Consider the following 235,289-nt stretch of genomic DNA (forward strand, 5'->3'; position numbering starts at 1 on the left):
CTCATGTGGAGCTCGAACTCATGACCTCAAGATCAAGAGTTGAATGCTCCACCGGCTGAGCCAGGCAGGCGCCCCTCGAATGGCCATTATTAATTAACATAAATAGGCACACATACGTATCTTACAATTTGCTTTTTTCCTTTAACAGTTGATCTGAGAACACTCCCTGCCAAGCATAAAGATATGTCGGATTATCACCATAGAGCAGTTTGTGGGCATATATAGCATTTCCTTTGAAGACTGTTCCCCTGTGGGTAGTTTTTGTTTCGATGTAGGATAGATCCTTAAAAGTTTAGCTGGCTTGCTAATGGATATGTACATCCAGAATGAAAGATATTGCCAGATTGCTTTCCAAAAAGTCAAACTAGTTTACCTACCTGTCAACAGGATATAAAGGCCCATTTCCTGATACCTTTGTTAATACTGGATATTATCAAACATTTTGGTTTGGGCAAATCTAGGGAGCAAGAAGTAACTACTATCCTCTTGTTTTAATTCAAGTTCGTATGATGATCTTTTTGTATTTATTATGCTCATCTTTTCTTGTTTATAGCCAGTTGATTTCTTCTGTTAATTCTGTTTTTATTGTGTCTTTCCTTTTTAGTCTATAGAGTTGTCTTGTTAGTTGGTAGGTACTCCTAACCCATCTGCATAGTGATCTTTAGTGTGTTTTATAGCCTGATGTTTGTGTTTGAATTCTTTTTATGTTGTCTTTGTGGCACAGAATTTAAATTTTTTTCATATAATCCAGTCATTAGTATTTTATGGTTTCTGGGTTTCATCTTTTGCTTAGGAAGACCTTTTCCATCTGAAGTTATAAAAATATTGCCTACGTTTTCTTCCAATATTCTTATGATGTTCTCTTTTTAAAAAGCTTTTAGATCTTTAAACAGTTTGGAACTTACATTTGTTTATATATCCATTTTTTTTTCCAAATAGAGCACCATCCATCCCAACAAAATAAGCTCTTCAAAGTTTACTTAAGAATTCTTAAAAACCTTAGAATTGCGTTCAATTTGTCCTTTTGGAGCTGCCCCAGGATTCTTTCATATACATAGATGTCACCAGCGATTTACCCACCAGATTGGTTTTGTAGTGGAAGTGAGCTCTGTAGCCACATGGGCTGTGATGATCTCTTTCTGAGATGTGACACATTGTGAAATAAATATGGAATGGAATTTTTGTTCTAGAACTATGTTCATGCTATAACTCTCCAGTTCTACAAACATTTATTGAATACTGTTCTTAACTAGATCATATATATATATATAGAGAGAGAGAGAGGGATAAGGTATATATTCAATGCCTCTGGAGCTTATAGTCTAATGGGAAAGACAGATATGTCAACATAATTTGTAAACTCAGATGATAAGTATTTGTACAGGAAAATCCTGGAATACTAAAGAATGGCACCCTAATGGAAGTATGAATCAGAAGGTCAGTTAAGGTTTCTTGGAGGCAGGGACGTGTGAGGTAAATCTTAAAGGAATGACAGGAGCTCGCTGAGTGAAGGGTGGCATTGTAGAGAGGGGTAGGGGTAGCAGAAAGTATGAACAGTATGAGCAGTTATGAAAGGATGAATATATACTTGTCTATAAGTATATATTCTAGAGTCTAAACCATGTGTAGGGTTGGCTAGGAAGCCAATAGCCCAACTATATATAGAGGCCCTTGCTTGTACCCCACACCAAGAATTTGGTATTTGTACTCTGGGCAATCAGGAATTACTGAGGATTCTAAGGAGTGGAGGGAGGGTGATGAGCAGATTTGCGTCAGCCACCTTGGGCATATTGAAAGGTGGATTTGAAAGGCTGAGATGGGGGCAGGGAGACCAGTTAGGAGGCTCTTGGCAATGATACTGGCAGGTGTGAGATAATGGGGATCAGAAGGAGAAACACGAGAAAAATTTCGGAGTTAAGATCAGCAGGACTTGGTGACTGTATCTGCAAGGAGAAAGAAGGGAAAAGTTGGCACCTAGAGAAGAGCTTAGGTGACTTGCTGGGTGACTGGGGACATATGCGGGGTGGGACTTGGAGGGAGGGGGGCAGTGGGATGACAAGTCAGAATTTAGATGAATTTCACTCCTCTGTAGGACATGCAAGGGGAGATTGTCCAAATGGCAGCTGATTGTGAAAAGCTGGAGGAAGTCTACACCAGGTCCTGATCTGGTAGCCGTGAGCGCCTCGGCAGTAATTTAAACAATGAGAAGGGGGAAGCATGTAGATTAGTAAGGAAAGCAAGCCAAGGCCTATACCTTGGAGGCCATGGCATTTAGTGGACAAGTAATAATAGTAATAACTAACATATAGAGACCGCTTCGTGTATTTTACTTGGATTAGGGTTTTTTGGGTCTTTTTAAAAAAAATCTTATATTTATTATTTTTTAAAAGATTTTATTTGAGATAGAGCGCACAAGCGGGGCGTGGGGGCGTGCAGAGGGAGAGGGAGAAGCAGACTCCCTGCTGAGCGGGGAGCAGGATGTGGGGCTCCATCCCGGGATCATGACCTGAGCCACAGGCAGATGCTTAACAGACTGAGCCACCCAGGCGCCCCTAAAGACTTTTTTTTTTTTTTAAATAATTTCTACACCCAAGGTTTGGCTCGAACTCACAACCTTGAGATCAAGAATCGCATACCCTACTGACTGAGCTAGTCAGGCGCCCCCACGAGGGTTAGTTTGAATTTGCACAGCAAACCGACAGTCTCTCCTTTGCTGTCCGGCCCGCGGCTCCCTTTCACTGTACTCAATAATTAACTTCTGTCTCCTTTGGGGGGGAAATCTGCACAGCAATGCTAGCGTTAAGGTACCATTATTATCCCCGTTTGTATAGACGAAGAAACAGGCCCAGAAAGACTGGTACCCATCATCAGGCAGTGAGCAGGAGTCAGTCTGGCTGCAGAGCCCAAACCCTTAGCTGCTGTGCCCCACTGGTTGGGATGGGAGCGGAGGGAGACGAGGAGAACACGGGGAACAGCAAGAGCAGCACAGAAGACAAGGAAGTAGTGTTTCCGGCGAGGCGTGGTCAGTGTCGGAGCGGCGCCGTCTACCGAGATTTTGGAGGCGTCGGGCTGGGCTGGAGGAGACCCCTACCCCGGGGGTGGGTGCACTGCCCAGGTTCAAGGAGCGCATGCGGAGATGAGCAAATGGAGACAGCAGGAGAGCCAAGTCTGATGAGAAAGGAAGGGGAGCCTGCAGTTACGTGACACAGGCTCATTTTTAATTGGGGGATCCAAGGACGCACGTGGTATGGGGAAAACTCAAGGTGAAGCTTAGAGCGTGGGAGAATGGAGGGAGCGGAGTTCCAGGTAAGAGCGTTTAATTGACCACTATGTGCCCCCACCCCTTCGTTTGCAGCCGTATCCCCACTTTCTTACATGAACCAAGAAGGCAAATCCTAAATTTTCTTCGGGAACTCTTGTTTCTCCTTCCACTGTGGCAAGGATTTACCCTCAGCTCTTTTCACGCTATAACTCTATCGGCAATCTTACTCATCTGTGTTGAAAAAGCCCAAATACTCCAGCCTAAAATCTCGACCACTCAGGTCCCTCCGTCCAACTGAGGTCTTGACACTTTTTATCTTACAGTCGCTTCATGCGCTGCACATTTAGAACGACTCATCTGGGGTTGCTTCAGTTACAACCCTTTCCCTACACCTCCACCCCAACACCCCCCCATCCCCTGCCAAAATCTTCTGTAGCCCCTCAAGACTTCTCTAGCTCAGTTCCTCCCTGTTCTAGTACTTGCTACAGTATAGGGTAGCCACCATAGACACCTGTCGTCCTTACTTAAATGTAAACCAGAGGGCAAGAGTTTATGCCTCAATCACAATTAGGTCCTCTGTCTAGTGAAAAAATGAGGCTGTAGATTATGGCATCAAAAGCACATGTAAGGAGTTGATGTCTTGAAAAGGAGGAAAGAGCACCTTATTCCCAGGGACTGGACTGAGGGAGGTGAGAACAGCTGCCCATCTGGACAGATTTGCAGGTTACACGGGAAGATGAAGCGGGTGGGGACCCATTTCACCATGAAGTAGGAGGTAGGATGTTTTACTGAGAACAGGGACAAGGGGCTTAGTCTGGGGCTTGAAGAGAGTAATGAAGAAATCGTCAGGCCAGGTGAGGATAACCAGGAGGAAAGAATCCCTCTCCCCCAAGGGCGAAGGCTGCCGTGGGCCCCTGGCACATTTCTAACCCACTACTCAAACTGTTCCAGATTTTGCATGTCTTTCCCATTCACCGCAGTGATGGGTTTCTTCAGGACGACTTAGGGATACAAACCACTAGTTTTACTTAGAAGCTGTTTAAGTTATCCATTCGCCTACAATTAAAAACAGTGGGATCTAAACTCAGAATGCTAGTCTGGGAGCTAAATGATACCTTGCATGTCTCCCTACTTACTTCATCTTATAGTCCCCAGTATTTAACATGTAGAAAAAAAAAGGAGATAAAACTCTTGTGCTTTATTTTTTGAGTGAAAATGCCCATATTTCTTTGAATAATAAAAATGAAAATATGCTTATTTGAAAGTTCCAGTATGAACGCGACTAAGTAGCAAATTAAAAATTCAGTCTTTAGGTTGGCAGATTCTGATAATAAAATCATGGTAACTTTTCAACGAAAGAACTTTTCTAAACACTACTTCTCTTACCAAACAGGTGCGACCGATCCACTTAAGAGCACAGTACTTTCCTTAACCGTTATAGACACACGTGCACATACATACACGGATTCTAAGATAAAAGCGGGATGCCATTTTTATAAGTTGGTGACACTTTATAAAATGGGAATTTGGGTCCTGTGATGGCACTGAGAAGCAAACTATCCAAAACAGCTGGACGGAAGGAAGGAGTAGCTAAGAAACACTTGAATCCCTTTTCCTTGGGAGGAGAGTCATCAGGTAGAAACTGTACTCATGCAAAACAAAGGCAGTCCTGTTGGCGCCAGTGGACACGCATGCCCCAGGCAGGAGAGAGTCTTCTAGAATGTTCTTTGCCATTGACAACATGCTGTGGTGACCGTAAATGTAAATATACTATCTTTTTTTTAAGACAGCCATACCCCCCTTTTTTTCAAAAGTATCACTACAAGTGGCCGCAGTTTACAATGTGAATATATAGCCTTCTGTAAAAGGAAGCGTCTGCTGATTAAAACAGCCCAAGTATTACTCTAGCAGAAGATACTACTACCTCTAAGTTCCCTGTACTAGATGTAGTCCATCAGTTCTTTTATTATTTTATTAATAATAAATATATTTGATAACATCCTATGCTTCAACTGATTTCTCAGCTAAGGACTGAAGCAGATCTTTATAGAGGGCAGAGTTCATGAACCGGGGATATGAGTCTCTGTGCATTAACGTGTAGATCTGGAGTTGTGCATCATCAAAGATGTGTTGGGATGGCTCCACCATGTTCCTATTGATGACTTCTCTTACTCGGGAGTCCAAGCTGACCTGTCAGCAGAAACACGGAAGAGTGGTATTAGATATATTTCTCTTTGGAAATCCTTGTTCTGTTTTTTAAAAACCCCAAACCAAACAAAGTCATCCAAAAATCTAAATTGCTGAAAAAGAAACTGAACACATAAACAACAGAGGGTTCTCAAATTTCCCTGGTGTCAGAAGGCCCTAGAATGCCTGTTAAACAGATTGCTGGCTGCCAGCTGCAGAGTTTCTGACTTGGGAGGTCTGGGGAGGGGCCTGAAAATGTGTATTTCTCACAAGTTCTAGGTAATGCTGGTGGGGATCACACTGCTTTAGAAAACCACAACATTGTTTTCCTTCTTTAAAGTGATTGTACCGTGTCCTTGACGCCTTGCTAATTTCCTAATAGCATTAGGGCTAAACCCTGGAGGTCCCAGGCTAGAGCCAACCGCAGATTTCTGGGAATGCTTGTCAGGCTGGCTGGTAAATGGACGCTAACTCAGAGCACCGTGGAAGGGTTAAGAGCACAGGGCGTGTTTTATTTATTTATTTATTTATTTATTTATTTATTTATTTATTTATTTATGTTAAAGATTCCATCTATTTATTTGACAGAGATAGAGACAGCCAGCGAGAGAGGGAACACAAGCAGGGGGAGTGGGAGAGGGAGAAGCAGGCTCCCAGCGGTGGAGCCTGATGTGGGGCTTGATCCCAGGACCCTGGGATCACGCCCTGAGCCAAAGGCAGACGCCCAACGACTGAGCCACCCAGGCGCCCCAGGGCCCGTGTTTAAATTAACCCAGCTACATCACTGATTAGTTGTGGGGCCTGGGGCAAAGGAAGCTGCACCCTCACGAACTTCTCCATAAAGGAGATGACAGTGATGGTAGCTGGTGGGGATTTAATGAGAATTTATTTAAAGTGCTTGGAATTCATTAAGTCCTTAGGAGATGCTGGCTCTTCTTTCTCTGATGTTTTGCTCATCCTAGAAAAGGCTGTCTCAGACCAGAGCAACCTACCAAATGCCGAATAAACAGGAGTACAGGCTGCAGAGACGAGCTCACGTATTTTCTGTTCTGTGCAAAGAGCCTTAGCCAGACCAGCTCTGCCCTGGGAGGCCATGATAGTTCCAATGCTATACAATGCACATGCTACTCTTTATGATAAAACTGAAAATATGACTAGCTAAATCAGTAAATACTGACTTCAGTGATCTATCTTTCCAGATGCATATACCCACTTTCCTCCTGGAAAGCCCCTTGTGCCCCCTCACAGGTAACTCAATATATCTGACCTTGAACAACATGGGTTTGAATTGCATGGGTCCACTTATAGTGGATTTTTTTTTTTAAATAAACATCAAGTACCGTAAGTGCATTTTTCTCTTATGATTTCCGAGTAACAATTTCTTTTCTGTAACTTTATTATAAGAATACAGTATAAAATACATATACAAAGCACGTGTTAACAGACTGTTTATGTTGTCAGGCTTCTAGTCCACCGTAGGCTCTTAGTAGTTAAGTTTTCGGGGAGTCAAAGTTACATGTAGATTATTGAGTGTGTGAGGTCAGTGCCCCCAACCCCCTGTTGTTCAAGGGCCAACTCTACATTCAACACAGATTGCCAGCATCTCCAGATCTCTTTCTTGGATAGCTTGTGAAGGAAGAGAACTATTTATTTCCATCCAGTTCCAAGTCCTTCTCATCCTTCTTTTTCCGTCTGGCTCTGTATTTAGTCACAAAGTCTTGGGGACCCTGCCTCTCTAACCCTTTTCAGATCTGTCCACCTCGTCCCTCTTTTCTGCCAAGACCCCTGGGGAGGTCACTCACCATTTCCTGCTGGACTGGTTCACTGGCCTCCTAACTGGTCTCCTGTCTCCTGAGTGCCCCTCCAAACCACCCCACTGTTTGGTCAGAGGGCTCTTTCCGAAGTACAAACCCCACTCTGACACTCCAACTTCAGACTGGCACTGACTTGGCCATGTGCTCACGATAAGTCCAAAGTTTAAAATTAGTAAGACTTTATGATCTGCTTCCACGAAAACCCTAGTCTATCTTACTGTTCCACTCAAGAATGTAAAGAATTTGGAATTCCACTTGGAATTTAAAGAAAGAAGGAGCTAGGGGCGCCCCGGTGGCGTAGTTGGTGAGCCTCCGACTCTTGGTTTCAGCTCAGCAGGTCATGATCTCAAGGTCGTGAGACTGAGCCCTGTGTTGGGCTCCATGCTTAGTGGGGAATCTGCTGGAGATTCTCTCTCTCTCTCTCTCTCTCCCTCTGCCCCTCCCCCCACTCACTCGCCTGATCGCTCTCAAATAAATAAATCTTTAAAAAATTAAGAAAGAAGGAGCTCGGTTTTGAGATCATCCTGACCCCACAGATTTTAGATTTGAAGGAACAAAAACTGGGGGATGGAAGCTTGACTGATGTCTCTCTGCTCTAAGGGAAGGACACCACAGGGAAAACCTCTGTGACATATTACCAAGGTTATTTCTATTCAAATAAAAATAGCTCTAAAAATAACTGGTGCTCAGAATAAAAGGATAATTTTATTTAAAGAAACGCTTACAGGGCATGATGTTTTTAAAGTGTTTACAATAAAATGCATAGACTCCCCCTTCTGGAGAATCTGGTGAAAGTCAGAAATACTTTCTCCAGAAAGAGGCCCAAAAGCTTTCACAGATTTCCGGGCCCACTGAGAGCCCGCATATGGTACCACAGTGAAAGGCATCCGGGTACTACGAGTGCGGGTGGGATCGCCATCTCTGTTTTGGGGTAGCCATACTGTGCCCTGTGATCCAACACTGAAGAAGTTCGTTTTACCAACGGCCTCCCGGGAGGAAGCCCTTTGAGGGGTACCCACCTCTTTAGGAGAAAGAATAGAAATGTAGTCTTCATAGATTATCCTTGCTTTCTCTTCAATGATGGTTTTATTAGCTTCCTTTTTCAGTTCCTCGCACGCCATCCAGAAAAGCATATTTTCTTCACTGAATTCTGTTCGGAGGAATTCCCGAAAAGCATTCCTTCCCGCTGGAGTGAGCATTACCTTGTCGAAGGACTGAGCCCAGGCGTTGACTTCCTCCAGAGTGGGACTTGGGCTTGGTGGAGATGGAAAGAAATGGGCAAGAGGGAGCTGTGTTATCAGTAGTTACTTTGAATTTCCTCACTAGCAAGGGTATATACCCTTTTCCCCTCTGAGAATGAAAATGTGCACCTCGGCCCTCCTAGGAAGGGAGAGAGCTGTGCTCATTTCTTTACACTTTTGGCAAAAACACGCAAGTATGATTCTTTCAAATTGTTCAGCTGGAGATGCTCGCAGACTGATTGCTAGAAGAACTGCTAAGAACATACTTGTTTACGTCTCGATGAGTCCTGGCAAAGTTTTAAAATTGTAACAGTAAAGAAAAGTGCTAGAAGCATGTGACCAAGACTTCTCAGTCACCTGCGACAAAAGTACGTCAGACTTCAGCACACTACCTTCCAGAACAGCCATGGGGCTGTGCCTCTTTTGTGGTTTTTAAAACTTGAAAGAGAATTTTAAAGAGCAAGGGAGATGAATATGTTATATAACTGCAAGCTAGAAAGGATGATAAACACACTCACCGTGAGAACCAGCTCGTCACCACCAGCTGCGCCTACCGTGGTCCCATGGCCGCACCCCACTCTCCTGAGGGAACTACTGGGCTTGACTTTGGACTCACCCTGGTTTACTTTATTTTTACTTATATGTTAATTATATTGAGGTCAGAAAACATCGTCTGTCCAACAATGATCCCTATTAAATAATTTCTTTCCCCCTAAATTTCTTCTCATTGTTTTTATGTAGGTAGGTATCCCTGAAGAATATATCCTTCAGTGGTTTTTTTTTTCTTCACTTTATAAAAATGGCTGGCTCTATGTTGTCTTCTGCCACTTGCTTTGGTCACCCAACACTAAGTGTCTAAGATTCGCCCACGTTGGTGTATGTGGCCAGAGTTCCCAAGTACTCAGGATTTATCTCCAACCTTCCATTGTTGTACTGTCCTCTTTTGGTTTTGGTATCCCTGTTGAATTGATTTCTTAGACATTTGGGTAGTTATACAAGACCTGTATAACCTTGGAAAGATTAATTCCAGAACTGCTTTGTGGAACCAATCTGTAAAACCCATTGGATCCAGTGTTTCTTTTGTAGGAGGGTGTTGTGAGTTAAACAACGTTCCCTAAAAAAGATATGTTGACGTCCTAACTCTAGTACCTCAGGTTGTCATTGGATTTGGAAATCATGTCTGTGTAGATTTAACTAAGTTAAAATTAGGTGATTAAAATGAGCCCTGATCCAGTAGGACTGGTATCTAGATACAAGGGGAATCTGGGGGCGCCTGGGTGGTTCAGTCAGTTAAGCATCTGCCTTGGGCTCAGGTCATGATCCCGAGGTTCTGGGATCCAGCCCCGCATCAGGCTCTCTGCTCAGCCGGGAGCCTGCTTCTCCCTCTCCTTCTGCCTGCTACTCGCCCTGCTCATGCTCTCTCTCTCTCTCTCTGTCAAATAAATAAATAAATAAATAAATAAATAAATAAATAAATAAAATCTTAAGAAAAAACAAAGGGGAGTCCGGATGCTGAGACAGGCACACACCGGGGAAAGATGGTCGTGTGATTAGGACGGTACATCTACAAGCCAAGGAATGCCATCACAGGAGCTCTAAGAGGGGAGGAAGGGGTCTCCCATAGAGCCATCAGACAGCATGGCCCTGCTGACACCCGATTTTGGACTTCTGGCTTCAGAAAAGTAATATTAACAAAATAAAGAAAAAAATAATACAGAGGGATCCCATGTGCCATTTGTCCAGTTTCCCCAAGGTGGCATCTTGCAAAACCATAGTACAACTTCACAGTCCTCCAGGACACTTCTGATAGTTGAATTCTGCTCACTTATTTTTGTGAATCCATCTTGATTGGTTTACACATTTCAGAGACCATTACTTTATATTTTATTGCAGATGATTCTAATATCTGACGTCCTTCGGGCTCCAAATCCAAGCATTGTTTCTGTGGACTGTCATTTGTGGGTTGTGTCCTTTCAGTTTTAGCTTACATTCTGGTGGGTCTTAATCCTTAGAAAACTAAGAGTCAAAATTGTGGATATTTTCTTCTTTTTGCGGAGGTCATGTGTTGGCTTCTTCTGAGATCTAGGAGTTGTTACTGACCCATGACCACTTGGGCTCCTTTCATAAATCAGGGCTTAATCTGGGATCTCAGTTTCAACACCATGTCCCCACCCTGCTCTGCCCCTGTTCTCAGAGAAAACCCTTCTTTCCCGTGCTTAGTAGTCACTACTCAGGGTTTTGCTTATCTTTTTATTTGGTTTGGTTTTTCAGGTACTTTGTCATTTTCCTTTCTAGGAGTCCAGCGATGCAAACATTTTAGAGTAATGCAAAATCCGTTGGTTTGCATTGGGAAGGCCCTCCGATTATCTACTCTGCCACACAGCCAAAAGTTATTTAAAAGGTTAGTTAATTTATTTAATAAATAATTAATTATTATTTAATTAATTAAATAATTAATTAAATTTGTGGAGTAAAGTATGCTAAATTACGCTCCTTAAATATGAAGATTCAAAAGATACCTTTTTACTCCTGTCAGTTTAAGAAATATATATTAAAGGATGAGTCTGAAAAACTTAAAGGCAATTGGTAGTACATCTTTTTAAAATTAAGAGAGAGCAGAGGTGCCTGGCTGGGTCAGTTGGTAGAGCATGTAACTCTTGATCTCGGGGTTTTGAGTTCGAGCCCCACATTGAGTGTGGAGCCTACTTAAACACACCAACCAACAAACAAATAAATAAAAATATTTAAAATAAGAGCGAGCATATACTTTCCACAGTACTGAAGGACCTAAAAACAAAGAAGGCACAGTTCAAATAGCAAAAACCCAAACCAAAGCCAAACAAACATAAATTAAGGAAGTAATTAGGAGGTATTACAAGGAATCAAAGAATATGCTAGAAGACTAAATTTACCAGTCATCATCAAGATAACTGACCCAATGTCATTGGATTCTAATGCCCCATTTAGAGACAAACTGCTATGGGTCCAAAATCTAACATAATGCTATTTTCAGGAAACATAGAAAATATTACAAAATTTAAGAACAAGTAGACAGGTAAAGATATATGAGGCAAATGCAAATAAGAATAATATTAATATCTAAATAGAATTGGAAACAAAAGGCATTATGTTGGATAAAGTCATTTCATATTCTGGAATTTGATTGAGAACAAATAATGGCCAACATATATTGAATGCTTGCCGGGCTCACAACAATAGCCACAGTAAACTATTATCCCCATTTTACACACAAGGAAACCAAGGCAGAGTGTGGCGTCTCAGTAAAGTGCCCAAGGTCCCACTGGCAGGATAGTTACAGTCAGGCCTCGATGAAGCATTCTGGTTCCAGATATAAGAGACTCAAGGCTTTGGTACAGAATACAACATACCAAAATATATACGGTAAAAGCCATTTTTAAAAAGGTTTTTTTTTTTTGGTAATCTCTACACCCAGCATGGGGCTTGAACTCACAACCCTGAAATCGCAAGTCGCATGCTCTTCCAATTCAGCCAGCCAAGTGCCTCAAGATAAAAGCTATCTTTAAAAAAAATTTTTTTTTAATTTTTAAGATTTTATTTATTGAGAGAGAGAGAAAAAGAGAGAACACGAGCTGGAGGAGGAGCAGAGGGAGAATCAGACTCCCAGCTGAGCAGGGAGTGGGATGCAGGGCTCAATCTCACGACTCCGAGACTGTGACTTGAGCTGAAGGCAGACACTTCATGAACTGAACCACCAAGGTGCCCCTTGATAAAAGCTATTTTTAAACAAACTCATAAATTGTGGAAGACTTTTTAAAAGTTTTCATTTATTTAATTTTTTTAGTAATCTCTACACCAAACATGGGGCTTGAACTCATGACCCTGAGGTGAAGTCTCATGCTCTTCCAACTGAGCATGCCAGGTGCCCCAAATTGTGGAAGATTTTAATATACTCCCCAGACTTTGAAAAATCTGGGTAAGGATAAATAAGATAAAGAATGAAAAAGAAACACTTAAGTAACCTTTTAGGCTACTTGTTTTTTCCCCTCAAAAATAAGCAATTTAATATAAGACCTATTTGAACAATGCTTTTAGGATATTTGTCCAGTATCTGTAATTACGTAGGTATAATACCAAGAAAAGGTATTAGAATAGGTAAGTGAAAGTAAGCCAGCTGATAATACAGGAACAAAAAGATAATTTTAAAATCTGATATTATGGAAAGTAATTTATGTGTTTTCTTCCCAACTTTTTTTTGAAATACTTAAATTAAGATAACACTACATTAGCTAGAGTATGAATTTATAGTTAAGAAAAAAATGGGCGTTTAAAACTTTCCTGGAAACCAAACATGTATGTTTCATTATGGTCTTTTATTTTAAAAAGTCTATCCATATGAAAATAACATAATGTCATAATTTGTCAGGAAGCATTAATTTCTATTTGTGATTAGCAGGGATGAAATTAATAACTAATTTTTCTTCCTGTCACATTGTGAACTCTGCAGAGTGGAAATGGGATGCCACATTATGATTTGATATTATTAAGCTGCAATTAGAGAAACTGTGTTATAATGCTGGAAAATACAAAACAATGAGGCTGGCATTTCTGTCAATTTAGTGAGCTAAACAATAATGAGATTTACCTTTCTTTTTTTTTAATGTTTCTTTATTATATTATGTTAGTCACCATACAGTACATCCCTGGTTTTTGATGTGAAGTTCGATGATTCATTAGTTGCGTGTAACACCCAGTGCACCATGCAATACGTGCCCTCCTTACTACCCATCTTACCTTTCTTCACAGGTTGGAAGGTCTTCTCGTTGGAGTTCATGGGAGGGCCTCCTGGGTCTCTGTTCTTCTTGGTTTCTAACCGTAAGACTGCACGAAACAAGACATTTACATGTCAGTTGAGATCATTCTGCTTCAAGGACTATTTTAAAGGGAACTCCAGATTACCAAGTAGAATTTCCTTCTTTTCTTGAAAAAAATTGACCCTGACTGGTTTTCTTAAGAAAACCAAAAGTAGGGCACCTGGGTGGCTCAGTCGCTTAAGCATCTGCCTTCAGTTCAGGTCATGATCTCGGGGTCCTGGGATGGAGCCCCGTTGGGCTGCCTACTCAGCAGGGAGCCTGCTTCTCCCTCTCTCTCTGCCTCTGCTCCCCACTCATGCATACTCTCTCTCAAATAAATAAAAAATCTTAAAAAAAAAAACCAAAAGTATGCTAAAATACTAGCAAAATAAATTATAATATTGTGGTTTACACTAGTTGAGGGAGAGTTTACATTTAGATTAATAGTTCTTTTTTTTTTTAAAGATTTTATTTATTTGAGGGAGAGAGAGAGAGAGCACAAACAGAGGGAGCAGCAGGCAGAGGGAGAAACAGGTTCCCCACTGAACAAGGAGCCTGATGCGGGACTCGATCCCAGGACCCCGGGATCATGACCTGAGCCGAAGGCAGACGTTTAGGCAACTGAGCCACCCAGGCTACCCCGATTAATAGTTATTTTCATAAAAACATGTCCGTTAGAAAGTAATAATAAGGTCAGGTTATCGGGGATGTTTTGGATTTTCATCTCATTTCTGCACCTTGAAAAAAAAGTATACATTCTCTACTCAAAATGTGTTTGTGTTTCCAGTCAAAATGGAGGTTTTAGATATTTATAGGCAGCCATGCAAAAGTGTGAGAGAAAACCAGGAGAGCACACAATCAAAATTCATCGTATCTTTCAGGAGACTTTAAATTTCCTTGTATACATCTTCTACATCTCTTTGTACACTTTGTACACTTATTCCAAGTGTTTGTGTTGTTATAGCAAACACAATTTTCTTCTCGTCTCCTAACTGGTTCCTGTTTGCACACGTCAAGGCTATTACTTTCTTAGTAGCTTTACTGAGCATCATTTATATAACACGAAGTCACCTGTTTAAAGTGTACGATTCAGTAGTTTGTAGCATAATCACAAGGTTATACAACCATCACTCTAATCTAACTTCAGAACGTTTTCATCACTCTGAAAGGAAGCCCCAAGGAGCAGCCCCTCCTCACTACACCCTAGATCCCACGTTCTCCAGCCCTAGTCAACTTCCTGTCTCTGTTGACACGCCTCTTCTGAGTGACACAGCACGCGGTCTTTGGTGGCTGCCTTCTTTCACCTGGCGTCATGTTTTTAAGGTTCATTGTGGGGGGTGTCAGTACCTCACTCCTTTTTGCAGCTTAATAACATTCCACTGTATGGCTTTGTGACAGCTTGTTCCCATCCATCAGCTGGTGGGCATTCAGGTTAGTTGCGCTCTTTGGCTATTACAAATAATTCTGCTGTCACGGTCATGTACTAGTTTTTTGTGTGGATGTTTGTTTTTCTTTTGGGTAGATGCTTAGGAGCAGAAATGCTTTCCCGTGGTAACTCTATTTTTAACATTTTGAAGAAACTGTTTTCAAAAGCAGCTGCATTCCTACCAGGAATGCCGGAGGGACTCAGTTTCTCCACATCCTTTTCAACACTTGTTAGTGTCTGTCTTCTTTATTCTCACCATCTCAGGGGGTAGGAGGTGGTATCTCATTGTGGTTTTGACTTACATTTTGCTAATGGCTAACGAGATGGAGTATTTTTTCTTTAGCTATTTGTATGTCCTCTTTGGAGACCTGTCTACTCAGATCTTTTGCCTACTTTTATTTTCTAATTTTACTTTATTTGATTTAATTAATTAATTAATTTTTTTTTAATGATTTTTTATTATATTATGTTAGTCACCATACAGTACATCCCCGGTTTCCGATGTAAGGCTCGATGATTCATTAGTTGTGTATAACACCCAGTGCACCATGCAATACGTGCCCTCCTTACTACCCATCACCGTGATTTAATTTATTTTTATTTAAATGTCTTTTTTTAAAAAAAGATTTATCTATGTATTTTAGAGAGAGTGGGGCGGGGGGGGGAACAGAGAGAGAGGAAGAGAGAATCTCAAGCAGACTTCCTGCTGAGCACAGAGCCCAACTCCTGGCTCTGTCTCACCAGCCTGAGATCATGACCGCAGCCGAAATCAAAGAGTCAGATGCTCAACTGACTGAGCCACCCAGAAGCTCCTCTTTTGCCTACTTTTAAGTTGGTTTGTCTTTTTACTTTTGAATTGTAAGAGTTCTTCACGTTCTGAAGGCTATTCTTTTTTTTTTACACTAATTCTATAGCTTCTTTGTATTGAATTCTTCTGTGTTTGCATTAGTTTAGCCACAATTCTCTTGAGATTTCCAGGTATACTCTCCTACCTTCTGCAGACAGGGAGAGTCTTCCCACATCTCTTCTGATTCATGGGCCTCAGGTTGTATTCTCTTGTCCCACTGCATCAACTCATAGCTAAAGTGCAACGTTACACAGCAGGGGAGAGCATAGACACCCTTGCCTTGGTCTTGCTTTCAGGAGGAATGCTTTTAGTTCCCCATTAATTTCAAGATGGATTTTTATTCTTGGTTATTTGAGCTTGCTTTATTCGACTATATGGCTCCTGTACCCTTTTCTATTCCTTTTATTATATCTTTCCTTTCCACTCTTTCCACCATCTTATAAGAGTAATTCAGCCTATTTTTAGCACATTTGCTTTATGGATTTTCAGTAATTGTGTGTGTGTGTATGTGTGTGTGTGTGCAGCTAGCTGTCTTTCATTAATGCAAAGTCATTAGAAATGCAGGAACTCTTCTAACTTGTTGCTTCCATGATGCCAGTTTCAGTAAATAATGGTTTTTCGAAACAAAAACAAACTTAAGAGGCATCTGGAGGGTGTTCTCACTGCAGGAGCATTAATACTGCTCGACTTCTTAAGCTTCTTTCGTAAGCAGAAAACATCAGTACACAATGGGTATGAAAAATCAAAGAGAAAAAGAAAGGATGAATTTGACCCAAGATTTCTAAGAGAACTGGAAGTTACATTGTGAATTAAATAACACAATCTTTATTTAAGCTTTGACATTTTTTCCATGTCTTATTTTTTAAAAGTAGAAATATTTCTCAAGGAGATAATGTGTTCTTAAAAAAGTGAAAAATTTATTTTGTGTCAAGTTTGTAACCTGAGTGTATTGTTATTGTTACAGTAGAACAAGAAAACGTTGCTGAAAGCTAAAATAGTTGCTCACCATGTTTAAGTGCTATTCAGTAAAAGAAGCCCCATGGTTAGATATATTTTGGTAAATTTTTGAGCTACAAAGAGGACAAAATTCTTCAATCTTCTAGAAAGGAAAAAATTTATTTTTAAGAAATCCAGCATCTGCATGACTTCTTTGATAAAACAAAATGCCAGAAGGCCATGAAGCAGAATTTTGAGAAAAATAATACAAGGTCTTTGAAAACATATTGCCTTTTTCTTTTCTTAAAAATTGCCTCTACTGTGTATTGTCAACATGGATAAGTCTCAAAAGCATGCTGAGAAAAAAAAAATCAAGGAGATTAAACATTGAAACAGTTAAAGTTTGCTATGTACTTTAAAGAAAAAAGATTTTATTTATTTATTTATTTATTTATTTATTTATTTATTTATTTATTTGAGAGAGAGGGGCAGGGAGGGGCAGAGAGAGAGGGTATAGAGAATTCCAAGCAGACTCCACGCTGAGCATGGAGCCCGACTTGGGGCTTGATCCCACAATCCTGAGATCATGACCTGAGCCGAAATCAACAGTTGGACGCTTAACCAACTGAGCCACCCAGGTGCCCCACCAAATTTTTTTTCCCCCTCCAGCACATGCATTTAAATGCAGATGGTATTGCATTGTATAACTACACTGCAATATATTTATCCATTCTCTGTTCATGAACTTTAGAGACCTTTTCAATTTTTCTCAATCAGATTAATGCTTCAGTGAATCCTCTCATTCAGGTCTCCTTTTGCCTAGGTGCAAAATGTGCAAAAAAAAACCTAGAGGTTTTTTTAGGGTAGAGTATTATATTTAGAAGGCTATATATTTAGCTTTCACATATCCAATCCTTGTTGGTAGGAGCACAAACAGATTATGTTTTCTCCTTCATTTCATTTGCTTTTTTTTCTTCTGGCTATTATATTCTTATCCACCTCCTGAAGTTCTTTCTTTATATGTTCTAGGTTAATGTTCTTTGTTTGTTAAATGCCTTGTAATTATCTTCTCCCAGTATGTTCTATCTGTTCATTATACTTCTGATCTTTTGTTAAACACATTTTAAAAGTAGTTTTATTCAGATATAATTTGCACACTGTAAACTCACAATTTAAATGGTAGAAGTCAACGGTTTTAGTATATTCATACCATTGTGCAGCCATCACCATGATTTTTTTTTTAAGATTTTATTTATTTATTTGACAGAGATAGAGACAGCCAGCGAGAGAGGGAACACAAGCAGGGGGAGTGGGAGAGGAAGAAACAGGCTCATAGCGGAGGAGCCCGATGTGGGGCTCGATCCCATAACGCCGGGATCACGCCCTGAGCCGAAGGCAGATGCTTTAACCACTGTGCCACCCAGGCGCCCCCATCACCATGATTTTAGAACAGTTTATCACTGCAAAATGAAACTGTACACATCAGCACCCATTTCCCCTAGGCCTAGGGAACTGCTAATCTACTTCCTGTCTCTGTGAATTTATCTATTCTGGACATTTCACATAAATGGAATCATACGGCATGTGGCCTTTGGTGTCTATCTTCTTTCACTTAGCATCATCTTTTCAAAGTTCATCCAGGTTTTAGGGTTTCAATACTTCACTCCTTTTATGGTCAAATCATATTCAACTGTATGGGTATATGCCACATTTTGTTCATCCATTCACCAGTTGATGGACATTTGGGTTCCTTCCACTTTTTGGCTGGTATTAATCATACTGCTGTAAATATTCATGTACACGTCTTTGTGTAGAATATGTTTCTATTTTTCTTGTTAGACACATTTTTATATTTTATTGTAGTCAGATTTATGACTTTTTAAAAAGTCGTTCTTCCCAATACCAAGATCAGAAAGATAATATCCTGTATTTTATTATTGGCTACTCACATTTAGGCCTTTAAACTAACATCTGGAATTGATATTGGGTTTGTTTGTTTTTGGTAGGGAGAGATTGGGTTTTGTATGTGCTGCAATATAGGAATAGAAATATTTTTGTGGGGGCACCTGGGTGGCACAGCAGTTAAGCGTCTGCCTTCAGCTCAGGGCGTGATCCCAGCGTTATGGGATCGAGCCCCACATCAGGCTCCTCCGCTATGAGCCTGCTTCTTCCTCTCCCACTCCCCCTGCTTGTGTTCCCTCTCTCGCTGGCTGTCTCTATCTCTGTCAAATAAATAAATAAAATCTTAAAAAAAAAAAAAAGAAATATTTTTGTGGATTTGGATACCAGGTAGGGTGACCAACTTTCCTGGTTTGCCTGGGACTCACAGGTTTTCTGGAGCACAGGACTTTTCAGTGCTAAAACCAAGACAGTCCCAGGCAACTGGGATGAGCTGGTCACCCTAATACCAAGTATCTTGGTATTTATAGAATTATTGATTCTCTCTTTTGTTAATACCACTTTTGTCATATGTTGATCATTCTCTATATTTCTTTTATTGTCTTCCATCAATGGGAAACTATCTGTGATACTTCTGACTAATCAAGAAAACCATTAATTTGGAAAGACAATGTAATTTTTCTTCTAAGGAAGTCTGAAGTTATCTGATTTGTCTACCATGAACATGAGATTACTTGTTTATAACCTTGGATTTACACTTTTTAACACAAAATTAAATATGATGTTTTATAGCTATATGTGTCCATGACTGTTACTTGTTTCTCATGACTACCCTCTGGGTTCACTTTTTCTTCCTGAAGCACACTCTTTCTTAGTTCTTTTAGGGAGGGTCTGAAGACAGTTAGCTCTGTTGACCTTTGGATGTCTGAAAATGTCTTGTTTTACCCCCACTCTTTTTTTTTTTTAAAAGATTTTATTTATTTATTTGAGAGAGAGAGAGAGACAGCCAGCGAGAGAGGGAACACAAGCAGGGGGAGTGGGAGAGGAAGAAGCAGGCTCCCAGTAGAGGAGCCTGATGTGGGGCTCGATCCCATAACGCCGGGATCATGCCCTGAGCCGAAGGCAGACCCTTAATGACTGAGCCACCCAGGTGCCCCTACCCCCACTCTTGAATTATAGTTTGACTAAGTTTTCCATTGCTTTTCTCCAGTTCGTTGAAGACATTGCTCTATTGTATTCTTTTAATTGAATCATAATGAACATACAATGTTACATGAGATTCAGGTGTACAATATAACAATTCGACATTGTTTCTCATTGTTCTACTGTCTATAAAGTACACACACAATATGTGAGGCAGAAGTATTGGCTGTGATGATGGTGTCTAAGCACAGCTCTATAATTTATTCACCATAGTTGGTGTCAGTAGAAGGAGCCTGCTCTGGAAATGGCACGCCACCACCTGCTATGTTCACACCACCAGTCCTGTACATGTTCAGAGCACAATCTCAGACTCCTGTGTCCCTCTGAGGCAGCAGAAAAGGGAGGGTGATGGGGTCAACAGGAGTCTCCTCTGCACCAGGGTATCTCTGCCCATCTCTCAACATCATCTCTAATTATCTCACTGAAACTGATTAGTGGAGTGAAAGACTGGAAGAAGGGCTAAAATGAAATCCCGTCACCACTGGTGGGTGTCCTCCTGATCTAGGGTGGGTCCTGAACACCCACGCATGTAGGGTGTGCCAAGATGGGCCTCTCCTCTGGTTTCCTGCCGTGTCCTTTAGATTCCTGAAGGCTGAAGCCTTTCCTGGAGTGCCAGACTGCTTGGCTCCTGCCAGCCCCACATCTCTCATATTCCCACTTGCCATCTGGGGTTTTGCTCTGAACAGGCCAACCACCCACCATCCTGACTCCATCAGTCCTCAGAGTGTTGTATTGCTGGGTCCCATCCACCAGATCGGAACTTCCTGGAAGTTAACACTAGCTCAAATCAATCAAGAGACCAAATTTTCCTGGACATTTAATGTCAGCCTCCACCTGCTTCACCCCAATTATAACAGTCCTGTCACCGTTGTTGATAGCTGTGCTATCACCTGGTCATCTTCTTTACTGGGGAGTGAGGGCTTGGTCCGACTTGTGGTCAAGCCTACATTAATATACAATAATTTAATTGCCTAAAGTTAGGAACACACTTGGTAAGCATAAGCACTTCTTGTAGTCAAGATTTCAGAAATGCCACCTAACGGTCCCATGATTCCTAGGTGTAAACTCTATACATTTCTCCAGATCTTTGACAGTGACTCAAATGGTCAAGGATATTTTCCATTCAAGTTGTGTATCTCTCTTTCAAAGCAAAGATTTTGCATCTTCTTGTACCAGTAAGTTAGCTTATATTTTTATATTCTTCTGTTAAGCATATGTTTTGACATTTCTCTTTATGAAAACATGAAATTAATAAAAGAAAAGCAGAAGATAAGCTCCCTCTACTTAACCTTAATCTTTAAGACCCACCTTAAATTCGAACTCTTCTACAAATTAATTAAATAATTAATTATTTATTTATGTTATTATTAACATATAATGTATTATTTGTTTCAGGAGTACAGGTCTGTGATTCATCAGTCTTACACAACACCTAGTGCTCACCACAATACATACCCCCCCAGTGTCCGTCACCCAGTCACCCCATATCCCCACCTTCTTCCCCTCCAGCAACCCTCAGTTTGTTTCCTGAGATTAAGAGTCTCTTACGGTTTGCCTCCCTCTCTGGTTTCATCTTGTTTCTTTTTTTCCCTTCTTTCCCTATGATCCTCTGCCTTGTTTCTTAAATTCCACACATCAGTGAGATCATATCATTGTCTTTCTCTGATTGACTTATTTCACTTAGCATAATACCCTCTAGTTCCATCCACTGGAATGTCGTTGCAAATGGCCAGATTTCATTTTTTTGATGGCTGCATAATATACAAAGCCTTAATACCAAGTAGACTGCCTTGAGTTCACTGCTTCCTAACCATCTAGTTATTGTTTCTGCCCAAATATTAATATTCGATCACCAATGGCCTTAGACTGTTCTTTAGTTGTTTAACACACTAACTTGATTTCAGGGATTGGAACAGAAGTACCTTGGGCACTGGGTGTTATACGTAACTAATGAATCATTGGACACTACATCAAAAACTAATGATGTACTATACAGTGGCTAACTGAACGTAATAAAAATTTTAAAAAATAAAAATTTTCAATGGGAAAAAAAATTGATACTCTTTTTTAAAACAGCAGTTTCTCAAGTCCCTTGAGAGCTGGAATACAGAGCCCCTTCGTGTGTGTGTCTGTGTGTGTGTGTGTGTGTGTTATGTTGTTGTCCTTCACAGATCCCAAATCAGTGTCAGGCATATAGTAGTTGTTTAAAGGGGCGTCTGAGTGGCACAGTCAGTTAAGCATCCAACTCTTGGTTTCGGCTCAGGTTGTGATCTCAGGGTTGTGAGTTTGAGCCCCATGTTGGGCTCCACATTTAGCATGAAGTCTGCTTGAGATTCTCTCCCCCGCCCCACCCCTCCTGCTCATGCTCTCTCTGTCAAATAAATAAGTAAATATTAAAAAAACCCACAAAAAACAAGTAGAGAGTTAATCATAAGCTGACACTACTCAGGGGTACCCTCTGCCAGTCAGGAGCACATGACTGAGAAAAACCCCAGCCTTACCAGGAACAGCTGCAGCAGCAGCACCAGCAGAAGCAGCAGGCGTTGGACCCGCGGTCCCCCGCTCCGGGCTGGCCTGGCGTGGAGCCACTGGTCTCCTGGGCTGCAGGCATCTGCCGTTTCCGCATCTCCGACTGCTCAGATCTCATGAGCTGCAACAGTGCAAGCAAAAGGGGGGCCAGTTACCACCACACATGGCCAGAGAGTCAGTTGTCTGGATCACTGAGAAGACACAATTATGACTCTCTCCAGGTCATTTCTGCAAATTCTGGCAAAATTTATATAGCCAACATTTCATGGCAGTTATCTGCCAAGCACTGAGAATAAAAGGATGAATGGAGGGGGTCCCTGCCCTAAGGCGCTTCCAGTTCAGGAGAGCACTCAAACACTGACATCACCTACACGAGGCCATCACGGTGACAGCTACGATGAGAGCATTCCGCAGCCTTGATGTCCCCTTTGGGGTGAACTGCCAGGGAGCAGTCCCAGGTGACAGCTGAGTTAGGGATACCAACAAGGCATGACTGTGAGCACCGTGGGCTAGAGCGTGCATACGGGAGGAAGCCAGGCCAAGATGGCAGGCATGCAAACAAGGCAGGAAGACGGAAGTCCTGGGAGGTTGTCGCTTTCTGAGACCCCCTGAGGTTCAAGTCTTAACTCGCTGTGAAACCGTGAAGAAGTTTTGCCACTCCAATATGTGCAAAGGACCTAGACCCCTGCCTGCTACTTAGTGTTGCTCAATTATTCCCAGGAAGCAAGGGAGGGCTGGGGACCGTGGCCTGCTCTGACCTGTCCTGCCATCTGCGAGGACAGTCACCCTGGCCTGCCTCAGTGTACAGCAAGCCATTGCAAACAAGGTCTATGCCCTTCAACCCATCCTTTTTCTGAGGACCACAAGAATGGCCGAAGGAGAGAAGCATTAAAGCAGCGTTAAGAACGAGAAATTGCCACGTGCACTTTTCCATTTGATACTATCGTTCGATTGTTGGTGAAGTAAAAGCAAAAAATACCAAAGCTACATTAAAGAATCTTAAATAAGACTTGGGATTAAATTCTCGATGTGTTCTTCTATCCCAACACTAGATTTATCTCTTCCTACTATTACTGATTCTTATACTCTATTGGACTTTATTTTTTTTTTAAGATTTTATTTATTTGACACGGAGAGAGAGAGCACACAAGCAGGGGGAGCGGCAGGCAGAGGGAGAGAAGCAGGCTCTCTGCTGAGCAAGGAGCCCCATGCGGGACTTGATCACGACTGGAGCCAAAGGCAGAGGCTTAATCGACTGAGCCACCCAGGTGCCCCTGGACTTTGTTTTAATGATTATAGTTTTAGTATATGTTTTTATATTGGGTAGGTGAAGTTCTCTTCAGAAACTTAAAAAAAAACTTGTTTTTGGCTGTTCGTGTCTGTTTTCTCATCCAGTTGAATTTTGGAATCAGCTTTTCAAAGTCCAGAAATAACCACGTTAGGATTTTGAGTAGGACCACATTGAATTTATAGGTCTATTTATGAGACAGGACATCTGTTTGAGTACCTGCCAAATCAGGATGACTCCTCGGGAGTAGCCCTTTTAATTATCCCAGGATGTAGTTCCAGGAGCGCAAGAGAGACGCGGTCAAGTGTTTACCGTCCTTTCATCCACAGCCAGAACAACGCTCACAACTCCCGGCCATGATGCCCAGCCCGAGCAGTCCAGGACGCCTGCACAGGGGCGGCTCGCTTGTTCAAAGGGTGGAGACAGAGACATTTGTCCAATTCACAGCCACGTTTTATGGGCACCACTGGGAGACAATCCTCTTTTAATGCCCCTGGGGTAGAAACCTGGTGCTCCTCCAGGCATCTGCCGCATTGCAGAGACACAGACTGACAACAGTTTCCCTTCATTCAAGACACTGAGGGGCAAGAACGAGCCCACACAGGCTTCAAACAAAGATGCTGGGTGCAGGAGATGCCCCAGGTGATTATTTTCTAAGAGATACTGATGCAACTTGTCTCATTAAAAAGAAAAAAAATCCCAACAGCTTCCCAGAAGGAAGGATTGTGACAAGGTAACGTCAACGGGTTTCAAGGGACTACATTTCCAACATCTTTGCAACACCGGGTCTTCCCAATCAGTACGTGACATATGTGTTCACTGAGAGCCTCTCTTCTGTAGATTTTAAAGACTTTCCTCAAACAGGTCTTACATATTTTCGATAGGTTTATTTCTGAGCATTTTATGGATCCAGTTTTACTGCTGTTGTAAATACTTCGCTGCTTCAAGTTTCTAAGTAGTTATTTTGGCGTATAGGAAGGCTAAGGGTACCATATCTGGCCTCCCCGCTGAATTCTCTTATTAATTCTGGTAGTCTTTGTACTGATCCTCTTGGGTTTTCTAGGTGGATAATCATACCGTCTATAAATAGTCACACTTGTCTGTTTACTTTCTGTATCTTTCCAAGTACAAGATCCTTCCTCTCCTTGGTCTTACTTCACTGGCCAAGAAGTTCCATAAATATTGAAAAGTAGCAGTACTTGTAGGTGCCTTTGACTTCTTCATGACTTTAACAAGAAGACTGATGGCACTTTACCCATATGTGTGATGTGTGCTGGAGGTTTCCGGGAGAAGATAGTTTTACAGAGTTAAGCATATCTTCTTCTATTAGTTACATAGTACAGAATAATTTGTGCCTGCTTAACTTACTATTTATTTTACCGAGAGATGGAGAGTGCGAGTGGGAGTAGGGGCAGAAGGAGCAGGAGAGGGAACCTCAAGCTGACACAAGCTCTGCGTGGAGTCTGAGGCTGGGCTCGATTCCAGGACACCAACATCATGACCTGAGTGAAACCAAGAGTCAGCTGCCCAACTGACTGAGCCACCCAGGAGGCACCCCCCCATCTTACTACTTAACATATTTTACTTGCTTGTACACACCTCATGTTTGTAAATCCCGGGAAGACTTAATGATTTAGGGAGCAAACTCTGAGAGAACATCATAGGGTTGCTCATGACTAAAGATAGCCTTCAGAAATCAAAGGCAAATGACATCAAAGTCTGTTCTCACACATTTTGGAAAAAAGCTCTATTGAGGTGAACAAACATACAGTCTGCGCAAACTGTTTAAAGGGTATAATTTGGTGAGGTCTGGCGGGTACATACCTGTGACACTGCCGCGACAATCAAGACCACATCATCCACGCAAGCTTCCTCACACCCCTCAGGAGTCCCTCCCTCAGGCCCCTCTCTCCTGTTCCTGCCCTCACTCAACAGTCACTGACCTGCTTTCTGCCACCAGATGTTAATTTACATTTTTAAGAATTTTATACAAATGGGATCTTTTTTGTCTGGCTTCTTTCAGTCAGCATGATTATTTCTCGAAGGTTATGTGTATCAGTCATTCATTCCTTTTTTTAAATTTCTGAGCTGTATTCCATTGTCTAGATGCATATCATTTGCTTATCCATGTGCCTGTTGCTGGCCTTGCACCTTATTGATGGCTCCTGAAAGGATTATATATATAAAAGTCACTGTCTTCTTTTGAACCCAGAAGTCTTTTATCAGACAAGATGAGTGGTGCACGTGGCTGACACTGTATTAAAATTTACAGCACTGTAACAGTTGCAATGTTCCTAGTTTGTTCTTCTACATTGAATAATGCTTGATGATTATGGTATTTCTTGGATTAGTCATGGTTGTTAACCATTTTCCTCACTTACAATTCCTCCTTTATTTTCTTAGTGTTCCATGTTTCAATTCATCTTCATAGAGTTTCAACTTAGCTTCATAATCTATTTAATTTTTCCTCTGTTTAACATTAGAATTTCTTGTATGGTTTCTTGGAAACCTTACACGTGGTTCAGTAACATTGACATCTTGAATCATTTAAAACTTTGGATAAACAAGAAATATATGCTATTCCTATAAAATCTACGAGCAACCTATTTCCTCTCAGTTCCAAAATTTCTAAATGAATAGCAATGGTTTTCACTCAATTACTAGGTGTTGGAGTGTTCAGTGGAGGAAGTAGTTAGTCTTGACGATTTATGCCCTGCTGAGCCGTGGTGGGATACGAGAGTGTGGGAAAAGGCAAAACGTGTTGATAAAATCTGAATATTAAATAGTACCAAAATGTTGATAATTGTTGAAGTTGTGTCTTTAACATATGGACTTCGTTATACTTTCCTCTCTACATTTTTTTTTTTTTTGACAGCAAGGATGCAAGCTGTGGGGAGGGAGAGGGAGAGAGAATCTTAAGTAGGCTCCACACCCAGCATGGGGCCTGACCCGGGGCTCCTTCTCACGACCCTAAGATCATGACCCGAGCTGAAATCAAGAGTTGGATGTTTAACCAGCTGAGCCACCCAGGCGCTCCCTTCCTCTGTACAATTAAGTACGTTTGAAAATTTTCTTTTAAGTTTTTAAAATGTTGAATTCTATCAGTTAAAAAAAAATCTATTGAGAATATGAATCTATTAAGAATATGAATTTTCTCCTTTGAATAGTAAATGAAGTAAATTAATGAATTTCTTAATTTTGAATCACCTTTACCTTACTAAGTAAACTCTTCTTGGGTCTAAAAGATGGTTATTCTTTTATTATACTGCTGAAATTGATTTGGTGATATTTATAAGGAGTTTTAAAAAAATCAATCTATTTTTTAAGAATAAAGATTTATTAATTTATCTGAGAGAGAGAGGGAGAAGGAGGAGGAAGGAGAGAATCTGAAGCAGACTCCACAGAGCTGATGCGGGGCTTGATCTCACACCCTGGAGATCACAACTTGAGCAGAAACCAAGAGTCGGAGGCCCAGCTAACAAAGCCACCCAGGCACCCCTATCTATCTTTATTAAGAAATTACTTTTGTCCATCCCGAAGATTTGCAGAATTTGCCTGTAAAATTACTGAAATCTCTCAAGACTGGCTTGTTGACTATGTTTTCAATTTCTTTTTTGATTTGTTCTTTTTCATCTTCTTCCTTTCTTTGAGTCGATATAGTTTTCATCTCCTGTAAAAAAAATCCATCCATGTCATCTAGTTTGCAAATGTACTGAAACTCATTATTAATAGTCATCTTATCACTGTCAGAATGCGATGCTTTAAACTGCTGCCTGCTTGTTTAAAAGACAAATGTGTAATTGCTTATGGGATAGGTGCATATTTAGTGTCATGAAATATTTGTAGAGACTTAATTTTTCAATGTGATAGCTAATTAATATGAAGCCTAAAAACATGTATTATAAAGATTTTATTTATTTATTTGACAGAGAGAGAGAGAGCACAAGCAGGGGGAGCGGCAGGCAGATGGAGAAGCAGGCTTCCTGCTGAGCAAGGAACGAGATGCAGGACTTGATCCCAGGACCCTGGAATCATGACCTGAGCCGGAGGCAGAGGCTTAACCGACCGAGCCACCCAGGCATCCCTAAAAGCATATACTGAATGAATGCTACCTATTTACAAGATTTTTAAAATATCTCATTGGTATGTATTAGCTCAGCTAGTCCTTGCAGACATTGGCATATGATCTGATGAGCCAAACTAGCTTCGCGTATCTTTTTTCCTTTGCCTTCACCATATCTGTGGGAGAAGCCTGTACACATTTCATTTCCATTTATTCTCTCTAAATAACATGGAATCAGTGCTTCTTTATCATTGCTACTGTTTTGCTCTTCAGGCGAGTGTCTGGCATAGACTGCTGGGCATCACCTCAGTGTCCCCTGGGATGTCACATGCATAATGCCCCAGTAACTGGCTGCCTTTGCTTGAGAAGTTATATGAATGCAAAACCAATGTCAGTGACCTCAGATGCTTTATTCTATAATTTATGGCATTTAAAGAGCAGCCTGAGGAAATGGGAATAATACAGGTTGGCAATTTATTAAATATTCAGATCTTAACCGAAAGATAATCCTACTCAAACATGGCTTTTCCCCAATTCCTAGGAACCTGGCATTTAAGAGAATTCTTTCAAAGTTCACGTAAAAGCCAAGGCAAACTCATAATCTTGATCACACTCTTTTAGTAATTTGGAATCAAAAGCAGTATCTTGTTAGAAAAAAATGTAACCTAACCATAATTAGCTCAGAAAAGTTATTTATTTTATGGTAAACTTAAACTTTCATTATAGTTTCTTACCTCTGAGAACAGCCATTTTTGAATTACACATTGGGAATATGATGACATATAAGTACTATATGAAAAAATTCTCTCTTAAGGCCTAGGACCTGAGCTCCTGTTAGACTCATAGACAAGATCCCAGTGAAGGAGAACCAAGAACCTTAGAGGGCATAAATTCAAAACCTTCCTCAGCAATTCTTAGAAAATGATCTTACCATCAGGGGACAATTCAGGGCCCTGAAAGTTAAACCAATATATTAAGGAAAGTAGAGTAAGGCCAACTTCCCATGAAGGCAACCCAAATCCCAAATCCATTTATACAGCCTCTGAGTTCATTTTTCTTTAACACACCTTGGCTCTTGAAGTATTTTCCCTTTGGGCAGTACTCCATTGTGGATCATGAGTATGAAAATTAATAAAGGGAAACCTCACTAAAATGGAGTCGGGAAACCAGAAGGGGGAGCTCTCACCCCTTACCAGTTGATGTCAATTACAGGAAGAACTGCCAATTACACACCCCAACAGAAGAATCTCCAACAGGAAAGAATCATCAATTACAGGCCACAACAGGAAAAGATACACATTACATCTCCTCCAAGAAATCAACTACCCCAGCAACTCAGCCAATGAGAAACCCTCATCACCCTGAACTCTTGCTTTTCTCAAATGGACATTTTTTTCGAAACAACCTCTCCCCCAGCTTCCTCCTTCTCCATAAAATGTTACTTTCCTTTGTTGGACTAGCCTATGGTTTTCTGCCGTGGCTTGCCTGTCCTAAGTTGCAATTCTCTGCTATTCTTGAATAAACCTGTTTTTTGCTGGTAATATAAGTTTTATTTTTATCACAGTAAATTTTATGAATTTCTGTTTTCATTTCCATTATTCTTTATTTATCTACTTTCTCGAAAACTACTTTGTTAGTTTTCTCCTCACCTCTGGCACTAAATTCTTAGTTCATTTATTTTCCATCATTGCTGTTTTCCAATTAATGCATTTTGGGCTACACATTTTTATCCAATTACTGCTTTGATCGTAACTATAAGTTTTGATATATGGAACTACTGTTTAATTCCAAAGAGCTCAGATTAAATTTAAGCTCAGATTTCTTTTTATCCAAGATTTTTCAGAAGTTTATTTTTAATTTCTTGGCTAGCCTGTCGTTAGCTTATATATATTTTTTGCACTGATTAGAAAATGTGACCTCTATGACTTTCCCACTTTTGAATATATTGAGATCTGAGGGTAACTTTCTTCAAGGTTTAAACGGATGTAGCTTTGCTTACCTGTAGTTTTATGTTTTCCAGGATGCTGTATAAATGAAATCATACAGTATGCAGTCACCTCTAGAATTTTCCATTCATTTTCTGGGATCATAATGTCATTGGGATGCAAGAAATTATTAGCCTGGCCACTTGCCTCACAGCGGAATCATTACTTCCCAAACCAATGGGGTCTCTCTGATTCTTTAAATATTTTGGAAAGATTCTTTAAATTGTAATACAGATAAGAAGGATGTCAACACGTTGAAAACATCAAATGTTTCACAAGAAAGGTGATTCATGGGCTCGAGGAGTTGTTTTGCAGCCCCCTCACCTGAGATAGAGAAGAGTGGGAATGGGGTGGGCACAGAGCACAGGACGCCTTGCGCCCTCGCTACCCATGAACTCGTCATTCCCACCACACTCTCCTCACGGTATGTTGCAGAAGTGACGGGTTTGAGTTTTGCCCTTCCTCTGTTTTCACACTGAAGGAGTTACAAATGAAGTCCAAACGGGGTGGGAGGAGAAGGCTGAGAACTATTTCTGGTATTTTATAGCTTCAGTAATTCCAAATATATTAACTCTACTAGGTCGACTACAAATGAGCGTGAGACCCTGCGTGTGACGCTTCCTCTCGCACTACAATGGCACACGCGAACTGTACGTCCTTTCCCGTCATGCCCTGTCTCTCCCCCCCCCCCGAAAATCTTTTCAAATGGCTGAATCTACACCAGCAACAATCTCCCCTCCTCGGGAGCAGCTTCTGTTCATTTATCTCGCGCTGCTTGCTGAGCTCCCACGGCCAGTGGTGCCGGGCCCATTAGAACGGTGGTGACACTCCAGGAATATTCTCTGTGCTGCCGCCTCAAGAGACTCTCATTTCCTTGTTCTGCAGTAACATTTCTCAGTATTTAGCAGAATTTGCTCCTAATTTTACCCTGCTGTTGGTCTTCCTACCATTTAAGTTTCCCCAGCCTGAAACAGCTTTTTCTAACATGATTTTGCCCTGGATGCACGATGAGTTTTCACAGATACCACCTTTAAGTCTATATCCTACACCCTGCCCCTGCCCCTTGGCAAGCACAGCCAGGGTGTGCTCAACAGCCACGTGGCAGATGGCTGAGTGAGCTCCTGCGGGTGCTGGCCACGCTTGTTCTTCGTGCTGGGTGCTCAACTGCGGGGGGCAGGGGAGGAAGCCAGGCTCCAGGTCCCTCTCAGAGGGCGCCTCACTTCTGAAGAACTGGAGAAATTCAGGTGAACCGGCTGGGGAAAGGGACTGTTCAAAGTCCTTACACAGGTTGGAGGGAGGTGCAAATCGGGTGTGATCAGCACCGGGCTTCCAGGCCCGGAAGGGGGTCGCTTCTGAGGGTGTTTGGCTTTCAGGCTGGTTAACCTACAGGAAGTCTCTCTCATTCAAGAATCTACACCATGAAGTTTGAAAAACAGACAAGGTGAAATCAGCAGGACCCATTTCACTCCTGAACGCTCCTGGGTTTAGCTACTTAATCTGAAAACACCAACATGTGAACGCAGCTTTCTCTGAGTCCCAGAGTCCCAGCGTTAACACCAGATCACCTGATGCTAATTAAGTCACAACCAAGCCCACTGCCTGCCCAAGGCTTCCACCTGTTACTCTTAGCTGCTGAGAAATGAGCTGAACCTAGGTCAACAGTGATGTTTCTATTTTGTTTAGCTGAACCCTGAAACAATTTCAAGTTTGAGGGAAAGTCGGCACATTACCCTGTGGTACAGTCATCACCAGAAAGAAGTACAACTCACTCCAGCTCATGAAATATTAATGAAGAGCTGGCAGTTACTTGCACTGTCTTCAACATAGTCAACTGGACCAAAGCTCCAATCAGAGCTGTATCTTTCACTTTATATGACACAGAAAGCTAGCAGTTTTTAGTACCTCATGGGTTGGTTGGGAGATCTTAGCTCTTCCTCTGTGCAAAACTATGAGTTTTCAAAAATTTCTGTCCTTTGATTTTATTGTCTGAATAATTTGGTTGCTATTTTAAGAAAAAGCCGGTTCATTGTTCTAGGAGGGGAAGTCAACTGAAAGCTTACTAATAACAATAGGCATTTTAGAATTATAATTACTTCCAGATGGATGCTTACACATGTCCTCACCTCTTAAAAAACACATAAGTATGTTACCATCTGTTTTGCAGTGACTCTGAATGGAAATCTTTACTCTCCTGTTTAAATAGCTGCCACCAAGGTTAAGACTATAATAGTAATGTCTTTCTCTTCTTTTCTGCTGTTATTAAATGGATGTATTATATAACTCAACTTTTATGATTGCCTTTGGGAAATATCAGAAATAATAAGAGTATGATCTAAAGGGAATTAATCAATGGTGCATGTTTTAACTTGTTCTTTCTTAATATCAACCAACAATTAACATTTTTTTGAGTAGTGATTGAAATCTTTATCCCGGCCTTGCCTTATCCCAAGAGACCATGGGGAATTTCTCAAGGACATTGGAGATGGGTGCATTCCCAATGGTAATGTAGCTCAGGGGCACCTCAGAATGTACTAAAGGCGTATTAAAATCTTTGTGGGGCTGCTTTAGGAAATCTTCAGATCATGAAGGAATGTGTCAAGGCAGTCATTAGCAGTTTGCATGAGAATTTGTACCAGCTTTTTTTAGTGTTTCTCAGCAAGGAATAGGCCCTCTAACAAGAATTTATGTCAATCACTGCAAATTACTGGAAAAAAAAAACAGGACAACTTATTTGCAACATGGAAAAATTACTGTCCAAATTTGAACTTATTTCCATGGACAAACCTACCCATTTTCTCCCCTCTTCCTGTCTTGGTAAGCAGTGTTGCTGTCTATCCAGTTGTCTAAAAAAGTTTGAAGCCACCCTCCGCTCCTCCCACTTCCAGCTCTTGGCAAAGCCAAACGAAGACTCCCGCCAAGATGTTTTTCATGTCCATCCCTCTTTTTTCCCCCCACATGCCTAGGCCCTAGTTAGCCTCTCTGGCCTTGGATTATGAGGAAAGTCTCCACATCAATCACTCTGCCTCTATTCTGGCTTCGGATCCCTGGAAAAAGGGTAAATTCTGGAAGGAGCTGTGAGAGAGTTATCACTGCCCTTCCTCTCTCTGTGGTCTTTCTTTTTCACTCTTTCTTTTGAGGCAGCATTTTAGGTGGTACTTGGTAGGGAAGGAGTTGACTTTGGGATGAGTGTGCTTTTGCTTGGGGGATACATTTTCATTTTGGAGGAAGGTAAGGCTGGGGAACTGCAGAAGCACAGTTTATTGGGGCACCTGGCTGGCTCAGTTGGAAGAGCATGCAACTCTTGATCTTGGGGTTGTGAGTTCAAGCCCCATGTTGGGTGTAGAGATTACTTAAAAAGAAAACAGAGGGGCGCCTGGGTGGCTCCATTGGTTAAGCATCTGACTTTTTTTTTTTTTTTTAAAGATTTTATTTATTTGTCAGAGAGAACACAAGCAGAGAGAGCTGTAGGCAGAGGGAGAAGCAGACTCCCTGCTGAGCAAGGAGCCCCATGTGGGACTCGATCCAGGACCCTGGGATCATGACTTGAGTTGAAGGCAGACATTTAACCGACTGAGCCACCCAGGCATCCCAAGCATCTGACTCTTGATTTTGGCTCAGGTCATGATCTCAGGGCTGTGAGACTGAGCCCTTCATCGGACTCTGCACTGGGTTTAGAGCCTGCTTAAAATTCTCTCTCTCTCCCTCTGCCCCTTCACCCCCTCTGTCCCTCTCTAAAAAAGAAGAAGAGTGGGTTTTCTGATGCTGCTCTGGCTTAGGCCCTGAAGAACCTAGAGAGAAGCAAGAACAGTGCTAGGTCATCAGCTAGGTCATCAGGGTTAGAGGCCTGGCAATGACCATCAGCAGGAATGTGGTCTGCTTCTCATTGTTTCTTGTGCCCTATCTCTCAGGGACCTAACTGCTGTGGAAGGTGGCTAGTTGGAGAACAGATGTAGTCAAGATAAGGTTAATGTTAATTCTGGGACTATGTAACTAGCATTCTAGGTTAGTCAAATTTGACACATTTTTCTAAACTGATATTTCTTTTTCTATAACAATTGTTGGACATCTCATTTATTTATCCAAAATATTTTAAAAAGAAACCTACATCAAAACATTAATACAGTGATTTTTTTCATGATGGTAGAATAGCATACAGGAGGCACTAGAAATAATATAAGTACATGTCAAACAAAACACATATATTTATTCATAAACATACATATATGTATATATACACGCACAATAATGATAGCAAAATGGTTTAATAAATTAACCTGTCCATTTTCATCTAGAGGAAATAAATTGCCAGTGTATGAATGGATTCCACCTGATTCCTCTGTCAAAAATATAAAAATCAGTCATTTTTGTTTTTACGTTTAAAAGTTCAGCTTTTGGGGGGCACCTTGGTTTAGGCTTGGGTTGTGATCTTGCAGTTGTGGGATCAAGCCCCACACTGGGCTCACCCTCAGCGCAGAGTCTGCTTAAGTTTCTCTCTCTCACTCTGCTCCTCCCCCCTCCCCAGTCTCTCTCTCTCAAATAAATGAACCTTTTTAAAAAATTAAAAGTTTAGCCTTTTCTTCATTTTCATAGCAGTCCGTAACCTAAAATCAGCTTAACGATACCATGCAGATTCAGCCAACTACTAAAACATAGGGAATGGCACACATACACACACGGCACACCCCAGAAGAGCTGAAATAATGAAGAAAATGCCAAGTATGGTGATGACCTGGAGCAGCCTACATTGCTGATGGGAGTGCACACTGGAACCACCCTTTGGAACACTCACAGAATCCATGAAAGCTGACCATATGCACACCCTCTGACCCAGCCACTGCAACCCCTAGTACCCACTCCTAAGAAAGGCTGCACCAAAAGCAGGTATTAGGATATTCTTGCATGTACTACACATAATCGCCTAAAACTACTCAAATGTTCATCAATAGTAGAATGGATAAATGGTGATATATTCATACAACGGACTACTGTTCAGCAATGGTTGATTTACAATTACCTCAGCATGCGGATGAATCTCACCAGCAACGCTGCGTAAGAGAGCCAGGGGATACAGACTTTATACTGCCTCACTCCATTAAAAGAAAAATACAAGCCCTGGCAAAACTGTCGTCCGCTGTCAGGAGTCAGTCAGTGCTTCCGCTCGGTGAGGAGGTTTCTGGGAACCTGTAACGTGCTGCTGCCACAATGCGGGGGCGGTTACAGGGGTGTGCTGAGTGATGGAAACGGACGAACCCGTATGCGCACTTTTCTATTACTACGGCAGGGTCTCAAAGAAAGCTACGATGAAGACAAGGCAGGCTAGAAGCCATGATCATGGAAGACGGGTAGAAGAGAGGTTTATAATTGTCTGGATGTCTGTCACCTGCCAGGGCGTCTGACTTCATGCGCCTCCCCGGGAACACGAGGCAGGGGAACACCGCGCCTGGGAAGACTTGCCAGCACCAACAGCCGGCTCGCCAGACTCCAGATGCTGGCTTGCCTCCTCTCTCCTCTCTGAGTGTTCCTTTTTGGTCTACTCTTACTGCAAGGTGTTTGCCTTGTGCTTTTAATGTTTTCCAACCTTATGTCAAAGGACCGGAAAGCGTTATGGAGGAGGAACTTTTTAAGATGTGTAATAGCACTGGGTGCCATACACAACTCATGAATCATGGAACACTACATCAAAAACCAGTGATGTACTGTATGGTGGTTAACTGAACATAATAAAAATAAATAAATAAAATATGTAATAGTGATTGAGATACCGTCCGTTTCACACAGAAATCCTACGAAGTTCTTGGCATGAATCTGGAGCCCAATAAGCACAATCATGGCCTTGCAAAAGATTTTTATATGCTCCAATGTTGTTGGATACTGTCAACGAGACACTGTGAGAAACGGTGGTGGGGACGTGCTCTTCACAAGCTTCCTGGGCACTTTGTTCACAGTTTCTCAAATGTGGAAAATACGCTGAGTCTTTGACGATGTAGCAGGAGGATCAGGCAAAGACTGACCTGATCAGGGCGCCTGGGGGGCTCAGTCCGTGAAGCATCTGCCTTTGGCTCAGGTCATGATCCCAGGGTCCTGGATCAAGCCCCTGCACAGCGGGCTGTCTGCTTCTCCCTCTCTTCCTCCCACCCTGCTCATGCTCTCTCTCTCAAATAAATAAATAAAATCTTTAAAAAAAAAGAATGATCCGATTATAAGTCTAGGATAAAAAGTTTAAAAATAGGACCATGTTGTTTGTTTTCAAAGCGTTTTCCTGCTGACCTGGTCACACATTTATTGAGCTCCACCTGACGCAGTCCATGCTGCAGGTGGGGGGATCTGGGGTGAGCTTCACTATCTCTGCCAAGGGCTTATGTTCTAGGCAGAGAAACACAAAATCATGACAACAAATAGGTAAGATGCTAAAATGGTTGATACCCCATAGCATGATGAGGGGTTGTGGCCAGGAAAGATCTCTGAGGAGGGGGCACCTGAAGGGAGACCAATGATGAAGTGAGGTGGGTGCACACAAATGTTGGCAGGTGCTTCTAAGAAGGAACTGCAAATACAAATGATACCGCCCCGTCCTGGAACATGCAGAAAGGGTAGTGACTGATAAAGGGAAGGAGGGCACTGAGGACATGTGAGTGAGGGAGATGAGAATGGGCTGGAGGCCTCAGACACCAAAGAATTTATGGAGGGGAGCACCAGAGTGAGCAAATGGGTGGGTCACAGGCATGGGTTTTAGGATAAGGTTTCTGAGGAGGTGCAGTGGGTTATGGTGGATCCTGGGGATGGTCCCATATGTGAGGGGTGAGGTGTGGGAGGGGAAAAGCCTCCTGGAACTGAGAAATCAAGAAAGCTGAGAGACCAGAGGGTAGCACAGTTCATTTACAGGGATGTGAAGACAGGGCCAGTGCTGGAGAGGCAACGACACCCACGTGCTAGAGTCTTCTACCTGAGGGCAGGGACCAGAGGGTGAGTAGATGACAGAAAGGAGCAGAAGCGGAGGTTCACTCTAAGGACACACATTCAAAAGAAGTTTGGGTGTTTTTTTTTTTTTTAGTTGTGGTAAATTTACATAAAATTTATCATTTTAACCATTTTTAAGTGTACAGTTCAGTGGCGCTAAGCACACTCACACTGCTCTCCTACCATCACCACCATCTGTCTCTAGAACGTTTTCATCTCCAAATGAAACTCTGAATTCATGAAGTACTAACTTCCCATCCCCACCTTCCCCAGCCCCTGACAACCACTGTTCTACTTTCTGTCTCTAAAAATATGTGTCGTCTAGGTACCTCGAATAAGTGGAATCATACAGTATTTGTCGTTTCACGTCTGACTTAGTATAACCACCATGTCTTCAAGGTTCACCCATGTTGTAGCTTGTGTCGGAATTTAAGAGCAGGGTCTTTGAGGGAAGAATGTTTTGGAAGTGGCCACAGAAACACCCACCTCACTTCTAAGTATGGAAGTAAGTGGTAGAATTTCAGTGGGAAAACGCCTGCAATTACCAGGGCCATGGGGAAAAGCACTGCCTTCCGAGAGCAGCCAGATTTCAGTGAGGGAAGGAAGGGAAGGGATGTTGAGACACTTGTGAAAAACTGGGGCATTCTGATGGCAGACTGAGCTCCAGAGAGCACGGTGGGCAGGAGGCAGAGGGGCGTGCGATGAAGCCAGATGGCAGAGCTGCGCATCCCTGTAGTGACCGGGATCAGAAGCCGAGTGGGAATAACAGTTTATGTGGAGAAGTCCTGCAAGTCTTGGGCTGGCACTTCAAGAATAATCACTGAAAAATAATGAGCAATTGAGGGGCGTCTGGCTGACTCAGTCGGCTAAGCGTCTGCCTTCGGCTCGGGTCATGATCCCAGGGTCCTGGGATGGAGCCCTGGACTGGGGTCCCTGCTCAGGAGGGGAGTCCGCTTCTCCCTCTGTGCTCCCCCCACCCTCTCAAATAAATAAATAAAATCTTAAAAAAATATATTAACAAAAAAATAATGAGCAACTGATCCAGAATTTCTACAATTTCCCTATGTCACCTAGGAAAGAGATCATGGGACTTCAAGTCAGGGTCTACTTCTACTCTGACCTTTGCCACTCGTGTGGCCTGAACCAAGCTACTCCATCCTCCTAAGCCTCCACCTCCTCAACTGGGTATCAGCCCTAAGTGAGAGAACGTACGTGGGAGGTCTCGGAACTAGGAAGTGCTACTCTCATGCCATTATTATTATTAGTTTAACTCAGTACTCACTGATGGTATGTCACGTAAAAGAATGAGTAGTGTGGGAAGTCTTTAAATTGTGTGTGTGTGTGTGTGTTTTGTTATAAGGAGGCTCCATGCCCAGCGTGGAACCCAACCCCAGTGGAGCCTGAAATCACAACCTGAGATCAAGGACCTGAGCTGAGATTAAGAGTCGGATGCCCAACCGACCGTGCCACCCCAGTGTACCTAAATTGTGTGTGTGTGTTTTAAGATTTTATTTATTTATTTGACAGAGAGAGAGAGAGAGATCACAAGTAGGCAGAAGAGCAGGCAGAAGGAGATGGAGAAGCGGGCTCCCCACTGAGCAGAAAGCCTGACACAGGGCTGGATCCCAGGACTCTGGGACAATGACCCGAGCCAAAGGCAGATGCTCAACCAACTGAGCCGCCCAGGTGCCCCCTAAATTGTGTGTTTTTTAAAAAAGATTTTATTTATTTATTTTGAGAGAGAGAGCGTAAGCGTGAGCATGAGCAAGGGGAGGGGAATGAAGAGGGAGGGAGAGGAGGGGGGAGGGGGAGGGGCAGAAGGAGAAGAAGCAGCAGGTTCCCCACCGAGCAGGGAGCCTGACGTGGGGCTCAATCCCAGGACCCTGAGACCATGACCTGGGCTGAAGGCCAACACTTAACCAACTGAGCCACCCAGGCGCCCCCTAAATTGTGTTTTAAGAGCATAAACAAATCCGTCCTATACCTTTGTATCTACATTCAGCAGAGAGTGAAACAGCCGGGTCCCCGCTTACCCACCCTCAGACCTCTGGCACCTCAACCACTCACAAACCTAGAAGAGACCTATAATGCCTCGTCCTGCTTGCAAGTGGTAACAAAATAGCTGAGGAGACGGAGAATGGGGAGACCAGAGGAGTGTCCATGTGTTAGCTTGCCAACCAGAGCGAAGGAACTTTTGCACATTCACGGGGGAAGCCTGGGGAGAACCTGCCTGAGGCCTGGGCAGGAAGAGGTCCGGGTGCAGCCCTGACTTTCCCACTGTCAGGCTTTGTGACTTCAGCAATGGGCCACCTTCCCAGGCCTCAGTTTTCCTATCTGCAAATTGAAGGATGATGACTAGCTTTTCTTCTTATTCTAAGATGCTATTACACGGGTGAAGCATGCAAACATTGCTGAGTGAAAAAAAGCCAGATATAAAAGGCCACATATTGTAGGACTCCTTTTACATGAAATATCTAAAAGAAGCGAAGCTGTAGAAACAGAAGGTAGATCAGTGGTTGCTAGGGGCTGCGGGACACAGGGGCTTGGTGGGTGACAGCTGGGGGTGTTAGGTTTCTTCTCAATGATGAAATCATCTAATGTTCTAAAATGGATTATGGAGATTGCTACACACTCTGAATATATTAAAAGCCATTGAACTGTACACTTTAAATGGGTGAATTGTATGGTATTGTAAATTATCTCCCAATAAATTTTATTAAAATGCCATTACTTTATATAGACTTGTCACCTGAAACTAATGTAACATTGTGTCAGCTACAATTAAAACAATTTTTTTAGATGCCATTTTTCAATTTACTTTAAAGGCAGCATGTTGGGCTGCATGAGTCCAAAAGAGCAGGGACACTGGCTGTGAGTTCAGTTCTGGCCCTGACGTGGTGACCCTACATAAGTCATTTGACCGTGCTGGGCTTCTGGTGGCTGAGTCATTCCCACTTGCTGTTTTGTAAAGTTAACGTTCACTGGGCATGGTATTTAATTGGGCATTGTTAATTTTGTTAGGTATGACAAAGGAATTCCATGACTTAGACCCAAGACACATCAAGACAAGGAAAGAAAAATATGCAGGGAAGAAGAATAAGGAGAGAGAACACGTGGCAGGGAGAAGCAGCTGCGCTGTCTGGTGCGTTGGGAACAGCGACACACCAGTAACACAGGCTGGCAAGTGGTGAGGGGGAGAGGGCTGTGGGCGCATCACAGGGCCCTGGGGTGTAGTTGGAGGGTGGACAAGCAGCCCAACTCCCGAAGGAAATGCTACATTATGGCCCAGAACTGTGTATAGCGCCTAATATTTAGAGTTCTTCAAGTGTGTATTTGAAAAAGGAAGTGCCATGAAAATACTTCCCCAGGGGCACCTGGGTAGCTCAGTTGGTTAAGCATCTGCCTTCGGTTCAGGTCATGATGCCAGGGTCCTGGAATCGAGCCTTGCATCGGGGCTCTTTGCTCAGTGGGGAGCCTGCTTCTCCCTCTCCCTCTGCCCCTCCCTCTGCTTGTGCTCTCTCTCTGACAAATAAATAAAATCTTAAAAAAAAAAAAAAAGGAAAGAAAATACTTCCCCAGACATCACGTTATAGTGGGAAATTCAGATGAACATAGCATTCACCTTACATAGCATGTCAGTACTCCCTGTGTATGGAAGCCGGTTGGTACAAAGATCCAGAATGCAAACTCTTTCCTTGGTTGAAAGCACAAGAAGTGCGCTTTGGCCCAGAGAATTTTCATGTTTATAGTCTTTCCTACATTCGACAGTGGAGAGGTGGTTCTCAAAGTGCGTGTAGAGAAACTGAAATGCGTAAAGCCTAATTACATTTTAAATTTTATTTGATAGAGAAGATAGTGAGTAAGTGTGATTAATGCCGCATTGGCCCTCACTGTGTTCAATCTGCATATTGCATCTCTCTCTGGTGTTGAAATCTAAATAAACCTAGAGCCCAGAGGGTATCATGTATTATGCATGCTTCAATATAACCCTAAGAATGTGAACTGAAATTTGATATGAATTTAAATCCTCTACAAACTCACACTTACGAAAGTGTCTAAAGTAAGGATGAAACATTAAGAGTGAAGCCAGTTTCTTCTTTGGTTCTGAGGTGATACAAGGAATATACCTTCCCCACAGGAAAAGGGATAAAGCCCCTCCATGCTCTCCTAATTGGCCCCCCTATTCCTAGGTACACGCTGAATACCCTTTCATACGAGGACAACAGTCTGGAAACATCTGATACCCTTAGATGCATTTCTGGAGGTGATACAGTTTCCTCAACCCAGAGAGTTCTCCAAATTAACAATGCGGAGGGGAAATGCAACATTACCACCATCATCCTTGCCCGGAGGGGTAGGAGGGGTGGAAGACATGGGGGTATGGGGGTGTGGAGGGCTGCAGATCAAGGAGGCATTCCAGCCCCGCTGAGGGCCAGGACATCTAAGGGCTGGCCTGGAGCACACACTGTCAAGATCTTTTGGCAAACAGAGGCTCTTGTTACCCTTGCTGCATATGCCCAGACACACTTTGTGCCTGTTAGCCACTCTGTCACTGATGAACTGACCTACCAAGCTTTTGAAAGGCCCTTAGGAAATGTTTTTAGCATAACTCAAAGGGGCTGGTCATACAGACGCAGTGCTCTTCTGAAACGATACAGTAGGAAGTTCAAGCACCACTCATGAAGTGGGCTGGTCAAATCACTGAACCTAAGTCTATTCCAGCCTTTGCATCTAACATCTAGTTTGCAGAAATGTAGGGAGTAGGGGATCAAGTTCAGCATCATGAGGAAGAAGCAAATAAATTCACGGTGTAGGACAATCCACTGGGCAGTGCACCCAGTTTCTTCCCCAAGTTAGTGTGTGAAAAAGAAGATGGAGGGTGGACGAAGCAGTCAGACAGAGACTGAGGAGAAATGATGTGATATGGTTAGTGTTAGGGACTGAAATGTGTCCCCTGCATTTTTATGTCGATGTCCTAATCCCCAGTACTGCAGAATGTGACTTTATTTGGACACAGGGTCTTTAAAAGAGGTGATTAAGTTAAAATAAGACCAGTAGGGTGGGGTCAAGATCATACCTGACTGGTGTCCTTATAAGGAGCAGAAATTGGGACAAGAAAGACACTGAGGATGCGTGCACACACACACAGGAGGAAGAAAATGTGAGGACAGAGAGAGCTGTGTGCCAAGCCAAGGAAAGAGAAGTCAGGAGAAAGCAAACCTGCCCACACCTTGATCTTGAAGATCCAGCCTTCAAACCGTGAGAAAATAAATTTCTGTTGTTTAAGCCCCCCAGTTGGTGGTATTTGATATGGCAGCCCTAGCAAAGGAATACAGATGTTAAATGATGCTAAAATCGTGTTAATTTTGTTAGGTATGATAAAGGCACTGCTATTATTATATGGACATTGTATTTTTAATGTGCTTAGTATAAGGCTATTAAGTTTCTTAAAAGTAACATTCATTTTTATTTTAACTGTCTTTAATGAGTAACATTTGTAACGAAGCTTACTATCATTGTCCCAAAGCAATTAACTAGAACTATGGAAACTCTTATGACAAGGCCTCCTTCTTTGATCACAAGTGGGAGGAAGGCCTTACCCAGGGCTGCAGAAGCCCCCCACCACTCTGGTGCAGTCTGCTGGGGCTCTCCTAACCCATTCTGTTTATGCTGGTCACAAATCTTACAGACATTAGGCCTGGATGACTATTTGCGAGTTGAACTAATTTTCCACCAATTACAGCAGATGGGTTGTGAAATGTGTTACTGTATATGCAAATTAAGGATAATAAAAGTGTACAAAAATCTGTGTTCCTAAGTAACTAACTAGCCTTCTGTACTCCTTACAGGTCTGTCTGGGCAAATTTTTCCTCTATATCTCTTTTACCACAAATTCTACTTTCCCACATATATAAAATTCTCCATGATCCCTTACGGATAAAAGCGTCAGATCCTCAAACTTTGCCTTATGTCCATTATTAGATGTTTTCATCCTGTGATGATAGCAAGTTCCTATCCTATTTAAAGCTTTTAGATTGTAAGTAATTTGAATCTCTGAAAGCCTCTAGCATCTGAGTGATACACACAGCCTTTGTGCATATTATTTCCCTCTGGCCCTCCTTCATTAGTCTTTTGGGGTTTGTTAAATGTCCTCAAGTTTTCCTGTTCACATAAAAATGCTGAATGTTGAAGTGGTGGATACCCAAAGCAACCTTAAGTTAGATCCTCTGACTTCATTTCCTGTAGGAGATTGTCTTTAATTGAATTTTTGGTCTTGTCCTTAGGAATTTTTTTCTTAAAGAGTGCACATTTTTTTTAAGGTAAATTTCTTTTTTTTTTTTAAGATTTTATTTATTTATTTGACAGAGAGAGAGAGACAGCGAGAGAGGGAACACAAGCAGGGGCAGAGGAAGAGGGAGAAGCAGGCTTCTTGCCGAGCAGGGAGCCCGTTGTGGGGCTTGATCCCAGGACCCTGGGATCATAACCCTAGCCGAAGGCAGGTGCTTAACGACTAAGCCACCCAGGCGCCCCAAGAGTGCACAATTTTTCTAAGAAATAACATTGCCAGTGGTTGAATGTCATATTTACTTTCACAGAGACTGTTTCCTATGAAAATGTAGTAATACTTCACACTTACATTTAGGTTATAGATGAGAGGGCGGCAAACCTTTTCTGTACAGGACCAGAGAGTGAATACTGGAGCCTTTGCGGGCCTTATGGTCTCTACTGCAACATCTTAGCTCTGCCTCTATTGGTGCAAAAGCAGTCACAGACATCATGTCGCTGAATGAATGTGGCCCCGTTCCAATAAAACTTTATGGACATTGAAATTCAAATTTCATAACATTTTCATGTGTCATGAAATATTCTTCTTCTTTTGATTTTTCCCCCCAACAATTAAAAAATGTAAACATTGAGCTTCCCGGTTGGTGAACACATCTAGATGCTGGGAGGGTGGTGTCCCCCCAGAGGGCAAGGAAGCTCCACGCCCCTCCTCCCGTGCCTTGCTCTTGGCATCTCTTCCGCTGGGCTGTTGCTGAGTTACTGACCCCCCCTTCCCCCCAAGAAGAAATGCTGCTAGCAGACTGCGTTTGGATTTGAACTGTGATTCTTCCCAGAGTCCCCAGCCTGCCGGGGCTCTAGCCCATCAAGATTTCGGATGTGCCAAGTTTCCACAATCGTGTGAGCCAATTCCTCAAAATAAATCTCTCTCTCTATATATATATATGATAAATAATTTTTAAAAATGTGAAAACCATTTTTAGTGTACAGGTCATACAAAAACAGGCAGTAGCCTGGATTTGGCCTATGCACCCGAGTTTGCTGACCTCTGTAGTAAATATATAGACTCTCAGTAGATTGTTTACAGTTTTAGAAAAGAAAGTGCAGATTCTAGGCAGCAATATCCCATTGATTATACCAAAGAATTTCCCACCATAACCTCATGAGAATTTAGTGTACCACAGCACAGTAAGCTACATATCATAAAAAGTCTAACAAATTCTCATTTCTGCCTCCAGCCCAGGCCAATCTCTTCATTTAGAAACACGTCAAACCGACTGCCTACTCGCTGCCACAGCTGCAGCTTTTGCGGGCATCTGAGACTTTAGGGTTTAAAGTAGACTCTCGAGTCTCCTCTTCTGCCCCTTCTGTTTCCTCTCCAAGCTTCTCCAAGTCCATACATGGTGCCCCCATCCACCCACATCTGAAAGAAGGAAGAGAAAATTCAGGAAAAATATCTTCAAGGAAAAAGACAATAGGTCAAGGCAGGCCACAATTCGTCTGCACCAACTAAAAAAGTCAGATAAATAACTAGAATCACATTTCTAAAGACATCAGAGAGCTATGGAAGCAAAAAGATTAAATTAACTAAAATTTCTGAGAGGGAGAGCTCTTCAAAAGTGAGCAGTCTGTCATCAGGTGTTTTTCCCCTTGAGTGCATTTGCTGACTCTAGGTTTGGGTTGAGAATATAAAGGAACTCCATAGTTTCATGTGAGAGAGCCAGGACCCATGTGTAACAAGGCCATCCTCAAACACATGCCTGGCCTCCTCCAGATATTTACCAGATGCGGAAGCGACGTGGGGAAGGTGCGTGCAGAAAGCAAGCTCCAAACCTCTGAAGGGGACACTGAGTGTCTCAGTCTTTCAAGACTGAGGAGATAGAAACCCACTAGGCTTTAACTCTGAAGCCCAGGAGAAAACACTTGAGGAATGTGAAAAACCAGAGGTTACCTATGTCTTATTAAAATTGCAACTGGCCCAAACTCATTTCAATACCTGTTAGTACTGAAGTGGACAGCCTCTCATCCTCACAGAGGAAACCCCTCCAAGGGAGAGTCGTTGCTGTGGACAATGTTATCTGAACCAACACAGTTTCTTTATATATGGTGTGTACATACAATAAAAATTAGGAGGTATGTGAAGAGACAGAAAGATGTGACATAAGAAACAAGTAATAGATGCAGACTCACAAACAATATCAATATTGGATTTAGTAGATACGAATTTGATGGACAAAACTGATGAAAAGATGGAGAATTTCATCAGAGAATTTAAATGTATTTAAAAGAATCAAATAGACATAGTATATTGTGAACAAAACACCTTCTGAAATTAACAATTCCCTAGATGGTTTGACGGAAGCCTGGGCACAGCAGAAGGCAGGTTAAATAAAATAATACACAGGTCGAAAGAAAGTATTCAAATGGAAGGAGAGAGAGACAAAAAAAAAAAAAGGAAAAAAAGAAAAGAGGGAAAAAAGTATAGAACAGAGCATAGAATAAGAGACACAGGGAAGAAAGGGAAAGTCTAATGTAGGTAGAATTTGAGTCCCAGCAGCAGGAGAGAAAGAGAGAAAACAGGCAAGAAGATGTTGAGTGAACATTTCCCAAAATTGGTGAATGATATCATTCTACAGATACAAAAAGCTCAGCACATTGACAGCAGGACAAATACAAAACCACACCACATTTATTCTAACTGTGGCAAGTCAAAAACAAAGAGAAGAATTTTAAATCAGTCGGAGGAAAAGCCATGTTACTTTCAGAGAAGCAGGACTTTTCGACAAGAACTACAGAGGTCAAAAGGCAATGGTTTGAGAACATAAGGCAAGGCACAGCGTGGGATATGCAATAAACACAGCCACACGTTTTTGACAATAACTTATATCCAGAATATATAAAGAATTCTTATGAATGAAAAAGAAGACAGACAACACAATGGAAAAATGGGCCAAAGACTCGTAGAGGCAGTCTATAATAGAAGATAAATCAACCAAATGGCCAATAAAAAGAGGCTCAACATCATTAGCAATCAGAGAAATACAAACAATTTTTAAAAATATTTTATTTATTTGACAGAGAGAGAGAGAGATTGAGCACGCACAAGCAGGGGGAGCAGCAGAGGGAGAGGCTCCCCACTGAGCTGGGAGCCAGCTGCGGGACTCGATCCCAGAACCCTGGGATCATGACCTGAACCGAAGACAGATGCTTAACCGACTGAGCCACCGAGGTGCCCCAAGAAATACATACTAAAACCATAATGAATTACCACTACAGTGCCACCAGAATGACTAAAATTAAATGGGTGGACAATGCTAAATGTTGGTGAGGACATGAAACAACATATTGCTGGTGGGATTGTAAGTTAGGTTGGAGCGTAAAAACAGTTTGGAAAACTGACAGTATCTAGTAAAGCTAAACTTATACTGGATCTATTACCCAGCAATTTCACTCCTGGACATCCAATGGAAATAGGGCTATGTTTGTCAAATACATGAATGAGAATACTAATATTAGCGTTATTCATAATAGGCCCATACTAGAAACAATTCAAATGTCCTTCAACAGTGAAATAGATAAATGAACTATATTGTGTTAACACAAAGGAACACTAGACAGCATTGAAAATCACAATACATGCAAGAACGAGAGAATCTCAAAAAAATAATGCTGAGCTAAAGAACCAGATGCAAAGAATATGTACTATATAATTCCATCTGAAGTTCAGAAAAGGCCCAGCTAATATAGTTGACCCTTGAACACCACGGTGGTTGGAGCGCTGACTTCCCCATGCAGCTGAAAATTTGCCTATAACTTCCGACTACCCCCAAACTTAACTATATAGCCTACTGTTGCCGGGGTGCCTTACTGATAACATAAATAGTTGATTAACACATGCTTTATGCTATATGTATTATACACTGTATTCTTACACCAAAGTAAGTTAGAGAAAATAAAATGTTATTAAAAATCATAAGGGAAATACTTCTACAGTACTGTACTGTATTAAAAAAAAAATCCATGTGTAAGTTGACCCAAGCAGTTCAAACCTGTGTTTTTCAGGGTCAATTGTATGTGGCTTGAAAACTTACGAGAGTGGTTATCTGTGGGAGTAATGACTGGGCAAAAGCAAGAGGGGGTCTTCTGGATATGAGCTGAACTTATCCTATATCTTAGTCTAGAGCAGTGGTGAGTGATCTTGCCCCCCCAGGAAATATTTGGCAATGTCTGGAGACATTTTTCATTGTCACATCTGGGGAAGGGGGGAAGGGTGCAACTGGCTTCTAGGGGTAGAGGACAGGGATGTTGCTAAGCATCTGACAATGCACAGGACAGTCCCCCAAAGAGGGAGGTATGCAATCCAAAATGCTGATAATGCTGAGGTTGAGAAATGCTCATCTAAATGACCGGTAGTTACATGGGGGTATAGTCATGTAAGGTTTAAGTTGTACACTGAAGATATGTACACTTTACTATAAGTTATAATTCAAATAAAGACAAAAGCAATAATGAATGTCACAAAAGTGTTATAGCTCCTCACTGAAATTTAGCAAACTTACATAGAAACTTTGTTGCAGTTTTACATATAGCCTAATTCATTAGAGTCCTAATGACCTGAATTTGCCAGGAATTACATTTAAGTCAGGAAGAATGAACTCTTTATGTTCTGTCCCCATTAAATGCCAAGAAGTATCTACACTTTCTTGTGTAGCAGAAGATGTATGAATTAGGGTCTGGGTTATTGCTAGGAATGGATACTTGTAGAAATAAAAAAATGGTGTATGTAAAGTCCACACGTCTGGGATTTTCTTGGAGCCATTCTGTTGAACTGGCTTGGGAGACTGCTACAGAGTCACTCCCTGTATTAATGCCCTGTATTTCTTTTTTTTTTTTTTAAGATTTTATTTATTTATTCGACAGAGAGAGAGACAGCCAGTGAGAGAGGGAACACAAGCAGGGGGAGTGGGAGAGGAAGAAGCAGGCTCCCAGTAGAGGAGCCTGATGTGGGGCTTGATCCCACAACACCGGGATCACGCCCTGAGCTGAAGGCAGACGCTCAACCGCTGTGCCACCCAGGCGCCCCTAATGCCCTGTATTTCTGTCCAGAAGATACAGAAAAATAAATATGTACTTTTAAGCAGTAGTCTAACCTTTGTTCTCAAGATAATAACTTTTTGTCACTAATTATCAACAAATTAAAAAATCTACTGGTCCCTTATATCTCATTCTCACTCCACCCTGAGATGTAAAATTCGTTTGCAAAGGTGGGGTAAGGCATATGTTACATCATTCTTTCCAGTGTCTTGCATAAACGCAACAGCTTATATAAGCTTATGTTGATCTAGCCATACAGCCCTAAAAGGGTTACAGCAAGTGCAAGGAGTTGCTAGCCTCGGAACAGCATCACACACCTGTGTCCCAGCTCCTGAATAAATACTCCAGTTCGTGTCAGAGGTGATAGGCACAAGTGGAGCTAAACCAGAGAACAAGGCGTACCCCTCTACTCATTGTTGGGCTGACCTGCTTTTGTACAACACAGGACCCCAGGAAGTCAAACTGCTAAGTAACTGCATGAGATGCTCTTGTCTAAAATCCAAATACTAATATGTACTTTAAAAGGATTTTACAGTTCAGAGTAAAATTAAGTAATAAGTAGAAATCGAGCACATCCAAACCAGAACAGTTAACTGGCTTTAAAAATCGCTGAAGCACCTGAAGTAAAATATCACTGCTAGGCAATAGAGCATATAACTCCTATTTCACAAGTGATTCCCTGTGCAAATAGCTAGAATCTAATCATTGGGATTAGAATCAGGGCAATTTATTCTATGAATCCATCATCATGTCATATTCCCTTGTGCTCTCGGTCACATCAAATTTTATTGTGAATGGCTGCCACAAAAGCCCATTCGATTATACTATGAACTGACTCACCCCATGCAGCGTCGTCTAGATTCTCGAGCTGCTCAAGGTAAAATTCACGGACCATCTCAGATAGGGGCCGGGTAGTCAGTGACTCACGCTTATTATACTAAATGCTAAGCTCTGACTCAGAGTGAACCCTGTGAGTTGCTGACTGATACTATATGTATTTGACTAGAAGCAGCTCACACTGTGACTCACCTGGTGGTACACTGAAAACCAATCTGAAATATTCCCAACTGGACAGTGATTCACATTCTATTCATACTGGGACTTGACTTAACACATGTGGTTTCAAAACTCGGTTCTGCTGAACTGGCTTGGGATATTGCTACAAAGTCACTCCCTACTTAATGCCCGGTATTTCTGTCTAAAAACACGCGGTAGGTATATAGAGGTGGAAAGTCAAGGGTAAGATATCCAGTTCATGCACTGGAGAGAACCATGGTTTCCTTCTTCAAGGAGGCAAGAACGGTTCCTAGAAGTGCTCTCTTTGGAGGACACATCATTCCTATAATCCTAAATAACTCACTTGAAAGGCTCTGCCATACAATTCCTAAACTGCTCGTGTGAGGGCTGGACCTTGAAGCTACCTGCTGGAAGGTGAATGTCATTACACTGCCCTATGCAGAAATGAAAGAACGGTAGGATTTTAGGAATTTATGTTCAAGTGCCTGGAATAGAAACCATTACTTACCAAGCCACTGCATTAAAATAAGAAAGCCCCCCCCCTTCACTCTTGCTTGTCCACAAAATCTGGAATATCAAAATCTCCTTTTATGTAATTTTGAAGGCCTTTCCTAAAAAGCTCTCTTTAAGTCAGCAGAAAGAAGACTTTAAGAATTTAAGAAAAGCTCAAAAGTTATTTCTAAGGAAGAACTGCTACAAGGGATTAATAGAATATGCAACCAAATGTGTACTCCATTGGGACCCTGAATTCCAGCGCTGGCTCTGCCTCTAGCTTGATCTGTGACCTTAGCCTACTTTAGGTAAGTCCTACCTCCTGCGATGCCAGGCCAATGAAGCTGTGGGACAGCTGCCAAATGACTGTCTGGTCTTTCTTGCGTTGTATATAACACATGCTTGTATATTTTCCCTTATGTAATGACTTCTAGTTTCCTATTTGTTAAAGGTTCATAAACCTGTAGTAAACAGAAACATATCAATGTGATGTATAAGAGCCTTGGGTGGCTAGTCAGAAGACCTAACTCTAATCCTATTTGGGGCCCTATTTAGCTGGAGATCTCCAGTAGGGACCTCTACCCTCTCTGAATATTTCCTCAGCTGTAAAGTGAAGGAATCTGACTTTTATCATTCTATGTACTTCTTTCTTTATTTTTAAAGTGATCTCTGTGCCCATCTTGGGGCTCTAACTCACAACCCAGAGATCAAATGTCTGAACCAGACAGGTGCCCCATCTTTCTCTATTCTTGATATTATAAGAGTATTTTGGCTGAAATGTTTACAATCATCTTATAGAAGATAGCATTTCTAGCTTCCAAGGTAAACTTGCAGCTTCTCTTAAATACAACTGACCTAGTGCAGTATTTTAATACAGACTTTGAATTTTCTGTATATACCATGACCTAGTGTGTATTTTTTATCATACCTGTTTGAAATAAAAAGGGTCCACATGCTGTAGAAACGCACTGTATTTAAAATTTACATATCAACCTAGAAAATATTTACTGTTTTTCTAATTTTAGTGATGAACATATTTTATTTTATTATATATACTCTTTATAGCATACCAAAAAATGCACTTTGTTCCTGATCTTATTATACAGTATTTTGAAAGCTTCTTAGCCAATTTTGCATAAATATAGTAATAGTACTACCAGCTTTTGTTTGATATGTGACAGCTCTATTGTATTAATTTACTGAATGCTGGCAGCTACCCAATCAAGTAGGTATTTTTTTTCTTATCCTCATTTTACAGATGATAAAACAAAGGCGCCAAAACGTTAAGTTACTTGCCTGAGGTCACACAGCCAGGCTGGGATTTGAATCCAGGCAGTTACAGAACGCAGGACTCTGACCTATCAGGCAATACTGCCTCTCATATGCGTTACTGATACGCGAAATAGAAGCCATTTAATGAGCAGAAAGTAGATAGGATGAGGCCCAGTAGAGGTTATTAGCAAAAATTAGGTATTGAACAAAAACAAGAATTTACAGGTGGAATCATTTCATTACAAATGTCCTCCCCAAGTCTAGGGAGGAAGTCAGTTCGTTTCTTGAACTCGGACTTTTGTTTAGTCAATTCCATAAACTGCAATCACTAGAAGTAAAACGAAGCCAAGCCACACCGGGGCCCCCAGAGGAGGGGGACAGACCCAAGTGGGATGGCTGGAGATTGGGGCAGGAAGCTCCCTGCTCTCCCCACAATCCAGAGGCAAGAAGGAGCCCAGTGGGCGAGTGACTGCTTTTCCAACGCGGTGGGCGAGAGGAGTCCCGCCCGCACCGCAGGCACGGGCCACTGTTGGGACGCCCAGCGAACTACAGCTAGTCCGCCTGGTTGGCATAGTCGGGGTCTGAAAGAGCCATGGTGGTCTCCCCCGGATTCAGAGAAGGAAAAGAAGGGAGGAGAGAGTTCCCCTCTAGCGCTCTCCTACTCCTGGATAGAAACTGCATTCACTTTCACTCCTCTAACTGTCCGCCACTGGCCGCGAGGGTGCCGCAGAGGCACCCCGGGCTCCCAGCCCGCGCCCGCGTCGCGGGTTTCGAGCACTCTCCACCGCCGCGTCCCGCCCGCCGCTGGGGTCGCTGGGGGCCCTGGCCGCTTGCCCGGATTTTCCTCGGAAACTGGTGAGTCCGGGAAACCCACTCCTGTCTCCGAGCGCCGCCTCCCGCAGGGCCCTTCCCCGCCCACTCACCACCCACGCCGGGTGGGCAGGTCGCAGAGCTGAGACGTCCCAGTGCCCACCGTTTTCCGCCCACCTCCCGGGACGCGGAGCACACAGACCCCGCCCGCAAACGCCCACCCGCTCCGGCTCGCTCCTAGGCCCCTCCCCGCCCACTCCCCACAGCTGGGGGAAGGGAGTATCCACTCACACCCACTCCAAAAGGTCCCCCCATCCCTTCCCGCTGGCGCGACGCCCCTCCTAGGTCCCCCGCGCGCCCACGACCCCTTCCAGTCTCCGCAGTCTGGCCGCCGCGACACGTTCCAACTTACCGAGCGCAGCTCCGAGAGTGCGGAAGACTCAATCGCCCGGGTTTGTTAGGAAAAACACCCCCGGCGCCTACACCTTAACCTCCTTGGCGCGGGCCAAGGGTGGGCGACAGTTCAGTCCATTAGGTTTTCAAGAGAGTAAAAGAGGACAACGAGTCAGACCCTCCAGGGTGCGTGAGCAGGCACTTTCCGGGTCCCCCGCCTGAGTTGCGCTTTTCTTAAAGGGAGGTTCTGCGATTTAGGGAGTGTCTCCTCTTCCTTCCTACCTGCGCTCAAACTGCCCGCCTCCGGCGCCCGGCCGGGTGAGAATACCGACGTTTTCACCGCCTGGAGTTCCCCAAATCTATTACGGGGGTCAGTACGCATTTTAGGCTTTAAGGGCTAGGCTCTCGCATCCCCTACCCACTCACTTACCCCAGGCCACAGAGGTTGAATCGTGCGGACCTCCTGCTGGACCCGGCAGAAACTGATCGTGGTGGCTGGACGCCCCTCTTGAGACCCAGTCACACCCTAAGCCCATACACCCCCACAATACGCACTGACTGACCTACGGGGCTGGACCCGCGGATGAGGAGACCGACCTGCACCCGCTCCCGCCATCGCGGCGACGGCCAGAGCTCCAGGTCTTGACCTGCGTGCGCGCCGCGGTTGGCCCCGGCCACTTCCCAGCCCGAGGCTTTAGAGTGAGTCCGAGAGGGGAAAAGGGGCAGGGGGTTGAGAATGCGGGGTACTCACGATTTCACCGTCCACCGGGCAAGCGGGAGGGGAAGCTCCGGCCAGCTCGCCTCCGTCGGCCGTGCGCATGCGTCCCGCGTGTCCCTTATTTTTTTTTTTATTACAATACCAACTCGTGGCCTTACTACGCCCGCGATCGCTTTCCCCGGTTTTCCTCTTCTAGCTCTCGGTCTTTCCTCTCACCTTCTTCTCCCTCTCTCAAGCTCCCTCAGCTCTGCCTCCTCCCCGCCCCCTCACTCCCGCCTCCCCTGCGGGGCTATCCCGGTCTCGCCTCCCTCCTGCGGCGGCGCGCTCCACTGCGGCGGGGGCTGGGGGGTCGCTCCCGGCTCCAAGCAGGACCTAATCCGCGGCGGAACTGTAGCCCCCTCCTCCAGCCCGGAATTAGGCAGAATCCAGAGCGTGGGCGCTAAGCCAGGCGAGCGTGGAGAGTCTGCAAGACCCCCTCGCGCTCCCTCCGCTTTGGCGCGCGGGGGCTGAGCAAGACTCGGCTGTGCGGGAATGCGTGCTCAGACCTTGTGAATGAAGGGGGGGCGGAGGGAAGTACAAGTGTGAGTGTGCTGGGGGGGGGGGGAGGGTTGCGCCGCGCGCGGAGGGCGTGCTCTCTCCCTGGAGAGTCGCGCTGTGGACTACCCAGCCTCTGGAGAGCAGCCCCCTACCTTCTCTCTTTACCCGGGTGCTTCTCCGAGCTCTGCACCCGTCCCACCTCTGGGTACTGCCTCTGCTGGTCCCTCACTGGAAAGGAGCTCCACGCCCTCTTCCTGCCGCCGGAGCTGGTGGCCCCACCAGGTTGGGGGTGGGGGCTGGGGGGTGGCTAACTCCGGATTCCGGATCCCGCTGAGACCCTTGGCTGCTTCCTTCCGTCCCCAGGGGTTCCGAAGTCCAGGGGTAGGGAGAGACCCGGGGGTGGAGCGGAAAAACGCTGCCCTCCAGCTCCGCGGGCACAGAACACCGCGTGTCCCTATAGACCCGGCCGTGTGCCCTCGGGAACGAGACGGAGACCGACCGCCCGAGCCCGGCGCGGGAGCTTGGGGGGCTAAACTGAAGCTGGAAGCTGACCTGATTCAAAAATAACATCACGTCATTTCCTCCCCGTCCTCCAGAGCCTGCAGATGCTGAGAGGGCAGGGGAGTGGGAGTGCGAGGAGGGGGCGGAGGCGCTTTGCGGGGGGGGGCTTGCAGGAAGGGGGTTGATCGACACGTTGAGAACGAGAGTTTGAGAAGCAGATTCAGGAAGGGCGAGGACTCCCGCTTCCACAGTTTCCATTGACACTGGAAGGAAATGGTCCAGGAAAAACTAGCTTCGAGGGTCTACTGCGGAAAGGGGGTGTCAGGAGAGGCGCCGGCGCCTTTTCCTTGAACTAACTCAAGCCTCTCTTGACCTTCCCATCAAAACTCTCGGCCCCTCCCTCACCCCCTCCCGCTCCCCTTGCGGGCCGGAGCCCCTGCTGGCCCGTGGTGGAGTGGGTCAGTCGAGGTTAGGAAGGAGCAGGGGCTGCTGATGTCTGGGTGAGGCCGGGGGTGGGGCGTGGTGGAAAACTGTACTCACGAGCATGGGCAAGCTCTGCTCAGTGCAGGCGTCCTCTTCCCTGGGCAGGCGTCCCCCCGGGGGTCGTCTGGGCAGTGCCAGAGCTGCCCCCAGCAGGAGCGAGAGGCGGCTTGGCCGCTCTCCCTGCCCCCTCGAGAGCCCGGCCGCTGGCAGGGAGCTAGCGGGAAGCAGGAGGGAGAAATCCGGAAGCCGCTGGGGGAGCCCCAGAAGGGGGTCGCCGGAGAAGGTGAGAGAAGAATCGCGCGAGGCCAGAGAGCGTGCTAGAAAGGAGGCTGAACAGCTTCGGGGCAGCGGGCGAGTCTGGGAGCTGTGCAGGGCCGGCGGCAGGAAGGGTAAGAGATAGGAGGAGAGAAACAAAACCAACGCACCATTACTGTTGGGTGTAGCTACAGGCTGAAGAAAATGGGCATTTAGTATCATACTACAGCATTTTGAGACTGTACTTTCGGGGTGCAAGAGAAGGTAGGTGAAAGCAAAAGGAAAGGCCTTTGGATGGATTCTCCTTCCTCTTTCTCTCCTTTCCTCCCTCCTCCCCTCTCTCCTTTCTAACTCTATGCTACTTATTGAGGTTCTTGGACCAGCCACTTTAATAACAACCAGCAGTTAATAACAACAGAATCTGGGACCCTGTCCTGAACCATGGCACCAGAATCTGAATGTTAACATTCCCAGGGGGTTCATGTGCACCTTAAATCTGAGATGCAGTGTGTAGAAGCATCTGTATTCATACGTCTTGGTTCTTTAGGATTTCCTAGTGAATGAACATCTACTAGTTCACTTTTGGAACTCTTGCTCTTCTCCCACTTTCCCTCTGACCTTTCCCACCTTCTAAAGTGCCTAGAGCTCTCCCTGCTGAGGCACTGAAGTTGGACTTGGTTACTAGGTTCTGTTGTGAGAGGTGTCTAGGGGGGAATTGATTACTGTCAGAAGATTGAGCAATCCCAGACCCAGGCTGGGTGGAAGAAGGGACTGGCTGATTTGACTTTGGTTGTGCTGGTTGGTGTGGGCGGGATATCAGGACTGTGTTGGGTCTCAGGAATGCACACTATGCAGGGCCCCTTTCACACTCTATGCATCCATCTTATTCTCAGGAACACAGGCCTTTCCACCTTCCACTTGTTGCTTAGGATATATAAACGGCCAGTGTAAAGGTAAAATTATTGTTACTATTTTCTTTGAAAGTAGAGGGTAGCATTAATTTAGAAGTCAGAAGCCCAGGGTTCTAGACTGAGCCTCGCAACCAAATCCACAGCTAACCTTGGGAAAGTCTCTTTATTCTTTGAATTTATCTGCTTCATTTATAGAGTAAATGAATTCAACTCAGTTGCTTCTTAAGGTCACCTGCCTTGTCAGGCTCTCATTTTTGAGCTCTTAGAGCTTCTTGGTCCACTAACATTAAGAGAAGCTACAATCCAGAACCTAACTCAGCCAATCCAAACATCCCCCTCAAGCAAAACAAAAAGACAATTTAATCTGTTTGTGAAAAACAAGAGTGGTGGTTGCCAAGAAAATTAAAGGTGGAGGCGGGAAGCAGCGAATAAAAGTGACAGGGTGGCAAGGCGCGGAGGGGGCTTGGCGAGCCGGGCGGGACGCGAGTCCCAAGGGCGCGGCGGCCGCTCTCCAGGGTCCTGAAGGCGGGAGCGGCCACGGGAGGCCTCCGTGGGCTTGGCTGGGTTCCCCGGCTCTGCTGTTGCCAGGCCCGGCGTGTTTTCTTTGGGCGGTGGAAGTCTTGTGGGAAGCGATTGTCGGGAGGGAGGGAGGAAACCTAGCAACCCATTCTCATTCATGAGGCCCTTTCTGGGAAGTCGCCGAACGTGTTGGCTGATTTGTCTTTCGGTCGTTTGTATGCGCTCGGGGAAAGCGTGGAGGTTGGTTTGCATTTCCGAGTAAGTTCACACTGTTTCGCTTCCCCTTATTACCTTTTCCTGGAGAATGGGGTCTTTCTCCTAGTATTTTCATTCTCCACGTTCAGATGCTTCTCTCCCCTCCCCCGCTTTCTGGCACCATGAGTTTATTTTAGGGGTTGGAGCTGAGAGCCAGGGAGGCTTCTGGAGAAGTGCCAACAGCTCTCGAGGCGGGGGGTGGGGGGGGGTGGGGGGAGTGGGGGGGTGGGGATGAGAGATTTGGAAAACGCTCAGAGCCGGCCTTGGTGCCCAGCTTTAGTCTTGCCGGGGAGGAGGGCAGGGGACCAGGCTCTTGGTCTGGGGTTGGGGTGGTTCCCCCGCCGGCGCCAATCGAGCTCGGATGCCGCGGGCAGCTGGGCTTGGGCGGGTGGCAGCTAGCTTCGTGCGCACCTGCCGGTGATGGTTGGCCAGCGGCCGCGGCCGCGTCTGCCCCGAGCGCGCTGCTGGATGGCAGCAGAAACCTAAGGGGATGCGAGCACCGGGGCCTGAAGGACCCCATGCAAAGGAAGTCAAGAAAGAACCGGTTCAGCCCCTGGCGACCCAGAGCTTGACTAAGCCCAAGCGCGACCTTTCCCGACCAGCCTTCATGCGAGGGCTTGAGCAAAGCTTAAATGGCTGAAAACGAGCAACAGGCACACTTCTGCGATGCATACCCCACTCCCAGGGGCCCGAAGGAAGCTTCATGGGACTTCCGTGGGTCCCAGAATTTGCGTCTCCAGCTCATATTTTCAAAAAGTTTTGTGAGAATGTGTGAACCTGTAACCTGACCCTTCTCTCTTCTCTCCCAAGTCCTTCTTCCCAAGTCACTTGCACGCCCCTTCCCCAGGCACGCTTCATTAAGCATTTTGCTTCGGTCCTTTGCTTCAAGACAGAGACGCTTGTGAGGAAAATAGTGGAAATGTTCAGGCAGAATAAAAGTCTCAAACCCCAGAAACACAAAGCCCTAGCTCCACTGATCCTTTGGAGACATTCAGCTTTTACCCTTCCCTAGATTGGTCTTTTCTCTCAGGATCAGCAGCCTGCTTTCCAATTCTGGCCGATGTCTGGACACACTCTGCAGTCAGAGCAAGTCTGGTCAGGGACCACAGGCTTCCCTAACATGCAGGGGTGTGAAGCATGATGGTGCAGGGTGCTGAAATCTGACTTCTTCTGGCCCTCCTGGCAAGGACAGAGCTCTGGGAGTATCAGGGTAGCCACAAAATTCCATCTGAGAAAAGTTATCTGAGGAAAGACCTTCAGCTGCTCACAGTGCTCCAGAGATCCCTGTCTTCCTTTTAGGCCAGATTCTAGATGACAGTCTGAGGGTTTCACTAACATTAGCCACAAAACAGAATCATCTTGGAATCTGTATTCCTGAAAGCACTGATCCTTAGAAATCCAGAAGACTTAGGGAATACTTTATAAAGATCAAATATCCCCTTCCCTAATTAAACATATTGGCTACTGAACCATGCAGAGGAGATAATCACCACACCCAAATAAATATACACAAAATCTCATCCTTTTAAAACACAAATTGAAAATTTTCATTCACCCCTAAATAGCGTCATTTCATAAAAGAAACATCCATGGCAGGATTAAACTACTTTTAACCAAAAATTACTGAGAGCCTTTAGAATTAAAATCACAGAATAAAATTTAAAATTAGATTTAATTTTATGAGATGACCTATTTTTTCCTGGACTCTTTTTTAAAAAAAAAAATCCGTTTGCTTTGGTTTAGCCTTATTATACATTTTTATTTTCTATTATTTGGAGAAACAATTCCTCCACTTGGATCTAAGAATTGAATTGGCAGTGATTTAAAACTCTAACGGCAAGTCTTTGCTAGTGCTGACTATAAAGCATGCAGATTGGAAAGTGGCAAGATATAAGATAGATCATGGATATTAGAGTCACAGGTTAATATTAATTCGAGGCCAACCAAACTATTAATAACTTGTTTCTATTAGGATTCACTTCAAATCTCAATGTTCTTAGTGAAAGTACAACTGTTAAAAAGAATATCTCTGTAGCTCATAATTAGTTCTGACTTCATCCATTCTTTTAATAACTTTTTAAATGGATCTATGCCTAGGACTTATATGGGGGTGTTATAAGTCGATGTTACATAATGGAGCATTGATACTGAGGAAGGTGGGGCTAGGAACGGAAGTGGAGGGGACCAGAAATAAGGGCTACTTAGGTGACATGTATGTCTGGGGAAGGGAAACACTTCAGGTTCTGTCTGCTCAGTTCTTTCAGAGAAAACTGGGCCCTCTACCTTCCTGCTGGTGTTGTTAACTGAGTGAGGAGCTTAAGATAGGTGGTGGATTTTTATTTGAATATATATACATATATTTATTTGAATTATATGCAACACTGAACTCTTGATTTTCCCTTCCAAACTTTCTCCTCCATCTCAGTGAATGGCAACTTGATCATTTTTATTCAGGTCAAAAACACTGGAGTATCCCTTCTTCTTATATTCACAGCAATCACTCTGTGTTATAAGCTGAAGTGAGTCTCCCCCAAAATCATATGTTGAAGTCCTAACCCCCAATACTTCAGAATATGGCCTTATTTAAAAATAGGATGGTAGCAGGTATAGTTAGTAAAGAAGAGTCATATTAGAATAGTGTGAGCCCCTAATCCCATATGACTGGCGTCCTTATAAAAAGGAGAAATATGCCAGCAATCACACTACTTGGTATTTATCCCAAAGATACAGACATAGTGAAAAGGGGCACATGCACCCCAGTGTTCATAGCAGCAATGTCCACAATAGCCAAACTGTGGAAGGAGCCGAGGTGCCCTTCAACAGATGAATGGATAAAGAAGATGTGGTCCCTATATACAATGGGATATTACTTAGCCATCGGAAAGGATGAATACCCAACATTTGCATCAACATGGTTGGAACTGGAGGAGATTATACTAAGTGAAGTAAGTCAAGCATAGTAAGACAATAATCATATGGTTTCACTTATTTCTGGAACATAAGGAATAGCAGGGAGGACATTAGGAGAAGGAAGGGAAAAATGAAAGGCGGAAAATCAGAGGGGGAGATGAACCATGAGAGACTATGGACTCTGGGAAACAAATTGAGGGTGTCAGGGGGAAGGGTGTGGGGGAATGGGCTAGCCTGGGAATGGGTATTAAGGAGGGCACGTATTGCATGGAGCGCTGGGTGTTACACGCAAACAATGAATCATGGAACACTACATCAAAAACAAAGGATGTCCTGTATGGTGACTAACAACACAATAAAAAAATTTTAACAAAAAGGAGAAATTTGGACATAGAGACACGCACCAGGAGACTGCTGTGTCAAAATGAAAGCAGAGATGGAGGTGATATACCCACAGGCCACGGAGTGCCGGAGATTGCCAGTAAACCATCAGAAATAAGGAAGAAGCATGGAACAGATTCTCCCTCTGAAGAAATCCAGCTATAAGACTGACATAGAAACCTGTCTCATTTTCCAGCCTGTTGATCTACCCTGCAGATTTTAGATCTAACCCGAATTTCCAACCTGCTGGCTTGCCCTACAGATTTGAGACTTGCCGGCCAACGCAACTGAATGAGTCAATTCCTTAAGATAAATCTCCTTCTCCCTCTCCCCACCGCTCCTTCTCTCCCCTCCCTGCTTCTCTCTCTCTCATCATTTACCTATCACATACATATCCTATAGGTTTTGGTTCTCTAGAGAACCTTGACTAATATTCTCTGGTACAGGTCTATACCTGGACTATTGAATTATCCTCCTACTGGTGTTTCTACTTCCCCTTTGCCTCATTTTCCCTTAAAATTGAAGCCAGGATTTTTCTTTAAAATGTAGGTCAGGCTATATGTCACTCTGCAACTTCAAACTTTCTATTGGCTTCTTATTTCAGAGTAAAATCCAAAGTCCTTACATTAGCCCTCAAGGAACAGCATGAATGTTCCCATCCTACCATGAAGATCTCCTCTTCTTATACTGCTATTCTTGAAATATTGGTTTTGCATAGCACTTTTTACTATTTGGCATACAATGTATTTACTTCTTTGTTTGTATGATGAAAGTAGTCACTTTTTCTCTTTTGTTCATTGCTAGTGTCTAGAACACTGCTTGGCCCTTAACAAAGTGCTCAATAAATATTTGTAGGGCAAATGAATACAAAACAAGCTCGAATATTAATCACTCAAAAAGCAATGGAATTCTGGTGCATGCTACAACATGGATGAACCTTGAAAACTTGCTAAGTGAAAGAAGCTGGATGCAAAAGGACAAATATATGATTCCACTTACATGAGGTATCAAAAATAGGCAAACTCATGCAGTTAGAAAGTAGAACAGTGGTTACCAGGGGCTGGTGGGAGAGAAGAATGGAGAGTTACCGTTTAATGGATGTAGAGTATACTGGTTGATAGAAGAGTTCTGGAAATAGACAGTGGTGATGGTTCTACAACCTTGTGAGTGTATTTAATGTCACTGAATGATATACTTAAAAATGGTTAAAATGGTAATTTATTTTATGCTGTTTATATTTCCCCACAGTTTAAAAAAAAAAAAAACATTAAAACTCTTCACGGTGTGAGCTCAGAGGAGCCTGAGACTGTCCACCCGGTGGGGAAAAACAGCTGAGTAAATCGCTCCTGATTCTGCCAGAATCTCTTGGGGTTCCCCCACTTTGATTTTTGCTGCCACTAGCTAAAAGTGTTTGCAAGATAGACATTGCCAACTCCCATTCTATTCTAGAATGTAGTGGGACATAGATTGTAGTATGTAGAGGTAGAAAGAACAGCTGAAGCAGGGTCCAAGAAAGGTCTTGTAGGCCACTCATTTCTTCATTCTTTCAACAAACATTTATCACGTGTCTCTTAAGTATCAGGCACTGTTCTGGATACTCTGGATTCAAAGTGAGTGAGGAAGAAAATGATCTGCTCTTATAGTGTGGTGAAAGAGGGGATAGTAATCTATGGAGACTGAAGAAGGCAAGTAAGTCATGGCAAGGATTTTGGACTTTATTTTAAAAGCAATCAGAAGTCACTGAAAGATTTTAAGCAAGAAAGTGACATGATCTGATTTTTATTTTTAAAAGACTCTTTTGGTGCTTTGTGTTGGAGTGAGTTGGAAGGGGTGCACATGAGAATAGTGAAAACAGGAGGCTTTGGAATGGTCCAAGTGAGAGAAGATGATGACTTGGACAGTAATGGGGATAAAATATAGAGCAATGGACAGACTGAGATATGTTTTAGAGAGAATTAATGGCACTTCAGATGGATTGGATATGCAGACTGAGAAAAAGGGAATCAAAGATAATACCCAGGTGTTCTGAGATGAGTGGTTGGGTGGCTGGCTGGAATGAGAAAGATGAGGAGGGAAATCAAGAATCTTGGTAAACACATTTCCTAGATGCCTATGAGTCATTCAAAGAGAGCTGCTAAATAGGTTGCTGTAAAAGAGCTTTGAGCTCAGGGCAGAGGTCTGGGTGGGAGTCCAGGAGCTGTACATTTAGGAGTTATTAGCATAAAATGGTATTTAAAGCTATTGGAATTGGGTAAGATTCCTAGAAAAAGATGAAAAAATGGAACTAGATTGAATCAATTTAAGGAGTTTGAACCACATCCACATGGAAATGGGGAGCCACTGACAAAACTTCATCAGGGAATTAATAGGATCAGGTTTGTATTTTAGAAAGATCTCTCTGTCCTCTGGTGTTACTTAGAGGCAGGGATGACTGGAAAAAGAGACCAGGAAACATGCTGCTGCAATAATTTTTGGGGAGATGATAGTGATTTGATCTAGAAAAATGTTAAATGGAGTGGGGATAACTAAATGAACAGATCAAGAGATACCTTTGAATATTGTGATCAAAATGTGCTGATCAATTAGAGGTGTGAAATGTGGACAAGAGCAAGGTCAAGGGTTATGCCTCCCATGTTGCTAGTTCAAAACCTGGTGGTTGATGGTACCCATTTTTACTGAGATAAAGAACTTAGGAGAAGAAGAGTTTGGGCAAAGGTAAAGACAATTGCTAATTTTGAAGTGCCTGTTAGACACATAAATCTAGATGGTCAGTGGACTTTTGTAAAATCATGCGTGGACTGCAGGAGACAGAGCCTGAGTGGAGTCATCAGTCCATAAGCTGTCTCAGAGCCTTTGACGCTGCCCAGATCAGCCAAGGAGAACAAGTCCAGTGAGAAGAGAAAAGGACCAAGGATGAAAACTTAGGGAACTTCCAATATTTCAGAGGCAGTAAAGGGAGAGGAAGTTTTAAATGAGACTGAAAGGGAGCAGCCAGGGAAGAAGGGAATAAAACAAAAGGGACATCATCTATTATGTTCCAGACTCTGGTTAGATGTTATGTCATTTATTTCTTTTTTGTAACCCTGCAAGCAGGTATTGATCTCCTCTCCATTTTACAGAAGACCATATTGAGACTCAAGTGAAATAAGCTGGCCAAAGACATTTATCCAGAAAACAACCGAAAAAGTTTGAAGGAATTAAAACAAATCTTGGACTATCAAGTTTCTACCCTTCAGTTGTTAACAAAAGGAATGAATCTTGTGTGCGCATGCACCTGTGTACATATATTTGTATATGCATAGAGTATCTCTAGGAGGATACAAAGAAGCTGGTAAGACTGAAGAGTGGTTGCCTTGGGTGGATCGGGGAGTAGAGGTTGGCGACTGGCCAGATGGAGACTTACTATATTGTATACACTATTAGGCTCTGTATTGTTGTAATAGAGTCTGTAATAAAGAGTTGGCGCTTTCCTTCCTTCCTTCCTTCCTTCCTTCCTTCCTTCCTTCCTTCCTTCCTTCCTCCCTCCCTCCCTCCCTCCCTCCCTCCCTCCCTCCCTCTCTCTCTCTCTCTCTCTCTTTCTTTCTTTCTTTCTTTCTTTCTTTCTTTCTTTCTTTCTTTCTTTCTTTCTTTCTTTCTTTCTCTTTCTTTCTTTCTTTCTTTCTTTCTTTCTTTCTTTCTTTCTTTCTTTCTTTCTTTCTTTCTTTCTTTCTTTCATGCTTGACTGTTGACAGTTTTCAGTCCCCACTACTCTCCTTTCTCTTCTGCCCCATCCGGGCAAACTGATAGGACCGCCTAGATGCTTTCTCCTTTGGCACCTGCAGGAAGTTCAAGCCATGCAAGTCTTGGCTTTTGCAAAGGAGAACCCTCAATTCCAGCCCCACCATAAAATCCCAAGCTGCTCTCCTTCTGTTCTCTCCAGCCATTTTTGTACCTGTTAACAAGCATCCTACCTTACTCTCCTCAGAGGACCTCATTATGGGAGTAATACACCTCTCTCTACTCTCTTGGTATTTGTGTGTCCTCATTGGTCTGGACAACTGAACCAAATTTATGGTGTGTGTGTGGGAGGGTCCATTCTGCCTGTGTAGAATACAACAATTGTATTAGATCACAAGTGTAAGGCTGGACTAGTCTGATTTTGAATATTCCAGTTAAAAAATATAAATTAACTAGCACATTTTTAAATGGTAAGAATAAAAAAATGTCCATGTACCAAAGTCCTAAGATTTTAAGATCCATATGGGCCTTCTCCACCATATTTCTTGTCTGCTGGCTCATTAAAAAGGCTGAGAAAGAAAAGGAAACTAAAATGAACTGAAATCTGTGCTCTTTCTTCCATACTATTCTATATCTCTAGAGATCATGAAGGGAATTATTATTACGTAAAATATCAGAAAATTGAAAAGAAAAATTCAGAATGAATTTTTGAAGCTTAGGGATGTTTTTCTGGGATATCCAGCTCTATAAAAATTGCATTTGTCCAAACTACCATATTTTAAAAAATAATGGATTCTTACAATTAAAAAATACCTATATGTATTTAAGTATGTATATGTATATATCCAAGCAAGCTATTCCTGGGGTATAGTAAGCAGTACTCTAACTTACAAATTTAACGTAAAATCCCTACTATATTTTGCATTCTTATTTTTATCATATTTTTGACATATTTTACCCCGATGTGCAAACACTTACAAAATGTTCTCATACATGCATCTCACTACTCACCACCCCCTTCCTTATTTAGTGAGGAAGCTACAGACCAGTGAGCTCAGATGATTTCTGTTAGGCTGGCAAGAAACAGAACTGGGCCACCAAGCGGTACTTTCTGACTGTGTGCTTCTTGACCCATATCCAGGAGACGTGGTTATTATTTACTGATGTCAGTAACGAGGATTGACAGTGACAGTAAACAAGGACAGCGATACTGTTGATTCATATCTCCGAATGCCTCTGATGGCTGCTAAATGTAGTTAAGTGCCTTTGACCACATTATTTCTTTTAGACCAAAATTCCAATTTTCCTTCCTTCTTCCACCCAGCAAGTAATGAGAATTCCACGACTAGCTTGCTTCCAAACTGCCCTTGGAGATTGAATGCCTGACTTCAACTCTATAGACGCTGGGTCAGTTAACCACATGGCTGTTCATTCTATGCTTTCCTTAGTAATACAGTTACTTCTCTGAGGTCCTAAAAGGACAGTATAGCTTTATAATAGCCTGATTTACCTAAAACTAAAGAACAGTATTTTAAGCCGTAACAGAGAAGCCCCTAACATTTTAGATATAGTAAAGAATACCCACCAAAGTGAAGGCTCTAAGAGAATCTGCCTCACATGGTGTCACACACCTTTGGTAAGTTAAATCCACGGAGTGCAGAATATTGTTATTCTGAAATGAAATATAATGTAGTCGAAACTCTGTATAATTTATAAAGTCCCTATTTAATTATTTATTTTTTTCAAGAACGCTTCTAATCTTAGTGCAGCTAAACTTTGCACAATGATTGACAGAGTCTAATATAATTGTAAATCATACCTTTATTTTTCACTTCATATGCAGTTTCTCCTAAGAAGATATAGAACAGGTCAACAAGGGTTCATATTGTAATGTTTCATCCTAAGGGTTTTCAAGGACTGGTGTCAGTAACTATGAGGAATGAAAAACCCTGTCATCGAAATCCCAAGAGCCGATGGAAGCAAACAGAAGCTTGAACAACGCAAGCGTGAGAAATGCAGGGGACGGGGCTGCTCACATAATCAGAGGTCTTCTTTATCTTAAGTCGTCTGTTTATAAAAGTTTCCAGCACTGCTGTCATTTGAATCCTAACATTTTCTGGGGGCTCTGTTTTTCCCCTGGGGTGCCTAGAGGGAAGAAGGGAGAAGGTTGGCAAAAGCACAGAGCAGTGGAAAAGCCGCAGAAGGAGGAAGGGGTGGCAGAGTCAGGAGGTGGAGGCCCTACCGGCCTTGTCCCTTGCGACTCTGGATAAGTGGGCTGCAGTTTCCTTTTCTGCACAGATGGATTTAGTGGAGAGGGTCTCTAGGTACAGCTTCCAAAGAGCTGATTTCTGGGTTCAGTGTGGGGCCTATTCTCTGATACATAATCACTTTCCATTGTTCTCTCTTGGGACTCCTTCCCCAACACATGGAAACGTGCATGTGTATGTGAGTGTGCATATGCACGTGCGTACACACACACACACACACACACACACACACACACACACACACACACTAACCCTGTACTTTAGAGCAGAGAAGCAGAGCAGAATCCAGAGGGAGCTCTGGAGACCAGCATGCCTCCCCAGGCAAGCACTTATCAACATTCCCGCTGCGACTTCCCCAGCTCGCTTAATTCAATTATAGCATCCTCCTCAACAGTTTCCACCTCGGAGCTTGCACAGCGCCTCAGTGCACTCTAACCTGTCCCCCACCCTGCAGAAGGAGTGATCTCTCTAAAAGGCAAGTGTGATCATGTTACTCCCCTCCCTCTAACCATTCACTGACTCATTTCTGGGTAGGCCCGGATGTAACATGTAGACCTTTTGCTATTTGATCTATACTCTTATTCACTTTTCTTTCCCACTATTAATTTGTACTCAGAGTTCCAACTATATTAAGGTTCCTCAGTTCCTAAAATCCCCTTGTTCATGTTCATTCCTGGCTCTTTGTATACATTCTCCTGCTGAATCATTACCCATTCATAATCTGCTCCTCTTCCCTCCCAGCGCAGTCTCTTACTGAGCCTTCAAGTCTCAGCTTAGAGACTTGGTTCCTCCAGGAAGCTCTCCCAGTTTGGGTTAGCTGCCCGTACTCTTTCTCTTATCACAGCATTTCCTGCACTGAATTGTGATAGTTTGTGAGGGTCAGGACTTTGCTCTTATACAGACCCGTGTCTCCAAAACCTAAAGCAGTACTGAGATAATGTGTGTTCAATCAGTATTTCTTAAATGAATGAACGTGAACATGACGTTATCTGGATTTGATAATTGTTGAAGCTGGGTAATGTGTACATCGAGTTCTATTATGCTATTATTTACTATGCTGTTTTCTCTGCTTTTATGTGTATTTGACATTTGTTGTAACAAAAAGATTTTTAAAAAAGATTTTATTTATTTATTTGAGAGAGAGAGAGAGCATGAGTCGGGGGAGGGACAGAGGGAGAAGGAGGCTCCCTGGGATCATGACCTGAGCCGAAAGCAGCAGCCCAACTCACTGAGCCTTCCAGGTGCCCCATAATAAAAAGATTTTTCAAAAGACATGATTTTTAACTTCTAAACAATGCATCTCAAATCTTAAATTGCAATAGACAAGAGAGACAGTGGAGTAGCAGCTGCCTCAATTCCATGTGCAAGCCTCCTAGGCATGAGGTTTGTTAAAATGGCTGTTCAGAGAAGGTGTGATGTGAAAGGGAACACAGGCAGGTCTTCCTAGAGGAGCCTGCCCTCCATTTATCCCCATGGTCCCAAGCCGGATCCACCCATTTCACACTGGTGGAGCACAAAAATCAACAAGCAAGATGGCAAGAACAAGGGAAGACATTGTTCCGTCCAAAGTGGAAATTTGTCACAGGGCTCAGGAAGGCTGCATGGGCTTTGTAGCTTTTCCAGTGGTTCCTAATAAACCAGGCTTTGTGTGAGTCTCACTCAGGCTGCACAGGACCCTGTCCTAAGGCTTTCTCTCTCCTCTGGCTTGGCTGCCGGGAGAACTTGTTAGCCCTCATTGATTTCTTTGAGTTGGACTCCACTGAATTGGACTGCTTTGCTTTGCATTTTAAAAGGGGTATTTTTCTTGAGGAAGCTGGAAGTTGGCACGGACTTGAAATTTCATATTTTGAGACCATTCAGGATCCATAACTATCATTAATTTCCTTCATGACACTTGAGACATTTGGCTGAAGAAAGAATCTAACAACGGCCTTAGCTTAAAGAGGCAGAGAAAACTCAATATTTCACCCATGTGGTGGGAACAAAGTAGGAAAATAATACATTTCTATCTATTAATCAATTGGCAAATCAGTATTGACTGGGCTCTTAGTATGTGCCCCGTACGAGTGAGGCTCCATCTGTAGATGGGAATAATTAGATTAACTATTGTGTGGGAAACTGGGTACAAATCAAAACGTGGGTTCTCTAGGACAGCAGCGCAGGACCAGTGGGAAGCCTGGACCCATGGATACAGATTGTTTTTTTAAAGTCAAAGTATCTGATTAAAAAAAAAAACTAATAAAATTACGCACAAGAGGTATTTTTTTCTTAATTTTATACATGATAAAACCAAGACAGAATTAAGCCCGACTTGGACCTGAATCCAAAAACCAGTTCTTGCCAGTACAAAGACATTACTTTTATGTCATCATACTGCCTGTTTTGTGCCTGCGTACACCAAAAAGATGCATGTAACTGAACTTCTTCAGCTGGGATAAAGAATGTCTTCAAGTAATCAGACTTCCATCAGTTACAACTGAGCTGCAAGTTTTACTAGTCTGAGATCCTGCAATGCTGTGCTGTCCACCAGATGTCAGCATTTACCATTCTTTCACTCCCTTGGGTCTTGCTGTTACAAAGTATTAGGACCCAAGAGCCCTGTCTTGCTCTTGGGATCCTCAAAATGGTTTTTGCAGCTGGGCATGAGGTGAAGGGCTGTGTGCCATAAGGTGAGGGCGCTGCTGAGTGCTGAATCTTGACTCAGTGAGAAGGAATTTGAAAATGTCATGAGCTCTCTGCTGCCCTGATTTTCTAAAATCCAAAGGTATTCAATTTTTCTCCGCTCCTTTGTGGTTTCATGTATCTAAAAACCAGCTCATTTCTGATGGATGAGCCAAGCAGAGTTATAACCTGGCCTTTGGCCAAGACTGCACAGAAAAAGAGGAGGTTTTAAAAGTGCCAGGAGGACGCCAGGAATGCTGCAGCTTCTCTGTAATCAGCAGCAGAAGCCAGTGCCAGATGCGACTGGGATTTGGACCAGGCCGGAGTATGGCTTCTGAGAAGTGGCCAGAAATAGCCCCAAACACCAGGTCTCTCTTCTGCTCAGCTTCTATATGCCTCAGATTACACTACTGCAAGTTCACCCCTGTGGATCTACTATTACCATTCCTTGTAGATTTCGTGAGCAGGAACAATCTATGAATTCGTTTACATCTAAGTGCAAATGAATTTGAACCTGATTTTTTTTCTAATGGGAGAGACCAGGCCAGAATGAGAAATGGGGTGCCTTGGGGATGCTTGGAAATGTGGAGGAAAGGTTTAAGGTGAGGGGTAGGGGAAAGAGCGAGGGTGGCAAACTTCTGTAATCTCCCAGGGTGGCCCAGGCTAATGGACATGGTGCCTGGGAGATCTTCTGCTTTCTGTCCCTCATACCCTCCACATCTCCACCTTCCTGTTTCAAATGTTGCGAAGAATGCACAGAAGACAATGATTGGTCCCCCAAAGCCTGGGATCCCTTAGGGGCCAACAAATGATGGAAGATGCCCGTCTTTCTTTTCCAAAATTGCCATTCTGGGAAAGGGGAAGCTTACTGACCTTAATGACACCAGCAAGTTGTTAAAAATAGTCAGTTTGTAGCTATTTTTAAAGAGAAGACAAACATGGGAAAAAGGAAGCAATAGTAGCTGGCTCTTATTTGCTAATCATATGCTTATTTTTCAATCTAGCAAACTTGTTCTGTAACAGAAGATCTATATAATCAAGTGCATGTCCTCCTTGGGTGATGCTCATGGTGGTAAAGCTCTCTCCTCAACTGAAAACTTCAAAAAATATACCCTTCAGAACATGTGACAGACATTCTGGGCAAATGGTCACAGATGAAAGTCTTAAATAAATGGGGTTCACTCTAACTTGCAGAAGCAGAGAGAGCAGATTTATTACAGAATGGAGAAATGTGTGAAATTGGTAATATCAAATGCTTTGATCATTTCTTTCTAGTAATGTTTTATTCATTCCATTTGGTCATTTCTGCTCAACTATTCTTACACAACCTCAGGCAACTTTTAATGATAGTTTATAGGTAAAAATATTCATGTAGCAGTGTGTCTGGGTTACTGGATGACCCGGACTGACTAAAGGAAGCACAGCAGATCACACAAAAACCTCACGGTCTCCCGTGTCTGGTGGAGGAGGGGGTTTGTCTGGTGACTCCAGACTTAATTTGCTGTGGGGCCCACCCACAGATCTTTGCTAAATTGGGGATAAATGGAGGAGATGTGTGGATTTATCTCTGAAATGTGATTATAAAGCTTGCAGGTGATAGATACAAAAATGCCAGATCTCAAACATCCAAATTAGCACCATCTTCTTCAAGCGTCATGGTTACTTTGGGAGGCCATACACTGGTTCAAAGTTGCAGTCACTCAAAATGTGCTGGTCAACTCCTCTAGGATTGTCTCTCAGCCTACAGAAGGACCGGAACAGATTGATCCAGGGGTAGATACCAGACCCATACTGGGCCAGATTCTATCTCTTGGGAGTTGGAAATGAGGACAGGGAGATGCAAAGATGAGAGACTGCTTTTTGATGCTGAGCTGGCTTTCTAGCACCTTCCATAGACTCCTAGGCTCAGGTTTCCGAGCTGCCAGGCTCCTGCCTTCCAGCTGTTTCCTTTTTTTTTTTTAAAGAATTTATTTATTTATTTGACAGAGATAGAGACAGCCAGTGAGAGAGGGAACACAAACAGGGGGAGTGGGAGAGGAAGAAGCAGGCTCATAGCAGAGGAGCCCGACGTGGGGCTCGATCCCACAACGCCGGGATCACGCCCTGAGTCCAAGGCAGAAGCTTAACCGCTGTGCCACCCAGGCGCCCCCCTACTGTTTCCTTTTATCTTCTGGTCATACACAGTTTGAATGGGCAGTTACCAAAATGTGTTGAGACTATGCTTATGATATTTTAGTCTTATTTCAAATAAAAGTCCTTGGAATGCTCTATCACTTGAAAATGAATCCCTAGAATTTTTAGTGCTGAGAATTCAAAATTATGTAAGCACAATATATTCTTATGGAAAAACATATTTGGTTACATCATTGATGTCAAATGAAATTACTTATGTAGTTTGCAATTTGGGTTTCATTCTTGAATATTTGAAATATATTCCAATAGTCACTGCAGGGTTTAAACTAAATATTACCTGTCAGCATTTGTGCTTCATTTTAAAATGTCTTTTTTCAGTCATTTTATATGCAGTAACTATGAAACCATTCTACGGACATTTCTGAAATAAACTCCCACATGACACAAGCCTAATCTGAATTGCTTTTACCCACAAATGGAAATACATTGGTCATACAGAACTTATAACAACAAGTTTACTATCAAATGCTCCCAGTAAAGTTCATCTACATCTTTGCCTTCTAAGAAAGCAAAACTTTAATGTAAATTTCCTAAGATATTTGCAGTTTTTTAATGATTTTGTAAAGGCTGGCTTGATTTTTTTTAAGTTTATTTATTTTTTTTTTTAGTAATCTCTACACCCAATGTGGGGCTCAAACTCACAACCCTGAGATCAAGAGTTGCATGCTCTTTTGACTGAGCCAGCCATGTGCCCCAAGGCTGGCTTGATTTCGACATGAAAGCCAACAACATGGCTTTGTGAGATCTTTTGAATAGGGGAAATGAGACTTAGATATATTTTTTCCTAACCAATAATTTAAAATCTGAGCATTATAAGATTTATGAAAAAAAGCCCAAACCGTATAATGAGGCCAACCAGGACTTTTGCAGTATGTTTTTAATACTTACAGACAGGATCTTTTGCCATTTTTATTTTTTATTTTTACTTAATTATTATTATTATTATTTAGTATTTTTTGCCATTTTTAAAGGTTTTTCTGAAAGGTCAAGGTCAGTTGTGCTATCCAGTGAATGTGTGAAGTGTGTGCTAACAGCTCCCACTGTGGTATAAATAGATATATGGGAAGTTGTATTTATGTATTTATGTGTCTATTTGTTGTTTAATTTCAAAGGGTAAATTCTAAGCTCCAGTCTTTGTGATTAAAAAAACAGTTTTATTATGTTAATTTTCAAATAAAAAAAAAAACCAGAGCAAATACACTCACGAACTCTCATATCCATCACTCAGTATCAACATATTGCCAATTCTGCTTCATCTCTTACTCCTCCTTACTCCCCACTTCCCCTGTTATTTTAAAGGAAGTCGAAGGTCATATGTCATTTCTTCTGAAAGCATTTCCGCTTGCCTCTTTGGGAATTAAAAAAAAAAAAGCATAACCACAGTTTCTTCTGACTTCCTTTTACCGGACATGAGGAATAGGACTGTTGTTTCTCCTCTTCTCCCTTCCTCTCTGTGTGTCTGTGAATTTAATTTGGAGTTGTTAGCCCCTTCCCTCATTCATTTCTCCTTTCTTTTTATAATATAACCAAACTTTTAACGAATAATCACATTTTGCAGTCTCTTTTTATGTCTAATAGCTCCATCTGAGCGACTGTTTCAATAATTACTGTCAATCCTTGCCAACTGTGACTTCCATATTTTTCATTGCTCTGAAACATATTTTCATGTGACTTATACGTGTGGCTGTGTCATAATCTGTATACTTGCATATCTTAAAATGTCTTTCTCTTGAGTTAGGGCATGAATGACACTTGCTTATGAATAATTCTTGGGACATAAAGTTTTTTTCTTCAAAGCTTTCTTACTATAATTCAGTTGTCTTCAGTTATTTAGTCAGAGAATTGTAAGGTAAAGGTCCTTCTTGTTTCTTTATAGGTAATCTTATTTTTTCCTCTCTTAATTTTTGAAATTCGAACATTTGAACATTCTATGAGGATATTTCTAGGGTTAGTTCTATTTTCATTAAACTTGCTTGTACTACATATGTCTTCTTAGAGTATTGTCTGAAATCTTTATTACATCGGAAATATAAAATTATGTTTAAAGAAAACTTGATGATTGTTGTTTCATCTACTCAGATCCCACTAACATCTATTCCCTTTATCTGTCCTGAAAGTGAATTTCCAAGATAGGACCTTCCTATCTATTATGTTTTCATCATTTTAATTTCTTTATCTTTCTCCTCTGTGTTGTGACCGACTTTCTTAAATATACTTTTCTATTTTGAAGGTCTTAGTCGGCTCTTAAATCTCCCTCCCTCTCTCCCTTTTTAAATCAATGACTGCATGTCTTATCTCCATTAAAACTTACTTTTCTTTTTGGTGACACCTCAGTAACTTCAGAAATGCGACATCTGCTTGAATATTGTAATGAACATAACACAGGTATATATTATTAAAATACTGCCTCTATTTTCTAAGGAGTATGCCATGGTAGTACAGTCAACCTAGAGCCAAAGCCACCCGTAGCAGCAGAAAACACTCTGGCTCAGGAAGGAGAATCTCCCAGCAGTGATATAGACAGACATGGGGCTGCAGTGACACTTGGTTATGAATAATTCTTGGGACATAATGTTTTTTTCTTCAAAGCTCTCTTGCCATAAATCAATTGTCTTCAGTTATTTAGAGCTTCAGCAAATTATAAGGTAAGAGAAGAAGCACTATGTGGGTTTTCCGCTCAAGTGGTAGCGTCCTGCCCTTGCATAATTAGGACTCTCTGTGGCCACGCCACAGTACCCTGGAAGTTAAGAAGTATCATGCTAAGCGAGATAAGTCAGGCAGAGAAAGACAGATACCATGTGATTTCACTCATAGGTGGAACTTAAGAAACAAAAAAAGAGTGGACAACAACACAGTAATAAAAGATAGCTACACTCCGTTTGCCTCATCTGAGCACCCTAGAGCAGGTGCTAGAGGATTGCCAATTAACATTTGCATGCTAACTGTGGAAGATATAATCACAGCGAACTTCCAAATGAACCTTTTTCTGAAGAGGTTTGTGAACATCTCAGGTGTTAAACTAATTATTACAGAATTCTCTTCAGAGGGACTTCAAAAAAATAAGAACCGATTTTATCCTTCTTATTGAACTTACTTTCACAAATGGAGGCAAGACAAATCATTTTCTCTTCCGAATATGTTAATGTTAAAGTATTGGATACCAGAAGCATAATTCCTTTTTACTAAGATTTTTTTTTTCTTCTTTTCGGTATCCTTTTCATCACACAAAACTCCATTGTCTTTGTAGCTACCTTTTTGGGCCTTGACATTTATTTTTCTCCTCTTAGTGCATAACGTCTCAAAACAAGTGCTTTGATCAGCTGCTTGAGGGATCACACGTCTGGAACGGGGGCACTTAGAAGCCTGTGCTCTTAGAGGTGCATTGATGTTGGAATGATACGAAAAATAATTCTGTGGAGGGGCACCTGGCTGGCTTAGTCCATAGGGCACGAGAGTCAATCTCCGGGTAAAAAAAAAGTGATTTTGTGGAAACAACTTTCTTGTCTAAGCTGTGACCGTGTTTATTACCGAAAGAATGCATTGACACATATACATATAAATCTATATTGATAGATGGATTTTACTTCTTGTAAGTGTGGCTTGAATGCTTTCTCTTTTTCTCATGTCTGTCACTTAGGAAGAGTGATTGGCCCGGGGGATACCCTGCCTCCCACTTGCACTCCTTGCCCTGAATGAAAGGAAGCAAAAATCCTGATGGAGAAAGAAATTCTGCTGGAGATGGGTGTGTGATTACGTGGACAGGGATATTAATTTATTTTGTAATAAATTAGTGGCCCATGTTGGGGTACTTTGGGCTGAATGCACAGGGGAAACACTATAAGTCTGGCTTCAAGCCTATGAAATTATAGCCTACTTTCTAAATCACTATCAGAAGCTATTGAATTAGTAATAAAATCAGTTCCAAAAAAACCCCCTAGGTTCAAACCACCACTCAGATGACTTCACACATGTAACCAACAATATTTCCAAAGTCGTTTTCTCATCTCTAACACAGGTCTCATGACATGAGTGCTACTGACCCAGCAAAACTGGTGAAGGATCCAAATGAAAGAACTGGAGGAACTGCAACAATAAATGTAGGCAACACTGTGTTGGTATCATCAGTCTGACTGCCTTTGTTTTCTTTTAACTTTTTATTTTGAGATAATTATAGATTCATCGTAAGTTCCAAAAGAGAAGGTGCAAGGTGGTCCCAGGTACATTTGGCTCAGTTTTCCTAATGGAAACTGCATAACTCTTGTACAGTATCAGAGCCAGGAAACTGACATTGATACGATTCCTAGAGCTGATTTACATTCCCCGAGTTTTACAAGCACTCGTGTGTGTGTGTGTGTGTGTGTGTGTGTGTGTGTGTATAGTTCTAAGGAATTTTCTCACATCTGTAGGTTTGTGTAGCCACCACTGAAATCAAGATAAAGAACTGTCCCACCATTCCACCCCTTTGTAGTTACACCCACCACCCTCTCTGCATCCTAATCTTTGGCAACTACGAAGCTGTTCTCTATCTCTATAATTTTATCTCAAGAATGTTACATAAATGGAACCACACAGTATTTGGTTTTCTGAGATTATTATTTTTTCACTCTGCATAATTCCCTTGAGATTTATCCAAGGGCCATGTATCAATAGCTCATTCCTTTTGTATATCAACAGTTGATTCTTTTTTGTTATTTCATAGTATTCCACAGTATGAATGTACCATAGTTCTTCACTCATCCCTTGAAGGGCTTTTGGGTTGTTTCTGTTTTTGGTTGTTGTGAATGAAGCTGCTGTGAATGTTGGCGTACAGATTTTGTGTGAACGTGGGTTCTCGTTTCTCTGGGATAAATGCCCAATAGTGAAATAGCTGGGCCACAGGATCCTTGCATGTTTGGTTTTGTAAGACACTGCCAAATTGTTTTCCTGATGGGTTGTACCATTGTGCATTCTTACTAGGAATGTATGGGTGATCTAGTTTCTCTATATCCTTACCAGCACTAGGTTTTTGTCAATTTTTTTTTAAGTGGAGTCCAATGCAGGGTTCAAACTCATGACCCTGAAATCAAGACCTGAGCTGGGATCAAGAGTTGGACATCTGACTGACTGAGCCACCGAAGCACCCCTCACTGATTTTCATTTTAGCCATTCTGATAGGTGTGTAGTGATATTTTATTGTGTTTTTAGTTTGTGTTTTCCTAATGGCTTTGATGTTGATTATCTTTTCATGTATTTATTTGCCATCTGTATATGCTCTTTGATGGAACTCTTGTTCATTTTCTTTGCCTGGTATTCTAGTTGGATTGTTTGTTAATTTATTCTTGAGTTTTGTGACTTCTTGATGTTATTCTAAATGCAAGGCCTTTGTCAGACATGGAGTTTGCAAATATTTTCTCAAAGTCAGTAGTTGTCTTTTTATCCTCTTAGAAGGGTTTTTGGCAAAGCAAATTTTTTTTTTTGATATTTTGAGGTTCAACTTAATTTTTCCTTTGTGGACTATACTTTTGGTGTCTAAGAGCTCTGCTTAGCCTTAGGTCACAAAGATTTAAAATTTTTTTCCTGAAAGTTTTATAGTTTTTTTTTTTTTACAGTTGTACATTTTATAAGCCCATGATGCATTTTGAGTTAATTTCTGTATAATGTATGAGGCTGAGGTTGAGGATTTTTGAAGGTTTTTATCACTGGCCTCTGGACATCTAGACACGTTCTAGCCCATGCTCTCCCTGTCTACTTTTCTATATTTCTAGACGTTATTTCACGTCTACCTTAAATGTCATCTCTTTCACTCTTTCATTAGGCCCTTTCAGTTGTTTTACTCCTACCGGTCATACACCATCCCTAACTTCTTACTGCGCTCCTGATCAAAAGAATGTAATTACACAGATATCCTCTACTATTGACACGAGTCATGCTGATAATATGATAATTTGATAATATGTTCATATGTTTGTCTTTCCCAATATGTTGTAAGTCTGCAAAGAGGAAGGAGCATATCTTTTTCCTTCTCAAAACATAGCCCAGGTTTTGCAGATAGTAAGGAGGCTGTGCTACTTGTAGAATTAAAATGAATTGAGTTATATGTGTTAGAAGAGGGACATGTTCACCTATATGTGTATCTATATTCAGATGCAACATAAAAAGATTTTTTGAGACGGCAAAACTGAGCGGAGAGGCCAGTAGCAACCCAGCTGGATCACTCCTGACTGCTCACACTTGCTGCTATACAGGCTGGAACCTGTTTAGTTGGGCGACTGAGGTCAGGCTCGTAGGTAGGACTGCCCAGTGCTGGCAGTGCATTTCATTCCAGGATGCTGTGGAAGGATGTACTGCTGATTCATAAAAACTTTTCTGATGTATTTGCCTGCTTAAAGCATACCCCTCAATACAGTTAGAACTTTGAAATTATATGTGTGTGCACATAATATCTATATGCACACATAAAACATACCTATGTTGTTGTTGCTGTCTGTTTCCTCAGAGTAGCCTCCAAATTCTACCTTTCAGAAACCTCTTTTGCATGGGTTCCCTACACTTAGGTTTAGATGACCGCTAATTAAGGACTTCCAGCCAGTATATCCATTTCATTTTAGTTTCCTAAAGACCTAGTGCTCAGGTAATAATAGGAGCTGTGGGATATCGCATTTTATTTGTTCACATCTGTCTGAAAGCTCAAAAGTGAAGGTCAGTACATTTCTACATTTTTCTTCTTCCTGTGCCAATTAGTTAAAATGAGATGTCTGACAATAAAACATGATAATTATCAGGATATGAGCCATGGCACAAGGACAGATCAATTTTTTGGTGTTAAAGTATTTGGATAAAGTATTTGGATAGGTTTGCTGCAGTATGATTGCAGTGTTTATTTCTGAGCTCTGGTTATTGGTCGGCATTAACACATGCCCATCCCCCTCCACTCTGAATAACCTTTTAAGAGATGATTCTATTCATAGTTAAGAGGATTTACAGACTTAAACTGCAAAGAAACAACACTGAGCGGGGACATTGTCACTCTTCAGGGAAATAGTGTTATCTATGGGTAGAAATTCATGCTTAGAAAATTCACTGTAGGAAACTATGAATTTAGGAAAAACACCACTTAGCTTCTTAATGTTCTTATGTTCCTGTATTATTTTGTCAGTTTTTTTCTTGGGCAATTTTTGTAGAAAGCAGTCTACAATTTTTCTTTCATTACTATATGGGATATAATTTTTATTTCAGAGGAAAACATCCAAGCCACGATAACTACAAAACATCAATAGTCGGAAAAATCTATGGATGTGTTTCCTGCTTTTTAAAACATTACCTCCTGAAACAAACAAATAAACAATAAATAAATAAGCATTTGTCTTAGGAAGGGGAAGCTGTTTAGGTTGGAGAAAACTGGACAGATCTAGTAATTATTATCAAGGTTCTGGTTTTTCTCTTAGGGTCAGCTTGAAAACATTTTGATAAATCCTCGGTAAGATAAAGTGAGAAACAGTATGAAAGCTTGCTTATGGTTTTATATTCTTTCCGGATAAACCTTTTCCTTGTCAAGAAAGGATCGTGGATCGTGAAGATTGTCTTACCTTGACATCACGCACAGCCTTGGTGCTGCCTTCATTTTCCATGGTTTGGTGAATGTTTGCTTTATATCCCTCAGCCCTAGGCGGGGGCAGAAACTGCTTCCACATAGATGGCCTGGAGAAATGTTTCTGGAGGCACTTTTGGTTGTCTTGGGAAGGAGTGGGCATGTTTTTACAATAAAGTTCCAAATGAGTCCTGCAGCTTGATTTTAACAACACTAGCCCGGGGTCCACTCTATTTCTCTTTGTTTGGCTGATGTTGGGCCATCTGTCAGTCAGCTGGGGACCTCCCTAGAAAGTTACACTATCTGAAGCAAAAGGATTATCTGTTTTGTGGATCAGCGGCTTATCCACTAGTGTTCTATTCCAGGTTGAGCCTCCTATTTTGAATGTCTAGGTATGTTACGACTGCCCCCTACAGGCAGCAATGAACTCCTAATTCCAATTTAATCCTAAAACAAAATTGAAAGAAATGATATTAAGTGATATATTACTTAGGATATAATGTAAAGGGAATAGATTGTTCTGCAAAATTCTGCATTAGTTGTGCACGACAGGGACTAGTACTTGGTAATCTTGGGCTATGCAAACAAGAGGCAGGTGGTCTGCTTAATCTATGTAGGTTTCTTAAAAGGTCATTTTAGCAGCAGTCAGCTTTGTGGCTAGAAATGTGTGCTAAACTCATACCCAAACTTAAGCCCAAGGATTATTACAACTTAATTAATATCATGTAGAATTAAAGTGATTTTTCTTATGAAGTAACTAGTCATGTAATGATTCAGCCAAGAGTTGGCTTCTAACATCGTACTTCACATTTGTGAAGTGCCTTAGAAACAAAGATGATTAAACAGAGTGGAAAAAAGTAGGACATAATACCTTTCTCTCAAGGGATACCTAATGCTTAAGTAGCCCTTGCTGGGTCTGGGGGTGCACAGAGGTAAAGATGTCAGGTGTGTATTACTAGGGATTATGAACTGGAGAAGTTTCCTTTTGTAAAATGACCCCAGTCCTCCAGAATTGGTATACAAAACAGACACAATCCCTATCAACATCTCAGCTTCCTTTTTTCTTTTCTTTCAGCTTTCTTTTTTTTTTCTTTTTTGCAGAAATTGATAGGTTGATTCTAAAATTCATATGAGATTGTAAGGGACCCAAAATATCCAAAACAATCTCATAAAAAGAAGAACAAAGTTGGAAGATTCACATTTCTCAATTTTAAAGCTTATTATAAAACCACAATAATTAATATTGTGGTACTGGCATAAAGATAGACATATAGATCAACAGAATAGAATTGAGAGTCCATAAATAAATCCATACATTTATGGTCAGTTGATTTTTGGCAAGGTGCCAAAATAATTCAACAGAGGAAAGAATTGTCTTTTCAACAAATAAATGGTGCTGAAACAACTGGATAACTACAGGCAGAAAAATTAAGTGAACTTCTACCTCACACCACATAAAAAATTAACTCAAAATGAATTGTAGACTTATATGTAAGAGCTGAAACTATAAAACTGTTAGAAGAAAATGTAGGGGTAAATCTTTGTGATCTTGGATTAGACAAAGCCTTCTTACATACAATACCAAAAGCACAAGGGACAAAAGAAAAAACAGGTAAACTTGACTTCAGCAAAATGAAAAATTCTGATTTTCGAAAAACCTCATCAAGAAAGTGAAAAGATAACCCACAAAACAAGAGAAAATATTGCAAATCATATATACATGGTAAGAGAATGATATCCAGAATATGTAAAGAGTTCTTACAACTAACAAAACAAAACAAAATTTAACTGAAAATAGGTTATGTGTCTAAATAGACATTTCTCCAAAGAAGATATACTAATGGCCAATAAGCCCATGAAAATATGCTCAGCATCATCAGCCATTAGGGGAAAGCAAGTCAAAATCACAATGATTTTACATTCAATAAGTTGGCTTCAATTAAAAAGACAGACAAAGACAAATGTTAGTGAGTATGTGGAGAAACTGGGACTCTCATACATTGCCGGTGGAAATGTAAAATGTTGCAACCACTTTGGAAAACAGTTTGGCAGTTCCTCAAAATGTTCAACATAGTTGCCGTAAGATCCAGCAATTTCCTCCTAGATGTCTACTGAAGCAAGAGAAGTGAAACATGTGTTCACATCTAAAGGCTTGCACACAAATGTCCAGTAACTGGAACCAACCCACATGCCCAACAACTGGTGAACAGACAAAGTGAAGGGTATCTGTACAATGGAATATTATTCAGCAATAAAAAGGAATGAAGTGCTGATACATGCAACAACATGAGTAACCTTAAAAACATGCTGAGAGAAGCCAGTCACAAAAGACCACACAGTGTATGATTCTATTTGTAAGAAAACGCCCAGAATAGGCAAACGTTGAGATACAGAAAGTAGATTAGCGGTTGCCTAGGGCAGGAGGGTTTGGGAAGAGATGGGGAGTGACTACCAATGAATAAAATGTTTCTTTTTGGGGTGACAAAAATTATAAAACTGATTTCAGTGATGGTTTCAGAACCTGGTGAATATACTAAAAACCATTTAGTTGTGTATGTTAGTGGGTGAATTGTATGGTATGTGAATTATATCTCGATAGTGCTGTTAAACTTTCTATAAAAAAGAGAGGCAACTTCTTCAAGTAACCAAATGTTTTGGAGAGGGGCCATAAATAAATCTCTTCACAGTTAAGATATGGTTGTGAAGATATGGTTGAACTATCATTGGTCTAGGGGTCCCAGGACCTGGTTCTAGACTCTGAATGAAAACGGAATAGGTGGTATTGGTATTCTCAAATTGACCTGTGCAATCTTTAGAGCCGGGAGATTATTTTGTCCTCCTGCCCATTTTGTCTCTGTGCATTTTGTGAATGGGGAAGCTTGCATGAGATATTAGGAGATGTGGGGCTATATATACAGTAGTACGGTTGGGACCAGCCTCCGTGTCTTCATATCCTAGGGCCAGAGCACAGTGTTCTGAGCCACTCTGCAAACCAAATCATTCTTGTTTCTCTTTTTCTTTAATGATGTCATTTAGGTCCACCAACCTTTTTCTCTTGCTCCGGTTTTCATTTTTGCACCCTCTATTTTTGTGCCAAACCTTGGAGGAAACGTTTCATTCAAATGTTTGTTAAGTTCTCCCTAGCACTCTCCCCATGCTTGCAAAAATTTTCATGTTTGGAAACTTCTTTCTAGTTAACAACCATTTCTATAAAAATTCTTTCATCTTCTTAAATTTAATATGTTGATAATTTTATCTAGATCTGCTAATAAAACACTGCACACTTAGTTCCTGAGGGATCCTAGCAGAAATTATTTTTTCATATTTGAGGTGCGTGTGTGTGTGTGTGTGTGTGTGTGTGTGTGTGTGTGTATAGTGACATAGTAGCATTGATTGGCCTTCCCTGATATTCTGGGTAAACCAAGTTTCCTGGAGATTACAGTAAGGGGAATCTGCATGAAAAAAAAATTTTATGATCTGTCAAAGTTGAGTTAAGTACTTATTGGCAAATATGTATTTATTTTGCATTATCTCAAGTAAGAACATCTCCTAAAGGGTGAGTATAACAGGCAGAACTGAAGGACTTGTGTCTAGGAAGCATAATCAGATCAGAGTGTGGTGGGAGAAGGGAGGTTAGTGGACTATTAATCTATACGACCCTGACTTGGTTTCTACTCCTGAGAATGGCAGAAAGCTGGTGGATTGACAGCCGATTGAGTAAGTGTTAATGAGGATGAACAGAAAATCCCTAAGCCTGGAGGAGCCCAGCCAACACTCTTCCCTCGTGCAAATGAGGCTGAGGGTATGCAGGTCCAGGGAGGGAAATTCTTACAGGGGCCCATCTTGGACAGTCATGGAAGAGTAAGATAAAGGAGCTGTCCAAGACTGCTCACCTGGTCATAGCTCACATTGTGGATCACTGCATTTGTTCTACTGGTAGGATAGGCAGTCTTTGCTGTATGTCATGGATCCAAACTGTTTTTCCTTCATCACTGTGTGTTGGAAGTGTTTGTGGTAAAAGCACCACTTAACCATGGATTGATAGCTTTGAGGACCCATGCATGAACCAGACTGCAAGGAGTGCAAATCACCAAATGACCCTTGACTTTCAGCTAGATGCAGTGACTAGAAAAGATTCTGGGTTGTCTTCCTTTAGAATGAGTGAAAACATTTTCTAAACGATTTTATTTTATTTGAGAGAGAGAGAGAGAAAGGAAGCACAAGCAGGGAAAGCATCAAGCAGAGGGAGAAGCAGTCTCCCTGCTGAGCAGGGAGTCCGATGTAATGCGATGTGGGGCTCGATCCCAGGACCCTGGGATCATGACCTGAGCCGAAGGCAGATACTTAACCAACTGAACCACCCAGGCGCCCTGAGTGAATACATTTTAAATGTCATTTAGAATATGTTCAGTGGGAATGTTTTTGCAAGTGTATATATGGAAAAAGGGAATTGTGCTTGTGTGTGTGTGTGTGTGTGTGTGTGTGTGTGTGTGTACACTGAGCTCACAAGAGGTGGCATGGAGTGGACTTTTTTTTTTCTTGTCCACCATTTTTGTCCTTATTTCTAATAACAAAACTCCAGTTTTCTTCAGGAAAATACATCTATCCCATCCTCAACCCTTGTGATTTGCTTAGGGCTCACTCTGCATCCAGCTCCAGGTCTGTGAACAACTTGGCAAGTTAGTGAATTCCATCCTACTGCCCACACACAGTAACTGCTCCAGGTCAAGTGTGTGACTTGTTCAATTAGGGTCAACCCTAGGAATTTTGCTAAAGCTATCAGAAAAGCAGTACTGCTTTTTTCCCACTAGGGTTACTAACCAGTAGAATATAAACCTGCTGCCACTGGTGTCTATCTTTGCCAATACTTGCACAGAGCCTCCTTAAGAATGAAATCAGCTGAGAACCAGAATAGAGAGGCAGGCAGAAAGAAAGACATTCCTGACATCATTTGAGCAATTCACTGTACCTGAAGATCTAATCCTAGACTCTTCATTTACATGATCCAATAACTTCCAAATAAAAAAATTTTATTTTGAGGATATTATTACTATTTGTTTAAGTTAGCTTCATCTGTTTCCTTTCACCTGCAGGATTGATGAAAGGCTTATTGGAGTGCTCAACACAGAATAAACTCTTGCTACATGCTAGCTATTATTATTATTTTGGCTGCTGTGACTGTATTAGTTATTTATTGTTGCATGACAAGTGTTCCACAACTTAGCGGTTTAAGATAACATTTATTGTCTGACAGTAATAGGAGCTGACTGCAGTTTTGCTGATCCTTTGGCTCAAGGTCTCTGCTGAGTCAAGGTGTCAGCTGGAGCTGTAGTCATCTCAAGGCTTCACTGAGGAAGGCTCCACTTTGAGGCTCACTCACACGGCTGTTGCCAAAACTTAGTTCCTTGAACGCAAGTGAACTAAGGGCACCAATTCCTTGCTGGTCGCTGACTGGAGTCCACCCTCAGCTTCTGCCACATCAGGCTGTGCGAGGGGCAGTTTACCACCTGGCAGCTTGCTTCACCAGTGCGAATAAGTGAGAACAACGCAACAAATGCAAGCAAGATGGAAGTCACTGTCTCTTGTAACCTGACGTCAGAAGTGACATCCCCTTTCCTTTGCTGTATGCTGTGTCTTAGAAGAAGGTCAGTATGTCAAGCCCATGCTCGGGAGAGAGGATCACAGAAGGGCAGGAATAACTGGGAGGTGGGATTACTTGAGCCACTTTAGAAGCTGCTACCGCAGTGACCATATTTTTAAATTTTCCAATTGTGGGAGATTGTCATTATGGGGCCAATAGAGCAGTATAATAAAACTGACCTACGTGGAAAATCCTGAAGCTTGGTTGCCGTAAGAATTTAGGGCACCGGTATTGCAAGTAAGTGAAATCCTGTGTGATTGATAGTAGATCTGCTTTGGTAATACCAACACAGAGGCTGTTAGGATAGTTAGAGGACTTTGTAAAGGTGTCATGGTGTCAATACTCTGAGTTACTGTTAGGCCAAAGAAGGTCAGCTTCCTACAAATGCCTATTGTATGAAAGACAATGGAAAAACCATTATTCCATTAAACTAACAGTTTATTCAGTGAGCTGCAAAAATTTCTCAAAGTCCTCACCCAACTGAAGGTAGGCTGGTAGCCTAATGTTCACTAGGGGCAATTAGTGTTTCATGTTAAATCATCTTTTAGAATAGGATTTCCTTTGACTGGAACTCCTCTATCTCTATGGGCAAATATAAGTTTAACCCACATTTGGAAAGAAAAGATTGGAAATGATGATGTTCATAACGTTTATTATGTTTTAGGCTTCTATGAAAAAAATTTCGTATTTTTTCTACTTCTGATCACTTCTAAGTGGTATACTTTCTCTAAACGTATAACATGATCCTATTCTAGTGGAAAGAAAGTTAAACATATGGGATATTGACTTAATTTAAAGAACGTATGAATTATTACTATTATTTTTCTCCTGTTGCTGTAGTTTTATATTTCCCTCATGTCATTTCCAAATTGCAAATCTAGAGCTCAATTGTCAAGGGATTACAAAGCAGCTCAGAGGATATCTTGCATATGCTGTAACTGACAATTGGCAATTTGAGGTAGATGTATTGAAGAGATAATGTGAGGGACAGATCATGAGGGGTGCCTGCCTCTTCTCTTCTCCCTGATGCCAAATAGATCCCTGGTGATGCTTGGAGAAGACCATCCCGGGTGACCTGAGGACTAGCCTCTCTCCATCACTGCATTGTTCCTGATTTTTTTTTCATGGCTTTGTGCCTCTCTGTAAAGAGGATTGCTCATGGAACCTGCTGACACGTGCCTCATAGTGACAGGTCTGGGGCTGGGGTGGTGCAGGGAAGATGCTGTGCAGAGCACACCTGGTCACCAGCTTTGCTCAGCGAGGCAGAGAAACATGCTCTGCATCTTGCCAGGAAGCGAACTGCTTCATCTTAAAAATGACAACATTTTCAAGGGGGTCAAGGGTAGAAAGAAGGAAAGGGACTGGCTCAGAATCTGTGAATCATGCTTTCTCTCTTTTGCCGGAATGCCCTCTGTTTCTTAATGTGCCTGCGTTGCTTAGGACGGGCACCAGTGTCAGTTCTAAGGTGGAGCCGCCAGACCTCTCTCTCCTCTCTGTGAGCAGCAGCACCACCTGCCTCTTCTAGGTGCCTGGAGCAGTTTGAGACGTACCTCTGTCATTGCACTTACTGAGATCATTGCATCTGGGCTCCTCAACGGACTCTCACAACTCCGAAGAATAGACCCCACCCCCCAAAATTGGGGTGCCTGCCATGTTGGGGACATTAAGTGAACATGTCTCCGACGGAATGAGAGAGAGAGGAATTAAACATGTTTGCTCTTGTGATTTGTCTGCTCACAGGAGTTTTAGTCGTTGTCAATGATGTGTAATCATGCTTTGTTCTGGCGGTGGGATTAAGCGGCTTCATTTGTATTGTGTATTAGTCAGCTTGGGCTCCCATATCAAAATACCATAGACTGTGTGGCTTAACCAACAGAAATTTATTTTCTTACCTTTCTGGAAGCTAGATGTCTGAGAACAGGGTGCTGCCGTGGTCGGGTTCTGGTGAGAGCCCTCTTCCTGGCTTGTAGATAGCCACCTTCTTGCTGTGTCCTCAGATGGCTTTCCTTGGTGTCTGGTGTCTCTTCCTATAGAGACACTAATCCCATGATGAGGGCATCTCTATGACCTCATCTAACCCTAATTACCTCCTGAAGGCCCCATTTCTAAATATCATCATACTGAGGTTTACAACGTCAACACATGGATTTTGAGGGAAACACATTCAGTTCATAATGTTAAAAGGTAAACTGAGGCACATTAACATTTTTCAAGCATTGATTTGAGTTACTATCAATTTGAAACAGGCGGCACCAAACTGAAAGTGCTTGAAACGAGCTTGGGAAAAGGCTTGTAAGAACAGATGTGGAAGCAGAGCAAGGAAATGATTTGATTGGCTACAGATTGGGTGGTTGACTAATCTGGAAAAGTCTAGGTGGCTGTTTGTGATTGTTTAGTGTCCTTGTCTATGGTACAAATGCATTTACAGGAATTGACTCTGGGTTACACGGTCTACCAAGGCATTAGAGGGAGCTCAGTCTAATGGCCTCCTAGGTTAATTACTTTAACAATTTCCCCTTTTGGCCATCTTCTTGTACATGATGGATTGACCAAAAAATTGGTATTAGTGCCACCCTCAGTCACTCTAAGGGTTGATTTGTTTTGCTGTGAAACTCATAGGTTATGATGTTAGTTTGTGAAAGATTTTTGCTATTCATCTCCTAGTTCATCTTGTTTCTCTTTTTCCCAGCTCAGGTGAGACCATCTGATGTACAAGCATGTATTTAAGACTTCAGTTATTTACTTATTTATTTGACACAGAGAGAGAGCACATAAATAGCCAGAGTGGCAGGCACAGGAAAAGGGAGAAGCAGGCTCCCTGCTGAGCGGAGAGCCTGATATGGGGCTCCATCCCAGGACCCTGGGATCATGACCTGAGCCAAAGGCAGACGCTTACCCAACTGAGCCACCCAGGTGCCCTGGTATTTAGGCTCTTGAGAGATACTACTTTAAGTAGACATAACATAAAACATAATTATTGTTGAAAAGTCCATTTATAAGCTTTTACTTTCATCTATTCAATGTACTTGTCCTTAAAATGACGTGGAGATTACTCCTGAAAATTTCACAAAATGTTAAATAGCTATCCATCATCTCAAGTTATTTTTCTTGCTGCAGCATTTTCTAACAGCTGTAATATCAGCTTATTTGACTAGTAAACCTAAGTAGAATTGAAGTTGTACGTCTGCATTATATTTTAATGTTGATAACTCTGAAGACATGAATGCTTTAATTAAAACAACCAAACTTAGACTAGCTTTTACCCAGATTATGCCAGATCATGTGAACTTGAAAAACTTTTGGGTTAGTTTCTATATTTCTGAGAGAATACTTAATTTATGTAAATACTTAATTTATTTTTCTTTAAGCCCATTAAATAGAGTTCTACAAATTAATTTTGCCAGTACCATCTGGACATAGAAAAGTGATACATCTATAACACGTCTATAGACATAAATTAACATATAGCAGACACTTTTTAAATTTTAGTCATGAGACAAGTATTATAATACAAAACCACTAGTTTCTAAAAGAACCGTTGGATCCAAATTGTGTTTCTGGAGGTTGGAATAAGTTAAGATTACTTGCTCTGATGCCTAAAGCTTTTTACTGATATTTATGGAGATGATTTATGATTTTTTCATTTGCTTTTTAAAGAAATTTCTAGGAAGCCATTTTTAATTCGTTTAGCCTCTTAGAAGTTTCTGCATACCAATCAAAAGATGTATCCCATTATTTTTGGAAAATTTGGGGTGCCTTTTTCTCTAGGGCACTTTATAAATGGATAAGCTTATCTAAATTAAAAGTTCCCCAGTGTGGCCAATGTAATTCAAGATTATCTTTGGTAATTTTCATCCACTTGTTCAGACAAACACAGGTTCTGGGCTCATAATTTTCCTATGTATACTCAGGCAGAATCCTAGCTGGAGGAGTCCCAGACTCTTTGACTTAGAGGAACCCGTTTTGTTTTGCTCTCTTGTCTTTTTCCATTAATACAGAATTTTAGCTACTGGAGGCCTCACAATGTACCTAGACCAGTTTAACTCAGACCAACTCCAACTCTGGGCCCAGTCTGGAAAAAGAAATGCTCAAACAAAGCTGGAGAGCTCACAGTGCAAAAGCTGCAGAGCTCAGATCTGAAAGGAACTTTCTGCACCCTCAAAGAAAGAGGTGGGCACAGTGGGCTCAGCAGGTGCTTTTGCCCGATTGCTCCTCTAGAGCTGTCAAAGGTCTCCTTTGGATCCTGTTTCTGACACCAGAACTTTTAAAAGACAAGCTAAGACATATTAAAACTTTGAAGAGTTTAATTCGAGAGATTCTATGTTGAAAATTGGACATAAATTCACATCAGGCAGTGCCAAACCAAAAGTGGTTAGGAGCACTCTGCGAACAGTAGTTGGGGAAAAGGCTTTTGCAGAGCAGATGCAGAAGCAAAGCAAGGGAATTATTTGGCCACAGGTTAAGCAGGGGCCTCATTTAAGAAAACCTAGGGGCACCTGGGCGGGTCAGTCGTTAAGTATCTGCCTTCCGCTCGGGTGTGATCCTGGCATTCTGGGATCGAGCCCCACATCAGGCTCCTCCCCTGGGATCCTGCTTCTTCCTCTCCCACTCCCCCTGCTTGTGTTCCCTCTCTCGCTGGCTGTTTCTCTCTCTGTCAAATAAATAAATAAAATCTTAAAAAAAAAAAGAAAAAGAAAACCTAGTTGGCTGTTCGTGATTCATTGCCTTTTTTTTTTTTTTAAAGATTTTATTTATTTATTTTGAGAGAGAGAGAGAGAGTGAGCGCAGGCTGGGGGGAGAGGCAGGGGCAGAAGAAGAGGGAGAAGCAGACTCCCAGCTGAGCAGGGAGCCCAACATGGGACTCGGTCCGAGGACCCTGGGATCATGACCCAGCCGAAGGCAAGACGTTCAACCAGCTGAGCCACCCAGGCGCCCTGTGATTGGTTGCTCTTAAATTTTGTTTTCTGGGATACAAGCGCATTTACAGGAATTGACTCTGGCTTAGGTTTTGGTTTGCTTATGTAGGCTATCCAGACATTACAGCCATCTGGGTCTAAGGGCCTCCTTTAACAATAGCGTATTATGTTACAAACTGCTGAGGACCGACTGGCTGACACACGCGCTCGTAACAAATCAGGGAGTCAGGCAGCCATCCAGGCAACACTTTTCCTACCCTTTGTCTCCTTATAATTAGGATCTCTATTTTTCAGGGTAGTGACTGATTGGTGGTCCCTAAAAGATATGTCCACATCAAATCCTAGGAATCTGTGAATGTTTCCTTATTTGGAAGAGGTATTTGCAGATGTAAATAAGTTAAGGATCTTGATATGAGCAGATCATTTTTAGTCATCCAGGTGGTCCATAAATCCAATGACAAGGTCCTCATAAGGCACGGAGGTGGAAGCAGCATCACGACCGTGGAGGGAGAGATTGGAATGTTACAGGCACTGGAAGCTGTAAGAGGCAAGGATTGGATTCTATCCCAGAATCCTGGGAGAAGCGTAGTCCTGCTGTTACCTTGATTTTAGACCTCTGCCCTCCAGAACTGAGAAAGAATACATTTCTGAAACTTCTGGGGTTTTTAAGCCAGCCCTCATGTTTGTGACAAGTTTGGTACAGCGGTCCTGGCAAACTAGTACAGTCAGAAATCCTTTTCTTCGTCTGAAGCAGCATTTCTCAATGTTTTCTTCATTTTTGCCCAATCCAGAGGAGAAAAAAACCCTAAATTTTAAGGTGAATTTGGTTTCTCCCTGACAAGAGAAGTTAAATACTAAGAACATTTTGGCAGGTAGGGTTGAGTCATTATGGGTCACAGACCATCGTAATGTCTACAGTTTTCTCAACCTCAAGGACCATTTTGTCACCTTGAAGACAATATTATCCCCCAGTTTACATTGAGAGCACAGGTCTAGAAATATAGGAAATGATTAAAAAGGAGAAAATTACTAGGGGAGGAAGCATCGACAATGTGGATAGCATCAGTGGAAATTTAGGTCTAATAATTTTCTGTTTTTAAAGAAAGGTATATTTGGAGAAAGAGCTATTAAAAGTCAGTATGCAATCTGACTTAAAACTTTAAAACTTCAGTTTTAGATTAAGTAGCAACTGAATGGTACAGATAGAGTTATAGGTAGGTCATGGGCTGGGCCTTGATTGATGGGTATGGGTGATTAGCAGAGGAGAGCCAAGAGGGCATTCCTGGTACAAGGAGAGAGGTGGAGTGAAGGGGAGAACACAAAACTCATCTGGTCTAATAAGCTTGTGATAACAGCTGGATTAGAGGCCAAGGGAAGTAATGGTGTTGGGTCCATATTGCAGGGAGCACTGAATGCTATACCGGGAAGTCTGGATTTTGTTCTATGGGCAATAGGGAGACGGTGCATATTCTTCATTAATGTTTATATCCTAATCTCTTCTTTTTTATAAGGACACCAGTTTTATTGCATTAGGGCCCACCCCAAGGGCCTCATTTTGACTTAATGAGGCTACCTCATTTTCAAAAACCTTTTTAAAGACCCTACATCCAAATACTGTCACATTCTGAGGTACTGGGGATTGGGAGACTTCATCATATGATATCTGGGGGGAAGGACACAATCAGCCCGTAGCAATAGCTACATAAATCAATGTTATACCAGTGGTTTAACTTGTTACGTCTGAGTTTTTAATGTATTTTCTCCCAGAAAAAAAATAAATTCAATCTCTTAATTCTTTTTAATTTCTTCTTCTCAGCATCTGTACTCTTGACACATTGATATGAAACTTTAAATTTTCAGATTCAACTTACAAGAAAGTTATGACAGAATAAAATTTCTTTCTGGGGGCGCCTGGGTGGCACAGTCGTTAAGCATCTGCCTTCGGCTCAGGGCGTGATCCTGGCATGCTGGGATGGAGCCCCACATCAGGCTCCTCCGCCGGGAGCCTGCTTCTTCCTCTCCCACTCCCCCTGCTTGTGTTCCCTCTCTCGCTGGCTGTCTCTCTCTCTGTCAAATTAATAAGTAAAATCTTTAAAAAAAAAGAAGAATAAAATTTCTATCTCCTCTCAGCTTTACAATGAAGAAAACTAGTGTTTTCAACTATTTGTAAAAATGACAGCTTATTATATCCTTTGTTTATATGAGTTAATCAAACATACTTCATTATAATCAAACTACTTTATTTTTTTTAAAGATTTTATTTATTTATTTGACAGAGATAGAGACAGCCAGCGAGAGAGGGAACACAAGCAGGGGGAGTGGGAGAGGAAGAAGCAGGCTCATAGCAGAGGAGCCTGATGTGGGGCTCGATCCCATAACGCTGGGATCACGCCCTGAGCCGAAGGCAGACGCTCAACCGCTGTGCCACCCAGGCGCCCCTATAATCAAACTAGTTTAAATGGAATTACTTGATTTTTATCAAGTTTGATTTTTTGTTAATTCATTGAAATATGAGAATTACCCATGGTGAGAGTTCTGCTTATTATTCTCTCTACTCTGACCTATATATATATATATATATATATATATATATATATATCCACAGTATATGCTGCAGTTTGAATAATTCCTAGGTCTACCGACAACATTCAACTCCTTCTTGTAAAATGGCATTAAACATTCATTTTTGTGATATCTTGAAGTATGATATTTAAAAAGTATTTTGAAGATGAAGACATGCATTTGGCCCTGATTCCTGGGCCTCTTTTCATCATTAGAGAACAGGATAATGAGGAGACGTGTGTTAGGGTGGGTGAAGGCAAACCCTGTTTATCTGAGCCTCAGGAAAAAAATTCTGCATGAATAAAATGAAAAATTTCCTGATTTCTCCACTTGGTTTACTTTGAAACCTAGCCTGTGAATAAGTAAGTTTTTTAAAATTATTATTATGTTCATTTAGCCACTGTATAGTACATCATTAGTTTTTGATGTAGTGTTTAATGATTCATTAGTTGCATATAACACCCAGTGCTCGTCACAACACGTGCCTTCCTTAATACCCATCACCCTGTAACCCATCCCCTCACCCTTCTCCCCTCTGAAACCCTCAGTTTGTTTCCCGGGGCCCAGTCTCTCATGGCTTGTCTCCCTCTCTGATTTCTCCCCCTTCAGATTTCCCTCCCTTCCCCTATGGTCCTCTGTGCTATTGCTTATGTTCCACATATGAGGGAAACCATAGGATAATTGTCTTTCTCTGCTTGACTTACTTCACTTAGCACAATCCCTTCCAGTTCCATCCATGTGAATAAGTAAATTCAATTCGTGGTAGTGAGAAGTCATCTTCATAAAATTTTAGGGAGATAATAGTCCATATAGCTCCTTGAAATATAAAAGAGAAGTTAAAAGATTGGTTATTGGAATTTAATTATATCAGACAAGTTAAATGAGTGGCTCTTTGATCATGTTTACTTCAGCTTTTAAAAAGTTCTATAAAACTTGGGATGCCTGGGTGGCTCCGTCAGTTAAGCATCAGCCTTCAGCTCAGGTCATGATCCTGGGATCGAGTCCCACGTCAGGCTCCCTGCTCGGTGGGGAGCCTCCTTCTCCCCTCCTCCTCCCGTCCTCCTCCCCCTGCTCTCTCCCTCTCAGATGAATAAAATCTTTAAAAACAAGTTCTATAAAACTGTAATCATCTTTCAGTTTGCCCTGAAACTTCTGTCACCAGTACCAGGAGTCACCTTCTAGTAACGGAATATTTTGGTCCCTTTTCTGTCCTCCATGTGACCTGCCTATAGCATCTGACACAGTAAGCCAGTGCCTCTGCTTTGAAACTTTCTGTCCCCTTAATATTGTTAGTCTTCCATAGATTTTTTCCCCCATACTTATCTGGAAACTTCTTTTTGTTATTCTTTTTCCTCTTCCTGGTCCATAAGTAGTATGTCCTCAGGATTGTGCCCTTAGCTTTCTTCAATTCCTGCTCTTGGCTGACTGCATCCTTTCTCAAGACTGGAATTTTGTTTTCCACGCTGATGATACCCACATCATATCTCCAGTCCAGACTCCATCCTGAACTCTAGAAAGATCAGTTTAACTGATTCCTTGACACTTCCACCTGGGTATTCCGTATGAATTTCAAACTCAACATGTCCATGTGACCGGCACCAACAGGTCTATTGTATCTAGACTTCCAGGACTGCCTTCAGAAAACAGAGATCAGTTTTGCTCAAATATATTTTGCTGATAGGCATTATGAGGGAATAGGTTATGTCCTGCTTTCAAACAGACTTACAAAAAGAAACTTTACATGGATATTATATATGAAGCTCTGGGCACAGTACAGAATACATTACAATTTTATCCTAGTTCATCTTCATTCACATAGCAACCTACATCCCATAGCTAAGTTATTAACAAAAGTGATAAGAAGGGAGGATTTTGATATTTGTTTTTTTCTGATGTATAGTTCAATCCTTATTTTTCTCAGAAATTCTTGACATCTCATGACTTATAATATTACATTGCTTAAATTCCAGAATTCCCCATCCAGTCTTTATCCTTTAGGCACCCACCATGACATGAATTGCAAGAGGATTTCTTCTACTATCAGAGGCACTGAGTTCATATTTTATATCTCAATAGTGGAAACTAGTTTCCCTATAAGTGAGGAATAAAGATAATGATAACATGAGAAAACTCAGGATGTTGGAGGACCAAAGGAGGGCCATATTTTTATTGGTGTTTAGGTATTTAAAATTCTTTCTTTCTTTCTTTCTTTCTTTCTTTCTTTCTTTCTTTCTTTCTTTCTTTCTTTCTTTCTTTTTCTTTCTTTCTATCATCTATCTATTTAAATTCCAGTTTAGTTAACATACAGTGTTATATTAGTTTCAGGTGTATAACGTAGTAATTTGACACTTCAGTATAACACCCAGTGCTCATCACAAGTGCACTCCTTAATCCCCATCACCTATTTCACCCATTCCCCTGCCCACCTCCCCTCTGGCAACCATCAGTTTATCCTCTAGAGTTAAGAGCCTGCTTCTTGGTTTGTCTCTCTCTCTCTGGTTTTCTTTTTTTTTTTTTTTTGCCTTTGCTTATTTGTTTTGTTTCTTAAATTCCGCATATGAGGGAAATCATATGGTATTTATCTTTCTCTGACTTATTTTGCTTACCATTATACTTTCTGGCTCCATAAATGTTGTTGCAAATGGCAAGATTTCATTTTTTATGGCTGAATAATATTCCTCTGTGTGTGTGTGTGTGTGTGTGTGTGTGTGTGTGTGTCTCACATCTTCTTTAACCATTCATCTATGGATGGACACTTGGATTCCTTCCATATCTTGGCCATTGTAAATAAAGCCGTTATAAATATTCGGGTGCATGTATTCCTTTGAATTAGTGTTTTTGTTTTTTGGGGGTAAAAAACACACACCCAGTAGTGTGATTGCTGGAATGTAGAGTAGTTCTGTTTTTAACTTTTTGAGGAAACGCCATACTGTTTTCCACAGTGGCTGCACCAGTTTGCATTCCCACCAACAGTGTAAGAGGATTCCCCTTTCTCCACATCCTCACCAACAACTGTTATCTCTTGTGTTGTTGATTTTAGCAATTCTGACAGGTGTGAAGTGATATCTCATTGTAGTTTTGGTTTTCATTTCCCTGATGATGAATGATGTTGAGCATCTTTTCATGTGTCTATTGGCCATCTGGATGTTTTCTTTGGAGAAATATCTGTTCATGTCTTCTGCCCAATTTTTAATAGGACTATTTGTTTTTTTGGGTGTTGAGTTTGAGGAGTTCTTTATAGATTTTAGATACTAACCCTTTATCAGGTATGTCATTTGCAAATATCTTCTCCCATTCCCTAGGTTGCCTTTTAGTTTTGTTGGCTATTTCCTTTGTTGTGCAGAAGGTTTTTATTTTGAGGTAGTCCAAATAGTTGATTTCTGCTTTTATTTCCCTTGCCTTAGGAGATATATCTAGAAAAATGTTGTTACAGCTGATGTCAAAGACATTACTGTCTGTGCTGTCTTCTCGGATTTGTACGGTTTCAGGTCTTTAATATGTTTTGAGATTATTTTTGTGTGCAGGGTAAGAAAGTGGTCTAATTTCATTCTTCTGCTTGTTGCTGTCCAGTTTTCCCAACACCATTTGGTGAAGAGACTGCCTTTTTCCCATTGGATATTCTTTCCTGCTTTGTTGAAAATTAATTGACCATATAATTGTGGGTTTATTTCTGGGTTTTCTATTTTGTTGCATGGATCTATGTGTCTGTTTCTGTGCTGGTACCATAGTGTTTTGATTACTACAGCTTTGTAATATAACTTGAAGTGTGGAATTGTGATGCCTCCAGCTTTGTTCTACTTCGTCAAGATTTCTTTGGTTATTCGGGGTCTTTTGTGGTTCCATACAAATTTTAGGATTGTTTGTTTTAGCTCTGTGAAAAATGCTGTTGGTATTTTGATAAGGATTGCGTTAAATGTGTAGATTGCTTTGGGAGTATGGACATTTTAACAATATTTGTTCTGCCAATTCATGAACACTTCCTTGTCTGATCTTCAATTTCTTTTATCAATGTTTTATAATGTTCAGAGTACAGGTCTTTCACCTATTTGGTTAGGTTTATTCCTAGATAACTTGTTATTTTTGGTGCAATTGTAAATGGGATTGTTTTTTTAATTTCTCTTTCTGCTGCTTCATTATTAGTATATAGGAATGCTGCATATTGATTTTGTACTTGCAACTTTACTGAATTTATCACTTCTAGTAGTTTTTTGGTGGAGTCTTTTGGGTGCTCTACATAGAGTAACATGTCATCTGCAAATAGTGAAAGTTTGACTTCTTCCTTACTGATTTGGATGCTTTTTATTTCTTCTTGTTGTCTGCCTGCTGTGACCAGGACTTCCAGTACTATGTTGAATAAAAGTGGCGAGAGTGGATATCCTTGTCTTATTTCTGACCTTAAGGGGAAGCTCCCACTTTTTCCTCATTGAGTATGATGTTTGCTGTGGGTTTCTCATATATGACCTTTATTATGTTGAGATATGTTCTGTCTAGACTTACTTTGCTGACGGATTTTATTATGAATGTATGTTGTACTTTGTCAAATGCTTTTCAAAGGAGGGCCATTTTAAGAAGAAAGAAACTGAATACATTTTGATGAAAGCTTAACTTATCATTTACCTCTTGGGGTGGAAATTAAGCAGGAAATGTTTTTCTGATATAATAAAATAACATTACCTCTGTTTCAGCCTTTGGGAATTTATTTGTACATGATTACTTTATGCTTCTCCTCTTTCTGTGAAAGCTTTTTCTCTTATATTTCCTTTCAAAAGGAAACACCCATACTTTTGTTTCTGGCCAAGGCAGAATGACTGGATGAATTTACTCTTCTGACTAAAGCAACTAGAAAACTTGACTAAGTATATGAAAAAAACAAAACAAAACAGTACTCAAGACATTGGATGTCAGCAATGAAGGGCACCAATCCCCAAGAGACAGGAAACAAATGAAGTGAGCCCTATGGATGCCCTGGCTTATTGGTTTGAGAAAGTTTTCAGGTTCTGGCTTAGGGATTCCACACCCAAGTGTGGAATGATGGCCCCCCTGAGGTGAGGAGATGGAGCAGAGGGTTTGGAGAGGAGGCCATGGAATGTAGAGTTCCTAGGGCAGAGTACTGGTGAAGAAGAGCTGCATAGAGTGAGCTTTTGGGGATCTTCATAGGGTCCTTCTTGAATGTTCAGCTGAGTACTGATCATTGTACTTGTGTAAGGAGACTAGTCGAGGCTGGGGAAGAACCACACAAAGGATAGAAGAAACAATCCTTGTAGCTTATAAAAGGTTGGGTTTAGCGCCTGTTCTCAAAGGCCTGAGTGGGAACACTTAAAACTCAAAAGGTATTAGGTACTCAGAACTCAGAGAGTTTTGCTTCAGTATTGGGGAAAATTAATTCTAGATGACACATTGCTTTAGCTCTGCCTAACAAAGCTTAAAAGAAAGACCCAAAATGATTATACCATGGGTAATATAAATATGTTCTGGAACAAAACTCAGGAATATTTATAGGAATAAAAAAATATTTCCATACCCAACAAGGTAAAGTTCAACAGTTCTGGCATTTAATAAAAAAATAACCAATACCTTGTGAATTATAAGTGTGTGCACTCTCTCTGTCTCTCCCCACCGTGTAAGAGCACAGTGAGAAGGTGGCTATCTACAAGCCAGGAGGGGACCTCATCACTAACTAAAATGGCCAGCACGCTGACCTTGGACTTCCAACCTCTAAAACTGAGAGAAATAAAGTCCTGTTGTTTAAGCCACGCAATCTGTGTTGTTATGGCAACCTGACCTGACAAATAGAGTTTTCCATTTTTTTTGCTATTATAATAAAACATTACACTGAAAATTGTTGTATAGTTATCTTTACACACTCATGCTGAGAGTTTCCTAGCAGAGATTCCTGGAAATTTGATTGTTTGGTTGTGGTGTGTGCACATGTAATGTTTGAGTAGATACTTATGCTATTCTTTTTGGCAGTGCCTCTTAGTGTTCAGATGTGCCACAATGATGTCATTCTGTAATGGTAAGGCCATGTGTTCCCACCACAGCCTAGAATATGTCTTCATATTTGGAATGACAGATTGATCAGATAGAGGTAGTCATCATCCCCCTTTCTCCATAGGAGCAAGACTGCCATTTTTGGCTAGAAAATGCCTTGTGTGTGGTACTGTGCTGGTATCCCTCCCTAACACTTACCATCTTTAGATCCTGTGCACCAAATGCCAGCAACACTCCGTCCCTAGTCATTGCTGTAAGCCCAAAAGTCCCACCCTTGAGGGGGTTATTTTCCCATTCCCAGAAACTCTGAAACATATATGAAGTTTAAAATATTATAGTTAAAAGAAACAGTTTTGTGACCTATAGCTTTGTTAACAATGAATTTTTTTACTAAGCTATTATTGTGGTTAGTATCTGCAGTATTTTCTTATTCTAATTCCACAATTTTCTTAGTTAAGCAAGTTCTACATTAATTAGTCTAGAATTTTACATATATGTGGATTCAATACATAGCATCAAATTTATTAAAAGAAAATTTCAGAGAAAAAAAACAACATAAGGAATACCCACGTACATTATCTAGATTTAAAAAGGTTAACATTTTGGGATGCCTGGGGCTCAGTTGGTTAAGCATCTGCCTTTGGCTCAGGTCATGATTCCCAGGTCCTGGGATAGTGTTCCACATCTGGCTCCTCGCTCAGCAGGGAGTCTGCTGCTCCCTCTGCCTGCCACTCCCCCTGCTTGTGCGCTCTCTCTCTGACAAATAAATAAATCTTAAAAAAAGTTATCATTTTGCAGTATTAGGTCGAGATTTAAAAAAAATTTACTTTAGAAATATAATGTAGATATCAGGTAGGGCCCCTCTGTATGTTTACTCAACCAGTTACACTAGTGTGGCTCCTTCCCTCTGTATTTGTGGTAGGCAGAATAATGTTCCCCTAAAGATGTCTATGTTCTAACCTCTGGAACCTGTAAATATGTTAACTTACATGGCAAAAGGGAAACAAGGTTATGTATGTGGTTAAGGTTAAGGACCTTGAGATGGGGAGAGTTGCTTGAATTATCCAGGGGGACCCAATCTAATCACATGTCTATAAAGTCAGAGAACCCTTCTCAGCTGTCCAGAGAGAGAGAGTGTCCACAGAGAGAGGGAAAGGGAAAAGAAAAGGGCAAGTGTGCACACCCCCAGAGATGTTGCTGACTTTGAAGATGGAGGAAGGGGGACGTGAGCCAAGGAATACATGCAGCTTCTAGAAACTGGAGAAGACAGGGAAATGGATTGAGACTGAGGTCAGGCTTCTGACTTCAAGAACTATAAAAGAATAAATTTGTGTTCGTTTAAGCCAGTAAATTTGTGGTAATTTGTTAAAACAGCAATAGAAAAATAATTATATACTGTGTGTTTACTCATAGTGTTTAAAACTTGACCAAAATGTAACATTTTTATTAGAAATGTGTTGGTTCTACTTATAAATCCTTTCAGTGCTGATTAGCAAAAATATGCTATTACATATACCTGACTGCCCACTAGTTGTAGTACTGAGTAGTATTACTCATTACTATCTTAAGACAAGGAGGATAGTTGAGGCCTGGACTGGGGCAATCTTGGGCTCAAGTCAGGGTTGTCAAATTTGCATTTTCTTTAAATACAAAAACTTTAAAAAATATAACTGCAAATACTACATGAAACATAATTTGCTAAACCTGCAATCTGAGGATAACTTTTGTGAGCCACCTTTCAGGATCAATTTCATACTTAAAATCCCAAAAAGAACGCCTATTTCATTGAGCTGTTAAGTCCACATGAAAGTCAATCTATTTAAAAACATTAAATCAAATATTTCAAAAGAACGATGGTTGAGATAAACAAATTTTGGCCCGACTCTGCCTTGGGCTGGGGACCTCGGCTGCCCCCAAGCGGGGCTGTGGGTTTCGGGGTCGTGGTCCCCACGTGCCCATCCTGCTCTCCTCCCTCCTGACGGGCCAGCCTGGGCTTAAATTCTGTGTCTCTCCGGGGTCTCTGTAGCGGGCCGCCTGAACTCCATCTCCCCGCCGTATATAAGACCCTTCCGAGCCCAACGGGGCTCCGCGAGCGTTTTGGATCTTCCCAGCTTCCGGCTTCCGGGTTGTCATGTGCCTCTGGTCACGTGACCCACCCTCCTGTCATTCTACTGCGGCCGCTCCTGCTTCCTTCTGCCTGTGCCGCCTTCAACGTCTCCTGGGTGCGGGAATCTCTGCACTTTCCGGGGTTCGTGGCTCACTCCGCCGCTCAGGCCTCTGTACCGGGCAGGAGACGCCGACTCGACGGTGACTCGGCGCCCCAGCCGGGCTGTGGCCCCGACGGCCTGGACCGCTGCATCCTCCCTGCAGCTTTCGGGTGAGTTGTGGAGTCCCCAGGCTTTGCGAAGTAAGGCCGCTCTCGCGTTGTTTTGTCCCCTGACCAAGCCCGAGGGAGGCGACCCCTGCGGCTTCCCCAGCTTCCCTCGTGCGTGCTGGTTTCTGCCGCGCAGGCCCCTCCAGCCCTCCACCCGCCCGGGTCTCCAGATTTCTTTCCTTCCAGGCCTCAAGTAGGTTTACGGAACTGGAGCTCCTCCCCGGCAGGAGCAGGGAATGTGAGGGGCGGGCAGGGGAGAGGAGGACAGGGAAAAAGTATACTTTCCCCAGGATTGGGCCACGCCCTGCTGAAGATTCGAGTTGTTTAAGGATTTAGATGATGGTAATGAGGCACCTTCACCTACCCCAGGAGAGGCCTCTGGGCCTGAATCCGCTCGGTGTACCAGGGTTCCAGCCTGACCCGGACAGAGCCAGTTTTATCTCTGCCGTACCTGTGTGTATTGCTTTTGCTTGTTTAGGCAGCAAACTCTTAGATGTAGAGATTAAGTTCCAAACTGACTAAGGTCATTGGGTTTGCAATAGAATTTTGGGTATGGTTTTAGTTTCTTTGTGGCTATGGCAGTGAACCTATGTTTTGTGAACCGGAACCTATGTATTTTGTATTGAGACAAAATCAGGCTTAAGCGTTTACCAGTAAATTTAGAAGTGAGAATTACGTAAAATACATTATTGTGGGTTCTTGTTGTCATACCAGACTCCCATTATCGGTTGTACCTAATTAAATTGGTATTTGTTCCAAAACTTTCTTCCAGAATTGATTATGAAAATACCGTGAACTTTGGTTGAAAAAAGAAAGCTCTGTCTTTGAAGAAACGACATTCCCACTTTGGGGTTTTTAATTTGAATGAGTAATTTTAGAAGGCACTTGTAGGTTTTTTGTATATGTCACTTCAAAATGATGCTTAGTAAATTTAAATAAAATAATTGGTCTTATCTCTACTATACAAGTTGCTTTTTTCTGTCAGAAGAAAGTTGATCCCAGTTGTATACATTTAAATTGTATGCCTATTTTATTTAAGCATGACTTCTGATGTCAGTATCTGAAAGAGTTACTTTAAAAATCTTGCTGCAAGGTTAGTGTCAATAATTAAAAAACTTGTCCTGAAAATGTAAAAAACCTTTAGGGAACACTTTTATGGGGTGGTGTGTAATTGGGAAAGATCTGAAATATAATGATATTAATATTGAATACTTAGGATATTCAATATTTGAGTTGAATGTCTGGGGAGAGTAAGGTGATGATGATACTAATTATAATAGCAGATGATAGTAGTAGTTGTTAAAAAATGATAACATCTGGTATTCTGGTTTCACCTTGCATCAGAATTGAAGATCTGTTGAAAAACATCCAACATCATAAAATTTAGATGACCAAAATGGATATCCGAGGTGCCGTAGATGCTGCTGTTCCAACGAACATTATTGCTGCAAAGGCTGCAGAGGTTCGTGCAAACAAAGTGAACTGGCAGTCCTATCTTCAGTAAGTACCGATTTGCTGTGAATCATGGATAATCATGTGCTTTTGCATCAGACTTTTTCATGGTCATGCTTCTATGAGAGAAATACTGGAAAAATGCTAATAAATATGGAAGAAAACACTTCCTCCTTAGAATTCTTACCTGACATAGGGAGTGCTGGAAACAGCTTGAGGCTCCAGCAGGGGAGCAGAGCCGCTCAGAGCAGTTTTGATCTTCTCTTTTGGAAAGCTGTACTTTTTGAATGAGTGGGAAATGTGGGAGGCGTGTTCATGGGATCTGTAGCAGGGAAAGGGGATAATGGGCAAAGCCTTCCAGACTGGCTCGTTGTGCCTTGGTGATCAATGTGGGGACAGAGGTGTTGCAGAATGGCTCCTACAACTAGTAAAAGGTATAGATGTTTGAATTTCAAGACCTGGGTTTGAATTCTGGTTCTTCTGTCTACTAGATTGGTAATTTTAGATGAATCTCTTAACTGCTCTGAGGTTCATCGAAGTAAATGTGAAATGGGGATAGATATCTTAGAGTTGTAGCTCAAATAGTGTACCTTAAGTATTGACACAGTCGAATACAAGCATTAGTATGTTGAATACATGCTCAATAAATTTTGGGTCTTTCCCCTTCTTTCTTGTATGCATTAAGATTTAGCATGTTGGTGTTCTGTATTTATCTGTAAAGTAGAGGTTTATTTATTCTTGCCCGTATTTTATCATATTGACTTTACTTCCTATCTGTTTGTTTTGGTTATTTTTGAGTGACTTATTAAGGAAATTCAGTTAAGATTTGCATATACATTTTGAAAAGCAAATTGAGGAATCTTTAGTTTTATATTTAGTTTGCTTTGCTGTAAGAGGGACATGCAGTGTACAAAAATTATGCATTTATTTCTGTTAATGTAGTCACTCATTAAACATTTATTGCCTGCCTTTCAAGTGTGAGGCATTTTTCTAGGCTTTGAGGCTTCAAAAGATAAACTTATAATCTGGTAAAGAAGTCAAATATATAAACAGATCATTTAAGTTTAGTATGTTAACTGAGCTAGTAGAAAGGTACACAGGGGAATGATGGGTGGACAGAAAAAGGAAAGCTAATCCTACCTCCAGGATGTGTTCCTGGAGGGGATGTTCAAAGGTAGGGAGGTAAAAGCAGCATGTTGGGTGGGGAATAAAACATGTTTTGGAGGCAGGCAGTGGGGAGGGCTGAGCGTGGAGAGGCAGCCAGGAGCCAATTGTGAAGGCTCCTCCAGGAGCAGTTTTAAAATTGCTGTTGTAGGTATTGGAGCAACCAATGTTTGTAAGTGCGGGTTAGATGTCAGATTGCCTTTTGGTTGGATTGTTCTATTGATAATGTAGAGGGTGGATTTGTGGAAATAAACCTAGAGCTAGGGTTGAGGCTGTAGCAGTATTCAGATTGTTGGAATGGATAGAATTGGGTAGATTTGAGAAAGTCTTAGTGATCGATTTAATGTATGAGAGTGAGAAAGAATCTAGGATGACTCTGGATTCCTCCTTTAGCGGACTGGATTGTTATGTGGTCATGGACTCAAGGGCAAGAGGAGAGACTTTCTGATGTTTTCTGTGTTCATCTATATCTGTCTAATTGTTTAAAGCTCCTGTGAAATTATTATTATTATTATTTTTAAAAGATTTTATTTATTTATTTGACAGAGATAGAGACAGCCAGCGAGAGAGGGAACACAAGCAGGGGGAGTGGGAGAGGAAGAAGCAGGCTCATAGCGGAAGAGCCTGATGTGGGGCTTGATCCCATAACGCTGGGATCACGCCCTGAGCCGAAGGCAGACGCTTAACCGCTGTGCCACCCAGGCGCCCCTAAAACTCCTGTGAAATTAAGATTTTGAGCTCTGTTTCCTAATTTTAGTCCAGAGTGTGTTTAGACTAGAGGACAAGGAGTTTCATGTTTAAAGCTAGACTTTGTTTATAACCTAAATAGAATGATATTGTTATTGATCATAAGGCACTGGTTGACTGCAGAAGTTCCGTAGCATGGGCATTTGGAAAATTTTTAATTCCATGGAGATTTTTAATTGCTTTCTTTTCTTTTCCTCCTTTTCCAAGGCCTCTGTACTACTAAGTTGTAGTCTCATTCCTATTTCTGTCCTTTTGTTGTCCATCTCATGCATTTCTTTATAAAACCTTTCTACTCTGTATATATGTTCATAAATGTTCACCAAATATTACTGTATGCCTGCTGTTGTGGGGACACCGGTGGGTGTGAAATGTACTTGCCCTAAAAGAACTTACAAATCGTTGGGGGTGGCCATGACACATGAATTCTCAGAGAATCTTGTATCACATCTTATTCTGATAAAAATAAAACCATTGGAAAAGTTCTCCAATGTCAAAAGGCCAATATTCTCTATCCTTTACAAACTAACATGTTATTATGAAAATCCAGTGTTTGAAAAATGTATGTATGTTTGACTAAACTTTTTTTTAGTAATTGAACTGGACAGTACGTAAATGAATGGGCGTGGCTATATTTCAGTCAAGCTGGAATCTAGTAAAACTATCCTGAGGATACAAGAATCGTAAAATAACATTCTTCCTCTGGAGTTTAAGGTCTAATGAGGAAACAGACCTTTAAATAAAAAATTCAATAATAAAATGTGGGAAGCATTAAAATGGAGATACATGTGAAGTTTTCTCAAATAACAAAAGCAGGGAATGAATAATTATCTGGGAGCATTGGGAATGACTTCACAGAATACACGAAGATACTTGTGGGAGTTGTCCAAGCAGAGGAGCTGTGGGCTGTGGTGAAGGAAACTGTGGGGGTGGGGGAACAGAGATGTGGAAGAACATGCAGCGCTGGGGGAGCTTTGGGTAGTTGGGTGGGGCTCCCTCCGGCCTGCTGCAGGCCAGTTTGTGGCACTTTCCTTCACTGGCTTTGAAGGCCGAAACCTGTTAGCCATTTTGACACTTCTCTTCCCTTACTAACCATATCCAGACAGATTCTTTTAGCTCTGCATCAAAACCCATCCCAGATCTGACCACTTTTTCTCTAGCTCCACTTTCACTGCCCTGTGTAAGCTGTCATTATCTCCCACATGCTCTCTTTTTTTTAAGGGGGGGGGTTCAATTTGCTTTGATGTTTTCTTCTTCTTTTTTAAATTAAGAAATTGATTTAATTGACTACAATGTTATGTTAGTTTCAGGTGTACAACATAGTGATTGGATATTTTTATACATTATGAAATGATCTTGGTGGGTCTAGCTACCATCTGTCACCACACAAAATTAGTACAATATTGTTGACTGTATTCTCTATGCTCTACTTTTCATCCCTGTGACTTACTTATTTTATAACTGGAGGTTTGTACCTCTTAATCCCCTTCACCTACTTTGTCCTTCCCCTCACACCACTCCTTTCTCATAATCACCGCTTGTTCTCTGTATCTGTGAATGTGTTTCTGTTTTGTTTTTGTTTTTTGAATTCCACACATAAGGGAAATGTGCAGTATTTTGTTTACCTATCTGACTTATTTCCCTTAGCATATTACCCTCTAGATCCATCCATGTTGTCCCAAATGGCAAGATCTCATCCATTTTTATGGCTGCATGATATTCCATTGTGTATATACCACATTGTCCTTATCCATTTGTCTTAGGTTACTTCCATATCTTGGCTATTGTAAGTAATGCAGCAGTAAACATTGGGGTGCACATATCTTTTTGAATTAGTGTTTGTTTTCCTGAGAATAAATATTCAGAAGTGGAATTGAAGAATAATTCTTTACAGTGCTGTGACAGTCATTTTGAAAATATAAATCAGATTATGCCACCCTGCTCACAAACATCCAGCAACTGTGCTTTTCTTGCTCTTTCAAGCTACTGCTGCCCCACTGTCCTTGGACTTATACCTGTGTCTGGAAGTTCCTCCCTAGATCGCTTGGCTCATTAACTCACTTCATGCAGGTGTCTGCACAGGTAGCTTCAGAAAGGCCTTCACTGTGGGGCGCCTGGGTGGCTTAGTTGGTTAAGCCTCCGACTCTTGGTTTTGGCTCAGGTCATGACCTCAGGGTCTTCAGAGCAAGCCCTATGTTAGGCTCCCTGCTCAGTGGGGAGTCTGCTTTCCCTCTCTCTCTGCCTCTGCTCCCCCTGCCTGTGCATTCTGTGTCTCTAAAATAATTAAATAAATCTTAATAAAAAAATAAGAAAGGCTTTCACTGTAATCCACCTAGAATATATTCTTTCCTCTGTTGGCATTTTCTAGCACCTTACCCAGCTTCAGGTGTTTTTTCATAGCATTTAGTGTCCTGGTATTATGGTATGTGTGTGTGTGTGTTTAAAAAATTATTTATTTTTGTGTTTGTGTGTTTTTTGTTCTCCCCACTGCAATGCAGGCTCAAAGAGGGATGTTTAATTCAGTGCTGTGTCACCTGTTCTTAAAGGTGCTTGACACACTGATGGTTGATCTTGGCTGATTAGATCATGAATGGGTAGAGTAGATGTTGGGCAGTGGAGACAGTGTTTGGGAAAGGAGTAATGTACTTGGTAAGTCATGTACTGTTTCATGTTACTTTCATGGCAATACTAGGATCTGTTTTTCTGTCCTTATTTTAAAGAAGAGTAGATAGCTGTGCAGATAGGTTAAGTAACATGTACATGTTGATACAGGTTTTAATTAGACAGTTGATTAAGAAGATTTTTCCTGAAAACCTCTACCTAGGTGCTAGGTAGAACTGCCATTCAAATTCACAGTCTGACTCATAGGAAAGGAGTAACGCGGTCAGATGTGTGCTTGAGAAAGCTGGCTGCTGGTAGGTAAGAGGGATGTGGAGGATGGGTGGATCGGAACAGGGAAACCCTTTGGTGGATTGTTACCTTAGGCCTGAGTTACTCCAGAGGCAGGGAAGTCAGGAGGAGACTGATGCTAGGTGAAGGATTGTTAGGACTGGTGCCTGAGTGGTTGCAGATCATTAGAAAAGAGACCAGAGTCCCTAACTTGCTAGGTTATGGGACTGTCAAAGAAAGATTCAGAGACTAAAGAATTCAAGCAAGAAAAGAAAAAGGTTACTTACAACAAATGCAAGAAACTCAAACTTCAGAGACTAAAGAATTCAAGCAATAAAAGAAAAAGTTTACTTACAACAAATGCAAGAAACTCAAAGAAAGATTCAGAGACTAAAGAATTCAAGCAAGAAAAGAAAAAGGTTACTTACAACAAATGCAAGAAACTCAAACTTACAACAAATGCAAGAAACTCAAACTTTTATTTGGCTTACCAAATAAAAACCACAGTTATTTAAATGGAAAAGAAAGCTGTAGAACGATAAGGTTATCAAGTGTAACCTTCATTGTATACTTTAGTCATGGTAGAAAACCACAATTTTTTCACATGCTTATCCTATCTACATATCTACATATGCTTTTATACATCAACATAGCAAAATTTGGGACTGAAATGGTTTTAGCTAGGAGCTTCAGGTTTATGAAAAAGACTATATTTATTTTGGGGCCAGAGCTGAACAGGATGACCTTGTTGATCTATCCCAGGGTACAGAGTGCATTTTTTCCTGCCTGGCATGTAAAGTGCTTAACCACAAAGAAAACAGGGCAAAGTGCCTTTTTTTTTTTTTGTCCCCTTTCATTATCCCATTAACTAGGCTGCAGCGGAGTGTGTGTAGGGATATATGTTAGTGATCTCAGTTCTGACCCTGGAGGGTCTGGAGGGCCTGTGTGCTTGCTCTGTGGGAGGAGAGGTCCCCATGTATGAGTGAGGACTGCAGGAGGGTGGCCTGGGCCGGAGTTCAGACTGTGAGCTACCTGCGTAGAGGCTAGCGGGGAGCACTCAGGGAGTATTCAGGGAGTGCAAATGGAGAGAGCCTCCCATAGAACCTGAGGCACAAGGTAGGAGATAAGGAGACTGTAAAGAGCAGTAATGAGTGGCCTGAGGAGGACAGGAAAAATCTGGAAGCTCAGGAAGAGAGTGTCAAGAAATGGTCACATTGTCACCTGCCTTAGAGCTCTAGAAATATAAAGACTTATTCCCTTTTGGGTTGGTAAGGAAAGGATTGTTGGAAAAATACAATGCATGAGAATAGTTTATAAAAAAAAAGCTATGTTAAAAAAAGGAGCATATATGAAAACAACATTACAGTGTAGAACTGATACAAGAATGACAGCAGATTACAAAATCCAGAAGCAAGTTAACAGGATGTAAAATAGTTTAATATGTAGTAATAGTATATACAAAACCCAGAAGGGGTAAAGTAAAACACTGAGATGTTGAATACCTGCAAGTCAAGATTTTCTTTGGAGGAAGGTGGGATTGTGGGAAAGGAGTATCAGGAAGAATGAAAGTTCAGTTCCATTGTCTTGGGGAGGACATATCTCTGAGGACCTCACCTTCCCAGACTCTCCTGTATGCTCAGAAACCTGTTCTCTTCAGGACTTTGCCTGAATCTGGGCTGGGCTCTTTACCTTCCATGTCCTGTGTTCCTCCCTCCATCCTTGGTCTCTCCTGGGAGCACTGCCTACATAGATTGCCTGTACGCCAATATCCATGTCAAGGCCTGCCACCAGGAACCCAATGCAAGACAGACCTGAAAAAGGACTACATTCCTGTAACTATGCATATGGGGAAACCTGCTTCAAATTCATCGTTTCCATGGTTGGGCTTTTGTAGAACACTAGTCTCTCAACAAATTTGGGGGCAGAGGGTGGGGAAGGACAGTTTTTTAAAAAATATGGATGCTATTTGAATGACAAAGCATATTATAAGACATTTTAAATTTTTAAACTTGCATTTACTTCATGCTTACATCCATCAGGTGCTTTTTCTTGTAGTTTTTCACAACTGCTCAGTGGAGCAGGGCAGGTAGTATTATAATTGCCATTTTACTGGTGTGGCAAACATTGCTCAGAGGGGTAGCGACCTGCCAACTGGAGTTGGAACTCTTCCTCAGTTTGAGGAAGAAAGGATTGTTGGAAAAATCCAATCCATGAGAATAGTTTACAAAAAAAAAAGCTATGTTAAAAAAAGGAGCATATATGAAAACAACATTACAGTGCTTAAAACTGTGTAGAACTGATATAAGAATGACGGCAGCTTCCCCCACCATACTGATAGTCTGAAAAGATTGGTGTATGTCCTGAAGTGTCCAATGTCACAGAGACTAGCAAGGCTGTTTTGCTGACAGGTCTTTTTACAAGGAAGCATCAGACAGGGCCTGAGTCATTGATGAGTGGAGCGAGTCAGTTGTGAGGTCAAACTGGGTTGGAAGGGAAGGTGATGGTGGTTCAGTTGTGATGATGCTCTATTTGTGAAAATGGTAAGAGGTGGAAGATAGTTTGACAGAGAGAGAAGACTAGACTCTCCTGGTTTGACTCTCACTGAAGGAAAGAATGTGGGAGAGAAAAGCAAGATTCCAAGGATTGAGCTTGGAGAAAAGCCTTGAGGAGCAAAGAGCCATTGAAGAAGGGACCTCTGAAAAAAGTAAGAGGAAAACAGGAAAGTGTGGGATGATTGCTGGGAGGACAGTGGGTCAGGATGGAAAGGTTATTTTTTCAGAGGAGAGGAGGATCATATTTTTCTGAGTCCAGAGGGAATATGAGAATATGCCAGAGGTAATGATTGTAGAAGTTCATATAAAGTGGCTTTGGTTTGATTGGAGTAGAAAGCCAGGCGAATTGTTTGGCTGGGAGGGGGATAGGGTGAGACTTCGGACAGTGCTAAAAGGTGTCAGTTATTGAGTGCTTCCTACGGGCTAGGCACTGTGCTAACCACCTTATATGAATTATCTAATATCCTCAAATCAGCCTCTAATGGCAATGTGGATATTATTCCCATCTTGCAGATAAATTAACTCAGGTCCAGAGAGGTTGCATGATCAGTATGTTGTGGAGCTAAGCTTGCAGTCAGGTCTGTCTGATGCCAGGGCCTGTGTGCCCACCTTAGTGCTTAACTACCAGGGAGAGAGGAGAAAGATGGGGAATTCCTGTATCCCTTGCTCACAGTGGGGTGATTCAACTCTTATTGAAAAAATCCAACTTACTCTTACTTTCTAGGGGGCAGATGATTTCTGCTGAAGATTGTGAATTCATTCAAAGGTTTGAAATGAAAAGAAGTCCTGAAGAGAAGCAAGAGATGCTCCAAACTGAAGGCAGTCAGGTGATGGATATAAACATTATGTCATCAACACTTCCCTGTGTCATTAAAATTTCTAGAAAAAATTTTTAATGATGTTGTGATATTCCATTGTAGGTATGCATCATAATTTAGCTAAAAATCCTTTTTTGTTGGAAGACTTTTGAATGATTTCCAGTTCTCTTTGTTCATTTTGGAAAAATGTTCTATTGGGTATGTTTATTCCTCTATCCTTTCTGCATTTCTGAAAATCTTTCTAGAATAGATTCCTGGAAGGGAAATTAAGTTTCGAAAACAATATACATTGTTTTTAAAGTTGCTTTTTTTTTTTAAGAAAATTTTTCCCACTTTGTATTTTCACCAGAATATGATGCAATCCTACTGTCCATCAGATTTTCTGATGTGGGGTCCTGATGGCCTGAAGGAGCCTGTATGCAACTCAGTCTGATTCTTACAACAATCCTGGGAAATTTGTGAGGAAACATACTGTTGGCTCCAGTTTTTGTTGAAGTCCGGAAATTATCACATAGTTGATAAGTTGTAGAATGGACACAGGTCATGGCCTTCTGATTCTAATCCCTAGTACCCTTGTTGCTGTAGTGTTCTTCTTCCCAGCAAATGCAAAAACAAAACAAAAATAAAACCCAAATCAAAATCAATGATAATTTTTTGTTGTTTATATAACTTAATCTTTATGTTATCATGGGCAGTCAAGAGTTATAGTTGCCCAGGTCTATTTAAAAGTAGTAAACACTTTGAAATTTATCACTAAAAATGATCAAAAATCTAATGCAAGTCATAGTATGTTCCTCCCATACTTCATCACAGTATTTGTAAAAGGTATACATTTTCTGTAATTGAAATCTGTTGGTTAATAGCATTTGTATTATAATTTGTGCAAGAGAAATAATATTTTACTGAAATTCCATTAAAATGTTGTGTTTGTAGTTGAAAATAAGTTAACATTACTTTCATTCTTTTCCAGTGTGCTAAAACGTTTATAAATTTGATGACTCATATCTCCAAAGAACAGACAGTTCAGTACATACTAACTATGGTGGATGATATGCTGCAGGTAGGTATATTCTTTACTTAATACATTTGCTGACTTCATTATTTTATATTCTGCACAGTAACAATATTTTTGTATGGTTTCACTTATACCACGGGTTCTCTTTTAGAGTTGTAATTGCTAATAGTGTTAAAGATGGGAATGCCCCCACACAGGCTATTTTTGTTGTTTTTCAGGATGTCTAGTAATCAATCTATATTTTTTCCCATAATAACTCAGGAGTTCTGTGTCGAATACCAGCAGCGTTGGGTGAATCATTGAAAAATGGATGCTCTTTGTACTTACAGGCGATGTGGCTTTTTTCTCTTTCATTCAACAGATTTCAGTGCCCCTGCTATGTTCCAGGCCAGTGCCAAGCACTGGGGCTTCAGTGCTGAATGTAGGAAAGGTGCTTGTCCTCAAAAGTCTTGTCTTTTTGGAGAACATTTTGCTTACCATCTGAGACTTTTCCAGTTGCATAAAGTTTCTGTTTACTGTTTTACTGTCCCTGAACACAGAGGGGCCTCCCTTAGTCACAGTTTTGTATTTTACACCAGAGTATAATCTAGATTTAAATTGTTGGCATACAGAGAGGTTTTCTTTGAGACAGGGCATCTGGCTGCTAAGTCCAGTGCCTGACTGCACGTCTCAGGACTTGAAGAACAGTGTCAGTCTGGCTCCTTATGTGGAGAATTGTTCTGTCAGTTTAAAAGGAAAAAACATTTATTGATGGCCTACTATGTGCCAGTCATTGTACTGATTGTTATTGAAGGTACAGAGGGTAAGTAAGGCTGTCTACCTAGGGGCCCTCATGTTATTTATAGGAATGTAGTGATTTTATAATATGAGTAAGGATCGGTATCTAGCCTGGGCTGATACAGGCCTGTTTGAGAATGACTGTGGTCTCTCTCAGCACTTTGTTCCTTTAGTAAAGTTAAGAAAAATGGGGAATGCCTTGGTTATCCTGATTACTGTATAGGATTGTACCTAGAATGAGCAGGCTTAAATTGGCATGCAGACTTTGGTTTTATTTATATGTATATACATACACACAACATACATATGCATGAACACACAAATATCCTCATTTCTTAAAAAGATTTTATTTGAGAGGCAGAGATAGCGAGAGAGAGCAGGAGTGGGGAGGAGAGGGAAAAGCAGGCTCTCTGCCGAGCAAGAATGAGGGACTTGATCCCTGGACCTTGGGATCATGACCTGAGCCAAAGACAGATGCTTAACTGATGGAGCCACCCAGTGCCCCACAAATACCCTCACTTTTTATACATATATCTGTAAATTAGAAACCATGAGTTCACATTATGCCCATTCTCATTTCAGCTGAACACCAGAGTTCATTCTAGTCTCCCTTTTCCATATTTGTAACTCTCTTCTGTGATAGTGAGATCGTGAGTTCCTCTTATCCTTTGTATATTTACTTGTTTGTTCCACCCGAAAGCATAAGGAAAGGAGTTTCAGAATGGCTGACCCATACAACTGTGAAAAATGAGCCCTTTACTTAGAGTTCAGTATTATTTTGCGGTACTTTTTCTTTAAGCTGAGAGTATGTTGGCAGTGTATTGTGTTCAAGTTTCTTTCAGAGTGGTTATATCATTTTTCTTGAAATACAGTTAGATTGATTTGTGTTTTTTGGTATTCTACTAATTTTTCTCATTCTTACAGATTTTATTTTATTGTTTTTGATTATGTGAAACACTAATATGCTTCCAGAAGTCAAAACTATACAGAAAAGATATACTCAGAGAAATGTCACCAAACCCTCATCCCTATTCCTTGCATTCCCACCTAACTCTTGTTAAGTAACCAGTATCATCGATTTCTGGTTTATCCTTCCTGTATTTTTTCCCTGCATAAATAGGCAGATACATATGTAAGAAAATACGTGTATTTTCTTATGTCCTTCTCTTATAAAAAACACGTTCTAAATATAATCTCTTATATTTTGCTCATCTCACCTAACAGAATATGCCAGAAATCATTCCATATCCATTCAGAGATATCTCCCATATTTGTTTTTGATAGCAACAAAGTGCTTTTTTTTTTAGATTTTATATATATATTTTTTATTTTATTTATTTTTATTTTTATATTATATTATGTTAGTCACCATACAGTACATCCCTAGTTTTTGATGTAAACTTCCATGATTCAGTTTTTATTTTTAAGTAATCTCTACACCCAGTGTGGGGCTTGAACTTATAACCCTAAGATCAAGAATCGCACACTCCACTGACTGAGCCAGCCAGGCTCCTCACAGCAAAGTACTCTTTTAGTGGATGTACTATAGTTAATCAGTCTCTGATGTGATAGACATTGAGTTTGGTTCATGTACATATTTATTTTGGCTTAATAAAATTTTATTTTTCAAAATGTTTATTGGGTTGGGCCTGATCATTCATCTTCACCAACAGCTGGAACATCTCCACATTTGGTGTTTCTAGTGTAAATTACTGGAGCTCTGTTTTGAAACCAGTTCATAAGTCCTTTAAAAGGAGCTCCTGAAAGACTTCCCTGGCCAGGGAACCATGAATTTCAGCCTCAGGCAACAAGTGGGGTTATAACTTTTATATAGTTGGGAGCATCTTTACAAAGTTCGTCATATGTGGCTTTGTCAAACAAGACAAGCTTATTGAGCATGTGCTGAACTTTCCCTAGGACCACTTTTCGGCTTCGCCTTCAGATTTGCTCACTGAGTCTTTGTCTTTCTTGGCTGACTTTCTGGCATCTTTCTTCTCGTTGTCCTTGGGTGGCATCCGGGGAGCAGCCTCACTAAGATATTGGCCAAAAAGTAGTTCCGATATTTTGTAATTAGAGATAATGAAGCCAAGAATAACCTTGTGCAAATGTATTTTCCTATGGCCGGGAGGGTACTTCATTGTAAATGCCTAGAAATAAGATTGCTGGGTAAAAGAGAACTACATACATAGTTTTGTTAAGATGTTGCCATGTAATTCCATTTTGCAGTCCTGCCAACATATGAGAATGCCTGTGTCTCTGCAATCTTGCCAACAGAGGGCATTGTCGGACTTTCACATTTTTGTCGGCCTTTCACATTTTTGCCAATCAAGATGGATCTAACGTTGAACATTTCTCCTTGTTGACCTTTTTTTTTAATGAAGGATCTGTGGAGGGATTCAGATTTAGGTAGCTGACATTATCCTCAGCTATTGATTAAATACATTTTATTTTGTTTTATTTTATTTTATTTTAAAGATTTTATTTATTTATTGGATGGAAAAAGACACAGCGAGAGGGAACACCAGCAGGGGGAGTGGGAGAGGAAGAAGCAGGCCTCCCGCTGAGCAGGGAGCCTGATGTGGGGCTCGATCCCAGGACCCTGGGATCATGACCTGAGCCGAAGGCGGATGCTTAACGACTGGGCCACCCAGGCGCCCCTAAATACATTTTAACAGTTGATTTTATTGGTAAACTTTTGGTTACATTGAGAAATTTGCACATACCTTTACCATTTGATTTCTTGTGCTATTTTAAAAATACCGTAATTACAAATGTTTTCCTGTTTGTGATTCAGTCATTTCATTCTTAACACTTCTGGATAGAACAGCTTTGGACAGAATTGCTTGTTTTTTCTCACCTGTTTAGTTTTGGGTACATAATTTTGAACATTAAGATTTTTTTGGTGCTCGGATCTCAACAGCAGTTTTTAAATGCCTTTGAGAAGAAGGGCTTAATCCTTATTCTCTTAAAGGTTTATAACTTGAGTACCTGGAACAGTGATGGGTGGAAGATAAGTTTTTTTTGTTTGTGTTATTCAAATTCAAGTTAGTTAACATATGGTGTAGTATTGGTTTCAGGAGTAGGACTTAGTGACTCATCACTTACATATAACATCCAGTGCTCATCCCAAAAAGTGTCCTCCTTAATGCCCATCACTCATCTAGCCCATCTCCCCATCCACCTCCCCTCCAGCAACCCTAAGTTTGTTCTCTGTAGTTAAGAATCTCTTATGGTTTGTTTCCTCCTCTGTTTTTATCTTACCTTTCCCTCCCTTTCCCTATGTTCATCTGTTTTGTTTCTTAAATTCCACATATGAGTGAAGTCATGTGATATTTGTCTTTCTCTGACTGACTTATTTCGCTTAGTATAATACACTCTAATTCCATTCACATCGTTGCAAATGGCAAGATTTCATTCTTTTTGATGGCTGAGTGATATTCCATTGCATGTATTTATCACATATTCTTTATCCATTCATCAGTGAATAAACATTTGGGCTCTCTCCATAATTTGGCTGTTGTTGATAATGCTGCTATAAACATTAGGGTGCATGTGCCCCTTTGAATCAGCATTTTTGTATCCCTTGGATAAATACCTAGTAGTGCAATTGCTGGATTATAGGGTAGCTCTATTTTTAACTTTTTGAGCCACCTCTGTACTGTTTTCCAGAGTGGCTGCACCAGTTTGTATCCCCACCAACAGTGCAAAAGGGTTCCCCTTTTCTCCACATCCTCACCAACATCTCCTATTTCCTGAGTTGTTGATTTTAGCCATTCTGACAGGTGTGAGGTGGTATCTTATTGTGGTTTTGATTCGTGTTTCCTTGATGAGTGATGTTGAGCACTTTTTTTTAATGTGTCTGTTGGCCATTTGTATGTCTTCTTTGGAGAAATGCCTGGTTCATGTCTTTTGTCCATTTCTTAACTGGATTATTTGTTTTTTTGGGTGTTCATTTTGGTATGTTCTTTACAGATTCTGGATACTGGCCCTTTATCTGATATGTCATTTGCAAATATCTTCTCCCATTCCTTAGGTTGCCTTTTAGTTTTGTTGACTTTTTGCTTTGCTATGCAGAAGCTTTTTATCTTGATGAGGTCCCGATGGTTCATTTTTGCTTTTGTTTCCTTTGCCTTTGGAGACATGTCTAGATGTGTGGCCAAGGTCACAGAGGTTTCTGCCCATTTTCTCCTCTAGGATTTTGATGGTTTCCTGTCTCACATTTAGGTCTTTCATCCATTTTGAGTTTATTTTTGTGTATGGTGTAAGAAAGTGGTTCAGATTCATTCTTCTGCATGTTATTGTCCAGTTTTCCTAACACCGTTTATTGAAGAGACTGTCTTTTTTCCATAGGATATTCTGTCCTGTTTGTCAAGATTAGTTGATCATATAGTTGCAGGTCCATTTCTGAGTTCTCTGTTCTGTTGCATTGATCTATGTATCTGTTTTTGTGCCAGTACCATACTGTCTTGATGATTACAGCTTTATAATATAGCTTGAAGTCTGGGATTGTGTTGTTTCCTGCTTTCCTTTTCTTTTTCAACATTACTTTGGCTATTTGGGGTCTTTTGTGGTTCCACACAAATTTTAGGGTTGTTTGTTCTAGTTCTGCGAAAAATGCTGGTGTTATTTTGATCAGGATTGCACTGAATTGGTAGATTGCTTTGGGTAGTATGGACATTTTAATGTTATTTGTTCTTCTAATCCATGAGCATGGAATGTTTTTCCATTTTTTTGTGTCTTCTTCAGTTTCTTTCGTAAGTGTCCTATAGTTTTCAGCATACAGATCTTTTACCTCTTTGGTTAGGTTTATTTCTAGGTGTCTTTTGGTTTTTGGCACAGTTGTAAATGGGATTGATTCGTTGATTTCTCTTTCTGCTGCTTCATTATTGGTGTGTAGAAATTAACAGATTTCTGTATGTTTATTTTATATCCTGCAACTTTGCTGAATTCATGTATCAGTTCTAACAGTTTTTTGGTGGAGTCTTTTTGGGTTTTCTACTTAGAATATCATGTTGTCTGTGAAGAGTGGAATTTTGACCTCTTTCTTACTGATTTGGATGCCTTTTATTTCTTTTTGTTGTCTGATTGCTGTGGCTAGGTCTTCCAGTACTATGTTGAACAACAGTGGTGAGAGTGGACATCCCTGTCGTGTTCCTGACCTTAGGGGAAACTCTCAGATTTTCCCCATTGAGGATGATACTCACTGTGGGTCTTTTGTATACGGCCTTTATGATGTTGAGGTATTCTCCTTCTATCTCTACTTTCTTGAGGGTTTTTTTTTCAAGAAAGGATGTTGTAGTTTGTCAGATGCTTTTTCTCTCTCTATTGAGGGGATCATATGATTCTTATCCTTTCTTTTATTAATGTGGTATATCATTTTGATTGATTTGCAAATACTGAACCACCCCTGCAGCTCAGGAATAAATCCCACTTGAGCCTGGTGAATAATTCTTTTAATGTACTGTTGGGTTCAATTAGCTAGTCTCTTGTTGAGGATTTTTGCATCCATGTTCATCAGGGAAATTGGTCTATAATTCTCTTTCTTAGTGGGGTCTTTGTCTGGTTTTGGAATCAAGGTAATGCTGGCCTCATAGAAGGAGTTCAGAAGTTTTCCTTCCATTTCTGTTTTTGGAATAGCTTCAGAAGAATAGCTATTAATTCTTTAATTGTTTGATAGAATTTCCCTGGGAAGCCATCTGGTCCTGGACTCTTGTTTTTTGGGAGAATTTTGATTACTGATTCAATTTCTGGGTATGGGTCTGTTCAAATTTTCTATTTCTTCCTGTTTCAGTTTTGGTAGTTTTTATGTTTCTAAGAATTTATCCATTTTTTTTCCAGATTGCCTTATTTGTTGTCATATAATTGCTCATAATATTCTCTTAAAATTGTTTGCATTTCTGTGCTGTTGTTTGTGATCGCTCCTCATTCATGATTTTATTTATTTGGGTCCTTTCTCTTTTCTTTTTGATAAGTCTGGCTAAGGGTTTATCAATTTTGTTAATTCTTTCAAAGAAACAAGTTCCTGGTTTCATTGATCTGTTCTACTGTTTTTTTGATTTGTATATATCATTGATTTCTGCTTTCATCTTAATTATTTCTCTTCTTCTGCTGGTTTTAGGCTTTATTTCCTGTTCTTTTTCCAGCTCCTTTAGGTGTAAGGTTAGGTTGTGTATTTGAGACTTTTCTTGCTTCTTGAGGAAGGCCTGCATTGCTATATACCTTCCTCTTATGACTGCCTTTGCTGCGTCCTAAAGGTTTTGAACTGTTGTGTTTTCATTTTCATTTGCTTCCATGTGTTTTTTGTATTTCTTCTTTAATTTTCTGGTTAACCCATTCATTCTTTAGTAGGTTGTACTTGAACCTCCATGTATTTGTAGTCGTTTCCAAACTTTTTCTTGTGGTTGACTTCAAGTTTCTTAGTGTTGTGGTCTGAAAATATGCATGGCATGATCTCAGTCTTTTTTTACTGGTTGAGGCCTGATATGTGACCCATTATGTGATCTGTCCTGGAGAATGTTCCATGTGCACTCAAGAAGAATGTGTATTCTGCTGCTTTATAATGAAATGCCCGGAATATATCTGTTAAGTCTCTCTGGTCCAGTGTGCCATTGAAAGCCATTGATTCCTTGTTGATTTTCTGCTTAGATGATATGGCCATTGCTGTGAGTGGGGTGTTAAAGTCCCCTACTATTATTATATTGTTGTCAATGAGTTTCTTTGTTTTTTATTAATTTATATATTTGGCTGCTCCCAGGTTGGCAGCATAAATATTTACAATTGTTAGATCTTCTTGATGGATAGAACCCTTTATTATGATATAGTGCTCTTCTTCATCTCTTGGTATAGTCTTTGATTTAAAATCTAGTTTGTCTGCTGAAAGTATGGCTAGCCCAGCTTTCTCTTGATGTCCATTAGCATGATAGATTGTTCTTCACCCTCTCACTGTAACCTGGAGGTATCTTTGGGTGTAAAATGAGTCTCTCATAAGCAGGATTTCGATGGGTCTTTTTTTTTTTTTAATCCATTCTGATACCCTGTGTCTTTTGATTGGAGCATTGAGTCAATTTACATTCAGAGTAGTTATTGATAGATATGAATTTAGTGCCACCTGTAAAGTTGCTGTTCCTGTGGATTGTCTCTGTTCCTTTTTAGTCTTTGTTGCTTTTGGTCTCTCTTGCCTACTCAAAGGGCCGCCTTTAATATTTCTTGCAGAGCTGGTTTAGTGTTCATGAACTCCTTTAGTTTTTGCTTATCTTCGAAACTCTTTATCTCTCCTTTCTGAATGACAGCCTTGCTGGATAAAGTATTCTTGGCTGCATACTTTTCCCATTCAGCGCATTGAATATATCATGCCACTGTTATCTGGCCTGCCAGATTTCTGTGGATAGGTCTCTGCAACCTTATATGTCTAACCTTGTAGGTTAAGGACCTTTTATCCCTTACTGCTTTCAGAATTCTCTCTTTATCTTTGTATTTTGCAAGTTCCACCATGATATGTCTTGGTGTTGACCTGTTTTTGAGGGGAGTGCTCTGTGCCTCTTGGGCTTGAATGCCTGTTTCGTTCCTCAGATTAGGGAAGTTCTCAGCCATAATTTGTTCAAAGAAACCTTCTGTCCCTTTTTCCTGTTCTCCTTCTTCTGGGACTCCTGTAATATAGATATTATTGTGCTTTGAGGAATCTCTGAGTTCCCTAAGTCTGTATTTGTGACCTCATAGTTTTTTTCCCCTTTTCTTTTCAGGTTTATTATTTTCCGTAATTTTATCTTCTGTATCACCTGTTCGATCTTCTTCCATCCTCATTGTGATTACATAAGTTGGTTTCACATCTCAGTTATAGCATTTTTTATTACCACCTGACTTGTTTTTATCGCTGCAGCCAGGGTTTCTCTGGTGTCTTCTATGCTTCTTTCAAACCCTGCTAGTATCCTTATGACTGTTGTTCTAAATTCTTGTTTGGATATATTGTTTATATCTGTTTTAAGCATATCCCTGGCTGTGATTTCTTCTTGATCTTTCTTTTGCGTGTAGCTGTCCAGTTTTCCCAGCACCATTTATTGAAGAGACTGTCTTTTTTCCACCAGATGTTTTTTCCTGCTTTATCAAAGATTAGTTGCCCAAAGAGCCAAGGGCCCATTTCTGGGTTCTCTATTCTGTTCCATTGGTCTATGTGTCTGTTTTTGTGCCAGTACCATGCTGTCTTTGTGATCACAGCTTTGTAGTATAGCTCGAAATCCGGCATTGTGATGCCCCCAGCTTTGTTTTTTCTTTTCAACAGTTCCTTGGAGATTCGGGGCCTTTTCTGGTTCCATACAAATTTAAGGACTATTTGTTCCAGTTCTTTGAAAAATGTCATTGGTATTTTGATCGGGATAGCATTGAAAGTGTAGATTGCTCAGGGTAGAATGGACATTTGAACTATGTTAATTCTTCCGATCCATGAGCATGGAATATTTTTCCATCTTTTTGTGTCTTCCTCAATGTCTTTCAAGAGTGATTTATAGTTTCTAGAATATAGATCCTTTACGTCTCTGGTTAAGTTAATTCCAAGGTAACGTATGGTTTTTGGTGCTATTGTAAATGGGATGGATTCCCTAATTTCTCTTTCTTCAGTCTCATTATTCCTGTATAGAAATGCAACTGATTTCTGAGCATTGATTTTGTATCCCGCCACATTACTGAATTGCTCTATAACTTCTAATAGTTTGGGAGTGGATTCTCTTAGGTTTTCCATATAGAGTATCACGTCATCTGTGAAGAGAGACAGTTGACTTCTTTGCCGATTTGGATACCTTTGATCCCTTTTTGTTGTCTGATTGCTGTTGCAAGGACTTCTAGTACTATGTTGAATAATAGTGGCGAGAGTGGGCATCCTTGTTGTGTTCCTGATCTTAAGGGAAAGGCTTCCAGCTTTTCCCCTTTGAGAATAATATTTGCTGTAGGCTTTTCATAGATGGTTTTTATGAGATTGAGAAATGTACCCTCTATTTCTACACTCTGAAGGGTTTTAATCAGGAAAGGATGCTGTATTTTGTCAAATGCTTTTTCTGCATCAGTTGAGAGGATCATATGGGTTAGGGTTTGCAAATGACACTACAGATAAAAGACTTGTATCCAAGATCTACAAAGAACTTCTCAAACTCAATACATGAGAAACAAATAAACAAATCAAAAAATGGGCAGAAGATATGAACAGACACTTTTCCAATGAAGACATACAAATGGCTAACAGACACATGAAAAAATGTTCAAAATCATTAGCCATCAGGGAAATTCAAATCAAAACCACACTAAGATATCACCTTATGCCAGTTAGAATGGCAAAAATGGACAAGGCAAGAAACAACAAATATTGGAGAGGATGTGGAGAAAGGGGATCCCTCCTACATTGTTGGTGGGAATGCAAGTTGGTACAGCCACTTTGGAAGACAGTGTGGAGGTCCCTTAAAAAGTTAAAAATTGAGCTACCCTTTGACCCAGCCATTGCAATACTGGGTATTTACCCCAAAGATACAGACGTAGTGAAGAGAAGGGCCATATGCACCCCAATGTTCATAGCAGCATTGTCCACAATAGCCAAATCGTGGAAGGAACTGAGATGCCCTTCAACAGATGACTGGATTAAGAAGTTGTGGTCCATATACACAATGGAATATTACTCAGCTATCAGAAAGAACGAGTTCTCAACATTTGCTGCAACATGGACGGCACTGGAGGTGATAATGCTAAGTGAAATAAGTCAAGCATAGAAAGACAATTATCATATGATTTCTCTCATCTATGGAATTTAAGAACTAGGAAGATCGGTAGGGGAAGAAAGGGATAAAGAAAGGGGGGGCAATCAGAAGGGGGAATGAAGCATGAGAGACTATGGACTATGAGAAACAAACTGAGGGTGTCAGAGGGGAGGGGGTTGGGGGAATGGGATAGACTGGTGATGGGTAGTAGGGAGGGCACGTATTGCATGGTGCACTGGGTGTTATACTAATGAGTCATCGAACTTTACATCGGAAACCGGGGATGTACTGTATGGTAACTAACATAATATAATAAAAAAACATTAAAAAAAAAAAAGATAAGCCTGATTTAAAAAAAAAAAAGTCCTGAATCAAGAAAAGAGAAGAGGAAAGGGAATAAAAAAGCAAACAGACAAATAATACTATAAGGCTGATTCCAAAGAATAAGAAAGAAAGAAGGAAAAAAGGAAAATTAAAAAAAAAATGCCTGATCCAAAAAATGAGAAAAGGAAAGAAACAAACCAGCAAATGAACAAGAAACTGAACCTGATATCAAAGAAAAAAAAATGAAGAAAAAAAATAAAAAGTAAAATAAGTAAAAAAAATATATATATAATAAAAAGAAAGCCTTGTCCTTTTCCCACCAAAACTGAAGCTGATGCTTTGGAGCACTCTATGATCAGTAGACTTGGCACACATGGGGGGCCTGTGTTGGTCTTCTGAGGAAAGGGCCTGCTGGGCTGGCTCATAGTCAAACTTGCCCTTGTAAGGATGCCCTTGCTGGGCGCAGGAGGGTGGTGTTTGGTGTAGGGGACTCCTCCACCATTGGATGCACAGTGTTTCTCTCTGAAGTTCTACGGTGCTTGGGCAGGGTGTGTATATGTGTGTGTGTGTGTGTGTGTGTGTGTGTGTGTGTGTGTGTGTGTGTATGTATGTGTGCATGTGGAAGATGGTGCTACCCTGCCCTCTCGTCCCCTAGAAGGGGAACTTGCAGCCACCATTGTTCAGGAAGTCCTCACAGTATAGTGAACAATCTCCCCTCGTGTGTCCCAGGCTTTCGTCAGACCCCTGAGCTCAACCTATCTGTGCCCAGGCACCTGGCATCACACTTCTCCCATGTTTTATCCCTGGCCAGGGGCTGGGATTCAAAACTCCAAATCTTAAAGGGCCGGGAAGGCTCGGACCCTCTCTCTAACCTCCAGTGGAGAGCCTTCTGGTGTGCCTTGTTCTATTCTGTCCCAGAAAAGCAGTCACATGGCTTATGCTGGGTGGCTGGAGTCTGTTGTGGTGCACCAGGAAAAGCTGCAGACCAGGTTATCTGTCCTCTATGTACACCTCTGTCCTTGGCTGTTGAATGGCCGCTGAGTGGTGCCTGGTGGGCCTTTTCTCCTTGGAGAGGCAATACATACCCTCTTCCAAGTGTGCTGCAGGAAGGGGAGTGTTCTCTCCCAGTGCAACCCAGGGGATCCCTACACTGCAGCATCTTGTGCGAACCCTACACACTGCTCTCTCCCTCTCCCTGACTTCCCTCCAGTAAAATGGCTCCCTCCCCTTCAGGGCACCATGGTTTTTCTCTCCCCAAGTTCACCTCTCTGAACTCGCATCTGGCACGTTCTGTCCCTTCAGTTGTGCAGATTGTTTTCTTAATCCTCAGATCAAAATGATTTGATGTTGATCCAGCTGTGTTTGAGGTATGAGGCTAGCTCAGGGTCCCCCTGCTACTCTGCCATCTTAACTCCTCCTCTGGAAGATACGTTTTAAGCAAGAATTGAAACCACAAAGTCAAGGAAGATGAGTATTTTTAAAAATATTTTATTTACTTATTTAAGAATGAGAGAGCGAGTGAGAGAGAGCAGGGGGAGGGGCAGAGGGACAGAGGGAGAGCGAGAATCTCATGCAGACTCCCTGCTGAGTGGGGTACCCCATGTGGGGCTCGATCTCATGAGCCTGAAATCATGACCTGAGCTGAAATCAAGAGTTAGAGACTTAACTGACTGAGCCACCCAGGCACCCCAAGGAAGATGAATTTTAAACTTACTTAAAATGTAAAAATATTTTTTGTTCTTTCTGTATGTAGTGTACTTTGTTTTTATGTGCAATGATAATTACAGTTTAAACTTGGGAAATAACCCACCAATGGAGTAAACGAAGACCTATCCAAATTTTGAGTCCTTTGATAAAATCATCGTAACTTGCAATTGTTATTCTGAACTATAATGATTCATTACTTATGGAGATGTTAGTCTCTTCCTCAAATAGGTAAGTGTTAGCAAAGACCAAGATTAAAAACAATGTATTTAAAAGAATTAAATGTTGATCTGAAAATTATTGTTTATGTGTTTTTTTTGTGTTTTTACCAAATACTGCTACTTAGAACCATATTCATTTAGTGAATCAGAAAGTGTATTTGAGCCAGTGAAATGCAGGTAAAATTTAGGTAAGAAGTAGAATATGCATGTTTTGAGCTAAGAATTAATTGTTCCTCAAATCCTGTGTCTTTCTGCTAGTGTTATATGATGTTTTTTACTGTCTTTATCTGCACTGATTTTTCTATCATAATATTCTAGGAGTAATCTGATTTTATTTGTGTGGAAAAAACACTGGGAAGGGCAGGTCAGAGGTGCAGGCTCAGATGAAATGTAACTTAGATTGCTACTCCCTGTAGGGTTGGGATCTGCTAGCTTGGCTCACCTGATTTAAAGCTAATCATAATAATTAAAGGTGATTTTATTTTATGTTATATTTTTAAAGATTTATTTATTTATTTGAGAGAGAGAGCATGCACCTCTGCACATGTGTGCGCTGGGGTGGGGGTGGGGAGAGGGGGAGAGGGAAAGGGAGAGGGAATCTCAAGCAGACTACCCACTGAACATGGAGCCCAATGCAGGGCTTGATCTCATGACCCTGAGATCATGACCTGAGCCGAAATCAAGAGTCGGGCGCTTAACTGTTTAACTGATTGAGCCACCTAGGTACCCCCCCAAAGGTGATTTTATTTTTAAAGTGTCTATGCCTGCCCCCTCTCACCACCTCTGACCCATAATAACAACTGGAGGAAGAAAACACACTGACTGATGGGACACAGAATGAAAGGTTGAGAAGCAGTGCATGGTAGTAAAATGCATTCTGATTAGTGATATCATTCCTTTTCTTTTTTAGGAAAATCACCAGCGGGTTAGCATTTTCTTTGACTATGCTAAACGCAGCAAGAACACTGCCTGGTCCTACTTTCTGCCAATGTTGAATCGCCAGGATCTCTTTACTGTTCACATGGTAAATTTTGAATTGATCAAATTTCTGATTTGGGGAAGAAACATGCTTGCGCTATTTATGACTTGGTAACCTCCCAGCTCCCAGAGGAGCAAAGGCTGTGATGTTAATTTTTCAAAGCAGTGTTTCCTTATCGATGGTTAGTAATGTGGGGATATTGGGAAGACAAAGGAGATGGAGTTGCTTTGATACAGTTAAAGTTTTGTACAGTATTTGTTGAGTTCATTAGCATAAAAACCTTTGCTAGATTGCATGTGGAAAAGAGCTTCAGATTGTGATAGGATTAACCACGTTTTACTACAGAAATTAAATTTTGTTCAGAAGTAGCTGTTGTGCTTAATTTTTATTTTAATTTAGTAATTACTTGTTTTTTAATATCTTAAACATACTCCTGTTTTAAACTTACCCTGAAATGCTATCTGTGGAAGCCTTAACACTGAACAGTCTTTTATGGAGTATAGAGAAGGTATGAAAGGAGAGTTGAGAGAGTAAATCTTTGTACAAGCCTCTTCTATTCCCAATGTGGAGTGGGCTGTAGTGGCGGAGCTCCTGAGGCTGTTCATTTCAGTAGGTGTCTTTGAACTTTTCAAATCAAGAACTGTTAGTAATACATTTTTGAGCATGTGTTTTCTTTCTTTTTTCCATATATATCTATATTCATTTATGTATGAGTGTATTCATATATTGTACATATTATAATAAACCTTAAGAGAAATTAAGAAGGAGGACTCATGAAATAAACTATATTTTAAAGAATACTTAAAAAAGACTATAATGTATTTTCTTTTTTTAAATTGTAGAGACTCGTTTTTATTGTCTGGATACATGGCTTAAATGACTTCCTAATTTTGATGGTGACTTTCAGAAAGTACTGAAAGAATATTAAATTGGGTTGTGTGTGTGGAGAAGTAGTATTTTATTTTATTTTTTTTAAAGATTTTATTTATTTAAGAGACAGAGAGTGAGCAAGTGAGAAAGAGAGAGTAGAAGCTGGAGGAGGGGCAGAGGGAGAAGGAGAAGCAAGTTCCCCGCTGAGCAGGGGATCCAGGGCTCCATCCCAGGACCCTGGGATCATGACCCGAGCCAAAGACGCTTAACTGACTGAGCCACCCAGGCGCCCTGAGAAGTAGTATTTTATGCTGCCTATATTTGTGTGTGTGTATATGTATCTTCCAGGTTTATTGAGGATAATTGACATATTGTAAGGTATTTAAAATGTACAACATGATGATTTGTTGTATTCTTATACTGCCTATTTAATAAAAAATTAATGGTTAGTTTTATAGCTTGAAGAAACCTGAGAAATCTCTAGGTGAGGAGAAAAGGTTAATAGCGAGGAGAGATGGCTATTTAATATGCAGGATGTATTTTATACTAAGGTACAGATATTTAAGTGTGAGGACTCACATGGGGCTTGGAATGAATGAAGGTAGCAGCTGGCAGTTTGTTGTAGACATTGCTCTGAACTCTGGCAAGCAATTTGGTGGAAGTCTGCAGATTTTTGAATATCAACATCTATAAATTCATTAAAAATACTTATTCAGTGCCTCCAAAAAAAAAAAAAAGATCATTTTGATTTTTGCTTGTCTTATAATGAATCCCAGTCTTACTTTTGGAACTCAAAATATTACAAGGCATGTCACGAAATTCTTAAAATGTAACTAATTTTGTTTTGCCTTAAGGGATCTATTTAAAAGTACATTTTGACTATATTGCAAAATATATTTTTAAAAATGAAATACAAACTTATTTTGGAGGAGTTGAGTATTGAAAAAAATCACAGAAAAGTGGTTGTGAGTCCTGCTTTTTAAGGTATGTGATGTGATTTTAGAATCAACATAGTATTCAAATACATTTCTTACTTTTCAGGCAGCAAGAATTATTGCGAAGTTAGCAGCTTGGGGGAAAGAACTGATGGAAGGCAGTGACTTAAATTATTATTTCAATTGGATAAAAACTCAGCTGAGTTCACAGGTAAAAGATGCTTTTTTTTTTTAGTATCCTTGAAAGGAATGTGACACCCATATTAAGCTATTAGTGAAATTACAAAAAAGTCACATTAAAATAATGCCATTTTGAATTTGATAAGTAAGTCAGAATACTCTTAGGTATGGTAGCATGCTTCACTTTTTCTTTCTTTGACTAGCTTCAACTCAAACCTTTCTGTCTTTTCTGCCACTTGGGATTTTCCATTCATGCTTTTCAGTGGGCAGGGAGTCTCTTCCTTCTAGGTGGCTGCCAAGATCGCACAGGCGGGAGAACTGAGAGGACTTGGACAATTCCAGACAGCATACTCACATAAGGCTTGTAAGAAGGGAAAAGAAACAGTATAGCAGGAGACAGAGTGCAGGCAAGCTTCGGGCTCAGAGACTTCAGGTGCAGCTCACATGTCTGCCTTGGGGATCCTGAACCTCCAAGATTTGTGCGGGAAATCTTAGGTTTGGGGAGAGCTCTTCGTGTTTCTAGCAGGATCGTTTATGTCCTTCTAGTCACAGAACCAGGCCAAGCTGTCTGACTCGTTACACCAATAAACAAACTGGCTCTCGGTGCTGCCAGGGGAGTTTTAAACTACAGACAGCACATTATAGATCATTGGTCAATCCAGTTGTTCTGGTCTTGCTCAAGAGTCCATACTAGGCTTCCAGGTGCCCCTGGGTAAGCCTAGAGCGGCTGGGACCAGCTTCGAGGTAACATCGCACAATGGCACCTTCCCAGGATTTACTATGTCACTGTGGGATAGAACATTTGGGCCTAAGGTTAAACGTGAAGCCTGATTAGTGGTCATCTTGGTTGCTTTCAGATCTCTGTAGCTCTACTTCTCCATGAAGGAAATAGCTTGCTGGTTAAATGATGGGGGAAAATAACAGGTTTTCTGTTATTGTCTTCATGGTTCCCTAGAACAGGTAAAAAAGTTAGGACACTTATGGTGGCTCAGTGGTCCTTTCCTTTAGGCTTCCAGTGACTGATATTAGTGGTAAGGGAGAGACTGGGAATGATCCTCAGAAAAGGAGTGAATGAAGGTGGGTGGGGAAGGAGTATTCTGGGGAAGAAAGGGTAGAAGATAATGAGATTTGGTGTGGGGATGGGACCAGGAAAATAATATTGTTAGTGTGTTGTCAGTGTTAAATTACAAATAAATTCTATTTGAAATATATTTTTGGAAAGTTATAATTCACATTTCAGGTGACATTTTAATAGATTTTAATTTGAGGCATAGGAGAGACACCATGACATTTACTTGGGTTTACTTTTTGTCTTACCGTTGGTTGCCTTTTTGGGAAAGTCTAATTGTCTCCTATATTTGCATAGGGATATTTTGGAGTGTATTGAACGTAATTACGTATTTTTTTATGTCAGTAGTATAAATTTTAACAGTCTTTTTGGCTTAGTTTTTTTTTTTTTTAAGATTTATTTATTTTAAAGAAAGAGAGAGAACTTGTGAGCAGGGGGAGGGACAAAGGGAGAGGGAGAGGAGAAGCAGACTCTCTGTTGAGCATGGAGCCCAACATGGGGCTCAACGCACAACCTGAGCTGAAACCGAGAGTTGAATGCTTAACTCACTGAGACACCCAGGTGCCCCTGGCTTAGTTTTTAAAAGTATTTTTACAAGAGCCACAAACTTGCGGATTTTAGTGAATTTGTGAGGTATTTTAAAAACATAATATTTAGAACATGAAAAATAGATGTGTGAAGATGAGATTTTAGATTTCTAGGTGTGTATCATTTAGGATCAGAATGTTTAACCTTCCCCTCACCCCTCCTTTTTTTTTCTTCTTTTTTGAAATTTGTTCTTCCTTTGAACAAACTTCAATCTTTTTAAGTGTTAGCTTTATGGTAATGGTAGTGAGGCTCTATCATAACTGGATTCATAAAATGAAAATTAGTAGGAAAGAATGTATACTGTAGTTTGCCACTAACATTTTGGGTTGTTTCATCTTAGATTTTTCCTCACAAGAATAACATTTATATTGTGCCTCGCAGATGATTTGTTACTTTTGGAATGATTAACTGTGGTTATAACTATGTCCAAGAATTGGGGGAAATATCTTTATTATCACTAGTGGAAGCAAAATATTTCAGTGTGTGAAACAGTTTTCATTAGAACTGACCTTCTCGGTATTAGATAAATGCTTTAAAAGACCTTTTCTTTATCTTTCTGGTGCATTCTTTTTATCACCAAGTCTTTGGCTTTCTTCAGTTATGGTATGGCATTTCTGCTTTGCAAGTCCTGCTACAAAGTGACTCTTCAGGGTGCCCTGGCCACGTCTGGCTTTGCTTCTCAGAGTCTGGTCACTGCTTCTGCTAGGATCTGAATTGCACTGTCTCTCTTGCTGTGGGCAGACACTTCTTCCATAGCTTTCTATCAGGATCGAATTACAGACTTCTTGTTTAAAGAATGAAACCTAGGATTACTGGGGATTCTGTTTGCTACTTTGCTTAAATGTCATATGATGGCACTGTATCTGGAACGTCTCTTTTTCTCTATTGTTAGTGTTTTCTCCCTCATAAAAAGGACCACAGTTTCATAATTTTAATAGAAATAAACTTTCAAAAGTCCAAATTAGTTGCAAGTTCGGATATTTTGTTGACTTTATAGTGACATTTAGGAGCTTTTTCTTTTTTGGTAGTTCAAGCATTGTATATGCGTTGTGGGGGGGGCCTCATGCCTGGAACTTAGTAGATAAAAAATAAAATTAGATCGAATAAAACTAAATAAAAATTTCCTTTCAGAAATTCATCACCACTTTTCTCTTGCACATTCAATCTTTGACTTTCTACCTTTTCTTTAGTCATTTCTATATGTCATTTAGACATCATATAACATGTGAGATTCTGATTGTCATTATAACTTGCTAGCGTTGCTGTAGATAATCTGATTTTAAGTTCTGTGTAGAATCTTTCCATTATGAGGCACCTATTTTGAAAGCTTTGCCACAGCATATGATGTAGATAGTTCGGCTTAAGACAGTCATCTTACGCGAAAAGCAATTCAGTAAGTAAGTTCTGAGATTTGGAAATTTGCACCAGCTTCACTTATGAAATTTAGCTGGAGCTTAGTATTCAGTTTATTATTGTTCCATTTTTAATTAAGTTATCTGGAAGAGTGTAATATTTAGAATATTTTGTGTCATCCCTATGCTTTTTATTAGTTGATGATACTCCATTAAGTAGGATTAGGAAAAAAATTATAAAATTTTCTTAGCTCCCTTTCATAAGCTGATAAATTAGAATAAAAATTAAAAACAAAACTAAGTAATAAGTTATTTATTTCGTAATAGAAACTGCGTGGTAGCGGTGTCGCTGTTGAAACAGGAACAGTCTCTTCAAGTGATGTAAGTATATTCCTTCTTAATTCACTGGCCTCCTAACACCATGAATATAAGTTATTTTGAGTCATTTAAAATTTTAAAGATGTTTACTAGTTCCCCAAATGTAAATCCATGTTAACCTTCAGCTAGGTTAATAGCATTGTAAAAATCTATATATTTATGTATATATAAATATTATGGTCTGTTGGTAGATAGGAGACTTGCTCTTCCCTGTTGCTCTTCTTTTCAGGTCCCTTTACCTTAGACCTGAGAATCAAGGCAAGAGTCTGAATTCAGATGTACAGCTGGAATGAATAATCATAAAGTTACTCTCTCAGGCTTCCGTTGTTTGATACCTATCCAATATCTGTTTAACAGATACGGGAATAGTGTGTCAGGGAGTTGAAAACAGTTCAGTTACCTGATGGCATTAAAACTCGTTACTTGCACTGTGTTGCTCAAGGCTTTATGTGGGGCTGTTTGCTGGCTGGAACCCCAACCTGCCCTTTTTTTGGCCAAACTCTCCCCACATTTTTGTAGAGCCAGAAGGGTAAAGGTTAAAATTAATCACGTCTCCCCAAGTTCCCTTCTTGGTTGGACTTATCTTCCCCATTTGGGAGCAGTTTATCTTTGTTATATTCTGAATACTTCAAGAACTGGCAAGAAGTTTGAACAAGTAAGGGTTGGCATGATTAGAGCCAATTGAGAAAAAGATAGGGAAAAAGAAATGTAGGTGAGGTGCACTATCTTTATTAGTGGGAAATATCTCTGGGAAACTGGAAGGCATCTTCAGAGGGTAGTGTCTACCACTTGCCTGTAGTAGACCTAGACGAAGCTGTGTAGAAGCCATTTAATATCCATATTAATTACCAATATTTCCATAATCAGCATGGAATATATCTGTTTGTGTGCTCTGAGACTGTAGATTGCAGCAGAACCTATTTTCAAAGCCAAGAGCAGGGCTTCTCTTGGGGCAAGGTTTGAAGGATTTGACAAATAGTGTGTTAGGCCAGAAAATGGCTATTAACCTTCTAAAGAGGAATCAGAACAAGGTGTAGAACTAGATGAGCAATCTCGGGGTCAGAGTGGGGTAAGCAGGTGATAGGTTGGAAGTCTAGATATTCAATCATAAGCGCATGTTTAAATTGAGAATCTTTTATTTTCATGACTTGAATTTTTATTTGTTTGAAATTTTGAAAAATTATTTAATTCATGAATTAGGCTTATTGATAAATTTTTTAAAAAGGTGTTTTCGGAATTATATACCTTATAAACTTATTTGAGTGATTGTTGACGTGTTTTTAAGTTATTAAAGCTTACATAATGAGTTGCAGGCTTTGGTGACATGACATTCTTATTTCGTTCTTTTCTGTCCAGTGTATTGGAAAAACAAAACTAATTAATTGAATTGGCATACGTTATTCAAAGTGGTTTATTTACCTGGTAGACTCGTACACATACATCCCAAACAATTAGCATCAGAGGTAATTGTGAGTAAGGAAAAGGTGGCCTTTGACTTTTGACCTTCTTCCCTTTCATACCCTTCGAACTTAAACATGCTTGCTGTCTCTTCCGGAGGTTCTTACTTTTTCAGATAGCTATCAACTTGGAAAGCAGACTTTAATAAGTTGAGGGTAAGGTGGTAGCTTCTGCTCTGATGATTTAATAGGGGACTATGAATTGGTAACTAATATTTATTGAGCTCTTACTAGGTGCCTGGCACTGCTTTATTCAGCTTACATTTACATCTCCTTGAAATATTCACACTCCCTCTCTGACTTAGGTCTTACTAAGCCACTTTGTATAGATGTGAGCCTTGAGGCTGCACAGAATGGCAACACCAGTTTGCCTCAAGTCATTCAGTTAATGAGTGGCAAACACTCTAAACAAAGGAATTGCTTGCCAAGAGAATTCCTTTTAAGGCAACAGATGTGCAGTTGGGTCTTAAGGCATTCCCCAAGTCGCACAGCCTGCTCAGCCTTGGAAAAGTATTGGTATTATATCTTAAAATCTCTTTAGGTTTTTACAAGAACATAGGAAAGCAGTTTGGGAAATTGCAGTACATGGTATTGCCACTTGATGTCAGTATAAAACAAACAAAAATTTTAATACTGCAGAATGTGAACTAAGAATGATTCAACAGTCTTAGTTTAAAATGGCCACAGAAGCATCATCATAAGTTATGAGTGGATCATTACAAACATTTTTATTTAAATGACATTACATAAGTAGACTTCCCTTAGCATGCATTATGTTGTCTTTGCCTGAAGATGAAAATAATAAATGACACCAGCTCTTATGCACTTACCTTAAACTGTTCAGTTCTTTACAGGCTCTCGAATGTGAGTGCTCGTGTCTTCTGTTCTGAGGAAGCTGCACAGCTGCGGACATTGATTAGTGCTGATACCCTGATAAAACGATGAATAAATACTGTGATCTCTCACAGGCTTTGCAGGATTTAGAAAGAATCTGGGAATTTCTAGCTTGTTTGTTTTTTCTTCTGTCCAGCTTCACTTATACTTGTGTAGGAGGGAGCAAGGTGACTGACCATGTCCGGATCTCTGGTTATTTTGTTGTGGATCCAGTTTGGCATTAGTTACTGGTAGATAAACATTGTTTCTTTGATAGTAAATAACTTGATGAAGTTGCCAGTTCTCCTTATTATTTCATCTTGCCTTTTAATGTTCTGGAGCAGTTCTGTCCACCAGAACTTTCCATGATGTTGGAACTGTCCATTGTGGTAGCCACTGTGTGGCTATTAAGGACTTGGAAAGGTGGCAAGTGCAAGTGAGGAAATACATTTTCAATTTTATTTAATTGTTTAAATTTTTGAGTTTTTTATCAAAATATATGTCACATACCATAAAGTCCATCCATTTGCAGTTCAGTACGTTTTAGTATATTTACATAGTTGTGCAGCCATTACCACAATCTAATTTTATAACATTTTTAACACCTCAGAAGGAAACCCTGTACACATTAACAGTCATTCCTCATTCCAACTCCCCACTCCCAGCCTCTGGCAACCACTAATCTACTCTTTCTGTCTCTTCTGGCCATTTCATAAAAATAAAGCACATAGTATGTAGTTGGTTGTCTATGACTGGCTTCTTTTAGTTAGCGTAATGTTTTTAAGATTCATGCATGTTTTAGCACATAATAACAGCATATTAGAGTGGGAGAAATGAAATTTAGTTTTTTTTGGCTTTTGGCCAAATTTCTTAAATTGGTTTCTGTGGCAGTTCTAGTATCCTTGTTAATATGAAGATAGTTTTACTGTTTTGGCTTTGTTTTTAATTTAATGCTGTGCTGATGTGGCACTTTTCAGCCTTCCAGAAGAGGTAGAGTACTTTAATGATTTAGTTCTTTACTACTTTGTTGTTAAGTCCACCAAAAGTGCTGTCCCAGTAGCAGAAATAAGTGGGCTGTGTCAGAAATTCATACAGTTCAGGCCTGTTATTAAACTGTGGTCTGCTCTGGCTGTCAAACTGTGAAGTCTGTGAGGACTCAAAGTAATTCATAATCAGTTGTGTGTCTGTGTAAGTTGTGTGGCAATTCTTGAAAGATTTTCGTTATTTAATTTTATCTTCTTGCCATAAAATTAATACATTTTAAACATTGGGGATCATTAAAATATATGCACAGAATGAACATTAAGGAGGGAAGATAAGAATCTGTGAGTTTTGTTTTTCTGATCAGATTTTTGGAAGGACTGTCTGGAGGTATAGTCTGGCAATACAAAAGAAAGTTAAGTGGTTAAGGGTTTCAGTATAAGATTTTCTTTTACAAATCATTGTCAAAGCATAGTACTGATAATAATAAGTAATCTAATATTATGCATAAGATGTGTACTTGGAAGTTTTATACAAGGCAATAATTTATAAAGTAAATAATATTTTCCCAAATTCACAGTTTTTCTGTATGTTGTAAAGAATCTCATTACATGATGGAGCCAATTAGGTTGAAAGCAATGCTTAAAGAAAATTTAGAAATCTGTAAATTAATAATGAAATTACTTTTTTTTTTGGTAAAATTTAAGTCTAAGGCTAAATTATCTTAATTTAGGCATTAATTTAATCTTGGTATTTAATAAGTATTGACTAGAAGATCTCTTTGAGTAAGCCAACTTCAAGAGAATTCTTGAACTTATATATATTTTAGTTCCTGCATATGAGGTAATAATAATATACCTTATGGTTGTTTTGTGCTTTGTAGAATTGATTTGAGTTCAGATTTGAGGAGATTTTTTCCCTTTAATTTGTTAGGGCTGGTATTTCCTTTTATTGATGATAGAACAGTTTTGAAGAGTTTAAGTGATTTGCCAAAGATAATTTGGCAAAACTCCTGATAGGCAAAGTCTCTCCTCTTTTCCCTTTTTTTTCTTTTCTTTTCTTTTTTTTTCTTTTTTATTTTTGTGTCTTAATGCACACAAAGTAAAATGTACAGATTTTAAATGTTACACTAAATGAATTTATATGTCCTGTGTCCTCCTGCTCAATACCTCCCTTTGGCTAAACTTTCACCAAGGTTATTGTTTTCATGGTATCTATTACCAGTGATTAGTTTTGCCTAATCTTGAACTCCATTGTAGTGGAATCATATACGGTATGGCTCTTACGTATCTGAATTCTCTTGCCAGTATTGTGCCAGTGAGATTCATTCATGTGCATTTAATAGAAATTCATTCTTTTTACTGCCATCCAGTAATCCATTAAATGAATATTTTCTGTTCTCTTATTAATGGATATTTTGGGTTACTTCTAGTTTTGGCTTCTTGGTAGGAACATTCTTATACCTGCCTTTTGGTAGATGTGATCACTGTAATCACTTATGTCTGGAGCACTTAATTCTACAATGGAATTGCTGGCTTGTAAGGCATATGTAAATTTAGTAGATATTGCAAATCAGTGTTCTTAATCAATTTACGTGTCCCTCAACAAAGTATGAGAATTCCAGTTGTTCCAGTCCTTACTGACACTTATGTTATTGTCACTGACACTTATGTTATGTTTTTGTCTTGTGTTATTTTTTAAAGCAAATATCTGTGATAGAATTAAAAATGACACACATATATGCACACACTTTTTAGTTCTACAAGAAAAGATTCATATAATTGTCATGAAACATTAAATACTTTTGGGACTGTTCAAATCAGGAGTGCTCCATTTCATGTAAAACTGGCTTCTGGAATCTATTTTAGTCAGTTATGTGTTTGAAAAGTTCAGCTTGGTGCTTCACCAAGTCCACTGTACTGTGCGTTTTTACTGTCTGTGGGACAGGTGCTTTTTACTGCAATGCAGACACATTATTTCAAGTGCCCATGATTCCAAAATTTAAGTGAATATTATCTTTGCTCTTTCTCATTTAGTTTGTACTTATATCCCAGCTTTCTGAAGATGAATATTGAAAATATATCTATAAATGTTGTTATAACATTAGTTTTATGTTGGTACAATATCACTAGTTTTTATGTTTATCTTTTGTTGCCTGCCTGCTTTGTAATTCCTTAGTTCTTGAATTACTTTGTAATTCTGCAGAATATGGATCTCTGAGATCATATTTGCCATGAAGGTGAATTTTACAAGTTGCTATTTTCCCTATGATGTGATTATTCCACCATAATATAGGAGAGTTTGCATTTCAACAGCACTGGAAAATTTCTCTTAAATGTATTGAGAAGTAAAAGTAGTTTTTCTCTGCCAGTGAGGTTTGCTGCTGTGAGGGTATGTTGTGGCCAATTCTGAGCCCAGGATGTCTGGTGCAGCACAGTGAACTCTAACTCAACCATGAGGAGTGGATTCCTAGGGCCAATCCAAGATTAACTCGCTATTTTAATTTCAGCAAATTATATCTCCTTTTTAAGGCTCATCTGAAAAATTGGGTATCATATTTCCCTCTTATCTTTAATTTTAATTTTTTGAAAGTACTTTGAAAAATGTGTTAAATTATTTTTATAAAATATTTTTAATTTTTTTGACAGTTTTTTGATTAGTTGTGAAGGTTAGAAGATACATTTTGATTCTTGAAAAAACAAAAACTTTACCTTAAAGAACTCTGGTGGGATGACATTTAAACAAATAGTATTTAGGAAACAGTGCAATGAGTATCTAAAATATCTTTTTTTCTGTGTATGTATTTTGTTGTTGTTATTAAGTCAATCCAAATATGGGTGATTTTTTTGTTAATGAAGAAGTGAATTTAGCTATTTATTTATTTATTTATAAAGAAGATTTTATTTATTTCATGTGGGGGGAGAGCATGAGCATGGGGGCGGGGTAAGTGGGGGAGGAGCAGAGAGAGAGGGAGAAGCAGGGCTCTACGCTGGAACCCCAGGATCCTGGGATCATGACCTTGAGCCAAAGGCAGCTGCGTAACTGAGGAAGCCACCCAGGCACTCCTATTTTAGTAATTTAAATGAAAGTTATCATCTGGTTTAAATGAGCTCTTTTACCATAAATATTTTCTAGTAAAGTAGGATGATACAAGGTACAGCCAGAATTGACTAGCAATTTACATTAGTATTCAAAATGAGATAAATTAAAAGAAAATACTAAACAATTATGTAAGATCCATACTACCAAACAGATTTAGTTTTGGCTTTAAAAAGAAATAGGATAATGGTACAATGTTGTATATATTTCTACAGTATTGATTGTTATTAGGATAAAAATTTTGGCTAAACTTTTAATTATGGATGATATCTATTAGAGTCCCATTCATTTGGAATTTGTGTAAGCTAGGAAGCTTGTTTGTATTTCTGTTGTTTGTTCATTCAGTCAAGAAATATGTATTAAGTACCTACCAGTACAGTGCATAGTGCTGAAAGCATAGCATTGAATGGGAGGGGCTCTTGCCTACATTGGGCTTCATCTTAGGGAGGACAGTATTAGATAAGTAATTACACACTGTGATTATTTTAGTACCTGTCTGGCAATGCTTGTAAAAGAGAAGCACAGGTCCTTTGAGAGTGTGCAGTGAGGGGTCTCATCTGGGGCCAGTTTGCTCAGGATTCCTGAGGAAGTGGAGGAATGAGGCCTGTGCCTCCACTGGAGGGAAGTGTGTGGAGAACATGGGCAGAGAAGGGAGAGCTGGGGATGCTGTAGGAGTGCAGGCATAGGGAGAGTGGGGAGATAAGGCAGGCAGGCCCAGGGTATTCAGGGCCTTAGAGATCACATAGGGTTTTAGGACTTTTCCTCTGCAGGGAATCCACTGAAGAATATTAAGATGAGGAGTCACATGGTGTAGAGCAGCCACAGGAAGGAGGGCAGCATTTATAAGTCCTGGTACTGGATCTGCCATCATGCAGCATTGGCACTGTTCCCCTTGATTGCTGTGTGGCTTACTTTTTTACTTTCCTGGGATTCTGTCACTTGTCACCTCAGCAGTGAGTCCCTCTCCAAGGATCCTACTTAAAAGAGCACCCATGTCTCCCTCTCTGCATTTCCTATTTCCCTTTTTTAATGGTATTTTTGTTGTATTGAACTTGTCAAACTCCAGTACACTCTGTAATTTACTTGTTTTTGTGTGCTTTTCCTCTTTCTCCATTAGACTGTATACTCCCTGATGGAAGGGATTGAGGTCTGTTTGTTCATGGTTGTGTGTCCAGTGCAAGAACAGTGTCTTGCACGTAGCAGTCAGTCAGTAAATATTTGTTGAATGAATATTGAATACAGACTTATAGAACCTTTCTGGGTAGTAGTTGAGAACTTAGAATGATGGAGGCCCTATGTCCCTTATTAATAGTTTCTGACAGTCCAGTCAGTCTGGGGTTGTAGCTGTCAAAGTATACTAGAACTGCAAGGGCAAATGGGCTTCTTCATCTTTGGTTGGATTCTTTTTTTTTCTCTTTCTTTCTTTCTTTCTTTCTTTCTTTCTTTCTTTCTTTTTTATTTATTTATTTTTTATAATAATTTTTTATTATGTTATGTTAGTCACCATACAGTACATCCTTAGTTTTTGATGTAGTGTTCCATGATTCATTATTTGTGTATAACACCCAGTGCTCCATGCAATACATGCCCTCCTTAATACCCATCGCTGGCCTATCCCAATCCCCCACCCCGCTCCCCTCTGAAGCCCTCAGTCTGTTTCCCAGAATCCATAGTCTGTCATGGTTCATTCCCCCTTCTGTTTACCCCCACTTCTAACTACAAATATATTTGAAAATAAAGTGGAGTCCCTTCTACATGCCAGATAATATAAGCAACTCAATAAATGTCATTGAATGAAGTAATACTTCTTCAAAGTTGAGAGAGCACAGTGGATTTAAAATCTTTATACAGATGATTAAAAATGCAGTAGATCTCTATAAGATTTCTTAAATGGAAAAAGAAAATTGCAAATGAAAGTTACAGTATAATCTTATTTGTATTTTTTTTAAAAAAAGATGTATGTATAATGCATAGAATCTGCAGTTTACACAGAAATCTAATATTGATTGCATCTTAGTGGTACTGAAGGGTGATAAGAGGGAGGTTTCATTTTATGCCATTCTATATTGATTGGCTATTTTTTAAAAAAGATCTTATTTTATTTATTTTTATTTATTTATTTTTTAAAAATTTATTTATTTGAGAGAGAAAGCAGGAGAGGAGGGGCAGAGGGAGAGGGAGGGAGAATCTCAAGCAGACTCCCTGCTGAGCGAGGAGCCTGATGCAGGGCTTGATCTTACAACCTTGAGATCATGACCGGAGCCGGAGCCAAGAGTCTGATGCTTAACTGACTGTGCCACCCAAGCACCTGTTGATTGGATATTTTATCATAAATATGTACAAAGAATTTCATGTTAAATTAAGATGAATAAAAGTCATGTACACAAATATTAATGAGGTTCCATACTACTTGTCAAGTCATACTTCTAGTTCATAACTCTACTTACGACCCAGAAGCTGATCATACAGGCAGTGTCCTTCGGAGTTCTGAGCATAGGAGTCAGGGAGACTCAGGAGACTCATAGGAGTCGGGGAGAGGTCCACTGGAAAAGGTGAGGCTCCGGTATAGCTACAAGGGAAGGCATAGAGATTTTCTTCCTTATTTGATTCTTTCTTGGGACATTTCTGTTTGGAAGGAGCAATATTTGATTACCTCAAATATTACTTCATCAGTTTGGCAGTTTTTGATATTGTCCTGTAAGATGGACTATTTCTTTGCCATTCACTTCTTGTTCAGTTTGTTGTGAGATTTCAGGATTTTCTATTACAATTACAGCTATTTCAATAATACTTTTTGAAGTCCTAATAGAATAGGAAATTCTAGCAAAAAGAAAAAATATAGAATTTAGAAGTCAAGAAAGTTTGAAGATCTGTCAACTCTGTATTTGCTCACGAAGGAAACTGTATGAAGGCACAGCACTGTGTTTTCTGAACTTCAGGTGAAGTGTGAACTCAGTGGAAGTGGAGTGAGAAAAGGAACCTTGGCCTGCCTTAGCCAATGGTGCATTAAAGAAGGCATGTTGAGGGGTGCCTGGGTGGCTCAGTTGATTAAGCGTCTGCCTTCGGCTCAGGTCATGATCCCAGGGTCCTGGGATCAAGCCCCATGTCTGGCTCCCTACTCAGCGGGGAGCCTGCTTCTCCCTCTCCGCCCCGCTTGTGCTCTCTTGCTATCTCTGTCTGTCTCTCTCTCTCTCTCTCAAATAAAGAAAATCTTAAAAAAGAAAAAAATATATATATACAGCAGGAAAAGATCAAGATTGTGTTTACATTGAACAGTGTAGAGGATAGTAGTACCTTTTTATATTCTCATGGAAATGAACTTAAGGGAAAGGATAATACGGAATTTGGGGGCTTCTATATTTTGTCCTTTTTTTTTTTTTTTTTTTTAAACAGTATCTTACTAGGCAGAAAACAAAGATCACTTCCTTTGGACAAAACACATCTTAAAACTTTAGGTTTTACTTTTTTCCTCCTAAAGCCAAATGGCATGATAAAAAAAAATCAAGTGGAATGAATATTTAATTATTCATTTAGCAAACAAAATTTTTAAAGTCCTGGGTTTTTTTTGTTTTTGTTTGTGTTTTTTCTTTTTTCTTTTGCCAGGGACTATGCTTAAATGCTGAGATTAAGAAAGACTCCTCTTTTGCTCTCTGGTCGAATGGGGATGACTGACACACATACATGCGACACACACACTCACTCAAAGGGATTTACAAATAGAGATTTATATGTGGCACATGGAAGTGATTAATTCCATCTGGAGAAATCAGAATACAGTAGTAGTTGCAGCAGCAAACATATGTGGAATATTGTATGACAGATACCATTGAAAACTCTTTCATACATTAACTAATGAAATTATACTGACATTTCGTGGGATTCGTCCTATTAGCTCCATTTTATACATAGGAAGCTCTTTCAAGGTTACATAGTTTGTAAGTAGCTGAGTGTGGCAGGCTGGTTCCAGAGCCTTTGTTCCTAACGATTATATACTATATACTACTATACTACTGCCTTTCTTTCATGGTGGAGGAGTTAACAATTGATCCAAGACTTGCAGGTGAATTAATTCAAATGGTGAAGAGAATGGGGGAGAGCTGTTCAGTTTGTAGTTGGAAATAGAGGTCTGGTTCTCAGGTGAAAATAACTGTTGGAACTGGAATCTTATCTTAAGGTCAATGGTGATCCTAGAATTTGCCATACTAAAGGGGTGATAAGATATAAAAGAGGTAAAAGTTTGGTGATAATTCCTTCAAGAAACTTCCATGTATTGGGAGGAAGAAAGATGCAGAGATTGGTACAAGGACAGCTGTAGGGTGGGAAAGGATTGAATATATTTAGAGGCTGAGGAGAGGAGATCTATCAAACAGAGACTGAGGATGTAGACGGGTCTGATGGATGGAACATGACGTGAGAGGAATGGGATATAGACTTTCCTGGGGCTGAGGGTCGTGGAAAGGAATAAGTCTGCTGGTCTCTTAAGAATGGCTATAAGCATAGTTCAGTTTTGGGGGGTGAGATGTTGGTAGCTGGTGAATCTCTAACTAATGGTATGTATATTTTCTCATACTGCTGAGAGTGAGGGAAGAGAGTTGGATAGGAGGATAGTGGTGAGTATGGGTGACTGGGAAATGGCAGTGAGAACAGACCAGAATTGCTTGATGGCTTTGCAGGATTGTATGATTATCTCCAGCAGTATTAAATTATCTTTGTCTGGGAATAGAGATGGTGACTTGTTGGCTTGATTGAAGACTGATGATTTAGAAGAAAAACTGTAGTGTAATTTTATACATGAGAGTAATAGGACACATGTGAGTGAAAGATAATGAAATGATATAATTTACTTTGTTTAATCAAAGGCAATAATTCAGTCATTTCCAGTGTTGCCATCACTATATACTTTGAAAGTGATTTCTGGAATGGCCTTTGGACTGCTTCATTATTTATAATAAGTGTGAGTACAGTTTTAGAAACAGGATCTTTCATATGCACATTTATAATGTGAATCTGGAAGCTCTATGACAATGAAGAATCCATATTTGAAATGTATCATGTATTTCAACATGGTATAGTAAAATGGACACAAAAAGAAAGGCTTACAGTGAACCAACACATTTTTGTGTTGAGAGGAAATTGATGATAAATGGAAGAGGAGAGAATGCCCTAGGTTGCCTTTTTATTCATTATATGTAGAAACCTTGCTTAGGCTGTCTCTCTAAAAAAGAAAAATGGAACTCCTCTTTCACAAAGGATTACTACCTGCTGACTTAATTGGAAAAATAACATTTTTTTTTTCCATTATGGGAGATAGTTTTAGAGCTGAAAATTCACTTTTTTTGGGTCATTTCTGCTAATGTTTTGAGTTTTCAGGCAAATTATATCACTGGATACCTAAGTGCTTTTGGGAAACTATGTTCACTACTTTCTAGGTAAAATCTAAGATAACCTTTTTTGATAATTTTGATAGTTCCACCAAATGGACTTATATCATTGTGTTTTTGTAATTGAATGCCTAGAATTTCCTTGAAATGTTAGGTTTTAACAACTTTGAGTTAAAACACAGAGCCTAGAAACATCGTATATATTAGGTGTTGTGAACTTCTATAACATTCTTGATTCTCTCCTTTTCTTTCTTTTTATTTTATTTTATTTTTTTAGCATGTTCGTTAAGGCTAGAGTCTAAAAATCCCTCTTGTCTCTCTGTTCTTATAGATGTTAGGCTCACGGTGAATATTTAGAGAAGAGCCCAGGCCAGGTGTTGCTATTAGCTTTGTTAAAATGGAGGTGCCTGCATTATTCCTGGGGATATTATTCCTGTTTTTTTTAGGTTCCAGATTTAACCACAGTTTCCCTAGAACAGTACTATTGAAGTGATAGTTGTTAAAAATTATAGAGCAAAGGTCTTCTTCAAATGTTTAGACTTCTTATATGCTATATATATATTTCTAAATTCCCATTTATTGAATTTCTACAAAATAAATTACTTAATCCTAACAGTACCCCTTTGGGATGCCTGGGGGCGTTATCCTTGTTAAGGACAAAGAAATCGATTATTGGAAAGGTTCAATGACTCACCTCAGACCATTTAAATACAGGTTCATCTCAAAGCATAGTTTTATCTTTTTAATTTTATTGTCATTCTTTGATATTTCTGCAGTTATGAAGAGCAGTATTATCTCTATAGTGCCTCTCTTCAGGACTAAGAGAAACATTGCAAGATGACGTTTATCAAGCCATTATCAAGTATATACTTACTTTGTTCCTTGATTTCCCTGTGTGTTAAGTAGTCTTGAACTATGTGGGTTTAATTTGGTAGAGAAAATCAACTGCATTTCTAAGAGGTAGAGAGAAAAACAAAAATGGAGATTGATTTTGAAAAAACGGTAGGGACTTTTGGATGTTCTGATGATAAGAAACTCAGTAAAAAAAATCCAGACTTTTTGTATATGCATGATCTCATGTCTTTAAATGCTTTCCAATTTTAAAACCTTGTACTTCTTCTTGCATAGAGTTCTCAGTATGTGCAGTGTGTTGCTGGGTGTCTGCAGCTGATGCTTCGGGTCAATGAGTACCGCTTTGCCTGGGTAGAAGCAGATGGGGTAAACTGGTGAGTGCCCTTTTACTTTTAATGTAGAATAAGATTTGAAAGCATCTCTCCTTGACATTTTGAAAGAAATTAATACATTTAATCATCTAAAAGAAATACTTTTTTTTCCATGTCTGTTTAAGAATAGATTATGCTAACCTTCATGGAAGTTAGTAACTACTAAACGGAATGTTTCCCCTTTCCCTCACTTGGCCTGTGCTATTTAAGAGGTTAAGAACTCCGAAAAGCCAAATGCTTTTGATAGAACAAATTCTAGGTATTCAGAATAGAAGAACAATTATAAAAGTATCTTGTGGTATATGTAGGCAAAAATCAACAAGAAAAGGTCTTATCCAGAAGAATGAATATAATATAATATAATATAATATAATATAATATAATATAATATAATATAATATAATATAATATAGTGAATAAGAATGATATAATTCTTTGTAATGCTGTGTAATTAGACCATTCTCTGTGGGGTCCTAATTTGCAGGTCCAGGAACTATGAGGAGCTACACTCTCAGGTTAGCAAATGTACTTATAAAACAAACAACCCCCCGCCCCAATCCCAAAACAAACAAAATTCTCTTTTACTACCAAAAGCCAGCTTATTTTTTCATAATGAGAGATCTCACTGCTTTTAAAACAAATACTGTTTTTGGTTAGTGAAGACATTGTTTATCTGTTGGAAAACCTATACAGGAAACTAGTTTGTTAACAGAAGGTTGCTTGGTGAGCAAGAAGAGTTGATTGAAGACTCCTGATGCTGTGTCATCAGACTCTGCCAGTCTGGTGCCTCCATCTCCAGTGTAGGGATACACCTGCCAGAGGGGTCTCCTCACCCAGTATTGGCATGCAACTTCCTCAGCTGGGGTACTTCTGCAAATGGCTTTTCTTATGACTTGCATAGAATTGTGATGAAATACTCAATTACTATTGACTGAGTAAATTAGTAATCTTACATTTCTTATGCAAAATTTCAGTCTTCAGTATGTCAGGAAAAATAGTCATGACAATTTACCATGTGGACCTTTTGGAAAACATATATTTGGGCATTTTATGTATAATTAATAGAATTATGAATAAAGAAATAGTGAAAAACAACCATTAGAAATTCTAATAAGAATTTTTTCATGGTGGGGCACCTGGGTGGCTCAGTTGGTTAAGCGTCTGACTCTTGATTTCGGCTCAGGTCATTATCTCAGGGTTGTGAAATTGAGCCCCGTGTCAGGCTCTGTGTTCAGCAGGGAGTCTGCTTGAGATTCTCTCCGTCCTCCCCACCCCCCCCCCAGCTCGTGTGCACCCTCTCTCTCAAATTAAAAAAAAAGAATTTTTTCATGGTAAATCTTTCTGTAGTAAGTGAATTTTGGTGCACAAACATCATGAAAGCTGAAAGAAAACCATCACATGTCCTTTTTAGCAAAATGGAATGGTCCAGGTTCTTATTGCAAAATATTGTGTTGAAGTCTTTCATGTTGAACAGCTAAATAAATGAGAATACTGTATTTCCTTTTTTTGTCCTTGGAGATATATTTTCACTTACTGATTCTTGAGTTTGACAAAATGGATTTATGATACAGTCATCTGAAGACTCACAGTTTGAGATTTCACTTATATGACCAATTTCATCATCATTGTTAGAGAACAGAATGATGTCTGTCTCTTTGCTTTCAACTTCTGATTCATCTAATAATTACGAAATGCCATCCTCAGGTAATTGGCATTATGGACGGAAGATAAAAAATTCTGAATTCTCTGAACTTCAGTGTTCACACAGTGTCAGGAGACTCAGTAGAAAGACTCAAGGGACTCAGCATGTAGTCATTCTCATGGCTGGGATTTATTTCAGAGGCACAATGGATCAGGCAGAGTCTGGAAGAACACATGTTAGGCTTCCTTATGTTCTCTCCCTCCTGTGGGGGTCACACAGTATACTTTTTCCCCAGCAGCGAAAATGTAGCAACATTTGTGTGATTTTTCTGCTCAGGCATCCTAGAGACTCAGCACCCATGGTTTTTATTGGAAGTTTGTCAGGTAGGCACCCTTTGCCTAGCATGCAGGAAAATTCCAGACTCCAGAAGGACAGCAGGTGTTCAATATAAACATAAGTATATTGTTTGTGCATACAGTATAGGTATAGTGAGCTACCTTTATCATTTAGGGAAAGTTTTATATCAGTGTAGGGAACTGTTTACCACTCTGGTTCCCAGAAGCCAGCCAAAGGCTCACTTTGTAAGCAGACCTTTCTAAGAACAGTGGTTTCAGGACTATGATGTTAATTTTTTATTGTACAGAAATCTAAAGGTAGACTACAGACATGGTGTTTCCAGCCTTTTTACCTTCTTTAAAAATGATGCAGCGCTCACTTTGGCAGCACATATTCTAAAAATGGGATGATACAGAGAAAAATAGCATGGTCCCTGTGCAAGGATGACATGCAAATTTGTAGAAAATGATGCAATATTTTTGGCAATACAATAAAAAGGGTAATTATTTATTTCATTATTATATCATCTTCCTAGGTGATGCCATCATTCTCCAATTTTCTTATAATTTTAGTGTTTAATTTTTTTAGCATAGTTGGAAATTATGGATGTATAATGATGAAATAATATCTTGGTTAATAAAATAGTATAATTCTTCAAATTATGGATAATATAAAATCATTGAAACCCCATAGTATATCTTAGGTTTATGAATGGATCCAGTAGACCCGTATAGTAATTGCAAAATAAATTGAATTTCATTCTAGTACACAAAAAAGTGCTTTTTTTTTGTTCTTTGGAAGATCTGTAAAAGAAAATAAAAGTCATGAATCAGCAATTTCTATAAATAGTTAGAATTGCTCAGAAAATAAACTCAAATACTAAAATTTGATACAGTGGACCCTAATGGTATACTGAAGTTAACCAGATGCAGCTGTTCTAGTACAGGCACTTAGTATTTTGGAGGGCAGGAAGCAGTATTAACTGTTCAATTAGCAACAAGAGCAGGGACAAATATAGTCTAGAATACTCTGTGTTCAACCTATACATTTCGATATACTAATGACTGCTGATTAGATTAATAGTAATAAAAAAATAGAGACCTTTAGGTTGAGAGCAGGCATAAATAAAGGGTGTAGTATGTTAACTTGTTGATAGTATCACAATAAAAAAAACCCATTTAATCTTTTCATTTTTGAAGAAACAAAACATGTACTTTCTACTTGTCCATTTCTTTTGTTTAGGATTGAAAGTTTTGTTTCTTTCTTTTTGATATTTCTCAAATCACAAGGAGGAATCATGTGAGTAGGAAAAAACTCAAGTATAGCCTTTTTGAAGAGAATAGAACTGCTATTTTAAAAACTCCAGAACATTTTTAGCTATATAATTTTTTTTTGTTAAAAAGTCTGTTATGTGGAGGCACCTAGGTGGCTCAGTTGGATGAGTGTCTGACTCTTGATTTCAGCTCAGGTTGTGATCTCAGGGTCCTGAGATGGAACGGGGAATCTGCTTGAGATCCTCTCTCCCCCTCTCTTTCTGTCCATCCCCCAGCTTGTGCTATTTCTCTCTCTGTCTTTCTAAATAAACTAAATCTTAGGAAAAAGCCTTTTATGTGAATGATACAATTCTATTTTTGAATGTTTATATACCTATATAAACAAAAAATATACTTTGCATTGTCTTGCATATTGACTTCGCTAGAAATTCTGAAGGTTAGCATTGATTCATTAAATACTGGAGCAAAGGGGGTTTTTCTGGGATAATTGCCTCCACAGATTCAATTGGCATTGGAGTAAGTTGGAAGTATAAAGTAGTATACAATTAAAGTAGTATTTAAACGAAAGGTAAGATTTATTTTAAACATCAAAACATTACATTGTTGGGTGACGTTGTGTGATGAGGTGCAAGGTGCTCATGGGTTTGAAGAGCTAGCTGGAAGTATATCAGTCAGCCAGTAAATCGGCTGTTTTGTCTCCCTGTGCCCTTCATTGGCTTGTTGTTGTTGTTTTTTTTTAAACCTTAATTAAAAACAAAATAGAATACTAAATAATTTTTTGGCTCATGGACTTTACCCTTCTAATTTTGGATTTGACAGTTTGTATTTTTTGAGCTCTCTTCGTAATGTTGTACTATATATTATAGGGAATAATTTTAGGGAATACAAAGAAACATATGGTCCCTTTCCTTTAAAGAAATTATCATCTAGTTGGACAGTACTAAATAGCTAACAAAGGGGCGACTGGGTGGCTCAGTTGTTAAGTGTCTGCCTTTGGCCCAGGGCATGATACCCTCCCCAGTGTCCATCACCCAGTTACCTCATCCCCCCACCACCTTCCCCCTGGCAACCCTCAGTTTGTTTCCTAAGATTAAGAGTCTCTTATGGTTTGTCTTCCTCTTTGGTTTCGTTTTGTTTCATTTTCTTCCCCTATGATCCTCTGCCCTGTTTCTTAAATTCCACACATCAGTGAGATCATAGGGTAATTGTCTTTCTCTGATTGACTTATTTCACTTAGCATAATACCCTCTAGTTCCATCCATGTTGTTGCAGATGGCAAGATTTCATTTTCTTGATGGCTGTGTAATATTCCATTGTATATATACACCACATCTTTATCCATTCATCTGTTGGTAGATATCTGGGCTCTTTCCATAGTTTGGCTATTGTGGATGTTGCTGCAGGGTAGCTCTATTCATAGACTTTTTAAAGAGCAGTTTTATGTTTACAGAAAAATGAGAAGTCAGAATTCCCATATATACTTGTCCTCCTGTAGTTTTCCCATATTAATGTCTTACATTATTAGTATGGTACATTTCTTTCACTTGATGAGCCAGTATTGATATATTCTTATTAACTAAGGTCCATAAATACAGTAGGGTTCATTCTTTGTGTTGTGTTTTAAGTTCCCCATAACCCCTCTGGTCATTTTTTAGTGGTTTATCTTCCTTTTTATTTGAATGTAGGCATTCCCCAGGGAAATTTCCTTAGTCTTCTTCCTTGATGTAACCTCTTTCATTTCCATATGGCTTTCCCAGTTTCCTTATCAGTAAAATGGGAGGTTCGCCCAGAAGCTTCTGAGGTTTTAACCCCCAAAGTTAAAGATTGGCTGTGTCCAATTCAGACTCAAGACGGGTTTTTTCCAAATTCATCCCCTTTTCTCTGTGTGAGGTTCCTAAATATTTTTAAAGCTACAAATGATCCTCTTGATTATCCAGATTCAAAATCTTGATATACCTTCTGACTTCATTAAAGTGTACATCCATTTGTGTTAACAAGTCCTTTTGATTTTAGCTTTTTTATGTTTGTCTGTCTTACCATTTCTTCTGCCATATTGCAAGTCTGTGTTTCCCTTCTCATTGCTTCCCTGCAGCAGGTGCTGCTGAATGCTGAAGTCCTTTTGGAGAGAGACTTAAGTCAGGCTGGCTGGAAATGGCCCTCTATAAGTAGGGGCCTACCTTACTTGTTACTTGTGGCAGAAAAAAAAAACTGAGGACTTAATTCAGAGCGGTTGTTCCGTTAGAGCAAAAAGAGAATAATCAATTATTTTTTCTTTCTTACTGCACTGTTATAGTAAATATTTTCTTAATGTGTGTTCCTTTTCAGCATCATGGGAGTTTTGAGTAACAAGTGTGGCTTTCAACTCCAGTATCAAATGATTTTTTCAATATGGCTCCTGGCATTCAGTCCTCAAATGTGTGAACACCTGCGGCGCTATAATATCATTCCTGTCCTGTCCGATATCCTTCAAGAATCTGTCAAAGAGAAAGTGACAAGAATCATTCTTGCAGCATTCCGTGTAAGTGTTTTGTGGTGTTTTTTTTAATGGTGGTGGTGGTGGGGTGTGTGCGCGCGTGTGTGTGTGTATGTGTGGCATTTTTCCTGTGAAGTATATTTGAGGGCAGGTGGGAAAAAAATTGCGTGTTCTCCATGTAGTTATGGAACTATGGGGCCTTGGTGAACATAGAGTAAAATCTCACTAATTTATGTTGTGTTGTGGGGGAGTGGGATTGGGGAAAAACCATTTAAGTGGATAGAATATATGAGTTAAGAAAACTTATAGGAGATGTGATTATATGATGTTCACATAGAGGAGATCCCTTTTTGTTGCAGTGTGTTCCAAGACACTGTTATGGAAGTTTTTCTGTTAAGGGGCCCTTTTTTTAGTATAGAGTTGTATTTCAGATTATGAATCTGCTGATGAGCAGTGTATTTCCGAGGCAACTCCGAAGATCTATAATCATTTTGTTTAGTAAAGTTGTCCTATTAGGGTATTAGAATTTGGGTGATATTTAAGTCAGCTTCCTCCCTTGAACAGATGAGGAAGTTGAGGACAAGAAGGGGATCCAAGTTAGAATCGGAATCCTAGGTCTTCTGGCCGCCGGGCAGTTGTAACACAGAAATAAAGTATTGTTAATCGGTTGCCCAGACCCAGTGTATTTATTGTAGCAGTTGTGTGTTGATTATTTTGTTGGTCACCTTGGGATTTAATTGGGTTTCTGAGGGGTGACTTGGCTGACCTAGTGTTTTTTAAGGATGCTACCCAAGAGTAATAATAGTGGGCAGTTCAGAGAGTGCTTACTCTGTGCTATGCATTGTTCTAAGGTTTTCCATTTGTTAACTCATTTAATGCTTACCACTGCCCTATAACATGGTGATTATTGTTGTTATTGTTAGTATATTGGTATCATTAGTATTAGTATTGATCTTCTCATTTTACGAATGGGGATACTGAGACGGAGAAGGCACATTGCTGGTAGACATGCAAATCCAAATTACTGGCTTCAAAGTCTGCTTTTAACTATTATTTGCTCTTATGCTTTCTTTAAATAAACAACAGCAAATCAAAACTAAAAAGTAGTACAGATGTGTTGCAAAAATTTAAATGGCATAGACCTCACATTTGCCAAACATAGTCACTAAAATCTTTCAGATTTTTCTAAGCACATAGAGGTAAATATATAAATAGGTGTGTAATTTTGTTTTGTATTTACAAATAAAATGACATCATATTGTAAATACTGTTCCATAACTTTATTCTTAACAATATATAATGAATATGTGTTCGTTTTTATATTGTGGATCTTCAGTAATTTTTAAAATGTCTGCATTCTGTGGTGTTGATGTAAAGTGGTTTCTTTAACCAGTGTCCTATTGATGGGCATGTGGGGTGTTTCTAGTTTCTTCTACATGTCTGCCCACTTTCATGAATATTTCTGTTGGGATATAGTTCTACAGGTGGAATTGCTGAATCAACTAATAAACTTTAACAGTTTTAGTAGGTAACATCAAATCACCTTTCATTAAGATGCAAATTTGCATTTCCATCAGCAGCATATTGAGGATGCATGCTTTTCCTTTCTTCCACTGGCATTTCTTTTAATTGTTGCAAAAGATGAGCTGAAAAATGAAATCATTATTTTAAATTGGTATTCTGTTAATAATGAATGAAGCTGAGAATTGTTTAATATCTTTATCAGCTATTTCTATTCTTCCTATGAATTGCTTATTCATAGCATTTATCACCTTTAAAATTTTTAAAAATTTGATGTGTAGGAACTCTTTTCTAGGTGTTTGTAGTTAATAGTAATAGCAATAATAACTAATGTTTATTGAGAGCTTATTCGGTGTCAGGCACTGTTTTAATTGCTTTAAATGTGTTACTCATTTAATCTCCCGAGAACTCTGTGTCATGGGCGTTAGGCCACAAGAGGTTAAGTAATTTGTCAAAATAGCTAGGAAGTGGCAGAGCAGGAATTCAGTCTCAGGCAGTATGACTCATGCTCTTAACCATCATGCCAACCTGTCTTTGATGCTGAGAATAATAACTGTTGTAATTTATTGAGTGATTTTCATGCACTGCCTTATTTAATCTTCATGATCATCCAGTAGGTTCTACGATTATTTTTATTTTCTAGATGAGGAAACCAAGACTTGTAGATTGATTCCTCAGTTAGTAAGCAATCGGATTGGAATTTGGAGTTTTGGTGAGCGCTGTCTGGCTCCAAAGCCACCATCTTAACAGCTCTGTCATCTCCTTTGTTTCTTTTCTTGGTGCGTTTTCTCAGGAATCTTAAGAGTGGCATTAAAAGGGAGGGAAACTGTGAAAAGGAGAACTGAAGGTCCTGTGAAAAAAGAATTCAGATTCCTAACTTGAAAATACATTCTTTTTGATGTAGGAATTATTCTGTGGCCCTTGAGAAGTTTACTCTTAAGAAACAGGTAAATGTGGTACCTCCTGTGCCTCACCGTATTGGCTCTGCCATTAGGTTTTCTAGCAGACTGTCTTTGTGAATTGTCAAGGTGAATTTCAGTTTAGTCCAGGTAAGGTAACAATCAGTTCTTAAATCAGACTAGGTTGTATTACTGAGACTCTACCCTGAAGTATTTTAGTAGCTAAATTGAATGTACTTTTTTTTTTTCTACTTGAGTGTTTCATTATCCATATTCTTATTTATTTAGTAAAGATGAACAATTCTAGAATTAGGATCTTCCAACAGTCTCCTTTCATTGCTAGAGCTCAGTTTAATTCACAAAAACCAAGTTTTGAGTCCCTTCTGTATTTCAGCCATTATGCTAATCAGTAGGGAACACAAATGCCTAAGATATAGCTTGACACTGAAAGGCTTGTAGTTTAGTGAAGACAGAATATTTAAGTAAATAATGTTAGTTCAGTGGAGCATTAAGTAATGTACAAGAGGAAAAATAATATAAAAGAGGTGGAAGATAAGAATGGGGGTTTTAAGAAGCTTCGGAGAGGAGAAGGCTCCAAGAGATTTTTGGAAGGATGCCTAGGAGTGTTTTAGTACAAAGGTGGAGAGGTTGATAAATGTTAACAAATAAAGAAGTTGACCTCTGGAATTGTCAGTAATTTATTCTTGTAAGTTGATTATTGCCCCCTGCCTCTATCCTGAAGTGAATAGTAAGGGAATAAATGGAGCACATAAGTCTGGCTCTTGAAGATAAAATCCTGATTTGTGGCTATTTGGTTTCTGAAGGAACAGAAATACTCTGTAAAATGGAGTATTTACTTTGCTGATCTGTTTTATCCTTCCGGGCATTGAACTGGTGGGGCCAACACAAATCTTTCAGCCATCCTGTCACTGAGTCAGCCTAAGGTACGTTCAAGCTCTGGGGCATTACCCACTGAAGCCTAGTGCGTCTGAACAAGGTTCTGTCAGATCTGCTCGTGCTTCTTTATTGTATGCTGTGCCTACTCTGGTGGACATGAGGCAGAGCTGATTGCATTTTTAAACTCTATTCATTATGGTTGAATATGGATTATATCTTTTCAACTCAGTGTATTTATTTTCTGAAGGCTTAAAGCTCCTCCTATTTGATTTGCCTTTGTTTTGCGTTTCTCCCTTGTTTCTCCTCCTTTCTGTCCTGTGGTAGTTATAGGAGCCTTTATTTTATTAAAACTTCCTGTTCCAAATTAAGCACCTGTCATTTAGAAAATGAAAAAAAATTTGATCTTTTTCCTGTTTATAAAAATAATATGGTCTTATGGTTAGAAAAAGGTACTGTGGAAAAATATTAAGAAAGAAGTATAAAAAATAAACATAGTCTCACTCCCAGATATGGGAGCCTATTGATATTCTAATACCTGTAATTTATGATCTTTGTTCCCTTTCTACGTGGGGGATCAACTCTAGATGAATTGTAGTGGGCACTGAAACCTGAATGGTTAAGAGGGAGTCTCAATTATCATCTCTTCACAGTTTGGGCAGATCATGCTTGGTGTCAATTTCTACAAAGAGTGAGTGCACTCAGGTTGGTGGTAGTGTGTGCCCAGCATGCACAGTGAAGGTCATGTTCATTGGGTTCTTGGGCTGGCTACTGTGCCTTTGGCAAGTTGGCTTAGCTTCTCCATGCTTCAGGTTTATTCATGTGTCTGGTGAGAGTAATGTCATCTATCTTAAGTCTCTCATTGGGCTTTATGCTCATATGATAATGCCCTTTGAAAAAATAAATATGGGCTAAATGAATACTTGGCACATAGTAGGCCCTCAATAAGCATAAGTATTTTGACTGTATGAGTAGAAAGAGTATAGGGTAGTGGTATTTATTGATATTTTTATTGGATTCTTTATGGACTGAGTTAAATTCCTTTTTAAATTTTTGGCTGCTTTGCTTGGTTCCCATATTTAAAAGTATGATAATAAAATTCTATGACAGAATATCTGCTTGCAGCTACTTCTGCATTGAGAATGAACTTACCGCGAGTCTCCTACTTTGGTTTTCATGAGTATGTTAAAGTTACTGATATGTTAGAATTTTATTAAAATAACCCACTTAACAAAACTTACTGTGGAAAGCAAGACTACAAGGAGAGAGCCCCTATTTTCTGTTTGTGCACAGACTTTTTTCTAAATTGGAAACTGCTCCTAACTTGTCATGAAAACTCTTTTTAGAAAATGAGATATATTTGATAATTGCTAAATTGCTCGGAAAGTTAGTTACCCTTAGCTCAATGTCTTTGCAATTAGATTATCCTGGAAAGATGACTTGGATCATTGTTGTTGTTGTTGTTATTATTATTATTATTATTATTATTATTATTATTATTTTACTTGTATGACTTTCTTTTCTGGGAAATAGATCAACAGTGTCTAAGTAATTGCGAGTGAATATTATTTTTCAGTTTATATCTAATCTTTTTTTATGTTAGTTATATTTTTTAAGTTGAAATGTTTATTGTTCTAAATGTTGATGATTGTAAACATTTATCATGTTATTTTCTTCTGATAATTTGATAGTAAGGTAATTTGTTTTGCTTTATTTTTTATAATTTTTATTTTGTTATATTAGTCACCATACAGTACATCCCCAGTTTTTGATGCAATGTTCCATGATAGGTAATTTGTTTTTTTAAGGTAAGATGTAGGCGTGGGAGAGAGAGCTGGTATAAAAGTCAGGGTCTTATTTTAGCTCTTCTGTTGTTTTAAAGAATAGGTCTCTACACTTTTAACTTTTTTCCCTCAGTTTTCATAAATTTACACTTTTTAAAAAAATATTTTATCTATTTGACAGAAAGAGAACGAGTGGAGGGTAGGGCAGAGGGAGAGGGAGAAGCAGACTTCCCACTGAGCAGGGAGCCTGATGTGGGGCTCAGTCCTAGGACCCTGAGACCATGACCTGAGTCCAAGGCAGATGCTTAACCGACTGAGCCACCTAGGTGCCCCAATAAACTCAATTTTCTAATAAGTATTATTTAGATAATATAGCAAGTTCTGTGAGTTTCTTATAAGAAATCAGTTAGTAGCAATTTATAGTAATGAGTTGAGGTTTAATCTCTAAAGCTCAAGATAAGTTGCCTTAAATATGATATATATGGTCACTTTTCTGTCTGAGCTTCCCACAAACCCTGCTCAGTATTTTACTCCTGCCTAGTTCCTGTTCCCTCTTGTTGATTTTCATTTTAGATGATCATTATGTAAAATAAAAAGGTCATTGGAAGCAGGTATCTCTAATATTGCTATATCATAGAATAGAGGTGTTAGTTGATATTAGTTGAATCCTACCTTTGAGATCCTCCCTCTATCTCATACCTTTTCTTCTCCCATCCACTCTCCCTGTCTCTTTCATGGATTATCTATTCACCTATCAGATGTTTACTAAAAACCAATTATGTAACAGGCTATGTGTTAGTTACTGAGCAAATGGAAGAATGAGTGAGATAAGATGCTTTTTCTTAGGACTTTGTATTGTGTTTAAATGCTTGTCTTTAGGGGTGCTTGGGTGGCTCAGTTGGTTAAGTGGCTGCCTTTGGCTCAGGTCACGATCCCGGGGTCTTGGGATTGAGCGTTAGGCTTCCCTGCTCAGCAAGGACTATGCTTCTCACCTCTGCCCGCTGCGCGCGTGTGTTTATGTGTGCATATGCTCTCTCTCTCATATAAATAAATAAAATCTTAAAAAAAAATGCTTGTCTTTATGGAGTGACTTCATGAAGTCGCCATGAAGAAGGTTTACAATATAAAAAGCTCAAAAAGTCCCAGAGAACTATGGAGCCAGACTGAGGTTCTTAGGGTTTTTTTTTTTTTTTTAACCTGATTTGGGAGTTTTCTAGATTGATTATCTACTTTTTATGGAAATTTGAGAAGTACAATAGTGTAGCTCTTTTCTGATTTTACTTTCAGTATGGTGTATTAGAAAGAGTATAGGCTCACTTCAAGATTAGGTAAGGATTCAGTGAGATAGCAGGAACTGGGCAATAATAAATACACAATTTGTGCCTTTTCTCTCCAGAAAAGTAGAGAATGATAGCAGTTTACCTCTTTAAAACCCCTACCTCTGTAAATTGCATTCTTGCTTGGTGTTGAACATAGGCAAGGATCCAGTGCTGACCTGTTTGATTTAGAAGAGGAGGCATGAATATTTTACTAGTATTTAACAAGATATAAAAATTTTATTTAAACTTTATTTACAGTTTCAATTTTGTACCCACAGCACATGGAACTAATTATTAGGCTAATTTCTGGGCTTCTGTTGTCCAATTTGGAATTCAGATTATGTAAATAGACTCAATCTCTTGGCAGGAATATTAGTTTTTTAGACCGTGCTGTGCTAAATTTGGAATGGTACAATCATTAGGGGGCTATTCTAAGGGCTGAAAATCAAAAGAATGTCTTTGGACATCCATAACTTTAATGTGCACAACTGAGTTAAAATTAAGCCATTAGTAATGACATAGTAAAGCCATTTGACTTAGACCATCTATAGGTGAAAAATGATGTGTCCTTTTTTTCTTTATTATTCTCAGATTCCTATAACCGTTAAAGAAGATTCTCTCATGAGGTTGTTTAAGGATGGTCTAGTCATGTATTTTTTCCCACATCTTGAAACTCAGGAAGGAAATTTTTGTGCTGAAGACTTTAGGAAGCTCGCTGAGCTGCTGTGAGCTGAAAAAATTGCTAATTATTTTTTTGCATTTGGCTTGGTGGATTTTATTTTTGAAAATGTCAGTCTCACTTATTCATAGCAGGTGCTGGACTCCAGGTCTCTGGAAATGTTATTCTATTGGTTACATTGATTTGTCAATCTTTAGTTTCTAAAATAAATTAGTATGTTTTGAGCCTGTGATTGAGAAAGACATTGAAGATCATAGTTGTTGTCTAGAGTTTTACATCTCTTGTGAGTTTTATTTCTCTTTTTGGCTCTGCTTAGTCAAGAGCCTATGTAATATGTCAGATAATAAGATAAATTATATTTTTACAACTCAGTGGTTTTCAGCAGAAAGGCTTAGTTTGAAAGAAATACCACCAAATTGGACTTGGATTTTTATTGGCTATATTAGTCATAATGTTTAATTTACACCCACACACACGAACACATAGACATAGACCTGCACATACCCACATCTTCCTGTGCAGGCGGTTTATAGTCGTCACCCTTTCAGAGAGATTCACCCTAGTTTGAGTGTGTGGGTGCTGTTTTGCCTACTGGTTTGGCATGGAAGAATTGCTGTCAAGAAATTTTATTCCCAAGTCTGTACCTCATTCCTTGTTTCAGGGTTTTATCTATCTTGCTCATTAGGTACCAGGTTTGAGTGAGGTGTAGTGAGACTTGAGATAATTTTTAATATTGGGGTGAGTGTTTATACAGTGATACTTCGAGTGTGATATGCATGTCAGTGCAGTGCTGTGAACTGTTAGCAGCCTGTAGTGGGTAAGTATAGAAAGTAAAAGTAAACATAAGCTTACAGTAACTTGATGGTATAGTTGCATATCTGTCAAATTTAATAATATAAAATTTGAGCTTATATATTGCATGTGTTTTAAAATGCATTTTTCTAGAAAGTTATTTTTATTGTATTTTATAAAAGTATTTGTTCATGACTAATTGGAAGTTAAAAAACAAACACAACTGGTCTTCACCACAGATGGTTTGAGAAGCCCTGTTTTAACATATAATTTCACAAGGCTAGCAGTTCTGGTGAAAGAAAGCTGAATCGTCACGTGATTCCCCCATGGTTTTAGGCAAGTCAAGATTTCTGCACCGTTACTTGGACAAAGACAAAAATGATATATATACTTTTGATTTTGTTGAAGTGAAGATGCCATTGAGTTTTAGGGCCTTTAAAGAGTACACTGCTGCCGGATTATCTATGTTTGTTTTTGGCAAATTCAGTTTCTTAAGTACTTTTCATAATCCATTCAATCCTTTTCATTCTTTATAATGAAATGGAAAGATGAAATTAAAACATGTTTTAAAGGGAAAATGATAAGGCTCATTGACTGATTTGACATAGAGTTGAAGAAAAGGGGAGGATCAAGTATGACTAAGTTCTAGAGTACTATTATTTTGGAGAATTGAGAGGAGAGGTGGTTTTAGAAGAATATAATAGTGGTGTTCTATGTTAGTTACTGTATTGACTGTGTTGAGGTTAGAGTTGAAATCACTAGTTATGATAATACCTTAAATATGAAGTTTAATTCTCTAGCCAGCAAGTATGTATAAGTGAAAATAACAAAGTATCATATGAGCAAAAGAGTTTTGATATGTTTCTAAAGTTAGAAAAGAGAGTAGTAAGAAAAACAACTAGAAAAAGTAACAGAAAATTTACTAAAATGATAGGTAAAGTCTTAACAAAAGCAAAGGAAGAAGGGAAGAATATTATAAAGGGAGAGGTTATCAGAATTTAGGGTTCTGCATAGTATAAGGTCTTTAATTGAATTTCATTATGGTCAGGGAACATATTCTAATAAGTTTCAGTTCTTGGAAATTTGAGACTTGTTTTATGGCTCATCTTATGGTCTGTCATGGTGAATGAACCATGTGTGCTTTAAAAGAATGTGTATTTTCGCAGATGTATAGTGTTCTATAAAATATAAATTAAATCAGGGTGGTTGATAATGCTTTTTAGATCCTCAGTGATACTGAATTTTTGTTTAGTGGTTCTATCAATTGCCAAGACTGGGAACTGTTAAAATCTCCAGCTGTCATTTATGGATTTGTCTGTTTCTCCCTTCAGTTCTCCCAATCTTTGCTTTATGTATATTTTGAAGCTCTGTTATTAATGCATTCGTATATGTTACATTTTCCTGATGAACTGACCTTTGAATCTTTGTGAGATGTCCGTTATTATTGGTGGTGCTTTTTGCCTTGATACCTACTTTATTTGAAATTAATATAGACATGCCAGCTTGCTTATGCTTATGATTTTCAACCTATGTCTTATATTTAAAGTTTGTCCCTTTTAGACAACATATGCTTGGGTGTTGAATTTTTATACTAATAATCTCTGCCTCTTAACTGGAGTGTTCAGTCTATGGACATTTAAGATAATTATTGGTATAGTTGAATTAGGTCTAGCATTTTACTGTTTGTTTTCTGTTTGTCTTATCTGTTTTTTGTTTTTCCATTCTTGCTTTCTCTTGAGTTAATTGAATCCTTTTTAGAATTTCATTTTAATTTTTCTGTATACCTTTTAACTGTTCTTTGTAGTATTTTATTTCTTAGAGCTTATTTTGGTGTCACAATATATACATCCTTAGCTTTTCCCATTATAAGTGAATATTTTACTCTCTCATGTAAAACGTAAGAGTTTGTAATCACACAGGTCTCTTCCCTCTTTTTTACTCTATAGCTGTCATGTAAGTATATGTAAAAAACCCTATAATACAGTGTTTTAACTTTTCTTTCAAACAGTCCTATTTGTATTATGGAAGTGAAGAGGGAAAAATTGTCTTTTATATTTATTCAGCTGTTTACCATATCTGCAGATCTTTCTTTCCTGAAGATTCATTTTTCCATTTGACGGTGTCATTCTCTGCCATCTGCAGAATTTTCTTTAGAAAATCAGTCTGTAGTAGCTCATGGGCCAAATGTGGCCCACCACTGGTTTTTATAAATACAGCTTTGTTGGAACACTGCTGTGCTTACTTGTTTTTTGTATTTTGTCTGCCTGCTTTTGCACTGTAATGGCAGAATGGAAGAGCTATGATAGAGACCTCAACACCTAAAATAGTTACTATTTGGCCCTTGTTAGAAAGTTTGCCCACCCATGCTTTTAACGTGTCTTCTAACACAGGTCTGCTGGTGACAACTTATCTTAATTTCAGTGTCTAAAAATTAATTATTTACCTTTATTTTTTAAAAATTGAGATATAATTGACATAACATTTTATTAGTTTCAGGTGTACAACATAATGATTTGACAATTGTGTATATTGTCAAGTGATTGCCACAGTAAGTCTAATTAAAAATTACATCCATCACCACACACAGTTACAAGTTGTTTTTTCTCGTGATGAGAACTTTTAAGATCTACTTTCTTAGTACCTTTCAGATATATATATAGAGTATTATTAACTATAGTCATCAATCCCCAGGACTTATTTTATTTTTTTAAAGATTTTATTTATTTATTTGATAGAGAACGTGCACGAATGAGTGCACAAGCAGGGGGAGTGGCAGGCGGGGGTGGGGTGGGGTGGGGGAGAAGCAGGCTCCCTGCGGAGCAGAGAGGCTGACATGGGGTTTGAGTGGAAGGCAGACACCCAACTGACTGAGCCAGGCTCAGGAGTTATTTATTTTATAACTGGAAATTTGTGCCTTTTGATCCCCTTCACTTATTTTGCCCCCCCCCCCCCCGCATCTGGCAACCACCAACCTGTTCTCTAGATCTATGAGGTTTTTTTTTTTAATTTTAGTTTTTTTTAAGCTTCCACATACAAGTGAGATCTTACAGTTTTTGTCTTTCTTTTGACATTTCACTTAGCATAATGCCCTGAAAGTCTATTTGTGTTGTCACAAATGGCAGTATTTCCTTTTTTTTTTAATGGCTGGATAATATTCCATTATGTATAAATACTTATATACTCCATTTTCTTTATCCACTCATCCTTTGATAGGCACTTAGATTATTCCCATTGGCTATTGTGAGTAATGCTGTAATAAACATGGGAATGCAGATAATCTCTTTATACTCTGTTTTCATTTCCTTTGGATAAATACCTAGAAGTAGAATGGCTGGAACATATGGTAGTTCTATTTTTAATTTTTTGAGGAAACTTCATAGTGTTTTCCATAGTGACTGTACCAGTTTGCATTCTAAACAGGCACAAGTGTGTACTTTTCTCCATAACCTTGACAACACCCGTTATCTTTTGTTTTTTGATTATAGCCATCCTAACATATGTGAGGTGATATTTCATTGTGGTTTTGATTTGTATTTCTCAGATGACTAGTGATATTCTTATGTACCTGTTGGTCATCATATGTCTTCTTTGAAAAAATGTCTATTCAGATATTTTGCCCATTTTTAAATCATTTTGTTGTTGTTATTGAGTTGTATGAGTTCTTCATATATTTTGGATATTAATCCCTTATCAGATACACGCTTTGCAAATATTTTCTCCCATCCCATAGGATACCTTTTCATTTTGTTTATTGTTTTTGTTTTTGCTGGTTAGAAGCTTTTTTTTTTTTTTAAAGATTTTATTTATTTATTTGACAGAGATAGAGACAGCCAGCGAGAGAGGGAACACAAGCAGGGGGAGTGGGAGAGGAAGAAGCAGGCTCATAGCGGAGGAGCCTGATGTGGGGCTCGATCCCACAACGCCGGGATCACGCCCTGAGCCAAAGGCAGACGCTTAACGACTGCACCACCCAGGCGCCCCTGGTTAGAAGCTTTTAAATGTAGTGGATGTAGGAGACTGTGCAGAAGCTTTTTAAAAGTTTGATGTTGCCCCACTTGTTGATTTTTGCTTTTGTTGTCTGTGCTTTGGTGTCGTATATAAAAGATTGTTGCCAAGAGTGAGGTCAAGGAGCTTTTTCCCTATGTTTTCGTTTAGGAATTTGACAGCTTCACATCTTAAGGTTAAGTCTTTAATCCATTTTGAGTTAATTTTTGCAAGTAGTGTAAAATAGGACTCTGATTTCATTTTTCTGCATGTGGTTATCCAGTTTTCCTAATGCTGTTGAAAAGGCTGTCCTTTTCACATTGAGTATTCTTGGCTCACTTGTCAAATATTAGCTGGCTGTATATGTGGGGCTTTATATATGGGCTTTCTATTCTGTTCATTTAGTCTGTGTGTCTATTTTATGCTATGCCATACTGTTTTGGTTAATATAGCTTTGTAGTTTAGTTAAATCAGGAAGTATCATGCTTCCAACTTTGTTGTTGTTTCTCAAGACTGTTTTGGCTATTAAGGGTGTGGTTCCGTACAGATTTTAGGCTTGTTTTTTCTACTCTTGTGAAAAATGCCATTGGAATTTTGGTAGGGATTGATCTCACTAATTTCCATATGCTAAGTTAAATCTCTTTCTGTATTTCTTTAGTATAATTATTAGGAATATAATTTGCTTACAAAAATAAATATACAAATTTCATGTTTTGGCATAGTTGACTTGGAATTGTTATTATAGGATTTTTTTTGGTGTGGTTGAAGGGAGGCATTTGACAGGTCTTCTTTACCATCTTGGTGAAGGTAGCTTTCTTGAGAGCTTGTTTTTGTCCCTAACATAGTCTTTGGTTAGAAATACTTGTCAATTCAATAAACAGTTTATTGGTATAAATACAGTTGTACAATGTAGGGGTTTGGGTGCTGACCCCCTGTGTTGTCGAAAATCCATGTATGACTTTGGACTCCCCCCCCCCAAACTTAATTATGAATAGCCTACTGTTGACTGGAAGCCTTACTGACAAAATAAATGGCCGGATAATACATATTTTGTATGTTATATGTATTATATACTGTATTCTTACAATAAAGTAAGCTAGAAAAAAACAAAATGGTAAGAAAATCATAAGGAAGAGAAAACGCATTTCCAGTACTATACTGTAATTATTGAAAAAATCCTCGTATAAGTGGACCTGCACAGGACAAACCCATGTTGTTTAGGGTCAAGTGTATTTAGGATTCCTTTGCTCTTTTTGTAAGTACTCTTACAAATAGAAAAATCACAGAAGAAACCTAGGGCATTTTTCAGGGTGTCACAAAACTTCTCTGATAATTGTTCAAGCGAGAGAGTTTTTTATTACTGCCCTTTGTGCCTTTGTAGGTTGATTAGAAGGGAAAAAAGTGACTGACTGAGACTCTCTAGTAGAGATACTTGAAGAAACGTTCTGTCTTCCTAAGTACTCTAGGTGGCTAATAAATGAGCCGAGTGTTCACTGGGAACTCTCAGGAGCTCAGGAACAGGGCTGTGAGAAAGGCTTTGATGGATTTAATTGTAAACATGTTTAGTGTTTTGAGGCTTGTGCGGGTCATTTAGAACGTTTAGTTAAGCCAGGAAGTAAGCAAGCAATCAGAAGTATGCTCCTGTTATGGGACAAGTGCACAGGAAAGAAGTAAGGATCTGTAATAGTCATTGCGTAAAGGGGGTAGTTAACTTGAGAATAAAGGAGGAGAGAGGGTGCAGGAGAAAGTTCAGGGGTCTGAGAATATCACATGTAAGAAATCACACATTTTTTTCATGTCTTTAACTCAGAACTTTCTAGAAAAATCAACTGAAAGAGAAACTCGCCAAGAATATGCTCTGGCTATGATTCAATGCAAAGTTCTGAAACAGTTGGAGAACTTGGAACAGCAGAAGTATGATGATGAAGATATCAGTGAAGATATAAAATTTCTTTTGGAAAAACTTGGTGAGAGTGTCCAAGATCTTAGGTATGTAATTTTTTAAAATTCTCACAGGCTGGATATATTGGGCCTCGTTTGACTTTCCTAGTATTTTAAGAAAGTCTAAATTTGTTACTAACCATAAACTCAAAAGATTTCACTAAGACATTATGTCTTCTGTTAAGAATGGGGGATATGGGGGAGAAAATCACAACAGAACTGGCTCATCACTGTGGTAACAGTTGGTTATAGCTATGTGTTATCTCTTCTCTTTTGGGTAGATTCTCACCATTCTCTTATCTGAAATCTGACTGGTTATACTCCCACAGGATGTTGGTGTCACCCTAGAACCCCTCAAGTATCTCCCCCTGGTTTAGAATCTTTTTATTTTTATTTTATTTTTTTTAAAGATTTTTTATTTATTTATTTGACAGAGATAGCTAACGAGAGAGGGAACACAAGCAGGGGGAGTGGGAGAGGAAGAAGCAGGCTCCCAGCAGAGGAGCCCGATGTGGGACTCGATCCTGGAACTCTGGGATCACGCCCTGAGCCGAAGGCAGACGCCTAACGACTGCGCTACCGAGGCGTCCCTAGAATCTTTTTAAACAGTACTGGTTGTTAATTTGTGGAGGAGGTTTGGCCATAAATGGAAAGAGTATTTTTTTTTTTCTTGCTTTTGTGAAGTTCCTATTGGTTATCAGTTATTTTAATTTTTTAGGCAGAGAGAGGGCACATGGCGGGTGTTGTGAGAGGGTGTGTGGGTGTGTGTGGGGGTGTGTGGGAGGGGTGGGTCAGTGGGAGGGGCCAATGGAGAGGGAGAGAGAGAACCTCAAGCAGGCTCCATGCCCAGCATGAGCCCAATGTGGCACTTGATCTCATGACCCTGAGATCATAACTTGAGTGGAAATCAAGAGTTGGACGCCTAACTGACTGAACCACCCAGGTGCCCCTATTTATTTTTTGTATTAAAAATTATCCAAATGAGGGGCTCCTGAGTGACTCAGTCGCTAAGCGTCTGCCTTTGGCTCAGGTCATGATCCCAGTGTTCTGGGATCGAGCCCCGCATCGGGCTTCCTGCTCAGCGGGAAGCCTGCTTCTCCCTTTCTCACTCCCCCTGCTTGTGTTCCCTCTCTCGCTGCCTCTTTCTCTGTCAAATAAATAAATAAAATCTTAAAAAAAAATTATGCAAATGAGGTACAATGCAGTAAGAAAAGAAAGAATCCTTACGTAATTCAGAAGGGACTTCATGCCTCTTCCACATACTTGTCCCCAGCCTCATTTCCTGTGTTTGCTTCCAAAAAAAACCTAGCCCTGCTCCTCCAGCATGTGTGTGCATGCACACACACATAAACATACACACAAATGGGGTTCTGTATATTCTTCTGGACCTTGTTCTTTTTTATTTCATAACGTATTGGTGGTCCTTCCCATTAACCCATGTATTCTTTGTTTTTAAACTATTGATACATCTTTAAAAGAGAATTACTATCTAGAAGTAGATCTTTCTGTGTAGGTGGTTTGGGTTTGGGAGCCAGGCTGAACCCAGTTTGAATTGTTCGGTTACTTTCTCCACGTGTGGCCATGACAAGCTTCTTGACTTCTTCATCTCAGTTTTCCTTTTGGTAAAATAGCAATAAAAATTCAAACCTTGTAGGATTTGTTGTGAGTTTTCAAGTGTCCAGCAAGTGCCTTCAGTGTATTATGTGTTCCAGAAAAGTATTTATCAGATAATTCAGTGCAGCTCATAACCCCAATGCCCAAATGCTTTTATGGAGAGGGATGTATGACTCACATCAGTGGTTTGTAATGGAGTTTTGTGGAGGGAGGCAAATGATTTTTGTCTTTCTATAATTTTAAATATGAACAAGTTGATTGTAATAAAGTAGTCCAGCCAGCAGTAGACTTGCAGTTTTTATAAATTCTGTTTTATTAAATTCATTTAAAAAATTTATTTTCAATTCTCCAGTAATAATGATTTAAGATCTCTTTTAAAAATAAATAAGATTAGTGATACTTAGCTTTCTAAATTATTTAATCCATGTTAGCAGATTATTACTTATTGATTTTTCATGTTGAATTTGGTAATTTGAGAAGTGCTATTTACATTAAAGCTAATAGGCTGATGGGAGCGGGTGAAAGAGCTTTGTCTCTGTTTTTGCTGTTACAGGTTTAGGATATTAGGGTTAAATGATATTAGCTTACTTACACAGACTGGCCTTACATTAAAGTAAATTACTACTTTATTCAACAGGACACTCTGTTCAACTTAACTGGTAAAATCCTGGTTATTCTGAATTACCAACCAGTATTGAAATGGCTAATTCTTTTTTTAAGTTTTCACTTGAAAGAATGTCCAAGCATGTCCTGTCACAGTGTTTGTCCAGTGGCTAACAACATTAAATATTTTTTATATTATGAAACTTTGAATAATTAAGTTACTTGATACATAGTGAATGATTTTTGAATTAAATTACATTGCAGTTTGCTATTTGCACAGAGGTTTTTGTTTTTAATCTGTAATGTGTTAATTTAGTGAATTACCTCTGTAGTGTATGTAATCACATTATGCAATATTATATCCTTATGTGTATTTTTATTTGTATAATGTAGTATAGTGGTTTATGACATTTATAGTATTAGAATGTGCTATTTTATTTTATATTTAGGCAACATACTTTTATATAAATTTACATTAATGTATCTAGTGGGCTGGCAAATACAGTATTTTAAGTGGCATGGTAGAAACTGCTAGATCATCAGATATTTTGCTGGTATACATTTATTTATTAGGATAAAGATTGGAAAGCAGGCGCTCCTTTTAATATCTCATGATGAGCAATCACCTTGACAGGAGTATTGGACATTAGGACCTTGAATAAATTTCACATGATTTATTAAAGATTATTTAAGCTGTTTAAACTTTAGTGGTAGTTTGTTAACGTACAAAGTTTTGTCAGTTTTCACAGTTAAGTCATCAGTGAAGATTTTTGTTTTTTTTTCAACTGAGGTATAAGTTACATGGTAAAAATGTTTTATTTTGCTTAATTTTCGAGTAACTCTTAGATTCTCCTAAACTTTAAATTCTTTAAAAATTTTTATAGCTCATTTGATGAATACAGTTCAGAACTTAAATCTGGAAGATTGGAGTGGAGTCCTGTGCACAAATCTGAGAAATTTTGGAGAGAAAATGCTGTGAGGTTAAATGAGAAGAATTATGAGCTCTTAAAGTAAGTTTTAAATTCCAGTTTACACTGTTAATACCTGTTGTTCCACATCCTTGCCAACATGTTTTTGTCACTCTTTAAAAAATCTTAGCCATCTTATGATTTTAATTTGTATTTTCTTGCTTCCTTATGTGGTTGGATACGGTGTCATATTCTTATTGGTCATTTGGATGTCTATTTTTCCGGAATTGCCTGTTCAGGCATTTAAAAAATTTTTTTAGGTGTGCCTGGGTGGCTCAGTCGGTTAAGTGTCTGCCTTTGGCTCAGGGCATGATCCCAGCATCCTGGGATGGAGTCCTGCATCGGGCTACCTGCTCAGTGGAGAGCCGGCTTCCCCTCTCCCCTGTTCGTTCTTTCCTCTCACTATCTCTGTCTCTCTCTCAAATAAATAAATAAAATCTTAAGAAATTGTGTTTTAAAAAAAGATTTTATTTGTTTATTTGAAAGAGAGAGTGAGAGAGTGAGAGAGAGAGAGATAGTGCTACTTTGAGGGGTGGGGGAGAGGAGCAGAGGAGGAGGGAGAAAGAAGGGGAAAGAATCTTAAGCATGCTCCACACTGAGCTTGGAGCCCAGTGCAGGGCTCCATCTCAAGACCCTGAGATCATGACCTGAGCCAAAACCAAGAGTCAGACACTTAACTGATTGAGCCACCCAGGCACCCCTAGGACCTTTCAAAATAAGCATGCTCTCCTCTGGAATTGAAATAAAAACTTGAAAAAAATAAGAAAAAAATTCTTTTACTGTCATTTTAATGAGGTATCTAGGAGGAGGAGAAGAGGTATATACACATGTCCAATGAGCAGTTTTAGGCAGACCTATCACTGTTGTTTATACTTACTTTCCATGTATTACCAAAAAGGATACATTATGCTTGTTTAAACATTTGGCAAACGAAAGTGAGTGGTTGATAGATGTTGGCAGTACTGATGGAGAATAATAGATAGGGGGAAAAGTGGATTATATCTTCAGCATTGTTGTGCTACTTTGAGTTTTTAACAGCAACAAAATGAGTTTGAATAATGCCTTTTAAATCTAATTTTTGAAAAACTTGAATATAACGGAGGGGAGTTTTTTTAAACAAATTATTACTAAAGCATTACATGTTATTTTTATTATGATACACTTAAAGAGCCTTTTGAAGAGCACATTGTTTGGGTTTTAAATTTTATGGTTCGTTAGGTCTTAGATTTTATGGTTCCTTCAAATTACTCTTTACCTTCTTATGAGCCTTTGTGATGTTTCTAAATAACCAGAAGCAATGACATGTAGCACTTTAGTTTTAGAGAAATTTAAAGTCATTGTTCTCCGTTTCCATTCTTTTTTTTTTTTTTAAGATTTTATTTATTTCTTTATTTTAGAGAAAGAGAGAGTGAGTATATATGTGGGGTGGGGGGAAGGAACAGAGGAAGAGGGACAAGCAGACTCCATGTTGATTGTAGAGCCTGACTGTGGGGCTTGATCTCATGACCCTGAGATCATGACCTGAGCTGAAATCAAGAATCAGACACTTAACTGACTGAGCCACTGAGGCACCTCCTTAGTTTCCCATTCTTATAAGTTATCTGTATGGGGGTGATTGGCAAGGAGGGGCGTGCTAGTGCCGCCCTTCAAACTAGCTGATAAAATAGATACAGAAGAAATCTTTATTCTGTTATTTAAAAAGCACAGTGAATACTAGCCTTCTTATTATGTGTGGAGAACTGTACTTACACCAGGCTTTGACCTGTTTTTCCAGGTAATTCCAAACTTAGCAAGTTTGCAATGTAAATTCATTTTTCCTCTATCAGTATTAGTATGATAGCATACAGAAAGTACTTTGCAATCTTGTATGTTATAATTTTGAAATAAGTACGTATTTTGAATAAGGAAATACTCTGAAATATAAGAAACCATGCAGATGATAATTAAAAGAAAAGTAAAAGCTGAGGGCGCAAACAAGTTTTTAAAACAGAGGAAAAACATTATGAAAGAGAACAAGAGCAAATTTGTGGAGTGATCAATCAGAATAATAATATAAATTCTATTTTGGATTTAAACAGACACTTTCCAAGATTACATTTCTAGCAAATGTTAGAGTCAGAATTCACATTTGGTCTAACTCCAAAGCTGGATGTGTTGCTGTCTTGATCCCATTGGAGTGTCTGACAGAATCTCAGCTTGTGGTTAATGTGGTAATTGAGGTTTGGCTTTTGATTGATGAATCTATTGTTGACTTAACAACTGTATTTAGAGATGAGATGGAGGAAGTTCTTTCTTTGCTTACCACAAAATCTCTTTTTTTGAACCTATTCTTTTGAAAATATTCATTGATGACTTGAATATAGAAATAGAAAGCATTTATATATAGAAACAGTTGATTTACAGATAATAATACAAAAATATTTTCATTGTTGATGAACATATTCAGTGGGCTAAATGGCCCTGAGGGATAGGCATTAAAATCATTTCTGTATTTTCTGGATTTGATTAGAAATTCTCTGTAATTCCTTGTACCATTTTTTCGAGTGTAAGACTATATTTTTCAAATGTTAATGGAGATCTTATTAAAATGCATATTCTAATTCAGTAGGTCCAGGGTTGGGTATGTGATTCAGCATTTCTAAGCTGATACTGATGCTGCAGGTTTGCAGACCATATTTTGAGTATCAAGGGTCTCAACCATATGGAGAATAGCTCAGGTCACTGAATGTGGTTTAAGGCAGGCATTGGAAAACTTTTTCTGTAAGGCCCAGAAAGTAAACAGTGGAGGCTTTGTGAGGCATTCGGTCTCTGTCACAACTACTGAACTCAGTACTGTAGTGCTAAGGCAACTGTGGACAGTCTGTATACTAATGAGTGTGATGGTGTTCCAATAAAATTTATGTATCAGGGCCGCCTGGGTGGCTCAGTCCCTAAGCATCTGCCTTTCTTTGGCTCGGGTCATGATCCCAGAGTCCTGGGATCGAGCCCCATGTCGGGCTTCCTGCTCACTGGAGAGCCTGCTTCTCCCTCTTCTCCCGACTCGTGTGCTCTCTCTCGCTATCTCTGTTTCTCTCTCAAATAAGTAAGATCTTAAAAAAAAACCCTTTGTGTACAAAAACAGGAAGCTGCTGGGTTTGGACTTCAGCTGTAATTTGCTGGCTTATGGTTTAAGGTATTCAGAACAAATATTCTGTTATGCTTTTAAGGAAACTCATGTTAATATTTTCTTATTTCCTAAAATGATATTTTAATAAAATTTCAAAGTAACAAAAATAGCATCAAAGTACTTTAATCTTTTGAAATTATTAAAATGTTTCAGTTGAATTAAATTTGCAAGTTGGCCTTTTAAAAAGAGCAAGTTTGAAGTTAAAAAAAATAAATGTATGGGAGATTGAATATTGTCTTGCTTTTTCTTTGTGGGTTTTCATGTGCTTGAGTTGAATGAACTGCCATCATGGTGCAGTTGTGCTTAGTGTGGACTAGAGGCAACAGGTAGTGATTCAAATATGTTTCAACATTTGTTGTGTCTGTAGGCAGATTATGTAACTTCTCTGGGTCTCCTTTCCTCATTTATGAGTTCTTTTTGTGAGGTATATATTTACATCGAGTTTGGGACATGTATGTGTCTAAGAAATCCTCATCTTTTCTATTATTTGGAAATGCAGATATCTCAGTTAGTCTGGAAGATAAAGGACATGTAATTACTTCCTAATGAGATAATTCCCTGATTGACAGTGAGGTTTTTTGTTAATGTTTCCGGTTGTTTATAGAGTTAGATATTTGACATGCTGAGATGATAGAAAAAGGCAGAGAAATGTTGAGCCACACTTTTAGGAGACGTTACCAAATAAATGAGCTGCAGAAACTAAAGTATACAAGCTTCATAGACTTGTACAGATTTTGAACAAAGTAAAGTTTTATTACTTTATTTTAAGTATTTTAATTATTTAAGTATTTGTTTTAATGCAAATGATATGAGCAAATATCATTGTTATTCAAGTTGTTTTCTAGTATAGATCTTAAGAAATAAGATTTATATTTTGTAATTGAATAATTTGTAAGCAAATAGACAAATGGTTTCAAAACTTTATGTTCGATATTTTAAACTTAAATTTTAAACTTTAAATTCGCAATTCTATAGTTTGGCTATTGTGGACATTGGGGTGCAGGTGCCCCTTCGGATCAATACATTTGTATCTTTGGGGTAAATACCTAGTAGTGCAGTTGCTGGGTCATAGGATAGCTCTGTTTTTAACTTCTTGAGGAACCTCCATACTGTTTCCCAGAGTGTCTGTACCAGCTTGCATTCTCAACAACAGTGTAAGAGGGTTCCCCTTTCTCCACATCCTCGCCAACATTTGTTGTTTTCTGTTTTGTTAATTTTTGCCCTTCTAATTGGTGTAAGGTGGTATCTCATTGTGGTTTTGATTTGTATTTCCCTGATGCCAAGTGATATCCATCTACAGATGAATGGATAAAGAAAATGTGGTATATATATGCAATGAAATGTTACTCAACTGTCAGAAAGGATGAATACTTATCATTTACATCGACGTGGCTGGAACTGGAGGGTATTATGCTGAGCAAAATAAGTCAGTCAGAGAAAGACAATTATCATATGGTTTCACTCAAAATTATAATATAGTTTCATATATGTGGAATATAAGAAACAGCCCAGAGGATCATAGGGGAAGGGAGGGAAAACTGAATGGGAAGTCATCAGAAACGGAGACAAACCATGAGAGACTCTTAACTATAGGAGACAAACTGAGGGTTGCTGGAGGGGAGGTGTGTGGAGGGATGGATAATTGGGTGATGGACATTAAGGAGGGCATATGATGTGATGGTCACTGGGTATTATGCGCAACTGATGAATTATTGAGCACTACATCTGAAACTAATGATGTACTATGTGTTGGCTAATTGAATTTAAATAAAAAATAAATAAAATTAATAATTCTAAGGGATAGTAAATCTCTTGAGCATCTTAGTAAAATTAAGTAACTTTAAAAAAAAATGTGTGTGGTGAATTTTTGAATTCCAAGTTTTATCAAACAGCCTGGGTGAAGTCATTCAAGTACTCTTGAAGGCATACAGAAGTAAAGTGAAAAGGTTTCTTCACTGCTGTTCTCTCCCAGAGTCTTCCCCAGTGATAACCAGAATCAGATGATATACTCTCCAGTATTCTTTCATTCATAGACATACCTATATCTGTATCTTTATATAGAGTTATTTATATATATCCCATCTCAATAGGTTAGACTGTGACTTGTCTTTTTCACTTATTATGGTTTGGGGTCTGTTGAAATGAGTTAGTTTTATAATTTTTTAAAATTTTGATTCTAATTTTTTTTTTATATTGGGCCACTTTATTTCATTGAGCCTCCTGTGTTACTTCTCTGTAAAATAGGAAGAACCAATAATCCTAGTTGTAGGGGTTTAATAAAATGGTGAATGTGAAATGCTTTGTACATGACGTAGTCAGTATTTTTGTTTTGTTTTGTTTTTTTTATAATAACTTTTTATTATGTTATGTTAGTCACCGTACAGTACATCCCTAGATTTTGATGTAAAGTTCCATGAGTCATTACTTGCATATAACACCCAGTGCACCATACAATATGTGCCCTCCTTAATACCCATCACTGGCCTATCCCGATCCCCCACCCCCTCCCCTCTAAAACCCTCAGTTCGTCGTAGCCAGTATTACAGAGGACAAAGCAGGTGCCACCAGCATGGTAGAGTAGAGGGAAAAACCAAAAATCTCTCTCTTGCATGTGGCCTCCACCCTCTAGCCTTTTCTCTTAGTCAATTTTTAACCTAGTGTATATAGATATCTTTGTGGAAATGTGAAGATATTTCTGTAGGTTGGATTCCTAGAAGTAGAGTTGCTATGTCAAGGTTCTGTGCATTTTAAATTGCATTAGGATTTGTCACATCGTTTTTCCCAATTGTCAGCATCACCATTTTACACTTAAATTGTGGATTCATTTTTTTCCAGCAGGTGTTTTTTGAGCATCTGTTGTGTGGTCAGTACTGTTCTAGGTGTTGCAGACACAATGGCAAATAAAATTAAGTTCTTATTGTCATTAAGCTTACATTGTATTTGGGAGAGAGAGACTAAACAAATAGTCAAGAAACTACATATCATGGCTGGTAGTGATGAGTGCTGTGAAGAAAAATGAATCAGGAAGCGGGGATAGAAAATGATGGGGGGGTATTGTCTTGGGATCAGAGGCTCTTAGGCAAGAGGTGGTGTTTGAGCTGAGAACTGAAAAGATAGTCTCTCAGTATTCTACTGGTTCAATTAGCTAATTCTATAAGGTTTTCATATATCTGTGTCTATGTGAGTGGCTATTGGTGGCATATTACAAAGCAGTTTTTTTTTAAATATGTTAGTCTTCTGCCTGGCCATTAAAATAATTACTCATTCTGATTGGTTATCCCAGTTATGTTCTGTTTGTGGAATGAGTTGAGTTTTCTTCTCATTTCTATGCCCTTGAGCAGTTTAAATAACACGGGAATGATGTGTTCCTTGAGTGATTTCCCCTCACACTCATGCTGAAGGCACTCTCTCCGAGTGGGTTGGATTCTGGGTAGTGCAGTGCCCCCCTTTCTCTTCATTCCTGAGGACACATGTGCCCCTGGGTGAGATGAACCTTCTCCCTGGAGGTCCTTGAGGAGGCAGAAATCTGTGGTCAAGGCTCCAGCTCCCAGCAGAGGGTAGCCTTCTCTGCGTCTGGTTGGCTCCTATTCTCAGAAACACCGTCAGGTTCCTGCAGTGGTTTCACTCTGTCTGTGTGGTTGCTGTGGAGAAAGGACAGCAAGGGAGCCAGGATAGTGAATTTGGTCACCCATCTTCTCAGAAACATTCACTTGCTGTTTTGCATTGTTTTTCTTATGAAGTTCAGGTTCAAGTTCTTCCTGAGACTTGGAGTGAGGGCGGGGGAGAGGGGGGCATGGAATGTGTATGTTCAGGGCTCACGTTCCATCTTGATCACAGCTTAAAGTAATTTCTTTAATACTAACAGAAAGCTTACCGATGATTAATCTTCAAAATACAATTGGCAAGGACTCACTGGTAATTGTATATTAAAATAACATTAACTCACATTCTAGTTGTCTTTTTTGAGAAAGCAGGAAAGGGAGTTCCTGATATTTTGGGAATTGTGTGTGGTGTACATTACGATCTGAAAGTAACCTGCTATATATGTGAAAAGATCTGAAAACTGCTAACTCATATGTAATATATTATGTGTAATAGTAAGATCTGTAGAAAATATATTGTCAATGTCTATTTTCAGGAGATACCTGCAAATATGCTGTGCTCTGTTGTGCCCTGTAGAACAACTAGAAATCAATCTCTCTTTGGATTAAATTTATTTCAGAATTTTGACAAAACTTCTGGAGGTGTCGGATGATCCACAAGTCTTAGCTGTTGCTGCTCATGATGTTGGGGAATATGTGCGGCATTATCCACGAGGCAAACGGTAAGGGAAAAGTAGTTCAGCAGAGGAACTAATGGAGTAAGTGAAATCAAGATGCCCATAATATGCGGAATTATAATAAACCTAATTAAAAATGGGTAGTATAAAAGTATGAGTACAACTATAATACTATTGTGTGGTGGCCAGCAGAGATCACATTAGAAATTTCACATTCAGGATTTTTTTTGGTTTGTATGATTTTAATTCAGTAGCCATTTTGTGAGCACTGGTTATTTTTCGACTGCTACTGGTAGTTACAGAGACGATGAGACATTATTATTATTATTATTATTTTTAATTTTTAAAAAAGATTTTCTTTATTTGAGAGAGAGAGAAATCAAGCACAAGCTGAGGGGGCAGGAGGAGAGACAGAGGGAGAAGCAGACTCCTCGCTGAGCAGGGAGCCTGATGCCGATCCCGGGACCTGGAGACCATGACCTGAGCCGAAGGCAGAAGCCCAACCAACTGACCCACCCAGGCACCCCTATTGTTATTATTTTTTTAAAGATTTACTTACTTATTTCAGAGAGAGGGTGAATGCACTCATGTGCAAGGGGGAGAGAGGCAGAGGGAGAGAGAGAATCTTAGATTCTCTTAGATTCACAATATTGAAGAAAATATAACACCTGTAAAGAAAAGTTATAATAGATGTATAGTGATAGAATTATGTATTTCAGAGTATTGAAAAGAGAGGAATTCCATGTGGGATGAGACAGATAAGACTTTACAGACATGGTGATGCTAGCCACATAATTTAAGATCATACATAAACATAAACAATGAAAAGTTAGGCTTTTTTTGGGAAAAATAAGAAATCAGGGTACCAATATTATATCAAGGGAGAAAACATTAAATGTATAAAACGGCTGTTTTCTCTTATTTGGAAAAGCAGAAATGCATAGTGCCTTGGTGTGAATTGTTGCTATTTCACTTACTGGTTTGTTTCCTAATCTATAAAATTGGGACGATAGTCTTATTTCTTTCTCATGAGGCTGAAGTGAGGATTAAGTGAGTAACCCAATACAGTGATAGAGTAGTGCCAGGAGGTACACAATACTCAATAAGTATTAGCTACTTTTATTATTACTAATGTGGATATTTTATATTCATCAAAGCTATCTATAAGGAAGACATGGCAGTATTTGTCTTATTTATCATAAAATAGTGTCAAGTAAGCGCGAGAACATCTTAGAATGTGAGCAAAAATTGGCAGAGCCACAGAACTAATTGCATACTTTAACATTCCACAATTACTTCATAACTTCCTCTTCTTTTTATAGTGTATAAATATTTAAACATTATAAAACATTGCATCAGTGACTGGTTGGAGATGCATCTCTTCAAGCAGAGAAATTACCTTTCCTTTCCAAGTATCTATGGACTATATTACGTTTGATCTTCACCTTGTTTTTTCTAGATCTGATTTATTTATAGTAACTCAGCTGCTTTGTATTGGTGGACCTTGGTAAACTCCATTTCCAAAATTATGACAGTTTCATCTGGAGCAGAATTTGTCAGGGCTATGTGATATCACATGGATCACATACTGAGTTGTCAGGATTGACACTGCTGTACGGAGAAGTAGGCTTGGGGTGAGTAAGGGGCAGCCTACCTTTGGTCTCAGATGAGAAGGGTTGTCATTCGTGTTCCTTTGGAGTGAAGAGTTTCTCTTGCACTTCTCCTGGGTGAGAATAATGAGCATGAACATCTCTGAACTCCATATGATGGGTAAATGTGCAAAATGCATCTCTTCCGGAGGGTAAATGAGAGAACGTTAGGCAAATGCCATATGGGAAACTACTCAGGATATTGGTGTCTACTTCAGGAAAAGTAGAAAATTCTTGAGTGTAGCTACTGAATCACTCAGTGTTTGAACTACAGAATGTTTTCATTCTGACCCAGCAAACCTTCGTTGCTGGTCTGACATAGAACTTTATTTCGGGTACCCTTCAGAAGCAGATGGCACAGATACAGCAGATATAAGTCTGTGTGTTAAATTTCTCCATTACATTTTTAGTTCTGCCATTGTATTCTTCAGCTCCAAGATTTCTGTTTGGTTCTATTTATTTCTATTTCTTTATTGTCATTTTGTACATGTGTTTTTCTAATTTTGTTCAGTTGTCTATCTGTGTTCTCTTTCATTTCATTAAGTTTCTGTAAGATGATTATTTTGATCCTTTGTTAGGCAAATTTTAGATATATATTTTTATGGGACTGGTTCCTGGAGCTTTATTAATTTTCCTTTGGTAGTGTTATATTTACCTGATTCTTTGTGGTGTATATAGCCTTGCGTCGATGTCTGTGCATTTGAAGGAGTAAATACCTCTTCCAGTCTTTAAGACACTTTTCAGCAGATAATGGCCTCTTCTCTGTTGCCTGGAATTATGTTCATGCTGGGTTGGAGTGGGTTATGCACAGTTATGAATCTGCAGTGGTGTCTGTGCTTGGCAAGTTTGTTACTGGGGTCTTAGGTAGGCATGTTTCCTGTCTGGTCTTCAGATGGCTGGGACTGCCTCCAGTACCTTATTCAGTAGGATAGTGCTGGGACAAGGGTCCATTTCAGGCTCCACATTGTGTCCTTAGTTAGCTGTCCCCTTACCAGGTTTATGGATGGGTGTGGCTCCTTCCAGGTCCCAGGGAGAACTGCTGCTTGGTCACTGATGGATCCCTGGGTGGGCAGGATAGGCCCAGGGCCATGGCTGAGAGGAGCTGGAACCAAGCTCCAGGGCTATTTCGGGTATTCCAGCCACAACTGAAGTCTGCATATCTGGCTTTGGAGGCATGGATGGGTATTTGTGCTGCAGGTCCCTGGGCGGGTTGGACTGCTCCCTGACTTTGGCTGGAGGAACTAAAGCCGAGTATAGTATTGTTTCAAGATCTCCTGAGGCACAGATGTGAGTGTCCCCCACCAGGTCCCTACATTGGAGGACTGCTTGTGACTGCAGCTTGGAGGAAATTGAAACAAGTATAGGACCCTTTCAGGATCTCTGGGGTGCAGATGGGAGTGTCTCCTGCTGGTTTTCTGGGCCAGCAGTACTGCTTATGGACTGGCTGGGAAGGGATGAAGCTGAGTATAGGGCCCTTTCCAGCATCTCTGGCAGTATTGTCAGAGCGTCTCCTGCTGGGTCCCTGAAGCTGCCTGGCCTGCTGGCAAGCCTTCTGTGATGGGGCTAGAGCCACATATAGGACCCTTCAGAATCTATAAGGGTGCAGCCAGAAGTCTCCTGCTGGGTCTCTGTGCCAGCAGGAATGTTTGGGGACTGGCCAGAATGAGCTGGAGACCAGTTACAGGGTTATAGACTCAGTTGAAGAGTGCACCAGGGTTTCACAGTCTTCTATCTGGATCCCAGAGTTCCCAGGAAGGCACTTTTCCATGGATGGATACCAAATTATTGCTGTTGAAGAGGGGAGATACATGTGAAGGATGTCTTATTCAGCCATCTTGCAGACATCACTCCCATAGCCCATCTCTCCAAGTTTTTTAGCGGTGCTCTTGCCCTTCTTGTCAACCCTTCTAGATCAAAGGTCGGGATACATTTAGTCAATGACTGTAAAATAGGTAAAGTTAATAGCTGCTGGACTGGGACACACTGATTTTGTAGCAGTGGAAGGGTAACAACTTCAGCACCTGCAAAGAGAAAAATAGAGACACAGGAGAGCAAGAATATTAATGATGTTTGTTTTTCAGTAAATTGTCCCTATAGCTTTCCTCATGAAGGAAAACACAGAGGTCTCTCAGCTGTTGGACACTTTATGTTTAATTGGCTGCTGGGTCTGTCATCTCCTTCCAGAGAATGCTGCCACAATCTGATGGCCATTCCCTTTAACCTATTGAGAAGTCTATTGGAAACAGAAGGGATAATAATGGCTTCTGCACCTCCCAAGCAAAATGCCTGTCAGCCCCACCCTCCATCCTTGAGCCTCTCTTAGCCATTTCATGGGGCAGATAAAGATCACCTATCTGGTACTATGGACAAATAGGTCAGTCTTTCCTAAAACCAGGACTAGACTCAGGTATTCGACTTGAACTGAGACCCCTAAGGTTCACAGTCCATCTGGGAAACCACACTGAGGGCACCGTCAACTTGTCTGCCCTCCCCCCCGCCCTACCACCACTACTGATGAGGATCTCATTTGGGTGGTCCAAGAGTTGTGAACACTTTCTCTCCAGGGGCCATGAGTATTCTTGGTACTGTACTTCCTGTGTGAAGGCCATGCATGAACTTCCTTCCCTTCCCAAAACCATAGTAACTTACACATTAGGAGCAGTCATAAGAAGCCTCTTGAGTGTTTAAGGAAACAATACCAGTAGATCGTGTAGTCCTCAAGTGAATGTGGAGATCTCTATAAAAGGATGTATACCTTTGCTGATTCAGTGGAGTTTCCCAAAAAGTAGTGATCAGTGATACTACCTTAACCCTGGAAGTCATTCAAGTTAGCCTCAACTCACTGGCCAGCATTTGTTATAAATGACAGAATTGCCCTAGAGTTCCTTCTTGGGCCAAGGAAGAATCTGCACATTCTTTATGTATCCATCTGTACTTGGATTAATGCCAAGTGTAAAGCTCACTACAGAAACTTAAGGGGAAACCCCTTGAATTTTAAGTAGACTCTGATGCTTTTTGGCGTTTTTTCAGCTGGTTAGATCCAGGACCTTGGGGGACATGGATAAGATCATGGTGCTTTAACCTGGTGCTATGGATTTGATTACAGCCTGCATCAGCCAGATCAGTCACAGTGACCAGTGGAGTGAAGTATTCATAGGTAAACTTGCCAGAAAGCAAGATAATGTATAAATGAAGGTTTAATATTTAGGGAGATTTTTCTCTTAGCTTTCTGTCCTTCTTGCACCTTGAATGCCCTTTTCAAATAGATGTCTTCCTGGGAGCAAAGGGCCAGATGCTTACTGTCCATTAGGAGAGATATGGGTTCCTTAAGTTCAGGGTTCCTCTTCACACTGTGTGTGCAGGGCTTATTGAACTCTTCATGTTTTCCTGTGGAAATTGTGGCTTGAGGAACCAGCACAAAGTTCTGATATTCTTGCTACTGCAATTACCTTGAGTAACAAACTATTATTTGTCTTTGACCCAGGAGTCTCAGCGCCTTCTACAGGCATCCATGAAACTATGGCAGCTTTACTTGCTAGGTTGCAAGTGAGATGAAAGCTAAGACCTTTTGTAGTTCTTGACACTTTTATATTAAAAACTAACATTAATACTATTTAAAAATAGCCTATTTTATTATGAAAAATTGATCTTTAGATAAGACAAAGACAAACTTTGCTTTTGTATAAATATAGCTAATAACCAAGGTCCCTAGCCCATCTAAGATGTGTTTAACATGAAAAACAGATGATAGGTCAATCTTTCATAGTTATATAATGGCTTATTTATAGTACTTTTGAAAAGGGAAAAAACAAATCTAGATAAAATATCCTCATTCTAAAATCATGAAAGTGGTGAAAAACTTAAGAACTTACCTTCTTACAGTACTAACTTGTTATCAACATCATGAACCGGCTAGTACTTAATTAATACACTGTTTACACCCTATCTACTGCTAATCAGAAGCATGTTACGCTTTCACATAATCCAGTTCTGCCATACCCTTTCTTTTCTCCCTTCCCAGCTGTCTCCCCCAGTTAAGGATTATCTTGGACACCATGCCTAACTTCTCCAGCCTGCACATTGCTGGTATCATACACTGCATCAATCCTCAGTGCTAAAATACTTCATTCATTCATTCATTCATTCATTCATGCCTGCCTGCCTGCCTGCCTGCCTGCCGGCCTGCCTGAAATTCTGGCGATGCAGCTGTTTTTCTTTGTCCTTCCAGTAGCTTGCATGGATCCATGGACCAGTATATTCATTCTTTTTTGAAGCCACTCACCAGTATTATCTCAGAGTAACTTAATTTCTGTACAGTCTTCTGCTCCTTATTCTTTGAAATATATTTTCAAATTACTTTCAGTTATTTTCTCCTTATCACACAGCCCCTTGAAGACACTCATTCTCTTTGTGAAGTAATTCCTACATCTTCCTACATAGGAGTGTTTCTCAAACTTAATAAATAGGTTGTCGGGTTTGTGGTCCCACAATTTGAAATGAACATTAATTAAATTAATCAATACTCAAAAAATTTAATTATAGTTTAAAGTACTGATAACTCTTTCATGTCAGATATAGGCATTACTTTGTTCATGATCTTTTACCAAGGTATCAAGAACAGAATGCTAGAGTCATGCATAAGTCAAGTTCTCTATCCTTTCTTTCTTTCTTTCTTTCTTTCTTTCTTTCTTTCTTTCTTTCTTTCTTTCTTTCCTTCTTTTCTTTCTTTCTTTCTTTCTTTCTTTCTTTCTTTCTTTCTTTCTTTCTTTCTATTATGTTCAGTTAGCCACTATATAGTATATCATTAGTTTTTGATATAGGGTTTAATGATTCATTAGTTACATATAATACCCAGTGCACATCACAACCAATGCCCTCCTTAATACTGATCACCCTGTTCCCCCCTCCTCCCACCACCCTCTCTGCCGAAACCCTTAGTTTGTTTCCCAGGGTCCATAGTCTCTCATGGTTCATCTCCCTCTCTGATTTCTCCCCCTTCACATTTCCTATGGTCCTCCACACTATTGCTTACGTTCCACATATGAGTGAAACCATGTGATAATTGTCTTTCTCTGCTTGACTTACTTCACTTAGCATAATCCCCTCCGGTTCCATACATGTCGATGTAAATGGTGGGTATTCATCCTTGCTGATGGCTGTATAATATTCCGTCGTATATATGTACCACATCTTCTTTATCCATTCGTCTGTTGAAGGGCATCTCAGCTCCTTCCACAGCTTGGCTATTGTAGGCATTGCTGCTATGAACATTGGGGTGCATGTGCCCCTTCTTTTCACTACATCTGTATCTTTGGGGTAAATACCTAGTAGTGCAGTTGCTGGGTCGTCAGGTAGCTCTATTTTTAACATCTTGAGGAATCTCATACTGATTTCCAGAGTGGCTGTACCAGCTTGCATTCCCAACAGTGTACGAGGGTTCCCCTTTCTCCACATCCTTGCCAACATTTGTTGTTTCCTGTTTTGTTAATTTTTGCCATTCTAATTGGTGTAAGGTGGTATCTCATTGTGGTTTTGATTTGTATTTCCCTAATGGCTAATGATGTTGAGCATTTTTTCATGTGTCTGTTTGCCATTTGTATGTCTTCTTTGGAGAAGTGTCTGTTCATGTCTTCTGCCCATTTTTTGACTGAAGTATTTGTTTTTTGAGTGTTGAGTTTGTGAAGTTCTTTATAGATTTTGGATATCAGCCCTTTATCTGTAATGTCAATTTTAAATATCTTCTTGCATTCCGTGGGTTGCCTCTTAGTTTTGTTGTTGTTTCTGACATTTGTTGTATCTTTTGCTGTGCAGAAACTTTTTATCTTGATGAGGTCCCAAAAGTTCATTTTTGCTTTTGTTTCCCTTGCCTTTGGAGACGTGTCTTGAAAGAAGTTACTGTGGCTGATGTCAATTAGGTTATTGCCTACGTTCTTCTCTAGGATTTTGATGGATTCCTGTCTCACATTGAGGTCTTTCATCCATTTTGAGTTTATTTTTATGTATGGTATAAGGGAATGGTCCAGTTTCATTCTTCTATATGTAGTTGTCCAATTTTCCCAGCACCACTTTATTGAAGAGACTGTCCTTTTTCCATTGGATATTTTTTCCTGATTTGTCAAAGTGTAGTTGACCATAGAGTTGAGGGTACATTTCTGAAGTCTCTATTTTGTTCCATTGATCTATATGTATGTTTTGTGCCAATATCATGCTATCTTGGTCATCACAGCTTTGTAATATAGCTCGAAGTCAGGCAACGTGATGCCCCCAGCTTTGTTTTTCTTTTTCATCATTCCCTTGACGATTCAGGGTCTTTTCTGGTTCCATACAAATTTTAGGATTGTTTCTTCCAGTTCTTTGAAAAATGCCAATGGTATTTTAATAAGGATGGCATTGAAAGTGTAAATTGCTCTGGGCAGATAGACATTTTAACAATGTTTATTCTTCCAATCCATGAGCATGGAATGTTTTTCCATCTTTTTGTGTCTTCCTCAATTTCTTTCAAAAGTGTTCTGTAGTTTCTAGAGTATAGATCCTTTACCTCTTTGGTTAGGTTTATTCCTAGGTATCTTATGTTTTCTGTTGCTGTTGTGGATGGAATTGATTCCTTAATTTCTCTTTCTACAGTTACATTGTTAGTGTATAGAAAAGCAACTGATTTCTATGCATTGATTTTGTATCCTGCCACATTGCTGAATTGCCTTTTTTATTTTTTATTGCTACTAATTTAAAAAAAATGTTAACTCACTACCATAAGTTGGCAGGAATGGCTATAACAGTTTAAAGCGTCTTGTAAATAGTTCTGGATATTCAGATCATATGTGGACTCAGATGGATTTCTCCCTGAAACCTGCTTTAACAGTTCATCATATACTAAGTTGACTGGCCCATTCCATGTAAAGGCAGGGAAATTGAATGTTGCTACTTGTGAGACAGAGGCAAAACAATTCCCAGCCTACTTTGTGGTTGCATTTGGCCATATAAAAGTATTTCTTTAAATTCAGTTGTAGCTTGTGGATATGGTTTTTAACTATAGTCCTCATTATTTTTTTCTTCCATGAATAAAATAAAAACATTTAGATTTGGAAAAAATTCGAACTTTCAGTGATGTATCCGTTTTCACCACAGATCAGTCACCCTAAAAAATTATTTTGGTATCTAAAATTTGATGTCGATATTCTTTTTTTTTTTTTTTAAGATTTTGTTTACTTATTTGTCAGAGTGAGAGACAGAGAGAGCACAAATGGGGAGCAGTAGGCAGACGGAGAAGTAGGCTTCCCTCTGAGCAAGGAGCCAGATGCAGGACATGGTCCCAGGACCCTGGGATCATGACCTGAGTCAAAGGCAGACACTTAACCAACTGAGCCACCCAGGTGTCCCGATATTCTTCTTCTTCTTCTTCCTTCCTTTCTTTTTTCTTTTTTTAAAAGATTATTTATTTATTTCAGAGAGAGAGAGAATGCGAGCGGGGGAAGAGCAGAGGGAGAGGGACAAGAAGACTACGTGTTGAGTGCAGAGCCCGATGTGGGGCTTGATCTCACGACCCTGAGATCATAAGCTGAGCTGAAATCAAGAGTCGGGCACTTAAACGACTGAGCCACCCAGGCGCCCTGATGTTGATATTTATGTTGATATTTTTAAACCTATTCAAGATGATGACTACATTGCTAAGTTGCTTAGAATAATGGAAAGGATCTTTACTGGTATTATCACTGAAAGTGCTATCTTATCCATCACATACTGAGGAAACCAATAATTATCCTTTCCTACTACTTGAGGAAAAATAATGCCAGCAAAGACATTGAATAAGTTCCTCCCCTTCCCCCGCAAAGGAATGGCATGTCTCTGTTTGGAAAGGCAGTCTTATGCTCCCCCATGTTTTTCTTCACTCAGTTCTTAAAACTTGATCAAATTCACACTTGCATTTCTTTTAACACTAACAAGATTAGTAGGCAGGCATATTGTTGTTCCAGTTCAGTTAGTAAAATCTTTTTTTATCCATGTAGCACTGACTCTCCCTGCTGCACATAACTAGTCCTCTGTCAATACCAAGTCCAACAACTTCTTGTCCACATTGTGCTCTCCAGAGATACCAGGAGTATCTCCTCCATATGTGCACAGTACATACGCTAATAGCTAATGGGCACCACAGTCATCAGTACAGAATTACACAATGGTTAAGTGCACAGACTAAACTTGCCTGCTTAGGTTCAAATCCCAGCCCTGCCACCTGGTAACTGTGCGGCCTTGGCATATAGCCTCTCTGTCCCTCAGTTTCCTCCTCTGTAAATGTGACGACTAAATGAGTTCATATATAATGCACTTCAAACAGCACTCAACACATAGTAAGTACTGTTTAGGTATTTGATAAACCAGTTAAAAGAGTAATTTTGTCCATTTGTTAAGTATCTGCTATCCTGCGATGATAGCAGTTGCAGTTGACCCTTGAACAACACTGGGTTGGACTGTGTGGGTCCACTTATATTGGATTTTTTATAATACAATACTGTAAATGTATTTTGTCTTATTATTTTCTTAATAACATTTCCTTTTCTTTTGCTTACTTTACTGTAAGAATACAGTATATGATGTAACATACAAAATATGTGCTAATTGTTTATGTTACTGGTAAGATTTCTGGTCAACAGTAGGCTATTAGTAGTTAATTTATGGGGGGAGTTAAAAGTCATATGTGGATTTTAACTGTGTGAGGGGTTGGTGTCCCTAACCTCTTCCACCCCCATGTTGTTCAAGGCTCAACTGTACTCTCCTCTGTATGTTTTTGATATCATGTGATTTTAAACATTACTTATTAAGAAAATTGGCATTCTCTAAGAACATAGTGTTCTTGTGGTGGACTTTTTTCTTTTTACAAGTTTCTTGGGAATGATTTGTACTCCTCATCACACAGCAGGAGTGTCAGAATGTTGTCTCCTTTTGAATTTTGTCCCTTTCTGCATCTCAAACAGTAAAATTGATCAGTTGACAGAGTTTCATATCAGAAATGTTTTGGAGACTACAGGTGAATATATTGCTGGTCCAGTGATAAATATTTAGGTAGCAGTACCATATTTCCTGTCATTCTCTTTCATCACATCAGATTTGTCTTGGCACGCAGATGTAAGTATGATATTCAAAATGGAGTCCTGTTTACTATTGTTTTACATGTTTGTTGTTGTTTTCATGACTCCTTTTGTAGTTTAAAGAAACCCTTTTGATTCAGTAAGTTGTTTCTGTAAATCCAGGTGGAGAGCATAACATAACAGTAACTTCCCCCAAACTGCAAGTTTAATAATTGACCTCAATAAATGCAAATAAGATGAAAGTAAGCTATCCAAATGAATTTATCCAGTCAATGTACCTGCCAGTTCAGTTCTTGTGAAGGACCCACAGCCTTTAAGACTGTGATGCGACTTCCAGGAAATAAACACCACTCATTAATTTTATTTTTCAAATGTGTATGATGGGATGTGAATAAAACAGTTCCATCGCATTCTCCTCAGAAAGCACAAGACCACCTGTGGCCCTGCCGAACCCCCAGAAATCACACTTTGATGACTAGTGCCTGAGAGTTGTCCTGCAGAGAGCATGCCCCCTTTGCATGCATAACTCACCGGTGCAAATGGTGTAGTGAACATCATTCCAAGCAGCAGAACATTGCAACGACAACCTCAGAGCCACATCAGCCACTCCTAGGGCTTGTGCAAGTGCACCATCCTCTCTCTGCCTGGAATACCATAGTGAACGTTTATCTTTTTTTTTTTTTCTTTTAAGGAGTACAACATCTAAATAGTCTTCCTATATTCAAGGAATTCCCACCTTCCACGGCATGTGCTCTCTTTCATTGTAGAAGATAAAAATGCCAGCAGCGTGCTTTCCTGAATTCCTCTGCTTCCAGCCACATGCTCATGGCCCACCTCAGCAAATCAGATCTCTCTGCCCCAGACTTCTGACAGGAATGAGAGGTGGAGGGAAGTGGGTATGGCAGGCATTCCCTTCAGGCAGCAGCCGTGGCTGGGCTCTGTGAGGAGTGGAGGCAGTACCTGGTGTCGGGATGAGCAAAGGAAACTTAAGGTTCTGCGCCTCGCCCGAGTAGCACGCTTGCTGGACTGCTAATTTGGTCGCTTGCTTGTGATTCAATCTGGACAGCCTTCACGCTTGGCTCCCCAGCTTTCCAAGCTGTACTTGCCTTTCAGGAAATTCTTTCGCTGTTTTAATTAGGTAGTCAAGTTTCTATCTCTTCAAGTAAAAATACTGACTGATACAAAAATTCTTCTCTTTTTAATCTGGCAAAACAGGATATTGCCATTAAAACGAAACACAGTATCTGTCCAACTTTCTGTGCTTCCAGTGTTCGGTATACGTATCTAAAAGCCCTTTTCAGTTTGTACATAATGATAACCTCATTATGTCCCCTCTCCCTACCGAAACTGGACTATGAGCTTTCAAAAAGAGTAACTATATCTGACTAGGCATATTATTTACCACAATAGGGCATAATAAATGTTGAGAGAAAGAGCTATCAAACGAATGCCTGCTTGTTCTCTTAAAATGCACACTTTTATATGAGGTAAATATCTGTTTCCCTTTGTACAAAGCCTAGCATAGCACATACAAATAAAAATTAATAACTTGTTTTGATAGTGGCATTAACTTTTTATCAATCAAACCCAATTAATTTATCTTTTCTAAGTTAGAATTATCATGAAAATTAACATGCTTACTATAGAAAACTTGAAAAATACAGAAAAGAATAATAAAAAACAGGACTGTAGTTTTGAGGTAAAAGTAATGGTTTATTTATTTTCAGGTTTTATTCTTCTATACATACATTTTTTTCTTCCAAAATATTGATCATATAACATCTCCCATTTTATCTCTTATTTTTATTCATTTTTCTTGGGAATTTACCATCTACAAATTTTAAAAAATATACATTAATGCTGCCTATAGATAAATGTATTCCAGTGTGCTCAAATCTTACTAGTGGCCATTTGGTATGTTTGCAGTATTTCATTATTATAAAAACAGAGTGAATGTCTTTGCAAACATTTCTTATTATTTTCTTTTTTTCTGGTCCCTTAAATACATTCAATGAGAGAAAGTATACAAGTACTTCTGAGATTCTAAAACATTATTAAATAGAGAGGACTTCAGGCTCCAAGCAGCAGTATGTGAGAATAGCATCTTCACCACCTTCTCAGCAGCAGTGGTTGTTACCATTTCTCTTTAAACTCTCAAGGGGAAACTGGTACCTGGTGCTTTTAATTTGTACTTTGATTACTTACGTGACTTATTGGGAATTTAGCTGCTACGTTTGAGACAGACATTTTTAAAGTTTCCTGTTTATATCATACTATTCATAAAATTTTTACTGTGTAAGTTTCAGTTACCATTTGGTGAAATTCATTAATTCACTAGGCATTAATGCTTTATTTGACATCTGCTGTGTGCTGGGCACCATTCTAAGTATTGTCTCATGGACCTTCCATTCCAGTGAAAACCTTTATGTTTTCTTCCACTACTTTTATGCTTCGAAAGAACTTTCCCATTTAGAAGCCTGGTAAATATTCTCCTAAATTATTTTTGTTTTTAAAAATGTTAATGACTTTCTTTAAGGGGAACAAAATAGAATAATACAAAATAGTGAACAAAATAGTTAGATTTCTGTATTATTAAACTTACAGATTCTATAGGGTACATTGTTACATAGATACGCAAGTATCTACTTGCATGTAAATGGAATCATATGTGCAACTTAACCATTTTTAGCAATATGTTATGGAATCCTAATATGTTACAGTGTGTTTGTTATATAGTGTGATATAATTTCATTAGCCATGAATAGAATGCTAAACTGTAGAATCCTTATCAAGATATTTTATGTAACTGTATTATATATTGTAGAACTACATTAAGATGGAAAAAGACCTTTAGAACAAACAAAAATAGTGCTGTGCTTTTTAGGATATTTAAAGTTTACTCTAAAATTACATTTCTCTGTTTCACCAGCTGCTACGTTCCTTAAAAGTTCTTGCCAGCACTGAGCTTGTTAAATACTGCAGGTCTTTAAAGCCTAACATGCTATCGACTCAAGTTGTTTTGGAATACAGTTAGCAAGTTTTTCCCTATTAGCCAATAGCTTATGAGCAAAGTACTCGGATCTAGTTCTAAATTAAATTGTCCAAATATCCTGTCTTTTTAATGATGTCTTGTGTTAATGGTATCTTGTATTAATATACTAACTGGGAAGATTCTTTTCTCACTATTTTTTCAAGCATCAATGATTTTGAACATCTGTATAATCTGAAAGTAATTGGTGTTTCAATTAAATTTAGAAGACAGGAAATGTCTGTTCATTTTATAGCAGTGAGTTTCAGTGGAGTGGAGATTGTCCATTCCTCTGTGAGATCTTTTGGAATCTCTGGAGTTTGAAAATGAAGGCTTAATGAATAAATATAATGTAAATTATTAAAAGCAAAAATCTTTAAAATTTACTTGCTGCTGGTAATATGAGAAGATAGTATAAGGGTCAAGGGTTTAAAATGTCAAAAACGTCACTGTATAGAGGGATAGGCAGCACATTTGTTGTGAGGATTACATGAGGTAAAAAATATGAAGCATTTAGCATTTTGCCCGGCATAAATGCCTGGGAAAAAACGCTGCTGCTGCTGCTGCTGTTGTTGTTGTTGTTATTGTTGTTATAAATAGTATGTGATCATTGATTTTTAAATCCATCATATTTTACACATACTATGGTGGCTTTCTGAGATTATTATTTATTCATGTACAGTTAATCCTCATTTTTTAACGGATTCTGTATTTGTAAATTTCCTTGTTAAAATTTATGTATAATCCCCAAATTAATATTCATGCTTTCGAGATCGTTTGTGGACACATGCAGGGCAGAGGAAAGTTTGAATTGCTTGACACAAAACTAAAGTCAGACAAGGCGATGCTCTGCCTTCTTGTCTTAGCTCTTGTACTATAAGTCAGTGCCCTTTTTGAGATTTGTTTAGTGCCATATTTTTTGTGCTTTTTCTTGGTGATTTCGCTGTGTAAAATGGCCCCCAAGCATAGTGCTGGAGTGCTGTCTGGTGTTCTGAGCAAAAGAAGGCTGGGATGTACGTTATGGAGGAAGTACATGTGTTAGATAAGCTTCATTCGGGCATGAGTTATGGTGCTGTTGTCTGTGAGTTAATTGTTGATGAATCAACAATAGATGTTAAGCTGGCTTTACACAGGAACATGTAAAACAAGGCTATGTATCGACAGGTTGATGGGAATGTCATGACCAGAGGCTTGCAGGAACATAACCTGTATTTCCCCCAGAAGTCTCAGTATTCACTAAATTAGCGTTCATGGTGACTTTATAGAACACAACTACCATAAATAATGAGAATCAGCTGTATTTTCCATGTGTTGGAGGATCCAGATGGGGCCCAATAAATAATTCCCTTCCTACTTGCCTGAATTCCAGACTATTGAGAAACTTGACAAAGGAGATAACAGATGGAGGCCAAAATAGAATCTTCTTTGAGAAAGTCAGTAATAGACAGATGGCCTTCCTATTACTGAACCCGTTGGCCCCAGATGGCACTGAACGAGTGTGGAAAAGAAAAGAGAGAGTGGATGTGTGTGTCATGGATTCCTGCTTGCAAACTCACCGCGCACAGAAGTCCCCTCTGAGAGGAGTAGACAAGGGCGGGGGGAGACAGGGGCCTTACCTTAACTAGCCGGAGTAAGAAGCCAGCCGTGCCAACCTCCCCTCCCCCCCAAAGTAGCTCATACATACTAATAGTAGATTGGTTGGTTGAATAAGAGGTTGTGGTGAAATAAGAATGTCTTTAGATTGTTCCCCCAAACTCCTTTAAAACTTATTCAGGGATGATAATCTCTTCATGCCTTTGGATGAAAGCCTAGCTGGGTTACTTTTCCCCTCACAGTTCTATGGTCATTCTAAATCATAAAAAGGGTTTGGTTTAAGACATTTGGTAGCTCTTCATGCTACTTATTCAAAAGTAGGACTTCTGTCTTTTATCTGTGATGCCCTCAGCAGGTGCAGGCCCACAGACCTTTCTCTTCCTGGCTCTGTATCCCTGAGCTTACCTACTGTTGCCTCAGTCTTCCTAAGGCTGGTGAATGGGGAAGGAGGAGGCGACAGGAAGAAGCAGGGGTTTTCTTACTTGCTATTATTGATGGCTGCTTTATATTCTCCCACCTTGGTAGATGTCTGAAGCTGATTGTTTCTCTTGGGAGCACCTTTTTGGGTTCATTGGAGGTACCTCTTCTGGGCCATTCACTGCAGCCCCCCTAGGCTGGGATGAGCCATTGTTGTGTTTCATCTGGCTCATGGTGCCACTCAAACTTCTTTGCACCCCTAGGCTCTGGGAATGTCAGCTGATCCTGACACAGCTCCCTCTACTTTGCTGCTATGGATTACCATGGCCTCTCAGGCTTGGGCCACTATTAGGCACCAGGCTGCTGTCTTCCCAGCTGCAGGCAATACATGCCTGTCTCTGTGTGTGGTTTCCTTGACATGGGGTTGAAAGTCATCATCACCTTTTTCTTTTCTGCAGGGCAGGGACCTACTGTGTGGTCCGTCACGTTCCACAGAGTACACAAAAATCATCCTTCCCCTTCCTGGATCCTTTAATATTGGACAGAATTCCCCAAGGGGATTAAAACTTGTTAGAGTTCTTTATAAAATCTGTATGTGATGTTCTCTCACAGATTGACTTCAGTGTCTGATATCTGTTGATTTGGCATCTTAGTGATACTGAGGCAGGAGTTCCATATTATTATCATCATCCCATCTGTACATGTATAGCTATTAGTTTCAGCAGTTCCACAAAATTAACTTGATTACAAGGATGTTAGGTAAACCGATGTCTAGTTAAATCATCCTCTTAGATCAATATTTTCTATTGATGTGGCAGTGTATAATTCTAAGCGCATTTGAGAATAAGGCACATTGGACCTTGTGACTTTCTTTTTCCTGAATGTTACTCCTGATTTGTATATTTTTCTTTTAAATTTCTATTCTCCATCATTAATCCCAATTGCCATCCTAGACTACTTAAAACTCTTGAAAGAGTTAATAATGGAAAGTGCAAAGATGAACAACTGGCAGATAGTAAGTGCTGTGCAAATGTAAAGGTTTACTTGTCCTTTGATGATGTCATTTACAAAAATAAACTGGATGATAGTGGATATTATTATTAATGTAGTATATATTAAGAAAATATAACCTAGTTAATAGGATGAGGACTTTCTGTCTTGAGCCCTGGGAACATAGGGTAAGCAACACCATGCATAGTTTGGCCTTCATGGATCTTCTTGTATAATGAGGAAGACAAATTTAATAATTCAGAAAGTCATTCAGGTGCAAAATTGCAACTCAGATGACCACAAGGAAGGAAAGACACATAGTGCCATGAAAAGGGCATATTTGAGGGATTAATACAGGCAGTGAGAAGGCTTCTCTGAGGAAGTGACAATTGAGGCAAGATCTGAAAGATGAGTAGAAGTTATCTGTTATATAGAGTGGGATGTTATATGAAATGGTAAAGCTTCTGGGAGAGAAAACAGCATCTGCCAAGAGCCTGTGGCTGAAGGACCTAAAAGAAGGCCAGGAGAGTCAGAGTGCAGAGAGCACAGGTGTGTGACTGTGACTCCAAGTCAGACTGTGAAGGACCCAGTTAGCCATTCTTTTAAGCAGGGAAAGTGATAATTCATATTTTTGGAAAGACCGCTTTGAGGAGAATGGATTGAAAGGGAGCAGCCCCTATGTCCTCATCACCACCATCACCAATGTCATTATCATTATAGCAGCAGACATGGGCTTACCATATTGCAGATACCTGGGCTTTATGGCCTTTGGTTTTCACAGCAATGCCATAAAGGAGGTGTTCTTGTTCCCCTCATTTGCCAGGAAGGAATTTACCCGGTTAAATGACTTAATGTAACCTATCCGATAAAGAGCAGAGCTGATGTTAGATAAAGTAATGTTTCAAAGCACAGTACCTGGCACATAACAAGCACTCAACTGATGTTTGGTTATAATTATACTGTACTTTCCCCTCCATTCATTTTTTTAAAAAAGATGCTTTAAAAATAAAGTTTAAAAAGGTATACAGATAAAGCCTCTGTCTCACTCTTGACCCCCATACACCCATCCTTGAGACTGTATGCAACTGCCAAAGGCCCTACTGCGTTATTGCTGACTGTGTAGTGGTGGTAGTGTTGCCCACCAGATGGTGTGGGCCTGAGACTCCACAGCTCTAGCTGCAGCCATACCCTTGCAACAGAACAGAGAACTTCTTTCTATTCATGAAGCAAATCACCATTTTCGCTTTACTTTTGCATCTATAGTAACTGTATTTTTCAGGGTGTTAGGGGACACAGTGATAGAAATGTCAGTTGTCAATCACCTTGGCGCTCTTGACAGTAGGAATTTTCCCCTTTGTTTCACTGGCCAGGAGGTCATGTGGCATATTGCATCATTATAAGAAAGGGCAGATATCTTATAAATCAAGTCTTTTTCAGGAAATTAACATGACTTCTACTAGGTGGTTTTTAACCCTGTGTTCCGTGCTGTCTGCATCTGAGCTTTGCTCACAGCACGGCAACTGGTGGATTTAATACTGATCTGATATTGTTACAGACATTAGGTGGTGTTCAGTATACTGCTTTTAAGTAGGCCAGAAATACTGGTAATAAAGTTTTAATACTCAACAACTTAGAAAATGGTACTCTATACGCAACTAATGAATCATCGAGCCTTACATTGGAAACCGGGGATGTACTGTATGGTGACTAACATAATATAATAAAAAATCATTAAAAAAAAAAAAAGAAAATGGTACTCTAGAATACTACAACAGTCTGTGAGGTATCCAGTTAGATGATACTTGCCTGGATTAGGAAATGAGAATAACAGCTGGATTCCCCAGTAGGAATTCAAAAGAGAAAATACTGAATATGTTAAATCTGTGATTCAGGAAAAATGATATAAAAAAAGACGTGTTGGTTTACTCACCTATATTGTAACTTTTCTCTTTAAAATCCTTTGGCACGTTGGTATATGGGCTCTCTGCCAACTAACAGCATGAGTCAGCAAGGAATTGCAGCATCTTCACAAAGTGGCTTCTGTTCCGCAGGGTCATTGAACAGCTTGGTGGGAAGCAGCTGGTCATGAACCACATGCACCATGAGGACCAGCAGGTTCGCTACAATGCTCTTCTGGCTGTGCAGAAACTCATGGTGCATAACTGGTATGTGCTGACTTTTTCTTTCCTCTCCCACACTGATCTGCAAGCTCTCACTTGCCCCTTCCAAAAGTTCTCTGATAAATGCACTGATGAATGATAGCTTTTTAAATCAGCAATTTTGTTGAAATATCTAGAAATATATTTTAATAATCGAGAGCAATGATATCATTTTGGAAAGACCAACTGCCCTGATGTTCTCAAAAAGTGTGTATTCAGAGTACTGATATCAAAAACAATTCCGGAAGTAACTACAAGGACATTTGTGGCTTAAGGGAATCCATCTTTTTTGGAGTTGAATGGAGTCCAGTTGGATTACTGATCAGAGGCTTTACAATTTTGCATGGTCTAACTATTTAGCATATGGTTAACCTGAACAGTTTTTACTGTTTCATGTGAAAACACTTTTAAAAGCTGATTGATCAACTAAGATTCAGCTCTCACATTTCCTTCATTTTAGCCTTTTGCTTTTGAAGTAGTGAAAGTCCTGTTTTTCTCTCATTTGTTTTTATTTTTTGAATAAAAATTATTGACCTTTTTGTACCCACTTAAAACAAGATAAATCGAAGAGTGACTATTTAGATATAATGGTCAGCCTTTTGTGTCCGTGATGGAACAAACCAGAATTCCCTTTGCTATGGCTGTTTTTCACTGTGGGTTGGGTGTTGAGTGCCTCCAGTAGCTCTACTGAACAGTTCATATACCTCTCTGTTCTTTACCATTTGGAAGGATGCTTTGGGGTTGGGCTGTTTTGTTAAAGCACAGCAAACAAATACACATTCCTAGTAACTGACAATACCAGTACCAGTACTTTCAAAGGAAAGAATTAATGGTGCCTTGGAAGGAGTGCATTTGAAAGATGCAGGCAGTACAGTATAGGGGACTATCCAGGAGCACTGCTGTGGCATCATATATGAAATATTATGATGTTGCCATTTAAGCACTTTTTTTCCATAAACACTGACATTTATGCACTCTTTCTGTAACCACCTTTTGAGCACTTTGTACCCTGTGTGAAATGCTGGGCTAGAGACATGATGGAAGTAGGTGCAGCTTTACATAGGATGAGTAGAGAAGGCCTCTCTGAGTAGGGCAAAATAGCTAAGCTGACACTGTAATGGTAAGGAACCAGCCATACAACCCAGGTGCTAGGGGTAAGCATTTCAGGTAAAGGGGATGAGAGGGAAAGGGCTAGAAGCTTGGCTTCTTTAAAAGCAATGTCTGGGGATACTTGGTTGTCCAGAGACAATGAGGGGTGCTGGTGCTACTGGTACAAGTAGGTAGAGGCCAGGGGTGCTGCTAGACATCCTACAATGCATGGACAGCCCCCCACCACAAAGAAGTGTCCTACCCAGTATGTCAATAGTGCCAGGCTTGAGAGACTCTAATTTGAGGGTGGTATGAGGGCCAGCATGGAACAAGATCGGAAAGGAGAGGTTGTCAGGGAGCCGATCATGTAGGGTCTTGTGGGCTACCATTTGACTCTTCCTTTTACAAGATGAGTTGAAAGCCATTGAAAGATTTTAAAATGGGAGAATGAGACGATTTGATATATCTTTTAAAAAGATCTCTGAGGCTACTCTCTGGTGAATGGATTGTACACAGGTAAGTGTGAAAGCAAAGGACCATTTTAGTAGGTTCTCATTGTGATTGAGAGTAGAGATGGCTAGTGACTTGGATTAGAACACTGAAAGTTGAGGTAACAAATAGTAGATGTGAACTTGGATAGATTTCAGAGCTAGTGCTAGCCTCGCTTGATGGACTGAAAGTGTTTTTACTTGCTTTCATATACTCAGTGCAAGAAGAAAGGGATCAAGGCGGAGGGCACTCAAATGTCTTTTATATCTTTAGCAGGAGGAAAAAACTTTTTAAGGGTGTCATTGAAAACAGAATACTTGACTGGATTTCTCTCCTGGTTTTACTTTACCACAGGCCACATTTTCAACACGAATTATTTAATAATTTCATATCTCTTGGTTTGTTTATGCCTCTTTCTTAAAATTAGTTTAAAGAATGTTGGCATTTAGTAGAGTTTGAGGCTGCTGCTGCAACCAGCAAACTTATATTTGCCTTCTGTGAAGCACAATTTTACTTTCCCTTTTTGTTGAAATTAAAGTTGCTGAAGTGTAAGTCCTATTTTTTTAATAAGAAAAAATTATTTTAATAGTTCTTTCTCATGAAGGATTTATTCTTGGGTTTAGGTTTTGTTTTTTTTTTTAATGTATATTCCTGATGTAGAAGAAAAGGTGGGTATGAGATAAGATGTTAACCTTTTTTGTTTGCTAGTGGAGACAATTTTTTGGTTGAGAATTTTTGTTGTTTAAATGATCATGTATTGAAGATGACACATTTGCAATTGGAATATTTTCCTTGAATTTAGGAACTTGATTTAGTTTCTCAGTACATTTTTCAATGTATGATTACGAAAGAAAAAGTAAATGTCTTTGTAGCCAGAAACTGGTTTCTTTGCTCTCTGTCACTGACTAGCTGAGGAGAGAATATCCATTTTCCTCCACTCTAATTATGTGCTAAGCTCTTTTAACTTTGTTGGAATTATGATAAATCTCCTTTGATGGAGAAGCTTAATGTCAGTATTTTCCTACACTTTCTTTTTAAAAAAATTTTCATCTGAAGAAAAATTTTGTTGTGACATATACATTTCCATGTCTCTTTGTGCCAGAGAATGAAAATTGCCCAAGTTAATAGCAATTTATTTGAATGTCAGATTAACATGAGATCGAATAGAATGCAATTTGGAAAGTAAATCTTCTGCAAAGTATATCCCCAAATGTAAAAGGGATTTTGAATCTATGTCTTTATGCAGGTATCTAATTTGCCTTCATTAAATCATGCTGGTGGACACTTCCTTTCTACCTGCCTAAAGCAGACTCTCCCCGCCCCCCCCGAAAATATGGCACTGGTGTCCTGAAGATGTTTATTGATTGAATCTTACAAAATTCTCTTGGAATTGTTTATTTTCACACCAAATACATGAAAACAAGAAAACAGTTGATTTTGTTTCCTTTTAGCATTTTGTTTTAATTAAAATGAGTTTCTATAAATGATTTATGTTAGTACCATATAGTGAAATAAATTAGTTGAACATAATTAAAATATAATAAAAGTAGAATGAAAGTCTGCCTGAATGGCAATAGCAGCTTTTCATGACATTTTTGCATGTTTATCTGTACTCATTGTTTTGCTCCTAGGCCACACTTTCAGATTTCCCACACACTCAGGATTTTCTTTCACTTTTCTACCCTACATGATTTTTAGATTTTTTTTTGATGTTGCATTCCTCCTAAAGCTTCTGTATATAAGACTAAATCATAATTTTGGATATGGTAAAGTAATATTTATGTTTTACAGCAAGGAATTTTTTTGTTTTAAATATAAGTTTAAAATTACATTTTAAGTATAAATTGGATACTTATAAAATCATAGAACTGAGCTGTCTATAGATTTTGATTTTGATTCTTATTTTAAGGAGTTAAATATTAAGCTTTTGGTAATGTAGAGATGGATTTGAGTTTATGTAACAGGGAGTACAGAGTTGTGTATCACGTGAAAATACTTAATTTTCACGATTTTATGGTTGATTTCAAAATTATCATGAATTGCAGGTCTTAGCATAGCTAGTGTTTCTCCCCTTTTCCTGTGTTTACATGGAATGATGGGAATACAAAAACCCTCATTGATGTGGGTGGGGAGTGGATGGGGGCTGGAATCGAGTTGCCGGGAATGGAGAGGACGGTCGGCACACACCCATGTCTCCTCGGTTCGGGAGGTCTTGAGCACATCAGTCCTGCTTACAGCCCTCCTTCTAAATGCTCTTCCCTTATTGGCTGTGCAATCGTGCTGTGCCCCTTGTTCTTTGATGAGCGCTGGATTTTTATATTAATAAATTTGCCAAAATATATAAACAGTGACAATGTACTCTAGAGAACTTTTATATATACCCTCAGTTTATACTTTATAATTCAACATCATAAAATGTCATCATTTTTCTCCTACAGAATGATTTTAAATGTAATCAGCCTCTAATTCAGAAGCAACAGTATGTGCATATGGACAGCTCAGGACTTCAGGAAAGAAACACTGAATTTTGTAGGTAGAGGATCTCATGTAGAATTTTCTATTTGTTTCTAGATTATTTTTCACTCTTTTTTAAAAGCAGAATAATAAGTTGTAAGAGTGTTGTTCTCTCCAGTTATTTTATGTGTAGGTAAATAATAGAGAACTCACCAAGCCAAGTGTATGAGTGATACTACTTTGTTCTCTGATGTTTATGTCTGCTTAGAATATTAGTTATTCTGTAGGTACATAGCCATAAATACAGTGATTAAAATAGTTACTTTTGAACTGTACTGAAGGAAATAAAAACTTATGTGCATTAGTCTTTTAGCATTAATAATCATGTTACTAAAATATTCCATGTGATTTTTAATAAGCGTATAACATTTCCAGATTTAACATTTTCCAGGATTAATTTAGAAAATTGTGGCCACCCTTTGGGTGCTTGGAATTTTCCACATTATTCATACAGCATTTTTAGTGGAAGAATCTTTGAAAATGTCTTTAGTATCATGTTCGTGTATTTTTCAAAAACAAATATAACTCGATTAAAAAATATATCAAAACCAGTTCCAAGTAAAGAAGAATTCTTTATAGCCCATTGTCTCACCATCAAGTTGGTGGCTAAAGTTGCTTCTACTTTGCTAGTTAGAGATGTTTGAGACTGTACTAAATTGTCTGGACACTACGTACCACTTAATTACAATTGATTTGGAGATGCCAGCATAACATAAATCTTAAATTGTTGCAAAGTACCAGCCTAGATAAATGTTTGGAAGAGGTAGATAACATTTGGACAGTAAAGAATATAAAACCAATGATGGATAATGGAGTCTCTGTACTTTATAATTAAGTATAAAATCAAATGCAGATTTCACGCATAAGTGCATGTGACTAGTGTATTTGTGGATCAAATTCATGTTTTGGTTTTGTTTGATTAGGGTTGGCTTTTTATTTTTTTATTTTTTTATTTTCTTAAAGATTTTATTTATTTATTTGACAGAGATAGAGACAGCCAGTGAGAGAGGGAACACAAGCAGGGGGAGTGGGAGAGGAAGAAGCAGGCTCATAGCTGAGGAGCCTGATGTGGGGCTCGATCCCATAACGCCAGGATCACGCCCTGAGCCGAAGGCAGATGCTTAACCGCTGTGCCACCCAGGCGCCCCTAGGGTTGGCTTTTTAGACAGACAGACACCTGATTGGCGTTTTGAAGGATCAGTTAAGCATGGACAAAAGAAAAGCCTTGTCTAATAAGGGGAGGCAGAGAAAAATGAACTAACTTGCTTTGCTTTTAAATGCTTTTTCTCCTTTCTCTTTCAGGGGGTGGGACAGTTACATTCGTGGTTATATATATATATATATATTTCATTTCATGGGCTTTGTGTGTTTGTGTGTTAAGTAATAGAATAAACAAATAAATAAGTAAATAAAGCTCAATAGAATAGAGTATCCCAAAAATTCATCTGAGAGATTTAATTAAATTTTTGAATTATTTTCTTTTAAGTATGTTTCCATTTAAGTATGTCATCCAGACATTGCCTCTTGATGGGGAAAAAAAACTCACGGGTAACAAATGAATCGATAGGTTTTCATCACCACTGAAATTTTGAGGTATAGATTAAAAAAATGGTGATAAGCCTGTCATCTTAACAAAGAGAGCTTTTAATGTAAATATCCTTTAATTACATTTTTATAAAATTTCCTTTTTAAAAGAATTATACAGGCATGCATTAGGTACCTACTATGTATCTAACCCTCACCATGAATTAAATAGTGTTCACCACCAGTCCTCACTTGTTATTTTTAAAAATGAATTCAGTCAAAAGCTACCAAAGAGTTAATATAGGGGCCAGCGATGTTCCTAAAAGATCAGGTTTCTTGGACAAACACAGTGTCCAAGTTCTAGAACATTTCCCTGTAATTCTCTGTACCTCCAGAAGCTTCTTGCCCCACTTTCCTTAAGGGCAGGTATTTGCAGATGCCTGAACAAAAATAGTGTCTTGGATGACAGTTTCCCCTGCCTTGCTAAACAGCCCAGAAATATCTTATGAGAAAACATTTTAGCATTTGTTTAAACACTGTGCTGTTCTATTTGTATCCAGTTACTTTCCCAATTGAGGGAGTGTTTACTGTTATCTCTGTAATTATTACTCCTGTCTCCGGTTTAGGCATGGACAGGAATACTTATTAGATGATTGGTATGTGCTAAAATAGGTAGGAAGTAGAAAATAAGGGCATAGCACACAGGTTCAGTGCAGTGTCATGAGGGCTGTGACAGAAGTATGAGTAGGTGTCACTGGAGCTTGGGAACTGTGCCTCATCTTTCCTGGGTCTTCAAAAGGGAAGTTTTCCTGAGGAGTCGATGCCCGTGCTAAGTCTTAAGGATCAAGAAGGAGTTAGTTGGTGAAGATGAGGCTAGAGTAGAGGGAGGACTTCTAGGCAGAGGCATTCTGTCAGCATGCTGTATGTGGGAAGCCCCAGGGGTGTCACTAGAACAGAAATTGGGAGCCTGGGAGTGGCTGAACTATTGCTAAAAGGTCACCTTTGAGGTCACGTGCTGCGTCCAGTATTTCAGGAAGATTTAACACAACCACAGTAATCTGAATACCAATTTTATTTCTTCTAGGATTTTTTTTTATTATGTCAGGGATTTCTTTTTCTCATGTAATGTGAACTGACCTTGTTGGCAAGTCCAGAGCTGGTATAGCCAGCCGCTCAGTGAGCAAGTGAGGTTATAAAAGAACCAGGATTGTTCAGCTTCCTGCTCCCCTATCCCTAGGATGTAGTTTTCACCTTCCTGGTTGCAAAGGAGAAGGGAAATATGAAAAGAAAAAAGTTTTATTTTTTTTTAAACGTTTTAATTGGAAAGAACTTAAGCTACTGAAAAGTTGCAGGAACAGTACAATGAACTGGTGCTTTTTTCCTCTAGATTCGCCACTTGTTGACATTTTGCTGCATTTGTATGTTTTCTTTCTTTCTCTGTCTCTGTCTTCCTGTCTGTCTCTCTGAAGTATTTTGAGACTAAGTGGCAGCCATTATGACCCTTTAGCCCTAAATGCTTCTACACGTAACTCCTAGGACCTGGGTTTCTTACATCACCATAGCACAATGATGTGCTCCTGTAATCTGTAGCTCATATTCACATTTCCTTGTCTATTGTTTGTACTGTTGTCTGTAGCAAATATGTTTTGTCCAGTCCAGGATCACACACTGCATTTAGTTATCCTGTTTCTTTAGTCTTATTGAAATAGAACAGTTGTTTGGTGTTTCTTTGTTTTTTTTTAGCATGGATATTTTTAGACTACAGGCCAGTTGTTTTGTAGAATGTCCCTCAATGTCCCTGATGTTTCTTCCTGACTAGCTTTAGGGTATGCATTTTTGGCCGGAACACCACAGAGGTTGATGTCATGTTCTTCTTAGTGTTTTTATCAGCAAAGCTCTTGAGTCAGTTTACCCTATTATTGGTAGTGTTAACGTCCATCTGCTTAAAGTGGTGTAAGGTTTCTCTACTGTAATGAGCTTCTTTCCCCTTTGTAATTAGTAAGTAATATTTGGGGAAGTACTTGGGGACTGTAGATACTGGTTGTGTTTCCCAACAAACTTGCACTCATTTTTTAACATCCAGTGGTACTTCTTGCAAGAGTCAATTATTACTGTCATGATTGCAAAATACCTTTTGGGATTTTATTTTTTATAGGTGTAATGTAATGCCTTTGAAGTCAGCAGTCTGTACTCATCAGTGTGTAGGACACTGAATCTGGAGAAGAGATAATATAACAATCAGTGAAGGATCTTGTGTGGGTTGTGCTGGGACACTGGAGAAGCAGGAGAGAATGGCTAGGCACTTGACATTCCAGAACTTAGCACTCCTGAGTCAGGAAGAATTTTGTCTTATATCTAGTGCTTTTTTCCTTCTAGCACCTAAATACTATTTGATAAGTTTCCCTTCAGGTAGTGATCTTGAGAGAAATGTGACTCGATCTCAGCTTCCTATCATAGTTATTATTTTTGGAAAATGACATTATACCTTTGATCTTTTCAGGAGTGTTTTTATGATAGACATTGTAAAGCTATTAGAAAAACATTTCTTAACTGTGCCTTTCATCAGACGATAGTAATAGAGGTTTTTTTTGGCACACCAAGAGTGTTGTGTTTTTTTTAATGTATTAAAACATTAACACGGTTTTAAGAAAGTTTAATCATCAGGTATTTAGATGACAGCAGACATCTGTTTTCTTCAGACATATTAGACATATAAATCAATGAGGTGTCTTATTTGGTAAGGTGGTTATACGTTGATGGTTAATGTGTTAGTAATGTTATTAGTAAAGCATAATTTTGAGACTACTTTTTCATTTGCCTAATTTTGTTTTGCCTACATAAGAGAATTGTGTGTATATGTATGTGTGTACAGATGCATTACATATACCTATTTTTTGTATATCCTGCATGTCAGAATCAAATATATCCAGTTTATTATGTTTTGACAGCCTACAGCAGTTTTGCTATTAAGTAAGAATATGTGTTCTAATTTGTTAACTTATGTTTCTGTTAAAATTGAAGGGTGGTAAAAATTTATTCTTAGATGACAGTAAAAAATCTTTGCAGTGTTTTTTGTAGATTGCCAATAGAAGCCACTTGTTTAAATAAAGTGCAGAAGCTGCACAAGAAATAATGTAAGTGATAAAATTATAGAAACAAATTAGCCACTGGAAGGTTCTGTGAGAGTGAAACAGGAATGTGATTGGTTCTAGTATACTAGTGAAAGAGTACCTTTGTAAACTCCAATCTGAACCTCTGTGTATATGTGCTTTACTTCACCAGGAATGGCTTATTTGCAAGAAACAAAAAACCTACTTAAGTTAGCTTAAATATAAGAAACTCTATTATAAAAGGATGTCAGAGTAGCTCACGGAATCCAACAATAGGTGAAGTCACACAGTTTCACTGAAACTGGGAGCCAGAAAGCTGGCGGGAAGCAAGGCACCAACTTTTCCCACCTCCCTTTCCTTCTGGCCACATGGGTTCTCACATCTGTAGCCCATCTGCTTAGTTATTTTCTGTAGGTTGGCTTTTCTGCCCAAGGTTGCTCCATGGTTTCAGGCTAACCCTCAGTGTCTTTGTGATTGTCTACTTGAGCTTTCTACAGTGAGCTGCTTCAGTTTGGGTAGCCCTTCCAACTTCCCTGCTTCCTGCTGGGCCTGCTTCTTGGTCACTTGTCTCTTCTGTACCTGATGAAGGAGGAACAGGATTCGAATGGCAGTGAGGAGTTGATTGTTTTGGATCTATGAATTTGATATCCTTGTATTATATCCAAAGAGAAATCCAAAAGATAGAAATAGAGGTTTGGAGTTCCAGAGCAAGATGTGAGCTAGAGTTTATAGAGCTAAAGCAGTCATTAGAGGATTGAAGTCATGGCAGTAGATAAGATTACCCGAAAACATGTGTAGAGCGGGCTTTTTCCTCCAGGAGGTGTTTGGATTAACTCCCTGAAATTGTTTGCAAAAGCCTGTGTATAAATATTTTCTGTGGGCAGGGTCCATGCTTTTCCTCAAATTTGCAAAGGGGTCTGGGATCAAAAGGAGGGTAAGAACCACTGTTAGAGACTGAGACAAAAGTAATAAGGTGTTGACGGAAGAGGAGTAGATTTTACACAAGGAGGGTGGGGGTGGGTGAATGACTGACTGATTGTAACGAGAAATGGCTACAAAATTGGGAGAAAACTGGGAACATGTGCTGTTAGGGAAGCAAAAGAAAGAGAGTATATTTCAAGCAGGATTGAGTCAGTGGTGGGCAGTGTAAAATACTGCCAAGGGGACCAGGAAGGGGAGAAATGAACATGCACCTTGGATGTGACAGCAAGAAAACCATTGGTGCCCTGGGCCAGGGCGTTTGGTGACCATGAGCAGGCAGATTGCCTCAGGGATGGTGACGAAGTACAGCAAGTCATTGTGGTCATTCCTTCTAGAAGCTTCCTTAGGAGATGGAGGAGGAAGGATGGTGCTGGGGGCGGGGAGCTGAGGTAGACAATGGGTGTTTGCTGTCATCACTTGTTTGTTTTAGTATAAGAAAAGTTTAAATGCAATCAGAGGGAGTTAGAGTGGAAGAAACTGATGAAGGGAAGGCCCTGAAAAGGCAGGATGGGGTTGTTACTTGGAAAGGTGATTTGGTGGGGATTGTCTACTATTAACTGGGTAGACAAACCTCTCTGCCAGTACTTCTTCTCTTGGTGAGATTAAAACTCTTGTCTGAACCAATTTAGCAAATAAATATTTATTGAAATGAATTGGTAAATTGGGGAGGGTAGGTGTCCAATTGTGCCAACTCTGCCTGACTCCTAAGCCCTAAGTCAAGCATCTTCCCAAATCTTTGTAGAAGTAGACCAATTATGGGTTATAAATATTTTAATAAAGTAAATACAGCTCTCATCACAGCTTTCAAATTTTACAGTTTAAATTAATACTGTTTGCTTCTTTTTTGGGTATCTTGGCTTTTTAAGTCATGTGGGTTTTCTCTTTTGGTTAATCATTTTTCTTATCATGCCCATTTAATGGTAAAGTCAAGAAAATGACTTGTATAACTTAAATAGATTAGTTTAAAAACCTATATGAAACCTATATTAAATATCCATTAAAAGTTTTTCTACAAGTAGTTATTTTTAACCTGGCCATTTCAAGACCTGTTTTTTCTTCCCCTAAGTAACTATATGTGTTTTATTATTTATCAACTTTCTTTCTTTCTTTCTTTCTTTCTTTCTTTCTTTCTTTCTTTCTTTCTTTCTTTCTTAGAGAATGCATACACAAGCAGGGGGAGAGGAGCAGGGGGAGAGTGAGAGAGAGAATCCCAAGGAAGCTTCATGCCTAGCACGGAGCCTGACATGGGGCTTGATCTCATGACCCTGAGATCATGACCTGAGCCAAAATTAAGAGTCAGATGCCCAACCAACTGAACTGTCCAGTTCAGGTGCCTCTATTAGCATATATTTTTGAAACACCTTTTTATCATTTATAGTCTCTTTGAAGTAATTTTTCTCACACTTCTCATTATTTTTTTTAATGCCTGAGGATTTCAAGTATACAGAAGTTATTTGTTGGGTGATAGCAGAACATGTTAGTTGTTTGGGCTTTTGTTCCCTAAATAATATTCTGAAGTTCCTCCAGGTATCATGGTAGAATAGTATCTATTTACTGTTTGGTAGCCATGATTTACTTTAACCTTGTTGATTTGTTATCTTTGTAGAAATAAAAAAAAAATTAAGTATCTTGGATTTAAAATATTAAATATAGTAAATATATACTTTAAAAAATTGGGACTGTAAGAATAGACATTTTATATTGTGACAAGTAGAGACCAATTAGTTTCCTGAAATAAATTTTTAAGTTGAAGTTTTTTGTTTTAGAACAAAAAAATGGAGCTCCCAATTTGGAGAAAATTGCTAGGAGAAATTATTGTACCTTAATATCATGCTAAATTAGGGTGAATATGATAAATTATAGGCATACAGGTACAGGTTGATTATTAAATATAAAAGCAAATATAGGGGTGCTTGGGTGGCTCAGTTAGTTAAGCTTCCGACTCTTGATTTCAGCTCAGGTCAAGATCTCAGGGTCATTAGATTGAGCCCTGAGTTAGGCTCTCCACTCAGCAGGGAGTCTGCCTGAGATTCTTTCTCTCCTTCTCCCTCTGCCCCTACCCCCTGCCCTCTCCCTCTCTCTCTCAAATAAATAAATGTTTAAGTTCAACAAATAAAAGCAAATGTATAGGTTTGTCTGTAGAACAGAATATTTACTACCAAAAATATTCTCATTTGTAGCATAGCACTAGAAAATAGGTAGCTATTAGAGTAGCTGCTATTTTTTTTACTTGAATGGTTTTTGGCACAGTTTTGAATATAAATTGTGGTCTGAAATGTTTAAAACAAAGAATTTTGATTTCCTCTACATTTTGCTAATGAAAATTTAACTTTATGTTTTCTCCACTAAATGATTTATCAGTGATTAATGCTCTTCAGAGCAAGTTGCTCATAATATCGTGTTTTTAGAAACATCATTTTAATATTCAACTTGAAACCTAGAACTCTTCCCAAATGATAATATAAAAGCAAGTCGTCACATTCTGGCATTTTTTCCCCAGCTATTTTTGTTTGATTTCTGCTCTCCTGTCTCTTTGCTTAACTAGTCTTGAATAATGTACTAATTTCTCAGTTGGGATAAATGATAGTATTATATGATCATAACTTGCTGACTATTTTCTGTGGTGCTTAAGGTTTTCTATCTTGTTTGTTGTTAAACCTTATTTTGTTAGTTTTGGCTGGACATCTCAGTCAGCCTTTGTGCTCATCTCTGCATGGGTGAGAATTAGAATAGACAACACATAAATGATGAACTATCAGGTGGAAAAGGTGTCAAAGACTGCCACATATTGAAGCAGGACACTGAGGAAAATGTCAGAATTTCAGTATTTGGAAAAAATCTGAGTTCCTCCGTCTGTCTGGATTTATTTAAGTTTGTAGATAAACTGTTATCTTAGCATATTTTACATGCTAGGTTAATTGACCTAGTCACATACACTTGTGTTAAAGCCCGTCTGTATCTGGTATAGATACTCATATTTTTATTCAAGAGGAGAAATAATGGGAAGGGTAAGTTAATGATAAGCGAATGATATAACAGAGACCCAAAATAACAGTAGCTGAAACACGACAAATATTTGTTCTATAGTGTCTCTCATGAAGGGATGAGGCTAGGCAGTTCAGAGTTAGTACAGAGGGTTCTAGGCTTCTTCCAGCTCAGCATGCTGCCATTCCTAGGGTGTGGCCCTCATCCTCATGGCTGTGGGTGGTGGTGGATGGGCCAGGCAACTAGGAGCCTCCTAGAATTTGCCCCCCAACACTTCTTATACCTATTGGCCAGTACTCAGTCATGTGGCTACAAAGTAACTGGAAAATGAAGGCTTCACTAAAGTCCTGTGTCCTACTGAAGTTCATTGGTTCTATTTGTGAGGAAGAAGGAGAGGAAAAGGATACTGGAGAATAATAAGTTTAACTCCCAGAACTTAAATCTGCTTATGTAATCTTATGTATTAAAATGATAAATATGTGTTTTGATTTTGATTATTAGGTTTTGGGACCCATATGACCTACCTCCATTGTCACAGATAATTGAGGAAGCTGTGATTACGTTTGGGGGTTCATGTACTTTTAAAATCCCCTTTTCCTTTTAAGTGTTTTAGAAAAATTCTTTGTAATCCCTTGAAAGTTAATATTTGGTAATCCTTATGGAAATAGGCATTGCCAAAACTTATGATTTGATGTTTGAAATGTTTATGAAATTAAAACCACTGAAGTAGTTATACTACTGATTTATTAGCTGAAAGAATAGCTAGTTGTAGATTTTATTTAAATGAAATTCACTTTAATTTGAAAGCTAGTTTTTGACAGAGAAGGTCGATGATGATAATTGGTAGCTTCATTACTCTTATACTTAAAAAATTTATATTGGACTTCCGAATTTGAAGAAAGCTAACTTTCCTGGTTATTTTTCGGGAAAGTTAGACTGTTCATTGAACAGTAATATAATGCCACTGCTATGTAGAGTGTGACAAGCACATGTTTCATTGTAACACTGTGGGGAAAGGCTGTGTGGTCATGTGGAGAGTGGGCCTAATCTAGGCCTGGGAGGGTCCTGGCAGAAGGGATGTAGGAGCTCTTGGTAGATTAGGAGGTGGTAGCTAGTGAAGGGAGGGGGGGGGAGAGTAGGGTGTGTGTGTGAGGATTCCAAGGAGAGAGTTACATATGCATATATATTGAGGTCAGAGAGATCCCGATCCATTTGGGGAATTTCTACTGGTTCTAGACACATGGAGTTTGGTTATGAAGCTGAAATTATAGTTGGAGATCTAGTAGTGGCCAGATCATGAAAAAACATCTTTGCTGTGCTAGGTTTGAACTCTTTTCTGAAGACTGCGGAAAACTACAAAGGTTAGTAAAAATAATCACAGCGTCATTTTAGAAAGACTGTTTTAGAGACAGTAGGGACTGGTGAAATTGGAGGGTTAGGCTGGAGGGAAAAATACCAGTAAGGAGACTACAGATTCAAGCCAGGTGGTGGATTATGAGGATGTCCATTTAGTGAGGCAAGGTCAGGGGTTGGAGAAAATAGACTCTATGAAACCTGGAGATAAGTTGGATATGGGGAAAAAGAGGGAGTTGACTAGTGACTCTCAAGGTTTATAGTTGATATTCTTAGTTATGAAATAGAATCAGACAAGCAAACCAAAAAACTCTTATCTCCTTGCATGTTCTATTCCAAATTTGCCTAATATACTTTATTCTCCAAATAGCTCAGAGATTCATTTCAGGTGATTATAAATTCATATTGGAGGAACAACTGGACCACATGTTTTGATTTATTTTAGTTTTTGCATATATTGTGGGGAAATGCTTCTCTAAAGAATAATTCTGTAGGCTTAGAGAACCTTTTAAGCTTAATTATAAAGCTAATTTAATACACTTTCCACTACATATCATTAAAATGTTGAACTTGTCTTCTAAAATATTGTGTTTTTTTTTATTGTGGATTTAGTTGAGTCTTCTTGTGTTATAAGCAGATTCTAATGTAAAATAATTTTAAATTCTGTTTGAGCATTCTGCTAGTAATGAACTGATTTAGTTTATGAAATATTTGGTAGGTTTAACTGCTGGCATCTTTGTCTCATCTGGTGTTTCAGAACATTTTCTTGTTAGGAGAAAAAAGCATTCTTGGGGTGCGGTTAAGCGTCTGCCTTCGGCTCAGGGCGTGATCCCGGCGTTCCGGGATCGAGCCCCACATCAGGCTCCTCCACTATGAGCCTGCTTCTTCCTCTCCCATTCCCCCTGCTTGTGTTCCCTCTCTCGCTGGCTGTCTCTATCTCTGTCGAATAAATAAATAAAATCTTTAAAAAAAAAAAAAAGCATTCTTTTTCAGGTTCTAACTTCCCTGTAGGATTCGTCAGCTATTTTCATTCAACAGTTATTGACCTCTTAGAGTATGCCAGGCACTAACCTAACACTCAAAGAAGATAAATTGACACTCTTTCTATTGTCATGTACTTAAAAGTCTTAACATTCTAAATATAATTCAAGAAAAAAGAGTCTGTAATAAGCCTTAAATATGGACTTTGCTTACTATTTTAGGAATAACTAATATAAAATAAACTTTCTTCTTAAAAATCCTTATAACAGCACAGACATTTTTGCCACATTGCATGGTGCATAACTAGATTTGTATGTAATAGAGTCATTTAGGGTGTATACTCTGCATTGCACAGATTACTTTTGGTTATAACCACATGCTGATTAGGAACCAGTGTTTAAAAAAGGAAAAGCGGGGACTTCTGGTTTCTGGTTCTGCATGTAGGGAGCTTGGAAGTTGCCACTCCATCCTAACAACAAGTAAAAACTGAACAGACTGGAAAATCAGCAACCCTTCTTGGATACCTAAGAAAGGAGAAGACATAGGGCTAACAGCAGCTCTCAAGATTAGAGAGAAAGATAGGTAACCTTCAGAGAGTTTAGGCATACTGGAGCAGACCCATAAGCAGAAACCGGTGAGGGAACCAGTGCCTGGGTTGGAAAACCTGAACTGTGCTGAATTTCAGGATGCTCAGTGTGGGCAGGTCTGAAAGTTAAAAACTTCAGGGGGACCGAATCATAGTAGGTCCTTACCATACAGTGAGATTTATCTCTAGAAGTTAGACCAGGTTCCCACAGTAAATATCTGAGAAAAATCCCCTAAGGCTTCTGGCAGGAGCAGGGGAAAGGGAACCATCTTGAAATATGCCAGAGTACCCTGTTTTTAACAAAGCCTATCCTCAGGGGAAACTGGCTAACTAGAGCTTGACCTGCTGGGATATTATCAGAGTCTGTCTGGCCTGGGGAAGGGAAATAACCAACTTTAGCTCACTCTAGCCATTCTGTCCCACCCAGGACGGGAGAAAAAACCCTGAGAAACACTTATGAAGTTTACAGTTCAGAGGCCATGGATCAGTAAAAGACTGAGACTTAATCACAGGACAATAGAATGCTTCCCCTCCCTCCATCTCACCACTACATTACTGAAGGTTTATTTATAGCATTTTTTTTTTACTTAGTACATCATGTTCAACTATCAAGAAAATATTAAAAGGCATACCAAAAGGCAAGCACAGTTTGGAGAGACAATAAGTATCAGAACCAGCCATGGTGGTGATGTTGGAATTATCAGACAGGCGATTTTAAACAACTATGATTACTATGCTAAGGACTCTAATGGTTAAAGTAAACAACATGCAAGAACAGGTGAACAATGTAAGCGGGGAGATAGAAGTCCTAAGAAAGAACCACAAAGAAATGCTGTAGTTAAAAAAACACTGTAATAGAAATGAAGAATGCCTTTGATGGGCTTATTAAGGTACCGGACATGGCTGAGGAGAGAGTCTCTGAGCTAGAAGAAATATCAATAGAAACCTCCAAAACCTAAAAGCAAAGAGAACAAAGACTGAAAGAACCAGAATAACCAAGGACTGTGGGACATCTACAAAAGGTATAGAATACATGTAATGGGAATGTCAGAAGGGGAAGAAAGAGAGAAAGGTACAGAAGAAATACTTGAAAAAGTAAAGACTGAGAAGCTCCCCCAGATTAATCACAGACACCAAACCATGGATCCAGGAAGCTCAAAGAACACTAGGCAGGAAAAATGCCAAAAACCTACACTGAGGCATATAATTTTCAAATTACAGAAAATCAAAGTCAAAGAAAAAAATGCCAAAAGAAGCCAGAGCAAAAAAAACCCAAAACCAAAACCAAACCCCCCCCAAAGCCCCCAAAAACCAAACCCTAAAAAACCCTTTACCTATAGAAGTACAAAAGTAATCACATCTGACTTCTCAAAAACCATGCAAGCAATAAGAGAGTGGAGTGTAATATTTGAAGTGTTGAGAGAAAAATCCCCACCACCTTAGAATTCTGTATTCTGCAAAATTATCCTTCAGAAGTAAAGGAGAAATAAAAATTTTCTCAGACAGACAAAAACTGGGGGGTATTTGTTGCTAGCAGATCTTCCCTGCAAAGAATATGGAAAGAAGTTCTTTAGAGAGAAGGAAAATACTAGAGGTCAGAAATTCAGATCTACATAGAGAAAGGAAGAACATCAAAGAAGGAATAACTGAAGGTAAAATAAAAACTTTTCTTCTTAATTAATGTAACAGCAGTTTGTTCACAATACTAATAGCAACACTATATTTGATTCTGTATGCTTGTGTGTGTATATATTTATGTACCCTTATACATAAGTGAAATTGATGACAGCAGTGTTCTCACATTACCCATGAGGTGGTATAGTTTTATTTAAAAGTGGATGTAGATTAATTGTAAATGTATATTGCAAACTCTACGATAGCCATTAAAAAAAGTAAAAAAAAGTATAACTGATATGCTAAGAAAGGAGAGAAAGTGGAATCATACAAAATGCTCAGTTAAAACCACAAAAGGCAAAAAAAAAAAAAAAAGAGTGGAAGACAAAACTAGGAGCAAAAAACCAAGAGCAACAAATAGAAAGCAGTAATAAATATGGTAGATATTAATCCAGCTATCTCAGTGGTCACTTTGAATGTCAATGGTCTAACTGTGCCAGTTGAAAGAGATTGTGAGTGGATTAAAAAATATGACCCAACTATATATTGTCTACAAGAAATCCACTTTAAATAGAAAGACAAATATAGATCAAAAGTAAATAGATGGAGTGCCACGCTAACAGTAATCAAAAGAAGGCAGAAGTAGGGGTATTTATTTCAGACAAAGCAGATTTCAAATTAAGGAAGATTTATCAGGGATACAGGAGGGCTTTACATAATATAAAGGAGTCAGTTCTCCAAGAAGATATTGTAATTGTTAACATGTATATACCGGACAACAGCATCAAACTATGCGAGACAAAAAACTGATAGAGCTATAAGGAAAAATAGATGAATTTACATTTATAGTTGGAGACTTCAACATCCCTCTCTCAGAAATGGACAGATCCAGCAGGCGGAAAATCAGTAAGGTCATAGTTAAACTCAACAACACTGTCAGTCAACTGGATATAATGGATATCTATAAACTACTTCAACCACCAACAACAGAATATACATTTCTCAAACTCATGGAACATTCTGCAGGACCACATTCTGGGTTGTAAAACCCACCTCAACAAATTTAAAATCACTCAGTGTCTGTTTTCAGACTACAATGGAGTTAAACTAGAAATCAATAAAAGAAAGATAACTGGAAAATTCCCAGATATATGGCTATTAAACAATATACTTCTAAAGTAATGTATGGGTCAAAGAAGAAATCACAAGAGAAATTAAAAAATACTGTCAACTAAATGAAAATGAAACTATTACTGACCAAATTTGTGGGATACAGTGAAAGCAGTGCTTAGAAGGAAACTTATGGCATTGAATGCATATATTAGAAAAGAAGAAAACTCAATAATTTAAGTTTCCATCTTAGGAAATGAGAAAAAGAAAAGAAAATTAAATCCAGAATAAGTAGAAGAAAAGAAATTAGAATAAATCAAGGAAACTGAAAACAGAAAATAGAAAAAAACCAGTGAAACCAAAAGCTGGTTCTTTGAAAAAAATGCAATAATATTGATAAGCCTCCAGCCAGGCTATCTAAGGGGGAAAAAAAAGGCATAAATCAATATCAGAGACAAAAGAGGGGACATTACAACAGATCTTATGGAAATTAAAAGGATAATAAATGAATACTGTGAATAATCCTATGCACACAAATTTGATAACCTAGATGAAATTTCAAATTCTTTGAAAGACACAATCTGTCAAAACTCACAGAAGAAGAAACAGATGATCTGAATAGGCCTTTATTAAAGAAATTGAATCAACAACTAATAATCTTCCAAAACAAGAAAGCGCCAGGCCCAGATGGCTTTACTGTTGAATTCTACCAGACATTTAAGGAAGAAATTAGGCCAGTTCTCCAGTCTCTTTCAGAGGATAGAGTAGAGCAAATATTTCATAACTTATTCTGTGAGGCCAGCATTACCCATAATTACCAAAACCAAAGACAAAGACATTACATGAAAACTATAGACCAATATCTTTCTTGAAAATAGATGCAAAAAAATCCTCAACAAAAATTGAATCCAACAATTTGTGTAAAAAGAATTCTGTACCACAATCAATGAGATTTATCCCAGATATGTAAGGTAGGTTCAGCATTCAAAAATCAATTAATGTAATCCATCACATCAACAAACTAAAAAAGAAAAATCACATAATCTTATCAATAGATGCAGAAAAAGCATTCACCAAAATCCACCACCCATTCATGATAAAAACTCTCAGTAGACTAGGAATAGAGATGAACTTTCTCAACTTACTAAGAATATCTACTAAAAAAAAACAAAAAAAACAAAAACAAAACCCTATAGGGACGCCTGGGTGGCTCAGATGGCTAAGCCTCCCCCTTTGGCTCAAGTCACGATCTCCAGGTTCTGGGATCGAGCCCCATGTGGGGCTCCCAGCTCAGCAGGGAGTCTGCTTCTTCCTCTCCCTCTGCCTCTCCACCTGCTTGTGCTCTTTCTCTCTCTCAAAGGAATAAATAAAATCTTAAAAAAAAAAAACCTATAGCTAACATCTTACTTAATATTGAGAAACTGGAAGCTTTCCCACTAAGATCATGAACAAAGAAGGATATCCCTCTCACATGTGACTCCTTTTTTGACATCAAACTTGAAGTTCTTGCTTAATGCAATAAACAAGAAAAGGAAATGAAAGGTATACAGATGGGAAGAGAGACATAAAACTATCTTTGTTTAAAGATGACGTGATTGTCTATGTAGGAAATCCTAAAGATTTGACATAAGAACTTTGCTGGAACTAATAAGTGATTACAACAAGATTGCAGGGTTCAAAGTTAATACACAGAAGTAAATCGCCTTCCTATATACAAGCAATGAAAAAGTGGAATTTGAATTTAAAAACAAAGCCATTTAGCCCCCAAAATGAAATGCTTAGGTACAAATCTAACAAAATATATATAAGATCTATATGAAACAAACTAGTAAACTCTATGAATGAAATCAAAGAACTAAATAAATGGAGAGGGATCCCATGTTCATGAACAGGAAGATGCAGTGTTATGAAGATGTTAGTTCTTCTCAACTTGATCTATAGAGTCAATGCAATTCCAATTAAAAACCCTAGCAAGTTATATATCAACAAACTGATACCAAAGTTAATATGCAAAGCAAAACACCCAAGTAGCCAACATAGTATTGAAGGAGAAGGACAAAGTTAAGAGGATTGACATTACTTGACTTAAAGACTTACTGTAAACCTGTAGTACTTAAGACGGTGTGGTTTTGGTGAAAGAACAGGCAAGTATACTGTATGGTGACTAACATAACAACAACAACAACAAAAAAGAACAGGCAAATAGGGCAATGGAACAGAATAGAGAACCTAGAAATAGACCCCTACCAGTATAGTTAACTGATCTTTGACAAAGAAGCAAAGCAATACAGTAGAGCAAAGATAGTCTCTTCAACATATGGTACTGGAACAATTGGACGTCCACATATAAAAATAAATCTGCATAGACCTTACACCCTACACAAAAATTAACTGAAAAAGGATCATAGACCTAAATATAGAATGCAAAACTGTAAAAGTCCTTGAACATGATATGGAAGAAAGCCTAGATGACCTTGGGTATGGTGATACCTTTTTAGATACAATGCTAAAGGCATGCATGACCTGTGAAATAAATAATTGAGAAGTTGGGCTTCATGAAAATTAAAAACTCCTGTGAAAAATAATGTCAAGAGAATTAGAAGACAAGCTACATATTGGGGGAAATATTTGCAAAAGACACATTTTATAAAGGACTGTTATCTGTAATATATAAAGAACTCTTAAAACTCAGCAATAAGAAAACAGCCTCAGTAAGAAATGAGCCAAAGACCTTACCAAACACCTCACCAAAGAAGATACACTGATGGTAAATAAATATATGAAAAGATGCTGCACGTCGTATGTCATCAGGGAAATGCAAACTAAAACAAAAATGAGATACCACTGCACACCTATTAGATTAGCCAAAATCTGGAACACTGACATCAAATCTTGGCCAGGGTGTGCAGTAACAGGAACTCTCATTTATTGCTGGTAGGAATGCAAAATAGTACAGCCACTTTGGAAGACTATTTGGTGTTTTTTTTAATCAAACTAAATACATCCTTATCATACGATCCAGCAGTTATGCATCTTGGTATTTACCCATAGGGGTTGAAAACTTAGATCCACACCAAAAACTGCACAGGGATGTTTATAGCAGCTATATTCATAATTGCCAAAATTTGGACGCTACCCAGCTGTCCTTCAGTAGGTGAGTGCATAAACAAGCTTTGGTACATCCAGACAATGGAATATTATTCAGCATGAAAAAGAAATGAACTATCAAGCCACGAAAAGGCGTAAGGGAACCTGAACTGCATATTACTAAGTGGAAGAAGCCAATTTGAAAAGGCTACATGCTGTATAAATCAACCATATGACATCTAAAAAAGGCAAAGCTGTGGAGACTATAAAAAGATCAATTGTGTGGGGAAGGAGGAAGGGATGAATAGCTAGAGTACAGAGGGTTTTGAGGCAGTAAAGTACTGTTCGATATTATGATGATATATGTCATTACACATTCATCCAAGGGCATAAAATGGATAGCAGCAAGAATGGACCCTGTGGTAAACTGTGGACTTTGGATGATAATAATGTGTCAATGCAGGTTCATCCTTGGTTAAAAAAAAAAAAAAGATGTGATGTGGGATGTTGATAGTGGGGGAGGCTGTGCATGAGTTAGGGGCTGGGTGTATATGGGAAATCTCTGTCCCTTCCTCTCAATTTTGTTGTGACCTAAAACTGCTCTATTAAAACAAGTCTTAAAAAAAAAAAAGGATAAGGAAAAGGAGTGTCTGCTGCCAACTTTGATGCTTTGAGTGGCTCAGTGCATTGCATATCATGGCCGTAGGTTGGAAAAATGATAAAGTATGAAAGACAGTGCTGATCTAATGATAAAGCTGGTGGTAATAGGTAAAGAGGGACTATTCTTGAAAATAAGCTAGAGCTAAAGAAACTCTGGATATTTAGATTTTATAGCTAGTTTAAAATGATTTGATTGTTGGAATTCCTGTGTGAAAAATAATTTTGTGATTGCAAACTTTGCCTAAATTGCTTTTATAATAGACTCTAATGCAATTGATTTTTAAAATGTTCATGTTTGTTTCGTAGGGCCAGAATTCACATAAATAGATTCTACTTTTAGAATCACTGACCTCTTTAGAGATACTGCTAATCTATTAATCTTTGAATTTAGATGCTGTTAGGAAATGAAATAGCTGGTGGTTATGAAAATGTATTTGGGAAATAAATTGAGGACTCATGTTGTGATGTTCTTAAGCTCTTTACTCTCACATCTACACAATAATATGTCCTCAGCCAGTGGGAGGTAGAATTGGAAATATTATATAGTGATTAAGACTAAGTTTTATCAGACAGACTTGGGTACAAATACCCTCCTGCCACTAACTAGTTATTCTAACATTACAACATGTCATTTTCATTGCTAAACTCCAGTTCCTTATGTATAAAAACGGGGCTCATTTGTAGCTTTTATGAGTATGATGGTGGAGAGTAACGTACATCAAGCTGTTAGTGCAGTGCTAAGTAAATAGCAGGCCCTAGGAAATGGTACACCTCGTGGTGGTCACTATTCCTAGGTTGAGATTTTTAAAGTATTGTGGAAACAGTTTGACTCTATGTCCTTACATTTGGAATTTAACTATGTCTCTTAACTATGTAAATCAGATGCAGATGGGAGAGGGCCCTGTGATTTTTACATAGTTCGGTAGTTAGGTAGGAAAATCAGTTTGTAAAAACAAAATTTGCTTTGTGTATGGTACTGAAAATATGATAAAAGCTGGAGGAATAACCTAACTTATAACTATAGTGAACTAGCATTATAAAAACCAGGCCTGTACAAAATATCTAAATTTTATTTGCTTTTTACCTAATAGAAATCTGTGTTGTAAGCCAATATAAAGTTCATATTTTAAAAGAAATTGTTTTCATACATGCAGAGAAGGGTATTTTGTTTTTTATTTATATTATATCCATTTGTTTTCCAACAGGATAGGCAAAGATTAAGAGAAATACAATTATGACTCAGTTGTAGTTTTAATAATTATTATAATAAACTCACAGAAAGATGTGGGATATAGAATTGTAGGTCCTTCATAATTTTAGTTATGAAAATTTACACATCAAAAGGAGACTAAAGAAAATAATACAAAAATGATAGTAACCATGGAATTTCTACTGAGCTTTTTGGCAACCAAGGAAAAATAAATAAGGGAGATTGTAGTTTTCATAGATTAATATGTTTGTCAGGAGAAAATTCACTTTTTTCCTGGCACTAAATTATATAGGCGACGTCACCATGTGTTTATATTATATAAGTCAAGCATGTTGAATGATATCATAGTCAACTACGGGTTTTTTTTCTTTTTTTTTTCAACTGCAGTTTTAAAGGAAGAATAAAAATATACTTAAACAGCCCTAAGTATAGTAAAGGTTTGACACTTAATTGTAATATGATGAAGGCCTTTCTCTTCTAAGAGTTAATATACGCCAAGTAAACACTTCTGGTGCACTAGCTGCTAACAGCTTGGAACCTAGATAGCTAATGTTATCTTCAGACTGCCTCTTTCAAGCTCTACATAGCTCTCTCAGGAACTAGAAAGCAGTTTTTCAGTATTATGGTTGGTGCCAAAGTATAGATCTTTTATGGCCATTGACAAGGGAATAAAGTAGGTACTTTTTTTTTTTTTAAAGATTTTATGTATTTTAGAGAGAGACAGAGAGAGTGCCCATGTGAGCAAGCATGAGTGGGGGAGGTGCAAGAGGGAGAGGGAGAGAGAGCCTGAAGCAGACGCCCACTGAGCATGGAGCCCCACATTGGCTCAATATCACAAGATCATGACCTGAGCCGAAATCGAGTTGGACACTTAACTGAGCCACCCAGGTGCCCCTCTTTTTTTTTTTTTTTTAAGATTTGTTTTTATTTATTTTAGAGTGTGCCTGTGTGTGCACCCATGGGAGGAGGGGCAGAGGGAGAGAGTCTCAAGCAGACTCCCTGCTGAGCATGGAGCCTCACCCAGGGCTCAACCCCACAACCCTGAGATTATGACCTGAGCCGAAACCTAGAGTCAGATGCTTAACCAGATCTTAATCAGATGTCAGTGTTTTCTCAGCATGCAACATGGTCTCTTTTGTGAGCTATTTTGTGCTTCGATTTTTTTAAAAGGGAGTCGGTCTGTAGACCGTTTCTTTTTTCAGTTTCAGAGATTTAGAATCCCAAATGATTTAAATTCTGGATGAAGTTAGAGAGGAGAAAATATTATACTTCTCAAATTTTGCTTTTTAGTAGAAGTAAAGATTTAGTGTCAAACTCCTGTGGATTTCTGGTACAAATTGGTCACTTTCTGAGCAAATTATAAGTTGAATTTTATTCTTGTATTGATCTTCAGGCACAGAGAGAAAGACCGACTCAATACTTAGGTTAGTTCACTTAAAATAACTCTTCTTGAGTCCTTCGTCATGGATACATTATAATCCCTTGAAGTAAAATCCATAATTATTTTACCTTTTGCCTGACTGTAATGTTACCTTAACCTGAAGAAATTATTCATACATACCCTTTTATTATTTTCTAATGTATAAAATTAGGATCAGTGGCTGCTTTTCACACCTTTTTGGGCTCTTGGCCAGGCAGCTTCACAGTATTAAAGAGAAGAGGATCTGAGCCCTGGCCAGGCCATTTGCTCACTTGTCCTTGAGCATGTTATTGGAAGTTTTCTGAGGCTCCATTTGATCTGCTGTAAATGGAGATATCACTTCTCACACGGATGCTGTAAATGTAGGAGGATAACTTGTGGGAATACCTACAAGCAAGTTTCCACGATGCCTTGTAATAATGTGTGGAATGTGGCAACCGTCTTGTATTCCCGGCCCCAGGCACTTGGTGCCAGGACTTCCCTATGGCTGGGGCTCACAGGGAATTCAGAGGCAGGCTTGGGTGAATCTTGGGAATACTTTAATTGACTACACGTTGCCATTTGACAGGAAGGAAACAGACTATAACATTTTATAAGCCAAGTTCAAAGGAGTAGATGTTTGCCAAAGCTTTGTGTAGGCTAGGTCCTTTTTCTGCAGTTAGTATCTTTTTCAGTTGGGCCTCAGGTCAGCTCTCTCTGATATTTTAATAACTCATATGCCATTGCAAACATAGTAATTTCAGGAAAGCCTGAGGAGGAGATTTGATTCTTCTTTCCATGGGTCCTATTTGGGCTCTTCTCCTATTAGACTTTTGGCATTTTGTGACCTACAAGGTAGGCTCACAAAGTTCCATCTGGGGCTTTTGATGTACACATTCTTAGTTGAACCCCTTATGTATGTTCTTGTCCTTTGTCTGAGTCTTAAATTACGTAAACCCTATTTAGCAGACACAAAGGAAGTCCTGTGTTTTCTGCATTCCAGGCACTAAGGTTGTGAAGAAGTGGATGCCTCAGGGCCACATTGTATGTAGGAAAAAATGAGAGTGTAGTAGAGCGTGTCATCCATAATAAAGACCTTTGACCAGGAAAAACAAAGGAGCAGAAAACCAGTGGACGGGAAGCCATGATTGGACATGTTTTTAAATTCTCTGCCAGAGCAGCTCATCTTTGTTCTTTTAATATTCCTCCTACTTTGACCCTTATTTCAATGATATCTTTTTTGTGAAGAAATCACTCATCTTTTTCACCTCCCAAGTATCAAGTCTCATTCCCTAAATATCAGTTAAATCTGGTATGGAAAGTGAACCACCCTTCATGTCTCTGTAAGAGGTGGAGCAGATGGGAGCCTTTGTGTGTGACCAGATCCAGCCAGACCCTTTTCCATGGCTTGGCAGTTCAGAGCACTGAGCTCTGGAAGGCTTGCCTCTGTTCTCTTGTGATTTGTCTTGGAAACTTATATTTAGAACGTTGTCCTTCACATCGGTCCTATATTGAAAGAACCACAGCTTATTATAATTGAAGGGTGACATGGTGTCTTTAGGTACACTTTTTAAATGTTTTCTAAGAAATCACTCTCAGAGGGGAGGAAAAATAATTTCCCTTCTACCCTTCTGAGTCTTAGATGAGGCCCTGTGATAAATGACAGATTAACATGAAAAAAATCTTGATTAACATGTATACCTCATGTACACATGGGAGATACCCAGGGGAAAAATGGGGAACTTAAAGATGTACCTTTAGAATTTAGGATTAAATTCCATCTTAATAGGGAAAAGGAGTGGGGATGTAGGCCTCTTACAGAGAGTCAGTGATTTTTAGGAACGATGGATGGGCCCATAGAAGAATAGGTGGGAGATAAGAGATTGTGACATGGTCAGTCTAGTCTGTCTGGGTGTGATGTGGACTTCAAGACTGTTCTCTTGTGATTAGAGCCAGTCCTCCCTGGTTGATGAAACTCCCAGGGAAGGGACTTTATAACAATTGAGTTCCTTTTGGAGGACCTGTCTTTAGGTAGATAAGGGGAGTTCAGAGAAAGCCTCTCTCTGCACTTGGCTATTTTCAAGTATCTACAGCTGGAAATAGTACACCAAAGTGGCATATTTTGGGGTGGCATATTCTGCTGATCCTTTACATTAAACAGTCTAACGAAGGCCCTCTTGCAATGAAGCGTGTCTACTTTCAAGCTTAACTTCTTATATATAGGAAAAAACTATAGATAGATAGATAGATAGATAGATAGATAGATAGATATAGATATATAGATATGATCTGGAAATTTTGTAGTAAATGTTATACTCTACCACTCATCTCTCCCTCCCCCAACAACAACAAAAACACCACCACCACAAGACAACATATCAAACTTACGCAGTCACACATATTCCCTAGTTGCAGGCCTCCCCAGAGTGGTGGCATTTATAGTGACCATAAACTCTTATTTTTTTCCTAATAAAATTTATAGATGGTTTCCCTTTATGCCTTTGCATGAGTTAGAACTAATTCCTTACTGTTGGTTGAAAATAAGATCCCCATCCATTGTCCAGATTATGTTAGGATAGCTCCTAGTTGACACAAAAATATATATTATGTGCTTTAATATGACACCCATAATGAATAAGTCAGTGATAAGAACTTTAGTGTAAGGGTAAAAAAACCACATAAATCATTTCATGCTATAGGAGGTTTCAGTCAGTCCCATAGTATTTTCAGTCTTAGTTTACCTTTGTGAGACTTCTGGGAGTCCCTGACCCTTCACTGACCCTAGTCCACAGAACTCCATCTGGTTCCTATTCCGAATGCTTCTTCCTTTTCTCAGTGTTGCTTCATATCTTTGAGAGCTTTGGACTAAGGCCATGATAGTGGAGGTAGAGCAGCACGGTAAAATCCTTGGACCACCTCTCTCCCCTTTCTCTGGACTTCTGTGGAGAAAGGTGGGGTCACATTACCAGTAGATGCTGGTGGCCCACAGGTCATCTCCTGGAGGTGCTTAGACAAGGAGAGGTTGGATGTCAGCTGATGAGGAGAGGAGATGACACTGGGCCCCCGTGTGCCCGCTGCTTGTCCCCGGCAGGTACCCTTATCCCACAGCCTCTGGAAGCAGCATGTCCATGAAGGGAGTGCAGCCGGAATGTAAATCCAGGTCTCTATCCAAAACTCATGCTCTTTCCTTTGCATAGCAGGGATTTTTTTTTTTAAGATTTTATTTATTTATTTGACAGAGATAGAGACAGCCAGTGAGAGAGGGAAAACAAGCAGGGGGAGTGGGAGAGGAAGAAGCAGGCTCATAGCAGAGGAGCCTGATGTGGGGCTCGATCCTGGAACGCCAGGATCATGCCCTGAGCCGAAGGCAGGCGCTTAACTGCTGTGCCACCCAGGCGCCCCAGCAGGGATTTTTAAAAATGTTCTTTACAGAATCTCTTTGAAGTTCTTTTGTTCAGAAACAAAAGTCTGGTCAAGTCATTCACAGAAAAATAAGAAAGAGATTATTTTTTTTCCCCCTGGAATTAACAGTGAAACCTGTATGTCATTTAGAGCTAAGTATATACATGCTCTGGGTGGGTGTTCATTTCTTTTTTTTTTTTTTAATTTTATTTATTTATTTGACAGAGATAGAGACAGCCAGCGAGAGAGGGAACACAAGCAAGGGGAGTGGGAGAGGAAGAAGCAGGCTCATAGCAGAGGAGCCTGATGTGGGGCTCGATCCCATAACGCCAGGATCACGCCCTGAGCCGAAGGCAGACGCTTAACCGCTGTGCCACCCAGGCGCCCCGGGTGTTCATTTCCTAAAGGAGAATGTGCTCTAAGTAGTTTGGAAACCACAGCTCTAAGCCCCAGCTGCCCCACCTGTACAGTGAGAATACTACTCTGCTCTTGGGATTGTTTGTGGATTCAGTAGGACAATCTTTGTGAAGGTTTTAGACTATGTTGGTGCAGATAAAGTGCTCATTAACAAGAAGCTCTGTGACATGTAAATCGTGATAGTATTTTCAGTGATTTATTTTCATCCCGAGATATAGCTACTTAATATTCGCTAGTATCAGGAAATGTGTTTTTTGTGCATCAGTCCACTTACTTGGAATCGTACTTCAGTTGGTTTTGAACTTCTTAGATTGCAGAAGTGGCACAGCAGTAAACATGACTTGTGCCCAGACAGGGAGGTAGACACTGCCTTGTAATTGTATGCTGAATCACTGTGTGTGTATGTAATGACTTACGTATGGTAAAGAGAGCGTTTAAAATTCATACAGAACAGGCACTTTTCAGATTTTGAAAAGATTAGTTTTCTGGAGCTGTTTTACTAATTTTTAGATGTTAAAGTAAGTGTAGATGACATGGTATATCGTGCTTTGATTTTGAAAGAGAATCTTTGTTGTTTAAATTCTAATATACCTTGCTATTTTATTCCTGCTGTTCTAGGGAATATCTTGGTAAACAGCTCCAATCTGAGCAGCCCCAGACTGCTGCTGCCCGAAGCTGAACGTGCTCTCCAACCTCAGAATCTCCAGCCTTCCCGTCTTCCCTGGGACGGAGTACCTGGAGTATGAATCTCAGTAGTTAGGGTCAGGAACAAAAAATTTTTCATTTTACTTGCAATTTTCTTCTGTTGTGTCGCTTTTCCCAATGCTGATTTTCGTTAAACGTGTTTTCCCATTAAGTTGTATAAAAGTAAGTGCTTTCTGTTGCTAAGGAAAAGATTACTGTTACATATACTGCTTGTGATTTCTGTATTTATTGTTCTCTGGAAATGAGTATAGTTATTAAAGGATTCTCACTTCAAAAAGGTCTTGCTCTTTATTTGTTCCTTACTCGAACTTTATTTTTTATAATAATTTTTTATTATATTATGTTAGTCACCATACAGTACATCCCTAGATTTTGATGTAAAGTTCCATGATTCATTATTTGCGTGTAACACCCAGTGCACCATGCAATATGTGCCCTCCTTACTACCCATCACCAGCCTATCCCATTCCCCCACCCCCCTCCCCTCCAAAGCCCTCAGTTTGTTTCCCAGAGTCCATAGTCTCTCATGCTTCATTCCCCCTTCTGTTTACCCCCCCCTTTTCTTCTTCCCTTTCTTCTCCTACTGATCTTCCTACTTCTTATGTCCCATAAATGAGTGAAACCATATGATAATTATCTTTCTCTGCTTGACTTATTTCACTTACCATTATCTCCTCCAGTCCTGTCCATGTTGCTCAAGTGTTGTGAAATCGTTCTTTTTTATGGCTGAGTAATATTCCATTGTATATATGGACCCCACATCTTCTTAATCCAGTCATCTGTTGAAGGGCATCTCGGCTTCTTCCACAATTTAGCTATTGTGGACAATGCGAACTTTAACAAAGATCATCTGTTTTCCTAGCCAAATTGGGAGAATTGTTGCAAAGCAGTGAATGGTAAGTGAATGTTTTGAAAGTCTATGTATCTATGCCCATCCATCTGCCTATCCATCCTCCCATCCATCCTTGCACACATACACATTGCAGCAATCCTCTGCTAATATTTAAAGAACTTTAACATTTTAAATAAATTTTTAATGTAATGCCGTGGCCCAAAAGATTTGCCTGTGGAGCTCAGTAAAGAATTTTAGCTTTACATTATTTTATTTCATTGATTTCCTGTACTTTTCATTCTTGGATTTTGGTACAAGTCTATTTTCTTTTAATACTTTTTGGTTTCAATATTGGCAATAGATATTTATTTCTGTCCCCTTCCCTCTTTACTCTGGAACTACAGGCCTTCAGCAGGGCATGCGTGGCATACCCATTCCCGCCTCCCCCCGCCCCCAAATCTGCACCTTTTGTCATTAATTAATTAATTAATTTATTTATGTTTATTCTTTTATTCTTCTTCTTCTTCTTCTTATTATTATTATTATATTATGTTCAGGTAGCCAACATATAGTACATCATTAGTTTTTGATGTAGTGTTCAACGATTGAATATTATTTTATTTTCAGCATAGAGATCCTATGGGAAAAGTTAGTTAAGATAATGGATGTTTTTCTTGGTTAGTGATTTCATGTGACTGAATGATTTTTCTTAAAGAGTTGCCTTCATATTTGCCAAGAAAATAGGTAGTTTGGTCAAACCAGTTTTTCTTTCCTCCTTCTCTCCCTTCCTCCCTCCTTTGATTTTATTCATTTATTTGACAGAGGGAAAGAGAGCACAAGCACAGGGGGGAGCAGCAGGCAGTGGGAGAGGAAGAAGCAGACTCCCCGCTGAACAAGGAGCCCGATGCTGGAGCTCAGTCCCAGGACCCTGAGATCATGACCTGAGCCAAAGGCAGATGCTTAACCAACTGAGCCACCCAGGAGCCCCAAACCAATTTTTTCTTGACTGAAAGTTTTTTAAATTGCTTAGATGTAAATATTTTTACTTCCCCAAACATGGGAAAACAGGAGACAGAACTTGTCTCTGTGGTAATTACAGATTCTGCATTAGCAGAGGATCAGTTTTCATGTTAATGTAATGGTCTTTAAGGTTATTAGATTTTTTTAAGACATTTAGTTTCCAGAAGTTCTGGCAATGAGATTGTGCAGTTTTCTGAATTTCCTAGAGCACATTGTTTGATGTCATACATTCTGATTTTTGCATTAATTCTAAAGTAGATTCAATGACAGTCATTCTGATGGAAATTGCTAATGCTTTAATTCCCAAGAAATGCTTTTGGACATGGGAAGAAATACTCCCATGTCCTCATATTTTAATTATTATCCCGTATATTAAAATTATCTCTAGGTACCTTTTTCTCCTTCAAATCTTTTCTTTCAGCTTATAGAACTTATTTCTAAGAATTATAAAAACAATAAATTTTTCTTTGCTTAATGCTTTTCATATTCAATGGCTAAATCTGCCTAAAATTTTAATACCCAGTTGTATGTTCAACTAAACTGCAAACACCTGACAGAGTAGGCTTATAAATTTGACAGATAGTAGTTAATGCTTATAAATCTAATCAGGCATACATTTAGTAGAACGAATTTTGTTAAGTATTTTTAAACATCTTTAAAAATAGCCTAAACAAAGAGCACAGTGATTACAAAAATTTGTTAATCCATCTAAATAAACAAAATTTACACAATGTCATCAACTACAGGATTGAATAATTTCATCAGTTTCTCTACTTATTTTTATGTATTTTTAAAAGTCCTTTGTTTCATTGGCAATCAGTCTGTTCTCAATTTGTGAAAAATAATTTCACTAAAAACTGAAATATATTAGAAAAAAATTCATATAGAATTCAGGTATTATTGAATTTCTTATTGAGGGCACAATAGGTTCTACAAAGTTTGAGAGAAAACTCAATAAACCAATTTCTAAACTATCATGCATTAATAATTTATAATAAAATTAACCTGAGTAGGTATGCACAGTAATTAAAAAAAAAAACGTGATTTTCAGATCGTGAGAAGTACATATACATTCACATTAAAGGGAGAATGAATAATATCTTGCTCTTCTGGAAAACTCCTCTTGTGGGGATCTTATTGACCCTTATATTTTAAAATTTGGGAAAGACCTTCCCATTGACAGGTAAAGCCTGGTCCCACACATTGCCCCAGGCCAGTCACAAGTATCAGATTGATAGAATATATCCAATTAAAAAAACCTTGTTTCCTTCCTATTTAGCCAAAGCAGAGTAATTGAGGTTAATTTTCATATAATTAAAATTTAAATAATTTTGTAGCCTCTAGCTGTCAAATCTTGGAAAGCTCAGAGCCAAGTTTTGATGCTTTTGATTTATTTGATAATTACTTAAAAGGTTCTCTGTTCTCATTCTTTGCCTTTGAAAATAGAGAATATTTGAGACTAAATTTTGAAACCACTCAATGTTAGTAGGTGTCAAATTTATTTTCCAAATCTGAACCTTATGATGAAATCACTTTTTAGTTTCAAATTTCTCCTTGTTTTGCTGTACAAAATGTTCTGTTCTGGTGAAGAGATGTGGCTCCTTTAACTTTCCGAACAAGGTCCCAATGGAAAAGTCAGACGAATGAGCTACAAAAAATATTATTTCATTTGTTCACATTCTCTTTCAGTTTTTAGAAGAGAATGTTGACTACTCTTCCAAAAACAGAATAAAAGTGGGATAACCACTTTTATGACTGAGGAATACTGGTTCTAGATGCTTTACCTTCCAGTAACCATCTATGTCATAGTCTTTCTTCCCTCCCAAAGGAAGAAAGAAAGTATCAAGGAACTTGGTTGAAAGAACCAATGTACAAAGATTACTGGATAACAGGTAGAAAAAATATATTTGCAAGAATAGCACAAAGGTTGAGGGGTGGAAATGGAACAACACTCTTCTAAGATTCTTACATTATGCATGAGGTGGTATAACATGAATACAGACTATGATGAATTAAGGATCCACAGATAATTCCCTAGAACAACTGCTGAAATAATAAGCTAAGAGGTATATCTAAGGACCCCTGAAATACTCAAAGTACTTGATTAACCCAAAAGATGGCAGGAGAGGAGGAATAAGGAGGGGACATAGAAAGTAAATAGCAAGAAAATGGATTTAACCCAACAATAACAACATTCACAGAAGGGGTCTGGGCTCCGACCCTTCTATGTACATCTAGAATTTTAACTCCAGCACTACCACGTTCAGGAAGCCCATTGCTTCCAATTGCCAAGATTCGGGAAGAGGGTGTGTTCTGGAGTGCTGAGTGGCTGGTTGTTATCACCAACTCTCATCTACCCCTTTGCAGGCTGTTAGTGGGTAGAAAAACAGACAGCTGAAGTTAGTTACCGTTTGTCCAGCTTCTGAAATTTTCATGATAACGTTGGCTATGATCTCTTTCATTGTCTCTGTCTTTGTGGGTTTATTCCTTTTGATTTTTTGTTGTTGTTTATTCCTTTTTTAATCCCTTGTAGCCTTTTGTGTGGGGTTGGAGAAGAAGCAGAGATAAATTGTGTGTGTGTGTGTGTGTGTGCGTTTATTTATAAAAGATTTAATTTATTTGAGAGAGAGTGAGTGAGAGAGAGCACAAGGTGGCGGGGGGGAGCGGCAGGGCGAGGGAAGAGCAGTTTCCCCGCTGAGCAGGGAGTCAATGCTGGGCTTGATCCTAGAACTCCAGGATCATGACCTGAGCAGAAGACGCTTACCCCCGACTGAGCCACCCAGGTGCCCAAATGTGTGTGTTTAAAACATTCACTATATTCAACCTAAAGTCCCCAAAGTGGTATTTTTAATCAAAGTTGACATGTAAAGTTCACTTGAGAATAGACAGATTAAATTTGGGAGTAAGAGGGCAGATGTGCCAGAGTGTATAGACTCAGAGATGGAAGGATTTCTAACAAGGCTTACCGTCTGAAGTGAAAATTCAAATTTGTATTGATGTAAAGGATTGAAAACAGGTTGCAATCATTACATGGGATTATTTTAGCTGGCATCATGGACAGAAGGATATCCTGCCTCTTCTTGATTAATACCAGCAACGGGCAACCTGCTTTACTGCAAGCAGCTCTGGTTAGAATGTTTTCTCCCTCGGAGCCAGTATCGGTTTGTAGTTAGAATAACAGAACAAGTCTGATCCCTCAGGTTCAACTTTCTTTTAAAAATATTCATTCTAAAATAATAACTCTTTGTCATTTAAAATGTTTCTATTTGTTTTTTTATAATATTTTCATTATGTTATGTTAGTCACCATACAGTATATCCTTAGTTTTTGATGTAGTGTTCCATGATTCATTATTTGTGTATAATAGCCAGTGCACCATGCAATATGTGCCCTCCTTAATACCCATCACGCTAAACATTCTGGATCATATTTTGACATAGAAAGTTGAAGTGAACAGGTGCATGTGGCTCTCCTCCCAGGCAGCCTAGACATCAGGAGGAATTGTCTGGAGAAACGATTGCAGAAGTGAAGTTTTGAGTTGGTTGTTGGTTGTCCCAAAACCATTTGAGAGAAGGCATTTGCAAGTGTTAGAGGTGGCCCTCTAGAGAGAGCAGCTATGCCGTGCCCTTGGTCACCACAAAAGGAGTGGTATTGGCAGGGGCTTTGTGCAGGGATGTTGCCTTGGTGGAGCTCTGGGACCTTGTGCACCAGCACAGCTGACTAAACCCACAGGCAGCAAATAGGGAGATGGTGGTGGGGGATGGGGCGGCCCAGTCTAGGAGTGGGGCCCAGGAGGACAGTCTTTTTTGAGCCGATGGCATGCAGGATGGATAGAAGTAACAGGCAGTGAGATGATACAGATGAAAGAGTTACCTAGCGAGAGAGAAGAGTGGACAGGTGAGTTGGGTAACAGCTGGGTGGGAGCATCAGGGAGGCAGAGAGGTGGCCATTTGTCAGCCTGGCAGAAAACTGGTGGCCCTGGGGAGTTGGGGCACTGCCGTTGCCAAGGCCTTCCTGTGTGTTGGCGGGGCTTCTGCCTCCCTTGCTTCCCAGAGTGTACTTACCTGTTTTCATCGGCTGGTTAACCTGAGCATTCCTTCTGAAGGACCGTGAGGCACACACTGCAGGACACCCTCAGAGTGTCTTGTGTGTGGACTTGATCCACATTAGGTGGGTGAGAGGCTGGTGCAGTCAGGTTTGCATGACGGGATGGCATGCCTGGGCAAACAGGTTTTTGTCACTTGCAAATTTTTGAATTTGAAGGAAATTTTGATTTTGATGGAAATTTTGAAGGATGATTTTGAAGGAAAGTTTTGGAGCTTTGCAGGGTCACAGTAGAAAGTTCACAACTCTTCCTTGCCATCAAGGGAGGTTTATTCCCATGTCAATCCATCTTACAAGTCTGTCTACCCATTCACCCACCCTTCCCTTGAATTCATCTTACTGAGGGTTTGTTTGTTTCCACTGAGACCTAAGTGCTTCCAAGATTTGGCAGTGATTATGAGGATAGACTTGTTGGCCTCCGTTTTCTGTAGGAATGGAGAAGGTGGAATATCTGCTGAAACTCCTCTGTTTTATGCTCTCTCCCAGTGATTGTTCTGTCCACTCGCCTCCTCAAATACACTGTTTCCAGCTCCATTCCCCAACCCCCCCCCCAAGATGCTGTCTATCTCCCACTGAGCCAGCAAAGGACCCCTGGCCTCTGAGTGGGCACTCCACATCCCAGTTCCCTCGAAGAGATCGCCCGGCTCCGGTGGTCACCCCTCCCAGGGACTGTGGAGTTGGAATGCATGCAGAGATAGCCAATTAGTCTCGTAACAGGCTCAGGTGTTGATTTATTTATTTTGACATAATACTAGTTATTATTTTGATGTAATTTCACACATACAGAAAAGTAGCAAGAATAGTACAAAGAGCTCCCTGTGTCTCAGCTGCAGTTCATGCTGGCTGATTATTGGTATTTTAAAACACATTGTAATGTCTGATACTGGCGGATGAATGAGTAGGTTTTTCTTTTTCCCTCCCAGTGTATTCCTCTAGATGAGATTTTAATCACTTCTTCAGGTTTCAAAAGAGTCCATTGAGATCTTTATGTAATTTATTTAATCTACATATTAATTTGGGAAGGCTCTTATAGCGCTAACTTTTCCCATGCAAAAAAATAGACTCTCTCTCCGTTTAGTCAATATGTCTAAAGTTATTGTAGCTTCAACATATAGAGCCTACAAATTCTGTTAAAGTTATTTCCACCTATTTTTTTATTTAGTTTTTGAAAAGGGTTTTTCTCCCACTATCTTTTCTAATCAGTATTGCTAGTATATAGGGACATTATTTATAAATGTGTATCATTATCCTGTGTTTAGTAGCTTCAGTATATTGTAATGAACTCTAACAATCTTTCAGTCCTATAGTTTTTCTGAGAATAATCACATGTAATAACAATTTTATCCTTTCCAGTAGCTGTGTAGGCCCTTTCTGTCCCACATCTGTAATGGGGAGATCTGCCTCATACTCTCAATTAAATACTACCAAAGTTCTTTAGGCTTCAGTTTTGTTACCTGTAAAATAGAAAAATAGTAATATCTGCTTGATGGAGCTGCAAGGGTTAGAAAGCACGTAAGCCTGTATGTACTAAGCACTTAAAATGCTCCTTTTTAGTTATTGTGTTGTCTGCACTCACAGGACAGTACTACTTAATAGGGTATTCTTGGCAGGTCTTACTTTTTAAGGCGATGTCTCCAGTGTTTCTATTTTATGCAACTTCATTTGTTGGCCCGAGAGGATTGCCATGTTCAGGAGACGTGTTGCTGGCCTGCTCCAGGATTTCCACAATCAGCAGTAGATGTTGAATGTTGTCCATGCCCTAGTGTCCGCTCTTGGAATCATCCCATGGAAGTTTGGGTGCGATCTCCTAAGGTCACCCTCTATTAATCTATGGATTTCTCAAAGCTAAAATGTCTTTATAGTTCAGGAATAAATAAAGCCCTTTTGGTCATGGCAAATTATTCTTTAATATACAAGTAAATGCTATTCATATTTTCAAATCCTCCATCTGTTATTTAGTTTATCAGCAATTCTTCTTGGCTTTGACCACCTGAGCATTTCATAATTATAACTTTATGTCCTCATGCTAGTGTTTGATGAAAGTGCTGGCCAGACCATGATCAGGTTTAGAGCCTGGAAATGGCTGAAGGAAGCCTAAATTCCAATTGGAACATCAGCTCTACAGTTGATTACTCCACGTTGCACACTTTAGTAACTGAAAGGCCGTAGTGAGCAGACTTGGAACTTTGTTTGAATGACTTTGGCCTGCAAAGTGTTCAGTGTTAAGTAATGAGGGCTAATCATATATAGACCTTACGTAGATGTATCCTTTAAGATGCTTCTGGCTGCAGTAAAAGAAAACTAGCTTCATCCTAGCTTAAAATCAGTGACCGCCTCCCATGTAAGAAGCCCAGGGAGATTCCATCCCTTTCCCTGGCTCTCTCAGTTCTAGCCTCCGCTGTGCATCTGCTCGCCCTGCCTGAACTCCCCCAGGCATCACACCAGACTCACTCTCCACGCGTCTTTTTTTTTTTTCTAGAAGCCCCTAGCAGACATCCTCTCACTTCTCATGCCATAAGCAGTGCACAGCCAAAGGCTGGGCAGTGGGGTCAATTGGGATGACCTAGCTTGCTTTACAACCACCATCTTCTCCTGAAGAGAGAGAGGAGCCTGAATACAACAGGGCTTCCACTGGCAAAGGAGAGTGGGGGGTACGGATGTGGAGTGAGTTAGCACCCTAGCACCATGTCTACTGTGCCGTGAATGGTAAAGCAGGACTCCTGATTGTGAGAGGTCAGGGAGAGTGATCACCACAGAGCCCTCAGAGGGTAGGGAGGAATCAGGGCCCTTGTCGAGGTTCTGCTCATAGGCCTGGAATTTTCATTTATACCATTGCTGGTATAAGGAACAACCTATCAGCCTGGTGCCTTGGGCTTTCCCACAGCTACGTTCCATTATGAATTTCTCTATCAGCAAGAGTTACTGGGAACCAGTGCTTGAATAAGCGAAGTGCCCTGAGAAGTTTAAGCCTCAAATGGAAGTTGGTCTGCCATAGAGAAAGCTTATGCTAAAGGTGACTGTAGGCCGCGACCAGCCTGGCCTGGGGATACAGAGTCCCTTCCTCACGAGAGTCAGAACCTGATGCCATAGCCCCTAAAAGTGAATGCCACAGGCCCTGCTCTTCTCAGCCAAATGCATCTTCCCACAGTAAGCAGCTCCAGAGAAGGATGGTCCATGACTCTGGTCTGCGAGGGGAGGCTGTGCATTCTTGAGCCTAGAGGCTTTGCATTATATAGTCTGAACTTTTGGTCTTTGACATACTGCATATCCTCTGAGGGAAACCTATTCCCTGGCTTTTGGGGAAGAACTCAGAAGTACGTTTCAAGCTAGGGGAATTTAATCCACAAACATTAAGATGTTTCACTGGATTTGGCTCTTAACATTTGCAGCTGCAAAAAGAACACATAATGTCCTTGGAAGGTACGATTTTGATGGGTTTCCTCTAAGTGCATCCCTCCTCCCTACCGCCCTGGGTACTGTTCTCAGATGTTTGCCTTGTGCCACTGTGAGCAGACGCTCCCATGGCCACAGCAGGATGCCCAGGGACCAGAGAGGTGTGCAAGCTTGATCTCCTTCCACAGGGGCTACAGGCTTTCAAATAAAACTATTTGAATAAAAAAACAGTCCTTCAAAAATCACTCCCTTAGAATATAAATGTTAGAGCTATATTTATGTAGAAAAATCCCACTTTACAAAATGCCATTTTAATAAAAATTGTTCTAAGAGGAAGGTGTCTGAGTGACTCTCCATATTCAACTTATCCAGTTACCATGAAGTTTTTATTGGTGCATTTAAATTTGGAAAGAAATTTGTAAGAAATAAGTCTCCCAAACTCCTGCTTATCTTTTTTTTTTCCTACTCAGTTGCTGCTAAATATAAATGACTACCAAGGAATGAATATGTATGATATGCTAAGCATGATGCTAAGGCTGGACAGGAAAAACCACACAAGGAGGCTGGGAACTCTCTTTCCAATACTGATGAACCTAAAATAGGTTGTGTTTAGGTTCCCAAAATACCAGGCATGTCCAAACATTTTTTCCTAAAAATATTACTTTGTTTCCCAATGATAAGATGTAGGAGGAAGGCCATAAAAGATGGCTTTCATGAGTATCAGTTGGCACCCTGCTTAGAACTCAGGAGAGGTGTGAAACTGGCTCCCAGGGCAGAACTGGGTGCTGCCAAGTGTACAAGGTCCGGGTGAGACTAGGGCTCCCCTGATATGTGTCAACGGCCTGTGAATAGAGTGGGCATGGGCTCATCTACAGCTGACGACCACTGGGGCCATTTCTCCATCCTGCACTTTGACTTTTGAAGCTGAGTCCATAGTCAGCAGCGGCTTTCTGAAGTGGGGCTCCAGTTTCAGAACCCACCCCTCTGCCCACCTCACTGTGCCAAAGGCCATGTGGCATATAAAGAAATTCAGAAAGCAAATGAACAACCAAACAAAAACACCAGAAACAGTCTCATAAATACAGAGAACAAAATGGGGGTTGCCAGAGGGACGTATGGTGGGGGGAATGGGTGAAATCGGTGAAGGGGAGTAAGAGGGACATACTCCCATTTTAAAGTAAATAAGTCCTAGGGTTGAAAAGTACAGCATGGGGAATATAGTCAATAATATTGTAAAAACTTCGTGTGGTGACAGATTGGTGACTATACTTATTGTGGTGAGCACTGAGTAATACCTAGAATGTTTGAATCGCTATGTTTTATACCTGAAACTAATATAACATTAGTTATAACAAGTATGTCAACTATACTTCAGTAAAAAATAATAAAAATGAAAAAAGAGAAAAAGGAAAAAAATCAGAAAACAACCATTTCTTGTAAGAAAACTATAACCACCTCCCCCTCCGTCCCCCCACGCCCACTCCCCCCCACCTCACCCTCAGGAGGCAGGGAAGAGAAAGGGGCAATGCATTGCCCTAGCGTACAGTGAGTCACAGATCACACTTAGCTCTTCAAAGTTGGGGGCACCCATTCAGCTGGAGATGTTAGGCTGACTTCAGAAATGAAATCCTGTTTTTCCCCCCTGGGTGTGTAATAAGATTATTTCTCTCCTCCATTAAATACTATATACACTAGTCTCAAAGTCGGTTTTGTTTTGTGTTGGTACTGGGTGGACTGTGGCAGCCATTGAACTTCATGCTCCATGCTGAACCTTCTGGGTCCCCCAACCACACACACACACACACACACACACACACACACACACACACACATACGTCTGGTGCCCGCTGACTCTTCTCTCTAGAACACCCCTGAGCTGCCAGTGCCTGTCCATCCTTGAATTTTGCAGGATTGAAGGATTTGCACTTCTGAGATTTTTGTTTGTTGAAGTCACATTAGTGCCGCCATGGGTCAGGGCTCCTCCTTGCCACGCATCACGGGTCTGAGGACAGTGAAGAAAGAGGCCGTCTGTCTGAGCTGCCCACAGCCCAGGATACTCTCCATGGCATCATTTTGGAGAGTCATTTTGACTCTCCATTTTGACAGTCATTTTGGAGAGACTTGGGAAAAGAAACAAAAGAGAACAAAAGGGAAAAAGAAATGAAATTTCAAACCAAGAAGATTTGGTGGAGAGACTTTCCAAAAAGGTCTGCGTCGCAGAGAAGCTGGGAGGGAGTCATCCCTTGTTCCATGTTCTGACCTGTGACGGATTTACCAGAGGAGAAGAATTGCCTGCAAGAATGGGTTTCATAGCTGACAGCAATGCCTCTGTGTATTTGCTAGCACGTGCTCCACAGGTGGTAGCCTTTCAAGTATTCTTGGACTGCCAATCTAATTTGCTATGCATAAAATATATGTATATATTATATTATCTGAAATTTGTCCCTATCTCCACCCCCCTTTTGAAGATTTACTTAATTTATTTTTAGAGAGAGAGAGTGCGCGCACAGGGGGAGAATCTCCAGCAGACTCCCTTTTCAGTGCGGGAGCCGATGGGGGTGGGGGGCTCTATCTCATGACCCTGAGATCACAACCCTGAGATCACAAGCCTGAGATCACAACCTGAGCTGAAACCAAGAGTCAGATGTTCAACTGACTGAGCCACCCAGGTGCCCCCTACCTCCCTTTCTTTAAAACATACATCTTACACCTAACATTTGTGTCAATCTTTCAGGAACTTGAGCTCAGAAGTTGGCAAGGGGTTGATGTTGTGGTTGTTTGCGTCTGTGTGCGCACGTGTGTGTCCTGACTACACCCAAAGTCCTCCAGGCACTCTTAAAACCTGCCTGTCTTGATGACTGACCTCCTGGGGGTTCTGCCCTCTCCTGTTGACTAAATCAATCTGTAATTGCGATGCATTGGTATTTTTCTAGTAAACACTTTTATGACATTTTACTGAGCAAGGACTCAGAGTAGGAGAAACAGGATTGATGCAGGTGTAAAGCAGGAGGTGGGTTAATAAGAACTGGAAGTAGAATCAGACGAGGACAGAGGCAGCTGGTGGGACCCAACATTGAAAGCCTGCTGTCAAGGCCTTAAATGCTCCACTAAACCCTTGGGCTTTGTCTTATGGACAAGAAGCACAAACAGCTTGTGAATAGTGAATGATCTACTAAGAGTGCTTTAGAGAGAGCAGTCTGATATTGGTAAGAGCAAAGATTTTGGTTGCAAGCTTTCACTTACTTCTATTGTTATGTAAAATGCATGATGCTTTTTATCCTCTGCAGAAAGGGGAGGGAGCCATGATATCATATATGTATTATCCCCAAGCCACTGCCGGGTTCCTACCCCTCTTACCTCCAGCCCCAGGCTCAGGTGCAGCCGTAGATTGTCTTCCACTTAATTTAGGAGCTATTACGCAGCCTTCACTGACGGGACATCTCCCTGTCCTTCTCTATGTCCTCCTATTCTTTAGGCTGCATTCCTACCTGTTTCAGTTGTCACTGATCACAACTGTGCACTCATTTTTCTCCTTTGCTCTCTATCAACCATCCCTAGCTTCCCTTGTCTCCTGCAAGTTTCTCCTTTCAAGCATTTCCCCTAAATGTGGACAAACACCCACAAGAGCATGCACAGTATAGCTCCTTTGGGTTCTATTGACATTTGAGATGGAAGCAACCCTCCAGGATATGGGGTAAAATGTTGCAGCTTCCTTAGTGGGGTCATCTTATTAAAGAGCAAGGGGCACATTTTCAGGGGATTTAGAGTTTCAGTGACATTTAAAGGAACAGCAATAGATAACTTGTAAAAGTGTAAGAGAAAGCAAACCTGCACCTCTTTAGGGGCTATGTCTATGCTGGAACCCACCCAGGAAGACCCGTCAGGGCAGAATTGTTGGGATATTCCATAGGATTGGGGTAGTGGAGGGTGTGGCTCTTGACTAGGGCTGTGGGTGCTGCTGGAAACACATGAGATTATGTAGAATCAGCTGGAGGAGGGTTGGGAGCCATGGAAAAATCAGTGGTTTGAGGGTGCGTGGGTCGGGGGGGGGGTCCACATGGGGAAATGGAACACAGTTCAAATGCAACCTGCAGCAGGAACTGTGGTCTAGAATTGCAGGTTTTCGGATAGCACCTTATTGTTAAAGAGACAGTGAGGAGGCACCTGAGGAGTCTAGGTGTGATATATACAGATGGACCCATGAAGAAACTTTGAAGGGAGTCCAGGTGTGACATGCAGATGGCTGGACCAGAGTCTAGGACGTTGTCAAAAACTTATGCCCAAGTCCATTTCAAAGCTGTTAGGTGCTCTGGAAGCAACGACAATGTGCATACACCTCAGATCCATGGTTTTCCAGAAGAACTGGTGGTATGGAAAAGCCATGGATTAAAGAAAATAAAAGGTTATTGACCAGGGCTTTTAAAAAACCTGTGTCATTCTCTTATGAGATGTTTAGAGATCTCTCCCTGTGTGTCAGGCTCAAGTTTCTGGATGCTACCACTGTTGGTAGTTACTGGAAGTGCCTCATTAACCATGAACACTGAGAAAGTCCCCTATGTTCACACTTTCTTTGATCCATCCATTTTTCTGGACCTCACATTCTTGATGTTTTTTGTATCTTAAGGCCTGCCTACCATGCTGGGTCTCAACCCTGGTGGACACCTGGGCATCCTCCTCAACAAGGGGATCGATGAGTCTTACCTGTTAGGATGTTGTGGACATTTATATTATGAGAAATTAACTACCCACCAAGAAAAATAAGCAATCTCTCTCTCTCTGAAAATGAACTCTGTGAAAGTATGTAAATATCTATTTCTGGAATCCCAGCAAGAGGTCTGGAAAAATATTCTTAAAATGTCAGAAATCAATTATTAGAGTTTAGGAAGATCAGTCAGTGCTACCTAAATTATAAAGACTAACTGATCCAGGATCTTTAACATGAAAATCTCACCTTCTTCTCCCTTTAGAGGTAGACACTATTCTTGAATTCTGGGCACAGTTTGGAGAGAGTTCAGGGAAATGAGCTGAGAGGAAGTGAGGCATGTCACTTCCCAGGCTGAGGCTGTATAAAGCCCATACTGGATTCTCTAGTCTCGCTTCCCTTATCTTGGCAACCAAGAAGGCCACATTCCAGCCCTTAGAAATGAGATAAAAATGGGGGTCTGGAAGAGGACACAAGGGAACAGGAGGACACAGGACACAAGGTGGCCTTTAGGAACATTGCCATATTTATGAACAGAGGCTGTCCCGTAGGGCCAATGAGAAGATCCTTCGACTGTTAGATAAAGCTAAGTTAGGTAAAGCTCCAAAATGTGTACCTGATAGAGGAAGGGAATATTTTTATTTCTTATTTGGATATCCCCTGAACTGTTGCACTAACTGATTTGCCCTTTTGCTACTGGACCTGAGAAAAGGGCTTGATAAGAGATGGGGTGATACTTTGGCTCAGTAGGAAGAGGAGCAAGGAACTCCATCAGAGTAAAGGAGTTGGAGTCATGGAGGCAGGTGAGACAGAGATTGCAAGTTTGCTGGTGATCACCTCAGTGTTGGAAAAGTAGGTAGATCCAAAAGTAGGTAGAGCATTTTTGCAAGGTGCCACCAGGCAGAGACAGCTGAAGGGCACATCATATCTTGCAAGGGACCACTTTATACATAGGGTAGCTGCTAAGCATTCAGTTTTCAGTGGGTCTTGT

The 235,289-nt window shown here is 39.6% G+C and overlaps 2 protein-coding genes, 1 non-coding gene and 1 pseudogene across 4 annotated transcripts; 2 read left to right on the forward strand and 2 right to left on the reverse strand.

The window, feature by feature from the left end:
* Window positions 1–4,438: 4,438 nt before the first annotated feature.
* Window positions 4,439–52,709, reverse strand: RGS20 (regulator of G protein signaling 20). Its single transcript, XM_087864878.1, has 5 exons — window positions 52,581–52,709; window positions 22,149–22,297; window positions 13,278–13,364; window positions 8,283–8,517; window positions 4,439–5,452 (listed from the first exon to the last, which is right to left on the reverse strand). Exons 1-5 carry the CDS (start codon window positions 52,647–52,649, stop codon window positions 5,264–5,266), a joined length of 729 nt encoding a protein of 242 aa, XP_087721004.1. The 5' UTR covers window positions 52,650–52,709; the 3' UTR covers window positions 4,439–5,263.
* A 46,250-nt stretch (window positions 52,710–98,959) lies between these two features.
* Window positions 98,960–220,524, forward strand: ATP6V1H (ATPase H+ transporting V1 subunit H). Of its 2 annotated transcripts, XM_045789090.2 has the most exons (14): window positions 98,960–99,191; window positions 100,533–100,688; window positions 108,714–108,816; window positions 109,778–109,867; window positions 123,493–123,606; window positions 125,473–125,577; window positions 128,883–128,936; window positions 141,853–141,950; window positions 147,525–147,717; window positions 161,355–161,533; window positions 164,587–164,712; window positions 172,059–172,160; window positions 190,924–191,037; window positions 220,161–220,524. In XM_045789090.2, the coding sequence occupies exons 2-14, from the start codon at window positions 100,576–100,578 to the stop codon at window positions 220,219–220,221; spliced, it is 1,452 nt and encodes a 483-aa protein (XP_045645046.1). In that variant the 5' UTR covers window positions 98,960–99,191; window positions 100,533–100,575; the 3' UTR covers window positions 220,222–220,524. The 2 variants fall into 2 exon arrangements, with proteins under 2 accessions (XP_045645046.1, XP_087721005.1); XM_087864879.1 differs by lacking the exon at window positions 128,883–128,936.
* LOC123786675 (small ribosomal subunit protein eS25 pseudogene) lies at window positions 112,253–112,614 on the reverse strand (annotated as a pseudogene).
* On the forward strand, window positions 144,297–144,406 carry LOC123786847 (U6 spliceosomal RNA). The gene has a single exon (XR_006778068.2). It is a non-coding gene; the product is annotated as a U6 spliceosomal RNA (small nuclear RNA).
* Window positions 220,525–235,289: the final 14,765 nt, after the last annotated feature.

The sequence above is a fragment of the Ursus americanus genome, chromosome 9, assembly GCF_024610735.1.
Source record: "Ursus americanus isolate L20-20 chromosome 9, mUrsAme1.1.p, whole genome shotgun sequence".
NCBI lineage: Eukaryota > Metazoa > Chordata > Mammalia > Carnivora > Ursidae > Ursus > Ursus americanus.

Bases quoted from the DNA above. Each gene is read 5' to 3' on its own strand.
- RGS20 (XM_087864878.1), bottom strand. From the start codon at position 52,649: ATGCGCACGGCCGACGGAGGCGAGCTGGCCGGAGCTTCCCCTCCCGCT. The intron at 22,298-52,580 runs GTGAGTACCCCG...GCACTGTTGCAG, and splicing joins GCCCGGTGGACGGTGAAATC to CTCATGAGATCTGAGCAGTC. The intron at 13,365-22,148 runs GTAAGGCTGGGG...TGTTTCGTGCAG, and splicing joins TGCTGCTGCAGCTGTTCCTG to TCTTACGGTTAGAAACCAAG.
- ATP6V1H (XM_045789090.2), top strand. From the start codon at position 100,576: ATGACCAAAATGGATATCCGAGGTGCCGTAGATGCTGCTGTTCCAACG. The intron at 109,868-123,492 runs GTAGGTATATTC...TTTCTTTTTTAG, and splicing joins TGGTGGATGATATGCTGCAG to GAAAATCACCAGCGGGTTAG. The intron at 141,951-147,524 runs GTGAGTGCCCTT...GTTCCTTTTCAG, and splicing joins GAAGCAGATGGGGTAAACTG to CATCATGGGAGTTTTGAGTA.